Source organism: Lepisma saccharinum, chromosome 10 (genome assembly GCF_977018435.1).
Source record: "Lepisma saccharinum chromosome 10, izLepSacc3.1, whole genome shotgun sequence".
NCBI classification, from domain to species: domain Eukaryota; kingdom Metazoa; phylum Arthropoda; class Insecta; order Zygentoma; family Lepismatidae; genus Lepisma; species Lepisma saccharinum.
In genome coordinates, this window is record NC_139238.1 from 16,078,931 (window position 1) to 16,367,288 (window position 288,358).

Below are 288,358 nucleotides of genomic sequence, written 5' to 3' on the forward strand. Positions count from 1 at the left end.
GATGTTATTGTGGAATTTGCTGGGTTAAGTGCCAAGGTGTACAGTTTTAAAACATGTAGTGGTGTTGCTGCCAAAAAGGCCAAGGGCATTGGCAGAGTGACTGTAGACAAAGATCTTGAATTTGAAGATTATAAAAATTGCATCAAATCCCAGAGTTTAATCAAGACATCAGAATCCAGAATCCAGAGTGTGGATCACTTGCTGACTAGCAATATTGTAAGAAAAGTGGCCCTGGACCCACATGATGATAAAAGATGCATTTTATCATGTGGCATACATACTCTACCATGGGGGCATTGTGATTTGAAAAATGGGAATCAATGCCCAATTACAGAGCATGATTTGAAATAAATAAACATGCCTATGAACTTATTTGGGTTCAAAAAACAGGCTATTATGGAGCTGCCAACACCACAACCCTCTTCTGATATGCTGTCTAAACTGAGTGGCTTGTTAATTATTCATCTGAACAGCATATTTACAGATAATGATGATGAAACAGGCAAAATATTGTACATATTTAACAATAATTTAAATCATTACCAATTACCTGTAGGTGGGCAATTACAATTTATTACAACTCCTGAGGGTGATGTCAAGATTTCAGTAGGGAGAAATATTTATAGAATTAAGCACTCAAACATGGTTTCTGGCACTGTATATACTGTTTCTGCTGGTGACTGCTTATATATTGAGGTCCCTGGATCATATGACAAGCTTATACCCTTTTTTATAGAATTAAGAATCAGATACTCTATAATAAATAACCACTAAAACAAAAATGCCTAATGATATATTTGGCCATACAAGACATGAAGATCACAGTGATGAGATTCTGATGCTTGATGTCAGAGTCAAGAAATTAAGAAGTGATTTACAAGCTTTACAAACTACACTCAATGCCAGTCTTCAATTAGAAATTACAAATTTACAATCACAATGCATGGACCCTCTTCTTAAAATTGATTCCGAACTCAAAGTGTTGCTTCAAAAATATACTGATCTGGCAACATTGGATAATTTTCAAAGTTTAGAAGAAGCTGTAGCAGCTCTTCAAGCCAAATTTAAGACCCAGGCCACCAATTCTGAGCAATTGAAACAACAATTGGAAGAGCAAATAAATAATGTCCAGGCACAGCTCCAAACAATTGTCAAAAGCATAAAATCACAAGAAGATTTTGATCTAGTCATTTCCACTCTAAAAGAACAGATTCAATCACTCCAAATACCTAATCTGGACCCTCTGAACAATGCCATAGCCGAGGTTAAAGAAAAAATTGAGACACTTGAAAATTTTATGAACAACTTGCCATCTTCTGATGCTTTGAATGCAATAACTCGGAGTGTAGCAAATATTAAGCTGCAACTTGAAACATATGAAGATTTTGGAAAAATTCAAAGTACCATAACCCATCTTGAAGGTACAATAGCAGCAGTGCAAAGTGATTTGGCAAATGTACAAGAATCTCGCCTGCCCGGTATTGTAGATACCCTTGTCAGTGTCCAGCAACAAATCACAAAGCTTGAAAACCTCAACACTGAATCTGAGCTATCTCATTTTCATCACTTGATAGATGATATCCAAACAAAGCTTGAAATTTTACAACAATCCACACCCTCTCAGGCAGATATAGCCCTGCTCCAAAATGCTATGCAAAATGTGGCTGATGCTTCTGAATTAAACAATGTGAAATTGGCACTTGAATTTTTACAAAATACAGTATCAAATCTTCCTACATCACAGGAACTTAAAAATATTAAGAGGGCAGTGAATCGCATATTGAAATCAGAAAATATCAAGAATATCCAGACAGAGATCAAACATCTCACTCAGACAGTGGCCACTCTACCAACTAATCAACATATTAATGAACTGCATGCCCTGTTTGAGGATATCAGAAGACAGGTCCATGATCTTACTGCTCAAAATTCAAAATTGGCAGTTGTTGAAAATTTGCAACAAATTGTAGCTAATATCAAGCAACAGCTAGGAACCATGGAATCCAATCAAGCAAATGCTCTGTCTGTTTTTGCCACCCAGCTTCAAGAGATTGTGCAACAATACAAGAAACTTATTGTGGACATAAAAATTAAGCCAGGCCATGATGATGTTGTTAGGACCATCAATGAGCACCTTGAATCTGTAACAAGTAGATTGCTTACAGCAGAAAAGGAAATAACAGGCATAATCGAGAATCCAAAACATACAGTAATTCTTGAATTGTACAGCATCCCCAACAAAGAATATGATTCACCATTTACACCAGGTGGCAAAATATATATGCTGTCCCCTGCACAATTTTATTACCAGTTTTTTGTTGGGGGCACATTGAGACCAATCAAGATCAAATATTGGCATCAGCCACAGGCATACCACTACCCTACCTTATCAATAACAAATGCTGAGAACAAAGTGAAAATCACCAGTGTAGAGTTAGAGGATTTTACAGACCCCAATACATTAGAAACAGCCTATACTGAAGATGATGGCACTTTGGAATTTAAAATACAAATAGGAGACAAATTATATTTAGAAAATCCTGCAGTCTCAGCTGCTGAACACCCCATAGTTGCAATATTCTTGTTTTCATATTATGTCTAGAGAAATTATTGTTGATGAATTACACAGACAAGCCAGACATAATTTTAAGAGACTGCCAGTAGTCACAAAAGGCATAGATGATTTATGGCAAAGCGACTTGATTGAGTTGTCAAGTGGACAGTTGAAAAACTTAGACAAAATCAACAAGGGCTACAAGTATCTACTCACTGCCATAGACACATTTTCAAAATTTGCCTGGGCTGTGCCACTTAAATCCAAGACTGGAAAATGTGTTACAGAAGCCATCAGGACAATCATCAATCAGAGTGGAAGATCCCCGCGCTATTTGCAAACAGATAATGGCAAAGAATTTTATAATTCAGTGTTTCAACAATTTATTAAAAGCCAGGCAATAAAACATTATTCGAGTTACAGTGACCTCAAAGCCTCAATTGTAGAGAGATTCAACAGAACCCTAAAAAATCTTATGTATAAACAATTTACACTGCAAGGTAATTATAAATGGATTAATATTCTTCCAGAACTTCTACATAAATATAACAACTCGGTCCATTCCACAATCAACATGAAACCCTCTGAAGTAACTTCATCTGATGAGCAAAAATTGATCAGGACTGTTTATTATCCTAGATACCAGCCAACAATAAGAAGGGCCAAATACAGGGTGGGTGATCAAGTAAGAATCAGCAAATATAAGCACTTATTCAAAAGAGGCTTTACCAGAAACTGGAGCACCGAATTATTTACAGTGGTTCAAGTTAAACCCGGGACCCTTAACAGATATATAATAAAAGATCACCGAGGAGAAATTCTCAAAGGCAGGTTCTATGAACAAGAGCTCAGCAAAACTAAACAGCCTGACACATATCTCATAGAAAAAATCATCCGCAGAAAAGGCAACAAGTTATTTGTCAAATGGCTGGGTCATCCGGAAAACAGCTGGATCGATGCAAACAAAATAATAATATGAACACCTGGGATGTTATAAAAAGGCTGCCAGAACCTGAACAACAGAATAAGAGAAATGGCAACTTGCTGCCTGATAATATTAGGTGTCTTATTGTTGGGCCATCAGCTTGTGGTAAAACTACACTAATGGTTGATAATTTTTTATTGGCACCCAACTGGTTAGACTGGAAAAACAGGCACTTGTATGTCTTCTCTAAGAGCTTGGAACAATTAAAATATCAGCAGCTGATGAAGCTATATGATGGACTGGATATAGCCACTTTTGAATCAGATGTTAAGCCACTTCATGAATGTCTCGATAATTCTGTTGTTGTGTTTGATGACATTATACTGGATAATCAAAACAAGGTTAGAAATTTCTTTACACAGGGGCGACACAAAAACATTGATTGCTTCTACCTGGCACAGACTTTTTCAAAAATACCGAAGCAGCTGATCCGAGACAACAGCAATTTTATATGTGTGTTTCATCAAGATCATACCAACCTCAAACACATACATGATGAATATGTAGGTGGGGACTTGAGCTACAATGATTTTTCCAAGTTTTGCAGTTGGTGCTGGAACCAGGACAGTTATGGGTTTGTCACAATTGATATGACAAGAAAACCCAATAGTGGCAAATACAGAAATAAAATCAACAATTTTCTAGACATTGAAATATAAATAAATAACCATGAAAAGACCAATAATTGATGATCTTAAGTTAAGAGATTATTTTGTAAAAAGATTTAAGGGATGGAAATCAGAGAACCGGGGAATTTATGAAAAACACAAACAAACAGAACAGCCTATAATTGATGCTATTAATAATTTAGGTAAGAATATCAAAACTGTTACAGAGCAGAATCAAAATTTGCTCACAGAGCTTGTACCTGTAGCTGCTAGGAACATATTAGATTATCCATTCACCCCACTTTCCAGTATTCATACACCTAGTCCAGTTGCTCCTAGAAGAATTGAAGCTACTCAGGATCCTATTGAATTGGGTCTTCTTGCTCAAAAATATTTAACCACACCTAAAGACAATAAAGATGAGGTGTTTGGCTTATATGCTGACACAGAGCTTGATGGTAGCATCATACATAGAATTGGCAATTTCAGAGTAACATTTATGGGAGATGATATAATTGTTTATTCAGAATCTCGTCTCGGAGAAAAAGGTGGTTTTGTTAAGTACCCCGGAACACCTGGATTGTGGGAATTGATGACTAGGAAAAGGCCTGGCAGCTATACAGATCAAGATTATGATTATTACAAAGAAATATTAATAAAATCAGATGCTCTATACCAGAACAATGATCCCACACAAAAAAGAGTCAAGTCTAGCAGTGGGGCAAAATACAATAATTTAATCAAGCCCATATGGTCACATATTAAGACTGGCAGTGGAATCAAACAATACAACACCCTGCCCAAAGAATTTGTGTGGATTGATGATGTCAGGAAACTTGTAGATAGGTTATTGGTGATAGCTGGGGAGGAAAATGCTGGCAACCACAATTTTTACAATGAAAAGGTTGGAATTATGGACATGATAAGCACAAAATTGTCTAATTTTATAGTGAATGACACTAAGGGGATTGGATATCTCATAAAAATTATTAATACTCTACCCCCCAAATTTTGGAATATTTCTGAGGGTCGGGGGTTGGTTAATGACATTATAAACAAGCTGCCATTTGAACTACATATTCCAGGCTATCAGTATTGTGGTCCAGGCACAAAATTGGATCATAGATTAAACAGAGGGGATCCTGGTGTAAATCCCCTAGATGCTGCTTGCAGAGACCATGACATAGCATACAACACACATACTGATCTTGACAAGAGACATGTTGCAGACAAGAAATTAGAAGAGGCTGCATTTGGTAGATTTGTAAGCAAAGATGCTTCTTTAAGTGAAAAAATAGCAGCATTGGGAACCACCATAGCTATGAGCACCAAACAAAAACTGGGGTGGGGGCTGTGAACATATATATAATAAACCTACAATGAAGGCCAAGGGTGTTATGTATCAAATACCTTATGCAGGTCTTAAATCTCTTAAAACTATTGATAGCCTTTTAACCAAAAAGCAGCGCAAGAAAAAAAATTCTTGTCTTGCAAAAGGCCATGGTATGAAATTCTTGCTTAGTACCCCCCAATTAAAAAAATTACAGCAATCAAGAAAAAAATCACATGTGGGGGGGGTTTATATTTACCATCCCTGCCATCTTAGCTGCTCTCGGGGCTGTGGGGAGCTTGGCTGGGGGATCAGCTGCCATAGCAAAAACAGTAATAGATGCCAAGAAAAATAGGGCAGAATTAGATGAGCAGAGGCGCCATAACCTGGTCATGGAGAAAAAAGGCAAAGGTGTTAAGAGAGCCATGAATAAGTTTAAAAAAAACAAGAGCCGCTTACAAACCAAGATATTGAAGCTTTAATCAAGCCACTGGGCATCAAACATTTTAGGGGTGTGTACATGTCTGATTCTTTACCAGAACAACCACTCAACAAAGAGTGTGGCATTGTTAATTTGGATGAGTACAAAAATCAGGGCACTCACTGGATTTGTTATCTTAAATATTTAAACAATAAGGCATTTGTGTTTGATTCATTTGGAGGTGTTCCTCCTGAAAATTTAATAAAATATCTAAAATCAGCTAATCTTTATTACAATAATGCCCGTGTTCAAAACTTCAAAGATGTTAATTGCGGACATTTGTGTTTATCTGTTCTCAGATATATGTCTCAAATAAATAAACCATCAATTGAAAATTTTCAAAAAGCCTTGTGGTATCTGAAACATCATGGGGGTATTCCATCTCACCAGCCAAAATTCAATATTGAAACTCAAATTACATGATGATATAGTGTATCCCAAAACAATAGCTCTCAGAGCATTTTACGGCATGTACTTAATCCCCAATATTACACACCACAACAATACAATTGCAGTAGGGGATCAAAAAATTGTCATCACTCCAGGGCAATATAATCTGTCCACTCTAAATGCTCAATTACCCAGAGGTGTAGTGTTAAGTCAAAATTCTGTCACTCACAGAGTAGAGATTGTATCTGCTACAGAAACAGTGGATCTGGGTACTATAGGAGAGCTGTTAGGCTTTGAGAACAACACAAAACTTGAAGCAGCCATCAAACACACTGCTATGAATATACCCAAATTCTTAGCCATAGAGACTCTGAATATTCACTGTAATGTGGCTGAGGGTATGATCACCAAATCAAATGGCATAGGCACTCACAAACAAACCGGCATCATTGCAACATTCAAACCTAATTCCGAATTCATGGAGCCAATCATCTACAATCCATCCCCAACATTATATTTTCCTGTGTGCCATAATAGAATAGATAACATTGAATTGATGGTCACTAATGAAAAAGAAGAATTAGTTGATTTTGCTGGAGCCACAACAACTGCTATCATAGAGATTAACATTTAAATAAAAATACATACAATGGAAAATATTGAGAGTTATGAGCTACAGTCATTCCCCCCAAACAGGAGGACATTTGCAAATTTAAATCAACCCAACACAGAGATTGAGGTTGATCTTGATGTAGGGGATGGCTTTATACACCCTCACAGAGCAGATCTATACATCAAATTTGATGTTGTAAAGCTCGATGGAACAGATTATCCGGTAAATTCAAATATAAGATTGGTGGACAATTTTGTGCCGCATCTGTTCTCTGAAATTGAGATCAGAAAGCATGGTGTTGTTATAAACAGAGTAGATTATCCCGGCATTACCTCCACAGCTTTGGCCACTCTAAAATTATCCAAAACCGAAGCTTCTTACTACAAAATCGGTGGATTTGAGGCTGGTGATAAGATATTATCTAAAAATCATACAGTGCTGTTCCCCATGCGCCTGTTGCCAGGATTCTTCTCGGATTACAAAGATATTATGTGGAAGGGCGGGTTAAGAATTACATTTAGAAGAGCTGCAAATGATAATAATGCTTTGATGAGGTACAGCACATTAAACTCTACAGGGGAAGCTCTGCCTAATACCTTACCAGATGCAGGCAAATGCATTATTCAGACTATGGAGCTAAGAATCCCAGTTGTTGAATATGAGGCCAGTTATGCTCTTAAATACAAAGCTGATATAATAAAAATCCACAGATTCCTCTGCAATTTTACACATATCAATGCATACAGAAGCCCGCATCTGGCACATATTATGAGTTTGATGCTACAAATTCATTCTCCAGTATACAATACGACATGCCTGATTTTGTGGTGGTATTGTTTCAGACTGGAAGACACAACAATCAGGAAAAAAATTCAAGTAGATTTGATAACTGCAACATCAAGAACATATATCTTAAAAATGGCAGAAATGAGGTATTTCCTAGAGAAAATTATAATTTAGACATGTCCAAGAATGATTTCCTTAAATTATATGAGGCATTTTCATCCTTCAAAAGGGTCACTACTGGCAATACTGACATGTATTACACACCAGATGAATTCAAGACACAGAGACCCATGTTTGTAATCAACACTTCAAAAAGAAAACAAGTTGTGGTGAATGACAGGACAAACATTAAAATTATCTGTGAATTCCATGAGGCATTACCTGATGACACCATATGTAGTGTTATTCTCATAGGTGAAAAATCATATGTTTATGACGTAAGAAATGAGAGGGTCACAGAGCAATTCTAGAGGTCCGATTCAAACACAGAAGCCCCTTGATTATAAAACAATTTTGCCGTCAGGAAATATATTACTTACCCAAATTTTATAGCACCTCTGCTCGTGGCAGAAAAGCTTTTATACCTACCCAAAACACAACACATCTGCCAAAAGCTGAAATACAGAAATATTGCAATGATTATTCTGTAAGTTAAAGACTTGAGCCTATATTATTGCAACAAGACCAAACCTGCAATTCGGTTTGCATGACAAATATCCATGAAGCCAATACTAGGAATTTCCTCAATATGATGAATGGTCCCTGAAAAGGGGCACAGTACAGATAAGAATTTCTCTTTGAGTTCTATGACAAATGACATGTAATTTCCCTCGGAAAAGGCACAGTGCAGCTTATGCCAACAGATATAATCTCCCAGGCATACAGAAAGAAGGCAATTACTCTTTGATGATGAATAATATGTTATTTCTCTCTGAAAAGACACAATATAGATTATATCTGCTGGCATGCAATAATTTATTGTTGGCCGAAACATGGGACTGATCAAAAGATTGGAAAGAACATGGAAACAACTCTCCCATTGTATTGATCAGGCAATTTTGCCCGTATTGCTGAGCTGATATTTTACCCAGATAACAGCAATAACAAAACTCTGGTGATTCTTAATAGAGAATAATTTTGCTCTGTTGTACAACATTTTTTACTAGGTTTAAGATCTGGGGGCTATCAACAAAACAAAATTATTCTCAAAATCTCACATATGGAATGCCACATATATTTCAATCTCTCAGGACTCAAACCCAAAAGCCTCCTGATTACAAGACAACAATATTAACATTTTGCCATCAGGGGAGGCTTCATATTTTATGAGGACTCAAACCCGAACCTTTTGATTACAAGGCAATAAAAACCATGCACCACACTCCACTGGGTCTCAGAACCCAATAAATATCAATTCAAGATTCCTGGGATTTTGACAGAAAAACATACTATAAACAATAAGATGATAAGAGAACTTGCCATAGTTTTAAGTATAGACAAATCAATCTGAGGGAGCTCTTCCTTTCTGAAAAATTCCCGAGGGCATTTTTACAAAATCCTTGGATTAGGCAGGGTTCCACACTAGAGCAAAAAGCTCATATGGCCATGTTGAGCTTGTTTTAAGTATAGCCAAACCTGCTTGAGGGGTACTCTTCCTTTCGTGAGTTTATAATAGCATCTTTTATACTACTCCTTCTATACTCTAAGCAGAGCGTATAGAAGGAATAGTGTGTGCACTCCCTGAGTTGCCGTGGTCCACCGCCTAGATGGCAGTGGTGACGTTTGAGACTGCGCGGAAGATGCTCGCGTTGCTTACATAGCTAACTACATAAGAAACAAAAATGCATGTTACTTACGTTTGGAGAAGAGCTCAGCAGCTGGATAGTTTGAAGAATTTCGGAGGTGATTTTGCTGTCTTCGAGGCACTTAATTCCTTTCTTATCTCCTTGGTGCGGAAGAAAAATCGACATTTCAGATAGTGAAATACGAGTTTAGGTAGCGTACGCAGCACATGATCTTCACAGCATCCTAATTGCGAAGTTTTTACAGCAATTATATTTAAATTGTCCAAACACTCAAAAAATATATCACCCCATAAACTCTTAGCACATGATAATTTCTCTCCATCAACATCTTCCACTCGTAACAGCACATCATAAACACTTTTCGATGCATAGGTAAGGTATTTACAGCCGTCACCCGAACCATAGTCTTGGACAGGGGCGCCGACTTGTCAAAATTATTGGAATACTGAAATACTGAAATAAATTAATGAATGAATCACTCTCCCTTTTTTAAGTTTTGCCTCAGTGTTCGGAATCTCATAAAAGCCCATGGATTCCTCGAAAATATCAATTTTAACAATACTCATAATTACATACTTAGTATATAATAATAAGTCATGTGTTTTGCTGTCTCTGGTCATAGCCCCCCTCCCAAAGTTGATGGTTTAGCGGTCTCAGCCCCCCAAAGTTGATGGTCTAGAACATTTCAAATGTGAATTTAAAGTTAAGTTCATTTAGCACAATTCAGCCCCATGGAGTCTGCGCCTATGGTCTTGGATTAGCATAAGTGAGGCAGGTACGTTAGTTGGTTCCCCGTGCAGAAAAGTTGTACACAGTTTACAATGCGTCACTTTTGAAATATACCGCACTGTGTATCCTGCCAAATGATACACCAAGTATTCTTTACCAACACTTTGTTCATTTAAGTACGCTATGTTGTTTTCCCAGTCCGGTATTTGAATTTCATTTTCAACAATGGAAATTTTTTCCCTTATTTTATTTTTAGGTTGCTTCTTCACCGAAAGATTTTTATTTTCGGTTGCTCTTGCCTAGGGTGACCAGATATTTGTTGACCGAAAAGAGTATAGTCTATAGGTTGAAGGTGCGCATGCACAAAACAAAAAGACAACGAAAATAAGGGTGGCTATTTGTTATTGCTTCCATTATAGCCCCTATAAAATAGGACTACACTTTACAGATTCAAATTACTTATGGGTCTAATGTAATTAAATTATGATTAAATCGTCCTCTGTTGCCAGTCCAAACTCTTCACAGGTCATGTCCACACTGAATTTCACTTTCATTACTTGTTCCAGTGTTGACACCAGGAGTGTACTTTTTTCCTCTCGCCAATAAGTTTTAATAACACTGAAGAGTCTTTCACAATCAACATTTCTACCAGGCAGAGTAAACAAGATTTTTATAAGAGGCACAATCACTTTTAAATTTGACCCAGCCTGTACTGACCTCCACTTACCCTCATTGTTTCTTTTCTTTCTGTGGATTTTAACACATTTTTACGCGTAAAATAATGAATGAAATTAAATAGCAAGGAGAAGAGTATATTTGGGGATTTTTGCAAATTCAAAAGAGTATAGAGTATATGAACCTCTAAAAGAGTATAATACTCTTAAAAAGAGTATGTCTGGTCACCCTATCTTGCCAGAGTTCGCATTTCATTAACAAAAGACGTCAGAGGAGATTCAGTCCTGTATTCACAGTTTCCGCCCGAAAATAAAGGAAGTTTTGCTGGTACGTAAATTGATTGCACATATGTAAGTGCAGAAAATCCACAGTGGAGGGATGATCATCACAAGTGAACAACCGCAATATACAACAATGGCATTCTAGAGGATCTTGATTAAATTTTCCTGTCAAAACGTACTTGTAATTGTTCTTCCACAAATATTCGGACACTTCTAAAGTACTTTCTAAAGTCACTCTTAAGGACTCTAGCGTTTTTTTTTTTCTGAAGCGAAGGAATTTCGATTATCTCTAAGGACAGCATTCCATTTTATTAAAGTTGTATGTGCTTCTAATCCTTTATATATTGCCTGTGCAGGAGTCATATCCAGATCTACAGACGGGTAGGAAACACGTAATCATCTTGTAGTTTTCGCTCGCTGCTGTCTCAAACACAATAATAATGCGTTGAACACAACACAAACTAGTCACAACGGATCAATCACAAATCTAACGACACTAAACTCAATAACGTAACAACGTTGTCATTAATTAAAGTATACAATGTTATTATAGCACAACAAAACACAACGCTCTACATAATGCACGGCCGCACTGCAAGCAGAAGACGCTCGTCGCAAGCGAAGGTGCTGCCAGTGTTTCGGTGGGGCACCGCTCTATTCACTTGGCTTACGGAAAGAAACCGAAATGCACACACTTCCTCTTCTATACGCTCTGCTCTAAGGTTGAAACGCAGATATCGGGGTTGAAATTTAGCAGCGTCATCTCTTGACTTCTTGTAAGACGCTTTGGTCTAGAGGTGAAAGCAAAATAGTGTCAGTGGCGTCTCTCAGCGGTGACTGGCAGAACTTCTTGCTGACTGCTACCTGAGTTCAATATCTGCCTATAATACCTTTATCTGTGCATCTGTTCAACGTAGTAGAGCCTGAACTTCATTGCGTAGTTTAACGAGGCTCTGGCATCTGAACTACAGCGCCTTGAATAACGTAGTGTGGAAAACGACCCCAGAAACTGGTTCCCCAGACAGATGAGAAACATAGATGGCAGTGCGAGCAATCTCGGTGCTAATTTTCTTATGAAAGTAATGCGGCTTTGTTAGTTTTTGGAATATATTATAAAGATTTGTTTGTCTTGAAAGGCGGTACGTGAATTGATGGCAACAGTTATATTTGTGGAGTGATTTGCAGTCACGAAATGACATTAATTTGGAAAGAAAAGTAAAATAAATAGCATGCGTAACACAAGAAGAAACATCGCAAAGTGATTCCGGACGTCAGGTGTTGGATTGTGTACTAGAGTTCTATTTTTCTATGTTATTAGAATATAAATAGTATCCTGAGAGATATTTCATACCGAGGCGACAAACCACAAGTGTCGTTTGGAAGCGAGCAGTCCGTAATCAATGCAGCCTTTCGAACTGTAGGGACACAAGCTCTGACTGCACCGTTTCCTCAAGGAGATTTTACACCAAAGCGACACGCGACAAACGATACGAGGATTTCACACAAAAGCGACACGGGTCATTCGGTCCAAGGCAACTTTCACACCGAAGCGACACATGTTGCTTGGAAACGAGCCAATCAAGAGCAACATTTCACATTGTAGCGGCATGACGGGAAGCACAGGCCAGGCCAGCTTTCGGTTGGTGAAATCCTCAAGCGATAAGTGTCGCGTGCCCCTTGTCGCTTTGGTGCACAAGTAAAGCAAGACACTCATTTCATCGCGCATGCGCGAACAACAAACCACGGCAACATGTTGCAAGCTATTGAGGAAATGGCCCAGTTTGAGCGACGAACAAGCGACAAAGCGACACGTGTGACTTATCGTGTCGCCTAGATCTGTTGTTGTAATGTGCGGTTTTTCGGGTCGCCTATCTGTTGTTCGCACAATTAGCAGCGAACGCTTGCTAATAAACTGAAGGCACCATGTCGCTTGTCACTTAGTTGGGAACTCCCCCTGTAGCGCGTTGCTTAGGTCTCGGCACCCTTCCTTTAAGGAGCTTTCCGACCGAAGTAACAAGTGAATACGCCATGCTGTTTGGACCCTCATGTGCAATGAATGCTATTTTACAGTCTGGAAGTGTGTGTCACTAGTGTGACAGTGTGAACATCCCGTGTCGCTTGTCCCATTGGTTTGAAAGTTTCCTTACACTCATGTCGATGGCACTAAGAAAGTTTTGTGGGGTTCCCCATGTCGTTTCATGGAATCATCATTAACATCATCGCCGCGATTAGTTTAAAGCGGAAGAAAAGAGACAGTAAATATCCAAAATACAAATGCTTCAGTGTGTATATCTTTAAAAGAAATGATGATGATGATGATAATGAACCTAATTCATACACAAAAATTTAGTTGCCAAGAGCATTCCACGCGTATTTTTTCTCCCGTATTATTAACGAAAGTATGACAATAACAGGACGTGGTCGACTGTCTAGAATGTTCGTTAATATCTTCGCAACCACTGTACCAAATATCATAGCAATTATCACATTCATAGAAATGCTTCATGTAAAAGAATCAGACGTTGCAGCGAAAACTCCATTTACTTCCATTATAAGCAGACGAATACCAAGCACAGGGTTCAACACCAGCGCCTCTAGCGGATCATTTTCGAGTGGAACCAGCCAGAGCGCGCAGAACTGTGCCGTTTTCCACACTACGTTATTCAAGGCGCTGTAATCTGAACCTACAGCGAGGATAAGCCTCTGTGAGGCTTATATTGTGTCCTGTCCAATCAGTGTATGTTGTTGTCCTTGCATCAATTTCATCCCATATGATCATCATTCATTCTCATGCTCAGCGATTATCCAAAGGTGTAATATATCAAGTCAATCAATCAAGTTCTCCTATCGTTGATTTTTGCTTGATCTATCTCCATTTCTTTTTGCTGTTATAGGAGAATAATTAAGCATCTTTCGTTAAGAAATAAAAGCAATAACAATTAATTTATTGTGAACGCCTGAATGCCACGTAGGAAACTCGTTGCTTGTCACATGTCGTGTGTTGCTTGTCTATTCTCACTTCGGTCTGAAAGCTGCCTATTTGGGTCGCAGAAATTCAAGGTGGATATATACAAGGGAGTCCAATCTATAGGGACATTCAACGAACACGATTACACAACGTCACGTGGTGACTTCGAATTTCAGAAGAATAATTGTATTATAATTTTAACAGTTTCGTAAAATTCAATATATCATACATGAGTTAAGTTATTGAATTATTCTTGGAAAGTTGGGTGTTTCCAATGTACGTCAAAGAAAAATCCTGAGCACAGAGTATCAAACGGACCAACCTGAGTGTAATAATCTTGGATATAATCATATTCGCGGTTAAAGTGTTTTATTTTTACCAGGATATAATCACTTTCATACTTCATAATTGGAGGACAAAAATTGCTTGGATGTTAATTTTTGGCATGTTTGAAAGATGAGTGCAGGTCACGCGAAAGAAATGTTTGCAAAATTGAAAAAAAAGGCTTCTTTTTTCTTTGTCCGAAACTCCGCGATTGTTGCTGCGAGTTTTATTTGACGGTCAGTCGTTCCCATGAGAACAGGGATCACATTGTTTAGTTGGCTCTGTACGATGCAACTTTCATGCTATTGCGTTTATTATTCCTGCTAATTGCCCTACATCGCTGGAGTGTTTGAACAACTCACGTTGGGTTCCATCTCTCCCCTGTAAATACCGTTCTCGTCCAGTTCAGCTCTTTTTTTTTTATTCTCGACCACACCAACTGCACCTCCCCTCCCATGGAACGAGATCCCAATTAGCGTAACGTTGCAACAATTATTGTATGGGACTTGGTTGGGGTCGAACCGGGACGCACGTTGGTGTGGGAAGTGGGGTGTGTGCGGGGAGGGGGGTATCAAACTGCATCGTTCCTCGCTATGTAACGACGTTGCATGCCCTGTTTGAAGAATGAAATTTCCCACAAAATCGACACATTGAGTACACTGACCCATCCCTGCTGATTACAGCTCTTAAACTACATTTAAATTTTCATTTTTCTTTGTATTTGTATTTTTGTTTAAATTTAACTTTCTCTTTCGTAAATTTTCATACACACATGCGCACGCACACAGCTGTATTTGAAGGGAAAATAGGGGGAATTCGCCCCTTTTATGACATTATCAGGCCCATAGCCTGAAACACAGGGCGCAATACACAGAGGGCGCCATTTAGACCTTTTTTTTTTTTTAAATACAACGAAGTCAGAATATGACACGGAGAAATCTACACTGGTCACAGGTAAGGGAAGAAGGAAAACACACAAGGTATATTACTCGACCCTTGACTTTGTTATCGATTTTGCTTTATTGAAAGCAAGAAAAGTTATATTCTAATAATTTTCTTTCTGAAATACCGGTTGTGTTTCATAAATATTTTGTAAATTTTATTTAGAATAATATGTAATACATATTATAACGATTTTAATATTTTCAAGCAGAGTTGAATCATTTTAAGTTACAATTTCTTTTACTGAGAATATACTGCAAACTATATTATTTATTTGAATTATTATTCTTAACATTTTTTTTGCTTGTACACTTATATTCTGATAACTAAGGCTAGAATTTTTATGACATAAATTTGAAAAATGTGCCCTTATAACTGGACTGTTTCAAACATCAGTATCTAAATGCTGAGATATTTTCACATTCGTACTATTTTTAGTTTACTTTATGGGCTCTGAGTTGCAATGCACAATGAATACTTTTTGTAAATTTTCAAATAAAATTAAAAAAAGATTTTGCTGCAGAAAAAAAACTTTGAGTGAACGTGGGAGGAGTAAGAACGAATCCACTTCGAAAATGACTGTGTATTTCTTGAAGAAGGCTGAATATGACCGAAAATCCATCAAAATATGCTCTATCACACAGAAATGGCCAAATATTGCAAAATATGCCTTTAAAAAGTACCTTAATTTAATTAGTATCTTCATAATATTATTTCTGTATGTTTAAGGAACACATAAATTACTTTTTCAGTGTTTCAAGTCATAATTTCGTAAATTTAACTAACAACGGCATGTATATGTCACAGTTTTAGATCATGCATATTTACAAAAGTTTTTAACACCCTGTACTGCATTGTAGAAGACTAACGAGGTTCTGGCGCCTGAACTCACACCTTTTTGGGGCTTGTGCTGTGTCCAGTCTATATTAGTTTGTGATTGTCCCTTTATCCATTTCATCGTGTTACAATTCATTCTAATCTTTGCAATTAGCCAAAACTGGCAGAAATGCGAAGTAACCAACAATTTTGAATTATACATATCCGAGTCGTAGGTGACGTTTAACCAGGGCCGGCCCTGGGACATACATTCTACATGGGGCCTATAAACAAGATTTTTATAAGTCTGAAGTACAGGTGTCCAATATACTCACAGTCTAAGCATTATTAACAATTAATTTATATATTTCGTACTATTATCTAAGGGCAATCAGAAAATCTTGTTGAAGGCTAAAAACTATGAATTATAATAGGCTCATAAAAGCTTCTATAATTACATTTCTTTTCAATTCCGATGCGCCACTGCGTTCATCATATTTAATTACAAAACTGAGTGCGTTCAATATCAAACTATTATTTTATGTATCAAAGTGGCAATTTAATCATGTCCAAGCAATAACTTCTTTGTTATAACTCTCTTTGTTCACTTTTCATTGAAGTTTGACGCTGTAGTGAATTTTAATTGTTTCATGTGAAATAATATTTTTGCTTCATAATTTCATTCTTGAATACTGTAGTGCATATTAACTATTTTTATTGAAATATTTGAACAAGATTATTGTGTAGTTCTTTGTTTAGAAATAGCTATAATTCCAGTAATTTCGAATGTTTTTAAGTATGCGTACAATCTATAATGTCAGAAGAGATATCTGATTAATGGTAGTTGCTCATTTGGAAGCATCAGCGTCTTATAAACTCGTAATAAAAGGTACAAATAATTATTTTTATCTTATGTGTGAGCCATCTGAAGAGTAGGACCTCGGGCGAATTCCCGCGTTACTCCTCCCTAAGGCCTGGTGTGCTTTTAACACAGAATAATGTAATTTTATTTCTTTCAAACCTATAAACATTACCTTGATTCCTGACACGTGGAAAAAGTTACATGAAACGAAATGGGGAATTAAGGAGTTGTACCAAATAAGTTTTAAATAAAGAAAATAATATAGTTTGTTCTTTATTATTATCCACTTTTACTCTGATAACCCAAAGAACACTTAAGGGACGTTTATTTTAAATAAACAAACATCATTTATACATCTTCGTCTATGTTTTTTATTAATTCTTTCTTCATTTCCAACGAATACATCACACGCAATATCTTTAGCAAAATCAAGTTTTTTGGAACTTCATTTTCCCCTTCTCTAAATTTTTATACATATCTTTTTTTCTCGTAATTCACACGCACACACACATACAAAAGAACCACATGAAATACACTAACTCGAAAGTTCATATTTAACAATCAATCTCTTTCAGGGTTTTGATAATTTATTATAAAATATGCACATTTACATTTCTACATCTTCATGTTTCTTATTATGTCTTTGAAATATCTTAATTCACTTTTTAATGTACTTCCTAGTCTTCACACAAAACACAATACCATCACTTTCTTTCATGTGTTGAAATTGTTTTTGTTATTGAGTTTGGACACAACCTATATCTTTACAGTTTATATACATAAGTAGTTATATTCACAGAGATTTTATGTCACTGGCAAATATGTGTTCCCGTATGAGGAACATTTGTATGTCTCTTCACCAAATACACATGGACTGTACACGAGTATTAAAACTAATTTCCTTGTAATTGTTTGAAGTATTTTTTCTCATTCCCTTTTAGTCTTCTTCTTGGAACATACATGTCATTGTCTTATAATTATCCCCTCATAAAGTACATTAATCTGCATTGACACAGTGTAGTTTTCTCATATACATATTTATCTTGGTCGTATTATAAATATTAACTCAAATAATAGTGTGTTGATGTAAACAATTGCTATAAACAGTAATTTATACCACAAAGTGCTATAACCAATCTTTCAACATAATACCAATGATAGTTATGTATGTAGTTTTCACTTCTGTTCTCAGTGCATATACACAAAAATAACTCTATTGTAATTACATCAAATTAAATCCCATATTTTTAGATTCATAGAAAATGATTTTTAGTAGCTCGTGTTTATGGGACATAAAGTGGAATTTCATATACGTTGTTTGCTTCACACGGTATATTAATATTTGATGACATTCAACTAATGTTTTTATTTGAAATTCGATCAGTCGATAATTCAGTGTGTTTGTTTCTACTGCAAACATTCGTTTTGTACGAATAAGGAAATAAAGACAAACCTAGACAGTCTTATTTAAAGAATACACAAAGGACTATCGTGATGCAACCTTTCAGAATATGTACATGAGGTTTTTACGGAGTTGACCCAGCTTAAATATAGCTTTGTAATATTCGTGGAGTCAAATTGGTTGCAGTTCGACTTAGAAACTAGTCTGACTTCCAAGCCATACGTCAAATTTCCTTGAACAGATTGTGATTCCAAAAGAATGAAGTTCGAAAATACCATACATATATGACTACACTTATGGAAATGGTGGCGAGAAAGAATGAAGAACATGGTTTCATTCCTATCTATATTTTCTCTCTGTAAAGTAAATACTGACTGTTTAAATAATATCTTCCAAGTTCAACAGATGGCCCAATCAGAAGTGTTCTTTTTTTATCACGTTATTCGTTTGCCCCTGCAAACAGTAGGCTACGTGACACATTCAAAATACATTTATCACCCAGCAAGAGCCTAGTAGATATGGTAGTATGTGTGAAGAGGCACGTTTTAATGCAACAAATATCATACCACACAGCATAATTATAGTACAGGCACAGTGAAGTGATCCCACAAATAGATATTAAATCTGGGTATTGCCGTTTATGCAATTAGGACATTTTTGCCCACTTTATCTAGCGTATCAGATTGGTTGCAAATAGTCTAGAAATTGCGATTCACATTGGACTCATTAAATATTATATGGAACAAGAAAGTTAATGAGATGGTGGCAACACAGGAAAATACAATATAGAATTTTGTCAACAATTAGCCGTATTGAACTTTATTTTTGAGAAAGTGTAGCCAATATAATTTCGAAAACTATTCTTAGTGAATTCGAAAAGTGAGCAGCAAGTTATACGTTAAAAGGAAGGTCAGTATTGCTGCTACAACTATTTTTCGTCTTCTTCTTCTTCTAAGAGAACCAACCCCAACTAGCCTATCCTAACCACCACAGATTACTACCCAAAAACGCTACCAGCCAATGGCAATACTTGAAACAGTTGTAGCAGCAATCACTACCTAAAATAAATATAAACTTTAACAGCATGTAAAGTGTACGTAAGTTACACGTTTAAAAGCGGACAAAACAGAACGATAATGTTTAAAATGAAATGTTCATAGAGAGTTTAATTTATGGTTGCTTATGGCTTATAACAAACTTTGTTAGATTCCTAATGGGATCGGCCAATCACCTTCATTTCCCCCCAAAAAAGGAAAGCATCATTTTCATAAATTACAAATATGATTGACGCTTCGAGAGATTTGGGACCTGGTCACACTGTCAATTCCATCGAAATTCAAATCGTTAACAAATGACTGTCGCCCATGACCAACTATGGTGGATCCCATTTAAACTTGAACGCACGGCGGATTGCAATGACAGACAGGCCCCCACTCGCGACACACGGACGTAACTTCAACCGGGGGAAAAACAAACAAATTAAATTTTCTCTTCTCCTCATTGCCAGCGTAACAGATCGATACATTGCCTCCATGCGATAGGTAACTGCGATGCCATTTTGATGTCGAATCGAAACATTAATATTGATATGTGAAGGTAACAGTTTGGAGCTCTTCCTTGTGAAATGGGGCAACAATGAAACGCGTGCAATTATTGAAGCGCCCTCTTATCACAGGGGAGGACAAATGTTGCTCGTTATTTCAATATGGTTTATTGTTGCCCTGTAGAGCATTGCTGTCGAGGCATTGATATATTCATCCACGGCCGAAGTGTAATCCTGTTATGGGTCAAATTAGATTTAGGCGTTTAGTTAGCTGCTTTCTTCCTGATTGTGGATATTTGTTTATGTGGCTTGTATCCGAGCAGTGATGTTTCCACGTGTTTCGTAAGAAAGATTTCGACTTGAATTTTTTAGCGATTGGCGCTTATTTTTATAACCTTTTTCGCATGTTTTTAAGGAAAATTAGTGCAATAGAGTGGGGTTATAACATCCACTAAACTTCTCTGACAGCGCCACGTATCTAAACCATTAACAAGATCATAAAAAAATTAAGTGGATAGACAGAAGGGGCAGGAATATTTCTAGGGGAATGTTACATTTCAAGATGTATTTTGTGCCACAATGGCATTGATTTATCTAATTTTATTTATTTAGTAAAGCGACAGAAGGGGTTTCCCCCGTGTCCCCCTTCTGGCGTCGCCACTGCTGTGCATCACGTAAAAACGAAAAACAATTATTATGAAGATTTCCTATCTTTAGGATTACGGCTTTAAATACCCCCCCCCCGCACCCCGACAATTATTTTCTTGTGGAAAATATGATTTTTACTCATCTTTTGTGCTTATTCTTTTCCAAGCTACTAATCAATCTTTGTTTGCAATTGTTTAAGGATTAACCTATTCTTGTATGATTAAACCCAACGGCCAAACTTGAACGCAAATTCCTTTTTTGCAATCTTGATGATGCTACCATTCCTACAGCTTGACTGTTTTGGACACAAAACATGTGTATAAATCAGTGACGCAGGAATGTTTTTGATTGGGGGGGGGGGGGGGAGTAGAAAGGTACAAAGTCGAACCTCCATATATATTTGTGTTATATATATACGATATATATATATATATATATATATATATATATATATATATATATATATAATGTATTGTGAGTGTCTGGGTGTTTGTGTGTGTGTGTGATAAACATGGGCCATTACATTTTGGAACAAGCCACATTAGTTCTCAATTTTCAAAGTAAAATTTGCATAACCTTCCAAAAGAACCATGAATTTTAAACTTTTTAATTTTAAATCTGCATAGCTATTTTCAAGAAGTTTTTGGCAGATTTAGAAAGTATGTGCAGTTCAGTATCACATGAAGCTTTCTGCTTTAGTCCATCGTTTTACTATAATTTAAAACAGTGTTTACTTCCTTATAACCTTCTCCTACAGCACACATCAAGTGAGATAACTAGTAAATAAGATCTTCGTAGTATCATTCATTTTGATAGGTAAATAGTGTAGACAAAATAAACTTTTGTGTTTAGCTACATGTACTATAAACGAGATTCTGTGAACGGCAAGAACGTGTGTCTGATAAGAAATTTGAGGGCGGTACGTACAAGGTGTACAGTGGGATGCACAAGTATTGTTCCGTGAAATGTTAATGACTATTTTCGTTAATTTTTCTTTGGTATCATGTGTTTTTAAGGAATATATTTTTACTCATATCACTGCATAGGTTGTCAGCAGATTGTCATATGTTTCAGTTCAATTCTTGAAACTCCTATTGCGTAAAAGCGAAGAAAATAAACACGGTGATGGTTAATTTGCTTTTTAATACTTGCGCATCCCACTGTACAATTCGGATCAAAGGATTTAGGAGGATACTATACACCTTCCCAAAAATGTTGGGGATACAATGAATACTGTACAGTGGGATCTATGAGTATTACTCTGCAAATTGTCAATGACTATATTCATTATGTTTTCTTTCACATCCTACATGTTTTTAATTGATGATTTTTTATGTACGCTGGTCCAGAAGTTGCCAACAGCTTGTTTTGAGTTTTCTTTTAATTCTTGAAGCTCTTATTGGGTCAAATAAAGTGCACGAACGTGGTGATGTACAATTTGCATGGTAATACTCATGGATCCCATGGTACCACCTATCTTCACACCACTGTGCAAGACCTATGTTAGGAACCTTGTCTAGTGCTTATTTTTCTAGATTATATGCAAGAAATGACAATACTTCGATTTATTTTCGATATATTTTACAGTTAGGTGTATTGGATCCTTTAGATATATTGACAAATCTACAGATAGCTAAATGACAATTGTTTGCTTTGTTTAGATGAGTTGAATTTCAGTAATTAGCCAAGGTTTACACTGAATTTAGATGTGTTAGGAATTCAACAATTAACCAAATCAGAGCGCTTGGTCAGTATTCAAATGTTATCAAGTACCATGGGCGTAACTTGGGACCTAATTTTGAGGGGGTAGAATCAAACTGGACCTAATTTTGAGAGGGGCAGAATCAAACTGGGCCTAATTTAAGGGGGTAGAATCAAACTGGGCCAATTTTTGAGGGGGTAGAATCAAGCTGGACCTAATTTTGAGAGGGGCAGAATCAAACTGGGCCTAATTTTGAGGGGGTAGAATCAAGCTGGGCCAAATTTTGAGAGGGGCAGGATCAAGCTCGACCTAATTTTGAGAGGTACTCAAGATTGGGGGAAGAGGTTCGAGAAGTTTTCCATTCAATAAAAACAGCGCCCAGGATTATATGCTAAATAACTGTGACGTTTGCGAAATCACAAATATTACTCTTTATTACTTTGTTTCTCACGTCCCCTAACTTGTATATTTTAATAATCCTGAAAATTTGGGAGGTGGAAGTAGCCCCCCTTGCCCCCGCCAAGTTACGCCTATATCAAGTACAATGCTTGTACGTTATTAGATTTCTGTTGCTATTCGACAATTCAAATATTCATTCTTTTATTTTAGACCTAACAGCTTATAAGCCGTTTTCTTTCCATGAATTTTACCAACACAACAATTCTACATTTTTACAGTTAGCAGAAAAATGCCAAAGCATATGATTGTTGGTTACTTTTTCATTCAGAACGAACATAAAAGATCGAGTTTTGAGGTGTGCTAAGTGTTGATTTGACTCACGTGTTCAGATTTAATAATATAAAATGCAACAATGAATCAAGTTGGGTTTCATACCTCTAAAATAACATTTTTAACAGGCATTACACTAAAACGTTCATACAACTACCTTTACCCATTTTTAAAAATGAAAAGGAAAAAAAAATGGTCGTAATATCTTTCACTCATGTTAGGTTTTGTTTGCCAATTCCCACCACGACAAAACTATTATGTATAGAGCGTTGTTGAATCCATTGTTGACTTCTTGCTGTAAATTCCAGCTTGTTTTCTAGACGTTGTTCAAGATTACCTATAGTAGCTTTCAGCGTTGAAGGCGGTTGCGCAGGATCTGATGTTGCGCCTGGCCCCGCCCACTCCAGCACTGGTATCACATGATTGATCTGTACTTGGCAAGAGGCGCTAGGACTAGCCAATCAGAAGAGATTATCGTTTAAAGGTGCTCACGATGTTAAGCGATTGGAAGCTGGTTTTCAGTCACTAAGACTTCCCTGTGAGCCAAAAACGGAACGTATTTTTATCCGCCAATAAGGACTGCGTGAACACAGTTATCCTAGCGCCTTCGTAAACGAAGAGAACTATAGGTAGGTGTTCTGATTTCAAAAGAGATGAGCCGCTGCGTTTGCTTTCACATCTCCACCGAGAACGTAGCTCGAAGGGTTGGTGGAGTTCAGGAGGGAGGAGAAGGGGCCCACCAGCCCTCCCGGTGACGTCAGCGGATGGGTGGAGTTGGACTGTGACGTCAGCGTTGCCAAGGTGGGCGTGTTGTTTGTCTTAGGCGACGTTGGGATGCACGGGGATGACGTCACTGGAGACCACTTGTTTCCCTCCTCGTTGTGGTTCAGTTTCCCTGGAAGAAAATAAAAGACGTTTACTTGCTTTTTATTTTTGGACATTTAACTGCTGTCTAGATCCAGAACCTTCGTCTGAATAGAATTTTCCTACAATTTTTCTTTTTCTGCAAAGTATCTGGGACGTAGCCAAGGTGGGGAATAAGGAAAAGTGGGGAATTACCTCCAAGAAAAGATCAAATTTTCTTGAAAAATCGAGTCACTAACGTTGCAAACTAACAAAATTAGCATTTTAAAATATTAAGAAATACATGATATAGTCGCCAAACAAGATACATTTTTGCTACTTGTAATCAACCGACGTTAGTATAGAGGATTTCAGAAAACATTAATTACAGTAAATTTAGATTTACAGTAAAGGCATTGCTAACGAAAAATTTACTCTTCAATTTGTTCTAGAAGATGCATGCAGCTCTCTAACTTACACGTAGTCATTCACTGAGTGTTAGTAACAATGGTTCTTTATTAGCAGTCAATGTCAATTGAACGTTATCCATTGTCTAGTGCTAATAGGTAAAAACAGTAGATAATGTACAGTGTTGATATATAGTTCCCTAAAATTGTATTTTTATTCAATTTTTCCAGTGAGTAAGTGACATAATTTTTATGTACTGTACATGTACAAGTATATTTATAGTTGTGTTTTAATTTATATGGATGAAGGCATTAATTAATGTAAGTTTATAACATTTCCTATCAACATTATCATCACCGTTCTCTAAGCTATTGTTTTCTACTATGTTTAAAATCCTAATTGTATACTAATTGTGACCTATCCCATAAAAGAATATAAGACTGAAAGATAACATAAGAGAGAAAGATGCACAGGACTGAGAGATTGAGAGAAAGGGCTACAATCATTGATTGATTGATTTTGTGTTCACTTTATGCACAGTAAGGCTAATCGGGACTGGACCTACAGTTTAAAGTGGGATCCGAACCACTATGTGCCTCCACCGGGTATCGAACCCGGGACACCTTGATTACAAGGCAACGATGATATCACTGCGCCATCGGGGAGGCCCTACAAACATACAGAGAGAAATATAAGCGTGAAAAGCAGATAGAGAATAGACAGAAATAATGTGGCGAGTAAAAGATTGAGAGGGAGAGAGAAAGATAGATAAATATAGAGAGAAACGGGTGGAAATAAGAAGATTGAGATGAAGGCCGTGATGTGCGTCTACGCGTAAACAACGATAGTTTACATTCTACACGTAGACTATGTTATGCACGTAGATTACGTAATCTATGTAAACAACATGGCGAAAGCTGATAACTTAGCAAAGAGCGCCGTGGAATTAATAGAAAATTATACTGTGTATCAGTTGCTGATATGTGTGGAGAACTTTTCATACTCTTTCTTCTATATTCGAACAATTTCTCACCTAGGAAGAAACTTAATATAGGAAATATTATTGTGCTTTATGGGGAAAAGACCACTCTTGCCTCACGACTGCCATCTGTTGTTGTTTTTTGCATACTATTTATCTTCCTCCATAGTTGATAATAGAAGAGAAGAGAAATTTTGTTGTAAATAGGATTCTTTTCATTTCGTTAGGAACCAATATATTTGAAAATGTCACTTTCATTTCATGAAACCCTTGAAAATTAATTTTAATGCACTTTCGATTGTCTACGTAGTCTATGTAAACTACAACCCAATGTAATCTATGCGTAAACTTATAGTCTACGGCACATCACTGGATGAAGGTGAGATAAACTGGTAGAAAATAGAGACAGACAAATAGACACAGAGATATTGAGATAAGAGAGAATCAGCAAGAGAGAAAGAACGTTTGGACGGGTGAGAGATTGACAGCTAGAGAATCAGACAATTGCCACATCGAGAGATTGAGAGAGGGATGACAGACGGAGTAGTTAAGAACCTACTAATAAGCCAAAGGTCCTAGTATCGAGTTCTGAGTAAAGCATTTAATTTTACTGTGTTCCTTCCTAAAAGCATCAATTTATCATTTAACCTCGTCATCGCGAGTAACACGAAAATATAGAAAAGCAACGGAATACTACAATACGTATATAGAGTCACTCGGGGGAACATGCCCATCGGGGTTAAATGCCCACCCCTTGCATCTCGCGCAACGTTAATGTTATGGCAAATCTGCAACCCTTGTTTGAAAGCGCCCTCTGTGGTGAGACGAGGCAGCAGGTTTGGAGCTTGTGAGAACAATCTGAAGCCCTTCAGGGTTAATTTCATGAGGTAAGAAGACAATTTTTGAGGTAATAATTTTTTGGACGTTGCTGTATAAACTGTGTGCAATAATATTCCCATGAGAGAAAGAGACTGAATTATATTTGGTGCAAAGATCAAGAGTCAGGGAAACATATATGCAAAGTGAAACTGCCGCATGGTGCTCAGAGTTGCCAACCCAGTGATTCAATTTTCTGCTTGTAGCTGTGGGGTGATATGCCCACAGAAATTAAGTACAATATGCCCAAGGGCATTATTATGAGAAGAAAGGACCACAATGGGACTGGATCCAGTGTATTTGTTGTAGTATGTGGATGCATGAAATATGTACCAAATTCACGTCCATGTGTCCAAAGTGCAATGCAATTTCTCACAAATGTAAACAGTAAAAGAGGCTATGGTAAATTCAAAATAAATGTTGTTAGAAAAATGATGTGTTTACGAAACAAACGTTAATAATCTTCCAGTTAATGCTGTGTATTATTTTCCTTTAAATATGTCATTTCAAGTATTACAACAATTGTTTCTTGTATTGGGCATTTTACCCTTAATGGGTGGGCATTTTACCCTGAACACGGGGTGATTTGCCCAAATCGACGTTCATCTGTTTATTTTTCTATGGTTCTTTTGCTATAAGACTTACAGTAATAAAACTTATAGGTAACAATAACAAAACATGTAGCTTTCATTTGACATCCTTTTCATTGCAACACTCCTTCATTTAACGAAGCTATAAACCGTCAAAAAAGTTGGGCGTATTCCCCCGAGTGACTCTACAGTAGAGTGCTGCATGATTTCGCCGAGGTCTAAATAGTTCGCATGGACGACGCTAGATAGTGTACGGAATTGCCGGCTCTAATGATACGTTGGAAAAGCATTCTCCACTGCATTTCTCGTGAAATTCTAGCCTGATTTAATATATCACATCGCCCTCCTTCCATTGAAAATGTTTGAGTTGAATTTAATATGACGGCCAACAATATGGCGGACCTCTGCTTGACACACACTACTATGGTTCCCTTGGACCTAACATGTTTCAATCATGACCAAATGTACCTAGCATAACTCCCTTACATTTTATAGGTGGTGTAAAGGGACTTTTCACCCACCTACATTGTAATGAGGCCTTTATGTCACATGCTGTACATATTATTTCATATCTTCTGATCCCATTACAGTCCCAGTTTCATTTGTCATATGTTTTAGAGTGTAGCATGGCGTGCCAAATATATTTATTCACGATTTTTGGAGATGACGTGTTTTGAGATTTTCAATGCCAAAGGTCAAGGTCACGTGACAAAATTTTCTTTTCATCCAAAGGTAGGCTTGTTACATATCATTGGAAAGCTTGTTCTATTCCCTGGACGATAAGCTTTATTTCAGCTTCCTAAGCCAAATAGGAGCAGAGTTACAGGACATTTAGTATAGCTAAACGAGCAATTTCTGCGAACTTTGACCTTGAATAATTTTGGAATTGGAAAACAAACGAGACTCAAAATTTTCAGAGTTGTTAAGTTCCATGGATAGTTTCAACTCACCAAGTTTAATGAAAATCGGAGATGGTCAGGTTGAAAATTGCACATATGTGTGTTGAGTTGGCATGAAATCATTTATACAGAGCATTCCCTGACATTCGCTACGAGACTCGGCGGCAAGCGTCCCGGCATCAGCGCTTGTCTCTCCCGGTGAACTGGTCACCGACAGTTTTTTTCGCTCTCCCTGTTTTCGCTCTCTTTCCCTTTCTGTTGACGTTGCAGACTGACGCCAGTATAATCCTCCCTCGGAAGTTGTGTTGTGTCGTGTCCGTGTGTTGAAGATTGTGGCTTAATATGGCACCACAAAAGTTTACATTACAACAAAGGATTTATCTTGTCGAGTGTTACTTCGGAAAGAGGAATTGTGGAGAAGTGCGACGACGTTTTGTAACGAAATTTCCTGGTGTTCCCGTCCACATAGGAACACTATATTAAAACTTGTAAAAAAAGTTTAGAGTAACAGGGTCAGTTTTGAATAAAAGTGGAAAGAAAAATGGGGAAATCTAAAAAATAAAGTATACAAAGACAAATACAAATACACACCATCCGTGAGTTAAAAGAAAGTATTTTACGAGAAATCGGGAGAATTACAGTAGACGAACTTGCAGGTGATGCCAGAATGTGTTGCAGCAGAGGGACATCATTTTCAACACCTTTTGTAGTCAAGGTTAGTACACAATATGAAAACTGTAATTTTAATAGCTGACTCTAGCGACTGTCACGGAGCCGTTCACCGGGAAAGACAAGCGCTGATGCCGGGCCGCTTGCCGCCGAGTCTCGTAGCGAATGTCAGGGAATGCTCTGTATATGTTTCTTACGATTATTGTCACATTAGAAAGATATTCCATTGTACGCTCGAGGTGAGAGACTGGAACGAGTACAAAAGAGAGAGAGGGATATATATATATATATATATATATATATATATATATATATATATATATATATATATATATATATATATATATAGAGAGAGAGAGAGAGAGAGAGAGAGAGAGAGAGAGGGGGGGGAGAAAATATTACAAAGGGTATCCAGAAAATAAAAGAGAAAACCATCGCGTTGTTGGTTTCGCTTGTCCTTCCAATTACTTCCACTCCTACGGTTGAAGAGACTGATGTCACAGCTGAGTAGGGGAAGATGGAAGAAAAAAGACACATCGAAGCCACGTTCCCCTAACCCGTCACAATCCATGTGCCAGTATCTACATCAGCCACTTCTTGTCTCCTCGAATTCTATCGCAGCAAATCGTCCCAGACGAAAAACCAGAGAGAGAGTGGAAGAATTTTTTCCCCACATTGAGTGGAGATCGCAGTGTAAGAAAGTTTGATTCTTGACAACTAATATTTCTGGATAAACACATTAAAAGTGATGACTCAGAAAACTTTCGTCACTTCCCAACATAATACATACACCACCTCCCCCGCACCTGTTGTGTTGGCTCCAATAACATAATTTTGGACTTTTTCTGTTTAATTCAAGTTCAGGGATCAAAAATGTTACAATATTCTTTCTCTGAAGGGAATTTCAGACAATAGCCCTACCCCCTTCAATAAACAAAACTATAAGAAATATTGCTAGAATATTCAAAGCAACACCAACTAGCCCTTTATAAATAGGGCTAAAAATCAGGGTTCGTTTTTACTGGCGTACGTAGGATTTTTTCTGGGGACTGGACTTGTGAACTTGGAAGGTGCATAAACAGTGGCGCAGGAACATTTTTCATCTGCGAGGTACAAAATTCTTCCGTCCTCCACGTGTGTGTGTGTGTGTGTGTGTGTGTGTGTACACATCGGGATTTCCTATTTTTTGCAAAAATACATTTTATTTCTTTATTCAATTAAATTAAAATTGTACCGATATCTACAGCTGATTGCGAACGCGGGCTCAGTGTCATGAATCTAACCTTTACTGAACAGAGTGAGATGAGATTAAATATTTACTTGGATCATAAAATACATCCGCGAAAATCACTTTTGGTGATACCCCGTTGTTGGCGTTTTATTATCATGAGATATGATCTCCAATTACCATTTTAAACCTTCGTTATAAAAGTTATTCAAACACAAAAATAGTTATCGGGGTAATTTTAATTTTTTAACCCGACTTCATTACTTACCTTCATTTGATTTCTTTGTTTTCTAAAAAATTCTGGGGGCTGTAGACCCTTTAGCCCCCCCCCGGTACGCCAGTATTCGTCTTATACGCCGATATTCGGTTTTTGATTGCCTTCATGTCTGGAAATTTTCTCTGTTCTGAGTTAGACGATTTCGATTTCCTTGCAGTGTGTGACGTAGAAGGTTAAAATGTATTCTTTCCTAGTTACATTAGGTAAGGTATTTGTTGGAAGTTTTATGCTTATGTTAGAAATACTGTAAATTAATTATAAACTCGGTAATAGGTTTTTCCTAAAATAATGTGTTCAAAAAAGGGTTATATACGTCGGCAAATACGGTATATGTTGGGTGCCATAAACTCACACTGCTACGAAAATAACATAAAACATATTGAACTATGTGAAAAAAACTAAATATGCTGACCAAGGCAGTAATTTATTTTATTAAAAACTTAAACTAAACGTTCCGTTTAGTTTATGTTTTTAATAAAATAAATTACTGCCTTGGTCAGCATATTTAGTTCTTTCATATCATGGAAACAAGGCTTAATGGTGTTATAATTGAACTATGTCTCTGAAATTTAGTAAAAAATTAAACAGACAAGAAAATTGACCGAAAAATTATAACAAGGGTGTGTGGTTGGTATCCAGACGAGACTTAGCTTCCCAACCAATAGGCCACATAGCAATTCCTTGGTTGCACGATCAGATAGAGATGTAAACAGTTTGTTGTTTGTCCACTTTATACAAAGATAAGTTAATCGGGACAACTGAACTTGCAGTCGAAATCCGGACAGCAGTGCAATATGCCACAGAAGGATCAGCATTATAAAAATGACCAACAGATGGGGCAAAATTCAAAGCTATTAGTTTATCGGATCATCCAGCCTAGCTGCATGTCTATTTTTGAGAAGGCATAAAAATATGTATCGACTAATTTTTTGACAAACTTTTAAGTTTTTTCTAGTAGTTATAATAATTTGTATGTTTTAACTATGTAGTCACACAATTAAGTTCCATTGTAATTAATATTAAACCAAGTCTATAAGTTTGACATTATAAATTACAATTTATATGATCAATAACGCAGATGAAAAACTCCAAACGATAGTGGCAGGAGTAAAAGAAAACAGAGATACTACCAACACGTCAATAGTTCACACGTCATAGAAAAAAATAGAAGCCATGCCTAATAAAGGCGACACTTCACGGAACAAAAAGTCAAATAAAGAGTCAGTCAGTCACAATTTATATTAATAGATTGTACGGTTCGATAATACACACCAAAATATTTAACTTCCGGATACTAGCACCAAACTTTGGGTGTTGACTAAATGCATATCAAAGACTTTAAATCAGCCAGGAGACATTAGAAATGATTACGTCACGCGAAGTTACGTCATCAAAATGGCCGATCAGCAGATTCTTTAAAGTTGAATATCTCAGAAATTACTGAAAGGATTTTAATGGAAGAGGTATCATTTTAAAGCACAATGTTTTATCTGAAATTGAGTCTATTACACATTTTTCTGTAAATTAAATAGTTTATGAATAAAGTTTGAATTATGTGATTTTCCATATTCTTCTAATTTCTTGTCCCATCCACCTCCCAATTCCATTTCCACACAACATAATATGTAAGGTTGTTTAAAATAGTTTCTATTATTAGTTTTATCATCTTAAAAAATTGCTCCCTGGTGTTTCGTTATCAGTAAATTGTTTTGATTTCAATTTGACATTTTCTTAAGAATAAGCCCCCCACCCCCACTCCAAAGCTTTTAACAAATACTTGAACTATGTAATATTTGGAATTTATGTCAATATAATCAGTCCATTATTCATATATTCTCGTGCAATAATCTTCGCACGTACATTGGAGTCCAGTTTTTACACAGCGGTGTACATCTTTCCTTGCACTTATACAATACCAGTTCTTGGCAATGTTTGCTTGCATCTGGAAGTGTTGTCCAAAGAGGTTTGACCTTGGCGCCATCATTCGTTTTTCATTCCCACTGACATTGACATGGATCATAAACTTCCGGATTTCTAGTCAACAATTTCTCCAAGCGTTGCGTTGTAAGTTTTGTAATAGGGCATCCATCGTTGGTGAGATATGTTCAATGTTTTTACTCATCTGATTAAACAGTATATCCTGCGTGCTTGATTTACATGTTCTGTTGTACAGTCTAGGGAAGGGGCCTCAAAAAAACTTTCCTTCAGTTCGAAGTTATGAAGATTCTACAACACCCTTGCGGTAATTTTGTGACTTAAATGAAATTATATGTATGAAATATATAATTCTTGCTTGACTTTCGTTTTCCAGGAGGGGAGGGGCGTGCCCCCCTTTCCGAACGTCCATGTCCTTGGACTTGGGGTTGTGTCTGACAGAATCCATTACAAGTTACGACCTTTCATCAATACCAACTCTGGTCCAGAGACTGTGGCATCCTCAGCATCCAATGGATGAGGCCATCCAGATTTTTCTCCAAATCTCCCTCACCCCCCTAACTCACTTCCCTAATGACATCCCTCCTGTGGGTAACCTTCGTCCGAGTGGACGACTCGCATTTGCCAGGACGAATAAGTCAGATGCGCAGGGAATTATCATTAGCTACCGTAGAACGAGCTTGGGGGATAGAAAAGGACGTCCACTTTTCTTCCTCTTCTGGGGATGGCTGAGTAATTATCTTCCTCCTGTGGAGGCTGGGCGGCTGAATGTCTCCATTTCGCATCCCAGTGACGTCATCGTGTGCTGCAGGGACGGTAGTGGAAGGAAAAGAAATCGAGTGTTCTGGAAGAAGCAATATGGGCGACAATGCAACACCAGTTCAAAGGCTTTTCTTAAATCTTCTGTATTTGAGTCACCATAAGCGTATTTCTGAACGGATCAAGTAGGTATTGTACCAAGACCGAGACTACAGTTTAAATATGAGACGAGGCCGAGACTAGGGCCTTCGAGGCTTATGGAGGAGAGATCAAGAACAAGACACGCAGAAAACGCATTAATTAACGCATAAAGAGGATAAAAGCTATAGCGTTTAAGCACGGGTTAAAATGCAGCAGGTAGACCTTACTGAATATATACTAAAATGTATTCGTTTTTAAAATATTAATAAAGTTACTCGACCTGTAAAAATGCATAGATTTTTTTTAAAAAAACTCACTAATCAATCCGTCTTCATGCTTAGAATAATATTTTTTTTTAATGCATGAAATAATGTTATCATAATACGTAACGTATCAAATGTTTAAGTCATTTTGAACTTGCCGTGTGAGAGAGTATTTTTCGTATCTTTAGCAATAAAATTCAAAAATAATATTTACATAATATTTACTCAGATTCTACTCAACGAACAAATTGCGTAGTAAACAAACCTTACCCATCATGATGTTTTGATATATATATATATATATATATATATATATATATGTACTTTCAACTAACAATTTGATGTTTTTAATATTTCAGTGGGGATTTCGGGGAGGTATTTGTTCCCTTCCTAATGAGAGAGAGTGAGTGTGAATGTGTATGTGTGTGTGTGTGTGAGAGAGAGAGGGGGGGAGAATAAACGGGCTCTCTTTTTCTCGCCTTCTATGCTTATTAATTTATTTATTTCTCCTTTCTCTCTCTCTCCCGCTCCCGGAGAATTGGCTGATTGATTAATTTTTTTTATTTTACTTCGTTTTTCTGCCAGTTTTCGCTAATCCTGAACATGAGTATGAAATTGATGAAGAGTCCAAAAAAAACCTGGACAGAACATAACACAGGCCCCGGAGAGGATTATACTGACTGTGGGTCTAGACACCAGAACCTCGTTAGTGTGCAATGCAGTCTAGGGTGTGCTAAGGGAAAGATTGGTTGACATTTGGGTGTCTTTAGAAAGGGTCATCCCGTTACACCGCATCTCTCGAAGACGATAGATACTTTCTTTCTTTCCTTCTCTTTCTTTCTTCCTCTCTCTTAGAGAGAGAGAGAGAGAGAGAGAGAGAGAGAGAGGAAGAAAAGTCCAGACCTATGCTTTGCTAGCAATTTCTCCCAGCCCAATTCAACCCAGAAGCAAATACGTCTTTGATTCCTGGGAAGAGAAGATGACGTCAGGGAAGGATCGCTTTCTCCGAGGTCCGCGTTACGATCCGCGCGCCCTCTCTTGGCCCCGCGATTAGTCAGTCCCCTCCCGCGCGTATCGACCAATGGGGACAGCATCTGGAGGAGGAACAGTCACTCCACTCGGCGAATGAAATGACAGTCATTATAGATTTAAATCGCTACCCTCTCCGGTAATAACTCTGTAATAAGAGAGCCATTAAAAGAGACGAGAGGGATCCAGCAACGTTGCCAAATCGACGCCATCTGATTCAATCAAGCGTCGTTGGATCCATGTGAGCCTCCCGGGATGACGATATATCACATGCTCCTTCCCTCTTTTCTTCTTCATCTTCTTTTTTCCCCCTGCTGCGGGCCACCCAGTCGTTCAGCATACCCGATACGCCACGCATTTGGCCATAGAGGCACATATCAAAGCCCTTTTTATTTTGACAAATGCGAGGTTGTCAAATCGTGCTGATTTCATAACTTTTCTTCCCGGTTTCTTTGCGTTCGGATCTATCTGTCAACACTGCATCTATAAATTCTGTTGCGAAACGAGAAACTTCCATATCCATTTATTGCAAAAGCCTTCCTCATACATTTAAATGGCATTATTTAGTTTTATGTAAACATTTCTTCACAATAAAAATACACAGTCCGACAATTAAGTATAACACCATTAAGCCTTGTTTCCATGATGTGAGAAACTCAATATGCTGACCAAGGCAGAAATTTATTTTATTATAAAACATAAACTAAACGTAACGTTTCAACCTTCTAGCAAGGTCTTCTTCAGACTCTGCACCAAGTACAAATGTAACAAGGTACAAAACAGGACGATATATATACACAAACATTACTCCCCTCCAGACTATTAGAAAGTTGTTCTGGAACATTCTAGCAGGTGGCTTTCCCTTGTCAACTGTACTTTCACCTAAAAGGCTAACATATTTTCTTCCATCTAGAAAGTGGTTGGACTCTTTATCTCACCCTCATGTTTGTGTATATGTATCGTCCAGTTTTGTACCTTGTTACATTTGTACTTGGCGCAGAGTCTGAAGAAGACCTTGCTAGAAGGTTGAAACGTTACGTTTAGTTTATGTTTTATAATAAAATAAATTTCTGCCTTGGTCAGCATATTGAGTTTTTCAGATAATTAAGTAATGATACTGGTTTTATTTTGTCCAACGTGTGCATTCTATCTGTGAAGTAACACGTTCATGATGAAGTGTGGTCCATAATCCACAACCTGGCAACACCTCATGAACTTGCGATGGGCGTGCTTGTTCTGGAGGACGAAACAGAGCATTTTCGCTACGGTCCTCCTACGCCAAATCACAGAATGAAAGTCGCTAAATTTACCAAGAGGCATGAAAATGCAGCTACAAAAATCGAAGGCGAAGACAATATTGTGTTCCTTTTAAAATTCACCATTTCCTGGTTAAGTCGGGAATTTTTCGTTTCCCGACACTGAAAATCACGAATTCTACACGCTATTTAAAACTCAGGTGTTGTTTTTGCATTTCTGAAATTAATAAAAAAGGCCAGTTCCCAAGAAATTTTGAGAAATTATCATTTGGAATTTTTCGACTATTGGGGATCACGAAAAGTCGGGAAATCATTCCTTCCGAAGCCAGAATTGGGTGTGGAGTATTTTTTCCCGATTCCGCACTCCTACCCATCTTAATTTTGTGTAAATCGTCATTAATAGTGTGGTTCATTGCCCATTTTATCATGACTCATCTAATCATAAAGACCCAGGAGGGACGGTACAGTGCAGAAATGAAACTCTTTATTATGGTTAGTTTTAGAAATTCATTGGAAAGTCAAAATTATTAGGATAAATAACATTCGATGAGAAAAACCGCACCACCAACTCACATGGTTCCAGAATACTTAAATCTTAATATTACTCTGATAATAATGTGCATTCGCAAGAAATAAAAATTCAGTGTTCTTTCGGACCTTGAAGTTAGCCATTTAAATGCATAAAGAAAATTGCGGATGAGGGTACATACAATTATTATTAATGTTCTTTCATATACTATCTCCGTAACATATATTTCCTACAGTTTTAAGTTATTAAAGATAAATAACAGTGTCGACATCTATTACTAGTAAGTTCAAAACATTTATATTGGATCTACATTGGATAAAAACGAACAACTTAAGTGAAATAAAGTGCTAAAATAAATATAACATTTGCAATTTGGAAAGAAATAAGATATTTCTTCCCACTATTTTAGTCTGAGGGGTGGAATAATATGATGAGTAATGTCAGTAAGTCATAACACCATTAAGCCTTGTTTCCATGACGTGAAAAACTCAATATGCTGACCAAGGCAGAAAGTTATTTTATTATAAAACATAAACTAAACGTAACGTTTCAACCTTCTAGCAAGGTCTTCTTCAGACTCTGTACCAAGTACAAATTAAACAAGGTACAAAATAGGAAGATATAAATACACAAAAATCACTCCCCTCCAGACACAAGATTATTAGAAAGTTGTTTTTTTTTCTGGAACATTCTAGCAGGTGGCCTTCCGTTGTCAACTGTACTTTCACCTGACAGGCGATTTAGATAAACATTTCCTTTCAGCTGGGAAAAGGTGGGACTCTTTATCTCACGTTCTTTTTCCTTACCATTTCTTTCTTCATTCCTCTTCCTTCTTTTCTCCTCTTTCTCTCTTGTCCTTTCCACTCTTTCTAGCACCTTCTTCCATTCTTTGTTTATCTTCAGTCCCCCATTCCAGTTCATTGTGTTTTCTTCTCCTTTCTTCTCTATTTCCTTAGCCTCTTTCCATTTCCTCACTACCATTCTCTTCTCCCTTCATATCTGCTTAGCCTCATCCCACTCTATGTCATGTCTTGTTTCTCTCGTGTGTTTAAATATCGCATTCCTCTCTCTCTTAAGTCGTACATCATCCCTATGTTATTTCAACCTGTCTTTCTTTTGTACTTGGTACAGAGTCTGAAGAAGACCTTGCTAGAAGGTTGAAACGTTACGTTTAGTTTATGTTTTATAATATAATAAATTTCAGCCTTGGTCAGCATATTGAGTTTTTCAGTAAGTCAGTTTTTATTGCATCTTGGCCTGTCATTTGTCACTGTTAATTGGAAAATGTTCAGTGAAGTCAGGATTCTTTGTGTTTGTTATTGCATTTTTGGGAATACACGATGACTTTCAAGCGGTGTGATATATTTTTTCAGTTCAATTAAACAAATGCTAAAAAAGTTTAAATATGCTTTGAGAAGCAAGCTTCCTTTACTTCCCATTATTGTTTTTATCCATGGTACTATGTTATCCAGTCACCTTTTTTACAGTGCATTAATCTTGATTTTTATTGGGAGATGAAAACATCTAATCTAGTCTTTACATAAATGTTAGTTCCGTGTTCAATGAAATCTTGCATTGCTGTGACCAATGTCCCCACAGGGCAGCGGCACAATAGATGTCAGAAAAAATGAAAGGCTGAATAGAGAAAAATATTTCACGCAACTTTCCCCCAGAGTATTTTACTGAAAGTCCATGGATTTCGAGTTTCTGCTTTTATTTGCTTATGTTTCGTTTATGAAACGACAGATAAGGACATCGAAAATCTGAAAAATCTTTAACAGAGCTTCATCTGTACAAAGTATCCATAATGGCGAAAAATAAATACAGCTTTTTAATAAAACCCGGTTGCGTATTTCACATGTGCACATTGAAATAGAGATTGGGGGCGTGGTTTGTGCATGAATGCTCCCAATTGGCTAGCAGACTGTCTCAATGATAATCGATTGTATGATAGGAAACTGGCATTCTTTTCACTGACTAGTGCGAACACTTTTTGTAAACCACAGACAACTATACCCCAGCACAAGCAGAACAATCTAGTCGGGGAAGACAACGTACTCGAACAGTAATCAATACTCGGAAAGCGAATGGACTTTCTTATTGGAAATATTAAAGGAAATAATTTTAAAAATGTTGCGTTTGATGAAAATTCTTATACAATTACTAAATATATTGGGTCATTTTCCGGTTTTCGTCAGATGCAAGCAAGAAATATTTTGAATTAAATGTTTAAAAAAACCATTAAAGAATCTATCAAACCCTTGTTTAGCGCCAAAACATTAATTTTGACTGTATAAGCGCGCGCCTATTTGTTTTAGAAAGAGTTATTACAAACCAGATATAACAACACAAAATGAAAAGAAAGGAGTTTCGATAAAGAAGTATAGATGGCAGCACAAGGTGATAGAATGTAAAATAATCGTTGGAGGATAAGTATCGATTTAGTGAAAGTGAAGCTGTAATAGAAACACGTAGAAAAATGAAAGCAATGTACTAAAAGTAGATAATAGATGGAAAAGGAAAATATAAGTGGTTTTCAGCTTTCAACAAGTTCAAGACTGTAGTCAAATTGTAAGGCACGCCATAGAAATACTCAACAAAGTAAATAAAAGACCAGCCAGCCAGAAACTTCTCCATTACAAACCACGTCCCCAATCTCTGTTTCAATGTGCACATGTGAAATACGCAACCCGGTTGTAGTTTCAAGGAATAGACGAAGGGAGAGCGACCTGCGTGATGGAGTGGTTAGTACGGCGCGCTAGAACGCCAGGAGTCCCGGATTCGAAACCCGCCCTGTGTTCCTTTGTCCTTCAGCAATGTCAGTACATCATTAACTCATCCTCATGGTCGGGATTAGCCAACAGTGGGAGAAACGTGACGCTAAATTACAAAAATTAAATCAAGAAGAAATGAGTGTAATGGACTTGTAGGGAGATTTCACATCGAAGCGGCAAGGAACACGCGACAAGTGCCGCTTGTAGATTTCACTTGTCTACTTTGGATTTCACCAATCGAACGCTGGCTTGTGCGGCCTGTCATGCCGCTGTGGTGTGAAACGTTGCTGTTGTTTGGGTCGTTCGCAAGCGACATGTGTCGTGTGTCGCTTCTGGATGAAAGCTCACTTGAGCGGCAAAATTTTAATCCAAGGTGAGCATATGCAGTGCACACAGACCCTAAAACGTGTCAATTGACACATATATGTATTTTGATTTCAATAACAAATGCGTCAATTGACACAGCAAAATTGTGCAATTTTGTTATCTTTGAAATGATCTTGTCTGATCTTCCAAATTGATGCATTTTATTGCATCACAAAGAACTTCATCTCATAAAAATACCCTTTAATACATTCCTATGTGTATTTTGACACACTAAATGGAGGATCATTTGCAGTTTATGCACGTTAACGTGTTATTGAAATCAAAATACATATATGTGTCAATTGACACGTTTTGGGATCTGTGTGTGGAAACAAACGAGAACTCTCCAACATTGGCTAAAAAAAATGATGTTAGGATTGTTGTAAACTATAAAATAGTGTATATGAAGCAAACGTTAGAGGGCATTCGTCATCAATATTGTCAGTTATGTCATTTTCGTGTACTTTAATATTGTATTTGTTATGTTTATCTATCATAGATATATTTCCAACAATCAGGAATTGGCGAGGTGAAGGGCAAACAGAACAAAATTTAAGTTATGAAAATTTAGACTATAGGGAATAATTGAGGACTAAAAGTGGTAAACGTTGGAAGTGCCAGAAGCGAAAGTGTTGGGAAATCGCATCGTTCCGCACATCAGCTTGTAAGAACGTTCACACTATTGCCTCTTTACACGCCCTTTGAACTACTTAGAGGGCTACCAGCCACATTTCACGTTTACCACATTATAAAGCATGGCACATTTCACAGTTTAACGTGGAAAACGGTGTTTGAATTATTTTGGCACTTACAGCGTTTACCAATTTTAGTCTTCAATTGAGTGATTGATTGATTTGTTCTTTTAAGTCCACTTTATGCACAGGAAGGCTAATCGAGACTGGACCTACAGTTTAAAGTGGGATCCGAACCACTATGTGCCTCCACCGGGTATCGATTGATTACCAGGCGACGACGTATAGGGAATAAGTTTATCTGCGGGAGGGGAGGGAAGGGGCGTAGTCTCTAATTACGATAGTGGTGACATAACAGGCTATGCTGATGTTGAACACCTGTTGTGTGTGTGTCTACTGATCACTAGGAAGCGGATTTTTAGGTAGGAACATATTTTTTGTGTTGCTTCTGAGGTAGGCCCTGCAATGTAATTTTTTTCACATAAAAATGCATAATTTTACCATTAGCACATAAAACACATATTTGAATGAAAATAAAACATCAGATGTACATATTTTAGAATGTACACATTCCAAATAATATAAAAATACCCGGTGGAGGCACATTGAACAGTGGTTAGGATCCCACGTTAAAACTGTATGCCCAGTCTCGATTAGCCCAGTGGACTTAAAACGACAAATGAAACAAAAAATCCTTCATTAAAATTAAATCATATTAGTTCAAATAGTGAATAATGTGAAAATTACTATAGTAGAATATAGATTCTATATATATTCTCCTAGAGAAGCGCCTGACTCTTCCCCACGAACCAGATTACTGCATTATATCAATTAATAATAATGGAAACTGTCGCATCCAATATGATTTAGCTATTGTGAAATTTTGTGCCGTAGCTATTTCTATTCAACCAGCAAAAAAAAATCGAGTTTTGTCTTTCCTCCCTCCTGCATGATCCTTTCTCTATTCCCCGCGCGACGTGGCAACCCTGCAAACCCACGACCAGAGCCGTACATCTCTACGTCACGAGCTGAGGCCCGCTACTCTGACGTTTAATCTAGAAAATTGCTCGGCGCTCGTCGTTTGTTTCCATTACTGTCAACTCTTTAGGTCTGTGTGCCGGCGCTGTGTTTCGGCTTCGCACGAGAAAAGCTTCTGGCCAGGGGTAGGAAGCGAACCTAACGCTAGATGGCTCTGTTCTCCGGCCACGATGAAAGTGGAAGAAAGGAAGAGAAAGTAGGGAGAAAGAGGGAGAGGTGGAGTGGAGGAAAAATGAAACCTTTCGCAGGCACCACCAGAGAGGAGGAGAGATAGGGAAATACATTCTCCCGGAAGAGAAGAAACGAGAAAAGAAAGAAAAAACAAAACACAATCAGGAGACGGTAAAAAGATCTAAACCCATCTTTGGATCATTGCACGTCTACCCCCCTCCTCTCCCCCCAATGCATAATGTATTAGCGAGGGCTGTCTTAATTAGCCCTCGCAACCCTCTTTTAATTATCTATTATAATTTAAGTCCGTTACTTAATGATATTAATTAACATTTCTTTTCCTCCCCCTTCCCCTAATTTTATCCCTTTACGCCTGAATGTCTAGTTATGCTCCTCTTAATTCAGTCTGCGGGTCTATCGGCGATTAATTTCTTTGTCGGAGAAATTCGTTCCACGGTCATAATTGTTTCTAGGATGTATGTACTGAGTTCTGGGAGCTTAGGAATGAATCTGTGGAACAGCTACTGTAATATAGGTGTCAACGGTGTGTTCCACTAACGCACGGAATATTTTTTTTGGCGGAGGACTTTAAAAGTCGTTGTCACATAGCAGCAGGGGGGTGAGGGGGCGGTATATACTCGTACTATACAATACGAGGGCGATTCAATAATTATTGTCCCCGGTATACTTAAAGTACATGAATTGCAATGAATGATGGGGATATTGTAGCCTAATGTCTTAGATGCCTATATGCAAAATTTCAGAACCGTAGGTGCTATAGTAAATTTGTTTTTCTCGATTTAGGTGTGAGAGGTGGCACTTAGTTTGAAAAATGGAGAAAACCGAACAACGAGCTGCCATCAAGTACCTCCAGAAAAAGGGGCTAAGCCCAAAGGAGATTCATGAGGACATGGTCAGTGTGTTGGGTTATGGGGCTCCTACCTACCAGGTGGTATAAAACTGGTGCCGCGATTTCCGTTGCGGCAGGGAAAGCTGTCAACAGGCCCCTGGTGATGGTCCTCCAACAACAGCATCCACCCCAGAAAACATTGATGCTGTGCATGACATGATTATGGCTGACAGAAGAATCACGGTGCAACAGTTAGCAGACATCATGCACATCTCTGTAGGCCCAGTGGAAACCATTGTGCATGAACACTTGGGATTCAGAAAGGTGTCAGCGCGATGGGTCCCCAAAATTTTATCCCGTGAACAACAGAAAGACAGAGTTCAATGTTCAAGGGCTGGTTTGGAGCTGATGGGGGCAGACCTGAAGCAGTTCTGTGATAGATTTGTGACAGTGGATGAGACATGACTCCACCACTATGATCCCGAGTCCAAACGACAGAGTATGGAGTGGCGGCACAGCAATTCACCTCCCCCCGCAAATTCAGTTTGGAAGCATCAGCACGCAAGGTTATGGCCACAATTTTTTGGGATGCGAAGGGTGTGCTCTTTATTGACTACCTGCTGGGACACACTGTTACTGGGGACTATTATGCAGCCCTAATCCCTAAGTTACGCGAAGCAATCAAGGAGAAACGGCGTGGGATGTTGCGGCGAAAAGTGCTGTTTCACCACGATAATGCTCCAGCACACAGAAGCCATGTTACTGGTGCCGCAATCCATGCTGCTGGTTTCCATGTGTTGGAACACCCTCCCTACTCAACCGACCTCGCCCCTAGTGACTTTCATTTGTTCCCGAAGTTGAAGGAGCACCTCAAGGGGACGCATTTTCCCTCAAATGCTGCTGTTATGGACGCTGCGGAAGAATGGCTCACGGCTCAGCCACAGACATTCTTTGAAGCTGGCATAGTGGCTTTACAGCGTAGGTGGAAGAAGTGCATTACTGTGAAGGGGGACTTTGTGGAAAAATAATACTGCTTATATGTCAGGGACAATAATTATTGAACCACCCTCGTATTTCGTAATTGCCATATTTAACCTTTGTTTTAAAAGTTGTTCAAGGAGAAAATGTTAATCGGGAGCCATTTTAAAGGGGTTGCATTTACCACTTCGGTTTCCTTCGAGTTCTACGTACTACTTTCATTTGATAATTAAGCTTTTCTAGAAATTTCGGGTAACGTTGTCGCTTTGTCCCGAAACCCGGTGGAGGCACATAGTGGTTCGGATCCCACTTTAAACTGTAGGTCCAGTCCCGATTAGCCTTACTGTGCATAGAGTGGACTTAAAACAAAAACTAAAAGAAGCTCAAACTAACAATTTCGGGAGGGGCTGTGGCCCAATCAGCCCACCCTCTGCTTCGCCAATGGTTGTTGAGGCACATATCTATGTGGTTCGATCTAGTGGTAGATTTTTGATTTCACCATCTAAGTTCCCGGGTTCGAATCCCGAAGTGTTCTTTGTGAGTGTCCCCTCGTCACTTTCAACTTCCATCATTCATCCTCATAGTCGCGATCAGTCAAAAGTGACAGAAAAGTAACGTAAAATAACAATAAATGAAACCTCGATCTCGTCACGGTCACGAGTTGCAATGGCTGTCTTCTAGTTTCGGTCTACACAGAGCCTTTTAATAAATTATTAAATTAGTGCACATTAAACAACACATATAACAAATACCTCGCAGGATAACAATTTCCATTTATACGACATTTTCCGTGGAATGAATTCCAATGGGGTTTAAAAAGGAACTGAGTTACAGTTACTCATTTTGAGAAGTAACTCAGTTACATTTACTTAAAGTAAGGCTAAGTTACTTTTATAGTTACTTTCTGCTGGAAATGTTCTTTCATTGCAAAAAAGTAACTTATAATTTCGTAATGTGGTAAACGAGATGAGATTCTCAAACAGTAGGAAAGTATAGATGACTCTGTTGTTCTTAGTCTCGTTAAAGCAAGTCTAGAATATTCTTGGTCTCGATGTAGTCTCGGACCCATACGTGCTTGTAGTGCATTAAAGCTAGCTATAGTAAAAAAAAATTGCATTGTCTCTGCTGAATCCGTTAAAAATGAAGTTTATATCCACTTGTTACACAGGGCGATGTGAACTTTATACACAAATACATGAAAAATTCGATATGATATTTTCATCACTAACTTCAACAAATTATCAACTTTAAACTCTTGATTTCAAGTTTGATATGATATATTTCTTGGATCTTTGTCACTATTGAGCTAAAAGTTTGTATCATTGCAAAGGCTGATATATTGAAGCCTCTCAAAAAATATGTAGTTGTTTGGTTTGGTATTCATGCTGTAATTAATAATTTAAATTTCAGATAGAACAATGGCACGCAACACTTGCTTTGATTTGAGAATGTCGGTGTTCTATCTATCAGACATAACACTACATTCTGCAAACATGATTGAGATTAAACAATTTCATTATGAATTTGTCATTCGGTAGCAAAGTAAAATAAACAATTCATATTTTGGAAAATCAAACAACTGCTTTGATTCCACTATTATCCAAACATTTTGTCTGTTATTAACAAAAGTATGAACCAAAGACCACTACTATCGCTAAGCATCTCCCACAAGTGACATGTTAGAATGCAAGTGGTTTATATCATTCTCAGATGGTTAGTTAAGGAAATTGTCGTAAGGTTTCTTTAGTTATTGGAGTTTGCATCTCGATTTGCTTACAATTTGGAGCTAGAACATTTACATTCTCAATGGACGAAATATTTTACAAATGTTTTCCTAAACTTAATATTCATTCTTATTTTCTTGGACAGAAAGGACGCTCCATTTCCACGCACGAAACCTCGACAGAGTGTCGCTGGCGCCCACAGACGAAGTATCATGCTGCAGATGTCACCAGTTGCGCATCAAATCAGGTAGCTTATTCATTAAATTACGTTATATTGTTTTCTTGAGGCGATGAAGACATTGAAAATACATCCGTAGGGGTTGCTTTCGTAAACTACAGTCCATCGTGTGGAACTTTGTTCTCATCCCGCCCACACGTATGACGTAATATCTCTCAAGTGGGTCAAATAGCCATGTAGCCAGTTGTGAGTACTGATTTGATCTTCTACTAACGCATGTTATAGAGGCTTTACTTTGCGTCGAGATGAGCAAATAAGAACATTCGCAGAGTTTAAAATGGTGAAAACTTTGAAGATAAATCAAAATTTCTTTGAGAATAATTTGCATTTTGTAACATTCTCAAACCATTCTTATTTCATTATATGTTGCACAATATTTATTCATTTTATTATTATTTTATTTCCAAGTCATCATCAATCGTTACACGTTCTTAGTAATCTCCCCTTTTTTCCTGTTGATTTTTGAGCAAGCAGTTCTATATATTATTTATTTATTTATCCAATTACAGAGGCGTTAATAAAATTATAAATAAAGTAAATATGAATATAAGTTAGATTAAATAGCATGCACACATATCACATAGATATAACTATAACTTCATTAAGACTACTGACTTGTAATCAAGCGTTCTGAGTTCAATTCCCACCGGGGGTATATGTCAGCGGTTTGGGATTCACTTCAAGCACTAGGTCCTATCTCAATAAACCTATATTCGCATAAAGTGGACTGAAAGTACAATCTTCCCATATTCTTTCTCTAGTGTAACTATCCATCATTTCCCTTTTCCTCCTCGTCGTCGCCTTGTAGTCAAGGTATCCCAGGTTTGATAGCCGGAAGAGGTAAATAGTGATTCGTATCCCATTTTAAACTGTAGGTCCAGTCCACATTAGCCATTGTGTTCCTAAAGCACTCAAACAACTGTGGATAGAGTAATTCTCCCAGTTTCAATCTCTGCAATACACATGTTATGCAACCCTCAAAACAGAACTGTGTTGTTAGTTGCATACGCGCAGGCGCTTCGTGCTTTAAGTATTTTGCCTATATTTCACTCCGCTTTGTTTCAAGTCATAAGGATGATGGCAGTAGATCAAAAACGAAGCGGAAAAGGGGCGTCATGGCTTCGAATCATATTCTTGTTAGTTCTGATCCATTACAACACCATGACGGATGGATGGCTATTTTAAGGCTTTTTTGCCACTTTTGGCTAATCGCGACAATGACAATGACCGAACACTCATAAAAGACACCCACACCAAGACCAGAATTCGAACTCGGGATCCCTGGAGTCGTAGCTCGCTGTTCTAATCACTCTGCCACGGAGGTCGTCACAACACCATATGACCCCACATTCTCGTTGTTGCTTATGCACGTTCTATTGTTGTGTGTGTGTGTGCCGACCTCCCAAGCGGAGTGGCCAGCACTGCGCGCTACGACGGTAAGGCTCCCGGATTCGGGTTCTATCCTGGGCATGTGTGCTCTTTATGAGTGTCCCTTCCTAAATTCATCCTTCATCACTCATCCTCATCGTCGCGATAGTGGCAGGAAGATAAAGGTAAAGGTACCCCTGTGAACACATTCCATGAAGGCATATGGGGTGATGTGGAGGTATATATCTCCACATATTCTTGATCTCGGTCATAGTTCAGATGGTGTTATTAGCATCACGCTCGGCCGCCTTTACCCCCCAGGGTTGCCAACAGGTACCCATTCATACGAGGCTGCGTGGGCCTCAGAGCCGCGCGGAAACACGGAAATGACTGGAAAACTTCCTGGTCAATTTCACCTGCCCCGGGATTCCAACCCGGGTATTCCGCGTGGAAGCCAGATGCTCTACCAGCTAAATAACAAAATTCTAATCAAATCAAATGTGTTTGAGCGTGTGCATGTATGTACTCACCTGTTCCGTTCAAAGGCTTGACGTCATTTGACTGAGAGACGGAAGGAGGCTGGGGTGTTCCTGGCTTCGTATCCTTGGCGTTTCCTCCCTTGGGCTCCGTTTTCGTGGCCCCCTGACCGTTGTTCCCTGTTCCCGATCCATTGTTCGCGTCTCCCGAATTGGCTCCTGCGTTAGTGGACTGGGAGGCTTTCTGCTGTGCCAAGCGTTCCTGTTTCCTGAACTTGGCCCGCCTGTTCTGGAACCACACCTGGAAGGAAAGAAGAATGTTACGTTAGTCGACTGAATCCTGGATTGATTGATTTGATTCATTTCACGTAGCTTTTCTGACACTTTTGGCTATTCGCGAAAATGATGTGAATGGTTATAAGTAGGGATTGGATTTTCATGCAAACGCTTATTTTTTTTATTGCAACCAAAAAGTATGCACACTTCGTTAAATGTTCGAATTAAGTCATTGCCCACCTTTTAGACATGAGTTTATGGTGCATATAAATGCATATTTTAGTTGTTTTGTTAACGGGCATAATATTTTGGAACATTTCCTTTTATACTGCATATTTTCCTCATAAAACTATTTTATTTTATATTTTTCTAAATATTTGTGTGCAAATTTTAATTCTGACGCCACGCAACATTTTCCCATGTCTCAATGCTGTCATTTATTATGCTGAACATTTAGAAACGGTTAAGGATATTGTTAGTACATTTGATCCTCATAGTGCAGCATCGATTCAGATTGCTCAAGAAGTATTAGAGCATGCAGACATAGAAGGTAATCTTGCCTTCATTCCAGCTCATTTCTTTCATCTTCCAACGGGCATTACCTATCTGAAAAAAAAAACAGTTCTTCACTAAGCAATTTGCTGAATGTTTTCAAAACTACCGTCTCTAAACTAAATTCAGTTCCTGGAAAAGTTGGTGAAACAGGGAAGGTAAAAGTGGACAGCATAATTTCAAAACACCCACGGTATAAAGAAATTTGTGATATTGAAGAAATTTTAGCTGGTAAACGCAGTGGACCCTTAGCGACAAGGTCCTTATCAGTGTAGCAAATTGCTGATTTTCAACATGCACCGGTAAGTTCCTGTGAGGTGGAAAGATGTTTCTCCCGCTACAAGGACATGTTACGAGACAACAGAAGACGACTGACGCTGGAAAACCTAAAACATCTCCTAATTGTAAACTGCAACAGAAGAGAATCCGAAGCCTTGGAAAATTAAATGTGAGCACCTCACATCCTCTTCCTTACGAGTAAAAGTTCCTCCTCTGCATATTTTGTAGTCCTTTTTATTGAGTCTTTTCATTAAAATTACATGTACGTAATGTAATTTGAACGTTTTATTTGTTAGTTAAAATGTTGTGTGGAATCAGTTTCTACAACCTCAATGAAAATTTTGTGTGCATATTGTAATGCATATTTTGCAAGTTTTCTCTGCATAGATGCATGCATATTTTCACGTTTTTAGTGCATAAAAATCCGCTCCATAGTTATAAGTAGAGCCTGCAAGTTCAGGCATATATTTTGGTTAAAATAGGCAGGCGAAAAGGCATTTATAATGTGAAAAATAGGCACCAAAAGCAACAAATAGGCACAATAAACCGAGAAAGTGGCAAATTCCAAGTCACTTATGTTTATAATTTCATTTAAAAAGTTAAAATCTACATGGAAATAATATTTTTCTTTCCTTTGTTGCCTTGATTGCATATAATGAGTAGGTTTTTAATATTTTTTTTTTCAAGTTTTCAACATGCATAAATAGCCGTCATCAAGAATGCTTTTTCTTAACAGAAAATAACCTCTCAACTTCGACAGAAGTAATTAGACTACGTTCAGAACAGATGTGGCCTTCTAATGCACATGCTTTTGTTCCGATCGCAACGCCATCTCTGACCGATTCTTAGAACTTTTCGAACAACCCTCGTATACATGAAACACTCTATTGTAACTGGATTCGTATCGTGTGCATTAACCAATCACTACACGGCACCGGATTTGTAGTAAAATCACAGGTATGTCGTAGGTTCGATTCCCATCACCGGCAAAAGATATTTCCCCTGAAGACGAGAGAAGAGGTGCTGTCTCGTAACGTAGTGTTAGAATAAGTATAATGTATAAGCAATAGACCAGTGATTTCCAACCGGGGTGCCGCAGGACCCTGTGAAATCGGTCTCGGGGTGCCGCGAGATATTTTAGGGATAAACTAAAAATAACTAAAAGCGAAAAAGAATATTATTAGGAAGTAGGCAAAATAAATATTAAGTCGAAGTACAAAATATTGGACGTACTTTTTTGCCTTTCTCAACTTTATATTTCTGCGAGAAAGCCTTCCCTGCTATGGCCACAATAGAATCTAAAGCAACAAAAAGACTGCGTAACCTTGAGGATGATATGCGTGTTTCATTGTCAACTGCAAGGCCTGATATCAAACATTTATGCTCTAAGCTTCAATCGCAAGTCTCACATTGATAAAATGAAAATTATTTTGAGTGATTTCCATTGTAGTAAACTGTATTATATTCTGATTGTTTGTCCCTTATACAGGGCTACTATAAGTGATTTATCCGATTTCAAAACACTGTATTTTCTAAAGTATTGCGCATATAGATATGAATGATACATGAAAATGTTCTATGTGTGCTCCTCTGGCCACACGACACACATCCAAGCGGTAGTCGAGTTCCACCCATACATTTTGTAGCAATCCCCTGTCAATGGTCATTATAGAAGCATTGCTGCGTTCCCTGAGCTTTACCAGTCTTCTTGCCAGTGGGGGTACGTAAACAAATGCTCTGTTTACATGGTGACTCTTTTCTGTATTCTCTTCTGAATTAGTGTTGCGCACGAGACGAGACTTTGGCCCGTCTCGTCTCGTGGAAATGCTGTGAAATGCTGTCTCGTCTCGAAAATATTCGTTTGTCAAAGGGACACATGATCAATCTCGTCTCGTCTCGAATTTTTAAAAGCCTGTCCCGTCTCGTCCCGTGGTCAACACTATTCTGAATGCACGCTGCAGTGCAAATAACAGATGAACATCTCGCATAAACAACACACAAAAACTCTTTTCTAGGTTTGTCGCCATTTTGTACAGGTGAGTTTACAGTTTTCATGTATCATTCATATCTGTATATGCAGTACTTTGGAAAATACAGTGTTTTGAAATCGAATGAATCATTTACAGTAGCCCTGTATTATGTATCAAGAAATTAATAACATTAGTACTGGAGTAGGTATTTTTTGACAATAAATTTAACTTGCTCCTGATAACATGTTCCACTTCGATTTAAGATTAGAAATTGAAAAAAATAAATCCAACTAGGATGTCCCAAGTTTTTAATCTCATTCCCAAGGGTAACGCAAACGTAAAAAGGTTGGGAATCCCTGCACAAGACAATGGATAATGTTCAATTAACATTGCATGCTAATGTAGAACCATTGTCACTAACATTGATTACTTAAACTCCGGATAATCAATTGATAGCACATCTTAACATTAAGAGAACCGACCGACAATCGAATCAAAATCCCTCATATTCGGTCTATCTCCGCGCGAGATATGATCTCGTGAGTTGCAAAATTGGTGAAAGCGGATTCAGCCCATTTCATTTCGCGTGGTTTTTGGGGGGTGCGATTGCATTGCGTTATGGATCGTAGGCAATCTTCCAGCAGGTCGGCGTCCACAAACCACCGAAAAGGAGAGAGTAATTGGAATCCACTCACCAAACGATCGGTTTTTGAACCGATTCAAACGAAACCATGACTTGACCATCGCCAGGTTTAATGGGACGTGAATTAGTTTGAGCTTGCGACTGTGGCTCCGTCTGGTGGTCAAAAATTGAGACAGAGCTGAGATGCTCTCGTTCTGTCATTCGGTCCAGAGAACGAAACGATTGCTGCGGGGAGTGCTATGGGGGATGGAAGGGGTGGATGGGGTAGTATGAGAGGGTGGGGTGATTTGTGGTTGAATGCGTGACCACGGCTGAGCGAGCCATGTGGATGGAGAGGGGGGATGGGGGCGGAATCCAATCCGCCATTAGCGTTTGGCATGAAAACAGTTTCATTCGAATTGCGTTCGTGGCTGAAATCTCCCTTTACTACACATGCGAGCCATGACTATTTTGTAAATAGCTTCCTTCCTGTAACTTTTCAACTCTTGTTTTTAAGTTTCTTCCCATCTTTTTTCAATATTTCTCAATTAATATTTATGATGATGGCGCTACACACGTGCACATGTTCACAACAACTATACAAACCTGAAATTCTCGGCGTGGAATTTTGATATGTAGCAGAGTGACGTCATAAATGCGAAATCGAAGACAAAGAGAACTAACCTTCATTTATTCACCTAGGAGATATGAACTTTATTTCCTAAATGAATTATTTCGTTTCAAATGCTTTTAAATAACACATTGTAGTGTGTGCTTATTGTAATTTATAAATTGCTTGGCATTTATTTATGATTTTACTCTTATTATGTATACATACCTAGGTATATTTTTAAATCAAAGGTATCATAAATATGGCATGTTTGCTGCTTGTCGTACTATTCTTTTCTGATTGTCGTATTAAGTCACTGTTCGACACGAGATCCAGAACGAGACAGGCATAAGCTGATCGAGGCGAGACTAAGGACGAGATACACACAGGCATCTATAGTCACAAGGCAGACGAGATTTTATGAACACTCGACTCAAGTTAATTCAATCAATGACTCCCCTTAAGATAAGTTGAAAGTTAGAATCCATAGTCTCACTTTCCGAACAACTGATTTCAAACTGCTAGGTTGAGCCATGGTCTTCTATACATGACATCACAAAACACTGACAACACCTAACCTGATCTGCCTCTGTCCTACTCACGTAAGCACACTTACTTACTTACTCCAGCCTTCTTAAGCCCAAAGGTTTACGGCTCCAGCAACACAAGCCTTACATCTGTCCCTATCCTGTGCCAGATCAATCCAATCTTTTCCATTCTTACCGATTTCCTTTGGGTCCATCTCAACGTTATCCCTCCATCTTCGTCTTGGCCTTCCTATAGGTCTCTTACCATCAGGTTTCCCAACAAGAATCCTGTAAACTTTTCTTTCCTCTCCCATTCGTGCCACATGGCCTGCTCATCTAAGTATTTAATCATTCTAATAATATCTGGACGTGAGTATATTATGCAGTTCTAAATTATGTAACCTTCTCCACTCACCTGTCTCCTCATCCCCTTTAGGTCCAAATATTTTTCTAAGGATTTTGTTTTCAAATACTTTTACTTTATGTTCGCCTTCTTAATGTAATGGACCAAGTTTCATATCCCTATTACTTTTTTTATATATTTTAACTTTTAGTTAACTTCTAACTTCACGTAAGCATACATAAACGTAATTTCCATATCACAAATAGAAATGAGTGGGTGGCTAGTGGTCTGGCAGCCGACTTTTGGAAGTATTCTTTATCAATTTACATGTGATCACTAGTTTGATTTATCAAGTATATACATTAATTTATTTATTTTATATTTATTCTTTGTCTTTTTATAATATATTTTATTGTTTTCATCTTTCCTATTTGCTTTGTTCTTATTTATAAAGTTATTCACATATATTATGCTAATTCTTAATCTTGCACGCCTGGTGCTGCCATCTCTACTCCTCTTTGGCAAACTATTTACATTACTTGGTCCTATTGGGTATGTAACACTCTTGAGTTTCGCGAAGATTGAGTACACCCATGCATCATTATATAAGCTTTTATAAGTTAGGCTATGGTCGACATGAAAAAATTCAACTCTCCTAATATGTCATTAAGAGTACAAAAATAACTAATTCACTGAAACTATTTATATTCATCCAGTACGCCAAAGTAAGTAACTGGTTTAAAGAACTCAATTTCTAATATTTCTAATCTTAAATTTTAGAAATTAGGTATTTGGAGGTCGATAATACTAAATGCGTACAGCTTAAGCATCTTGTGCGCTATCTGTTGGCATTCATACTCCTTTCCTCCAATGGATACGCCACTTTTCCTCACATCGGAGTTACAATCGCTTTACCAGAACGTTGGTTTTAAGATCTAAGGAAAAATGAAAACTAAAATTGGTAAACGCAAAATTGGTAAACGCTGTAAGTGCCACAGCTGTAAGTGGCACAATAATTCAAACACCGTTTTCCACGTTAAAGTGTGAAATGTGCCATGCTTGATAATGTGGTAAACGTGAAAAGTGGCTGGTAGCCCTCTAAATAGTTCAAAGGGCGTGTAAAAAGGCACTAGTGTGAACGTTCGTACGGGCTGATGTGCTGAACGATGCGATTTCCCAACACTTTCGCTTTTGGCACTTACAACGTTTACCACTTTTGGTCCTCAAATCATTAATATACATAATGGCAAATTCTACCATCTTCCCTCTTAAGTTCTAAATTTAAGCGATTGGACATCAGGAACCAATAATAAATTTGAGCATAATTTATTTATTTATTTTCCTTGAACAGAGACAGGTCTCCAATTACAGAAGGTAGTGGGATAATGACATAATGGGTATATATATATAAAATCAGCACCTTCTCTCTAGAGATAATTGTTAAGCCGCCACTGTCTCCCAAAACTACTTTGTCGTTTTTAATATTAGAACCGACATTGATCATTTCAAACTAATATGAAGTGCTCACTGTTGCAGTTAATATCTAATAGACATCTTTGATGCCGTCTTCAGAGAGTTCAGTTTTTGATTTTTTGATTTTGATTTGCTTTATTTTACATCGCTCTTTGTGCCACTTTTGGCTAATTTGCGAGGATGGGGATGAGTGATGATTGATGAAATTGATGAATCGACACTCACAAATATCCATGCCCAGGCGCGATGTGCTAACCACTCCGCCACAGGGGCCGCCAGATCAGTTCGTGTGGACACTCGGGTTCTCTTATTTAGTAGCCTTGGCTTCTAAGATACTGTTCCTTTCTCATCTTCCTCGTTCTATCTCTCTCTCTCTCTCTTCTCTCCTTTTTGTTATTTCCTTTCGATGTCTTTACTTCTTTCCTCTCCACGCTATTTCCTTTCTCTGTTTCTCTCTTTTTACATCTCTCCTCCTCTCTGAACTTCTCTTTCACTATTCTCTCATCCCTATGTCTCTCTTTCTCTCCCTACCTGTCACTTATTTTCTTTCATCTCCTATTTGTTTCTTCAAATCCATGTCTTTTCTATTTTTCTTCCTCTGATTCCTCTTTCTCTTTTGTCTCACTTCGTTCTCTCTTTCTTCATCTGTTTCTTCATTCATCCTTCTCCTTTTTTCCCTTGTCTCACTTAATTCTCTTTCTTCCTCTGCTTCTCCCTTTTACTTTTCTTTCGTTTCTCTTTATCTCTCTTTTCTTGTTTCTCCTTTCTTGTGTGTCACACTACAATTTCTCTCTTTCTTCCTCTGTTCCTACTTTCCTCCTTTGTATTCATTCTCTATATTTCTCTCTCGTTACGTTTCTCTCCGCCTCCCGCATTCTCTTCCTGTCCCTTTCTATATCTCCGCTGAATTTCTTTGAGTTTCTTTTAGATTTATGTGGGTTGTGCCAGGGGGATACGATGACGTCGTTCTTAGACATCTGTCTGGTTGGTCATTCTTCATTCACAGGCCATCATCGACTACATATTTGGGTTTTCCGCCAACGTTCTTAGGTTCGGAGAAGAAACAGCGAGCAAGAGAGATAGTCGCAGCATCCTCGACTCTTCCACACTCGATCTCAAGAACCCAAAACCATTTCCCTCGATTCTCGATTGATTTTTTCCGCCTTCTGTCCGTGTACGATTCTTCCCTTTCGCCCCCTCCCCTTTCAGTTTCTCCCTCTCTATCCAGAATTCAGCTCAGAGAAAATACAAGGCCCCTGCTCCACCCCCTACAGGAAAGTCTCCAAGTCAAACAGTCGACTATCGGCTTTTTGATTAGCCCCATTTCCGACCCAATGGTCTTCTCCTCTCCTCCCCTCCCCTTTCCCTGGTAGTCTTACACATGCTGGCGCAGACACACACGCACCCACACTCTAACATGTAGAGACACATCTCAGTGTTGCCACTATTTCTCTCCAGATCTTGAAATTTAGTACATTTCTCTCCTCTTGATAAATTTCATATGGGATAAAGGTTCTACATCTTTTTCGTGTATTACCGTACAGTCACCGGTAATAAAAATTGTACACGTAGATCATGAAATACCCACTTCCCTGAAATGTGTGTGTAACATAAATGTACGCCAATAATCCAACTTCAATATTAATTTTCAATAGGAAGTTCCGCTGTCGCCTCGGAGTTAGGCAATACACATAACTCTATTCGGGCAAGCGGGTATTTTGTTTATTGCTGGTGACTGTACGTTCCACTTTTCATTATCCTGTACCTTCTTCTGGTTATCAGCATATATAACAATCCAGCTAAATCAGAACAAGGCACAGAATACTCTCCTCAACTATTTATCATTGATTGAATTTGTTTTAAGTTCACTTTATACATACACAGACTACTCAGGACTAGATCTAGCACCGGATATCAAACCCGCTACTCCTTGATTACAAGGCGGTTACGTTACCACTATGCCATCTACATTATCATATTGATGAACGAAGTTATAAAAGAATGGAATGAGAAAGTTAAAAAGTGAAAGGTAGCGCCGCTTTTCTGCCACTTTTGGCTAATCGCGACGATGAGGAAGAGTGATAATATGATGAAATCGAAGAAGGGACATTCGTAAAGAACACCCATGTCCAGGCCGGGATTAGAAACCAGGACCCTGACATCGTAGAGCCTTGAGATAGCCACTCCGTCATCCACACATTCACAATCTCGGTTGATATGGTGTGATCATCACCACGCTCTACCCACCTTTACCACCCAGAGTTTCCCTCGGCTAACCATTTACGAGTATTAAATGCTGGGTGCACCCCAGAGGAAACCCCACGCAAGAACATTACTTGACAAAAATTCCACATTAAATCACCCACCCAGGGAATCGAACTCCGAACCCCCCAATAAAGTCCTGACGTCGTCGCCACTGATGCAGAGCGCAAATTTTATCTCAGGACATTGATAACACAGGCCTCCATGGGTTTGGATGACTCGCAGATGACTGTTGTCCCTGAATAATTTCACTATGCTGATTCCAAAAATGAAATCCATTTTTACCCATCACGTGTAGTTTTTTCAGAAAATAGCAATATATTAAGTGCCTTTATTTCACAATAAAATGTGTAGTTCCATGATTTTCTCAATAGATGGCTCTGTTTAGATCATGATAAAATATTGGTTTTCTAGAATACAAATCCTCCAATTTTCTATAAATGCACGTAGAGTAGCAAGCATTTAATCCACCTTCTATCTTTACAAGACACATTGGCATGAGGATTGTAAACCTTGATTCCGTAAATTCCATTTTTGAAATCTCTCATAAAAATTTCCTTACCAATATGTCTATAACTCAATGGTATAATGTAGTGGGTTCATTGAACTTAATAACGTGGAGAAAAATCCTGATCTAGGGGGAAATCCTGATGTGATGGGAAGAAATTTATGTCATATCCGTCATCAGCATTCAAAATACTTCCAGAATCACCTATTGGTTTGTAAACAACCGAAATTCTGCTTGCTTAAATTTATTTTGTTGCGTTCTGTAGTAGGCGTAATGGAATGGCAAATATGATAATTTTGATTGTGAAATTGTGAGAAATCCTGACGTGATGGGAAAAAATGGATGTTATTTCCGTGATCAGTACTCAAAATACTTCCATAATCACCTATTAATTTGAAATCATCCGATTTTGTTTTTTAAAATGCAGGGTGGTGTAATATACAGTTTGGCTCCTTCAAATACGCCCAACGGCCTCCCCGATAGGGTATTGATAACTGCGCCGCCTGAAAACCAAGGGGCCCCGGGTTCGATACCCGGTGGAGGCACATAGTTGTTCGGATTCCACTTTAAACTGTAGATCCAGTCCGGTCTAGCCTTAATGTGCATAAAGTGAACTTAAAACACCAACTCAATGAATGAATCAATCAAGTATGTACAGTGAGCGGCAATAAAAATGGGACACCTTGATTCTGAAATGCTAGCTTCTCTGTTAGACGTTATGTGTGTTGCCTAACTGTACGGCGATGGGTAGATTTTAATAGCAATTTCTCAACGAGTTTTGCCACCACTATTTTGTTGCCACATTTTTATTACTGGTGACTGTACATTTCAGGAAAAAATAATCAATTTCAAGCGAGACAAACATCTTCCCTTTTCCCATTCCAAAATATACATTCCAGCTGTATTTCTATACATATGGCAACACTGACGCAGAGGTGGATCCTCTTATTCCTTCTCTGTGAATGCTCGGCCGAGCCTAACCGAATTTTCCCGAACAAAACGCTAGAAAACGAAGTTACCTGCCAGTTAGGACTCATTGGTCCCGAGGCTAAAGCTCCACCTACCCAGTCTACCGTACGCCAACTCGGAGCAGAACGGATCCAGAAAAGATAAAAAAAAGGGAACAAAAAAAAGTGGGGGAAGAGGAAAGGGGGAGATACGTTTTCGAACTGCTTAACACCCGATCTCTCACTTAGCGATGCTCCAAATTGTCAGTGATAGGAAAAATCTTTGGGAGAAAAAGGCCTTACGTAGGAGAGAGAAAACACAAAAGAAGCGAATACGTGAGAGAGAAATCACAAGTAACAAAAGTATCATTTGAAAGTAAAAAATAGCAATGTTAAGTTCAAATTGTGAATATTTTTCCTATTTAATCTATTGTTACTGTATTATTTTATCATATCATGTAGTTTTATTGAGAAAAACAAAGGAAGAATAGCGATAGAGGGATGAAGACGAAAATACAAAAGATAGAGAACAGAGTTTGAGCGATAGGGAGAACGAATCGAAGAGAGAGAGAGAGAGAAAGAAAGAGAATAAAGATAAAGAGACGCGCAGAGACATGATCATGCATAAAAGAAACTGATATTCGGACAGAGAGAGAATATGGACAGAGAGAGATAATAGATGGAAAAATTGAGAGGGAACAGGGAGAAGGAAAGCGAGAGAGAGAAAGAAATAACAAAGTAAGGAATGAAAGAGAAATATAGAAAGAACAGGAGAAGGGAGAGCAAAAAAGACAGAGAGAGAAACTATTATTCTACGGCAGGGTAAAACAATCGCTATTACTTGTAGAGTATACCCCTAGTAAGCAAGCGAAAACAGGTAATGAAATAATAATAGCTAATGAGGATGTGATTTTTTTTATTATTGTTTTGGTGATTTAGTGTCGCTTTTCTGCCAATTTTCGCTAATCGCAATGAGAATGAGTGATGATATGATGAAATTGATGAACAGATACAAAGAACACTCATGCCCAGACCGAGATTTGAACTCGGATGAGAATGTTAAAACAAGCAATAAGCAAATGTTAATAGGTGATGATTTGAAATCAGGCAATAAGCAAATGAAAATAGGCGATGAGAATGTGAAAACAGGCAATAAACAAGCGAAATCAGGCAAGAAGCATCTGAAAACAGGTGACGAGGAGTAAAACACAAGTAATAAGCATGTGAAAACAGTAGATGAAAGTGTGGAAATAAGCAATAAAAGAGGAAAATTAGGAAATAATCAAATGAAAACAAGTCATGAGGATGTGAAAAGAGGCAACAAGTAAGCGAAAATCGGCAATAAGTAAATGAAAATTGGTGATGAGAATGTGAAAGCAGGCAATAACCAAATGATAGTAGGTGATGAGGATGTGAAAACAGGCAATAAGCAAATGAAAATAGATGATTAAGATGTGAAAAGAGGTGATGAGTATGTGAAAGCAAACAATAAGTAAATGAAAATAGGTGATGACAATGTGAAAAAAAGGCAATAAGCAAATGAAAATAGGTGATAATATGAAAAAGGCAATAAACAAATGAATGTAGGTGATAAGGATGTGAAAACGGGCAATAAGCAAATTAAAATAGGTGATGAGGATGTGAAAACAGGCAATAAGCAAATGATAATAGGTGATGAGGATTTGAAATCAGGCAATAAGCAAATTAAAATAGGTGATGAGGATGTGAAAACAGGCAATAAGCAAATTAAATAGGTGATGAGGATGTGAAAACAGGCAATCAACAAATGATAATAGGTGATGAGGATGTGAAAACAGGCAATAAGCAAATTAAATAGGTGATGAGGATGTGAAAACAGGCAATAAGCAAATGATAATAGGTGATGAGGATTTGAAATCAGGCAATAAGCAAATGATAATAGGTGATGAGGATGTGAAAACAGGCAATAAGCAAATCATAATAGGTGATGAGGATTTGAAATCAGGCAATAAGCAAATTAAAATAGGTGATGAGGATGTGAAAACAAGCAATAAGCAAATTAAAATAGGTCATGAGGATGTGAAAACAGGCAATAAGCAAATGAAAACATGTGATGAGAATGTGAAAACAAGCGGGAACAGGGAATAAGCCAATGTAAACAGAAGAAAGCCAATTTAATTATCAGAGAACTGAATATAACGGGAGGGAAAGAGCTAACAAACATCTACGAACGCATCCGAAATGGTACGAGTTGGCGTCACAATGGTTAAAAGGGGTGAACCCACCCCCTTCATCCCCCTTAAATACTTATTCATGGTCGTGTTTGCATTGTGTACCAGGGCAACTGTGAATGGTCTTTGATTCGGTGACCCCCTCCATCCCCTTTCGCCCTGTTTGCCCTTGTGATGAGGAGGGTTCTCTGCGGGTTGCGAGTAAAGCTGTTGGTACACGAGCCAACATGCAGAACGGACTTGCCTAATTTCCATAAGAGTGGAGAAGGCTGGCATGTTGTTGGGCGGGTCGGAGTACCACATCTGTCACACATAGATTGAATACTTTCATGGAGGAAATATGTGTCAATCGTTTCGATAGAGGCGCTTGAATATTTTCATGGGGAGCGAGGAAGCAAGGTTTTGGGTAAGAGGTACATGCAAATTCTTTCGTATCACGGGCAGCTTGGGCGCCAGTGATGTCAGAGTAAAAGTACTGAGATGTAACATTAAAGAAAACACTAGCAACAACGATGCCATATGTACAGTCACCGGCAATATTGGGACACCTATATCCTGAAATACAATACTCGCTTCACTGCCTAACTATATGGCGATGGTAGAAGTTCTCATTGCACACATAACGCCTTGCGGTGAAGCGAGAATTTCAGGATATTGTACCTCAGCGTTCGTCGCTTGATTGTGTGCTTTAGTTTACTTCCTTTTGGTGCCACTTTGGACTAATTTGCGAAGATGAGGATGAGTGATGATATGATTAAGTTGATGAATCGACATTCACAAGCATCCATGCCTAGGCCAGGATTCGAACCCGGGACCCCTGGCGTCGTAGCACGACGCTACGGGGGTTGGCCCAGCGTTCGTCGCACTTCATTTGCTTCAATACAGTGCCTTCCAGTGACCGTATACTATGGCATAAACCCTTTGTTATTTTCAGTATCAGCTTATTAATACTTTTAATTGAATTATTTTAGATCTTAGTGCGAATCTGCACCTCTCTCGATAATATTAAACGTTTAGCAACAATTCCACAATACATGGAAGATAGACTAAATTCCGTCCTAAATTTCTTCCTATCCATTGTTCGACACCGAATTCCGTCCACAAAACACTTGCAAAAGTCCATCCTCTTGCAAATGTTAAATATCCAAACTCCTCACGAGAGACATAGACTGGCTGACCATATATTTCTACATAAAATAGTGAATGGCAACATCAGAAGTGACCGCCTTCTTCAGGAAATTCACTTTCGTGTGTCTGCCCGCTCAACAAGAAGCACTCAACTTTTTGCTTCTCAGAAGCCTAGATTGTGCCTCATCCAGCGCTTTCTGTTCTATAGACTGCCCAGTGAATATAATAATCTAGAAAGCCAAATAAACATTTTTGAAAATCTGGACCTTTTTAGAAGACAGGTAACTAAAAGTATGTAAGTCTCTTAACCACATGTAATTTTTCTATGTTATTATTTTTGTCCTTATGTTCTATAAAATCGTTCCAATGTAAAATGGCTAACGCTGTATTTGTAATCTTCTATTAAATAAATAAATAAATTACGGTCATTTACCATATTTGCAATGAAAAGTCGCAGTACTAAAGCCGTCGCCTTGTAAAAAAGGGGCCCAGGTTTCGATACCCGGTGGAGGCACATAGTGGTTCGGATCTCCTTTCAAACCGTACTGTCCTGCCGCTTTTACATTCGGCGCTGGAACCGCCATTATGACAGTGACCCCCTGTTGCCGCGTTTGCCTGCGAAGTAACTTGCGGTCAATTACACCTACCGCTTGAGTAAGAGGCGACAACATTACAATCCCTCCCCGAAGCAGCCAAGAGGAAAACAGGATCTTGTCAAAATAACCGATCTGGATTCTGATATCACACCGGTTCCCAGAGCGGCGGTATATTAGGTCCAGTCCCGATTAGCCTTTCTGTGCATAGAGTTGATTTAAAGAGCCAACATTACAACAAGAACAGCCAATGAAAAGTTGGCGGAGTCGCTTGCAGAGCGCGCTACGATGCCTGGGTTCAAATGCCGACCTGGGAATGGATGAATTTTGTGGACTAAATCAATTTCATCATGTCATCACTAATCCTCATCTTCGCGATTATCCAAAAGTGGCAGAAAAGCGAAGTAACATAAGCCAGATCAATCAATCAAGCTCACTGCGTTAACAATTATCGTGTATTTTGAAATATTTCTGTCTAAATCATATTTGAGTATTGTCCGGTGTTCGATTCCTACTGTAGGCCCAATCCCCATTAGTCTACTGTCTGTAATCATACTTCAATATATCAGTGTTTCCGATCCGCAGGGTCACGAGAGGTCTTCTGAAGACTGTCATTTTAGTTCGAGCAATAAATTAACACGAATAACATTAAAAAATATTAATAAAATTAAGAGGGAAAATACATGAAAAGTAAACCAGGTGCATGAACAAGTGACTCAATAAAATGCATTAAATTTCTATTCAAGTACAGAGGAGCATTCCAGTTTTTCGCTCCATTCACCTCAACATTTAATTTTCACTAAATGCATTAAAAATGCATCGTATCATATGTTTCGATCAACGACGAACCAAGAAAACAACAATTATTCGCATGACTGTCTCAATTGACAACTTGATGCATTTTCATTTCTGTGTGCAGGTAAGGTTATGAGGTGGAGCATTCTGATGTTAAAACTAATTGGAAACGCGCGCCATTTGGGTTGTTCCATAGCGTACAACTCTCCTGACGTTACAGCATTCTCATCGCAGGAGAGATTTTGACGATGTACATATATTATTGATACAACGCGACTTGGAGATCCTATTCATGTATTTTTTTTACGGATTAATGCATGAAGATGCGAACCCAATTAAGATTAGCTCTCTCTGGCGCAATCCATTTGCCTTTCGGGACATCTTATGTAGAATTCAAGACTCTTTAAGCATTCACGTGACCTTTTAGCTCGGGTGACATGAGACATTGTTTCTCGGAGGACATGACACCGTATCTTCCAACATGATCGCTCGCTAAGTAATTTCTAAACTCCGTAAGAAACCAGATTGGGATCAGTGCTAAATACTCGTAATAGGAATGTTACCGAGAAGAGGACGAGAGCCTCTATAAAATCGACTTGATTCTTTGGCTAATCGTGACGATGAGAATTATTGAGGATATTATTAAACTGATGATGGAACACTCACAAACATGGAAGTCCGCAGGATTTTTTTCCAGGGAGGGGCAAGCAAGGTATTTTTTTTCCAGGAGGGGCAAACGAAGCACATTTCCCCTCATAATACTAATGTCACCTCAAAAGACATTCCTTCAGTTTGAAGTTATCATGTTCCTGCAACCACCTTGGAATAATTAACATATATTAATGAAATTATATGTGTGTGTTAAATATGTACTTTTTGGTTGATTTTCATTCTCCATGGGGGCCTCTATTGACTGCGTGTGTAGTATTTATTTGTGTACAAGATGAGCAACTGGAGAAAATATTCAAAGTGGGCTTTTTTGGTTTTATGGGGCGTTCTATGGCTGACGGCACTCCCGAAGACGCCCACAGTTATGGAACTTACTGTTGTCTCGGTGGTCAGCACATCGAGTTCCATCAACGCTGTTTTCTGTCTCTGGAGACGGGATTGAAACAAATTGCAAACAAAAATTTTACTCAGAAAAAAACACATGCATAAGTAATCATACAGCCATTCTCTTCGGTTTGCTTATTGATATGGTTTATTTCATTTCTCTTTTATGCCACTTTTGGCTAATTGCGAAGATGGCGATGTGTGATGATATGATGAAATTGATGAATGGACACTCACAAACAGGCCCAGGCCGGGATTCGAACCCAGGACCTCTGGAGTCGTAACGCGATGTGCTGACCACTCCGCCACGCGGCCGGCTTTGTGGATAGGTCTCATAGTAAAATAGATCATACGGCAATTTGGATCGAATTTCATCATATCATCACTCATCCCCATCTTCGCAATTAGCCAAAAGTGGCACAAATATCGAAGTAAAATAAAGCAAATCAATATATCGATCAATCGTTTTACAGACGTCTATGCTCGTCTTGTCTCGATTTTGCAGACGTCTCTGTTGGTCTCGTCTCGATTTTGCAGACGTCCGTGTTGTTTTGGACCATGCTGCTTTCGAATTTCAATTTCAATTTAAAATTTTGGGTGCGTAAGCACTAAGGCTATTTTGCACCCGTCAGATGATACGGGGTCAAGCTCCTTATCGTTACACATAACAACTCTAACGTTGCATAACTAAATTCTTAAAATCTTCTGACTTTCGTTAAAACCTGAGGCTGTAAAGGGGCACTCAGCACACACACACACACACACACACACACACACACACACACACACACAAGGACAAAAAACAGGACAATACAAACAAAATTATACTGGCCATGGGGCCAGTCGCCAGAGCCTCATTAGTCTACAGTCCAGGGTGTACTACGTGGAAGTGAGGTTGACAGTTGGGTGTACTACGTAGAAGGCCACCCCTTACATCCCCATGCTGCTTTCGATTCGGGTAACATTTATCCCTTCTTCGCCTTATCCCGGATTATCCCCGTTTTCTTTTTTAACCCTACGGGGACATTCAGATGGGGCAAAACACCCAATTCGGGAGGAAGAGAGGGGGAAGGAATGTATGGTTGTGCCTGGCGACGGCTGCGCGCGACATTGTCGCCCGTGTTATTTGCTGATCTGTAATCCACAAAGTAAACGCGGGAGAGAAGTGCAAGTGTGTTCGGAAGGCATTATAGACTCCACTGGGCCACCTGCTACCCACAGACCTTGCTCGGATGATGCACACTGTTGCCAGATTTACCGGTAGTAATGCTCAGCGAATTATTGCTATGGCGTTTCAATTTCTCACTGTGTTTACGTACTAAAAAAAACGCAATCAAACGAAGAGAAAGCATACTTTTTGAATTGCTGTGTAAAATAGGACAGATATATCTAAGTACGTAACGAATAGAATGGACGAATATTCGAGGTAACCAATAAGGAATGAAAATTACAAGAACAGCATTTTATTTTAATTGGCTATTACAGAACCACTGCCGTACTCAGGATTTTTTTTCGGAGAGGCTGGAATTGTAAAGGTGAACATTAAATTCCTGCGTTTTAGGGGTGGGCGTTAAGCACTATAAAATATTTCGTAATCAGCATTTTTTTAACCTTTGCTTTAAAAGTTGTTCAAGAACAAAAATGGTAACGGGGGTAATTTTTAGGTGGGTTTGCATTTATCACTGGTTTTTCCATAGTTCTTTATTGCTTTCATTTGCCAATTTTCATTTTCTTAAAATTTCGGGAGGGGCGGTAGCCCTATCAGTTTCCCCTCTTGCATACGCCAGTGTACGGTATTTCAAAATGTAATGTCTACAATTGCGAAATCGCATACCATACTTATTTACACAATAATTTGTCTTTCATTTGACATTGTATGTTTGAGATACACCATTTTAATTATCAACTGACATTTCGGATGAAACATCAGAAATTGAGAAATGTACTTAATTGTATTCTTCATTGTATTTTTTATAATTTACTTTTGCTTTTCTGTCATTTGTTACTAATCGCGACGACGAGGATGAGTGATGAAATTGATGGACATACGCTCAGAACTAATGTCCATGCCCGGTCCGAAACTCGAACCCGGGAACTTCTGTACCAAGATCGAAAGTTGAAAGCCTCGACCACTGAATCGAAGGAATGAATTTAAAAATATTTCTGTCTTGCGTTTGTATACCTGCTAGCATCTCTGAATAACGAATTATTTACCTGTTTCTAATTGTACCTGTAGAGTTACGTAATGTTCTTTCCAGTCATTCCAATGTTGTGTTTTCTTCTTGACATGTTTTAGCAAATGAGTGTAAGGTATGCGTAGGGGAGAAACTCGTTTCCTGTTCCGAGCTTTTTTGGCATATAGGTCAGCGAGAACATGATAAGGATTTACATCATTGTGCACCCGAATGTAGGTCAAGCTAACTTGCTGTCCATTGTTTTTTAGTTGATTGGCTGTTTCGCTATGAGTAGGGAGACAAATTTATGGTAAATAAAAACTGAGGAGAGCGGTAAATAAAATGTTAGATCAGAGGTATATACCAGCGGTGGAAAAAAAATGGCACACACTTTTTCATTATGAGAGAAAACAACATACAAAAGAGCTATAAATTGATAAACTACTTCATTTTTATATACTGTACACATTCACAAGTACTTAGCTGTCCAACCAAAAAGAAAACATCAACACAAAATCACTTCATTTCTAAATTGCATATCTCAAGTGATTTATTCATTGTATGTATTCAAAGGATATCCTTGCTGTCCAACAAATAAAGTAATCACTACTGCACATACACAAACACATGTTGAAAATCACATGATGATAAACAAAATTCATTCATGACTGAACACAAATGACACCATTGTTTCCCTTGATGTGCGGGAACAGACCAATCTTATCGCTGCTACAGCTAGCAAGTTCAAGGAAACTGAAAGTTGAGTAGACATTCGGGGGAAGAATTGAATGCAGCTTGACAGGGAGCGAAGTTTTTGAACTGAGATTATGTGCATGGGAAATCCCAATTTGCAGCGTCTTCCTGATGTGATCGAAGATAAAACGTTCTTCAGCTGCAAGTGGTAGGAAACTTTAGGCAAACGTTTCGTTACAAATCAACAGTTTGCGCGCAAAACCTTGATTGCCGGTTTTTGCGTGTTTTCTTCTTAATTTGATGATATTTCACGATTATTTCGCGAAAAAGCGTTCATTTCGTGGAAAAGCACACATTTCGCATTACTTCGCGAATAAAACTCATGCATATTTTATCGTTGGGGGTGTAGTTACGTGCAGAATGTTCAAAATTGCATCTTTTTTTTTTTTCACATTTCGCGATTTCGTGCATCTCGAAAATTCAATGTCCCTAGCTATGAGGTAGGCGAAAAGTCTTCCCTGTTCGAGAGAGCGTTTTGTAGGACGCCCAGGGTAGGGTGTCAGTAAGAACGAGCATTTTAGGTATTTCGATATTATGGGGGCTCCGTCCCGAAATCCTCCACCCTCGATTTCTACCACATTTCAAATCTTTTCGTCCAAAATGAAGTTTCTTCTAAGAAAGAGTGTTTTTAACTAGCGCGGAAGGAATTTTTTAGAGATCTACGTGCTACGAAACTTACATTTTTGTAATATTAAAATTCCTTAACTATACGTAACATCATTACGGTTTTTCTGGGCTTCCATCATGGATTCATGTCACAGGCGCACGTCTACACATTTTCTTTTTCCTCTTTTGAGTGACTTGTGGATTGTGAATGTTAAATTTCCTTATGTTTGAGTGACTTGTCGAAAAATAGTGTTGCGCAGGTTCTAACATGCCTTTAAAGGGACTATATAGAAAAAGGCGGGGCCGCGGTAGCGGTAGGTCAAGTACCCCAGGGGCGGAGCCCGGAATCGGTGGGCATTTTTTTTTATTAGGCCTGAAAAAGCGACTGTTATATATCCATCGGTACGGGTGCGGGTGACTGCTACGAATCATGGCCGCAAGTAGACTTCCAACGGCAACTTTAAACGGCTGTGTCTCCACTTTAAACGGCTGTACACTCGTAAATATTTGTTTCAGCGCTCCAGAATTTTGTTTTTAACAATTTGCAACACACAATCTTCCTTAAAAAAAATTTCACTACCGAAATCGAGGGTGGAAGATTTCAGGATAGACCCATTATGGGTTCATCTGTATTCTGTTCGTTTTGTTGAAGATCATGACTTATCATTGCGGGTTATGTTATTTCGAAGTTTCGACAATTGTTTTGCCCTTTCTTCTAGTTCGTATTGTGGCCTTATCTCCACGTCTTGGTTGCAATTCTTATTTTTGTCTTTTCGCACAGCTGTCGTGTTACTTGGGTATGGGAATGTTGAAACAGTGTATAGTTATATCCTAATTTAATTTATTCCGAGTCCGAACATGACGAGTTTTATGTAATAAACTTGTAATTAACAGCAATTGAAATATTTTTACTCGGTAGAGTAGACTGTCACTCATCCAAGTACATTCTAGACATAACACTGCTTGATTTTCATTTTCATTAGATTACATTATAAACTGGCATATTGGATTTGTTTCTTAATTAAGTCTAGGCATTTTGTGAATGCGTCTTCTTGGATCTCGTTCGCCTCGGGTATTATGGTGGTGAATTTTAACCTTTCTCATTGCATGTATTCAAATAGCGTTTTGTACTATCTGTTTGTTTTTAAATCTTAACAATAGACAATGCATCTGTTATTCTGACATTCTTGTCAACAATAGATAATGCAAGTTTAAGCTTACCTCTGGAATCCATTGCATATTTAAATATGCTTCCGTTACTTCATGCGATATTGAACGCAGTTTCAGCCCAATATAAACAGGTCTCGATATTTTCACGAAACGGAACGCTTTACATTCATTCACATGGTGTTGTCTTTCTTCTTCTTTTCTTTTGTCTGTCACTATTAGACAGCGACGAGATTAACGACTAGTGAAATGATGCCCTGTATGTATTATAATTAGGGGCATGCATATTTCGTTTTTGACGAAAAAACGAAATGTGGAAAACACATTGTAGTGTTAATTTTTCATGTTTTTGAAAGGTGTGAGATGCATTTTGTGACCATGTTTTGTCACGAAATAATGCGAAATGAACTGCAAAAAGCGAAATTAACTCTTAAACACGAAATTTAGAGTTTATTCACCGACGCGACACCTTCTGAGGTCTGAATTATCCTGAGAGTTATGCAATTCCCGGAAAATTGATTAATTCTGCTGTTAATATTGGAGAAACAAAAATGGACTCCTTTACACAGAAATAAACTTAATACTCTGATAACTACATAAATGTGCTATTAGAAGTGAAATGTTAATTCAGTGGAATCAGTGTAGTTTTCAAATCAAATTTAGGATTATATTCACAATTTTAAAACCAAAACGTCTTTTTATGTACCACTTTTCATCCAATTTTTCACCGCTATAACACCGATATTTCATTTTATTTACCGCTTTTGAACCTAAAATTGACTCCGTTTTGTACCGAAATTTTGCTTTTTTATTTACCAAAAATATGTGCCTCTAATCATAATTAATAATAGTTGATATTAAAATATTTACGTAAACATCATTGCCATCTTCAGGAATTTTCTTCCCTTTTTAAAATTTAAGCAGACTGAAATTGTGAATTGCAGTCAGCTCGCACAACCGGAATATTCTAAATTGAATATACGCATCCTCAATACTTTGTCTTAATAATTAAGAATTAATTTGCGCAAGTGAAAGATATTTCCATCAGTGCCGGATCTACAAGCCGCAAAACCCCGCAGTTCGAGGGGGGGCGGAGACAAGTAAGCCTTTAGGGGGCCCTCAGCCATTGACATAGTAAAAGATAAATGTAGTTACAAAAGGGGAAACGAATACAATATATGGCCCTAGGCATATAGCACCGTGCCATGAAGGCACATTTAGGGAATAGGGGGGTGCACATATTTTCGATGTCGGTCATCTTGGAGGTGATGTGATCAGCACCAAGGTGCGGCCGCCTTTGATTTGAGGCTGGGTGGACTCTAGAGCCGCTTTATGCGGGGACAAAGCCGGAAAAATTCCGACCTTACATCACCCAGCCCAGACTTCCCACGTGGCAGTCAGACTAGAATCAAATCAGGCTAGAATTTCACGAGAAATGCCGGGGTAAATTCAACCAATTAGGAAAAAGTTACGACTGCGTGATTGTAACAAATGTACCTATCATCTTTCCAGGTGTGAGAAAACAGTGTACTATATATATATCACATAACCAACCCCTTTCCCATTCTAAAATTTTGAGTTGGGTGGGTGTGTGTGGGTGTAGGTAGAGGGGAGCCTGCGGTAATATTTTGTAGGGGGGCCCCAAGGCTTGTAGATCCGGCACTCATTTCCATATTGTTATTTTGCCGTATGATAAGCGATTGGAATTATTATCCTTCAGCAATGTATCTGTTCAGCTTAAGAAGAATGAGTGACCATAAAAACAAAAACCGAATTATATAAAGATCTTGTACAGGACGTTATCTCTGTCAGTACAGTCGAATACACAAGACACGACACATGATAATAATTAACAAATAAAAAGCAAAATAGAGAACCGTAAGACATGAAGGATGAAAGCAACATAGACGCCAGCATACTCGCACCAACAACGCATATTTCTACTTAGAGGAGAAGCTTACATAAATGCTACAATATGTAGCCTACTCTTAAAGAGAATTACTAATTTAGTTCACACTGAGAAGTAAAATATAGTGAGGTATATGTAAAAATATTAATAATAATGATAGTCATAATAAATCAAATGAACCGGAAAGGTTCCAGATTCACGAACCGGAACACCGTTCCGGCCCATTTCGAGCCCTATTTTTAAGGTTTACAGGAGGAGATTAAAGAAAGTGTGATAATCCATTGTTTTCGAGACAGAAGCTAAAGCAAATTCTCTATTTCAGTTTTGCATTTCAATGAATGTTATGTAAGCCTAATTCACTTCGTTTAGATAAGTGAGCCGTTTCCTTAATGAAAATTGCAATTTTTCATAATTGTAAGTCCATATTTCGATTATAATAACTAATATATATTTACGTATCAACACTTTTTTTGCATGTACAAACCCGTTCCCTGATTATAACGTAATATCTATTGTCGTAATTGTATCGAGGCATTACAAATAGGCTATATCGGACTGTAGCACCTCTTTCCTGGTGTGCATAAGAATTTTGAAAAGTCAGTTCCAGTGACGTGAAATAAAATTTGATTTCGCTTTGCATGTACTTTTCCATCGCTAGTTACATAAAACTTTCGCGCTGTATATGTCCGAACAGGTGTTTCGCCGTATATTTACAGCACACAGGGGACGCCACTCTCTCTCCATTGCGCCGTTAGCAGAACGACGCGTCGCTTTACAAAACCTCCCCCCTCCTTTTTTCGAGAAAAAAAGCATAAAAAGAAGAAGAAGGGTATGACAGAACTTTGCATCGTTAACGATCGTGACGGGACGGATGTGGCAACGCAGCGTTTCAGCCACCTGCTTCCGAACTCCCTCCGCCAGAGGCGCTGTAATCCCATCATGCCCCGCGAGGCATCGCATCGTCCAAGTGGAAAATGAAGGCGGCGATTGTGTCAACACGGTGTAACGGTATTATCTCAGAGAGCGCTGCTCGTCTGTCATTTGTCGACATCAAAGAAGGGGACAAATTAGCAGTACGTCAAGGAGGATGAGGCTAGCGTTACGCACATAAGCGCGCGAGAGGAGTTATGTTACCAGCATCACACTTAAACATTATCTAAACAAGAATAAGCGTCGTTACCTTTGAATTATTGGTAGGTGCATTATGCACCGATATCTTTTTGTATATCCAATATATTATTCCAGATTATTGGGTGGACTAATACAGCCTTACTAATCCGTAAGCCTTTTACGTAAAGAATTTAGCATTTCGTATACTCTAAAAGATAAATGTACGCATATTGCAGATATGTAAATTGACAGGGTCTTTGAAAACCTGTATCCATGAACTGAATAACCCACAGCTATATTTCTTAACTAGAGGTGCCATTCGTCCCGAATTTTCCGGGACAGTCCCGGAATGGTACATTTGTCCCTCGAAACGTTTCTTCAGGACACACTAATGTCCCGGAATCGGGTGTGACTATGCTTTAATTAGCATTATTTATATTTAAGTGCATGGACGTAATTTGAAAATGGTAATTTCAAAAAACAATCTCCCTCTAAAGAATACAAGAGTTATCCAGTTACAATAATGTGCTGCAGAGATCTTTGACTTCATTGGTGTGTGCAGATCCTCTGATTAAGGTGGGGGCAGAAACATAGTCGCCGACGTAGGGGGGGGGGGGCAAGACACTTTCTGCCCCTAAAAATTCCTCAAGAAGTATATTATACGTAAAAATATTGTTGTCAATTTTGCACTCCCCCCCCACAAAAAAATTGATGGAAGTTCAGTCGCGAAACAAAAACGCCATTCCATCTCACTGTTTTACTGTATTTATGGTTACGAAACAAAGGTGTGTATATAGTGTGTGTCCGGACCAAGCGAAAATCACCTTAGTGTAATTCTAGGCGTATTATAGTTCAATTACGCATGAAATGATGCAGATCCCTCCGCCGTAGTTGATTTGAACTTTCATAGTTGAAAATACTTTATTTTCTTTAAGAATATAATATCGTTTAATAATGGCGATAAGATTCCTCTACACTAAATTTCTGGGTGAAAGTATAATAAGATGGGGGCATGGAAATCTGGAAGGGGAGGGGGGCAAGGATGGCACACCTCCCCATTGTAAAAGGAATGTTAACTTAAAATTATACATTTCACACGTATAACTTGATTTCAGTCACACTAATTTACATTAATTATTATAATTGGGATGCAGGAACATAATAATTTCACCCTCAAATGGTGTGTTTTGAGAGGGCAGTACTATAATGATGGGAATATGCCTCGTTTAGCCCCCTGGAAAAAATGCCTTGCAAAAATCTGCGGACGTCCATGCTTAGGGGGGCAATTGCCCTTCCGTGCCCCCCACCCCCCGTGCGTATACCTATGTTTGACTTCACGATCGCGCAGCTCAATGTATTTGCTGACAACTCGAGGAGAAGGTCTAAATATGGGCGAAGGTTTAAATATGGGTTTTGGAGTTATCAGCGCTCCCGGGTGCTGCAGCCTGGCAGACGCTATTGGAACTGGTTGCGGCGCCAATTCGCAAGAGAAAGTGGTGGTTAGTTTCGGCCTTGGACTCTGTTAAAGAATTGCGACCTCCGAAAACTTTTTGCAGGTATGTTTTAACTCAGCGTTTTCTGAATTCTCATCTGCTTTGTATAGGTTATGATATTAGCGGTACATAAAACAAATGTGGGCTTTTATAATGCCGTGATTTGTTTGTGAAATATGTACCACAGAGAGCGAGAATAAATTGGAGAAGAAAAATAGCATGATGGTCTAAATATGGGCTATGACATGGGTTCTAATGCTGAGATCACATTTTCAACAAATATTTGGATGTTTTTCTTAATTTCGATTTTTCCCATTCCGCGTGATTTTCAAACGAACAGATTGTTCATAAATATGAATTTTATAATGTTTTAGCGATAAATGACTGTTTTTTTAAAATTTTAATTGCTGTTTGTGATATTGCCACTAATATCCCATATTTAGACCACAATTTTGAAATACATCATTTTACCATTTTTTGGAAATTGCTTTATATTTAAAAAAATGGAGACCTTCTATACTTTACCCTGCTATTACATTTAAGTATATATTTCATAGATATGCATTTTAATGGCAGGTGCTAAATATATTAATTTTTTTCTCCGTAAATGACAACATAAAAAGGGGGGCCCATATTTAGACCTTTTCCTCTAGTAATGGTACTGCCTTTGTTTCCTTCTGTTTGGAGTGCTAAATATCAGTTAAGATTCTCTTCCATTGCATAGTAAGCTGCTTACTGTAAACAGTCAGTGCCTGGGTGCCTCATTCTGCGGTTTTCAAATGAAGTTTGGTCATTGTAAGATAGCAGCTTAGTTCATTATGGCACCGAAAAGGAAGTGCAAGTGTGTATATACGAGGGTCACTATTTATATTTTGAGCCTAACAATGAAAAAACAGGAATTTGGCATTGAAAACTGCTTTATAGATTTTCGAAGTATTCTCCTTTATGGTCAATACACTTTTGCATTCGTTCGAACCATTTGTCAAAGCAGTTTTTCCAATCTTCTTGAGACACCTCCATAATATGGTTTTTGAAAGCATCAACGGCGTCTTCCGCCGACGAAAATCGTTGTCCACGCAATTTATTCTTGACATTCGGGAACAAGAAGAAGTCATTGGGTGCCAAATCAGGACTGTACGGCGGATGACCCATCAATTCGATTTTTTGACTGTGCATAAAGTCGGTTGTTAGACGAGATGTGTGACAGCTGCCATTGTCTTGATGAAGAATGATCCGACGGCGTTTGTTTGTTTTCCGTATTTGACCGAAGACCTCTGGCAAACAAATTGTTGTGTACCATTCAGAGTTGACCGTTCTACGTTCCTCTAAAGGCACAGTTGCCACATGACCAGTTTTCCCGAAAAAACAGGCGACCATTTGTTTCGATGTGCTTCAAACGCGAACAACTTCTGTTGGATAGGGTTCATCTTGAAACACCCATACAGTCGACTGCTGTTTACGTTCTGGCTCATATGCATATATCCATGATTCGTCACCTGTTACAATCTTATATACGTCTTTTGAAGCACCACGATTGTATTTATTGAGCATTTGTTTGCACCAATTGACGCGAGAATCTTTTTGAGTTTTTGTCAAATTGTGTGGGATCCAACGAGAACATACCTTTCTCACAGCTAAATGATCACGTAATATTTTATATATGCTGGTGGAACTAATGCCTATGGATGCCTCAATCTCACAGTATGTCACATGACGATCTTGCAGTATTAGGTTTTGCACAGCATCAATGTTTTCTTGAACAACAACTGATTTTGGACGACCTTCGCGAATCTCGTCAGTGAGCGAATGGCGGCCACGATTAAATTCGTTATACCAGCTTTTCACAGTGGCAAAGGATGGGGCTTCATCGCCAAATGTGGAAGTAAGTTGATCGATGCACTCTTGTCTTGATAATCCACGTCGAAAATCGTAAAAAATCATCGCACGAAAATGTTCACGAGTTAATTCCATTTTATTGTTGTCGCGCAATCTCCAAGGCAACATAAACAACACAAATCAAGCTATTGACAAAAATTTGAAGTACGTTATGGTCAATAATGCCAGACGATTCCGTGCAAACGTCAAATCGCGCCTAACTTCAATCAGTGTTGCCAAGGCTCAAAATATAAATAGTGACCCTCGTATTTCTTTGGTTTATTTTACTTCGCTTTTCTGCCACTTTTGGGTAATCGAAAACATGAGGATGAGTGATAATATGATGAAATTGATGAGGAGACAACATCCATGCCCGGGTAGGGATTCGATCCCGGGATCCCCAATAAGTATGAAGAATATGATAACGAGACCGTCCATACTAATTATGGAGTACGACTTTATCGGGTCCTGCACCCCTCTTCCCCGGTCCTGAACAAGCTTCCGGTTAGCGGTGTCCAGGATTTTGACTTATAAAATATAGTAACTTTATCCTAAAGTTACAGAGCTGTTTCCTGACGATGGTGGTAAAATCTGAGTAATTTAAGTGGAGCAATTACAGAATACCGGAAGTATCTCCGATTGCTTTCAAATTCGGCATACTCACTAATTTTGGCGTGCTAATCACGAATCTGCAGTTAAAAATTGGCGGTCACGTCTAGAAAATGCGAAATAAGTAGAAATAAAAGGTCCGTGAACGAAGTAAACAACAGTGATTTGTGAAGGAAACAACAATTTTTTGCAATGATTAGCGTTCAGAAACTATGTTTATGAATACCCTGAATTTTAACTATGCTTGCCTAACCTAACCTAACCTTACGTGAATGGTTCGTTGCGCAAGTATGTTTTCCACATTTACTGAAGACGCCATATTGTCACATGTAAAGCAACGCTCCATGGAACGGATAGCGAACTTCACTTGTTCACATCACCAAACATGGCGACCATTAGTATGGACAATCATAGCGGTAATGTATGCACGGTATTCCGCATTTTCTAGACGTGACCGCCAATTTTTAACTGCAGGTTCATGATTTTGAGGTCAATATTACTTAGTATACCAAATTTGAAAGCAATCGGAGATACTTCGGGTATTCTGTAATTATACCATTCAAGTTTCGTAGAAGTCTCTTAATTTGATTCTCACCGCTGAAATCAGACAAATAGGAGAAATGAAGAACTGTGTAGCTTTGTCATAGCTTCTCAAAGCCGTGGTTTACAGGTAAAGTTGCCAGCTTTTGCTTCAGCATGTGATAGAAAGGCTATGCGGCCATTCATTCCATGCCCAATCATCACAGCCCTCAACCCGACCATCTCAGATTTTCATGAAATTTGGTAGGATGGTAGAAGACATGAAGCAACTTACGTGTGTAAAATTTTAGCCTCAATGATACACGTTGTTCGTACATCAACTTCATAAAAAATGTCAAATTTATGCTTACAAGGTCAACAAAAGAAATCATAACTTTTCTTCTAATTATGGTATAACTTGGATCTTGGGCTGGCTTTCAATCTAAGGGAGTATATGAAAATATTGAAATTTTCATTTCAAGGTCACATGATGTGACCTTTGACCTTGAATACCCAAGAAAACGGATCTTCAATTTGGTGGGAATAAGGTATATTTTAGCCTACAGTTAAATGTAATCTCTGTTTGTTGTAAGTTTCATTTTGGGATGGCTTTGGGAACAGGAATAAAAAATCTGACAGTAGTATAGGTGTGTTTCACCTACGTCACAAACTGTTGCATTGTGGGATCGATCAGCCATGATAGTGGCGGGTTCTTGTAAACATTCGGAATCCAAGTGGGCTGGTGGGAGATTTGAACCTTTTTTACGATGGTATACTTTGTGCAATATAAGGTTGTTTTGGTCTAACAGGCACTCACGTTTATCCTAGAATTTTCCGAGAAACAACAGAAAGTGCAATTCACGGCACAGAATTTTCCGATTGTTGATTAGAATACGCCGTCATGGCGAGAATAAATCGTGCCAACATTAACGAACAAAACAAACAGTACAGAGCGGTGGGGTGAACATTTCTTATCAGGTAAGTTCATATATCGCATTTCTCTGCGACTTTTAGTACAAATGGATTGAACTGGTGTTTTTTTTTTTTATCATACTTGCAAGTAGCGTTTCCTTGTTATTGTTTTTTTGGTAGAAAGGCGTTGATAAGTTTGACGATAAAAATGATAAAATTCAAAGTTAAATTCATCTTGATAATTACACGCTTGTACTTGATTATTTATATTTCATTCATTAACACAAACTGTTATTAAATGTTGTCCTATTCATGAGAAAAGGTGCCGGTAGTAGGTTTTGCGTACTGTCAGAAAAAAAGCACTGCTTGGTTGAAACATATCAAAGCATCTCAAAATGATTGATTTATTTTGTTTATTTTACTTCGTTTTTCTTCTATATTTGGCTAGTCGTTAAGATCAGTCATGCCCAGGTCGAGATTCGAATCCTGGACCTCTAGCATCGTCACTGAGGCCTGCATATCCCAAATTGTTAAAGCAAGAAGTGAAATTACTGTTTTTGAACAACTCAACATTTCAAATTACTGCGCTTGAACAAACGTTAAGGGAAACATAGAAGATAATTGCTGAGTCTTGGAATTTTCAGTGAATCTGTACTCGAGGTCGTAGAGGACCACTTTCTCCCACCCCGAGCGAAAACATAGGTTAGGATGTAAATATTTCAAGGAGAGTCTGAACCACTAATAAATACGAAAACACACTGATTCCATGTAGCTGGTTCAAGTAAATAAACACAGGTGAACTAGAGTTGGCCTTTTAGTTGCATTTTTATGCAATGTTACAGACATTTTACATAGTACTAACAACAAACATGCACCTGATGCAGGTGTAACGAACGCTGTGTGGTGGGTATTTCCTTGCAGACGACAAACAGCTTTGCCGCAAACATGGCGGCGCTGCGAATCCTGGCGTCACACGAAACCCTATGTATGCTTCATTGAGTGAAACACCTTATAGTCTAGAACTAATTGCAACAGAAATGAAACTAACTGCCTCTGCAGTAAAAAATGTAACGAATCTGATTTTGAAGAGCCTGCCACTCTCTGACCCGTAGCTTCGCCGCCATCTTGAAAAAATGGCGCCAAAAATTCACCTTCAAATTTCTTGAAAGTGTATCTCGAAAACGGTGAATTGTACACTAAAAATGCAGATAACCAAAATTAAATAGCAGAAAATTTCATAAATTATGGTTTCTGTTTGACAAAGAACCTTACATCTCAATTTAATTAGAAAGCTCCAATAATTTACTTTAATTTTAGATTCAAATTAAAATAAAAGTTGGTTTCTGACACAAATAACAGCAAATATGTAACGTTAGCTTAAGAATGCTCGGAAGCCTATCCGGAAATCACCTGGCTGATATACAAAGCAAACTTCTTCATCACTTTTTAGATTAGTTTAGCCTTAAAATATGGAAACCATACAAGGTTACATCATGCATATTTTTGAATTAGTAAAGGTAATCGAATTTACTTCTAAAAATACTTCGTTTCAGAGCAAATAGCTTCGAAAAGTAAATAATCTCTATGGGCAGGCCTACTGATATCTACTTATTGTCAGGGAAATTGTAACAGATTCTTCCTAATTTCTTCGTAAGTTCATATTAAGTAACAGATTGTACGTCATTTTGTTTAAATTTCATTTTATATAAGAGATTCTACGTAATTATTTTAAAATTTCACATTAAGCAAGAGATTCCACGTAAATTATTTTAAAACTCACATTAAACAGGATATTCTAGGTAATTTATTTTTAAATTTCACATTTAGCAAGATATTCTACGTAATTTCTTTTACACTTCACATTAAGCCAGAGAGATTACGTAATTTCTATTGCAGTTCACATTAAGCAAGAGATTACATATAATTCTACGTACCGATTTGAATAACTGTAGCACACATCCTTGAAAAGTCAGGAGCAAACTGATTTATGGTAAAAAATGTTAATTCCCACAGAAAACATTCTGTTTTGCAGTATCTATGCTTGCCTTTTTACCAAGATGTTCTTAGAAAATTTATTAACAGAATAAGAAGTACAATTTACACACGTTTCTTTGCTTACAGCAGTAGCAGACGTAGACAAAATGTGGTTTAATGATATTTCTATCGTGAGCGGTGCGTACAGGGCTTTTTGATCTGGGAGCATCTGCCACACAAAGCAACACAACAGAAACACATTCATTCTCAAATAGTATTATTCTAACTATATCCCGTTCCGGTGACTAGCCCTTCAATAAACTAATGGATTGAAGGACCGAGCAGAGAGTGCTTTGCCCGCCATCTGTACGAGCACGACTGCAAACAATCATAGCCAGTCGAACCATGGCAAGAAACTGTCGATTTAGTCCGTTCCTCCCTCGATCCACCCCAATGATTTTCTTCTCGGAGCATCAGACCAACCACCCCCATCATATAGCAGCCCCATCCACAGTCCGGCGGGTTTAAACAATATCGCATCGTGGTCAAGAGAGTTGAGTCTGTGACATTCTTCCCCCCTTTTTTTGCCTTCCCTTTTCCCAATACTTCATTGGTTTTCGTTTTGACATTCCGTTTGCTAATTTATCTCCCTTCAAGCGGGTTGGGGGGAGGGGAGCTGTGCTCAATAAATCCCTTCTATCAAAAAGCCTTCTTCCCCTTCATGTCTCTGTTGTTTAGTTATCACTTTTTTTCCTCCCTTGTTCTTCTCCACCCCTCCTCTTCTCTATCCTTAACGCAAACAAAAAGCAGTTAGGTGTCAGAAAAAAAAGAGGGAGGGTTGAAGAATGGACTGGACCGAGGGAGAATGTACAAGTGTGGAGTTTGTTCATTACGATTCATAGCAGCACTTCGACTGGAAGTAATTTCATATTCATTTCCTCTTGGGCAAGTGTCCTCCATCCCCCCGCCCTTTGCCTCCCCTCTCACGTAAGACTAGTGAAAATGGCTGCCTCGGCAGGGCTAGTGACACCTGCTGGTGAACAACAGAACTACCAGTTGCTTGAGAGTGATGAATAGCTGCATGCCGTATTCAGACTGGCACGATACTCTCACACTGTCTCTCTCTCGCACACACTCTCAATCTTCTGCTCCTACTAGATATCTCCATCAAACTCACAGCGTGCAGAGGACAGCAAGAACAAATTTTCTTCGCAACATTTTGTTCGTTGAGCACCCGTTTCGAGGTCCCATCCCTGTGTCTCACTTCTGCTTCCTCTATTTACTCATTTCCTTCTTTCCTTCTCGCTATTCTTGTATCTTTCTACGTCTTCCTCTATTTACTCATCTCTTCCCTTGTTGCTATTTCTCTCTATACTTGTCTATCTCTACATCGTTATCTATTTACTCATTTCTTTCTTTCTTTCTCTCTATCATTCTGTCGCCTTCTTCCTCCATTTACCTATTTACTCATCTGTTTCTTTCCCTCTTTCCCTGTATCTCTCGCTCTCTAATTTTTCCTCTATTTCTCTATTCACCCATCTCTTCCTTCTTTTTCCCTGTATCTATCTCATTCTTGCGCTATTTACTCATCTCTAATTCTCCTTCCTCTCTCCTCCTCTATTCCCCTGTTTACTCATCTCCTCTTCTTTCTCTATCCTCGTGTATATCTTCTTCCTCTATTTACCTATCTCTCTCTTTAATCCTCCCAATTCCTTTCTGTCCTTCTTGTCCTCACTTTACTCATCTTTCTTCCTCTAAATATCTGTATCTTACTCCCTCTCTCCTTCTTCCTCGATTTTTCTATCTTCCTGTATTTCTCATGTATTGTTTCTTTCTCCCATACTTCCTCAAGTATTCGGCGAAAATATGGATGTTTATTCTGCATGTACGCAGCCACTCAGAACAGATTCACTGTTGCCAGTTACATTAAGTTATCCTCACTGATAAGTGCATCATGACGACAGAGACCCCGACAGAGTGAAACCTCAGGGAATAACTCGTCTCCTCCTTACATCATGCATGTATGCATATATTGCATAAGCTACTTTTCCTTGCATTAAAGAATGGCTTTGTACGTTCTGCTCGGAGATAGTCAATAGAGTCGTCAGGGATTTTTTTTCTGGGTTGGTTCAAGGCTGGACAAAATAGGCGGGAGCTAGGCCTGCGTACGTAGATTCTATCTTCATTGTTTTCTCTATTTAAGTATTCCTGTTTCTTTCTCTCCCCTTCATCCTCTATTTCTCTATGTACTCATATATTTTATTCCTCTACATATCTGTCTATCTCTCACTCTTCTTCTTCCTTTATATCTTGTCTCCTCTTCTCCCTCCATTTCTATACTTTGTCTGTGCACCTGCCTCTTTCTCATTTATTTCTCTACCTAGTCATCTCTTTCTTTCTTTCTCTTTAACCCTGTCTTTCTCTCTCCGTCTCTCTCACATTCTTTCTCTATTCATTCATATCTTTCCTTCTTTCCCTCTAACTTTGTCTCTTTTCTCTTTCTCTATTAGCCCGACCCTGTGGCCGAGTGGTTAGCACATCGCGCTGCGACGCCAAGGGTCCCGGGTTCGAATCCCGGTCGGGTATGGTTGTTTGTGAATGTCCATTTTCATCCATTGCATCATTTCATCACTCATCCCCATCTTCGCAAATTAGCCAAGAGGCACAAAACGCGAAGTAAAATAAACTAAATCAATCAATCAATCAAATCTTTCTCTATTCGTCTCCCCTTCTCTCCTTACTACTCTGTTTACTAATTTCTTTCTTTCTCTCTATCCCTGTCCCTCTCCCCGTCTTCCTCTATTTCTCTATTTACTCCCTTCTTTCGTTCTCTCAATCGTGTGTCATTTCGAATACCTGGCAGTTATAATACGAGTTATAACACTATTTTGCAAAGCAAATGCGTATGCAGTTTTGTGACAGAATTGTATGTATTTCTGCCCACAGTTGTAAGCAAGTACTGTTTACAAATTATTCTTACAACTTCTTTACAACTGAGTTTTCAATGAGTTCGCAACACACGAAAACATTACGAAAATTCAGTTTCCTGTGTTTATAACGAAGCGTTTTACCACCATCACGTTGTAGATTAATGTAAACAAACGCTGTATCCCAGTTTCAGCGTCCATAAAGGCAGCGACACTAGCGCCACAGTGGTCATTTGAATCGCAAGTAAATTGGCAAGGGGAACCAGCAGGTGATTCCCACCTGCTTCTCACCTTTCAATCACGTGACTTTTTAGCGTAGAATCCCTTGATATTTTCTTGAATGATGGACAAAGAAAGGAACCACGCGCCTTGGAGATTTCCACCAAAGATCCGCAGACCAGCCCCGAAAGCGCACTTTATTCGGGCACAGCATTTTAATCTCGTCAACAGGAAGAAAACGTAAAGCCACATAACATTCTCGCACCCTCCACTTCCTCACCAAGTTTTAAAAATTTCATTCGCAGTAAATCGTCGCTCTTCATTCTCGCCCCTTTCTTTTCTTCTTCTTTTCTCCCCCTAGAACCCCAGCCCGAGACACACACGGCGGAAAACTGGCAACGTCGGAAGCAGATTCCCGCCAAACGACACTGCAAGACAAAGGAAGTGAGGAAAGAGCTAGCGAAAACCCCCGACAACAAATTTAATTTCGCGCTGCATGTGTCAACCACCACGGGTCTCTCTGCTGGCTTGTCACACGTACCGCAAACTGAGTGCCCTTTGATTCATACTCATTTCGTCTCCGCACATGAAATATCGTTGGTTTCTCATTATCTAGCAGCCATTTTGAATACACCCCCAACAAAATGGAGGTGTAATCACTACGTGCTGTAATGAAACTAATTATTTGGCGTTTGGACATTGTTCACAGTTACGCAGGGTGGTATTTGAAGCGAGGATGAGGGGAACTCCCCCCTCTGCTGCTAATCTTTTACTCTTGGTGGGCGAAACTATATGTACAGTTACCAGCAATAAAAAATGGACACCTAGACCCTGAAATACTCGCTTCCCTGTTGCATAACTTTACGGCGAAGAGTATTGTAATAGCAGATTTTTTAAATACTGTTCAGCTGTGACGTTAATTTTAATAGTTAACTCAAAGAAATTTAAAATAAACATCAATAAGCTGAAAATGAAAATACGTATTATGTTGACTTTCAGTTCTTTTCTGTAATTAAACGTATTAAATTAGTGCCAAGAGTAAGATTGCACTGAAACATATTTTACTTGTGTCTTAGAAACAGATATTGAAGATGCATTCTTGATTTCGAGGGGCAATTATTTCCCAAGAAGGGAAGTGGAAAGGTAAAAGATTTTAGAAACGAAATTAGAGTTGTAAAATGGAATGAGTAGTTCAAACTTTTGTGGCCATCTGGTGTCGAGACTGGGAATCAGAAAGCATTGAGAATCTGCTTGAGAGAGAAGCATGTTCTTTCGATGAATTACCCTATAGTGTAGAGCAGTACGGCCGGGCCGTGTCTCGGAACCGGGCCCTGACGACAATTATACCGGTCCGCAAGAGGTTCTGAAATTTACGACTTTCAGCCCAAGCTGGCAACTACCTGTAAAAATGGTATTTCGTTCTGGGTTCACCAGCGATAAGAGGAAATCCTTTCTCTTTAGTGTTGATGAGAAATCAAACCTGCTGAGAGGTGTATCCGTGCAGTCTCCAAATTTAAATTGCAACAGTAAGGCCGTTCTCAAGTTAGGGCCGGACGGGTGAAACGACTTGCAGTCCGAGCTGGCAACCAAGATGGCCTTTGGTTCTGGTTTTCCACTGTGATAACAAGAATTGTTCAAACGATCTAAGTGGGATTCGCGTTGCTTCCCACCTCCAAATTTGGAGGTTGACGGCCGGGCACCACTGTATTGAAGCGGAAATATTCTGATTAATTGGATTTTTTTCCGAGTTCGAAATGAAACATACCAATGAAAATCAGCACTTACCAAATTAATTTAATGATATTGGCCAGAGGAAACTAAAAGATTCCATTAGATACAGTTGTCAAGTAATTTAAACCAAATTTTATATTTGTCAACAACCGCAATACTCGAAATAATACTCTCTATGATTATGCCATAATATATTACAGTAAAACCTCGTTAATCCGGACTAATGAGGGGGATAAGTTGATCGGTTTAACGAAAGTCCGGATTAACTGAAATAACCTAAAAGAACAGTAGAAAGTGCATTAAAACTCCGTTTATAGCAACAAAACACGTTTATTATGGTGTATTTAAAGAGCATACTATTCCTAAATACACTGTACAGTCTGCAGAAACAGACTGCCTTTTCTTTGGGAAGTTCTCTTGTGGACTTCTAGCCACATTTAAATCCTTGCATTCTACTTCCCCCCCCCCCCTCCTGCCTGTCCGGATTAAGCGAAGTCCGGCTTATCGGGATCCGGATGAACGAGGTTTTACTGTAATTAATATTTTAATTTCAAGGTACATATTAATAGAATTGTTGGGATCGGGCTATCGACTTTTGAAACACTAATTGACCGGGTCCCGTGGTCAGGAAGGTTGTGAATCACTGGTCTAGAGTAAGACTGAGTTTTGCTCATTTGAGCCAATCAAGTTTTGTGTAGAAAACCAATAAGCAAAAAAAAAAGCGTCGCTATGAACGAAAAGATACAAACACTCCTTCGTGATTCCCTTGACAACTGTCTCTACTCAGCATAACGCTATAAACATTACACATATTCGCCGATGCGTACGCTCCCCCAGGAGGAATGTTCCCCGAACTTTCGCACGCATCGCATTTCTTGTCCCTTCGCCGCAACACTATGTTCCATACGCAGAGGAGCATCCCCACAGAGCGGACCAATTACCAAAATGGAGAAGAGGGGAGAAAACGGTGCTGTAAAAATCTCTCACAATTTCCGTAATCAGCTCAGGTTCTCACGGTACTACATTACTCCGGGGACGCCGTCCGGGGAATCCCCTTTGGGGCCCACAAAGTGCCGTCGATTGAAGCGGTGACCAGGAGGGACATGGCCCAGATAGCCCTGGATGATGAACACCAGACGTTTTCCCTGGACCTAATCCCGCAGTAACTCCAGATATGGGGAGATAATTATCAGGCACGCGTTCGCGACTGTCTTCTGTCTCCGGCTGTCCCTTGTCCTGAAATCAGGGTTGCCAGATGGTGCGAAGTTTTCGCTTCGCTGGAGAGGTGTGCACCAGAAAGGGTTGTTGTGGATATTTCGCGATTGACTAACTAACTAACTCTCTAGCCTTCTAAAACCCGAAGGTTCATGGCTGCAGCAACACAGGCCTTCCATCTGTCCCTATCTTGAGCAAGATCTATATACTCTTTTCCATCCCTACCGATTTCCTTTAAATCCATCTCAACGTTGTCCCTCCATCTTCGTCTTGGCCTTCCTACAGGTCTCTTACCATCAGGTTTCCCAACAAGAATCCTGTAAACTCCTCTTTCCTCTCCCATTCGTGCCACATGGCCTGCCCACCTAAGTCTTCTTCATTTAATTATTCTAATAATATCTGGACATGAATACAAATTATGTAGTTCTAAATTATGTAACCTTCTCCACTCACCTGTCTCCTCATCCCTTATAGGTCCAATTATTATTTACCGCAAGTTCTGTGTTTCTCTCAGTGAAATGAGCCGACCTCCTTGACGTAGTGGTTAGCACAGCGCGCTACGAAGTCAGAGGTCTCGGGTTTGAATCCCCGTCTGAGCAGAGGTCAAGTGAGTTAACCTTCGAGAACGCTTATTAATTTATTAGTACTGACGAAAACACGCAGCAATAATTGTTATTTTATTCACAATATATTTAAATAAGATTCTACGTATGAGTATTAAAAATAAATTTCTCATTGTCTGAAGTTTTGCTAAGCTTGTTGTTATTTCGCCATTACATACAATGTTCTTCTAATTATTAAAATATTCATTGTAACTTATTTGGGTTTGCTGCACTGTGAGTGTGCTTGGACATAAATTTATTTCTTACGCCAATGGCGACATCTGAACATCCATTCAAAAGGTAACAAAAATTGCAAAACTAAGCTGAAGTTATTTTCATTAGAATTGACAGTAGTGTATTCCTTTCTTGATCTTTTTCCATATTCAAAAATGCATGAAAACTGAAGTCAGAAGAGAGTAAATAATAGTATAACAGATTTTCTTTATTATCAAATTCAAAATATTACAAATGCTACCTCATACTGAGACCACCGTTTAAAATCGACACAATACCTAGACTTATTGTCCGAAATTCTCACCTCGTCTGAGACTTATTGTCCGAAAGTCTCATCTCCTCAGAGACTTATTGGCCGAAAGTCTCACCTCGTCCGAAATTTATTGTACGAGAGTTTCATCTTTTTCGAGATTTATTGTCCGATATACTCGCCTTGTGAAACATTGTCCGACAGTTCTATCTCGTCCGAAACTTATTGTCCGAAAGTATCTTCTGGTTGTATACTTATTGTCCCAAAGTCTCACCTCGTCCGAGACTTATTGTACGAAAGTCTACTTTCGTCCGAGACTTATTGTTCGAAAATATCACCTCCTTCTATACATATTGTCTCAAAGTCTCACCTCGTCCGAGACTTATTGTCCGAAAGTTTCATCTCGTTCAAGACTTATTGTCCCAATTGTCACAAAGTCTCACCTCGTCCGAGACTTATTGTACGAAAGTTTCATCTCGTTCAAGACTTATTGTACGAAAGTATCGTTTTGTCCGAGACTTTAGTGAATTATAATGTCCGAATAATATATAGCCTATGCCAGAAAAGTCTTCTATATCAACAATATCAACAATGTTGAATCAAATTTGTACAAATTCTATCATCACAACACCGGCTCGGATGAGAGCCGAACCATTACCCCCTCCCCTTCGCTGTCGCCTCTTTCCCCTCTCATTTCAACTTGCCATGTTCCAAAGGGAACTCTAATCAGTGTTGGCAGAACCTGCTCGTTGATCACCGACCAAAAAAGATGCGATTGAATTCCTGCCATTAATCACAGTTTAACAGTCCCCGGACGCACGTGACGGAACGCTGCCCTCCAAAGGGCGAACACGCTCCGACCCTTCTCGCCCTCGGAAGGGCCGGAGAGCCATCTGTCGCTCCAAGAACTTAACTTCTGGATTAAAAGTACCGCGGGGCAACAAACCGCCCTTGCGACACGGACCTGGTGGTGGGTGAAGCCCCCACTCCAATCCAGAGGGTGCATCCTTGGTGCAACTGCGAAGATGACCTCAGCAGGAAAAGTCGAATGCCTCATTTGGCCTGATGTCCCCTTCAACTGTCGCCTTGCCTGCATCGGGCTAAAAGTCATTAGGGACTGAGTGCCAACGTTAAGCTAATCAAAAATCCTTTTCCGTGTCGTTAGGGGTGAGTAAGGTTGTCACAGCCTGGCTTTTGTGCTCGAAGGAAACATTGGTAATGAAAATTCCCGAAATCTAGTTAATTAATGAACAAGCAGCTACTTCATATTGTAGGGCAGCTTCCTCAGTTGTAAGTAGGGATCGGAAGTTGAGGAAAAATCCATTTTTTCCCCTAGTATCCGAAGACGAGGCCCAACATAATATATGTTCATTTTGGGTCATTGTAGGCCAGAAAAAGGTGGGGTTTATTTGTCCTTTTTCGGCGTTTTTCGGCTTATTGGTCCTTTTTTAGCCTTTTTCAGGTCTTAACGGCTTCTTTTGCAACTTCACCTTCTTTCGACAACGTTTTTACTGCCCATTCTCAATTCGAATCATCATCAGTTCATCACCTCTTAAACATCCTTTCTGTAGTAAAAAAATAAAATATATATATATACCAGATGGTTATAATTAAAGTGACGGTGTTCAGAGTGCTACAGCACGGGCTGTAATGAGAGTAGCAGTCTGAAACTTCGTAGATATGCTAATGAAGCAATGCGCTCGCGAATTATGCAAAAAAAAAGTTCCAATTCTCACCACCAGGGTAAAAAATGGCGCTGTAAGCAGTCAAAACGTGGAATTTTCCGTAACTCTGAAGTCAAAGTCGATGACATTGCCTAACCATTGTGTGAGCTCCCTGGTTGTTGTTGGTGACGCTTGTTGCTTTTTTTCCTTTAGTGATGTGAATGTTCGCCGAACATTAAAAGTTTGATTTTTTTTCATGTAAAAAGCAATGGCTATTGCGAAGAAAGACCGTGCACTGCTAATGAAGTTGTTTTACCAGAATGGGAGAAATAGCAACGCTGCACTGCGGAAATATCGCCAACAAAAAGGGCTGAGAACAGGGCTCGTGTCAATTAATGGGCTGAAGAAGATGATGAAGAAATTCGAGATAACAGGTGAATTCGGTGTTGCACCAGGGAGACGAAGGCGGCCCATCCCCGTGGAAGTTGTGGACGAAGTTGCTGTAGCTGACCATGCAGCACATGCCTCAACTTCTGCAACCAGTGCTAGAGCTGTGGCACGTGAATTGTCACTCCCCTGGTCAACAGTTCGCAAGGTTTTGCGGTGCATTTTACACTGGTATCCCTACAAGATTCAAACTGTGCACCAATTGAAACCCCAAGGTATTCCACAACGCCGTGAGTTTGCCCATCTGTTCTTGGCACGCATGGAAGTGGATGATATGCGGCCGGGGAATATTCTGTGGACTGACGAGGCGCATTTTTCTCTGGACGGTGCAGTGAATACTCAGAACTGTCGCATATGGGGTTCCACTCGTCCACATGTTGTGCAGGAACAACCATTGCACTCAGTTAGCTCCTTCATTCTTGGTCAGTTTTTCTTTGAGGAGATGACACCTCGAGGGCCTGTTACGTGTACAGTGACATCTGCACGTTATAGGGACCTGCTTGTGCAACACGTGATTCCAGCTTTGCAAGAACGGAGCTGTGAACACACCACCATTTTCATGCAAGATGGGGCAACACCACATGTCGCTCGCCAAGTAAAAGATTTGCTGTGAGAAACCTTCACTAATGACCGCATCATCTCTAGGCAGTTTCAGGATGGCATGGCCTTCCAGATCCCCCGACCTTCATCCATGTGACTTCTGGCTGTGGGGATATATAAAAGATCGTGTCTTTTATATATATATATCTGTGGTTCGAAGCATTTGATAGAACTTTTAATTTACTGCAGTGATATAAAGTTACAATTTAGTAGAATGAATAATATCCGTCTTATTGGAACCAAAGAATTAAAAAGCAGCATTCAAAATCTATTTAAACTTCGAAATTTCAGAAACAATTAAATCTACGAACACGTAATTCAGGGGACTGAAAGACATATAAAATGTCATATTCGTGTGTTGTAAATATTCTTGGTAACGTCGTTATCCATTTACGTGTTACGAATCAATGTACAGTCACCGGCGATAAAAATGGGACACCTAAATCCTGAAACACTGGCTTTCCTGTAATGCGTTATGTGGGTTGCCTAACTCTGCGACGATAACATATGCAAGTATTGCAGACAGAAGTACAAAACTTATCTTAGCAACATCAGGGATATATAAAAAATGTGTGTATGTGTGTTTGTTCCGGCATAACTTTCGAACTCCTGGAGCAATTACAACCAAACTTGGTACACGTATCACTTGCAATCTCGAAAGAAATACTGCGGGGTTAAGACATCCCTGGCACCGTTAGGGATGGGGTGGAAGGAGGTGACATGAAAAAACGACAGTTATTAAATTCCGCCCAACAGACATCCGTGACTCTATGCAATCCCGCACAACGATAGTGTTTCTCGGGTTGTCTAACATTCAGGCTGATATAAGTTTGTGTTGCGAAAACGACCGATATTAGTGTGGAATCCATAGTTTTCGGGGCCGCTAAGGTGAATAGCGACACTCCCAATGCCCTTCAACTCCAAGTTCATTTTACACTATAGTTAGAATTCATTATTTTCCTGTCTAATAGAAGATTGGCATAAATAAATACCCGAGCAACGCCGGTCAATCAGCTAGTAGTGCGTCCATTTCGATCTTCAGCCGAGAGATCGGGAGAAGCGTGGCGGGCGGCGCTGACGGAGATGCCGACATTTGCGGCCTGTAATGCCCGCTTATTTTTATAGACATATGCAGACATTTATATAAATATTGCAAAACGAGCACTAACCTGTGTTATAACACGCAAAAGTTCTTCTGTAATTCATCCAAGTTCTGCTCTTATATACACAAATAAATACGCTATAGAAACGATGTTAAGAGCCACAGATAATAAAGCATTTTAATCATAGTTTTGACCAGTAACGTCCTGCTTAAGTTTATATCCTTGAAAGAGTTTTGTGGCCATGGGAATCGTTTGGAGGTTTCGAATGTGCAACACTGTATCAGGATTACACTGCAGACGAAACCGATAAAAGTGAATGGTTTTCGTGAGCTTCCTTGCAATCCGAAATATCCGAGCTCAAGTTTTTTGTTCCTTCGCGACTAGATGAAGACAGAGTTGTAAATATAGTGGCGAGCAATGTAAACCAAGAGCGTGTTAATTTCGTACTGTGCGCAAGAGTGTTATTCTTGGTTACTTGCAGTTACTTGTTTGTGTTATTGTAGTGTGTATGTGTGACGTGTCAGTGAGACGATTGGAATGCCAGCCGCAAGATTCACGTTAGAACAAAGATTTTTTATGTATGACACGTACGTGAAAACAAACTCGTGTCGAGACGTGTGTAGGTAATTTGTACAGAAATTCCCAGGCGTTTCAACTCCACATAGAGATACGGTTAGACATCTTGTCCTTAAATTACGAGAAACTGTATCGTTAAATTTTAAAACACCTAAGCAAAAACGACGGATTCTAACCGAAGCAAATACTCGATGATATTGGTGCAGCGTTAGAACGTTCTCCAAACAAACCTCTACGCCGTGTTTCACAAGAGGTGGGCGTGTCAAAATCATCGGCACATACAGTCACTAAGCTACTAAAATTAAAACCATACTCTTATAACACAGGTTAGTGCTCGTTTTGCAATATTTATATAAATGTCTGCATATGTCCATAAAAATAAGCGGGCATTTCAGGCCGCAAATGTCGGCATCTCCGTCAGCGCCGCCCACCACGCTTCTCCCGATCTCTCGGCTGCAGATCGAAATGGACGCACGGTATATATTGTATGTGTGTGTGTGTGTGTGTGTGTGTGTGTGTGTGTGTGTGTGTGTGTGTGTGTGTGTGTGTGTGTGTGTGTGTGTGTGTGTGTGTGTGTGTGTGTATATATATATATATATATATATATATTAGTATCACGCCAAGAGCCTCGTTAGTCTTCAAAATGTAGTCCAAGATGTACTACGTGTAAGAAAGGTAGACATCTTTGCCTTAACGTGAAGGTTACACCTTACACTCCGTAACAAATAAAAAATATAGATTATCGTCTTGAGCTTGTAATCAAGGGATCCCAGGTGGAGCCACAGAGTGGTTCGGAGCGAAACTGTCGGTCTAGCCCGGATTAGCCTTTTTGTGCATAAAGTGGACTTAATAACAAAGTCAATCAAACATGCATTCCCTAATATAATGTTAGCATGCAATATTAATTGGATATTGTCCAATGTCTAGTGCTTTAAACTATATTTATTGTAACACTTCGTTTGGAGAGAGCACTATTTGTAATTACATATAGTAGCATAGATGGACCAACCAAGACGTAAAATTACAAATTGTCATAGCAAAGTCGGCCCTTTTTAGGACCAAAATGCATGTCGGCCCTTCTAAGGACCACAACTCCGGTTCAATAGTGAACCACCAACACCGACCGAACTTCGAGACAGTTGCAGGGGTAATAAGAGATCCATTCATCGCAGTACGCCACTACCAAACCAACAAAACAGATTGAAGTCATGGAAACGACACTTCCCAACAAGAACCTCAAGAAACATTCATTCATTCATTCATTAATAAATGGAGCAAAAATTAGTGCAGAATTCCGGGGTGTGGCGCGTGGAGTAGTTGGTTAGAGCAACGGATTAGTAGCAAAGGTCTGTCGTAGGTTCGATTCCCGCCACCGGCAAAATATATTTCACCTGCAGACGAGAGAAAAGATGCTCTCTCGACATGTAGTGTTAGATTGTTTGATTGATTCATTTGGTTTATTTAACTTCGTTTTTCTGCCAGTTTTGACTAATCACAAAGATGAGGATGAGGGATAATATGGTGAAATTGATGAAGAGACACTCACAAATAGGCTAACACCCATGCCCAGGCCGGAATTCGAACCCTGGACCCAGTGACGTGCCGTAGACTATAAGTTTACGTTTACATGCGTTGTCTACACGTAATCTACGCGTAGATTACATTGGGTTGTAGTTTACAAATACTACGTAGACAATCTAAAGTGCATTAAAATTAATTTTCAAGGGTTTCATGAAAGGAAAGTGACATTTTCAACTATATTGGTTCCTAACGAAATAAAAAGAATCCTATTTACAACAAAAATGTATCTTCTCTTCTATTACCAACTATGGAAGAAGATAAATAGTATGCAAAAAACAACAACAGATGGCAGTCGTGAGGCAAGAGTGGTATTTTCCCCATAAAGCACTAGAATATTTCTTATATTAGATTTCTTCCTAGGTGAGAAATTGTTCGAATTTGGAAGAAAGAGTATGAAAAGTTTTCCTTACACATCAACAACTGATACGCGTATAATTTTATTTTAATTCCACGGCGCCCTTTGCTAAGTTATCAGCTTTCGCCATGTTGTTTACATAGATTATGTAATCTACGTGTATAAAATAGTCTACGTGTAGAATGTAGACTATCGTTGTTTACGTATAGACGCACATCACTGCCTGCGCCCCTGGCGACGCAGCGCTGTGTGCTAACCACTCCGTCACGGTACTTAGTGTTAGAATAAGTACAGTTTCAAACACTACACAATGGATAATAAGTAATAAGAAGAACCATTGTCGCTAATATTCAGATAAGTATTAGAATATGATAAGTTCCCGTGCACCGTGCCATCCAGGCAAGGAGGTGTTCGAGTAGGGCCCCACACCTTCTGGACCTAGGTCATTTTGGAGATGATGTAATGACCAACAAGCTCCGGCCGTCTTAACCCCACAGGATTTCCTTCAGGTACCCATTGATTTGAGGCTGGGTGAACTCCAGAGCCGCTTTATGCGGGGACAAGGGCGGAAAGATTCTGAACTTAGATCACTCACCTCGAGAATCAAACCCGGGTCTTCCGCGTGGTAGTCAGACGCCATACCGACTAGACCAGATTTATTTAAATACATATTAACCTGAAATGTTGATTTTCCAGTTCCTGTTTAGCTATATCCTTCCTCAGTTATCTCTGGAGCGAGGTCGCGCATAGCAGTACACCTTACTGGGAAGGCTGGTAACTGCAGTTGCTTCCCTCCCCTCCACGCAATCCCGCTCCTCGCAGTGTTCATTGGTGGAGCCGTCTGACGTCACTACTTGCGCGAGACTTGTTTTCGTTCGCTTCCTCCAGAAATAGCTGAGACAGAGTGTACGATCGCGCACTAAACGCAGCTCCAACTAGAGCATCACAAACGTAGGTCCCAGCGGCAGAATTTGAAAGTCATGTTCCAACCTGTTAATCCGCTCCCGCTGAAAGAATCCAGACTTGCTGACAAGGAAGATTCACTCCCGACAATTTCTTGGGAACTTTCTTTTCTTCGCCTCTTCCTCATTCTGCATCCTCCCTTGAAGAAGAAGACGAAAAGAATATCCCGTGCCTCGCATGAATGTTGCAGAACGTGCCTCCGCTCCTCCTTGCTTTTTGAAGATTCAATTTCCAGAATCCTGCCTCGTCGCTTTGGGAGCTGGAGCCCCAGACCGCACCGAGCTGCGAGGGAACCGCGAATAAAGATGGAGGCTCTTGGTGAACCATCGCCTGAAGCGCCGAAGAGCTATTCCCTAGCCAATCGCCCAGTGACAGTGGTCAGAGTGATAGGAAGAGGAGGAACAGAGTCCATGGAGCACATGTTTAAAGGAGGAAAATACATTCAGTGGTGCCACTTGAAGAAAATTTCACTCAGTGTGGGGAAAATTCACTCCATGTGGGGAACTTTACATGTGGAAATGAGAAAAGTACTTCCTATGACGCTACTTGTAGGAAAATGTAATTAATTGCAGGAAAATTTCACTCCATTCACAGAAGCCTTATTCACTCGAAGCCTTAAACTTCACTCAGTGTGGGGAAAGTTCACGCCAGTGAAAGTTCATATGTGGAAATACTTTACGTAGTGCCACTTGTAAGAAAAAAATCATTCGTTGCAGGAAAATGTCACTATCCATAAAAATCTTATTCACTTGAAGCCTGAAAATTTACTCAGTGTGGGGAAAGTTCACTCGGTACATGGAGATTTCATTTGTTGCAGAAAAATTTCACTCGACGCAAGAAAATTTTGTTCAGTGAGCGGAGTGTCTCTTTCCAGAGACAACCAAATGTCAACCTCCCTACCACGCAGTACTGCATCTTGCAGACCAGCGACTCTCTGTGGTGGTCTCACTGCCAGTATAATTCTCTGCGGAGCTCATGTTGTGTTGTCCCTTTAATCTTAACGCCATTCATTCTCATCGTCGCGATTAGCCAAAAGTGGCATAAAAACGAAGTAAAATAAACTGAATCAATTAATGAAATCATTCAATGAGCGAAAATTTCGCTCCATGGAGGAAAATTTCATTTCGTCCACTGATATTTCATTCGTTCCAGGGAAAATTTCACTCAAAAGCCTGAAATTTTACTTATTAGTGTGAGGAAAGTTCACTCAATGCAAAGAAATTTCATTTGTCGCGGGTAAGAAATCACACGAGGCAAAAAAAAAATCATTCACTCGAATCAAGTAAATCTCATTCCTTGCAGGGATGTTTGACTCGATGCAGGATAACTTCTCTCACAGAGGAGAAATTTTATTATGAACGAAGCGTTCTCTATCGAGTGGAATTTTTGGAGTTGATACGATCATCACCACGCTTGAATCGCCTTTAATCAGTGATGTGCCGTAGACTATAAGTTTACGTCTACATGCGTTATCTACACGTAATCTACGCGTAGATTACATTGGGTTGTAGTTTACATAGACTACGTAGACAATCTAAAGTGCATTAAAATGAATTTTTAAGGGTTTCATGAAAGGAAAGTGAAATTTTTAACTATACTGGTTCCTAACGAAATGAAAAGAATCCTATTTACAACAAAATTTCTCTTCTCTTCTATTATCAACTATGGAAGAAAATAAATAGTATGCAAAAACAACAACAGATGGCAGTCGTGAGGCAAGAGTGGTATTTTCCCCATAAAACACTAAAATATTTCATATATTAGGTTCCTTCCTAGGTGAGAAATTGTTCGAATTTGGAAGGAAGAGTATGAAAAGTTCTCCTTGCACATCAGCAACTGATAAGCAGTATAATTTTACTTTAATTCCACGGCGCCCTTTGCTAAGTTATCAGCTTTCGCCATGTTGTTTACATAGATTACGTAACCTACGTGTATAAAGTAGTCTACGTGTAGAATGTAGACTATCGTTGTTTACGCGTAGACGCACATCACTGCCTTTAATCTACATGTACTCATTTACTTGAGGCTGTATGGACCCAAGAGCCGCTATATGCAGAGACAAGTCCTTAGATCACCCTCCCCAATCGAACCCGGATATGTCGCGTTGTAGGAACCCTACTGACTAGACCGGTTCCTAATTTTAATCGTGATTATGCAGAACAGGGTGTCTAAAAAATATCCAGGAGAAACGTTAAGGCTAAGGTATCGATTCTCTAAGCAGCGTGACCACCAGTAAAAAAAATTCCTTGCTGCTTCTTCGGTCTCCAGCAATGCTGAATTGGGAGCAATTAGGTTCCAAGGGAAAGGCGAGAGAGAAGCCTTTTTAAATCTTTGAAAACGGCCGAATCGGAATCCTACGGGAATTCGATGTTTTTTTTCTCGTTCCAAGTTTCCGAACAAGAGACTTCCAGCCGTATACTGCCATCTTTACGATACCCACCAGAGCAGTATGTGTCTCACTGTCCCCTCCCTCCCGTTTTCCCTATCTCTCCCTTCCCCGCCTGGAAAGTCTAGGGAGGAACTTGCAGGTTTTGTAACGAAGGAATGGGGGTCTTTTCCTCCCCCTGCCCCCCCGTCACATCTCTTACTGTTATTGGCAAGTAAAACACAAGGCCCATCCCATCTTTTCCGGGACTTTATATTGACTGGGCCTAACACTTTTAATCACTTTAAGTGCTTCCAGATGTAGAACAGCTCGCTGTGGCTGTTCTGGAGGGCTTCGCTGGAGGGAGATGCGCTGGAGTACTGGAGGAAATGCGAGACTGAACGTTGGTTTGGTACTACCGTGTAGGAGATGTGCAGAAGGGAAGAGGTGAGGAGGGGAAGAGAAGTATGTGTCTCATGCTGGAAACGCGATTGATGAAATGGTCGGAAATAATGCAATGACGAAATCTTACAGTTATTCCAGTACGCTAGCACATTGGCTACTAGCACCAAAGTTTCAGTTATTATGTTTGAGAGGCCCGAATGCTACATTTGGAGTTAGCACGAAGGTTCCAGACGCCAATTTAGAGATATTCAAAAGTAAACAAGTATCAATAAGTGCCAAACTGACGCTTTATTATACCATAATAAGACCTATAGTTACATATGCATGTGAAACATGGACACTCAAAGACTCCTGCAAACAAAAGTTATCAGTATTTGAAAGAAAAGTAATAAGAAAAAGCTATGGCCCAATTAAGGAAGATGATGGTACTTGGAGAGCCCGAAATAATAATGAAATAAACAGAATAAATCAAAATAAGACCTTAATAAACTTTATCAAATCTCAAAGACTAAGATTGCTTGGACATGTTCATAGAATGTCAGAGGAATGGCTAGTCAAAGGGATATACAGATAGAACCCAGTAGGAACAAGAGCAAGAGGCAGACCAAAAAACAAGATGGATGGATGATGTTATTAAGGATCTGAAAGATATGAAGATCAACAAATGGCGGAAGTGCATCCAGGACCGACAAAAATGGAGGGAAATTGTTAAGAAGGCCAAAACTTTCAGTGTATGAAGTTGTAGTGAATTATGAAGAAATAGAAGAGAAGAGGGCTATATTTGGAGTTAGCACCAAGGTTCCAAAGTTATCATGTTGGAGAAGTACAAAGGTTATGGTTGGAGTTAGCACCAAGGTTCCAAATTATCATGTTGGAGAAGTACAAAGGTTATGGTTGGAGTTAGCACCAAGGTTCCAAAGTTATCATGTTGGAGAAGTACAAAGGTTAAGGTTGTAGTTAGCACCATGGTTCCAAAGTTATCATGTTGGAGAAGTACAAAGGCTATGCTTGGAGTTGGCAACAAGGTTCCAAAGTTATCATGTTGGAGAAGTACAAAGGTTATGGTTGTAGTTAGCAACAATGTTCCAAAGTTATCATGTTAGAGAAGTACAAAGGTTATGGTTGGAGTTAGCACCAAGGTTCCAAAGTTATCATGTTGGAGAAGTACAAAGGTTATGGTTGGAGTTAGCACCAAGGTTCCAAATTATCATGTTGGAGAAGTACAAAGGTTAAGGTTGTAGTTAGCACCAAGGTTCCAAAGTTATCATGTTGGAGAAGTACAAAGGCTATGCTTGGAGTTGGCACCAAGGTTCCAAAGTTATCATGTTGGAGAAGTACAAAGGTCATGGTTGTAGTTAGCAACAATGTTCCAAAGTTATCATTTTGGAGAAGTACAAAGGCTATGCTTGGAGTTAGCACCAAGGTTCCAAAATTATAATGTTGGAGAAGTACAAAGGCTATGCTTGGAGTTAGCAACAATGTTCCAAAGTTATCATGCTGGAGAAGTACAAAGGTTATGGTTGTAGTTAGCAACACTGTTCCAAAGTTATCATGTTGGAGAAGTACAAAGGTTATGGTTGTAGTTAGCAACAATGTTCCAAAGTTATCATGTAGGAGAAGTACAAAGGTTATGGTTGTAGTTAGCAACAATGTTCCAAAGTTATCATGTTGGAGAAGTACAAAGGTTATGGTTGGAGTTAGCACCAAGGTTCCAAAGTTATCATGTTGGAGAAGTACAAAGGTTATGGTTGTAGTTAGCAACAATGTTCCAAAGTTATCATGTTGGAGAAGTACAAAGGTTATGGTTGGAGTTAGCACCAAGGTTCCAAAGTTATCATGTTGGAGAAGTACAAAGGCTATGCTTGGAGTTGGCACCAAGGTTCCAAAGTTATCATGTTGGAGATGTACAAAGGTTAAGGTTGTAGTTAGCACCAAGGTTCCAAAGTTATCAATTTGGAAAAGTACAAAGGCTATGGTTGGAGTTAGCACCAAGGTTCCAAAATTATCATGTTGGAGAAGTACAAAGGCTATGCTTGGAGTTAGCACCAAGGTTCCAAAGTTATCATGTTGGAGAAGTACAAAGGTTAAGGTTGTAGTTAGCACCAAGGTTCCAAAGTTATCATGTTGGAGAAGTACAAAGGTTATGGTTGTAGTTAGCAACAATGTTCCAAAGTTATCATGTTGGAGAAGTACAAAGGTTAAGGTTGGAGTTAGCACCAAGGTTCCAAAGTTATCATTTTGGAAAAGAACAAAGGCTATGGTTGGAGTTAGCACCAAGGTTCCAAAATTATCATGTTGGAGAAGTACAAAGGCTATGCTTGGAGTTAGCACCAAGGTTCCATAGTTATCATGTTGGAGATGTACAAAGGTTAAGGTTGTAGTTAGCACCAAGGTTCCAAAGTTATCATGTTGGAGAAGTACAAAGGTTATGGTTGGAGTTAGCACCAAGGTTCCAAAGTTATCATGTTGGAGAAGTACAAAGGTTATGGTTGTAGTTAGCAACAATGTTCCAAAGTTATCATGTTCGAGAAGTACAAAGGTTATGGTTGGAGTTAGCACCAAGGTTCCAAAGTTATCATGTTGGAGAAGTACAAAGGTTATGGTTGGAGTTAGCACCAAGGTTCCAAATTGTCATGTTGGAGAAGTACAAAGGTTAAGGTTGTAGTTAGCACCAAGGTTCCAAAGTTATCATTTTGGAGAAGTACAAAGGCTATGCTTGGAGTTGGCACCAAGGTTCCAAAGTTATCATGTTGGAGATGTACAAAGGTTAAGGTTGGAGTTAGCACCAAGGTTCCAAAGTTATCATTTTGGACAAGTACAAAGGCTATGGTTGGAGTTAGCACCAAAGTTCCAAAATTATCATGTTGGAGAAGTACAAAGGCTATGGTTGGAGTTAGCACCAAGGTTCCAAAGTTATCATGTTGGAGAAGTACAAAGGTTATGGTTGTAGTTAGCAACAATGTTCCAAAGTTATCATGTTGGAGAAGTTCAAAGGTTATGGTTGGAGTTAGCACCAAGGTTCCAAAGTTATCATGTTGGAGAAGTACAAAGGTTATGGTTGTAGTTAGCAACAATGTTCCAAAGTTATCATGTTGGAGAAGTACAAAGGTTATGGTTGGAGTTAGCACCAAAGTTCCAAGTTATCATGTTGGAGAAGTACAAAGGTTATGGTTGGAGTTAGCACCAACGTTCCAAATTATCATGTTGGAGAAGTACAAAGGTTAAGGTTGTAGTTAGCACCAAGGTTCCAAAGTTATCATGTTGGAGAAGTACAAAGGCTATGCTTGGAGTTGGCATCAAGGTTTCAAAGTTATCATTTTGGAGAAGTACAAAGGTTACGGTTGTAGTTAGCAACAATGTTCCAAAGTTATCATGTTGGAGAAGTACAAAGGTTATGGTTGGAGTTAGCACCAAGGTTCCAAAGTTATCATGTTGGAGAAGTACAAAGATTATGGTTGGAGTTAGCACCAAGGTTCCAAATTATCATGTTGGAGAAGTACAAAGGTTAAGGTTGTAGTTAGCACCAAGGTTCCAGAGTTATCATGTTGGAGAAGTACAAAGGCTATGCTTGGAGTTGGCACCAAGGTTCCAAATTTATCATGTTGGAGAAGTACAAAGGTTATGGTTGTAGTTAGCAACAATGTTCCAAAGTTATCATGTTGGAGATGTACAAAGGTTAAGGTTGGAGTTAGCACCAAGGTTCCAAAGTTATCATTTTGGAAAAGTACAAAGGCTATGGTTGGAGTTAGCACCAAGGTTCCAAAATTATCATGTTGGAGAAGTACAAAGGCTATGCTAGGAGTTAGCACCAAGGTTCCAAAGTTATCATGTTGGAGAAGTACAAAGGTTAAGGTTGTAGTTAGCACCAAGGTTCCAAAGTTATCATGTTGGAGAAGTACAAAGGTTATGGTTGGAGTTAGCACCAAGGTTCCAAAGTTATCATATTGGAGAAGTACAAAGGCTACGCTTGGAGGTAGCACCAAGGTTCCAAAGTTATCATGTTGGAGAAGTACAAAGGTTATGGTTGGATTTAGCACCAAGGTTCCAAAGTTATCATGTTGGAGAAGTACAAAGGTTATGGTTGGAGTTAGCACCAAGGTTCCAAAGTTATCATGTTGAAGAAGTACAAAGTTTACGGTTGTAGTTAGCAACAATGTTCCAAAGTTATCATGTTGGAGAAGTACAAAGGTTATGGTTGGAGTTAGCACCAAGGTTCCAAATTATCATGTTGGAGAAGTACAAAGGTTAAGGTTGTAGTTACCACCAAGGTTCCAAAGTTATCATGTTGGAGAAGTACAAAGGTTATGGTTGGAGTTAGCACCAAGGTTCCAAAGTTATCATATTGGAGAAGTACAAAGGCTATGCTTGGAGTTAGCACCAAGGTTCCAAAGTTATCATGTTGGAGAAGTACAAAGGTTATGGTTGGGGTTAGCACCAAGGTTCCAAAGTTATCATGTTGGAGAAGTACAAAGGTTATGGTTGGAGTTAGCACCAAGGTTCCAAAGTTGTCATGTTGGAGAAGTACAAAGGTTATGGTTGTAGTTAGCAACAATGTTCCAAAGTTATCATGTTGGAGAAGTACAAAGGTTATGGTTGTAGTTAGCAACAATGTTCCAAAGTTATCATGTTGGAGAAGTACAAAGGTTATGGTTGGAGTTAGCACCAAGGTTCCAAATTAACATGTTGGAGAAGTACAAAGGTTAAGGTTGTAGTTAGCACCAAGGTTCCAAAGTTATCATGTTGGAGAAGTACAAAGGCTATGCTTGGAGTTGGCAACAAGGTTCCAAAGTTATCATGTTGGAGAAGTACAAAGGTTATGGTTGTAGTTAGCAACAATGTTCCAAAGTTATCATGTTGGAGATGTACAAAGGTTAAGGTTGGAGTTAGCACCAAGGTTCCAAAGTTATCATTTTGGAAAAGTACAAAGGCTATGGTTGGAGTTAGCACCAAGGTTCCAAAATTATCATGTTGGAGAAGTACAAAGGCTATGCTTGGAGTTAGCACCAAGGTTCCAAAGTTATCATGTTGGAGAAGTACAAAGGTTAAGGTTGTAGTTAGCACCAAGGTTCCAAAGTTATCATGTTGGAGAAGTACAAAGGTTATGGTTGGAGTTAGCACCAAGGTTCCAAGGTTATCATATTGGAGAAGTACAAAGGCTATGCTTGGAGTTAGCACCAAGGTTCCAAAGTTATCATGTTGGAGAAGTACAGAGGTTATAGTTGGAGTTTGCACCAAGGTTCCAAAGTTATCATGTTGGAGAAGTACAAAGGTTATGCTTGGAGTTAGCAACAAGGTTCCAAAGTTATCATGTTGGAGAAGTACAAAGGTTATGGTTGGAGTTAGCACCAAGGTTCCAAATTATCATGTTGGAGAAGTACAAAGGTTAAGGTTGTAGTTAGCCCCAAGGTTCCAAAGTTATCATGTTGGAGAAGTACAAAGGTTATGGTTGGAGTTAGCACCAAGGTTCCAAATTATCATGTTGGAGAAGTACAAAGGTTATGGTTGTAGTTAGCACCATGGTTCCAAAGTTATCATTTTGGAGATGTACAAAGGCTATGCTTGGAGTTGGCACCAAGGTTCCAAAGTTTTCATGTTGGAGAAGTACAAAGGTTATGGTTGTAGTTAGCAACAATGTTCCAAAGTTATCATGTTGGAGATGTACAAAGGTTAAGGTTGGAGTAAGCACCAAGGTTCCAAACTTATCATTTTGGAAAAGTACAAAGGCTATGGTTGGAGTTAGCACCAAGGTTCCAAAATTATCATGTTGGAGAAGTACAAAGGCTATGCTTGGAGTTAGCACCAAGGTTCCAAAGTTATCATGTTGGAGAAGTACAAAGGTTAAGGTTGTAGTTAGCACCAAGGTTCCAAAGTTATCATGTTGGAGAAGTACAAAGGTTATGGTTAGAGTTAGCACCAAGGTTCCAATGTTATCATATTGGAGAAGTGCAAAGGCTATGCTTGGAGGTAGCACCAAGGTTCCAAAGTTATCATGTTGGAGAAGTACAAAGGTTATGGTTGGAGTTAGCACCAAGGTTCCAAAGTTATCATGTTGGAGAAGTACAAAGGTTATGGTTGGAGTTAGCAACAAGGTTTCAAAGTTATCATGTTGGAGAAGTACAAAGGTTATGGTTGGAGTTAGCACCAAGGTTCCAAAGTTATCATGTTGGAAAAGTACAAAGGCTATGGTTGGAGTTAGCACCAAGGTTCCAAAGTTATCATGTTGGAGAAGTACAAAGGCTATGCTTGGAGTTAGCACCAAGGTTCCAAAGTTATCATGTTGGAAAAGTACAAAGGTTATGGTTGGAGTTAGCACCAAGGTTCCAAAGTTATCATATTGGAGAAGTACAAAAGCTATGCTTGGAGTTAGCACCAAGGTTCCAAAGTTATCATGTTGGAGAAGTACAAAGGTTAAGGTTGTAGTTAGCACCAAGGTTCCAAAGTTATCATTTTGGAGAAGTACAAAGGCTATGCTTGGAGTTGGCACCAAGGTTCCAAAGTTATCATGTTGGAGATGTACAAAGGTTAAGGTTGGAGTTAGCACCAAGGTTCCAAAGTTATCATGTTGGAGAAGTACAAAGGTTATGGTTGTAGTTAGCAACAATGTTCCAAAGTTATCATGTTGGAGAAGTTCAAAGGTTATGGTTGGAGTTAGCACCAAGGTTCCAAAGTTATCATGTTGGAGAAGTACAAAGGTTATGGTTGTAGTTAGCAACAATGTTCCAAAGTTATCATGTTGGAGAAGTACAAAGGTTATGGTTGGAGTTAGCACCAAAGTTCCAAGTTATCATGTTGGAGAAGTACAAAGGTTATGGTTGGAGTTAGCACCAACGTTCCAAATTATCATGTTGGAGAAGTACAAAGGTTAAGGTTGTAGTTAGCACCAAGGTTCCAAAGTTATCATGTTGGAGAAGTACAAAGGCTATGCTTGGAGTTGGCATCAAGGTTTCAAAGTTATCATTTTGGAGAAGTACAAAGGTTACGGTTGTAGTTAGCAACAATGTTCCAAAGTTATCATGTTGGAGAAGTACAAAGGTTATGGTTGGAGTTAGCACCAAGGTTCCAAAGTCATCATGTTGGAGAAGTACAAAGATTATGGTTGGAGTTAGCACCAAGGTTCCAAATTATCATGTTGGAGAAGTACAAAGGTTAAGGTTGTAGTTAGCACCAAGGTTCCAGAGTTATTATGTTGGAGAAGTACAAAGGCTATGCTTGGAGTTGGCACCAAGGTTCCAAATTTATCATGTTGGAGAAGTACAAAGGTTATGGTTGTAGTTAGCAACAATGTTCCAAAGTTATCATGTTGGAGATGTACAAAGGTTAAGGTTGGAGTTAGCACCAAGGTTCCAAAGTTATCATTTTGGAAAAGTACAAAGGCTATGGTTGGAGTTAGCACCAAGGTTCCAAAATTATCATGTTGGAGAAGTACAAAGGCTATGCTAGGAGTTAGCACCAAGGTTCCAAAGTTATCATGTTGGAGAAGTACAAAGGTTAAGGTTGTAGTTAGCACCAAGGTTCCAAAGTTATCATGTTGGAGAAGTACAAAGGTTATGGTTGGAGTTAGCACCAAGGTTCCAAAGTTATCATATTGGAGAAGTACAAAGGCTACGCTTGGAGGTAGCACCAAGGTTCCAAAGTTATCATGTTGGAGAAGTACAAAGGTTATGGTTGGATTTAGCACCAAGGTTCCAAAGTTATCATGTTGGAGAAGTACAAAGGTTATGGTTGGAGTTAGCACCAAGGTTCCAAAGTTATCATGTTGAAGAAGTACAAAGTTTACGGTTGTAGTTAGCAACAATGTTCCAAAGTTATCATGTTGGAGAAGTACAAAGGTTATGGTTGGAGTTAGCACCAAGGTTCCAAATTATCATGTTGGAGAAGTACAAAGGTTAAGGTTGTAGTTAGCACCAAGGTTCCAAAGTTATCATGTTGGAGAAGTACAAAGGTTATGGTTGGAGTTAGCACCAAGGTTCCAAAGTTATCATATTGGAGAAGTACAAAGGCTATGCTTGGAGTTAGCACCAAGGTTCCAAAGTTATCATGTTGGAGAAGTACAAAGGTTATGGTTGGGGTTAGCACCAAGGTTCCAAAGTTATCATGTTGGAGAAGTACAAAGGTTATGGTTGGAGTTAGCACCAAGGTTCCAAAGTTGTCATGTTGGAGAAGTACAAAGGTTATGGTTGTAGTTAGCAACAATGTTCCAAAGTTATCATGTTGGAGAAGTACAAAGGTTATGGTTGTAGTTAGCAACAATGTTCCAAAGTTATCATGTTGGAGAAGTACAAAGGTTATGGTTGGAGTTAGCACCAAGGTTCCAAATTAACATGTTGGAGAAGTACAAAGGTTAAGGTTGTAGTTAGCACCAAGGTTCCAAAGTTATCATGTTGGAGAAGTACAAAGGCTATGCTTGGAGTTGGCAACAAGGTTCCAAAGTTATCATGTTGGAGAAGTACAAAGGTTATGGTTGTAGTTAGCAACAATGTTCCAAAGTTATCATGTTGGAGATGTACAAAGGTTAAGGTTGGAGTTAGCACCAAGGTTCCAAAGTTATCATTTTGGAAAAGTACAAAGGCTATGGTTGGAGTTAGCACCAAGGTTCCAAAATTATCATGTTGGAGAAGTACAAAGGCTATGCTTGGAGTTAGCACCAAGGTTCCAAAGTTATCATGTTGGAGAAGTACAAAGGTTAAGGTTGTAGTTAGCACCAAGGTTCCAAAGTTATCATGTTGGAGAAGTACAAAGGTTATGGTTGGAGTTAGCACCAAGGTTCCAAGGTTATCATATTGGAGAAGTACAAAGGCTATGCTTGGAGTTAGCACCAAGGTTCCAAAGTTATCATGTTGGAGAAGTACAGAGGTTATAGTTGGAGTTTGCACCAAGGTTCCAAAGTTATCATGTTGGAGAAGTACAAAGGTTATGCTTGGAGTTAGCAACAAGGTTCCAAAGTTATCATGTTGGAGAAGTACAAAGGTTATGGTTGGAGTTAGCACCAAGGTTCCAAATTATCATGTTGGAGAAGTACAAAGGTTAAGGTTGTAGTTAGCCCCAAGGTTCCAAAGTTATCATGTTGGAGAAGTACAAAGGTTATGGTTGGAGTTAGCACCAAGGTTCCAAATTATCATGTTGGAGAAGTACAAAGGTTATGGTTGTAGTTAGCACCAAGGTTCCAAAGTTATCATTTTGGAGATGTACAAAGGCTATGCTTGGAGTTGGCACCAAGGTTCCAAAGTTTTCATGTTGGAGAAGTACAAAGGTTATGGTTGTAGTTAGCAACAATGTTCCAAAGTTATCATGTTGGAGATGTACAAAGGTTAAGGTTGGAGTAAGCACCAAGGTTCCAAACTTATCATTTTGGAAAAGTACAAAGGCTATGGTTGGAGTTAGCACCAAGGTTCCAAAATTATCATGTTGGAGAAGTACAAAGGCTATGCTTGGAGTTAGCACCAAGGTTCCAAAGTTATCATGTTGGAGAAGTACAAAGGTTAAGGTTGTAGTTAGCACCAAGGTTCCAAAGTTATCATGTTGGAGAAGTACAAAGGTTATGGTTAGAGTTAGCACCAAGGTTCCAATGTTATCATATTGGAGAAGTGCAAAGGCTATGCTTGGAGGTAGCACCAAGGTTCCAAAGTTATCATGTTGGAGAAGTACAAAGGTTATGGTTGGAGTTAGCACCAAGGTTCCAAAGTTATCATGTTGGAGAAGTACAAAGGTTATGGTTGGAGTTAGCAACAAGGTTTCAAAGTTATCATGTTGGAGAAGTACAAAGGTTATGGTTGGAGTTAGCACCAAGGTTCCAAAGTTATCATGTTGGAAAAGTACAAAGGCTATGGTTGGAGTTAGCACCAAGGTTCCAAAGTTATCATGTTGGAGAAGTACAAAGGCTATGCTTGGAGTTAGCACCAAGGTTCCAAAGTTATCATGTTGGAAAAGTACAAAGGTTATGGTTGGAGTTAGCACCAAGGTTCCAAAGTTATCATATTGGAGAAGTACAAAAGCTATGCTTGGAGTTAGCACCAAGGTTCCAAAGTTATCATGTTGGAGAAGTACAAAGGTTATGGTTGGAGTTAGCACCAAGGTTCCAAAGTTATCATGTTGGAGAAGTACAAAGGTTAAGGTTGGAGTTGGCACCAAGGGTCCAAAGTTATCATGTTGGAAAAGTACAAAGGCTATTGTTGGAGTTAGCACCAAGGTTCCAAAGTTATCATGTTGGAGAAGTACAAATGCTATGCTTGGAGTTAGCACCAAGGTTCCAAAGTTATCATGTTGGAAAAGTACAAAGGTTATGGTTGGAGTTAGCACCAAGGTTCCAAAGTTATCATGTTGGAAAAGTACAAAGGTTATGGTTGGAGTTAGCACCAAGGTTCAAAAGTTATCATGTTATCATGTTATCACTTTTGGTTAATCTCAAATATGAATATGACTGATGATATTTATGAAGTTGATGAAGGGACACTCATAAAGAACACCCGTGCTAACGCCGGGATTCGAACCAGGGACCTCTGTTGTCTTGGCGCGCTGTGCAAAACACTCTGACACGGAGGTGAGTGGATGATCCAACTATCGTACACTCTACTGACGTAACAGTGCCGATTAGTAATTCAGACCACTGTTTATTGCATCTTGGAATGGTGATAAACATTTTAAAATATGTTTGTCAAGAGACCATTCGATGTTAAGAGTTTTCAAATGAATGCTATACATTTCCATTGACAGATACTAACAAAATAATAATAATAAAAAAGAATAGTTTTGCGGGTTAAGTAGTGGTGCAGGCACAGGCTGAATTTCTAACACGAGGACTTCACCAACTTATTTGACAAAAACTGTGTTGATCTTTTAGTTTTTAATACACATCGTTGTTCATGCGATAAATTATACAATGCAATGGTCATTAAGAAATGGTATATTTGAGTTTGGTAAAGTTACGTCAGTCAATATTGCGTATTGTAGTATCACATAGCACGAGTGGCAAGAGCGCGAAGAACCGGGTAGGATTTCTACCTCTGTCGTCTGCTTCAGAAGGCAGGAAGGGTCACATGAACCAATCACGTAGCCCTCTGCTCCATACGCTGGCGTAAGAGAGGCTATTTACGCGCGTGCTGTAGAGATCCAAGTCTGTCCAAGCTTTCCCTCCAGGAAGACAGCAAGGAATATAGAGTTATTTACGCCGAACCTGTCCGGCGTACAAGCAGGAAAAGCATGGGGAAAAAATGCTGGAACGAGTGTTGTTAGTGGAGCGTTGCAAGCGGATCGCGAAAAATAGCTATTATAATGCCATGAAGGTGAAACATATATGAAATTAGTCAAGATTTACTATATATTTACAGCATTTACGTTTTTTTATAACTTTAAATCAGGGAACGCCGGGCGTATGGGCGTACTATAACGCTACGCCACTGAAAAGTACAAAGGCTATGCTTGGAGTTAGCACCAAGGTTCCAAAGTTATCATGTTGTAGAAGTACAAAGTCTATGGTTGGAGTTAGCACCAAGGTTCCAAAGTTATCATGTTGAAGTACAAAGGCTATGGTTGGAGTTAGCATCAAGTTTCCAGAGTTGTGTTTGAGAGATGCGAAAGCTACATTTAACACCAAAGTTCCAGAGGAATTCCGAGGCTATATTTGGAGTTAGCAACAAGGTTCTAGATTTCTGTTTGAGAGATGTGAAGGCTATATTTGGAGTTAGCACCAAGGTTCCAGAGTTATTCCGATTTTCTTGTTTAAAATATTTAATTTGAGCACTGTACTTGGATGACTCTTCTTTGGAATTCACAAGCGGATGTACGTATTTCACCAATACACTGGAATAATTGAAATTCTGATTATGGTGCTAATTTATATATAGTGTGCTGAGCAGGCTGTTGCCGACTTAAAAAGTTGATATTACAATTAAAGTCACACGATCAATGCTAGAATCTACACATTTTTTACAAGAAAGATGTAGACAAAAAAAGTTCTCTTAACTAAACTGAGGTAGTTGTGTTTGTGATGGACAGATGGAACCCTTTTCTATGTATACCTTTCGTTTAAGAGAAAACGTGTAAGAGATAGTCACATAGCTGTTTTGATGTATGTTTTTTTGTGAAATTCGATGTGTATAATACAATAAAATACTAAAGACTGTAAATTTCTTAAAAAAGCATAATTGACAAATTAACCACAACTGTCCTTCTAAATTTTGATCTATCGACCCTTTTATTCTATTTTTTACAGCATTTTACGTTCTGACAGAAACTGTATACCACTATTATAGGTTAATTACATAAATTAATGCAATTGTAACGTATTTTTTTTTATATATAATTCGCAAAGAGACGAGAAAACCATGGGGAATAGGTGTAGTGTATTCAATGATTGTGTGTGTGACTGACCCAAAGTTATTCATTTTTTAAATGTATTATTTATTGTTTAATTTGTGTGTTTAATACGCACGATATAGCTATTTGTGTTGTTATGAATTTCTATTTTGTTATGTTCGCAAAACGTGATGTATAATTTTATTATGATCACGTTATTGATAATGTAAAATTATGATGTATAAACTTCTATATACATTTTGACCATTGCAACGATACAAAGAAAAAAACACAGTAGATCAATAAGTAAATATATTGAAATTTTATAGTGACGTCCGAGTTTCCTTTGAATTTACCAAACTGTAAGCAGATCTGGATAAAGGGAAATAATAGGATGTTTCGTTGAAGTGTGTGCAAAAGACTTGCTTCATGTGCAGAAAATTATACCACGAAATTATGTGCAGGGATTCACGAAACGTTGTAAACTTATATATCTCATGATTGTGAATTCAGTCTATACAAGTAAACATTCACCGCGCATGCGCGAACAACAGACCGAGGCGACACGATGCACGGTATTGGCAAGACGACCCAGTCGAAGCGACACGTGCATATTGTCGTGCCGCTTCGGATCAGAAGGCTGTATTTATTTCGGATGGTTTGTTACCAAGCGACACGTGTCACTTGCCGCCTATTGCTTTTAGTTTGTCACTTCGTTTTGAAAGTCTTTTTCATTCTCTCTTTATTCGATTATTTTCTTTTTTCTCTCTGTTAAGACGTAAACATGACGTCATTATACTCGATTTAAAGACGCAAGTTCTCGAGTTTGACCCACCTTGGGGAACATTTCTGCCGACACCCGTGCCACCAACCTTTTAAAAAAGTGGATAATTGGATGTCATGGCCGTGTCTACAAGAGGCAGTCATTGTCGGTACCACTGATGCAGTTAAGAAGACTAACATATTCCCAAAGCGCAACATACACGTCATTGATCACAGTAGAAAATGCGATTGGACATGGGAGAAAACACGTCCTGGGAGCGAATTGAAGTCAAATTGTTATCTTTTGAACTGGAAGCGGGGGGAGGAGGGAGTGACGTCTTCATCTATCGATGAACAAAAATATCCCATAGCGGCGTAACGGGAGACGCGCGAGAACTTCCTCCGACGGTGTTTTGTTTCCGAGTGGTGGCGCGAAATGGCCATCGCTGGAGATATCCTCCCCCCCCCCCCCCCCTGGTGCAGCTGCCGAACTCGTTAGGATGAGCAGGCCTCTCTGATGGGGAGGGGGGAGGGGTTGAAATGGCCATGATGGGGAGCCAGATCAAGTGATGCTCCATTGTGCGGGGTGGCTTTTCCTCCCCCTACCCTCACACCCCTCCTCTCTTTCTCTCAACAGTGGCTTCCGACCAGATGAGATCCTAAGTGTTTCCAACCGATATTCAATTATGGATTTACGCTTACAGGGTGCTCTGGTTGCACAAACTTGCTCCCTAGGTACAAAGGCGGAACTTCTTCTTTCGGAAGTCGTGTGTTTATATTTTGTGCTTTAACGGTGCGAGAAGTAGCATAACTTTATTATTATTTTGATTATAATAATAACTTTTATTTAATGTCATATTTTCAATAGAGAAGTTAAAGCATTTCTCTCGTTTCTGAAGTCTGAAAAATTAAATGTGCATGTAATTCTAAGAGAAACGCTACGACATCTCGGGTCCCCGATTCGAATCCCGGCTCGGGCAGGAAATATACACAGTGTTTTTCTTTCTTTCTGGGCAGAAAGGTTCTGATACTCTTCAAGTTGGTTTGTTATTGTTAAGAACTATTCAAAATTTTGTGGTATGTTCACAAATGATCGTGTATGCGTGATGTAGTTACACACACGCCCACAATTCTCTCATTAAAATAAAATGTTATTGATTTTATTCTCACCTATGAAAAGATATCGGTACGGTGTATCGTTGCGTACCGCCAGAAAAAAAAAAAGAAGTACTGCGTGCGTGCATGCGGGTGTGTATGCATCGCGTTTCTTGTTTTTTCTTGGCTGCATACAAAGGTAATAATACAATTCCGTGTCCTGATCATTACTAACGTTGGGAAGCTTGTAACCCAAAATATCTTCAAAACATGATATAAAAATGACTTAAAGTTTAAAAGACAGAGACCTAGAGTTACGAGAGCTGACATCCAAAATGAATTTAAATGTTAAACTGCAAGGTTTCATTTTTCATAAATGCCAGTGTGATGTACTTATGGACTTAGCTTACATGAATACTTCAACGGCACCGGATATTTTTCAAGTTACTAAAGTTGAAGAAAAGAGATAAATGTTATTATACCATTTATTTTTAAGCTGTAACGGTAAGTGTTCCATAAAATTCACGAAACTATTTTTGAAAGAGTAAAATGTAGTTAAGAAACCTAAGAATGTAATGAAAATAAAATAAAATACTGTAAAGAAACTGAAGAATGACCCATAAAGCGAAAAGATAAAAAAATACAACATAAAAACAATGTTTTTTTTCGTTCTGTTTAGTATCATCTTCAAGAACGCATAATACGAGATCATCTTTCGTCACTTTCTGAGCATTTGTTGGTCACCACTGGGGTACGGAGACGGAGCTACAGCCTCTTCCGAAATTTTGAAACTTTCAAGTGAAACCAGTTAAGAATTCGAGAAAAATCAAAGTGATAAATGATTGATTGATTTAGTTTATTTTACTTCGCGTTTTGTGCCTCTTGTCTAATTTGCGAAGATGGGGATGAGTGATGAAATGATGAAATTAATGAATGGAGATTCACAAACAACCAAGCCCGAGCGGGATTCGAACCCGGGACCCTTGGCGTCGCAGCGAGATGTGCTAACCACTCGCCCACAGGCTCCGGCAAAGTGATAAATGAAAACTCCCCTTAAAATAGCCTGATTTATATTTTTGTCATTGAAGAATTATAAAAACGATGGTTATAGTGGTAATAACGAAGTATATTTTATTGTATCCAACCTATATGTATCACGCAACTATTTGATATCAACTTCCGAAATTCCAGTCACTTCCGAAAAAAAAAATCCTGCATACGCTAGTGCGGGTGCCATTGTTTAGTGACATTTCACCAAGTTGGCACCACTGCCGGGAAAAACGATTACACGAGATTAATATTACCGGAATGGCGGGTGCGTTGTCGCAAACATATCAAAGCCGGGGTGGTCGCGAGCCGGCATCACGCGTCTTTCCTCTTCTGGGATCAGCCGGGCGGCAAATTTCCTCGCGAGAGAAGACGTCGCCCAGCCACGTGACCTTCTCCAAAGAACGTGTGATGGAAGCCGCCATGCGATCCGCGTCAGGCACAAAAGAGTCGGGTAATTGCATTGGTCACCCAACACTGCGGGTCAAAGGAAACCGCTCTGTGAGGAAATAATGATGTTTTTCTCGCTCAGTTTCCTGGGTGCTATAATTCTCTCTCGCCTGTTGGTTTTTCTTGGCCGTGGAGAATTCGATCTCTCGTTTTTCGAGTGTTCTTAATCGCATCGATGGTTTTTTCCCACAGTCGAAACTGGCTGTAATGTGACTGCTCGATTTCTGTTCACAAGCAGGTCTATAATTTAGGGCGATATACGTCGTATAACCTCTGGTTAACCTTAATCATTACTGCTACACAGTGGCGGCGATTGAGTTCCAAAACCGGGGGGACAAGGTGCCAAAACTGGGGGGCAAAGGCAGTATATATACCTTTTTAGACAAGGTTTAGCATAGTAAGAGGGCAAAAGTGGCGAAAAGTGGGGGCAACTACCCCCTCGCCCCTCTAATCGCCGTCACTGCTGCTACAATGCGTATATACCTTCTGTGGCAGACCAGGGCATTACGGATCAATTTTTCTTTACAACCGTGTTAATGTATATAGAATAATGTTAGTAGGGGTGTAAGGGGTGATCTTCCACGTAGTACACCCAAATGTCAACCTCACTTCCACGTTAGTGCACCCTGGACTGAAGACTAACGAGGCTCTGGCGACTGGCCCCATGGCCAGTATAATTTTGTTTGTATTGTCCTGTTCTTTTGTCCTTATGTGTGCTGAGTGCCCCTTTACAGCCTCAGCTTTTAACAGAAGTCAGAACATTTTAAATTTTTTAGTTATGCAACGTTAGAGTTGTTATTTGTAATGGTAAGGGGCTGGCCCCCGTATAATGTGACGGGAGCAAAATAGCCTAAGTGCTGACGCTCCCAAAAATTGAAAAAAAAAAAAAAAAGAATAATGTTAGTGATACCAAACTATACCAAAAAATAACTTTAGCTTATACTATATGTTCACAACATCGTATGAGCCAGAAGTTAATAATACCAATTTTTTAAAAAATATTTTGTTACACATTGCGGTTGATCCGATTTGCCCCGAAAGCATGGATAAAACGGATCACTAACGGGGCAATAGGGATCAGTGTAATTATAAGTATAAAACATGAGAAGACTATAAAATATGATAATAAAGTAAGTACTGCATTAAAGTGGTGGAACTTGACATTTGTCACACAAATTGTTTTCTCCCAACAGAATTTACACAACGCTCGTGATACCATTTACTGCAGGACTGACACTCCGTTTCAGTCTTCCATCTGCGTACTTCTTGGGTCATCGCATGCATTGGCGTAACTTGAGACTTAACTTTGGGAAGGCAGGTACGTACTTGAGGCTAAACTTTTTGGGGGCAGAGTGGAAAAAATTTTCATCCCATAAAAATTGTGTCGAGCATTATTTGCTAAATAACTGTTACATTTTCGAAATCATAAATATTATTATTTATTACTTAGCTCCTCAGGTCTTAGGATGTTATCAAACGTATCCTTAACTTGTAGCCCCCCCCCCCCTTTTGTGACTGTCTTCCACATTCACAAATAACTAATTTTTACTTTATTTCTATTGCGTACAAGTTTATAAAATTAACAGGGAACTATTGAGATTAAGAACGCTGTATCATTGTCGATATTTGTTTTAAGTTGTTGATTTCGATTCGTTTTTGTTATATTAGTTTTGCCCGACAGAGTGGGATTCAATTTTGAAATTTGTGTGCATGTGCAAGCTTCTGATCAGTGTTAGAGTACAGTGAAGTGTAATATTACGATAAGACCACAACTATTACTATGACTTCGATTCAATGGTACGTACTTCTACTCACCAGTGTTCTACATCCCAGATCTTTGACCAAAACTGCCATATACCCGGCGGTAAGGGTCACGAAGAAGAAGAAGAAGAAGAAGAAGTTTTTGTTATATGTAAGAAGATTGACTTAAAATGTCTTGTGTCGAAAATCGAAAATGAGTTTATATCAAATGTTATAAAGTGAAATAATATTTTGGAAGTTGAGTTGTGTTGTTTAATTCTTGCAATGTAAGTATAATAACATTATGAAACCCAGTTGAGCGCTGAGGACTTGCAATTTAATTTTAAAATTGTGTTAAAGTCTGCTCATCCTTCGCGTACAATATATATTCAGTGTGAAGCATCGTTGCACCTTGCCCCCGCCAAGTTACAAAATATGCAAGAATTGCAAGCAACCATGTCGACATTAGATATCAGATTTCTTCTTATGTCCTGCCTTTTGAAACTTCCTGCTTGCTTCTTACCTTTTGGAAATTAAAGGCCATTATTGCGTTTTGTTTGCCTTCATTGCTGCAATGTGTTCTGGCGAAGTGCTGTGCAACATTGTTGGGCGCTGTCTTTGTACTCTGCTAGACATCGCCTTCAGTGGTGATGGCAATAATTGTCAAACTTGTTCTTGTGCGTCATCGCCGCTATCTCTACTTCAACTTGGTGTAGGCTGTTGATTCGATGAGGCGTTTCTCGCTGAGATGTCAACCCGCTCCTCAGTTGCTGCTACACCTAATGTTCTATCTGTGTTGGTATTATCATCACTAGCATGTTGAAAGCGTCGCGATAGAAGAGATACTTATTATTGCGTTTTGTTTGCCTTCATTGCTGCAATGTGTTCTGGCGAAGTGCTGTGCAACATTGTTGGGCGCTGTCTTTGTACTCTGCTAGACATCGCCTTCAGTGGTGATGGCAATAATTGTCAAACTTGTTCTTGTGCGTCATCGCCGCTATCTCTACTTCAACTTGGTGTAGGCTGTTGATTCGATGAGGCGTTTCTCGCTGAGATGTCAACCCGCTCCTCAGTTGCTGCTACACCTAATGTTCTATCTGTGTTGGTATTATCATCACTAGCATGTTGAAAGCGTCGCGATAGAAGAGATACTCCTAAGTAGCAATACGTTAAACGCACCAAAAGAGGAAGATCCGTTTTGCCCGTTTTGAGTGATCCGTAATGCCCTGATTCGCTTACTTTTGAAATATGTCAAATTAAAATACGAAATCAAAATACCAAAACGTGAACGAGAAAGAACCCCCTTCCCCCACCACCCACTTACCAAATTTTTGTTCCTTCGAACACTATGAGATTGACAGATAGTCCAGGTTTTGAACAAAGAATACAGCACTTTCAAGGCTTCCTTAGTTGTATTGTGGTGTCGTCTTGCCTTCTTATCAACGGATTCCGGGTTCGAGCTCAGGTGGAAACACATAGTGGTTCGGATTCTACTTTAAACCAGTGGCGCAAGCACAGTGGGGCATTCCCCCCCCCCCAACTTTCGACGGAAGTCAATTCTAGGGGGGGCAAACGTTGATGGCCAAGGGCACCTGGCCAGAGGAGCAATTGCCCCCTCGATTTCAAATTTAATGCAAGTAAAAATACATTTCGTAAAATTACTTAATTTTCTGACAAGGGAGGTTATCTAAATGCCCCCCCCCCTCCTGATTTCAATGAAACTTGGCAGGTGTATAGAGGGGCACAAAGGAAGAAATACGTGTTTTTTGTTTTTAGCCGAAACAAAAAAACACATATTTCTTCCTTTGGGCTCCTCTATACACCTTCCAAGTTTCATGGAAATCGGACGGGGACACTTAGATAACCTCCCTTGTGAGTATCGTCTAGTTCAGAGCCGTAGCTCGGACTATATGCGGGAAATTTGTCACAGCTCTTATAAAATATGAAAAAGCTTGGGGCCCCTTTGAAAATATTTGGTGGGAAGTTACATTTTAAATACCACACATATGACTAATATTAGTGTTAAAGTTCATGAATTTCCAAGCTTTATTGTTTTCGTGTGGAAATAGAAAACGGACTGGCCGAGCAACTGACTCTTCCTGGATTCATAGCTGTAGACATTTTATACTCTACAAGATTCCGACAAACGGTATATCTTTATAGGTGCGGGAGGAGGTATTTTTTCCTATTTGAGGCAATCTGCGAGCAAGTAAATTAATACGGCATTTCTGAGGGCCCACGAGTTAAGTTGCCAGGGGCCCCTTTGATTGAGCCAACACGCCCCTGCTTATTATTATGTTACTGGGAACCCACTCGACCACCTCCCACATAAAAAAGGTAATAAAACAGTGGTGAAGAGCCGGCCTTCTTGGCAGAGTGGGTTGCACATTGCACTACGAGGCCAGGCGTCCCGGGTTCGAATCCTGGCCTGAACATGGGTGTTTGTGAGTGTCCATTCATCAATTGCATAATAAAATCCCTCATCCCCATCTTCGCGATTAGCCAAAAGAGGCAGAAAAGTGAGGTAAAATAAACCAAATCAATCATTCAGCCCTATTTGTGTCGCCCGTTGACTCGTACAATACAGTAACTCTGTTTATACGTATTCTATGTTCACCGACAAGAAAAAAAATGATCGGGTGTTTGAATTTAGTGCTCACCTCAGTGAATTTTGAGTTCAAATTTTGTAATTGTTGACCCACATTTTGTCTATTTCGCAGTTCTTTTCCCTTAAATAACCGACAGTATCTGTTGAATTTCTGAAATTGTATAAAAATTCAAGAGCGCAGAGAGAACATTGCGGGTCCACTACACCTCCCCCCCCCCCCCCGCATTGCGGGGTTTGCGGGGAGGCCGCTACGCCACTGCATACAGCACGAAAGGTACATCGAGTTACACCGTCTATGGTGAGTGTACGGTGTTTACAATTGAAAATTCTAAAATATTCTTCCATACGTGTACAGTAAACGCTATAAAGAATGTATTTAAGGAGCGCCATTCATTTGTATCTAAAATCATTTAATGCGAAACGTTATTCCTCTCGGTTGAATAGTTATCGTCTTTTAAAAATGTGAAGTGATACATTGCAGTGGCGTGCCCAGGACTTTCGTAAGGGAGGGGTTACGTATACTTTTTCTTGGTAGTCCGCCCTCATTTTGTCATATTTTCCTACCATTGACGTTCTTTTTTAAGGAATATTGGGCCAAAAGTGGGGAGTTATAACCCCCACCAACCCCCCTTGGGCACGCCATTAAATCTGCATTCGTGACCTATAGGTCGCTTTCCGATCATCGATTTCAATAGCATGTGCTCTGATTGGTTGACAGTCAGACTTGGATGGCGTTATTTAGAACCGTTCCTAATTAGAAATTCTTGGACTTAAGCTTGCATCCAATGAGGAAAAGGACGTGGTATCTGACGTCATTTCCTTTTAAGAATTCAATTCAAAGGCTTGTTCGTGATTAATTTGATCGTGTACAAGGCGCTTTAGAGATTCATAAACATGTAAAGGTGTACATCTGTTCCTCTTGTAGTCTGTGTTCTCAGCTTTTCTTCCACCATTGGACAAAGAGTGTCTACATCCTCCACTTAGAAAAGCGTAGGTGTGGTTAACGATGATAAACGTTGTCACGTGACCACTTCCCGGGGAAAAATATGAAGATCGCGCCACGTTTAACGAGCAATGTCGAGTCAGCGTGAGTCTGAGAAGTACGACCACAGGTTCTTCTATCTCTACTTCCTCTTCTTCTTCTTTTTTTAATGCAACCTGAAGATGATCGCGTTCGCAACCCGAAGGACGCTCACCAGCGCCACTCCGGCCGTAAAGGGAACTAAGGAACGGAACATCCTTTCACGACAGTCAGCTTTCCTGAGGACGCATCATTGTCCTGGGCCATTAAACGTCGCTAAACAATGATACATTGTTACGAGCTGGGTTCCGAGTGGTGCCGCCCAGGAGCTTTTCGCCTTCTTGAGACGATTTTATGGCCGCCGATATCTTCACGTTCCCACTTCCTTTACGTGGCTTCCAGACGTTAAAAAATGTCAGGAAGCGAGAAGGCTGCCTCGGTCTGAGAATCAGGAATTGTCTTTAGAAGGTTCTAAAGACACAAACACATACAAGGAGACCGTGCCACACCCGAAAACAGGAACTTACGACATCTACGTAGAGAGGAGTAAACAAATTAATGCATATAAATTCAAACGTCTGACTAGTATGCAACCACATCCTTCATTGGTGTAAAACTGGTTGCATGGGTGTAATTGAATCGGTCGCACAAACAACGTTATTTTTTTTTATGTTGTTGTTTCTCTAAGGTCACTTTACTCAGAGATAAGCAATACAAACTGGATCTTTTTAATGTGAGATCCTAACCACTATGTGCCGCAAACAACGTTACAACCAATAATTTTGACAAGAGAAGAATTACACTCGAGAAAATTGTTTTTGACTTCAAGAATATTTATTTATATATTTACTTATTTATACTCCATGAGGCATTAGAAAGATCGCTTCGCGGGCTTTCAGCAGACGACAATATGGGGGTGTGTCTGTGAGAACCAATCAGGTCCGCGAATGAGCGAGCCCGGTTTCCACAACTAGCTCGCTGCACCCTTCTGGAAGGGTGAGTGACCTCTGCCTCTTGCTACCTCGGCCTGTTTGTTCGGCTGAGGAGCAGACGACACGAGAGTAGCGGCAATAGTGTGCGAGCAACGTCTGCTGTTAGCCCGCGAAACGCTCTTTCTAAGGCCTCCTGCAGTTATAACAAAGGATTCCAAATACAGCATTAGCCATTTTTACTTTAGAATATACTAACAATAGAAAATAACAACAATAACAACAAAGAATAGCTACATATACTAAGATTGATTCATTGATTGATTTGCTGTTTTAAGTCCAGTTTATGCACAGTAAGGCTAATCGGGACTGGACCTACAGTTCAAACCAGTATGTGCCTCCACCGGGTATGGAACCCGGGACCCCTTGATTACATAAACTAAGATTACATCCGATAGTGTGACCTGCATATTTTTACACAACAGACTTTTAAAGCGTGTTAGATGTTCAAAAATTGTCTATTTGGCTTGCTAAACTATTGTATTGGCTGGAGTCTGTGTAACAGGGGACGCTGGATGAGGCATATTGTTGGCTTTTGACTTGATTTGATTTATTTTACTTCGCTTCTTGTGCCACTTTTGGCTAATTTGCAAAGATGGGGATGAGTGATGATATGATGAAATTGATGAATAGACATCACAAACGTCCATGCCCAAGCCAGGATTCAAATCCGGGACCCCTGTTGGCTTTTGACAAGTGAAAAGATTAGTGCTTCTTGTTTTGCGAGATGGAACTCGAAAGTGAATTTCCTTAACACGGCGATCGCTTCTGTTCTCATTGGCTATTTTATATAGAAATATGTGGTCTGCCAGTTGGATACTTAACATTTTCAGAAGGATGGGTTTTTGCAAGTGTTTTATGAATGGATTCGATGACGAACAAGGTGGTGATACGTTTTATGTACAGATAGAAGGGTTTTCTGCAACGTGGAACTTCCTATTTAAGGAAAAACCTATGAGAAAGCAACATGAGTGATTATTTTGCTGTATCTGTGGCATTTGCTTTTCATTGGCTAGCATAATGTCGGTGTGACCGGTTCAATTATAGAACCAAGCATTTAGGTTCAAAAATACGAAGCAAATGAATGTAGCGACAATAGTGAACCTTAATCGCCCACTTCGGTGGCGGAGTGGATAGCACAGCGCGCTACGACGCCAGAGGTCCCGGCTTCTAATCCCGATCTGGGATTATTGTTCTTTGTGAGTGTAACTTCATCAATTTCATCATATCATCACTCATTCTCATCGTCGCGATTATTTAACAAGTGGAAGAAAAGCGACGCTATAAAGCTTCCAACAGATACACACAGACAGATATTATCCTTCGATCTTTTGTATGTGTTTTCGATATTACCCTTAGTAAAGTACATTTGAAGTCGAAACTAATTTCTTTCTTTGTTGTTATGACAAAAACTTTCCCCTCCGGAAATTTCTGGTGTGGGATTTTTCAGGGCAAGATTGCTGGTGGGGGACCCCCCCCCCACGATTTCGAACCCTGGATCTCCTCAAGCTCTGTGGTGGAGCTGTTACAGCTAGATATCCGAGCTTCGATTTCATTAGTCCATTCTCAAAGTCACTTTTAACCCAAGAGGTAGAAAAGTAACTCTCTAGCCGTCTTAAACCCGAAGGTATATGGCTGCAGCAACACAAGCCTTCCATCTGTCCCTATTCTGGACAAGATCAATCCAATCTTTTCCATCCTTACGGATATCCCTCCATCTTCGTCTTGGCCTTCTTACAGATCTCTAACCATCAGCTTTCCCAACAAGAATTGTGTAAACTCTTCTTTCCCCTCCCATTGGTCAGTCCATCTAAGTCTTCTTGATTTAACCATTCTAACAAGATCTGGACGTGAATACAAATTGTGCAGTTCTAAATTATGTAACCTTCTCCACTCACCAGTCTCCTCATCCCTTTCATGTCCAAATATTTTCCTAAGGATTTTGTTCTTTAAAATATAATTTAGGATATAAAAATGTACCAGCATCGATGTCAGGTCGCTCACTGCCCTGACTTTATTTACCCTCTCATTCCCGAGCTTCATCGTTACTAGCGACAGGAAAACAAAGGCGACGTGCTTGTCAGAATCATCTCTGGGATGCTGGCTCCAGCGTTATAACATCTCCCACCGAGACCTTCTAATGGACAACGTCAGGTAATCGTGTTTATTTGGCCTCGCGAGCGTGTAACAAGTCAGTATAAGGCCTGGGTTATGTTTTCCCGCAGTCCCAAAACAACCTGCCTAACCCCCCTCTCTCTTTCCCCCCCAGCCCCCGAACCGAAACAGCATACCTGTCCATTCATCCTCTCCCCCCTTTTTTTAGTCTCCGAGTTCTTTCTCCCCACCATCCTGCCTCCCGACCCTGTGGGATATGCTGGGGACGAGGCTACTGATGGATTAAACCATCTGACTGCAGGACAGCGGTTTAAAAAATGAACGCGGAAGTAATTTCTGGCCACGTATTAGTGCCGCAAGCGCCATCAGCACAAGCATCATGAGCGGTGCCATTATTGGAAACCAGTACAGAGGGAAAGAGAAGAGAAAAAAGGATAAAGGCTCCGTATAAATACGTGAGGCGATAGGAATAAGCAAAGAGAAGAACCGGAGACTGCATATTCCGCGATTTTGAGCCGTAATAGCAAAGTTTTGTTCATCCTTCGCGAGTATGCCAGCGGTGATACACCAATGTAGATTGTGGTTGCGTACAACTCAGGGGCTAAATTCATCCTTTTCTATTTCAAGCGTTTTCTAGGTTTGCAACACCGGGCCTTCATATTATTAGGGCTCATGGGAGCACTAGAAACATTTGAGCGGATTGCTGAAGGTATTGGTTGATTAACTAGGATGGGTAGGTATGAATACAAACAATTGGACGTATAAGAACAAGAGGAACGTAACTAAAAAATGCGGTTTTGTTTAAATAAACTGCTCTGAAGAGCTCTATTTGTGGTGAGAACAACATAAATCCACTTCTAATCATTAACATTAAGGTGTAGTCACATATCTTCAATTTACTGACTCTCTTTAAAAGACAGACATATTCCTAAGAATACATTATTTCCTCCCTCCTGTAAATTTGATAAATTTTTGTTACGTTGGCCTCCCCGATGCCGTAGTGCTAGCGTCATCGCCTTGTAATAAAGGGGTCTTGTGTTCGATACCCGGTGGATGCACATAGTGGTTCGGATCCCACTTTAAACATTAGATCCAGTCCCAATTAGCATTACTGTGCATAAAGTGGACTTAAAACACCAACTCAATCAATCAATCAATTGTTACGTCCTTGTAGTTCTCACACGACGAATTTATGAGTTTCATTCACATGCTATCTGATTGCTCCTATATATATATATATACGTGTGTATACTATATATACATACACAACCACCACCCACCCGTCCACACACTCACGCTGGCGTACGCAGCGGGGGGCTAATGCTCACTCCCCTCAGAAAAGCAGATACTATCCACTTCCAGCCCCTTCCGAAAAATCCTGCGTACGCCAGAGTTCATTCCCTCCCCCACACACACTTATCTGTACTTCCGATTTCCTCTCCCTTTCTATTTATCCCTTTAAGCCTATCATTCTTCCCCCTTTAATGTCAATCTTCTTTTCCTTTGTTCATTCCTTTCTACCAATCTGTTTGTCACGGGCGTCGCCATAAATTTTTCTAGGGAGACCATGACATTGTCGAAACTTGAGCACTAAAATTAACAATAATAACTCGTGAACTAATTAAATTAACTGTTTTATTCCAAATTTATTATTATTACATAAGTTCTCTACTCGATCCAGCAAATGAGTCATTTTCATTATTTTTAAAAATTCCTTACAGTTAGTGTACTGAAATGCTTAGTATCATATACGTTCATGTTAACCAAAGCAGACACTGATGTAAAATTTGAGGCACGCTCCATCCATCTATCACTAATATGCAAGTATTGTTGGCGGACAGAGAAAGTCAAGAGTGAACCAATAATACCCTACCACGTGTGCCTACCGATGGTTGAACATGCCTTTCCTTTAATTCTTGTTTGACGAGAAATTTCTATACTTTTTAATAAATCTTTAAAAGTTGCAATAAATGGATATTTTCCATATGTGCATTTGTATTTGCAATAAAACGAAGAATAGTAAATATATAATTGCAATGGTACGCCATCTGACGGGGTTTTCTGTACTTCACTAAATCCAACTGCAACGTATCCACACTTTCACACCGTAGTGAATAGGATAAGGTGTACTTGACGGACTTCAGGCCTAAACCGCCATTCACGAAGGTTCGCAAAATTAAATGGTGAGGTACTTAAATGTAATCTATTCCACCAGTTATAATTAGGGAAAGGATTTTAAGGTGCAAAATTATGGTCGATAAAGAGGGGGGGAGGTTCTGAAAATACTTTTAAAAAGGTGCTGATAAAATTCAAGAGCACCCGCACGATTTTTTCTCAGAATTTATTATTATTATTATTACTGCTATTATTATTGTCTATTATTATTATTATTACGTTACTATTACTACTACTACTAACGTGTTTTTTTTCAAATTACATACATTTGTAATTTCCATATTCTGTACATCTATATACAATTTGCATAACTGTATACTTAACATTAATTCATGTAGGACAAAAAGCTGTTTTTATAGTTAGATAATCAGTGTAAAATATACTATACGCTTAAATGTAAACCTATTTTAAATAATAATAATAATAGTTGCTGTAACAACACTACTTTTTGTTATAAAATATCTCTACAATTTCAGAAATCGAATTATATTAACTCTTTCCAGAAATCTCAGGGGGGCAAGTGCCCCGCTTGCCCTCCCTGCGGGCGCATTCACCAGTTACATTAACATTCTTTATTCAATACTGTAGCAAATAATATAATTGCATGAAGTAACCAAGCAAACGTGCCATTTACTATATCTCTTTTCAGTTCTTACGGCGGCCGGTCCTAGTTCTGCCAAGGGAAGTGGGGAGCGGGTATTACGCAACAGACCAACCAGACAACAGCAGTGGCGCCGAGAGACACGACGCGGCCGGAAAAAGCACTACGTGAAACTCGTTCTACTGGCCGCTACGTTTCTTATCGCGCTTGATTGGTCGCTTCTTCGCTCCCCAGTTCCCCTGGCAGCTTGTAGAGCGCCCGCCGTAAGAACTGAAAAGAGCTACAGGTTCCAAGCAACTTGTTATACTGGTTTACGCTCAACATTTCTATATCTTCGAATGTAAGTCGCTGACGCTATGAGCTCAGGAGATCCATGTGGGGAAACTCCGTTCAGCATCAACTGAAACCATTGAAGCATATCTTATAAGCACACGGAATGGGAGTTCAGTCGAAGTTCGAAGTTGCAAAGGCTTGCACATTATCTTTTGCTACATTATCTTGTGAACTATTGGGGCTGCAATGATTATATTATACCATCTTATAGCTCTCGTTCTGCTCTACAAAATGAGACCATAGGATTTTATGTAGCTGCTCAAGAAGAGTGAAAATAATTTATGTTTCTCTCCAATTTTTTAACAAAACATGAAATATAGGGAAGTAAAAGGTACTGAAGCATAAAAGAGAGGGTAAAAAGGGATAGATGTTCTAATCTCACGAACAGGTGCAACAAAGTGTGTTTATTTTACTTGAATTCATGTCCTAAAATACTTATTTCAAACGATCAGTGTGAAAACAGCTATATTTGTGGCAAGGTGCTGCACCCTATAATCTTTTTCCTACTTATAATTTTTGTAACACATGTGGATTTTATTTTTAACAGATTTGTTGCTAAAAGTAAACGCAATGCCAGTAGGCTAATATATTATATTCTGGTTACCCAGAATGCATTTCATACTATACAAAACAACAACATTTCAACAACATCATTTTACAGAGTGTTCGAAAAGTCACGCAACCCGGTGTTTACGACCGTATAACGGAATAGCGAAACGGAATGAGAAGAACCGCTTTCTGCCAAGAGAATGCCCTGTATATTGGGAAAATTTAGAGAGACAAACATACGTAAGAATATGCATGTTTTAATAACAAATAAGCAAAGTGTTGCCAAAGGCGGATTTTTTTATTTTATGCAAATCGTGTGTATTGATGCACAGAACTTACTGAGGTAAATAATTGCAACATTTTACAATACCAACGAACAATTTGGATGGTCGTCTATTGAATTTGACAGAAAAAGAAGTTTGGCAAAGTTTCAAAAACATTGCACAATGGAATAAATGGGCTGTTCCAAAAATCGATGTTTTAACAATATTACGAGGGACACTGGCAACACTGTTACTGTCACGTGTCTATAACAGACGTGTTTCACCTCAGGCTATCACACTAAGGCACTTAACGACAAAGGAGAAAGTTGGTTATTCTTTTATATATATATATATATATAGGGCTTGGTTGTTTGTGAATGTCCATTCCTCAATTCCATCATTTCATCACTCATCCCCATCTTCGCAAATTAGCCAAGAGGCACAAAACGCGAAGTAAAATAAACTAAATCAAATCAAATCAAATCAAATCAATTTTCTTTTGTAATATGCATATTAATACGTACATGAAAGACATATAGTGGCGGGGAAACCGTGTAAATTCAGTGGAACTGACGTCATGGTTTATTTAAAGGTACCAGGACATGAAGCGCATACAGTCGAAGGCGGACTTACTTCCGGGGTCCCCCCCCTACAGTTCCCCATCATCAATTTCAACTATCCATCATTCAGACTTATCTTCTTTATCAGCGATGTGTAAGGGGTGGCCCTTACACAGGATATCTGCCAGTCAAGAAAAAATAATGTCAAAATGTCGAGAACTTATAGGCCTACTTGTGGTCAAGAATATTTACTGTCACAATTTACTTCACTTCTCTGCCCATTTGGCTAATCGCGAGGATGAGGATGACTGGTGGTAAGATAAAATGAAAGGATAATCACAAATGTATAGGGTCGACAACAAGAGCCCCTCATAAGATTATATTGGCTGTAACTCCAGACGCCACAGCCTCGCTAGTATGCCAAATGTGAAAATATATTAAAATACATAACTAACTAACTAACTAACTCTCTAGCCTTCTTACACCCGAAGGTTCATGGCTGCAGCAACACAGGCCTTCCATCTTTCCCTATCTTGAGCAAGTTCTACATACTCTTTTCCATCCCTACCGATTTCCCTTAGGTCCATCTCAACGTTGTCCCTCCATCTTCGTCTTGGCCTTCCTACAGGTCTCTTACCATCAGGTTTCTCAACAAGAATCCTGTAAACTTCTCTTTCCTCTCCCATTCGTGCTACATGGCCTGCCCACCTAAGTCTTCTTGATTTAATTATTCTAATAATATCTGGACATGAATGCAAATTATGTAGTTCTAAATTATGTAACCTTCTACACTCACCTGTCTCCTCATCCCTTTTACGTCCAAAGATTTTCCTAAGGATCTTATTTTCAAATACTCTCAATTTATGTTCCTCTTTCAATGTAAGGGATGAAGTTTTACATCCATATAATACTACAGGCAAAATTACTGTTTTGTATATTTTAACTTTTAGTTTCTTAGATATTAAACGAGAAGACAAAAGTTTATGAAGAGAGAAGTAACATGCATTTCCTGAATTAAACCTACTTTGTATTTCCTCTTTAATATAATTTTCATTTGTTAATATTACTCCTAAGTATTTGAATTTGGAAACTGGTTCAAACGAGTTATTATCAATAATTAGATTTTGATTATTACCTAACACTTGGTTTCGGCCTGTAAGCATATATTTAGTTTTCTCTTTGTTAACTTCCAAACCTATCTCTTTAGCAGTTTTGAAAAATATTTTAGCATTATTCTTAATTGTATTCACATCATCCCCCAGCAAGTCTACATCATCTGCATACGCTAACAACTGAGTCACTCCATTTAATTTTAGTCCTTCTTTAGTTTCTTTTACCTTCCTAACAGCATATTCTAAGGCAAAATTAAAGCGCAATGGAGATAATGCATCTCCTTGTTTTAACCCATCATGAATTGTAAATTTGTCAGACATATTAACACCCACACGAATTTTACTTTCTGTTTCACTGGTACACATTTTTATCATATGATACTAACAAGCTTCTTAGGTATTCCAAACTCTACTAATATATTATATAATTTATCTCTTTTGACCGAATCATATGCTTTTTGAAATTAATGAATTTTGATTATATTCCCACTTTTTTTCAAGTGTCTGTCTGATATGAAAAATTTGATCTGTAGTTGATCTGTTACTTTTAAATCCACATTGATAGACACCTATAATTTCATTAGCATATGGGGTTAGTCTTGTTAAAATAATGTTAGACAATATTTGTATGTTGTTGAGAGTAGAGAAATTTCACGGTAATTATTGCAGTTCATTTTATCACCTTTTTTAAACACAGGAACAATTATGGATTCTTTCCACTGTTGAGGGATTTCTTCTTTATTCCATATTAAACAAATTAATTTATGAATTTGACATATTAATGAATTTCCACAATATTTAATTAACTCAGCTGGTATTAAATCAATGCCAGGTGCTTTGTTATTCTTTAGCCTTTTAATAGCATATTTAACTTCAGTCAGGTTAGGTTCTGGAACTAAGGGTTCTGCTGTGTGTACTTCATTTACTTCTGATTTATCTCCTACATGGACATTTAAAAGGTCATTAAAGTAGTTCTTCCATCTATTTAGAATATCGCTTGGGTCAGCTAGAAAATCACCGTCTTTATCTTTTATCAAGTTTACTTTAGGTTGCCACCCCTTTTTAAACTCATTTACACCTTTATATAAATCTCTGATATTTTTATTTTTGCTGTTTGTTTCAATTTCGTTAATTTTGCTTTTCAAGCAATCTCTTTTTTTACTTCTAAACGAGCGGTTAACTTCTCGCTTTATTCTATTATAATTGTTTAGATTTGTATCATCAGAGTTATTTAACCACCTAAGTCTAGCCTGATTTCTTATTTCTATTAGATTATGACATTCATTATCAAACCATGGCTTACTTTTTCTCGGTTTATGGTATCCTATACTTTCTTTAGCTGCTGATTCTATTGCATTACGTATGTGCTCCCAATTCTTATTTACGTCTGTTTCATTTATATTTTCATCATCATTTAAATCCTGCAAAACATCAAATCTATTTGACAGTTTAATTTGGTAATCTTTCTTAATTCTTTCATCAGTAAACTTTCCTGTATCAAATTTTAGAACTTTTAGATTTTGTTGCTTATGATTTATCACTGAGAGTCTTTCTCTTAATTTAGCAATTACTGAATAATGGTCACTGGCACAGTCAGCACCTCTATGTGTACGAACGTCAATTATACTAGTATGCCTTCTCTTATCAATGAGAATATGATCTATCTGATTATGAGTTTTACCATCTGGAGAAGACCAGGTATATTTATGGATATCTTTATGTTTAAAAGTGGTACTTTTCACAATTAAATTCTTTGAGGTTGCAAAAGTAATCAATCTTATACCATTGGTATATTAAATACATAAAGCAACTCTAATTATCTTGTTAAATACAGCTTCAGCTTTTATCTTAACCGGCCTTTTGGTAGGAGTTTTTCAACAAGTAAATATTTATTTTCTTAATTCGTAATTTCCAGCTTTACCTAAGTACGGGGCGAATAAATAAAGGTTAAACAAAAAGGTTAAGAAAAAGTCAAGATTTTTTAGATTTGTTACTTTCGTAGTCGCCCTGTTTCACGTAGTACAGCCTGGTCTGCAACTTGCAGACTAACAAGGCTCTGACGTTTGGAGCCTGCAGCCAGTATAATCATCTGTAGGATATGTGTTGTGTCGTCTGCATATTTGTGTTTGTCCTATTAATTATATCAAACAACATCATTCATCCCATCATAGCGATTAGCAAAAAGTGGCACAAAAGCGACGTAAAATAACCGAATTCAATCAATCAATCATTTCTTGATTAGTTCAGAGAAGCAGTAAAGCGATGTAAAGTAAATGAGAACATATATTAATACAAGTGCAAACTGAGGGTTCCCGTGTTCGATACCCGGTGGAGGCACACAGTGGTTCGGATTCCACTTTAAACTGTAGGCCCAGTCCCGATTAGCCTTGCAGTGCATAAAGTGGACTTAAAACACCAAATTAATCAATCAATCAAATACAAACTGAACAGTTCAGTGGAGCACACACGTGATGTTGTGGATGATTTTCCAAAAGTTATTCCGGGCACATAAGGAGTGAGATCTGAAAGTGATTTTTCAGTTAGGCATGCAAGTGTGGAAAGGTCTTTGGAGTTCGCAGAATGTAATTCCGGTACTTGTAATAATTGTGGAGAATTGCGATCCCGTGAAGTAAGTTCTGGAAGCAGTCTTACTTAAAACCAAACCAGGTATGCACGTACGGTGGGATGCACAAATATTTTCTCTCACATCCGACACAAATGGATTTTACGTATGCGTGTGCAGAGATTGTCAACAGCTTGTTTGGGGTTTTATTTCAATATTCTCGAAGCTCTCATTGAGTAGAACGAAGAAAATACAAATAGTGATGGACAATTTGCTTGGTAATATTTGTGCAGTCCACTCTACGAGGTAAAATAAAAGTGCATTCTAGAGATATCTGAACTAACCTGTACTCACGTGAGCACATATAAAGGGTATAACTTTTTATATCATGGGGAAATACAATTCTTCGGAATATGTAGTTCACGCAGCCTCAGCAGAATTACACACTTGCTTATTCTTCTCGAATTGGCCCTCACCGCCTTTCAGTGATTTCTAGCCAAAGGTGCTGAATACTGGTTTTATTGTTTTTGTTCTTGTTCCAAGCATAGTCATCTGTATGCTTATTCACTTTCCTCAAGAAATTATATTCTGCATTGTCACGTTTTCAGTATTATAGATATTTCTCTTCCTAAGGTATAGTTCGGTGTTTTTTCTTGTTGTTTTTTTTTTTAAATTTGTTTTGGTATCCTTTATTCTGGGGATTATGAGCATGTTTATATTGTGAAGTTATGTTTCCGGACAAATCTACAGTATACAAGATCCACATAATCGTAGTTTGAGGTTCGGAGATAAATGTTGATATGGATATCGGAAATGGGATTTTTGCGCGTTGTAAATTATTACATAAAGTATCATGATGGTGTTGCAGTAAATCGCATTGACAAAGTAAATAATTAATTGATTGCATCAACCACGAAACGGTTTTCCAGATGGCAGCTCTAGTCCACATCCTACGGAACAAATTAGTTGATCGCTGTGAAACTTACACTTGGTAACATGGACGCCCGCGGGATTTTTTCCAGGAGGGGGGAGGGAGGGCAAAAGACCCATAAACATGCGCAGTCGCGAATAAAAGCACCCATCTTGATTAGGCACGTATCTAGAAGTATATTTATTTCTGTGATCTGAACCAAGTGTTTTAATTAATGCATTAAAACGTGTATATTTAATGGAACTATTCATCTTAATAATAACATATAAATTAATTAATATTGTATTGTTATTATCATGTGAATTGTTAAAAATACGATATGAGAATAGGGATTTAACGGCACATATTCATTGTATATAGTTAAGAACGCAGACATTTGTGTAAAAAACAACTCCTGGAAAGGAAATTAATGTTAAAATGATAACGATTTCAATGTTTTTTTGATTAACGAAAGAGGCTGTTACATCCAGTTGACGAAAAGTAAAGTTCCTGATTTATATTTTATGCATTTTGTTACAAGTGGGACTATCAGACTAAATGGATATTATTAGGATGTGCTGTAGGTAATTTTTTATGTTCTCCCTGATGAAATACGGAATTGAACAAACCATTTTTGTGCTGTCACCGACGTTTGTCAGTTTTCGTGTTTGAAATCTCAGTTGACTAAGCTTTTTTGTGCAATAAGATTGTTCTACTCGATAGACGTAAAGGCCGTAAATTTGAGAATGTACGCATTTTCTGCCTAGAAAATCAATTGACCTGTTACCAAACCTAACGTAATATTACAATTTACTCTCGGCATTTAGCAATTGCATGTGTCTAGCGTTCAGTTACTACATTGAGAGTCGTTAAAGAACAGTTCTTGTTCTGTTACGCTGCAGATAGTTGATCCGCGTTGTCCAACCGTTAGAGGAGCCAACAAAGTAAAAATGTATACATAGTGCTTTAGCTTTACCGGGCCCACTGTGCGAATTATACGAACCTAAACTATCCGTTACACTAGCTGTACATTGCGATCCGTGAGTAGTACCGTGCAAATTGTCCATGACTAATTTCACTAATTTTTCTCTTACATCCTATGTGTTTTTAAGCGATAGATTCTTATGTACGCTGGTGCAGAAGTTATCAACAGCTTGTTTTGAGTTTTATTTTAATTGTTGAAGCTTTTATTGGGTCAAATAAAGTGCACAAACATGCTGATGGACAATTTGCACGGTATACTCATGGACCCCACGGTACCATCCCAGGAGGGGAGCCTGATTTACGGTACGGAGAGATTATCAAATCCAGCATACCAGGGCATACCATTTTCACGCGTGGGACGCACAGACTACATTTTTTGCATTAAAGTTACTGTTCTACTTACCTTTGAATATTCTAGTGACGTTGAAGGGAAAATGTAACAATTATAGAATAAATTAATTGTTTTGTTGGTGTCAAGTGTGGGAGACAATAGAAAACAAAAGTAAATGAAGAAGTTAAAATAAGATAACAACATCTAAAATATATTCTACCGTTTAACTTAATTGTGTATAATACTTCAATTGTTATGCAAATGACAATTTTAGACGGAATAAAGTTACAACATTGCGTGAATGACCCTTAAGTGTATTGTTCGATAATGTAATAGAGCTCAAGTGGAATAAATAGGAAAGAACTGCTTGTTGAGCAATCTTTGGAAATGCCATTGAAAATGCCATATGTAAAAATGTCACCATGGATAGCCCTTCAACATATATATACCACTGGTATTGTTTGCAATACGTTGGATACATTTGTATTTTCTCCATGATCGTAAGTAGTTTCAATGAGATTTCAAATAGGAAAATAACACTATTATCTTTTTATTGTGAGTAAACACACCTGGATGTGAGAGGTGACTTTACCGTAAGAAACCAAAGGTCAAGCTCGCTTCACCGTAGCACACCCCGGTAACTGCCTCTTGCTGGCCAACGAGGCTCTGGCGGCTGGAGTCGTGTTGTTCTGTGTTTGTGTGTGTGTGCCCCTTTACAGCCTCAGCTTTTAATACAGGAGTCTTCAACCCATGGGCCGCGGGCCAGAGGTGGCCCGTGCCCGTTTGAAACATTAAATACTTAACATAAAAACCGGATTAAGTAAGTGGTAGATGCAGCAGCTTACAGCAGGGTTGTTAAAAGTCCAGGAATTTTATATAGCTTAAATTCAATTTAGGTCCAGGAGAGAAAATCAGCAAGCGTAAATGGGTACTGGACCGTAAAGAACCTTTTTATCTGTAAAGTACTTCAATTCGGTCCAGGAACTTTTTCCGGTTCAATTTAAATACGGTCCAGGAACATTTTTTTTGCGGATCAATTTTAATTCGGTTCAGGAACTTTTTAATTATACAATCCGCAAGTTGGACCGAATTTAAATTGTGCGAGAAAAAAAGTTCCGGTCCTACAGCAGAACCGAATAGAATTTATGGGTTCGTGGACCTTGAACAATCCTGCCTTACAATTCTCAATACCCCAGCATTACTTCGTGGCCCGCGAGCGTCATTGAAATTGTTAATGTAGCCCACACTGTGTGACTAGTTGAAGACCACTGTTTTAATAAAGATATATTATCCTCGGAAACAGTACAGTTTTAGTTCTTGCTAAGTAACAACTAAATAAATTAGTTTTAAAAATTGAGTGTGAAAATTTTTCACATCTTCTATTTTCTTGTTAGGGGCCTTGACTCAGTTTTCTTTAATTAAGGGGCTTTTACCCCGTATTTTGTGATGGGCAAAAATAGCCTATGGGCTTATAGGGGGGTTTCATGTGACGTCAGGATGCGTACAGCCGCCATGTTTGTGGTCAATTTTATTTGCCTTTGAAGGAAATATACACCACGTTGTATCTACACCAAGTAGATACAAGTCTAGTAAATCAAGTTTTAGTATTGCTTGAATGCCGTATGCTTACAAGAACTGGCCTCAATCATGGCTGCTCGAAGCCACAATCAGTGATGTGCCGTAGACTACAAGTTTACGTCTACATGCAATGTCTACACGTAATGTACGCGTAGATTACATTGGGTTGTAGTTTACAAATACTACGTAGACAATCTAAAGTGCATTAAAATTAATTTTTAAGGGTTTCATGAAAGTAAAGCGACATTTTCAACTCTATTGGTTCCTAACGAAATGAAAAGAATCCTATTTACAACAAAATTTATCTTCTCTTCTATCATCAACTATGGAAGAAGATAAATAGTATGCAAAAAACAACAACAGATTGCAGTCGCGAGGCAAGAGTGGTCTTTTTCCCATAAAACACTAGAATATTTCCTATATTAGGTTTCTTCCTAGGTGAGAAATTGTTCGAATTTGGAAGAAAGAGTATGAAAAGTTCTCCTCACACATCAGCAACTGATACGCAGTATAATGTTATTTTAATTCCACGGCGCCCTTGCTAAGTTATCACCTTTCGCCATGATGTTTACATAAATTACGTAGTCTACGTGTATAAAATAGTTTACGTGTAGAATGTAGACTATTGTTGTTTACGCAAAGACGCACATCACTGGCCACAATGAAACAGTTGGTGACGTAAGTGAAACTTACCTATATGCCCATAACATGAAAATCAATCAATAAAACACCTGAAAAGGGCCTATTGTAATATATTTGAATACTTATTGTTCTATTGTGTGGTTGATGGTGACCAAGCAAAATAAAAGAAAAACAACGTACAATAGTGACGCTATAACCGTTTCATGTATCCCCAACTGAAAGCCATCACCGTCCCCCCTCCCCCCCATCTTCCATTATTTTAATCACAGGGAGTTCGTCAGACTAAAGCTTTGGAAGGTGCAAACAAGCATCGATTACCCAGGATTAAAGTTACTGTGTCGACATAATATCAGTCCGAGCCAGGAGGGTGTGTGGAAAGGGGAGACGATAAATTATCTACATCGTTTCATCATGTTTCTATTGGAATGTTATCCCTGCAATTCTTGAGTGTTTTTCACCGTCATTGTAAGCTTAAATATGTTGTAAAGTAACCTGTTGATACCGTAAACGATCTATGAAATAATTAGAAACATCGATATAATGAACCTTCAAATCCCAGTTATTCAGCCATCATTTTCCAGGCAGGAACTTGACAATCAGGAATGCAGTATCAGACATTATCTAAGCTCTTCCTGGTCATCAATGGCGTAAACATGTAAACAGGTGAAACCAGGAAGAGGATACAGGTAACTCACTTTGCATTTGCTTAGTACAATCGATCATAATAAATATCTGGGAGGAGATAGGTCATTAGTAGAGGCACATATTTTTTGTAAATAGAAAAGCAAAATGTCGGTACAAAAACAGAGTCAATTTCGGGTTCAAAAGTGGTAAATAAAATAAATTTTTGCTGTTATAGCGGTGAAAAAGCTGTATATAAAATTACATTTTGGTTTTAAAATTGTGAATACAACCCTAAATTTGATTTAAAAACTGCTCTTACTACACAAAATAAACAAATCCCTTCTAACAACACATTTATGTCATTACCAGAATATTACGTTTGTTCATGTATGAAGGAGTCCATTTTTGCTTCTCAAATATTTACAGCAGAATTAATAAATTTTCCGTGAATTGCATAACTCACAGGATAATTCTCACTTCAGAAAGTGTTGTGGCGGTAAATAAACTCAAAATTTCGTGTTTTAGAGTGTATTTCGCATTTTGCAGTTCATTTCGCATTATTTCGTGACTAGACAGGATAGGAAAAATGCACCTCACACCTTTCAGAAAGTTGAAAAAATTGACATTACAATGTGTTATTTCACATTTCGTGTTTTCGTCAAAAACGAAATATGCATGCCCTTAGCCATTAGTCAGTTTTAGAGCGAACATTGAGAGAAACAGAACTACAATTGGGCGAGTTCAGGTCGGAGCGAGTTGCATGTCAAACTCACGACGTACCGTATAGTCACGATCACAAATATTCACCGTGGGAAGTCCATCTCCAGGCAGAGACAGGTATACCTTCCTATTCTACCATGTTGATTCAGTCTTAGGGTGTATAAAACTCAGGTGTTGTGTTTTGCCATTCGGGTGTATAAAACTCATGTGTGCGTTTAGTATCCCTCGCACCTTACCATCAAAGTAACTGCAAATGGAATATTAGAACTATTTATGTCAATCAGTACTCGTGTTGAAGTATGTCGCGGATGGTTTACATTCTTGAAAGAATTCCTTCTAGCCACGACCAGTCCGAAATTCGAACCCGGTGCCCAGAGATTGTGAATGTGAATCACCCTACCTCACACAACATATCCAGGGGCGGACGACTGCCGGGAGACTCGCCCTCGAGGTGCACGAGACGGTCGAACCCTTGAGTAACGCCAAAATCCTTATTTCTGATTACATAAGTGTGGATATTTGTTTTAAAAGAAGTTGTAGACAATAATTGATTGAAGTTACTGCTGCATAAAATAATAAATTAACGATATTTCAATATCATGATTACTGTTATTTTGATGTCATTATGTAGGTATTAAATAAACACATACCTACATTGAACGTGTTCTTTAACAAGCATTTTTTTTTTAAGAAAAGGGCTTTTATGTTTAGTCATTAAAGCCGTAAATATATGATGCAATTATGTTTTATTATTATTATTATTATTGGAGGAAGGTGGAAAATATGGGGGTAGGGTAGAAAATCAGGGTGGCAGGATAGGAAGTGTGTGGGGTATTCACGTTAAACTGGCTTGTTTAATTCATACGAACCTTGAAGTAAGCGCGCAGTGGAAGGTTTCCGCCTTAAAGGTCTACTTATTTGCTATGGGGCAGCTATGCTATTCGAATGTACAGATATAACACTGTTCCAGATTATGCGAGTTTATTTATATAATGTGCAAGCACAATTAGACTACACAAATATATAAAGTTTGTTCGACGATAAACTAAGTGAAAGAAAACCATGTCTTCTCACTTAGGCCAGTTTGATGGATATTCGTTTAACTAATTAATAACAATGACTAAATCTGTCTATTGACTGTCAAGTCACTTCTTCACGTAGTGCAAAAGAGAAAGATTATGAACAAAATATAATTGAGTGAGTGAGTGCAAGTTCGGAACTTAAAACATTACGGAAAGTACTTATCCTTCTCCTCCATATCGTGGTACCTCTGACACCTTCACAAAGTGTCTACCTTGAGGCAAACAACTTCCTCTCTCTGGATCAGAATCCAAAATGCGCTGCCTGAAGGGCTGCACCGAGGCTTCCTTATTACGTCATTCCGTAACCGATTCTATTGACCTCTGGTGGCAAAATTAACAATGATTCCATCAATCTGGCACAAATGAAACAGATATATAACAAAATGACGGCTCCGCGCGCACTACTGTCCATAAGGGGGGGGGGTGAGGAAAAACCACCTTGCCCGGGTGAAAATCTTATCTTAGGCCGCCTCTGTCCACATCTGAATATGCCTTCACTGTATGTTGTAATGTGCAGTGAGTAGAAAAACATAGGCTAATATGAATATAATTATTTATTGTTATTCTGTCAATGTATTGTGGAGGTTGTGAAAGCACAGTTAATTCACTCAAATCGTATAAAAACTCATTCCACTATTCCAGTACTTGTAAAAGTGTAAGACAAGAAGAAGGATATAAACATGGGCTAAAAAAAAGTGCACAAGACGTATACAGACGCACTGAAAATAGGCCGAATAAAGTTAAGCCAACAAAATTCTTCCCAGTTACTTTTTTGCAGCGTTCCATTCATCCCACTTTCCAGATTGAACTTCTTTTGTCATGGATTCCCTCCAATGAACAATCATGTAGCCAGCGAACCAATGATTCTGCAGAAAAGCAAATTCAGGGCTTTCGTTTTTACCTGGCTGAGAAAGACTATTCTTTTCATTTTCCCCTTTTTTTATCCGGACTTTTTTACGCAGCTAATTGATCTGCTTCTTTTTTTTTGGGCTTTCCAACATTTATCTTACCGTTTACCCTGTTACTTTCCGGCAGACACTCTCCCTCCTCCCCCCCCCCTTCCCCTCATTCTGGAGCTCCTGGTTCGGCTTCGTAAAATATTCATCCCCTCGGCGCATCCGGAGTCTCAAAGGCCAAAGAAAGGGGGGAGGGGGTTGAGGGGAAGAAAACACGGGGAGGACTTTCGGATAGTAAATTCGGGCATTGGTTGTGTGTTTCTGTTCTTCCGCTGTTGGAGCATCTAAATCTTGATGTTTTTTAATCCCAAATGAGACTAGCTTTTTTTTTGGTTTTGGATTGTACGCAGGGTGTTGTAAGGCAAAGGATGTTGGTAGGGAAATTCTTGGACGTTGAACCTTGAAGACATTAACTCAAGTGGTAATTCGTGGTGGATAAGAAGTTGTAATTGTTTAATTTTTGTTTTTAGGTTTTAAGTCCATTTCAATCACAGAAGGCTAAAGGCTACTCAGGACTGGACTTCTGAGTTTAAGCCTCTACCGGGTATAAAACCCTTGACCAAACTCTTCCCCCCCCCCCCCCCGCCGAGATATCTGCAAAAACAAACTTCATATAACTTCAAATTTTGAAATTGTAGCTTGAAAACATGGACAAAGGGGTGCCGTAATAGACAGCAAATTATGTGCCTATGCAAATTATCCTAGTACTGAGGATGATTTATTAGAATTCTCTTAACGGGGGGCTGGGGGAGCATTACTCCACGCTTCTCCCACTTTAAGCACTCCTGTTCCTCCTGAGAAAAATCCTGCAGGCCGCTTAGTCCGTGATCCTTTATTTGCGTTATCGTTATTTATGTGTTGAGTCAATCGCAGTATAGTGTATGTGGTGATACATTAACATGTCCAGCGGTCGGGCACGGTCGGGCCCTTGGAAAACGGGTGGTGAGAAATTTAATGAATTCTGTTCCTTGTGGTTTTTTGCGTTGGAAAGTAAAATAAATGTTATTCCATTTTCAAATAATTGCAAATAAAGCATTTCCATAATTTGGAAGTAACCTACATATTCCGTGCCCCATCCTGGGAAAGTGTTTGTTTCTCTCATGGAAGAAGGTATTGTCATGCATCCCTTCCCCCTACCCTGGATACGCCAATGGCGTGCTACATTAATCTGTTAATACCGGCTCGGTGGCTGAGCGCTCTTAAGCAGTCGACTTTTATAAACCTTCCAGAGATCTTGCTGCGATTATTGAATGCATTCAGTAACGCCTTTTGTATCTAATTCAGCCGGTCCCTGTGGCGGAGTGGTTAGCACGTCGCGCTACGACGCCAGGGAGGGGTCCCGGGTTCGAATCCCGGCTTAAGCATGGATGTTTGAATGTGTCATCCCCATCTTCGCAAATTAGCAAAAGGTGGCATAAAAAGCGAAGTAAACTAAAGCAAATGAATCAATCAATGGATCTATTGCCGTTGTATTTACGTAGAAGATGAAACAAACTCAAAAGATGAAACCTAATCCAGGCAGTAGCCATCTCCGCTATCAGGCCTATAACGTCTTGCGCCCTTACAAAGGCATCAGCGATAACTCTGATTTTATCGGCGGGTATCCAAAATCTGTGTGGGTGTCTACTTTTTTTTTTACATCAAACCGTGTCTAGCATGATAAAACATATTCAGTTTGTCTCTGTCATCGATATTCAGATTCATCAAGGCTGTGAAAAATTCCAACAAGGTTACCAAGCGATTCCAAAGAAAATGTCCGTAACGACTCGGACAAAATATCGGTACATGTGAAAATCCTCTTAGCTTGACCTCTATCGACCATTGTAGTGGCGATCAACATGTCAAAAAAGGTTCTAAGAGAAGCAGAAGATGATGACGTCACTATTCAGTTCTGATTGCAAACCTTAACCTGCAATCATTATTTATCATTGTAGCGGTGATCAACATGTCAAAAAGGGTTCCAAGAGAAGCAAAAGATGACGTCACTGTTCAGATCTGATTGCAACCTTAACTTGCAACCAGTATCATCCATTGTAGCGGTGATCAACATGTCAACAAAGGTTCCAAGAGAAGCAAAAGATGACGTCACTGTTCAGATCTGATTGCAACCTTAACCTGCAACCAGTATCATCCATTATAGCGGTGATCAACATGTCCACAAAGGTTGAAAGACAAAAAGATGAGGCACTTACCTGAACCCTCGCTTCCGTTAAGTCGATCTTCATGGCGATTTCTTCCCGCGTGTAGATGTCAGGGTAGTGCGTCTCCTGGAAGGCCCTCTCTAACTCCTTCAGCTGGGCAGACGTGAAGGTGGTCCTGATGCGCCGCTGCTTCCTCTTCTCTGTGAGTACTCCTTCGTGTCCCGGGTACACCTTGTACGGGAGACCGGCTGCAAAGGAGGAAACTGTCATCAGGTTACAATTGGCGGTTGAAGATACAAGAAACAATATTCATTACTTCTACAGATTGTCCGAGATGTCCCCCTACCAATAGATTATATTACATAGGACACTCACGAACACTTCTTGTTTTAACAATCCCATTAAGAGTCAACAGAATCGTTACAATCCAGAGGTGTCCGTGACTGTATATACAAGGGTTGGATAAAAAGTAATGGCAACACTGGTATAATTGGTACTTGACTGTATTGGCAGAGGAGCACGTGTTACATTCCTTCAAAGTAATCGCCCCTCATCTCTACGACCTTCTGTCACACGTATGGAAGGCGTCGTACACCGTCAGCGCGTCCATCTCTGTCGATGTCCCGCAATGACCGCCCTATAGCACGTATGATGGCTTCGCGCGTGTCGTAGTGCTTCCCGCCCAGTGGTTCCTTCATTTTGACACAACGGTCGTAATCACACGGTCTCATACCGGTGAATACGGCGGATGTTCCAGTACCTCCCACTACCAGTTATGCAGGAGCGCCGTCACATTGTTCGCAGTGTGACACCTTGCATTGTCAAGCAGGATGATGGGACACCGTGCCGTCGCTTCCTTCTTAATGCGAGACGAAGGTGGTGTTGCAAGAAGGTGCAGAAGTAGGCTGCGTTGACCGTCTGCCTGAGAGACGTTGTTCTTCTTGCCTAAACATATTGTTAGGGCGCTTGCACTCTCGTCCTCTGCTTCAGAGCACTGCTGTTTTTGACTGAATAATATACAATCGCTCCCACTCACTATACTTCCTCGTCTGACATTCCTTTATCAGCCACGAAACGCTTGTGGCGCTGTGACTAACCCCTTTCACGGGACAGCAGTGTTGCCATTAGTTTTTATCCAACCCTTGTAATACCCATAGATACTAGGTGCTTACAATTAAAACAGAGCCCTCTGGCGCCCGTTCGAAGCATCGGATTGAAGTGAAAATGGATCATATTAGTGGTGACGTCACAGCAGACGACAAACCAGGATTTGAGTCTAAGCAACGAGCAAACGTGTTTTCTTCTTATCCAAATCAATGGGATTTTCCATCGGAAGGGGTAGCTTTAATTATTGTGACAGCAGTTATGAAACAACATTTTGATGCGTATTGTACATCAATGTAAAGATGAGATTTCGGAGAATACGACTATATATCACACATACCTTACAGAGAATAAGGTAAAGAATAATCGGAGAAGAAAATCATGCATTTTTATACAAAAGTTGGACATTCCAGTTCCGAGCACAGTCGAAGCCGGCCCGAAGCTCACCCCATCTCAAGTCGGCCACGCTGCCGCTATTGATGATGGGAAACCAGCAGCCTCAGGCGATTGAACCGACGATGCCCATTGGCTGCGATTCCGGGTCGAATTCTGATTCCGTTTCGAGCATTCACTTTACTCCATTTCCTACTCCATATATTCTTTACATTCTCATCTGTAAGGTATATATTATATAGCGTATTCTCCAAAATCTAATCTTTACATTGATGTACGATGCACATCATATTTTTGTTTCGTAACTGCTGTCACGATTCTTAAAGTTACCCTTTGCAATGGGAAACTCAATGGAGTTGGATAGGGAAACGAACACTTTCTTATTTGTTTAGACTCAGTTCCAGCTCGTCGTCTGCTGAGACGTCACGGCCCATTGGTAGAGACTATGATGACCATGGGTAAGCGATCCAAAAAAAATAGTTCAAATTATCACCACCAGGTGGAAATGTGGCGTTGAAATATAAGGAGTTCAGAGCACACGTGCCGTAACTCCACTTTTCATGAAAATTGAGTTACGTGTATAACTTAGAACAGCGAAGTATCAACCTTTCAGTGCTAGAAGTAAGTATATCATAAGTTTCAATTTCTTACCCATAGAGGCGCCACTATGTTTGTGCTCCAATGGCCAAACATAGTACTATGCTATGCTTTTTTCTCAGAACTATCTTGCTGCTCAATCGTTGATTAAGCTGTCTTACGCTTCCAAAGAGTCATTCACTTTGACGGCGCAGGTATTTAACACTGCTGTACTGGCGTAAACTAAAAATAAAGTTTTGCATGTACGACTTCTGGTTGTTATTTCAGCGCCACATTTCCACTTGATGGTGAAAATTTAAACTATGTTTTTTTTTCATCAGCATTCGCTTCCCCATGGTCTCCTTAGCCTCTATACTACGGTGCACCGTAATCCGTTGCTTCAAACGGGCGCCAGAGGGATCTGATTAAGGGAACTTTATAACCACTTGGTATACATGATATAACATATGTATTTACATTGTAATATACCTGCAAGAGAACGAAATCAACAACAACAAGTTACCTTTACAACAATTTCTGATAATATTAAATACTTAAAGTCATGAACATTCTAGGGCTTGTAATCAACAGGTTGAGTTAGTTCACTACTAATTGTACTGTGAGTAGAAGGCGAATGCAAAGTTCAAGATTAAAGAATACCGGCCAATTTTCAACACAATCGCAACATGATACATGCAAGTAGAGGCACGGGGACTTCTTGGACACTTTATAGACATATTTGCACAACAGGAACAAAAGCATGCCATAAACAAAAGAAAATAGACACTCAATACTCACTCTACGTTCATAAAGCGAGATCCGTCAAGCCATACCCGATGTTCCTGCCGAGTTTTTAAGGAAGGCCGTGGAAAATGTACTTCTATGTTTAAGAAAACTTGCGGAAAATTTTAAAGCGCACACAAGCGTTGTAACTTAAGAACTAATAGTAACCATACAAGCGTGAAATATTTGCGTTGCTATTTTGAATATTTTAGAAGAAATAAAGGTTTGAAAGCAGAGTTACTTTTCACACACCCTATAGTACACGGAAGGCGGGATCCGCCATGGTCTAATCGGTAGGGCGCCTGACTGCCACGCTGGAGACCCGGGATCGAGAATGCGTGGGTCTTGCCTCCACACACCCCTATATGTGCCTTCATGACACGGTGCAATGTGCACGGGAACTTTACCTTACCTACCCTCCCTTATTCAAATGGCAATAATAGTAACATCACAAAATATAACTTGCTTACAGCCTGTCATATCAATCTTGACCTTTTCTGAGATCAGCAGACCTCCGTGGCATAGTGGGTATCGCAGCGCGCTACGACGTCAGGGGTTCCTGTTTCGAATCCCGACCTGATCATGGGTGTTCTGTAATCGTGTCTCTTCTTCAGTTTCATCATATCATCACTCATTCTCATTTTCGCGATTATTCCAAAATTACAGAAAAGAGAAGTAAAATAAACCAAAGAAAATCAAAACAAACAAACAAAAAAGTATATTGAATCAATGACCAATGCATGCGACTGATATGTTGATGGTTTGCTAAATTGGGAGTGCCTCACACTCTCTCTTGCTACGTGCATGTGTGCGTGTGTGCGTGTGTGCGTGTGTATGTACTCACGTGCGAGTGTGTGTGCGGCTTGCCATGAGCTAACATACGCGTATTTACTTAAGTGTCCTGTTCAAATGCCTTGTATGTACCGTAGCGAACGTGAGCCATCAACCGGGGTATAAGAGAAAAAAATCTTGCAGTTACTCAAGTATAACGGAGGCTTTGATCGCAGCCTTTTCCTGTTAAGTGAGTTAGTAAATGGGTTATTTCTTGAGTTAAAATTCCCTTAATTACAGGTGGAATTAATGCGATTGAAGTCGCTTTGTACAAGATGTCAAGATACAACCAAACTTTCATATCGCGTAGAAGACATCAAGACACCATTTTCTTGTGTATGATGTTTAAAAATTTAATTGATTACTAAGAGACAGATATAATAAGCGGGTATCTATCTAATTACGTATTTTTTTAGATATAGTTCATGTATTTTATGTATCGTAATTGTAAACTCAATCAATTAGCCATATCCCTGAACCTGCACAGTCAGTGAATTTAGTAGTGCTGTGTAATACAGAACAATTTGATACACTCGTTTTAAAGTATTGTAACATTAATCACAAATGTTTGCACTTTCATTACCTAGAGAAAATGTCGAATAATGTAGATCGAACTGCATCTTGGACAAATATGTTGTATAGGTGGGTTTCGTATGACGTCACAGCCGCCATGTTTGCAGCCACTTTTATTTGCCGTTTACAAGGAAATATCCACCCACGTAGCGTTTGTTATAGATATACACCAACTGTACGTTTGTTTTAAATCGCAAATGTCTATGTTAGTTACCTCCCAACCGCCCGATTGTATTCCGTATGCTTACAAGAACTGGCTTCAATCATAGCTGCTCGAAGCCACAATGCAACAGTTTGCGACGTACGTGAAACACGCCTATAAAGAAGGGGTTTGTGGGACTACTAAATACAGCATTGTTGTAGAGGCTGAGATAAAGTAGGCTTAAAAATAAACTCCAAAATCATTCAGCGGTAATATTTACTATCATAATCACTCCATCAAATTGTCAAACATGGTTTTTTGCGAAATTTAACAGTTTTCGAGTTTGAGCTTATCGTGACTGGACATGTTTAAAGTGGAATCATAAGCACTATGTGCCTCCACCGTATCGAACTCGTGACTCCTTGAATATGAGGTTACGATTACCATAACGACATCGAGTAAACCCAGCCCGTTTCTGATTTTGAAAACTCCCTGTGTGTACTTTTTAGTCATCAGTTGGACCCTTGTATGCACTGTATGAAAGGCTATCATTATGAAGATATGATTGCAATGTGTTGTTTTTTTACCAATAAATACATTTATGTTTTTTTTTGCTGAAAACATATTGCAGGTGCTTCTTCATGATTATATGATATGCAATGTACGAGTCGGCCTCTGTGGCGGAGTGGTTAGCACATCGCGCTATGACGCCAAGGGTTCCGGGTTCGAATCCAGACCTGGGCATGAGTGGGTGTTCATTGTGTCAGTTTCATCATATCATCACAAATTCCCATCCTCGCGATTAGGCGAAAGTGGTGGAAAAGTGAAGTAAAATAAACCAAGTCAATCAATAAATCCAAGTGACGGCAAAGCTGAAATATAAATTCTAAGTGACTCTTATATAAATAGTTGCATTCCGAGCGACGATATCAATAAAAAAATTAGATGTTTTTCTTTGCAAACTGATGATAATATTATTTTAATACAGTGCTTTCACGTGACGCCGCAACATTTTTTTTCTTTTTGCTCTTTCGGCAGCATTTTTGCCTCGGTACCCTCCCCGCTGATACCCCTGTAACTACGCCTCTGTGTCAAGCACAATTACAAACACTTGATCTAAGTTTTAAAACGACAGTAAACAAAAAAAAAGTTGCTGTAAAGATCTTTCCGCTGCACGCTACAGACATTTTCAACCGAGGTGACAGCCAGTACCGGATTAAGGTGGGTGCTATTGATGCTGCAGCATTAGGCCCATTCCTGAAATAGGCCCAGATGAAAAGAGACAAGAATTTTCCGAAAGCTGAACAGTTTTCTTTTGCTATATTAACCTGAAAATAAATCTTAAAATGAAATTTGGAGCCCCAATTTCGGACGCCTAGACACAGCATTACTTATCATACAGTTACTATTATTATTTGCGCTGTGACATAACTACATCGTTGTGTTTATTGTTCATCGAAGATTTCAAGCATCAGGCCCAAATTCGTCCGGCCCTGCAACAGCTTAGAATGTCTAACATGTAGCGCGACAGAAGCTGTATTTTGTAACTAACTACAGTATCTCCGCTTACATGAGAACATACTAGAATAGAGGTACAGAAAAGAAAGAGGTTAAGGGAGAGAAACAAGAATGGCAGTTACAAAGAAGGAAATAAACGCGCGAAACAGCGTTGTCGTGCAAATCCCATGTCTTCTTGGCTTCGATCAATAGCAGCCATTTTCAAGGGTAGGGTTCTCTGGGAGGGAGGAATGCCTTCAGATCGGCAGTTGGAAGAAGAAGAGACCAAGGAACAGAGAAACAGTCCCCCACCTGGAGAATCAGTGGATCCAACATGGCTGCATCTTCAGTCAATTCTTTAAATAGGCCTATACACGCAGTAAAATGACTACATCGTTTGAAACAAAAGAATGCATAGTCTGCAGCTCAGATCCAATGTTTTAAGTGCATCATGGAGAAAGATGCAGCAAGAAATGCATCATATGATGCACTTTGGCGTTACCTTTACAAACGATGCACAAAAATGTATTAAATGGTAAATCTGATTCTTGGCAGATGCCAAAAAAAAAAATTGGTGCATCACTCGATGGGTTTCTGATGTATCAAACAGATTTCATGCTTTGATTGATTCAGTTGAAATTTTGGGGTGCTTCGGCACCAATGGCGGCAATTAGGGTGGTGAGGGGGGAGTTGCCCTCTACTTTGGTCACTTTTGCTACTTCACTATGCTAAACCTTATCTACCAAGGGGAAATAAACTGTCCTTGGCCCCCCCACTTTTGGAACCAAATGGCCGCCACTGTTCGACACGTATGGCTATTTTGCACCCTTCTAAGTAGACGAGGAGAAATCCTCTTATCAAAGATTTCATGCATTTAATTTTCTTTTTGTCCGTCTCGAATAAAATTTACACGTTTTTAAGAAAGGAAAAAATAAAATTTCGACTGTCTTTTTGTAGATTTTCCACGGTATTTAAATCTGGGCATATTTAATAGCGAAAACATAGCTCCGCCAGGGGCGTATTTATTATTCAATTTGTGAGGCGCTAACCTTAATGACGAAGTGATTAGCACAGCGCCATCCGATGTATGTGGTCCCGATTCGAATCCGGCCTGGGCATGGCTGTTCTTTGGGACTGTCCCTTTATCAATGTCATCATATCATCACTCATCTTCATTTTGCAATTAGCCAAAAGCGGCAGAAAAGCGAAGTAAATGAAATAGACCTCAGTTTTCTATGTGCAAATATATTTGCGGCTCCGGTCCGTAAACTACAAATTCCAGGATTACATTTCATTTGTACCTTACTCCTGGGAGTAAATGTGATATTTTATATTAAGAAGGAATTATACTCAAGGGATCATTGCCAAAAAATCAGTAATGAGTACAAGAAAGCTAAACACAAACCTTTAGATTAATTAATGATATTCAACTTGACGTCATCACGCAGTGCACTCTGGGAAGAAAGTCGAGCAAACAGATTCCCACGTGTTAACGAACGCGTATGGAAAGCTTACATACAGTGAGAAATTTGCTATATTTTATGCGTACACATTACTCATATAATTATGATAATCATACCTGATATCACTTCGACATAGATCATGCGCACAATGCTTACCCGGTAAGTTTTCAACGCAGGATCTGATCTGTTTGCGTGAAATATGACGACGGAGCGTGATTGTGCGCAATGATTTGTGGGGGAAGTTGTTCGCTGAATATCATCCATTCGAACAAATCAGGTGTTAGAAGTCCGTTTCTATCGTCAGTTTTGTGCTCATGAAAAATGATATTTCTCAGTATTACGTCATCTATTGTATTTTCTTTAAATATCCCACCTGTATATTTCATCTTGGCTGAAACTGAAAATATGGTACGAAGAATATCTGGCACTAGGAAATATTGTAGATTTTAAATACATGCTCTAATGCAAGTAGCAATACTGAAATGATTAGAAAACGGTTATTCCGTAAATTCACCGTGTTTCATTTCGTAGTTATTGCTAAAAACAGTCGGCAGTGAATGCGACTTCGCCACAGTTTTAATTCCGATCGTTACAGGAAGTTGGAAGAGAGAGGGGATTAAGGGGAGATATTCGAAACGTTCGAATGGCTGCGAACAAATGAAAATCTACACTCGAAAGCTGGAGACATAACTTAAAATTAAGCGAAAGAGATATTTTCAAACTTTTGTGGCCGTACTTACATAAAATATGGCTTCGGTCCTCCGGCTTTGCAGTAGAAAGTTTTCAGCCAGTTTTAGGATATCTGGCATCAACGCATTCCTTTTTTTCCCCAATCCCTTCTATTTTTCCTTACAGCTCACACACTCACTCCCCGCTTTCTTTCGTTTCCGGGACAAAGAAGAATAAAAATAGCAGCACACGCATTCACTCACTTACTCAAGCCAATTGCACAAGTTCACAATATTTTTTTCTCCTAGGAATTAAGTAAACCGCAGTGCTTGTGAACGGAGCATAAATTTTGCTGCCTGGTCTCGCTAGAAAGAAAGTTTGAAGTGAGAATTAACAACCAAAAAAACCTACTGCGGTACAAAGTTATAGCGCTTTGCAACGCGGGCCGTTGTGGATCTAAAATGGCGGATGTCACGTCTCCCATCCACTGTTGTTTACGGGTCTCCGCTGCGTAGTCTAGTTTTTTGTAGTCGTTGGCGAAATGTGCAAGCTTCAACTTGCCTTAGCTTTCTTGAGCTTACAGCAAGAGAATGTTGTGTTTGTTTCTTCTTTATACAACAGGTAACTTATTCACACATTGTACAAAGTAATAATTGGCAGTGAAAACTTGCCACAAACCGTACTATTGTTGTAAAGTAGTAATAATTAGGTGATAAGATTCAAGTAAAGATGCACGAAAACACTTTCCAAGTTCGGAAACGCGTGAAAACGATCACAAATCTAGAAAGTTAACTGTTCGGCACAGACACACCACCATTACTGACCGTGTCTTTGGCAGGAACCTAAACTGGTGCGTCTCTCCCTGGCAAATATCATACTCGCAGCGTTAAGATGTTTAACTCGAATCCAACTTAATTACCAGAAGGAAAAGGAAAGAAATTCCGGGATAGAATTCGATTAAGAGGCCAGACGTGGAGAGAGAGGGGGAGAGGGGGAAAGTTTGTGGAAATGGAAGGAAATTTTGTGGAAGGGGGAGAGGGACGAAAGGCCGAAGAGAGATATTGTGGAGTGTGTGTAGAAGGGGGGAGGTACTGAAATCTGGTTAGCCCCCCATGGACGCCCCTTATTCAATTTTGAGTGCCATTTTCCTTGCGTGCCTTGGGAGAAGCAATGAGTCCCCAACCAAAGAAATGACGCCGGCTTATGCACGGGATGACGTATCGCCGTAGAGGCACAAACTGAATTATGTACCTCTACCCCCTCTGCCCTTTGGGCTTGGCAAGGGGAAGAAACAATAATACCCACTCATAGAAAAGGCACACAATGCGAGATGACGATAGAAAGACGAAAACGACATGAAAAATTTGTCGTCATACTAAAAATAAGATTTACGTAAGTATGGAAAGATTTGTTCTATCTAGTATGCAAGTCCAGATTCTATGCTGAGAATGATCACATAACTTGAATGCATGAAAAGCATAACGTGTGTGACGCTTTAAAAATGTTGCAAATGTTGACTTCATTTGTCTGGGAAGCATATAGGCTACAGATGCTAGTATTTTTTGTTGGTGCAGGGGTCCCGGGTTCGATACCCGCTGGAGGCACATAGTGGTTCGGATCCCAATTTAAACTGTAGGTCCAGTCCCAATTAGCCTTACTGTACGTAAAGTTGACTTAAAACACCAATTCAATCAATCAATCAATTTTTGTTGGTGAAATATGCAAACTATCGTATGCATTCACAAGCATTGAAACCCTAATCAAATTAAAAACAATACTAATAATTTTCAGATTAATTAATGTTGTTACATGGAGTAGGACCACTTTTTGTGGAATTCCCGAAATATGAAAATCGTTATTACTTATGTATACGCACTCTGTTCTAAATGTTAAGTGTATCTACGTAATAATTTTTGAGTCGGGGATATTTCGCGAGATACACTACTATCACAACACTGAGAGATAACTGATAGACATATCCACGGAGAATAGGACATTCTCTTCAGCACCGCCCATTCACTTCTTTATTTTTTGTCTCTTCTTTTCCCTTCTCTCCCCCCTTCCTTCGCATCTAAGTCTCCTCCCGGTCCATTTTTTCTCCCCACCAAATCTCCCCCCGATATATCCTTCAGTTCGGAGATCTGCTCACATTTAGAATAAAAGATTCCAGACTCCGATGCCGTGATATGAAGTGTGAAATGTGGAGAAATTTCCATCCCGCAATGTTGAAGATTTGTTATCTGTCTGTGGCCGGCCTCTTGTCTGAAAGAAGCGTTGAAAAGAAACTGGAAGATAGATATACGAGGGTGGGCGAAGAGTCGGGGGATAATACGTTTGCTGGAATCTGCTGGTCGCTTTCTTTCTTGGTCTCAATAACTCACACTGAGCAAGAATACTGAAGAAGTATTAGGGAAGATTTCTTGGGAAGGGATGGGGAAAGATGTTCCTTCTAGTTGATTGTGCAGTGATTCAATATGGTAGGGATGGCCAAATCGGGATATCGGATAATTTGGTTTCAAATATCCAGATATGGGTTATCCAAATTGTCCAGATATTCGGATTGAATTATCCGGATATTATCCTAAATATCCTAATTATCCGTATATTCGGATTATTCGAGATATCCTAATTATTAGGATATGTGAAACATCCGAAATATTCTAACGTGTCCACTATCCGGATAGATTTATCGTCTATCCGTTTTACCGCTTCTTTGCATATAATTTTATTCCGTTCAGATTCTCACCCTATTCTTTAAATGTTTACCATTTCCCCCCACACAGAGAAAACTAAATGCATCATATCGATTGATGCACCAGGATGCATCGATTGATGCACTAAAGTGTGTTTTATGGCTTCTTCAAAGAATCAGATTCACATTTGATGCATCTCGACTGAAACAAATCCTCACTTGAATCAAATGATGCACTTTGGTGTTTCTTTCACGACATACAAAAATGCACCCAAATGCATCAAATGTGAATCTGATTCTTTAAAGGAGCCATAAACACACACTTTAGTGCATCAATTGATGTATTCTGGTGCATCAATCGATTTGATGCATTTAATTCTCTGAGTGCAGAACAGATCCCTGCATTGATAGTTCAGTATTTTTCACGTTTATTTATTTTTCCATGTTTGTATATAATATCCGGACTTTCGGATTATCAGTTACATCAGAAACGGATATCGGATCAGTTTAACTTCGGATATTCGTTATCCGGATATTGTGGGCATCCTAAGAATATAGTACAATATCTCCACATTTCTAACTTAAATTTTGTGACGCAATTGTCCCATTTTAGAAATATGCATCTCACATTTACTACTGAAAATCAATGTATTTGCCAATTTTACAAAACAATTTTACCGAAAATATACTTCTACTTGTGACATGTAAAAGTGTAATGAAGGTGAATGTTCCATCGAGTTCTCACTTCGCTATTATTTGTAAATTTACATTAAATTTCTCTGTGGATGTTTCGTACCATTGTTCTTTATAAATGAGATTTTCCCATAAGTGTTAAATTGATATTACTGTCACAATAATTTCAATTATGTCCATTTAATTTTGCTTTACATTTCCTTTTTCTATTTACAAGTTTAAAATTATGAAAAAATGAATAAATAAGTAAATATTCTGCCATCTAGGTTTAAAAATTCACACTAACACTTTAGGTACCTGATTTGAAAATTTTGCCTGCTGGCGTTAGCCATTGCTAAGAAATCAGGGTTGTTAAAAGTCAAGGAACCATAAATTCCAATGGGTTCTATTGGGTTCCGCTACAGGACCGAAACCTCTTTTCTCGCACAATTTAAATTCGGTCCAAGTTGCGTTTTGTTTCATTGAAAAAAAAAGGTTCCTGGACCGTATTAAAATTGATGCGGGGAAAAAGTTCCTGGACCGAATTTAAATTCTTCCGGAAAAAATGTTCCTGGACCGAATTGAAATACTTTACAGATAAAAAGATTCTTTACGGTTCAGAATTGCTGATTTTCTAGCCTGGACCGGAATTGAATTTATTTATAGTTTCTGAACCTTTAACAACCTGCAAGAAACTGAACAGAACAAACCAACCGATAATGAATGACGAATCGTTAGAGCGTCGACAAAATACCTTTGCTTAAGGTTTTGAGTCCTTGTTATGCTTATATAGGTGTGTTTCACCTACGTCACAAACTGTTGCATTGTGGGATCGAGCAGCCATGATTGTGGGGGGTTCTTGTAAACATACGGAATTCAAGCGGGCAAGCGGGAGATTTGAACCTTGTTTACGTTTCAATATTAGGTTGTTTTGGTCTAACATGCACTCACGTTTATCCTAGAATTTTCCGAGAAACAACAGAAGGTGCAATTCACTGCACAGAATTTTCCGATTGTTGATTAGAATACGCCGTCATGGCGAGAATAAATCCTGCCAACATTAATGAACAGAACAAACAGTACAGAGCGGTGGGGTGAACATTTCTTTTCAGGTAAGTTCATTTATCGCATTTCTCTGTGACTTTTAGTACAAATGGATTGAACTGGTGTTTTATATCATACTTGCAAGTAGCGATTCCTTGTTATTGTTTTTTTGGTAGAAAGGCGTTGATAAGTTTGACGATAAAAATGATAACATTCAAAGTTAAATTCATCTTGATAATTGCACGCTTCTACTTTATTACTTATATTTCATTCATTAACACAAACTGTTACTAGCCTAATTGAGGGGTCTAGTGAGAGAGGGAGCTATGCCACAAATCTTGAAAATTTTATTTTTTGCCATTTTCAGTCTTCTCCTACCATCTGTCATCTATCATGTGAACTACAACCATGTGGCATAGCTCTCGCTTGTTCTGCAGCAGATATTCTGAGTTCTTGAATACGTTCTCATCAGCATTTTGAGTGAGAGAAGGAGCTATGCCACTTACTGATGGTGTCTGCAATAGGAGTGGCAGAGGTTCTGTTGCTGTAACCGGTGCTAGATTTAATATCAGCCCTGAAGTTAAAAGATCTCATGGCAATAATGCCTTATATTCCTCCAGTTCTTCATGGCGTTTACCAAAAACTAAAATCCACAGAAACAATGGACAGTGAAGATCCTCCAGAAGACATATTAAGCTTTCTTTATGTAGATCATATGTAACCCTGTGAACATGATTTACACTCAGGCAAAAGTATTTAAGCCTTGTTCAAAGTCTTTGATGTGCTAGATTGATTTTTCCACATGGGTATACTACAACAATATACCATACATGTTCATATTAAATGGTATTTATATTGAAATTCATATTTTTCCTTTTGAATAATTTACCTAACAATATGTTCAGCAAAAAAACAAATACCCTTTGTTATACAAATTATGACTCAACGCAATGCTTTAGAAAACTCAATTTATTTCCATTTCTTGTCAAAGTGGCATAGCTCTCTCTCTCACTAGACCCCTCAATTGTTATCCTAATCATGAGAAATAGTGCCGGTAGTAGGTTTTGTGTTCTGTCAGAAAGAAAGCACTGCTTGGTTAAAACAGGTTAATGATATATCAAAGCATCTCAAATTGATTGATTTATTTGGTATATTTTACGTCTCTTTTCTGCTATATTTGGCTAGTCGTTAAGATCAGTCATGCCCAGACCGAGATTCGAGTCCGGGACCCCTAGCGTCGTAGTGCGTTGTGCTAACCACTCGTTCATTGAGGCCTGCATATCCCAAATTGTTAAAGCAAGAAGTGATATTACTGTTTTTGAACAACTCAACATTTCAAATTACTGCGCTTCAACAAACGTTAAAAGGAAACATAGAAGATAATGGCTGAATCTTGGAATTTTCAGTTAATCTGTACACAAGGTCGTCAAGGACCACTTTCTCCCACCCCGAGCGGGAAACATAGGTTGCTTACTGGATGCAAATAGTTCAAGCAGAATCCGAACCACTAATAAATACGAAAACAAACTGATTCCATGTGAATAAACACAGGTGAACTAGAGTTGGCCTTTTCGTTGCATTTTTATGCAATACTACAGACATTTTACACAGTACTAACAACAAACGTGCACTTGACTCAGGTGTAACGAACGCTGCGTGGTGGGTATTTCCTTGCAGACGACAAACAGCTTTGCCACAAACATGGCGGCGCTGCGAATCCTGACGTCACATGAAACCCACCTATAAGCTAATGGGGACTGGAGCTACACTTTAAAATATCTGCAATTGAAAGTGGTGGCTGCAGGACTTTCATTTTGGTGTAAATGCGGCGTTGTTTATCACTAGGGAGCGGAAGTTGATGAAATGTCATCTTTTTTCTGACATCTCGGACACGATGCCCATTAAATATACACAATATTACACTTCATCTAGAACCCAAAAAAGGTAATTTTAAAGTGAATGTTTTTGCATTTTTTACCAATTTTCAGGTCTTAGGTCATTTTCCCCGATTTTTGGCATTTTTCCGTCATTTTTCGCAATATTTGGTGTATTGTTTCGTCATATTTTGTCACTTCTTTCATTTTGGTAATATTCTTGAGTCTATTCACCAAGGTGAAATATATATCTCGCAGGATTGCAATTTATGAGCAAAAGAAATGCTGAACTGGTGACAGTCTTTATTGGGTCGGGTGAAACCACCAGGTATCCGTCTGGGGCAAACTCAAATTTAAGATCAGATAAGGAGATTGCATTTTGTTTAATTTCCTTTACATTTAAATTTTTAACCCGAAACTAACAAATTTAATGGTCAATTTTCGTATGTTTTACGTCATTTTTCCCATTTTTTAGGACATTCTATAGGTCATATACCAATATATTTTACGTCATCAACTTCCGCTCCCTATTTATCACCATTTGCTCTCAAATGATACCACGTACGGAAGCCTTTTACACCCTATTAGGTGTTGAGTACTACACCACTTTTGGTGGGAACTCGGTTGCATATTTTTTAGAGTCCAATTTAAAGTGTTTAACTATGTGCATCAAGCGAGTATCAATCCCGGAACCCCTTCATTACAAGGCGATGACGTTTTCATCGCCATCGAGGAGGCATAGTCATTTTTTTTTCCAAATTTCTATTTCACTTGCAAAATTTGCTGATTTTTTTTTTAATTTTTATTTTTAAAGAAGATACCACTGAAAAAGAACAGAACAGTTAATTATAGCAGTCTAACAAGAAGAAATAGAATCAGGGAAGATTACGAAAGACGTCGCCAAATACAATGTTAAGGGCACTACCGTACGCAGGATTTTTTTTTCGGAAGGGGTTGGAAAATGTGGATATATAAATATATCGTAATTATCACTTTTAACCCTTTAAAAGTTGTTCAAAGACAAGGGTGATAATTGGGGGTGCGCTTAGAACCCCTATGGTTTTTCACAGAGTTCTTTGCTGCTTTTCATTTTCTCAAAATTTCGGGAAGGGCTATAGCTCGATCAGCTCACCTCTACGTACACCAGTGGTAAAGGGGTTTGCATTGGGTACGCACACAGATAACTAAGTGCATCATATCGATTGATGCACCAGAATGCATCGATTGATGCACTAAAGTGTGTTTTATGGCTTCTTAAAAGAATCAGATTCATATTTGATACATTTGGGTGTATTTTTGTATGTCGTGAAAGAAACACCAAAGTGCATCATTTGATTCAAGTGAGGATTTATTTCAGTCGAGATGCACTTCAATGCATCAGTTGATACGTCTTGATGCACCTTCCTGCATCTTTTTGGATGATGCACTTAAACGGTTAGTCTGAGGTACATAAACTCTGTAGCTCAGACCATTCTGGTGCATCAATCGATATGATGCATTTAGTTCTCTGTGTGCGTAGGGAAGGGGTTCAGGTTCTCAGAAGCAGTGCACTATTTGAAGGCAAATGTTCATGAGGACGCTTCTCTTTACACCGGTTTTGACAATATGGTCGTAATTGTTCACGAGGACCTTTTACGTTACACTCACTTTTATCAGTAAGGTAAGGTAAAGTTTCCCGTGGATATAGCATCGTGCCATGAAGTGCCATGAAGGCACATTTAGAGGATGTGCGAGTAGGGCCCCACATGTTCTCGATCTCGACATTTTAGAGGTGATGTAATCAGCACCACGCTCCGTTTCCCTTTATCCCTCAAGATTGCACCCAGGTACAGTCTGGCTGCCTTAGCCGAGACCATGGACGGAAGTGCGCATGCGCCAACCGGACGTGTTCAGTGGCTAAATAGGGGTGACGGCACTTTGGACAGGAAGCGGGTTCCTTGAAAATCGTCTGCTGTGGAAACAACAAGGAAGTTTCAGTGCAGTAATATCGCCGCCAAAATACATAGAGAGGTGTTTACGAATTATGTGAGGGTTCAGAATGAAATTAAAGCCATCCATATACTATATCAGCAAACAGAACATATCAAGACAGTATTCAAAACGTCACATTAGTAGATAAACTTGTTTGTAAACCAGTAGCTTTGTTTTAGATCATTCAATTAAATTGATATCCTTTAAATACGTATTATAATTAGCACAAATGTATAGAGAATATAGTGTTATTGTACATAGAATTACAAATATAAATGTAGTAACTGAATGGTTTGCGACATTTTCTAGTATAACGAGGGCGTTTTGTAGAATGTCCAACAGGGGACCAAAACGTCCCAATTTTCTTTATTTCACTTCAAAATGGTTTCTTGCGAATTGTAAGAGTCATCTCAAATCACAAACTCAACACAGCAAGCGGTAATAAACACAAGCGAATGCCACACGGTATTTGGCTAGTGCGTCTCCCTGCTTCCCCTCTCGCGTTTGGAATCGTCCTTTCGAGGTAGTTTCGTCTTCCTTGGCCGGACTGTATCCGTTTGATTTGAGGTTGGGTGAGGCCCAGAGCCGCTTTATGCGGGAACAAGGCCTCACAAATTCCGACCTTAGGTCACCCACACAGGGAATCGAACCTGGGTCTCCCGAGTGGCAGTCAGACGCCCTACCTGGCTGTTAGACGCGCTACGGCTTTATCAGTAGGTATGTTCGCAATTGTTCATGAGAACATTTCGTGTTTACTGGCCTTTTTATAATATGGATGCAATTGTACGGACCCCATTACGATTACCCTGGACTTCAAAGTCTCAAGATAACTTCTCGTCTGCTACGAAACTAAAATAACAAGTGAAAGTACTGAGTTTTCCTATTCACAAGACTTTCACGAACAAACATGGCTGTTCCTGTTGACTGCTTTACCCAGAATTCCTCGAGGAATCCCCTTTTTCCTTGAGCAACCCAGCGGAGCGAGTCTTGAAGCAGAAGTGAAAACCACCGTATTTGGAGACTCTTTTCTTAATGAGATTCCCCGTCCGTTCCAATTGGGAGACCAATCCTTCAACTTAGAATCCCTCCCCCTCCCGTCTCCCCCTCACTCAGCCGATCCTTGCTCCCCCGCTCCAATCAAAAGATGCGCTTTCTTCTGATCAGACGACGGATGGCCAGGGACTACTAAATTATCAGACCCTGACTTTTTTTTTGTCATGTTTTCTTCCCATGCTCATAAGATTGCCTAAGATATATGAAAAATAGAGTACTAAGATTATGCTTTTGTCATGACCATATCTGAACTTGTGAAACGCTACAATATGAACTTATGACGATGTATAAGATTGAAGGATCCATTGTAATGTTTTACATCTTTATATTCAATTTTGTAATTTTGTATCTACCTATTTTAACATAGTGATGTACAGTCACCCGCAATAAAAATGGGGTATCTAGATCCTAAAATTACAAGGCATCAGGAGCGTATATTCTAGGCTAGCTAGGCTATCTGCGAAGCCTGAAGCCTAGGAAGTAAAATACTGAAGAGAAATCTCTTAGAAACTGTGTGAATTAAGCTGATTTGAAAACTAAGATAATGGCGATTCTGAAGTTGGCAACCTGAATTCTTAGGGGTTGGCAACCTGAATTCTTACGAGTTGGCAACCTGAGTTCTTAGGAGTTGGCAACCTGAGTTCTTAGGAGTTGGCAACCTGAGTTCTTAGGAGTTGGCAACCTGAATTCTTAGGAGTTGGCAACCTGAATTCTTAGGAGTTGGCAATCTGAATTCTTACGAGTTGGCAACCTGAGTTCTTACGAGTTGGCAACCTGAATTCTTAGGAGTTGGCAACCTGAATTCTTAGGAGTTGGCAACCTGAATTCTTACGAGTTGGCAACCTGAATTCTTACGATTTGGCAACCTGAATTCTTAGGAGTTGGCAACCTGAATTCTTACGAGTTGGTAACCTGAATTCTTATGAATTGGCAACCTGAATTCTTAGGAGTTGGCAACCTGAGTTCTTACGAGTTGGCAACCTGAATTCTTACGAGTTGGCAACCTGAATTCTTAGGAGTTGGCAACCTGAATTCTTAGGAGTTGGCAACCTGAATTCTTACGAGTTGGCAACCTGAATTCTTACGAGTTGGCAACCTGCATTTTTATAAGTTTGCAACCTGACTACCGTTGCATGGCAACGTGGCTTCCTTGAAGACGTCAAGAATTAGTCTAGTCTTCTCCCTTCTTCCATAGCCTAGGACCAGGTGTCATTTGAGATAGCCCAGGTCTTAGACTCAGAATACGCCACTGCAAAACCTTATGTGTGTTGCCTAACTGTACGGCGATAAGTATACTTTAATATCAAATTTTCAATGGGAACTTCTACCACCGCCGTAATGTTAGGCAACACACACAACGCCTAGCAGGAGAGCGAGTATTTCAGCATCTATAACTGGTTTTCACGTCGTGAAGGCACAATGGGATCTTATGGACAATGCTTTTCTTATGGGAAAATAAAGCACGTTATTTCCAAATATGTCGATTTTGAAATTTACGTGAAGTAGAAAAAAAATTACAGTAACGTAGAAAATTTTATGTAGAACACAATGGCGATGACGAAAATTGTAAACTTTATTTCATATTACAGTAGAGCGTCGATTATCCGAAGTAATTGGGGGACATGGGTGTTCGGAAAACTGGTTTGTTCGGATAATCGAACTGTACATGTTTATTTGCCAAAAAGAAGTACTGTACAGTAAATTTATTCATAAAAACAGGCATCTCTTTAAGTATGTATTACAAAGTAACGTACAAAGGCAACTTTAGTAGGAATATATAGTATGTGGTACAGTTTATTAAACAAAAATATGTACATATTACATACGCATTTCGCATGAACAATACACACAGTACACAAAATTAACGTTTAAAAAAATCCTTTATTTTGGTCTGTCTAAGCAAGCCTACACGCTTACGAGCAGCTAAGTCACGTACTTTTTTCATTACAGATATCTGAAAGTGAGCGAGTACACAGTTCGGTTAAGCGGTCGTTCGGTTGACCGACGTTCGGATAATCGACGCTCTACTGTATTTTAAAATAATTAAAATGCAAGTTTTCATTGAAACCAAATTTTAAACATCTTTTCTATTCAGAACGTTAAATCAGCCGTAAAATCGGAGGCATTGTTACGAAAAAAAAATCGACACTATTATGCAGTTGTTACTGGTGATGGTGGTGCTGAAAGTTTGGCTATATTTTTAAAAATAGGTTCTTAAAAATATAAATTGTCGAATAAAATGTGCCAATTTTTTTTGGCGCAGTGGAAAATGTCGTCTCTGGCCAAATTTTGTTTTATAAGTCTACGTAAAAACTCACAGCTACAAAGTTGTAAAGATAATAACGAAATTATTTTTTGCCTTCACTCAAAGGTCTCCAGAGGCATTACTTCCTGTAAATGCAGTTTGTTTTCAAGCAGAAGTGAGTCTTATACTCAGATGTTATCGGTGTTATCAGTGAACGTGGCCAGCATCAACACTCTTGGTGGTCTGGTGAAGTGTTGTGTGTCGACATTTCGGTGATTTTTAATGATTAATAGCGTCCTAATCTGTAAGTCTTCAGTCATCACAATGGATCGCAGGAAAAAGGGTGAGATAATAAGCAGTGGGGAGAGAAGAACTATTTTAAGAATGTTCGAATATTTAAAGGAAAAGAACCCTGGACGTAGTCAATCGTTCATTGTTAGTGAGCTTTGTAAGGTGGCTGGCGTCAGTAGACGTACATTCTTTAGATTAAGAAATGAAAGTAAGAAAGGCTCTATCGTTACGCCCCGGAAAAAAAAAGAGTAACTGGACGAAAATACAAATCTAGCAGGGAAATGAAATATAATGATTTCATTCGTAGTGCCATAAGACGCAAATTTCATGCATTTCTGTTTAGAAATGTTCCCGCCACAATTCAGTCTGTGATGAAGGAAGTTAACGACGATAATGATTTGTCAAATTTGACATATTCGACTTTCTACAGTTTGCTGCAAGAAATGGGGTTTAAATTCGAAAAGTGAGGAAATAAGGCTTTATTGATTGAAAGAAACGATATTATAATTTGGCGACATTCATATTTACGAAAAATGTGACAATTTAGGAACGAGGGACGGAACAATGTTTACTTAGATGAAAGTTGGGTAAATGTATGGCATACTGTGTCTAAAGTTTGGAAGGACAAAACAATAGCAACATCCAAGGATGCTTTTCTGGCCAGGGTGTCTACAGGTCTGAAGGGCCCTACCGCTCGGGGACCACAGTTTGTTTTGTTGCACATCGGTGGTAAGTTGGGGTTTGTACAGGGAGCGAAACAAGTGAGGACTAGAAGTGGTAAACGTTGTAAGTGCCAAAAGCGAAAGTGCTGGGAAATCGCATCGTTCAGCACATCAGCCCGTAAGAACGTTCACACTATTGCCTCTTTACACGCCCTTTGAACTACTTAGAGGGCTACCAGCCACATTTCACGTTTACCACATTATAAAGCACGGCACATTTCACAGTTTAAATTGGAAAACGGTGTTTGAATTATTGTGGCACTTACAGCGTTTACCAATTTTAGTCTTCAAGTATTTTTAGCAAAAAAAAAAAAAAATCTGCCGACTATCATGACGAAATGGGCAGTGTTAGGTTTGAACATTGGTTCAAAGATCAACTATTACGTAACGTTGAACCAGGAACCGTAATTGTTATGGACAATGCATCCTATCACTGTACGAAAAGAGAAAGTATTCCCACCTGAAAAACCGTAAGATATTAAGGCATGGCTAACGTAAAAAAATATACCCTATTCTGACGATTCTCTTAAAAGAGAATAATATTACTCAGTATTGTAAATTCTGTGCGAGAGAAATTCAATATTAATATTGTGGACTCGATTGCAGAAGAGTATGGGGCAGTTGTTTGAAGGTTGCCTCCATACCATTGAGAAATTAATCCAATTGAAATGGTATGGAGTCAGATAAAAGGGCATGTTGGACGACATAACATTAGTTTTAAGATGAAGGAAATGGAACGTTTGATAGACAGCGCATTTGAATCAGTCACCCAGGAGCAATGGTGTAATTACTGTAGGCACGTCGAAGGGGTTGAAAATAATATGTGGAAAGCGGATGAACTGCAGGATGACATTGAACCTCTAATCGTTAGGTTAAAGAGCAGTTCTTCCGGCAGTGATGAGACAAGTTCTGATGACGGCAGCAGTCCGAAGAGTCACCGATGGAGGGTGTTGAACCACTGTCCGATTAAGGTAACACTTATTATATAACATTTGCATTAAAAACTGTATTAACACATTAGATAAATTAATGTTACTTTATGAAATAGATAAAGTATGCTTGTATTTCATAAGAGCCTCCCCTGGTTAATAATAACAACAATAATTATTGAAAAATTAATAACTATAACAAATGTAACAACAATTATAACAATATACAATACATACAACATGTTTATTGTGGCCGGCGATAAGAGCTAGCGCACCTTAAATGGCAACACCGCACGGTTTCTCCATAAGAGCCATTGTGCCTTCACAATGTGAAAACGATAGCTGTCTTATTTTTATTGGCGGTGACTGTACTTGGTTCTCACATTGTGCTCATCACTTAAATAAATATTTTTATTATATCATTAATGCGGGCCTCATTTACGAAGTGGTTGGCACAGAGTGATACGACGCCAGAGGTCCCAGCTTCAAATCCCGGCTTGAGCATGGATGTTCTTTGTGTTCATCAGTTTCATAATATCATCACTCATCGTCATCGGAGCGATTTGTCAAAAGTGGAAGAGAAGCGATGCTAAATGACAAAACTGAAAAATTTAAAAAGTCATCATCAAGATCTTATGCTAATGACATGGCAACCTGGCAACTTTACACTGTCTTTGGTACCCTGCGTTTTTTTCGAAACAGGTTTTCGGAATTTGTCTTTAAACACTTGCATGCGTGTCTCTGATAGAGTGGCCAATTTCCTTTCAACTGCACTAACGTCCTTCATTGTTTCGCAGAGCAGTTCCGTGGAACTTTTCATTTTTTCTGCCACACAAAAAGCTTAGATTTTGCAGACAGGAACGCCAAATCGTTTTGTAAGCATCCATCTTTCAATAAATCTTCAAGTATCACAATGGATGCGTTCGTTTTGTCAAACCCATCCACAATACAAGCAAAAGTTTCAAAATTATTTGTTGTGTAGTCCTCAATAGGATAGCAATTACTAATTTACCATGGTTTTCTTGTCTATTTTATGCATTAACTCCAAAATATGCATTTCCAAAAAGAATTCGGAAACTTTATTTTGTCTGGAATCTCTAAAATATGTACATTTTAAGTTATTTTCCTAGAAATATGTGTCTTATGCGTTAAAGGTAAAATCAGTGGCGGCGATTAGGAGCAGTTGCCCCCCCCCCCCACTTTTCGTCTCTTTTGCCCCTGCACTATGCTAAACCTTGTCTACAAAGGTAAATATACTGCCTTTGCCCTCCCAGGTTTTGGAAGCCCATCGCCACCACTGGGTAAAATTATGCATTTTTATGTTAAATAAGATTTCGCAGATTGCATTGAAGCCGTGTGGTCCTACGGAGTATGGCTGGCTTCCGAAGCAACATAAGAAATATGTTTTTACCTAAGAATCCGCTCCCTATTTATTACTATTGTCTATTGCAGGTGTCCCCCTGCCTTTCACATATCATCTTGGAATTTGTTGTGGTTTCTTCTTGCAAGAATTGGGAAAAAGGATACTTAGGTGAGTAACAATAGAAAATTTGTATTCATGTTGCTTTCAGATGTAAAGCACTATGTCCACTAAATGCCTACTTCTAGGTACGTACGTTACTATTGCAACGTCCCCCCCGGTTGTACACCAGTCGTCACAAAGTTAGTTCGCTGCTACTTTTGTCGGGAACATGAGACGCTTTTATTACTCATCAGGACTTGCTGGGTAGAAAAGAAAACACAACATTCGTTTCAAAGTTAAACACAGTTTTATAATCGCTTATATTTCCTAATCACTTACCAATAAAAACACTAGAACATTCAATACTAACGTGGGCAATTCACTCACACATAACGAAATTTAAATGACATAATTAATTGTTTACTTTGAACTTATCGGCAAGAAGAAAACTCGAAAACCAAAATCTATACTTCCATTCTCTCCGTTTCCAAGTTCTCATTATGTTTTACCTTCACCTGTTTTTCAAACTCAGTCTGTCGTCAGGTGAAGAACATTTAGGTGGGTTCACTTCCTCGGCTGAGATTAGAAAGTGACGTCAACACGAACAGATTTTGACGTATTTATAAACATATATAAAAGTTCCAACTACAACTGTATCAGTCTAACTATAATTATCTGTGACAACTTGAACATTATTTGAAGTAAAAAACATTTTAAAAATCTTAACTTCTTACATATATAAAATCTTAAACTCTCAGGTTCGTTACACTATACTCGCACTGTGTCATGTTATCTGGAATCGCCAGCCAGTAAAATCCATTTAAGTAACACAGCAAGCAGCAATTTCTAGTTTCACATCTATTTGTGAGGAATTCCAAATTCCTCATTGCGAGGTACGCAGACCTCCTCTCGGGCTACTTCGTCATGGGTACCGGCTTCTAATTCAGGCCTGGGCATGTGTGTCATTTTGTCCCTTCTTCAATTTCATCACATCATCACTCCTCCTTATCGTCGTGATTAGCCAAAAGTGACAGAAAAGCGACGCTGAATAAATATCAAAATCAACCAATTAATTATTACTTCTTTCAAAGATGAAGAAAAGGAAATATTACTACAGGAGTGTATAATGAAAAGTTGAAAATACGAAAATATTGCTGCAGGAGTGTATAGTGAAAGATGAAAATTAGGAAATATTGCTGTTGTAGAGTGGAAATGTGAAACCGTGGAAATATTGCTACAGGATTGTATGGCGCCAGTTTTGCAAGTTACACAAGCTTTCAAATATGGCTTTTCTCTATTCCACAAGAATTAACTACTGCTAAGTCGTTTAGTAGAAATTATCTTTCTTTTATCTGTCGCTGTCTAGTGTACACTCTTCTGGAAATATTACTACAGGAGTGTACAATGAAAAGTTGGAAATACAGAAATATTTCTACAGGAGTGTAAGATATAAATACGGAAGTATCGCTACAAGATTGTTTAGTGAAATGTTGAAATTTTGCACCAGTTTTATAAGTTATACGGCCTTTCCAACATGGCTTATTCTGTTGCACAAGCAGGGTATATCTTCCCTCGTGTTAGAATTCACTACAGCTGAGGTGTTTGGTAGAAATTCGCTCGGTTCATCACAATCTTCTGGCAACACTGCTTCTAAAAACACCTTATTGTTAGCTCCTGGAAAGAAGTGCCAGTCAATCTTTAAAAAAAAAAGAAGGCGAAAATTTATAAAAGGAAAACACATCTTCGTAATAGGTAGATTTTCTTGAAGAGACGGTCAATATCTGGATGTGTACCCCTTCCAGCACTTCTCCCCCTCCCCCCCCCGGCAACATCCAATCCCCCTCTCCCGCCCTGTTCCTTTTCCCCTCCGATAAAGCTGTTAGGGACTTCAACTCCTACAGCCAGGCGAGCCCCCAAACTAGATTATTCACAATAAACTTTCGCTTGGTATTAAATTATTTAATTTCCAGCTCAAGTGCAGTGGATAAGGTCGTTCCATAACCTTGTTAGCGTCGGCACAACTGAGTTATGGTCTTATAATGTTGGGAATGGGAAAAAGAAGGAACGGCCTTGCCTTGGGCTGCCTGGAACAAGGCGGGGCAGTTCTACACTTCGCACTTCAGCGGCTTACAGCTCGGTTCGAAGGCTCCGCAACTCGGAAATGCATATTTTTGGAACGTCTTCGCGATTCGGGTACTCGTGACGGGAATCGAAGCGGCGTTTCCTCGTTTCGTTGCGCTGTGCCACCGTTTTTGCCTTTCCTATTCTTTTTTTGTATTTCTCGCTACCGTGTGGGGCACTGACCCCCCAGGCCCCCGCAGAGAGCACGCCAGGTGCGACGCTGGCTACCACAATCCGTGTCTGACGTCCTCAGATGAATATGTGAGCACTCTTCGTGATACAATTCGCTATAAGAGAGCATATCGAGAAAGCCACAAGAATGCATAGTGAAGTACAAAAATACCGTAATATTGCTACAGGAATGTTTAGTGAATAAAATATTGCTGCAAGAGTGTATGTGTAACTGTGAAAATACGGATATATTCCTACAGGAGTGTGTGATGGAAATACGGAAATATTGCTATAGGAACGCTTAATGAAAAGGCGAAAATGTTGCTGCAGGAGCTTTGGTTAAACGGTGAATATTCCTACAGGAGTGTATAGTAAATTGTGGTAATACGGAAATATTGCTACAGGATGGTACAGTGAAAAACGAAAATATGGAAAATTGCTACAACGAAGTGTATAGCGTTAGGGTGAAAATTCGGAAATATTGTTACAGGCTGGAATAGTGAAAAGGTGAAATATAGAAATTTTGCTACAGGCGTGTGTAGTGAAAAGGTGAAAATATAAAAAAATACATTTCAAATATAGAAATCTTCGGGAAGAGAATGTGAATGAGATAAGAGAAATATTGGTGAAAAGCGTTACAAAAAAGGTGAAAATATCGCGAGAAGTGAGTATAGTGGAAATATTGGAGCATGGATGGAACTAGAAGTGAAATGGAAATGTCGGGAAATGTTACGAAACATGTGAGCATTGTTCACATGCGGACATAAATCTAGTGGAAAGTGGAATTTGTATAGAGATACTGCAACGAGGTTTGAAATATTTTTTTTAAAAAAATACCAAAAATTCTGTGCTCTCAGGATGATAAGATTAAAGTTTAATATAGTGACGCATCCGAGAGTGGGTCAAGGTGATATTATACCATATTATACCATCATCAAAAAAAACTTGATTTAATAAAAAGTAAAATGCATTAAAATAAGATATGACCCTGAACAGGCACACATTACATTCATCCAAACCACTTCAAGCCCTGCAAGTAATTTGGAAGGTTTTAGTAATCTACTGTGAAAGCTTTAGATCAAAGTACAATTTAGGTTTGGTTTTAATTGCTATGGTTACAAAATAGAGCTCCTCTAATAGAAAACAATACTATCCTACAGAACATTTTCTTATTTTTATTCCATCAAAACATCGTATTTATATTTTGCCAGTAGAGTATAAGTGAAATTGTGCGACATCTCGCGGCAGTATAGAAAATTTGTGCATTGTAAGCGTGAAATGAATCTTTAGAAGTTTTATTTCAAATAAAAAAAAAACTCTGCTCATTATCGTTTTTGTAGAGGGTTGTTGTGTGTGGGGGAGTTTCGTTAAAGTGGGGGTGATCTTTTTTACCAGTAAAGGGTTGAAATATTGATATTTTGCCAAAATAATGGATAGTCAAAAGGCGAAAATGACGATAAATTGCCCAAAAAAGGACTACATTTTTCTTTATTTCTTTATTTGTTCACCCTCTACGTTATTAATAAAAATAATAAAGCCAAAGGGAAAATTAATGAAGGATAAGCTCTGCAGGGTGTAGAGGATAAGATGAACATTTTTTTTCTTAAATATTGTTGTGTTCCTTAACGATCCACTTCGTCACTAGGAGCCCTGTTTATACGGTACTTTCTATCCTATATATATGCAGCCATGCAGTGCATGTTCATGGTTGCCACTGTCATTTATTTTGTCGGAAAACGATAACATTTTTAATACGCAATGGACAAACGTAATATTTAATGTAAGCAAGGGCTTCCCTGTGGAGTGTAAATATCACTTTCCTCCACTCTTTCTCTATCTCTTATTGTCTCCTTTCACTCTCCGTCATTCTGTCTTTCTTTCGTCTTGTATTTCTCTATGTATTTATATCTATCTTCCTCTCTTTCTCCATACTTTCTTCTTCATATGTTTCTCAAATTCTTTATTTCTTTCTATTTCTTCATCTGCTTCTCTCCTCTTTCTCTTTTGTAATCATCATCATCTCTGTCTCTCCGTCGTCGCCTTGTAATCAAGGGGTCCCGGGTTCAATACCCGGTGGAGACACATAGTGGTTCGGATCCCACTTTAAACTGTAGGTTCAGTCTCATTTAGCCTTAATGTGCATAAAGTGGACGTAAAACAACAAATCAATCAATCAATCTCTCTCGCTCACACACACACACATTTTCATTTCCTTCTTGTTTTCATCCTGTTTCTCTTTATTTCTCCATACATATCTTCCTTCATCTGTTTTCTCAATCCATTCTTACTCTTTCTTCATCTGTTTCTCTGTTTCTTGTCCCTCTTTCTTCTTATCTCACTTCCTCCGTTTACCCAATTTTCATTCTTCCTATATTTCTCTGTCTCACCTGTTTTTTAAATTTATTTATTTCTTTAGCTGTTTCTCACATATTTTGCTTCCGGTTTCCCTATCTTTCGTTATGAGTTAGGCAACACACATAACGCCTTGCGTGAAAGCGAGAATTTCAGGATCTATGTGTCCCATTTGTATTGCCGGTGGCTGTACATGAGACGAGAAACATATTATGGTTATCACTACCCTTTTTTAATTTAAAAGAAACCGCAATACCATGCACATACCAGTGTTGCCAACTTCTAAGCACATCAGAGAGGGTACATGCATCTGATCGATTTAATTTTTCTACTTAGAGTCGTTTTCTGCCACATTTGGCTAATCGGAACGATGAGGATGAGTGATGATAGTGATGAAGGGAGACTAACCAAGGACACCCATGCCCAGGCCGGGATTCGAAACCGGGACCCCAGTTGTCGTAGTGCACTGTGCTAAGCACTCTGCAACATGCATTCAAAATAACCTTGCACTTGCATTTTAGGGATATTGACGTATTGTATTAAAGCTCTAATCCCGAGGAAGTAACTCTGACGAGGAAATCTAACAATTAACCATGTAAATACTGTCGGAAAACGATAAACCTTTATATCGGGAGGATATATCGATTTTTTTAACGTTTTGTTTACTTTGCGATTATTGCAGTTTGTGTTCATGTGCAGACCGACAAATTCATACGAAATTCTCGAATTTCTGAAACACGTTCCGCACACGGTTGTTTTATTTTTATCCATGTGTTCTTACAATAATGTACAGTGACAATCGAAAAACGTTGCTTAAGTACCCTTTGAAACTTGATCTTGAAAAGTTCATCCAAAAGTTATTGTTTAAAACTATTTTTGTTTCAAATATATAATGCTTAGAAATAACAAAACTTAGAACTTTCGTGAAGAAGTATTTATATGATTCACAGCTACCCCTGTTGCATATTTTTGCAACTTAACCCCTCCGCTACACACGATATATGTATATAGGGGCAGTAGTGGTGATTAGGGGGGGGCGAGGGGAAGTTGTCCCCTTCTTTTCGCCACTTTTGCCCCTGCATTATGCTAAACCTTATCTACAAAGGGAAATATACTGTCTTTTTCCCCCCTCCAGTTTTGTTACCTAGCCCCCCGGTTTTGGAACCCAAAACACTGTATAGGGGCTACGCACATGCAAAATGCAAAATGCACGAAAAAATTAGACAATCTACTATACGAGAGAAACAATAAGTTTTTTATATGTAAAGATATACCCACATTATCCCATTTTGCAATGGCTTTCCGTAGAGTTTTTGTGAGTTTTAAGTCCACTTTACTCAAAGAAAGTCTAATCGGAACTGGACCTACAGTTTAAAGTGCGATCCGAACCACTATATACCTCCACTAGGTATCGAACCAGGGACCCATTGATTACAAGGCAACAACGATACCGCTCCGCCACCGAGGACCTGCGTGTGGTGTTAAATATCCCCACTCCTGCAGCTTCCCTAAATAAATAAAAAGGAGGTCAGATGCCTGAAAAAATTTTAACCTATAGTGCCCAATAGGAAAATATGAATTACATTGTCCCTTACGAAATTGGTCTTTACGTCATTACTACCGTAGATAACAAATAACATGGTGATATACGAGAAATTACGTAGGGAACATTTTCCACTTTAGAGGGAGCGCAAATTATGCTGAATATATAACACTTATCTATTGAATGATGCACAACTTGTAAACTTTCAGTAGGTGCAAATATTATGATTCGAAATTAGAATTAACATTATTGTTGTAGATATTTCTTGCCACACGTAATATCTACAATATGCTTTACGTCTTACGCAGTCTGTTGCGTAACAAGTTGTCAATGAATTAATATGTATAATCTGCTTTTTGATTTGAAACGAGGATCCTGGCTCCAAGAAGCGAGTACTTTAGCAATGATATTCTCATTTTTAGTATTATGATATGAATGATACTGTGTATAAGTAATAATATCAGCATCTTTATTATGGATTATTATCATCATGTTGTTGACGAATCGAGTGCAGGGCACATCCAGCTGCTATCACGTTGGGAAAATGGGTTGCTAATAGCTCCTACACACAGAGAACTAAATGCATCATATCGATTGATGCACTAAACTGTGTTTTATGGCTTCTTCAAAGAATCAGATTCACATTTGATGCATTTGGGTGCATTTTTGTATGTCGTGAAAGAAACTCCGAAGTGCATCATTTGATTCAAGTGAGGAATTATTTCATTCGAGATGAACTTCAATGCATCAGTTGATATTCCTTGATGCACTTCCTGCATCTTTTAGGATGATGCACTTAAACGTTTGGTCTGAGCTACAGAGTTTATGTAGCTCAGACGAAACGTTTAAGTGCATCATCAAAAAAGATGCATTCTGTTGCATGAAAACGCATCAAGGTGCATCAAAATGCATCAAATGGTGCATTAAAGTGCATCTCGACTGAAATAAATCCTCACTTGAATCAAATGATGCACTTTGGTGTTTCTTTCACGACATACAAATATTCACCCAAATGCATCAAATGTGAATCTGATTCTTTGAAGAAGCCATAAAACACACTTTAGTGCATCAATCGATGCATTCTGATGTATCAATTGATATGATATATTTAGTTTAGTTAGTTTAGTTAGTAACCTAAGAACGTATACAATTGTAATTGTGAAATTGGTGAGGTTAAATTTTGAGCTATCCGCGTAAGCGATTTTCGCGAAGTGCTTGCAGCTAGATGTAACCCGCAACAATTCCTCTTGTTGGTGGATTCTTGCGTAAGACCCCCTTTAGACGAAAGCATTTTCCTTAGCATTTTTCTTAACATTTATGCCATGACCAAAATGCTACCGTGTAAGTGAGAAATGTTATGGCATTTCAGATGCCATGGCATATTTCATGGCATTTCTCAAGGATAGGCTCGGTCCGTAGCATTTTTCGTAGCGTAACCAATCAGAATCGACCGCTAGGTCACGAGCGCAGTTGTAATGGCGGCCGCGTGAGATGTAAGCAATGTATCACTTCACATTTTTAAAAGCTGCTAACTATTGAACCGAGAGGAATAACGTTTCGTGTAAAACGTTATTATGTACAAAGGAATGGCGCTGCTTAAATACATACTTTATAACGTTTGCTGTACGCGTATTGAAGAATATTTTAGTTGTTTCAATTGTAAACACCGTGCACTCAGCATACTCAACGTGCCTTTCATGTCGCAAAAGCTAACCGCAAAGTTACATGAAATGCTTCCGTGTAAAGTACTTTCGGCTATGAGATTCTTTGGAAGCATTTACATAGCATTTATGGTAGCAAAAATGTTAAAGGAAATGCTTTCGTCTAAAGACGGCTTAAGAAGAGAAAATCTAAATTCTATATGTTAGGCACTCAGCTCATCATACGTAACACTTCTTTTTCTGAGTAATCTCTCTGCTACTTGTACTGAGTCTTATTTTCTACCATTGTCTTACTGCATTCGTAATAATTGTATCTCGCAATGTAATGACAATCTTCTTATATTGTAGTAAAGTGAATTTGTTTATTTTTGATTTTCAATTAGAACAACTGAAATCTGTTAATCAAAATTATATTTGAATTTACGGATAACAGAGACATCTATTAGTTGAAGATTCGTTCCTCTAACTCTCCTATGAATCATGTGTGTGTATGTGCCACATTATATTACCACTACAACAATGGATTGGTATTTCTTAAATCTAGTACATGTTAGTAGAATGTTGAAAAGATAATAATTTTGGTAAAATATTAGCTATATCTATCGTTTTGGCATTTTAATAAATTGAAAATGGTTCGAAAATGAACTTTTGTAAAATACCTATAAATTTGGACTCAAATGTTAATTCATTATGATATTCATTATCCTAATTAGCAATTCGTTAAAGGCTATATAACCTACAACGTACTGATTAGTGCACATGGAACATATCACTGTGAAGTAATAAATGCGTGTTACCTAAAAATGTCAGGATAATTCAGATAATAAATTTTAAAAATTATCATGATAACATCAGCCTATCACAATCATTGTTTCATACTCTGCATAAAAGTATTTAATTAATTGTCACTTGTACTATATCTTACTCATTTAAGGTCACTTTCCTGCAACTTTTGGCTCATCGCGACGACAAGGATGATTGATGATTAGATAAAATTGATGACGAGACACTCACAAGGAACACCCGTGCCCTGAATGGGACTCGAACACAGGAACTTCGGTGGCGAGAAATATTTGTACTATAAATAACATTATTTCTATGCAGATGCATTGACAAATTGTACAAATCAGTACTAATATACTGAAGATCATAAAAGAAGACTGCACTCAATACCTACATAAAGCAATACATATTTATTGGTGTTAAACTGGAATGAAATTCGTAGTTGAAATTGTCGAGCATAAGTTTGCTGAAAATAGGGATCACGCCGTTAAAGGGGGTAATATTCGATTCTCGGCATGGTTCATTGTGCTTGTTGCTTCATCTACTTCATCTATTGTTCGTTCATCATAAACGTCGCGACTAATCTTTGGAGGTAGGATATGTTAAAAATAAATTAAATATATATTAGTATAAAGGAACGTTACTGTTCTTGGTATTATTTCTAAACTAGAAAAGTGAATTCTTAATTACGCTAAGAACACAGTGTCTTTCAATTTTGCAATTAATGTGAAAAAAGAAGTAAAAAAGAGATAGTGTTTAATTATTTTATCACTATAAAATATAGACGCTACGATAAACAAACCATTAATTTTCATAAACATTGTAGTAAACTACGCTAGTTACTCATCTGAAGAAGTAACCGAAAAGTAACTAAAAAGTAGGCAAGAGCAAGTAGAAAGTAACAAAAAGTAACAAGGAACTAACAAACAATTAACTAAAACTTTACAGGAAAAATTTGGTATGTTCGAATGAAACAAAACATATTTGATTGAGCTTCTTGGTAACTATTAACAAAGAAATTGGTATTCTTTGATAAATTTAATCATTTTGACCAAATTCTTTGGTGACTCTGAACAAATGTGCACTGTTACTGAAAGGATTTGGTTATTATGTTTGTTTCCTATTTAAACAAATGTTCGGTTATCAGAAGATATATTTTTAGTTGATCTAAGTAAATTTTTACTCTATGTTGAAATAACATAGTAAAAACCAGCCAAAAATAACTGGAAACCAAGTAAAAAAGGAACGAAGAAGTAGCTGAAATGTAAGAAGTATAGTCAAAGTTCAGATTATTGCATTGTGGAACGCCGTTCCGGTCCGCTCCTTTCCATTTCGAGCTCTGATTCAGTCCACAGCGAAAAGAGTCTGGCAACGCCGTTGACCTGAAGATAACTAAAAAAGTAACTAAAAGCAAGTAAAATGCCATCCATAAGTAACCAGAAGTAGCTGGAAAGTAACGGGAAAGTACACTGTAAAATCTTTTTTTCTCTTTTTCAATTCTTCCTACTTCTATCCACAATCCACTCTCACCCAATCCTCAATCTTTCGTCCATTTTCAATCATTCCTTAGCTTTCTCCTTCCCTTTCTCTAATCCAGCTTCTTCCTTACACTTCCTTTAACACTCATTACTTGTTATTTATATACCTTCTTGTTTCATCATTGTGATTACTCTCGGGGTGGGGAGGGGGAGGAGCCCCTTTTTGCTCCATTTTCTTCAGATTCTAATCTTCTCGTTGTTTGCGCGCAATATTCGGCCCTCTCCTCAGATGAGATCCTCTATTCCTGCCGGAGATAAAAGTTACATCCCGGGGATAATCACGTAAATGGGAGTAGGTTTAATCGGATGGGAACAGGAGCGGGTGAGCATTAGCACCGGGAAGCTCGGGTTCAGAAGGGGTTGGATCTCGAGAAGTCGGGAGCGGCCCCCCGTGAGTTTCGGATATTATCCCGAAGATAATGTCTTCTTCTTGATTCTTGATTTCTCTCCCAACACCCTGCAGGTTTTAATTACTGAAACTGCGCTTGATTCCCACACGATGCCGGTGGGGCTGCGGGAGGCGACAGAATGATAAGGAGATTGACGAAAGATTGAAGTATGGGTGGGAGTGAAATGAAGATGGGAAAAAGTGTGTAAGTTCTGCTGCATGCAGCGACAGATCTTGCAGTGTTCTGCATTGACTTCCCGTTACTTTCCAACTACTTCTGTTACTTATGGATGTCTTCTTGCTCGCTTTTAGTTATCTTCAGGTCAACGGCGTTGCCAGACTTATGGATGTCTTCTTGCTCGCTTTTAGATATCTTCAGGTCAACGGCTTTGCCAGACTTATGGATGTCTTCTTGCTCGATTTTAGTTATCTTCAGGTCAACGGCTTTGCCAGACTTCGTTCGCTGCGGACAGAACTTTATAATGGGTAAGAGGGTGAAATCAGGATGAAACAGCTTCAATTCTAATGAAACTTTTCTGAACAAAATATTGTGAAATATGAGCAAAACCAGCAAAAACTTTAACAGCGTAAAATAGTAGCAATTTATAATCTAAAATCTTATTTCTCGCACACAATTAGAAGCGCAATAGAGACTTTTAAAGCTACTGTAAAGGTCGCGACATCTTCCGGCCTTTTTAACAATTCATTGTTAAATTCCGAATTGTATTTGGGTTGTGTTTCTTGGTAGAAATAATATAATCTACGGATGATAGCGACATATTCAGGATGAAATTCCGTTTTCCGAAGGCTTGTAGTGTCTAAATGCAGTGTCAAACAAAACACGACGAAGAAAAGTTGATTATATTGATTACCTCTATACACTGAAAATGATTGTGATGTGTATGTTGTGTATAGCATATTTTTCGAGACGAGAAAGAGAAGGATATTAATTTATAAATCGAGACGAGCCCGAGACAGGCATTTACAATTCGAAACGAGACCGAGACATTGCTAAGTCTTTTATTACCTCTTCTCGTATCTACACTATCCCTAAATTGTAATCATTGATAATACATTTAAGCACTATCTTAAGCAAACGACTACTAGATAACAATACAGCTTTTTGTAATAAGTTAACTACAAAAAGATCGCTAAAATAGTTCTAACGTTGCTTTTAATTTTAATATTAATATCTATTTTTATTTACTTACTACTTATATTTATTTATTTTCAAGAATAGAATCTGTGTGCGATGTATGGCGGGAGAAATATGTATTTCATTTTTATTTATTTCTTTATTGTTTTAAATACTCGGTGCTTATATTCCCGTAATTTACATGCACATTACGCTTTCTTCTCTAATATTTTGTAGACTCGTAGTATACCCATTTGCTTTCTCTTCGTCTTCTTTCCTTATAATCAGTCTATCTTTCATACCTTTCTTACAAGATAATGTTCATCATTGCTGAAGCCATTCTGTTTCCTTTACGATATTCTCTTGTTTGTTAAGTCTGTTTACCCATGAATCTCCAGAAAAAAATATGCACGCTTGTAGCATCAGAACGTCAAGAAAATGTAAAAGTTGTAGAATAGAAGAAACATGAGTTGTGTGGAAAATCAGTGTTTGGAAAATATGTTGTGACACGGACATTGTTTGACACTTTTATTTTTGTTATAGAACAACTTATGCTAAAAAAGAAAGGGTGTGTTTATATTTCTTCATTTCTTGGTCCAAGTTCGTTTTAAATGCACTCTGTGCAATTGGACTAATCTGGAATGGACGAACAGCTTAAGCTAGAAACTCCCTCAGGGAAAAAAGTTCCGTTTAGACATTAGTTCAGCAATTGGTAAAAAATTAACCAATGAACACAAACCTTAAGTACTGTATAATTGCAGAACGTTATATTTTTGTTCATAGGTGGAAGCAGGGAAGAATAATTTCAATGCTGCAATAAGCGTTGTAAGCTGTAAGGATAATTGTACAACATTTATAAATATTTGTGTCTAGTTATCAAATTCATTGGCTAAGTTCAACATAGCAGCTCAACTTGATCAGAGTAAAATCTTTCTTTAAAATGTGAATTGTAGCCTAGTGAAGATTTCGTACGTTTTACATATTAGAATATATCTTGTAGGAACTTGAACAAGTCTATACATTCTTGTCTTTGATCAAGAATATATGCAGAATGTTTATGTGTGAGGTGTGGCTTATATATAATTCCTTTTTTGTTCAAGCCGTGATTCTCATTAGTGTGTGTCACTCTTCGGGGATCACACGTTACGATCCATAGAACTTACGACAGTCATGAAGATAGCTTCTGATTAAGTCTAAGAAATAGTTATTAACAGCATTGGTGCCAAGTCCCCCCACCAAAAGAATATATTTGCAATGTTTACATCACCGTCTTGCCATCTCAAATTTATTTGAGATAGGCCCTACTGATAAACAGAATTATAGTTTAAGAGGACATATCGAAGAGGCCCAAACCTTACGAACTCCCTCCAATGCGCCACAGTACACACAGAAAACTAAATGTACCAGTTGAAACAAAAAATGCATAATGTCTGTAGCTCAGACCAAGTGTTTGAATGCATCATCGAGAAAGATGCAGCAACGTGCATCAAAAACGCATCCACTGATGCATTAAGTAACAGCTCCACATTGAAAGGAATGGTCACTTGCATCAGTGTTATCTCTACAAACGATGAACAAAAGACTTAAATAAAGCAAAGACCAATAAATACACACTTTAATGCATCAATCGATGAGTTTCTGCTGCATCAAAGAGATTTGATGCATTTAGTGTTCTGTTGTGTATGCTCATTATTTTATGCATGCTATCGGTACAGGCACGTAGTGGTTCCGAATCTCTCTTTAAACTGTATAGGTGTAGACCCGATTAGCCTATGTGTCCATAAAGTGAACTTAAAAATACTCAAACAAACTAGTTGGCTCTTCATAATTTTCCGGTTCCTCAGAATTGCATACTTTTAACCTTACTTGTGTCTGAGATGTCAAATTTAAATATATAGACCCTATTACTCATAGTTCTAATAATTTTGCATTCATTGTCAGATAAACCTATCGATTAATGTTACTTATGGCGTAGTATGATACTAGCCAATAGGTGTTTAAATCCTCAACATTCATCTGTCTCTATTCATTTCTGAATAATCTATAGATTTGACTAGGTTCGATTTTTCACCAGATCAATAAAGTGTACATATTGTATCACACAGTTTCTTCAACTCAGCAAGTTTCAAAAACAATGGCTTCATCGAAGATAGCGTAACGTTAATGTTAATCGACTTTCTATTGTTTTACTGCCATAGGCAGATGGCAGGTCTATCTAAATACTTTATGTCGTTTCTTTGTTGGTTCCTTAATTTACCCACGGCTTTACCAATTGACCTAATAGAGGGAACTGCTTTGTTGTACGTGTACAGCTTAGAGAAACTCTGTTGGAAATAAGTTCAATTCTACTACATTCTAGCAATTGCTATGTCTACAGTTTTGCAAATTGTTGGATGTTTACAGTTGTTAGTTTTGTAGCTATCGACATGTCACGTTAGATTCATTGCTGTGTCCCACGGCAAATTATTTCTTAAGTTTATCAGTCTAGATATTGAATATTTCAGATATTATTGATACCGATAAAAGCGGACATGATTACTTTTTTTTTTCAATTTCTGCTTGATATACTTGGTAAAATATATGAGAACCGGTACTCGTTACCCTCAAGGTTTTTAAACATGAATACATACGTACGTGTAAATCTTACGTATAATTAGCAACCAAATGGTGTAAAGTTTCTTTATAATGCCATATGTTGCCCAATTTCAGAACACCTTATTTCTGCTCCAAAGATGTCACGACAATCATTCAAACATTTTAGTGTGATCACATTGATCATTAAAGAATTGAAAAAGTAAATATTTGCACGGTTATGTGCCACCGAACTCTACAAACTTGTCAACAACAATTTGAAAGTGTTTTGGGACCTTTTTGACAATATATGTCTGCCACAATCCCAGCACACAAAGGATATAGTAACATATAAGTGCTCAACATGTGATTTTGCGTTCAAACTGCATACAGAGTAATTAGTACATATTTGCCCTTAAGAATCAGGTTTACAATATGATGCAATTTTGTAATCTTTTGTAAAGGTAAAAGTACATCATCATGTGATGGAAGTATTTATTTTCTATGTCGATCATGCACTTAAACATTTGATTCGAGATACAGAAATTTACGTTGGGTTCACATTGTCCTATTAATTAATGAACATTAGTGTTCGGTGTTATGTACTCATAGTTTTTGCAATATATTTAAAGAATTATATTAATTCCTTTGTTGAATACTTTTCCGGAAGTATAAATGCTCTTAAATGGTCTTAACTTGTTTCAAATATGTACTGCAGTTCACTTTTGTACATAGTACCCAAAAATTTGTCAAATGACACAAATATGATGACTCCAATAACAAAGTAATATAGTGCTAATGGTGTACTTTTTCATACGTCAAAATACCTAGAAAAATTCATCAAAAGTGCATCAACTTGATGCAGTTGCAGTACGTGTGTGAGCTGATTCTTTGTCGTGACTGAAAGAACTTGAACAATTAAATAGTTTTCAGCATGTCACTATGTGTTAAATTGTAGCAGCAACTTATTTACATTTTTCTTGGGGTTTACTTTCGTCTTTTTTTCCACTTTTGGCCCAACAGTGACGATGATGATGATTAAATGAAATTGATGAAGAGGCGCTTGTAAATAATGATTCATGCACCAGGGCAGGATTCGAACCGGGAACCGAGGAGGTATATATGAACTAATTTAATACGTTTAGATTCATTGATTGATTGAGTTGGTATTTTAAGTCCACTTTATGCACAGTAAAGTTAATCGGGACTGGACCGGGACTGGACCTACAGTTTAAAGTTTGATCCGAACCTCTATGTGTCTCCATAGGCTACTATTTTCACACACATAACAAGAACATGGCAATGTTCTCATGGTTCAAACATGTACTAAGAAGACCTGTAGGTGAGCGCTGGGTAGACTTTAAATAATTGAATTATAAATGCTCAAATGGTTAATTTGAAGAGTACGGATTGAACTAATGCTATTCTAAGGTAGTCTACACGGGGGCTTGCAGAGATAAAATTTCTACAATTAAAAATAATAATAAGGTACTTACCCTGAAGGTTCATGCTGGATGGGAACATACTGGCTCGGTGATGTTCTTGTGGTCTTGACATAACAGCACATTGGCTAGGCGTACCCATCGCCGTAGGGTTGTAGGACCTCATGGTTGCCGCGGCGGCGGTATACCTGTAGGCTTGCGACATTTGGCTGCAGGAGGTAAGGTCGCCGTAGGAACAGGGCATGTTGGACAAACCTGTAGGATCCATGCCGGATAGGGAACAGCTGGAAGTGTCGAATCCAGCCTGGTTGAGATATGAGTAATCCATGGTTATGCTCGTTTGCAGACTTCACGAGGGCTTTTGGTTCAGTTCAGCACGGGAGCACGTGGTTCACACGCGAACACATATGCGGGAAACGATGGGCATTTGTGAAAAACTGCGAATTAAAGTGCGAAAAGGAATGCGGTTCTAGGTCAGGTATGCTTTCCCGCGGTGAAAAGTTACTAAAAAAATAGGACGGGTTCAGTGGGGAAACGAAAAAAAAAAAGCACTTGATCGTATTCTCAGACTTACAAGTCCCTATCCCGTAAGGCCCATATAATCCTTTTCCAGAAAAGAAGGTTTTTCCCCGTAATTGAATCAGTTCCGATATCAAATTATGGCGATTACGGATAATATCGGGAAGTTTTCCGGAGTGTGCGGACTGTAGCTGCCTTGCCGGTCGTCTAGGTGAACGGAAATCAAATGATAAGCCTAATTCAATAACTTTGGTCTCTCTCTTCCCTTTTTCCTCGGCCGAGGGGGACAGAGAGGGGGGCGAGTTTCCAAGGGCGGGCTAGGCATCCTCCGAAGAGGGTGGAGTCACCGCGGCGGGAAGAGGGGGGAAGCGTGCGGCTTCCCCTCTCCCGGCCAGCCAATGCCCGCCCTCCCCGGTCCGCTCCGCGTCGCGCCATTGGCTGCCTGGTTCGCTGACAACCGCTGACGTCACGTGACGGATCCCTGCCACACGGTGAAGTCGGCTTCTTTGGTGACACAACACGACATCGTGCGAACCGAAAACATCACTTCCCCCACCCCTCCCCTAGCTCCCCTTCCCCCCACCGCCTCTCCAATCCGCTACAAGAGAAGCTACCCTCAACGATAATCGTGGACCAACTGCTCCGTAACTCTCCTGGTCCCAGAGTGTATCTATATCCTTTTATCTCAACCTTGGCTATCTGCTCTCGTCTTATGGGATGGAGAAGAAAAAAAGAAAGGATGCTTCCGTTTAAATCTTCGTACGCAGCATCCATTCTCAGTATCCGACACACAATATCGATTCGGAATTACCCCTTTTCCTGTCGCGTTTGGCGACAGGACACTTTTGAGAGAGAATCCGACTTGAAGACGAGAAACAGAGACATCTTATAAGGATTCTTTCACTGGAGTTTGGGGTCAGAGAGTAGCATGTTCCTGTTCTGAGTCAACGCGTAATAATTCGCAACTTAATTATACGGAGAGTGTTGAAAGCTTGACTCACTATCATTTCCTAACGTTTCCATTTTTTTTTTTTATCTTGTTTCTTTGTTTGAATTTGTTTTTTAAGTCCACTTTATGCACACGAAGGCAAATCTGGACTTGTGCCTCCACTGGGTATCGAACCCGGGACCCCTTGATTACAAGGACACGACGCCATCAGAGAGGCTCTGTTTTTTCATTTTGTTTGATCTTTTACTGATATGCTCTAATAAGGGCTTCCGGATTCGATGCCCCTTGGAGGCACATAGTGGTTCTGATCCCACTTTAAACTGTAGGTCCGGTCTCGATTAACCTATCTGTGTATAAAGTGGCCTTAAAACAAAACTCAAACTGAATTTGCTCTAATTGTCATTATCCTTCATTGTCGCGATCAAACTGTAGAGATAGAAAGGCGACGTTAAATCACATGAAATTCCCTAATACAATAGAGGCAAGCTAGAAACCGGTGTTCAATCACAGCGCAGATCGGTTATTTTGACAAAATCCTGTTTCCCTAATGGCTGCTTTGGGGAGGGGAGAATTTTAACGTTGTCGGCTGTTGCCCAAGCGGTGGGCGTAATTTGGCTGTTTGACCGTGAATTCCTTCGCAGGTAAACACGGCAGCAGAGGGTCACTACCATAAAGGCGGTCTCCACGCCGGGAGATACCGCAATTTCACTATAGGGGCTGACTATAACATAGCCTGCGCGCTTGCACACAAACCGTTCTTTCGCCGGGGCAGTTTTCCGCGACAGCGCCGATTCCGACAGCGTGTTTATCACACCCACCGACACAATCGGGGTTCTCGCCATGGCCTTGGAGGGAAGGCATGAAAGCCTGATAGCTCCTGCCCTGTGTTGCCAACCCCGATAAGAAAAAGCTGTTTAATCTGTGAAATTATGCTAAATGCTGATGAATTGTGCTAGGATATAAACAATAATAAGTTAATAACAATGAATTATTATTATTAACAGTAATTTATTATTATGATTAATATTAGGATGATTGTAATTTTAAGTTATGCATCTATTTTTCGAGATGAGTTCAACCTTGAAGCTAGAGAAGCTTTGAGATGATTCGTCGACTATAAAGCGGAACATTTGTTTTGTTAGTGCCCAACAACTTTCTGCTTATTCTTGCCATGAAATGTTCCTCGAGATGTAAACGGGAGAATGAAGAAAAGATGAAGAGAAGAGGGTGTGGTTGGAAAGGCATGTAACTAGTCCGGAAATGAGATCGGAATGTTATTTTATATTACGCAAAATATCGTTCTTTGAAGCGAATTTCTCCCTCCCAGAGGAGCAAGTTTGCAAATTATGTTAGATTTTCACATTATGTAAACACAAAGTGCTAGGTGCCAACGAAACTCATATTGGACTAGGTTTAGCATCATCATGCTATAGGGTCGGTGCCCTGCTTCAAAACACATTCCTTCTAAATTTTATGGTTCGGGACCGTGTCGTCTTTTTCATTGCCCGAGACGCAGGGGGCTGGTTCCGACTCTCGATGTCGAGGGGAGCTCCAAACGCATATCCACCATCGAAAGGTCCTTTCTGGAAATTTGTCGTGTCGGACTACATGTGCGCCTGTCCCATTTGGCCCCGTTGTTTCTTCATGCACTCGATATCCAGGTAGGGGTCACAGTCGATGTTATCGGTGTGTGTGCAAACGCGCTAAGGCTCCGGTGAAGCCAAAAGGTGCGAGCGCTCCCGGGTGCGATTGCCCAAGATTTCTGCCTTCACCCGGCGTCGTGAGGACAACTGGGGAACTTCCTGAACAGAAGAAATAACGGTCTCCGGTCTCCAAAGACAGAAAACAGAGGCGATGGGACTCGAAGCTCTGACCACGCAACCAAATGAAAAGTCACTTGGCAAGTAAAACTAACTTTCTTTCTACTGTCGCTTACATATATTATTTTGAGTCTTTAGAACACATTACGCCATACTTATTAAACACGATTAACTATGGCTGCAACTCAGTTACTTTTGGACAGGGGGCGCTGGCCACCCGAAACTTCCTCGTTGTCCCCTCAAAAAATTTCCGTAGCCTTAACGTAATAACGGCAATTAGATAGTTACCCTAATTACTGTAATTTTAATGATTTCATTTTTAACTTACGGTACATAAAACTGTAGTCTATAAGCATTATCTATTTATGCATGATAAATATTCAAATTTAAATAAGAAGAACGACTGTGTACCTTTTTTGTATATTATTATGCATACTGTTAAATTTTAACGGTAAAATATTCAAAACATTACGGTAACATCTGAATACTGTACGTATATAGCCTATAACCGACCTCCGTGGCGGAGTGGTTAGAACATCACGCTACGACGCCAGGGGTCCCGGGTTGGAATCCTGGCCTTGAGATTGATTACACCTGTTTGCTACGATGGCAATCAAGGAAGCTCACAAGGCATTCCTTAGATGTTTCTAGCTATTTCCTGTTTGGAAAGGTGATAGCTAAATGTCTTGGATTCGGAATTCTTTGTGCTTTACGCTTAAAATTGCTTGTATGGTTTGTGGTACCATACATATAAATATGTTGTTGTTGTTTTTTAAATAGAAAGGCCTTTTCTAGTAAACGGCCCTAGAAAATATTTGAACACTTTGATTGAAGCAAATAAAAATAATATATGTAAATATACATTTTTCTGTTTCTGATACTGTATATCTACATGTACGTACTATGGAAATGTTGGTTGGGTATGTTAATGAAACTATAAAAATTTCAGTAACTATTCTTGATTCTATGGATTGTTACGAATTCACCTAGTCGGAACACCATTGTTTATCAGCGTTCTGATTTCGAAATGCGTTCCCACAGACAGGGGTCAGAAATGCTGTCGCGATATCACTGTATCCCCACGGGAGTCATACCCGGGTCCCTCGCTTCGAAATAACATGCCTCAAACCACACCGCCACGCTTTTCTAAAGCTGCAAATACCGGGGGAGCATTGTTTGATGGTGGATCAACAGGGAGGGGTTTCACTTATGTTCAGTTGTCACGTATTAACACGGACGGACACACCATCTGTCACGTATCCTGCAGTGTTCGCTCTCCCATGACATGTCCCTATATCCCGTCCCAAGGTACTTATCGACGATGCTGAAAAAAGTGTACCTTTGGGAATCCCCTCTCACTACCCGAGAAAGCTACCAATGTCTTAGGAGGCGTGCGTGTGTGTGTTCAAATCCAGGTTGATGCATCCATTGTCACGTGTAATTTTAGTTTCTTGAAATGATTCCGTCTGGTCTTCTCCATTGATTAATATTTTAGTGAATCGCACGGAACATCAAGCGATAAAAGTTGTCTTTTATGCGTTGTTGATCCTTCAGGAGTACATCATTAGCAGTTTATGAGCTGTAATGCGTTACTACAGTCAATATATTTGTGTCGTTGACGCATGCCTCCCATATTTCTTCCACATTTTCATTTGACGCTCTCTTTTTCCTTCACCCAATATGACAAGAACTCTCTTTATATCTTTTCCTCCCTCTTTTTCTTCTCTCTTTCTTTGTTCCTTTCTTCCGTTCATCTTTTCTCTCTCTCTCTCTCTCTCTCTCTCTTGCTCTATCTTACTTTTATCATTTCACTCTCTCTCTTTCCCTCTTACTCTTTCTTTCTGTCATTCTCTCTCTTTCTTCCTTTTTTCCTTTCATCCTTGCTCCCCCTCTCCCTCTCAAGCTCTTTCTTACTTTCATTCTCTCTCTCTTTCTTTCTTCCTTTTCTCTCTCATCCCTGCTCCCCCTTTTTGTGCTCTTTCTTACTTTCATTCTCTCTCTCTTTCTTCCTTTCATCCTTTCTCTCTCTCGCTCTTTCTTACTTTCATTCTCTCTCTTTCTACCTTTTCCCTTCATCCTTTCTCTCTCTCCCTCTCACTATTTCTTACTTTCATTATTTCTCTCTCTCTCGTTCTATCTTACTTTTATTCTCTCTCTCTCTTCCTTTCTTACTTTTACCCCTTCTCTCTCTCTCTTTCTTAATTTCATTTTCTCTCTTCCTTTCATCCTTTTCTCTCTCTCTCATGCTCTTTCTTACTTTCATTCTCTCAATCTCTTTCTTCCTTTTTCTCTTTATCCTTTCTCTCTCTCTCTCTCTCTCTCTCTCTCTCCCTCTCACTTTCATTCTCCTTCTCTCTTTCTTCCTTTCATTCTTTTTCTCTCTCTCACTCTCTCTTCCTTTTATCCCTTCTCTCTCTCTTCTTTTTATCCCTTCTCTCTCTCTCTCCCTCTCACTCTTTCTTACTTTCATTCTCTCTCTCTCTTTCTTCCTTTCATCCTTTCTCTCTCTCTTCGTGGCTCTATTTCTCAATCTTTCTCCATCTCTCCCTCTCTCTCTTTCTCCATCTCTCCTCCCTCTTTCTTCCTTTGTTTCTCTCACTTTTGCTCTTTTCTTCTTCCTTTCTCTGCAATGTGCGTTATGTATACTGCCTAACTCTACTTCTATATGCGAAGTTCAATAGCACTTTTAAATACCAAGTTCGGTCATCGTGGGATCTACGGTATGTGTTTCCTTTATGTTGCTTATGACTGTACATAACATTCATGGTAACTACACGAAAATGTAAAGAGCACGTTTACAAATTGCCTCCTTGTAAACCAAATGGGGAACATACAAAGAGAGAGAGAGAGAGAGAGAAAGAGAAAGGAGGGACACCGAAAATTTCGCTTTTAAGTGAAGAGTTGATAAAATTGCCGTTAGATTGCTCTGTAAATTAGTAACAACATTTTTGAAGGAAAGGTTCCTCGGCGTGGTCACATGTCCAATAATCTTTAATTAATTCACAGCGTGTTAATTCTGCAAAACACTGATAATTAAGATCGCGATTTTTCGGTGTTAATTTCTTAAAAGATTGGTATTATTCTAGTACTTTTCAGTGGAATTTTCTCAAAATTCGCATTTTTATTTTAGCAAAGATAGCTAGAAAATACTATGTTCATCGTTTCTTTCTTCTAAATTGTTAGTGATTCATATATTCGAAACGATTTTTGAGGAAGTTATTTTTCCAGGTCTCGTACGACAAATACCGAAGTTACGGCTCCCGTGTGACGGTAAGTACGCACTCGATCACCGCCAGGACCCTATGGCTTTTCTCGGTGATGCCAAACATTCCGATAGGTGAAATTCGTGGGAAACATCCATTTACATGTGGTTTCAGGTAGCTATCGGAATTATTCCATAAATAACAAGCATTATATGGGTTTTTTATAAAATAAATTGGTAAATATGCCCGTCATACACGCGTAAATATGGTAATTATACCGGGTGTACAAAGAAGAATGTCCTAGTTTTGAACCTCTGTTATTTCATACATATTTGGCGTACAACAATGATATATATATTAGACGAAAGGTAACACTCACAGTTTTTTTTTGTTCACAAATGTTCAATGTGTGACCCTTTTGTGATCCGGCACACATCCAAACGATAAGACAGCCCTTCCCACACTTTAACTAGCATGTCTGTAGTGATTGAAGTTACAGCTGTTCGTATTCGTTTCAAATTGCTTATACCAACGTCTTATGAGTGGAGCTTCAACATGGAACTTCGCACGGAAAACACGCTGCACAGATGTCACTGATTCATATTTCGCAAAGTTCAGAACGCAGAAGGACTTCTGCTCGGCATCTCGCCTATTCTATTCCTTTGCTACGCCAGCGCCGCCAACCTGGAAAACGGAGAACTAATGAACACCAACAAAATTTCAAACATTCAAGTCATGAATGAACACTGAATGAACACTGTTCACGTATTCTACAAGAAGTTATAACAATTTAAAACTAGGACATTCTTTTTTTGTACACACAGCCTAAAACACATACATTTTGAATATTTGTGGTTTTTTCCGTTCGTTTTTTTAATTTTGCGAAAAAGGCTACTATTCGCATTTTGTGCAAAATTCGCGGTGTTTGACGATTTAGAATGCATGAAATATGTGTTTTGAACATGTGACTGCGCACACATAAATACGTTTTTTTTTGCAAACAATTAGCATTTTTCAGTATTATCGTATTTGCGAAAACTCAAGCGCGCTAATAACGTAATAGAGACTGTTTGGTGATTTTTACAATAAAAAAAAAAACGCACCCAACTATACTCTGTCCCGTTACCTCTGAATGAAGCGAACGAAAGCAAGTCTCGGCGCAGGTAGTGACGCGACACGATTCCACCAATGAACACGAGAGAGGGAATGGGATTGCGTGGAGGGGGAAAGGCAACTGCAGTTACGAGCCTTTGCAGCAGCGTGCACTACTTTGCCCTACCCACTCGATTTCTACCGCTATGCGCGGTCTTGCTCCATAGATAGCCGGGACAGAGTTTAGTAAATAGAAACGTTCCTATTTCTCTCCTGTGCTGGTTCCCGTGTTATCACCCAGACTACTTTTGTTTGAATGTTGTCTCTTGCGGATAAATAGACGGTTGTCTTGTGTTGCGATTTGTTTGGTCTATCAGCCCACCACATTTCACCTTTATAGGTTTGGTTGTTTCAGAATGACTTATAGTAACATACTTCAGTGATGCAGGAAAAGGATTTTGCTCGAGAGCCAAATAGTTTGCACAGACGACGCTAGACACCGTACAGAATTGAGAGCTCTTCGCACGCCATGACGTCATGAGCGAATAATGCTATACTAATATATAACCGTCGTTTGTGGTAGTGGACCCTCAAATATGGCTTGAAGAGAAAGACGCAATGAAATAATTGAAACTTAAATTGACAGTCATCGCCTCCATGTTAAAATATACAGGGTGGCTCAATACGTCACTTAACACCCTCAGTACAAGACCACTGCGGCATGGAATTTGAAATTGGCGATGACCAATCGTTATCAGGCCAAGGGGGAACCACATTGACGCCACTCACACGGTCGGCGGCCATCTTGATGTCCGCCATCTTGAATTCAACTTCAGAATTTTAAATGGGAAGGGGGTCGTGCGACATATCAAAATGGGCTAGAATTTCACGAGAAATGCAATGCTGAAGGTTTTTTCGACGTATCTTTAACCAGTAAAAAGTTATGACTGAATTCTTGTACCAATTTTCTCCTTTTCGAGGTGTTAGAAAAATGCCTTAAAATTTGTTTAGCGCATCGGTAATGCATCGAGATCAAAGTGACGTCTATGAAGTGACGTCTATGGAGAGACGTTCGCATGCCATTGCACATTACTTAAATCGGATACATCCATGAAGAGCTGTGCATTATGAAGGTTGTGGCGAACAATTTACATTGTGACGCTTCCATTGAATTAAAAGTCCTTCACAGTGACAAGGCTAATGTTTATGTTCATAAGGAAGTTCATAAACAGAATATGTGACCCTTGTCATCTGATAACTAACTTTGGACATAAACTGGTTCATAACGTTCCCATAAGTGTTCTGGTGTTTTTCCCTATTGAAAAACTCTGTAAAAAGTACCTTCTTCCATAGGCAAGGATGAAAAAAACTGTTTATTTAACAAATCCAAGTATCCCTAAGCATTTAAGGTTCCGTTGATGGAAAATTGACTAACCAATCGTGTTCCACACAGCACGCCACACCATTAACTTACCAACACTAACCATTCAGCTTTGATCTGTCAAAAATGGGTTATCAGATAAAAATCATCGAATATTCTGTTTATAAACTTCCTTATGAACATAAACATTAGCCTTGTCACTGTGAAGGACTTTTAATTCAATGGAAGCGTCACACTGTAAATTGTTCGCGACAACCATTCATAATGCACAGCTCTTCATGGATGTATCCGATTAAAATAATGTGCAATGGCATGCGAACGTCTCTCCATAGATGTCACTTTGATCTCGATGCATTACCGATGCGCTAAACAAATTTTAAGGCATTTTTCTAACACCTCGAAAAGGAGCAAATTGGTACAAGAATTCAGTCATAACTTTTTACTGGTTAAAGATACGTCGAAAAACCCTTCACCATTGCATTTCTCGTGAAATTCTAGCCCATTTTGATATGTCGCACGACCCCCTTCCCATTTAAAATTCTGAAGTTGAATTCAAGATGGCGGACATCAAGATGGCCGCCGACCGTGTGGGTGGCGTCAATGTGGTTCCCCCTTGGCCTGATAACGATTGGTCATCACCATTTCCATGTTGCGCGCTGCAGTGGCCTTGTACTGGGGGTGTTAAGTGACTTATTGAGCCACCCTGTAGTTTAGTCTATCTTATCAATACATAGCAATCTATGAAAGTGAATAGATGATTATGGGCTGAAACTACCTAGGCGGACATTTTATACACAATGCGATTATCTTTTGCGTAGTGAACAATAATGTAGGTATAGGTAATTGTTGTCCTGAATTGAATTGTTGTTTTAAGTCCACTTTATGCACAGATAGGTTAATCGGGACTGGACCTACAGTTTAAAGTTGGATCCGAATCACTGTGCAATGTGCTTCCAGCAGGTGCCGATGTTACTAGTGCGCCATCGGGGAAGCTCTTGTACTGTGAAACGATATTTTGAATTGTTTAGGCAGGTCTGTCAGCATACGTATCCACGATTCTATTTTACGTATCGGTCTGTAATGCTCTCGAATTTAATAATCTTCTCACTTGACCTTTACTAATTCATAGTGATGAAGAACTATTAACAGATAAAAATTAACAACAAATAGAGGCTTTAAACTTCCTACCAGTGGCGTGCATACAATGTAAGCTACCGAAGCATTGCTTCGGAATGCAACATGCAATAACGTAACAATATATTATGTCATTATAATCACACGATTATTCAATTATATCTAGATAAAACCGTTCCATTTCTTCGCTACACATACAACAAATACCAGCCCCTGCACTGAGGTTGAGCCGAAGCGATCTCCCTCTCGCATCGGTTCAGCAGTGGCAGACAGTTGCGCGCGCACGTCCAGCTCACGGACTTCTGCAAACGAAGCTAGCATCGGACAGGGAGTTGGTTTACTCTATACAGAAACAGAGAGTGTATCGCAGTGTTTCAACTCGTATTGTTTTCGGTTTTCCTCAGTTTACGGGTTTGGTTTGCCCAATGTATATGAAAGTGTGTGAAGGTACCAGATAGTATCTAGTAAAATAGAGCAATGTGTACACCCGCCTCAATTAGTACTCCGGCAGATTGTTTCTTTCTTTATACAGCATATTTGCAGAAGATGCAATTCAAAATGCATGTGTGTATTCCTTCCCTGTATAAAACACAACATATTGCTGGCTTCGTTGACCCTGTACTATAAAAGAGCTTTTGTCCAAGCTATTTTCTGCCCGTTCTTTCTCAGAAAAAAATGATATAATTAAAAATAGACGGCCAACACCAGAACTACCGGACTTGGTTCAAAAGACCAGTAAATTCACTAGACATTTTCAGTGCATATATTATATATTATTATATATTCAGTGCTTTAACTAAATGATCACCCCACGCCACTGCTTCCTACCACTCCCAACTTTAAATCCCTTACCTAATAACTATTTTATCCCATTTCATACATTTTACACTTGTATTTACCTTCCGACTATAACTTTAACATCTTAAGATTAATAATTGTAGATCTAACACAATAACATTTTAACCCTACTAATATTGATTGATTTGGTGTTTTAAGTCCACTTTATGCACAGTAAGGCTAATTGGGACTGGACCTACAGTTTAAAGTGGGATCCGAACCACTATGTACCTCCACCGGGTATCGAGCCCGGGATCCCCTGATTACAAGGCGACAGCTCTACCACTCCGCCATCTGGAAGACCCTAACCTTACTAACACTTTTATATGTATGATACCATCGTGTAAAAAATGGACAAAATAAGGGATAAAGAACAATGATAAACGGGGGAATTGGTAAATATTTCGCGTAACTGACGTTCCGGTAGCTACAATTTAAGGCAAAGGGACAATAGCGCATGCCTCCGAATGTATGCGGGTGGAGAAGGACATTTTTTGGCGGTTCCCTCCTTTATTTGTACAACAGTATGTAGATATTGCATACTCTCATATACATATTGCAATTAGGTCTTGCATAATAATGTCCGGAAATTTTATTTAGAACTGTAATTCCATATATGGGTTTTAGGTTACAGTGTTGCTTATTACGCTCTATAATACATAAGATGACCTCGCACGTGGCGGTAACAACTGCCAATCATTCAAGAGAGCTCTCATTCAACTCTAATGAACACAGACGGACACAAACTGTGCATAATAATGCTAATATTCATGAGCAAAACCCTTACTTTTTGACTAAGCCTCGTATTTACACCTTTCCTTCCCGGAAATTGAGCGGAGAAGGAATCCCCTTTAAGAGAAACCGAAAAGGAACTTAATAAAGGAGTTTCTTGAGGCTATCAAAGCGTTCAGCAATTCTGAAATATGATTCTCCAGTAGCGCGAGCTAAATCTGATTGTGGCGCCGTCATAGCAGCTCGCTACAATCCTATTAGAGCAGGGTGGTGACGTAGGCAAGGCAAAAGTTCCGAAACTTAACCTCGCTTGCCAAAACAATACAACTCGCCCCCCCCCCGCCCCTTCTCCTCCTCTTGGACATACGCATCTTTTCCTTCCGGGCCCCTCGTTCACAATCTTCGCTGCAGTTCCACTCTAAGCGTGAGCACCAATATATGAAATCGAGCAGTGTTGCCAGGATGCGGATAAAAAACGAAAACCTTTTTCTTTCTACCTCAAATACCTAAGTAAATTTACTTAATGATATACTTAACATAAAATTATAATAATATTAATGATTATACACTATATAATGGCGCCTCCCCCATGGCGCAGTGGTAGCGTCGTCGCCTTGTAATCAAGGGGTCCCGGGTTCGAGGCACAAGTGGTTCGGATCCCACATTAAACTGTAGGTCCAGTCCCGATTAGCCTTACTGTGCATAAAGTACACTTAAAACACCAACTCAAACTATATAATGGCAATAAATAGTAAAAAGAATCCTAGAGTAAAAATAATGAAACATTATAAAATAATTGAACAGGTGACAGACTTTGTAGATTTGGAAAGCCATATTTCAAAGTTTGAACATCAAAAAGATGTTGAGGAATTTATAATAAAAATTAATAGCTAACTAACTAACTCTCTAGCCTTCTTAAACCCGATGGTTCATGGCTGCAGCATTACAGGCCTTCCATCTTTCCCTATCTTGAGCAAGATCTACAGGGTGTTTCTAAAGGTCGTTTACAACGCTTGGGAGGTGATTCCTCACACGAAAACAAGCAAAAAGTCTAAGTTCCATTTTTACGACTGAGGCTTCGTTTCCGAGATAGGAGCCTCGCAAAAGGTGACAAAGTGAACGTCACACCTGACTGGGACGAATACTGTAACAGATAGAGAGGCGGTTCCAAGGGAATCATAAAGGAATCGTATGTGCTCAGTCCGGAAGTCACTATGAAAAGTTCACTGCACGCATGCGCAATGGAGTCCTCAAAGGAATTGGAGATTTCCAGCAAGAACAATACATGGAAAAGGTATGTAACGCAGCAAGAAGGACCGTGACAATGAGAAATGCGTTAAAGACTACACATCCCGACCTCAAACATCAAAACATGAGCACCGAACACAAAATCCGAAAAGTTGAGCACGGTTGCATAACCCAGTTACACGCGAGGAATGAACGAATCATGTCATGTGGCATACGAGAGACACATTACTCCACCAGGAGGAGGGAAAGAAAAAATATCAGATGATTGCGACAACGTGTATTTTTACACGCGACAACTACGTAATATCCCCCCACACACACACACGCACAAGAAACAACAAATGCTACAATATCTTACGCACAGACAGTCCGTGTCACTGTACACCAACTAAAGATGTCACTTTCACCACACAAAGGGGGTGGGGAGCAATACCAAGAGTGTTCTCACTGGTATTTGCCGAGGGCAATAATCACAGACGGTTTTCAAAATGTCTGCCGTTTACTTCTATGCAGATATGACAGCGACGAATCAAGGATTGTCGAGTACGAGCAAACAAGCCAGGTGTATCTGCTACCGTCGCGGCGGCGACGTTGATGCGAGCAACGAGGTCCTCAGCTGATGTGAGAGGTGTGTCGTATACGAGGGTTTTCATTTCTCCCCAGAAGAAAAAATCGAGAGGGTTGAGATCTGGCGACCTCGGTGGCCAAGGCACAGGCTCATCCCTACCAATGAACCTATTGCGAAACACGTCATGCAGGAAATGTCGTACATTATAATCGAAATGAGCTGGTGCACCATCGTGTTGGCACCACATTTCTTGCCGCAGTGCCAAAGGTACGGTCTCCAACAGTTCAGGCAGAACCTCACTAAGAAATGCATGATACGTGAGACCATTCAGGCGAACAGGGAGAATGTATGGTCCAATTAAATGATCATGTACTATCCCGCACCACACATTCACTGAAAACCTGTGCTGGTGATGGGCCACAAAAAGTGCATGTGGGTTGTCAAAGTCCCATACATGACTGTTTCTACTATTGAAGACATCCATCCTGGTGAAAATGGCTTCATCTGTCCGCAATACGTTTGCCCCGAAGTGAGGGTTTCTGTCCAGCTGATGCAACAACCATTGGCAAAACTCCATACGAGGGCGAAAGTCACGAGGTAACAGTTCTTGTACTTTCTGCAGTTTAAAAGGGTGCATTCCTTCCTCTGACAACACTCGCCAAACATACACATTAGACGTGTTTCGTGCCCGAGCGAGCACTCGCGTACTGGTGCCAGGATGTTCTGCGACCGCTGTTAACACATCTTCTGCAAACTGATGTGTACGTACACTTCGGGGTCTTCCAACTTCTTGCCGCGGTGGTAACACTGACCCTGTTTCACGCAGTCGACTGCCCACTACCTGAAAGAAGGTGTGAGACGGTAAACGTCTATGTGGAAAGCGTTCTCCATAAAGACGCCTTGCCTCACGGCTATTACCACGTGCCTCCCCATACATGAGATGCATGTCTGCTAGCTGCTGGGTCGTATACGCAGCCATCTGTGTAATAGGGAGCTGGAACTGCAAAGTATTGTTTTTGTTTAACACTGGCACACTGCACAAATTGGCCGTATCACCGTACGAACACCACAGACCAATTGTGAACCAACCCTTCGAGCTCCTCTCGCGGGAACAGCAGTCATGAAGGTCAAACGTAGACTACGAGAGCCAGACTTGCCTGTGCACGCTTCCAAAACTGGTCTCTTTTACGTCACAATGATCGCGTGCGAACACTTTTGGTATTGCTCCCACCCCCTTTGTGTGGTGAAAGTGACATCTTTAGTTGGTGTACAGTGACACACACTGTCTGTGCATAAGACATTGTAGCATTTGTTGTTTGTTGTGTGTGTGTGTGGGGGGGGGGGATATTACGTAGTTGTCGCGTGTAAAAATACACGTTGTCGCAATCATCTGATATTATGTTTTTCTTTCCCTCCTCCTGGTGGAGTAATGTGTCTCTCGTATGCCACATGACATGATTCGTTCATTCCTCGCGTGTAACTGGGGTATGCAACCGTGCTCAACTTTTCGGATTTTGTGTTCGGTGCTCATGTTTTGATGTTTGAGGTCGGGATCTGTTGTCTTGAACGCATTTCTCATTGTCACGGTCCTTCTTGCTGCGTTACATACCTTTTCCATGCATTGTTCTTGCTGGAAATCCCCAATTCCTTTGAGGACTCCATTGCGCATGCGTGCAGTGAACTTTTCATAGTGACTTCCGGACTGAGCACATACGATTCCTTTATGATTCCCTTGGAACCGCCTCTCTATCTGTTACAGTATTCGTCCCAGTCAGGTGTGACGTTCACTTTGTCACCTTTTGCGAGGCTCCTATCTCGGAAACGAAGCCTCAGTCGTAAAAATGGAACTTAGACTTTTTGCTTGTTTTCGTGTGAGGAATCACCTCCCAAGCGTTGTAAACGACCTTTAGAAACACCCTGTATATACTCTCTTCCATCCCTACCGATTTCCTTTAGGTCCATCTCAACGTTGTCCCTCCATCTTCGTCTTGGCCTTCCTACAGGTCTCTTACCATCAGGTTTCCCAACAAGAATCCTGTAAACTCCTCTTTCCTCTCCCATTCGTGCCACATGGACTGCCCACCTAAGTCTTCTTGATTTAATTATTCTAATAATATCTGGACATGAATACAAATTATATAGTTCTAAATTATGTAACCTTCTCCACTCGCCTGTTTCCTCATCCCTTTTAGGTCCAAATATTTTCCTAAGGATCTTATTTTCAAATAAAAATTAATAGATTAAATGGAATTTTGAAAACAATTTCTGGAAAACAAATACGAAAAAAATTAAATTAGATAGTATGACATAATTACAAAACTGGCTCATCTATATGATAGTGAATGATGGAATCTTCGTCAACATGATCTTTAAGTAGAGTAACTTTACGAGACAAAATTATAAGTGAAGAAATTCTAAATAAGTGGATAGTCGATGCAATGGTGGAAGGAATTAAAAAATATCAGATGAAATGGAATAAATATGTTCTGAGGATGCCATATAGCTGTTTGCTCGAAAATTATTAAATGACAGGCCGAAAGGTAAAATAAATTTAGAAAGACCGTATGGCATTATCAATGTTTGTAGTCGCAGAAAGGGCTTTGGTTGCCCAGACATGCAAGAGAAAGAAGAAGGAATTAGTAAGGACGGGTGCGCGAACAACAGACCGAGGCGACACAATGCACGCCATTGACAAAACGGTCCAGTATCGTCGACACGGAAGCTACAAGCGCCACGTGCAGCTTGTCGTGTCTCTTCGGGTCGAAGGGTTGCATTGATTACCGATGCCCTCAGTCTGAGGGTTCATGTTTTTTTTTTTTGTCGCATCCTGTTGCGTGTCGCTTCGGTCTCAAGCCTCCTTGAAGCAACAAATGAGACAGCGCCTTACTCAGATCTTGTTCTTAGGAAGATTTCAGACCGTAACGACAAGAAACCAAGCATCAGAAATAAATGCAACCTTCTGAACCGAAGTGACACGACACCTCTTATTGGTCCGTTTTCTTAATATCGTGTTTCGTGTCGCGTCGACCTGTTGGCGCTTCTCGCTTAATGTTTTTCTTTCAACTGAAGGGGCTGAGGCCCTGTGACGCTTGCCGCTTCGGTATGAGAACTACATTCTAGAAGGCAAGTGTTGAAGGAAGTGTTGCCTACTCTATCCGGGAAATTTATTCCTAAACGTTTAAAAGAGTATGTGTGTGTATCTTACAGCAATAACCCATGCTCGAAATCGGTAGAGGGAAGTTATCACCCCGCTTAAGAACATTTGCGTTAAGCACCCCCCCCCCCCCCCAGCTAGGACGACCCTGACGTATATCATCAAATAACTTTTTATTCTCATCGTCGCGATTAATTTGATTTGATTTGATTTTTGTTATTTTGTATTCGCTTTTCTTATTTTGGCTAATCGCGTCGACGAGGATGACTAGTGATATGATGAACAAAGAGCGCGGACCTGGCGGACTGCGTGGCAAACGCTCTACGACGCCAGGACTCTTGGGTTCGAATCCCAACGTTCTATGTGTAACTCTTCATCAATTTCATCATGTAATCGCTCATCCTCATCTCTGCGATTAGCCGAAAATGGCGGAAATGCGAAGTAAGATAAACCAAATCAATCAATCAATTAATCGGAGCCAGGATCTTGGATTCTTAGCGCTCTGTGCTAACCACTCTGCCAACTAGAAAGGCATCGTCGCGATCAACTTAGAGAGGTACAAATAACAAACTCGAAAAACGCTGGCAACACTGCATGTTTTGACGATAATTTTACCTTCACCGCCTGGCAACCCTGACAGCGGGGACACACCACGTTCTCCGACGAGAGGGGAAAGAGAATTCGGATGAAGAGAGAGAGTTAGGCCGCCATTTTCACGATCGCTTGGACTTGTCGGCTCGCGTTAGGCCTAAGTGAACCAGATCGCGACTCTAACTCAACGGCGAAATAATGCGCTTATTAAAAGCGCTACGTCGCTTCGACTAAAAGCCAGCGGAACTCACGAAGCGGAGGCGACAAGAGGGATGAAGTTAACAATGAATGAGCCATCGTCGAATAAATCAATCGACTACTGGGAAAATTAGTGTGTACAGCGGTGTCAAAATGGACCCGGTTCTTCTCCATATTTTTTTTGGTGTCGAAGCTTCTTTTAAGTCCACTTGCTGCTCAGGTAGGCTAATCTGGACTGGACCTACAGTTTAAAGTGAGGACCGAACCTCCGCTCAATGTCTCCACCGGGGATCGAACCCGGAACCCATTGATTACATCGAGGAAGCTCTCTATTTTATTCCAAATGATCTTCTCTTAAGAGCATGATGAATAGTTTCCGCGAGACTCTTTCCTCCTCGGCAATGTTGCCAACTTAGCTCTTTTGGAGCCAGTTCTGCCTGTTTCGTGCACTCTTTTGGCTGTGCCCCCGTGCCCCTCTATATTACCATCACTATCTCCGGCCCACATAGACCAACTTTTGCCATGAGTATTTACTATTTATGTATTTATTTATTTGTACATTTTACACGTGACGTGATATTGTTATATTGGTTCAGTCGCCCCGCCCCCTCTTATCTCCCCAGCTACTTTTTTATAGCGTCGTTATTGACGAAGATGACATATACAGGGTGTCCGAATTGAAACGTCCAATTTTCAACTGTAACTCCACATGTGTTTCATGCATCCAAATGAATTATACTACGGGGTATCAAAAAAGTAATGCCTCCTGCCACTCCAGATCTTTAATAATGCATCAATCAAGATAAACTATACATCATAGTGAAGCCTGAAGCCTCTTCTACATATGCCCACTGTTCCACATAATCACCGTTCAGTTCAATGCATCTACGCCAACGTTGAACCTAAGTGTCAAATCCATGTTGGCAAAACTCTGGAGTTTGTTGTCTGCACCATGTCATCACTTTCTGCGTTGATCTTGAAGACTTGCATTTTTTGGGACGTGGAGAACCACTATGGCGGCATTGCATCGATTGCACATTACTCTCTGGGTCATATATATACGCTCATGTTTCATCTCCAGTGACCCAATCTTTGAAAAAGTCGTTCTGATGTGCTTCAAACGCGGCCAGGAGCTCTTGCGACACTTCCTCACGCCTAGTGCGCATGTCTGCGGTCAGCTCTTTGGGAGCCCACTTAGCACACACTTTGTGGTATCCTAAGTCACAGACTAAGGCCGAGAAGACCAATAAGACACGTTAAGTACGGCTGCCAACTCCTGGATTGTGATGCGCAGATCCTGACGAATCAATTCATCTGCCCGGCGTTTCTTGTCCTCCGTCAGTGATGTTGATTGACGTCCGCTGCGTGGTTTATTTGCAATATCCTTCGTTGAACCTCTTCACCCAACATCTGACATTGCTCACAGTGTTCCCATAGACATTTGTTAACCTCCTATGAATTTCTACAGAGGGACAACCCTCTTTTGCCAAGAACTCAATCACAGCTCTTTGTTTATGCCTCAAATCCATGGCTTCCTTCAGTCAATCTGAAACATAAAGTACACAAGTGTTAGTGAAGGTCTAATATAACACATAGTAATAACACATCAACAATGCGCTACACATTACAAAAAAAAATATACGAATATATTCCTCCACGTAACATTAATGAATATACACAGTCCTAACGTTTCTGTCAGCAAAGTAGTAATTAGTACATTTAGAAAATTTGGTACATTTTTAGTACATTTAGTACATTTCTACATGCATCCCACGAGTCGCACAGAGGATGTTCAGCTGATACTCGACTTCCCGCCAGGTTGCCTGTAGCATGTGTGGTTGTCCCATGTAATCTTATCACGAAGCGGTACCAGAGTTGTCACTTTGGTTGAATACACCATGTCCACATGACCCCAGAGGCAAAAAATCGAGTGGGATAATGTCAGGCGCATGTAGAAATGTACCAAATGTTCTAAATGTACTAAGTACTACTTTGCTCACAGAAACTTTAGGACTATATATATTCATTAATGCATAATTCATTTGGATGCATCAAATACATGTGGAGTTACAGACAGTTAAAATTAGGGCGTTTCAATTCGGACATCTGTTTGTTATCCGGGAATCCTTTATTTTCGATTTCATACGACCATCGGTGGATTATTGAGATATGTGATGCCTCCAAAACTAGACTGTGAAAACTAATAAATTGTCATTACTTTAAAGATATGTGGAAACAGCAGCGCCACCCCCCCCCCCTTGACAGCTAAAATTACCGTAGGAAGCACTTTATCCTGCCATCGTAAATCTAGCTCCTTGAAAGTCAGCTTTAACTCCATTTAAAGTGAAGTTTAGCTCTTTTATGCGCATCAGGTTTGGCACCACTGCCAGGATGGCCGTAAGAGTCAAGGAGAAATGCATTGCGTTTATGAGAGTATTATTTTATTTGTTCTCTTGGGAATATCAAACTTCCGATGGCATAGATAAAGATATCAACGGAAAGAGGACAGATTGAAGCTGTAATTGACAAGCGGAAATGTCGAAAGTTCCATTTGATTAGCCGTAACTTTAACCTTTACTCTGCCGAGGGGATGGTCAGAAAGGAAGGGTTGGGTGGGCCACGGACCCCAACTTTCAATGAAAAAAATCATAAAAATGGGGGAGTTTGTTTCACATATTCCTTAATGTAATGCACCCAGGAACATGAAATGACTTTCATTCGGTTGAGAAAGGACCATTCTTTGAAAATAAGGCTAAAGTTTGCGTCACTTCCGAAAATAGCGGGGGAAGAGGGGGCAAACTCCCCATTTTTATAATTTTTTCATTGAAAGTTGGGAACCGCGGCCCACCCAACCCCTCTTATTGGCTTTGGCGTTTTGATTTCTGCACGGTTGCATGCCCTGATGTTCTAGCTGAAAAACAAAAGTTACCCGAAGTAGATTGGTCAAATAGTCTACAGTTATAACATTTTCTGTCAAATAAGTGTACGAATTTAAAATTCACGCCAACTTCCATACGTAACTTTAGACTCGGGGGGGAAGGGGGGTGCATCCACATGACGTGCCAAAGCTTCGTTTAACCCACTGTAAGTGTTTCCGACCGAACAGAAAAGTATCAAGATAATAAAAAAACAGGAAATTTTTAATAATCTGCATGGTCGAAATATCGATCAAAATACGAGTAGCACCTTATATTTGTAAAAGTTAAGTTGATTCCCCATAAGGAATTCATGGGATTCTGAATATTCCTATTAATCATATTTTTAAAATACCGTATTAGATTAATAATCAACATAAAAAGTAACGTTTCCACTTGCAACATGGGGAGAAATTCATACTCTCTCAAACGCCGTGTGTATAATGTACACAAAAGTGACAGAACGTTACCATTTCTTTCCTTCTAGCTCCTTCATTTTCCTCTTTCTATCTTCTTCAATCTTCTCTACACACTCCCCTCATTTTTGTCTCTTTTTCTTTCTTCTTTTTCCTTCTCTCTGTATCGATATCCTTGTCTCTTTGTCAATCTATTTTCTCTCTCTTTTATTACTCCAATTTATGCCTATTTTCCTTTTCTGTCACTGTCTCTTCCACCCTCCCTCTTTCCTTTTCTCTTTCCCGCTTTTTAGTACATTATCTTTCAGTCTTTCTGGTTGTCTTTCACTGGTCTCCCTTATTGCACAACGCGAGGACAACCTTGCGTTCTCACGTTACAGAGGAATAGTTTCATTGTTAGGCTAAATACATAAGTTGTTTGGTTAGGCTTTTTAGGGTTAGTAAAGAGAACTAACATAAATAATACATTTACAGTGTATTTACGTTAAGAGAACCAAACCTAACAACGTAGGCATTCCTCATATGACGTCAGAACGCAAGGTTATCATCAGTGATGTGCCGTAGACTATAAGTTTACGTCTACATGCGTTGTCTACACGTATTCTACGCGTAGATTACATTGGGTTGTAGTTTACATAGACTACGTAGACAATCTAAAGCGACATGTTCAACTATATTGGTTCCTAACGAAATGAAAAGGACCTTATTTACAACAAAATTTCTCTTCTCTTCTATATCAACTATGGAAGAAGATAAATAGTATGCAAAAAACGACAACAGATGGCAGTCGTGAGGCAAGAGTGGTCTTTTCCCCATAAAATACTAGAATATTTCCTATATTAGGTTTCTTTCTAGGTGAGAAATTGTTCGAATTTGGAAGGAAGAGTATGAAAAGTTCTCTTCACACATCAGCAACAGATACGCAGTATAATTTTCTTTTAATCCCACGGCGCCCTTTGCCAAGTTATAACCTTTTGCCATGTTGTTTACACAGATTACGTAATCTACGTGTATAAAATAGTCTACGTGTAGAATGTAGACTATCGTTGTTTACACGTAGACGCACATCACTGGTTACCATCGCGTTGTGCGATAAAGTAGACCCGTACTTCACAACGTTTCTATTTCCTTCTCTCTCTCATTCTCTTCTTCCCTTTTCTTCTCTCTCTATTCGATCTCTCTATTTCTCTCTACTCTCTCGTTCTTTCTATATACACTCTCTACCAGTGGCGGCGAATAGGAGGGCGAGGGGGGCAGTTGCCCGCCCACTTTTGCCCCCGCACTATGCTAAATCATATATACAAAGGGAACTAACTATACTGTAATTGCCACCCCAGTTTTGGCACCTTGCCCCCCCCCACCCCGATTTTGGAACCCGATCGCCACCACTGCTCTCTACTATCTTTCTCTATAAACACAGAATATTAAATACATCAGTTGAAAGAAAAAATCATGACGTCTCTAGCTCACTGGGTATAGAAAAGAGAAAAAGAGGCAGAAGAGACACTGAAGGTAAATACACACAAATTGAGGTACAGAAAAATAGATTGACAAGGAAGTATATGTGTACTCATTCTCTACTCTATATATATATCTTTCTACTCTCTCTGTTGTCTCCCAAATTCAGAGTTTAAAATTTATGAAAGGGGAGAAACTGCTGGCAAAATGAACATAAAATGCAGAAGATAGTTATATAGAATTGTAGTGCACGTGTATGTGTGTGTTGATTCGTTAGTCAATGAAGAGAGTATATTTGTTTCTTATTTCAAGATTTCTTGAAGTTAGCCGTTTGACCTGAGAAGAAATGCTGATTCCGGAAGGCAAGGGGGATAGAGAGAGAGGAAGACCCCTTGGCAGACATTTAATTTCCGAAATGAGCTACGACAGCGCCACACAGCGAGGATGAAGGAAACCTCTGTGGCTCTTCGGCGATGAGCAAGGAGGGCATCAATCATCCGCGCAGCGAGCCGTGTCATTCCGCAGTGGCGGGGGCAGAAATGCGTTCAGCTGCAGCATCCATTAAATTTTCAATCGCCGGAATACGGCTCTGTGAGAAATTATTTAGGAAAGTGTTTCTTTTATAACACATAGTACAGAGGTTATGAGTTTTCTTACAAGCTGGATTGATGTATCATCGTGTGTAATTATCTTTATATTCACTTTTCTAACTTGATTTTAATAACTTAAGCTTATCAGTTAGAGTGAAATGATTGCTCTTCAGTTCAGCATACCTTCCTGATGTGGTGGTTACGTTGTCGAATCCCGGAATAGGAATAGATGCTACTCAGAGTTTATCTTGCCTATTAATTAACCATCCTAGTTGGGACACAAATATATTATTAAAATTATTTACCTATTTTTATTCCTCTGTCAATTATACTGCCTACATAAAACCTAATGAGAAGTTACTAAGTTTCCTCTTTCTAAGAATAGTGAACATTTTTTACTTGTCTATTTGGCCATCTTGAGCATACCTCTAGCTGAGCTTACTCCATCTGTTAAATTCTTGCACAAGCTTCCTTCAATCTTGATCAAAATGTCCTAGATCCATTATTTCATTTTCTGCATAGTATCTTCTTATTGGACTCTTCTATACCTTCCAAATCGTACCTGGTAATACCATCAAGTTGTACGTGTTCAACAATTTGTTCGACATGTTTTTCTTTATTTAACGTTATTCTGATTGTTGACGTTGCTTCTTCTTTTTACCATGTATATTCCTTAGGTACTTCATTTCAACTGGTTTGTAAGCTTTGTTCTTGTTTATCGTTAAGTATAAACAATTTTCTATTGTGTTGTTTGTGTAGTTTAGTTTAATTTCAAATATTGCTTTGCTCTGTGGCTATCATAGTTTCTTAAAATACGAGGGAGTGTCAAACAAATTCATTTTAAGTCACTTACGAGCCACTGCGAAGGTCTTTCCCCTCATCTTCCTGTGAACTGAGGCCATTGTCGAACTTCCTCCTCCATTAGTAACCTTGCTGGTGTGGTAAGCATGCACAGAGATATTGGATATTCATTTGCCACAGAATTTGTATAAGCTTAGGTCTCCCGAGGTCAAGATACAACTGCCATTCCCTATTCCAAGCGTGTGGAGGAGGCGCCATCTTTAAAATTACAAAAAATGGCGTTTTGAAGCTCACTTCATCAGTGTTGCCGCCTTGAGGTCGTTTTGTAAATAACAGTTGATACCACATGTAAATTTGAGCTGTAAATGCTCTGTCCTTTAGTTTTTGTCGCACTTTTAATGTTTACATTTGATTCTACCACGTGTTATTTAATTCCTTGTTATTAGTTCTGTTATTATTGTTACATAAAATTAAATTACAAACCGAAAGAACACAATTTAACAAGTTTTATTCTATGGGTAATGCATGGTCAGAACATGGAGCCCTATCTCTGTTTTTACCGTGGACTACAGTCATTTCAAGTAGCCCCTCCATTGTTCTCACGATGTTGGGTAAGTGAATATTTTTTTTTTACTCTTCATTAGGTATCGAACCCAGAACCATTCGCACCAAAGGCGAGAGTGCTGATCTTTAAGCTAAAAGGGATCTCAGGTAAAAATTAAACCAAACTGAACTTCCCCTACATATTATGCAACCAAAATGTGTTTCGTGTTGTTTGGGTTGCATGAGGAGAAGGATACAAGTCACATTCTGCGGTGTATTTTGTTGTTGGTTGAGTGCATGCTTCATTTGAAATCTTAATAGTTTCTTGTTTATCTTTTTTCATCTTCGCGCTTACACCTTGGACTGCATCTTGCAGACTAACGAGGCTCTGGCTGGGGGATATTTTCAGTGTCCGTGTCAGTTATTGAGAATATCCGTTATTAAGAAGTAATCTCACCAAATCCCCCCTCCCCCATCTATTTCTGCCGGGTGAATTCATTGATTGATTTGCTTTATTTTATTTCGCTTCTTGTGCCACGTTTGGCTAATTTGCGAAGTTTTGGATGAGTGATGATATGATGAAATAAATGAATGAACACTCACAAACATCCATACCCAGGCCAGGATTCGAACCCGGGAACCCTGGCGTCCATATCTTCGCAAATTAGCCAAAAGTGGCACAAAAAGCGTAGAAAAATTTAACAAACCAATCAATCATAGTTTCTACATTGATTACCGCATTTTCTTTCACAATAATAACATTACATCAATATCCGATCGTTACTTTTGGATTGCTCTGTATATTTTCAACCCCCCTCAAATTATTTGAAGTCTGCGCCGCTGTTCGCCTTTGAAAAATAACACCAATGTCATAAGATACGAGATGGTACTGAAGTATAATGGCGTCCCATGTTCCACCATTTAGACTACACACGCACATATACAAGGGAACACACACACACTTCAGCAAACACGACCGCAATTTTTTTTTGCACCAGCAGGATAAAAAAGTCTCGTACTTCACACTCGGCTTATTATTTATGCATACGCACGCACTTACACACACGCGCACCTACGCATAACATATCTGGCAGCTTGTTTCCGATCCGCACCCGCCCAGAGGTGGGCATTCGCATGGTATATGATAGCTAAGAGCGTCAATTCGACGTGGTTCTCATTTGGCGCGGAACGGGTAATCGAATTATGGGACGCGGTGGGACATGAACAGCCTGGGGGGACGGGACGGGGAGGGGGAGGGAGCTCGACAAGCTGTCTGCCACAAAGAACGAGAGAGGAGCAGGAAGTGAGGCTCCAAATGAAAAAAAAGGATAGATTTTTCTCTCTCAATCCACCGCCATCCTGCGCTCAACCATCCATCAATCGATTTGTCCCCAGCATCCCCCCCATTTTTTTCTACATGTAGCACCGCATCGTGTGTTATCTTGTAGGAAAATGGCCATCTTTTTAATTGAGCGACTGAAATGGTCATATTGTATGAGCTGAAGTCGTAGGCGTAGGTTACAATGTGGTTATACACACTGTAACGACCCTGCCTGGTCACCATATTTATGTTTTCCTAATAGGTATCGCCGTCTTTATATTCCGTGGATTGTTGATTGTTTATTGTAACTTAGCACACAGGCACTGAATTTGTATTACCTAGTGATTTTTACAAGTTTAAACACGACAATTCTCAGCTCTTTGGTTGCAACTAAATAGGAAGTTGGTTTGCAACGCTGAGTCGACTTAGTTCAGATTTTCGTCGCATGCTTGTGCTGCCACTGCACAGTATATAAGCAGCAGAGCAAGGCTGGGAGCTCAGTTGAGACTTTTGAAGTTGGTTGCACCCATGAGGTTAGAGAACTCTCCAGCCTAACCATTACCAGTGCGTAGTTATAGATCGGTTAGTACATTGAACTCTCCAGCCTAACTATTGCCTATTTTGTGGGAAGCTGGAAAATGTATTTAAAGTTCTTACCTTGACTCATTCTCACCCAACGTTCCAGTAGGTGACAGGAATTTTCCTGAGTTGATACCTTCCTGGAGATGAGGCCTACTCGAAAGATATTTACAATTTTGGTTGTTCAGTTGACTGCTGGTTGCCAACTGCGAAAGCTGATTCCCATAATCCTGGCGCTCCCAAACCAACTAGGGTGTAAATGCCAAGAAGATAGGAAAAAGATGAGACGAAGAAAAAGAGTAGCAGTTGACCTGTCTACCTAACCTGCTTCTTTACATCCTAAGCCCAAACCTCCTGGGTGCCCCCAGACCTTCCTCTCTACCGCGCCGTCGCTCGCTTTGGACCATTTTAGTGTGACGTCACTGGGCAAGATTGAGTCCAAACAGTGATGTCCCTATTCAGGAACTGCGACGAAAGTTCCCAATTCAGGAACTGCCAAGAAAGTTCCCAATTCTGGAATTGCAACGAAAGTTCCCAATTCAGGAACTGCTTCTTTACATCCTAAGCCCAAACCTTCTGGGTGCCCCCAGACCTTCCTCTCTACCCCGCCGTCGCTCGCTTTGGACCAATTTAGTGTGACGTCACTGAGCAAGATTGAGTCCAAACAGTGATGTCCCTATTCAGGAACTGCGACGAAAGTTCCCAATTCAGGAACTGCGAAGAAAGTTCCCAATTCAGGAACTGCAACGAAAGTTCCCAATTCAGGAACTGTTACGAAAGTTTCCAATTCAGGAACTGCGAAGAAAGTTTCCAATTCAGGAACTGCGAGGAAAGTTCCCAATTCAGGAACTGCGACGAAAGTTTCCAATTCAGGAACTGCAACGAAAGTTCCCAATTCAGGAACTGCGACGAAAGTTCCCAATTCAGGAACTGCGAGGAAAGTTTCCAATTCAGGAACTGCGAAGAAAGTTCCCAATTCAGGAACTGCGAGAAACGTTTACAATTCAGGAACTGCGACGAAAGTTCCTAATTCAGGAACTGCGACGAAAGTTCCTAATTCAGGAACTGCGACGAAAGTTCTCAATTCAGGAACTGCGACGAAAGTTTCCAATTCAGGAACTGCAACGAAAGTTCCCAATTCAGGAACTGCGACGAAAGTTTCCAATTCAGGAACTGCGACGAAAGTTTCCAATTCAGGAACTGCGACGAAAGTTCCAATTCAGGAACTGCGACGAAAGTTTCCTATTCAGGAACTGCGAAGAAAGTTCCCAATTCAGGAACTGCGAAGAAAGTTCCCAATTCAGGAACCGATATTTTCACGTGGAATGTTTGAAGTGGAATGTTCCCAACACAGAAACCACTGCCTCGGGAGGGAAGGAGGAAAGGTAAGGACCGGGTTTTTGAGAGGTTCTTATCGTTACTGCAAGTTACGCTGAAATACTGTGTACATACATATCCATTTGCAGAATAATCACTATGTTTTAGAGGAGTTTCTTCTTTCCTCTGATATATTTTGAGTATATTGCAGATCTTTTGCTTGTAGGTTAGGTTAGCAGTTACATAGGTGTGCGTAATGTCATCTACGTGTATTTCAAAGGCCAATTCATCCTCCCTCGAGGCAAATAGTAGGACTTCCTGAGTTGTGAAGACATCCAGTGAAATATCCAACTGGTATAGACCAATTCCTGAAATGGTACTGTTTTCTTTTCATGGGAATTTTCATAGTTCCTGAGTTGGTAAGTCCTGATTCCGGAATATATCGTCCAAACAAACCCATCACGTGGTGTTCCCCTTTGCGATAGCATTGAATTTACCACCCAACTTTTGAACCTGTGTGAGCAGTTATTAAATTGTGATGTGTGCCGTACATCGATTATCCTCTGTAAGGTATGTGTAATATCTGGAAGATGTGTTATCCGAAACAGTATACATACAAATATTGACTTCTGCGTACAGTCACCTGAAATAAAAAGGGGACACATAGATCCTAAAATACTCTCTTCCCTGCAATTCGTTATGTGTGTTGCCTAACTCCAAGGCGATCATCGAACTTCAATAGTACTTTTCAATCGGACGTTCTGCTATCTCCTGAGAGTTAGGCAACACATATAACGTATTGATTTACAGGTAAATGAGTATTTCAGGATCTAGGAGTCACATTTTTATTGCGGGTGACTCTACAATTTGTACACTATGTGTCAATTTACCTGGAGCAGTAAAGATTCCGAGGCTTGCGTGAAGTTTTGTGACGTCACAAGAAGGTAATATTAGCTGGCTCGAAAACGATAGCTAATTTAGCCCATAACAGCAAATAATCCCTGTCGTGGATTCTAGTTCAACAACACAGGAGGCTCTGGCCAATCCGGAAGTCCAAATCAAGCTGCAGGAAGATACAATCAGCAGAAGCGTTGCCTTAAGAAGGAAGGGGGGTCAAAGAGGGGCAGAGCCCTCGATTTTTCTATCTCGTTCCCTCTTTCCACCTCGTTGTTTCTCTTTCGTTCCCTCCGTCCTCCACCTCCTTCCCTTGTAATTTGTCCAAGATGTTGGTTCTGCGGAAATTGCCTTTACCTCGCTGCTACCTCGGGGGACGTCATCCTGCTAGTTGGACAGCCCCGCGCGGCGTCTCTGGGTCACGTGGTCTCCTCCGTGACAGGAGAGATTCCTCTTTCGGAAAGAAGGAAGAGAGGTGCCACCCAATTTCTCTCTCCAGCCAGGGCGGTGCGGCGGCATTGTTCATGTTTCTTTCAAGGTGACGCCATGCAATGCAAAATACCTTTGACCTTTTGTTTACGTTGCAAATCAGGAAAAAGCGTCTCTCTCTTTCCCTATTTCTGCGCAATGTAGTGATATCACTTACAAGCCTTACGCACACACACACACACACACACACACACACAATGCCCCCGAACTATGCCCTCTTAATGCTAAAACTTATCTATCAATAAGAAGTAAACTCCTTGCCCCCCTCCCCCCACACACACCGATTTGGCACCCAATCGCTGCACACACACGCACACATAGCCAAAACTGCTCACACACGGAGAGATCTGGTTATTTTACGTCGCTTTTCTGCACTTTTGGTTAATCGCGACGATGAGGATGAGTGTGATGAAATTGATGAAGGGACACTCCCAAAGAACACTCATGCGCAGGTCTGGACTAGAACCCGGGACCCCTGGCATCGTTGCATGTTGTGATAACCACTCCCCCATGCAGGTCCGCAATAATAACATATATATGGGTGTGGAAATAGGACCCTCCATGTTAGAGCCAAAATAAAAGTAGTATTTTATTCTAGTGTATTTTTCTTATATTTGTGTCACTTTTCAGTTACTTTTGGCTAATCGTAACTAGGGGCTAATCCAAAATTTTCCATTACCGGAGTGTGCGTTCTTTTTAGAGAGTGTAAGGGTAGATTTAGAGCCAAAATGACAATAAATTATGAGTTTGTGAAAGACTTTAGGGGGTGTTGAGGAAATTAGGGCTGGATTCCTTCTCCAATATACTGTAGAGATAGTCAACGCAGGGAAATGACGCAGGAATAAGCAAGAAAAAACAAACCAAAAAAGGCATTTTTAGGCAAGATTTTGCAAAATACACGATCTCAAAATATACATATTATAAGAATGCGTTATCATGTTCGAAGTAAAACGAAACAAATTTAAAACATTGTTTTAATATATATGAATGTAGATGATAAAGGACATTGCTTAAAATTAGCATTTTCTACAGTGGCATTAGAAATAGCCGACAATTTTTCTCATAACAGTCCCAATACGCTGGAAACTGACTGCCGAAAGACTGCACGCTGGTATTTTCAACCGCATTTTTCTTTCACAAAACGTTATTATTTTAAGGGCACTCGAAGTTCTCATAGCACGCCACACGAGCTCACAGATGTCGCCACCATCGCTCCCTACTTGAGGTCACGTGAACGAGCGCGTGCTGCCATCGGAGGGAAGAGAGGATAAGTAAAGTGTCACGACAGTCATTTGTCTGCCGCTTGCACGCGTCGGGGCCATTAACTCCCGTTGCCACCACAGATGGCGCTCTTTGGGTGAAGTGTTGTCCTCTCTGCCGCCCTCATCGCCGCGGGGTTGATGGCGAACGAAGGCAAAGAAAAACACGAAATAAATGGAAACCCTTTTCATGGTGGGTTTAGCTCCATTTTCCCCGTGTTTGCTCTCGGCGTTGGAGCAAATTCCCCTAAGTTCGAATGCGTATGTCATGGCAGACAGTTTAAACAATGGACGAGTACACACGCGCGCACTCGTATGGAAGAATGTTACAATTTGCGGTGCGTTGCTCACTGTCTAGTATTTCTCTACCAAACACAATGCGTGTTACAATCCACTTCAGAACGCTTCCAAATGCTTTAATTTTGCTATTGTTTGGAAGTACTGGCTGTACTGTAAACAAGTCTATTTTAAAGATTAACAACGACATTGTAAATAAGTTAATTTTTAAAATTAATCACGTAGTAATTAAAGTTAGTTATTATGGTTAACGAGGAAGCTATAAATAAGTTACTTTCTAAGTAAATAACGTGGTAAATAAGTTACTTTGAGATTAATAACTAAAATTTTAAGTAAGTTTATTTATGAGCTTGTTGTGAGTTCAGTTAATTTTCAATTACTTGTAATTTGTAAGGATATGGATCATCTCTTTTCAGTTACCTATTTTCCTATTTTTCGCATAATGCCTTCATTGAAAGATTATATTGGAGAAAATGTACGTTTTCCTGTTAACTTACGTTTATCTATTAATTCATTGCCTCCATTTTAGAGTTGTTAGCATTACCTTACTTTTATAATATACGGCATTTGTATCTTGAAACTTGCCTCAGGCCAAGTAACATAACATACTGAACTAAGAAATAAAGCAAACGTGTTCAAGGGAGAAAAGGATCGAAATGCAAATGGGATTTACTAATATGGTCATAAATGTACATATGACTACTACACTTTTTTATATATTCTACAAAGTTCTCAGTAATTCTTATCTAACTGCACCTTGTTATATACCTAGCATGATTACATCTGACTACGACAAACATTGAGAATGTAAGCTTTGAAATTATCTGCCATCTCACTAAACAAAAAACATATTTTCTTGAAAAATCTCACATGATATATTTCAGGCTTTTCATGAGTCTTACGTTTAGTTACATTTGCTAACCTAGATCGCCATCTACCGGCTCGTGAATGTTGTCTGTAGATGCTGGGGAACTTGTTTGTGGAGCGTGGGTGAAGCACTAAACTACTCAAACAGAAATTCCAATTGTTTCTGCAGCGTGAATGAAGCAGCAAACCATTTCAAACAGTAATTCCAATTGTTTCTGCAGCGTAGATGTATGAAGCAGCTAACCTCTTCAACCATTGATTCCAATTGATTCTGCAGCGTGAATGAAGCAGCTAACCTCTTCAACCAGTGATTGCAATTGTTTCTGCAGCGTGAATGAAGCAGCTAACCACTTCAACCAGTGATTCCAATTGTTTCTGCAGCGTAGATGGATGAAGCAGCTAACCTCTTCAACCAGTGATTCCAATTGATTCTGCAGCATGAATGAAGCAGCTAACCACTTCAACCAGTGATTCCAATTGTTTCTGCAGCGTGAATGAAGCAGCTAATCACTTCAACCAGTGATTGCAATTGTTTCTGCAGCGTAGATGGATGAAGCAGCTAACCTCTTCAACCAGTGATTCCAATTGATTCTGCAGCATGAATGAAGCAACTAACCACTTCAACCTGTGATTCCAATCGATTCTGCAGCGTGAATGAAGCAGCTAACCACTTCAACCAGTGATTGCAATTGTTTCTGCAGTGTAGATGGTTGAAAGCAGCTAACCTCTTCAACCAGTGATTCCAATTGATTCTGCAGCGTGAATGATGCAGCTAACCACTTCAACCAGTGATTCCAATTGATTCTGCAGCGTGAATGATGCAGCTAACCACTTCAACTAGTGATTCCAATTGTTTCTGCAGCGTGGATGGATGAAGCTGCAAACCACTTCAACCAGTGATTTCAATTGTTTCTGCAGCGTGGATGGATGAAGCAGCAAACAACTTCAACCAGTGATTACAATTATTTCTGGAGCGTTGATGAAGTAGCTAAACACTTGAACCAGTGATTGCAACTGTTTCTGTAGCGTAGATGGATGAAGCAGCAAACCACTTCAACCAGTGATTGCAATTGTTTCTGCAGCGTTGATGAAGCAGCTAAACACTTGAACCAGTGATTGCAACTGTTTCTGTAGCGTAGATGGATGAAGCAGCTAACCACTTCAACCAGTGATTGCAATTGATTATGCAGCGTGAATGAAGCAGCTAACCACTTCAACCAGTGATTGCAATTGTTTCTGCAGCGTAGATGGATGAAGCAGCAAACCACTTGAACCAGCGATTCCAATTGTTTCTGCAGCGTGAATGAAGCAACTAAACACTTGAAGCAGTGTGTTCAATTGTTTCTGCAGCGTGAATGAATGAAGCCGCAAACAACTTCAACCAGTGATTCCAATTGATTCTGCAGCGTGGATGGATGAAGCAGCAAACCACTTGAACCAGCGATTACAATTGTTTCTGCAGCGTGAATGAAGCAGCTAAATACTTGAAGCAGTTACTTCAATTGTTTCTGCAGCGTGAATGAATGAAGCAGCAAACAACTTCAACCAGTGATTCCAATTGATTCTGCAGCGTTGATGAAGCAGCAAACTGCTTCTACAAGAAAGTTAACTTGTTCATACTCTCGGAGTGTAAGGGATGACCCTTTGCAAAGACACCCAGATGTCAACCACCTTGCACGTGGTACATCTTGCAGACTAGTTAGGCTCTGGCGTCTGGGCTCACAGCCAGTATAATCCTCTGTGGGGTCTGTTTTGTGTTTGTGATTGGACTTTCCGTTAATTTAATCTTATCAGCATTCATCCTCATATTCGCAATTAGCTAAAAGTGGCAGAAAAGTGAAGTAAAATAAACTTAATTAATCAATAAAATTGTATTCTCACTTATGATCCTACCTTCTTAAATAATCTTCATGCAAGAGATACAACTATGAAATAAGAACTAAATAAACTTAAAGATTAATAAAGTTACTGTAATTTATATAAATTGTATATTCTGGCGTTGGATCAAGGCGCCAAAGAATAGTTGTTCGCCAGCAAGATTGGATACCAGTAGCGTGGAAAGTACATTTGGGTGTCTTCTCAGAATATCTTGCACGACCAAGCTGTCGTCCTGCAATCAAGGGGTTCAGTGTTCGATTCCCCGTATAAATCCGACCAGCTAATTTGAACTTAAAGTTGATTTTAATATAAAAAAAAAAGGTAAAGTGTTCCCCTGTGCATAGCACCACGCCATGAAGGCGTATAGGGGGTGTGGGGGTAACGCCCCACACTTTCTTGATCCGGTCTTGAGTGGGGGTGATGTGATCAGCATCACGCCCCTGACCGCCTTTACCCCCCAGGGTTTCCCCCAGGTACCCATGTTATTCGACGCTGGGTGGGCGCCGGGGCCGCTTCCACCGTTAGAAAAGTTCCCGGATTTCAACCAGCCGGGGATCGAACCCGGACTTGATTTTAATATGCATAGCGATATCATTTTTTAGGAAATAATTGAAGAAGCTGGAGGGAGAAGGAGAATAATATACTGATAAATAGAGACTTTGGTGAGTACAGAAATGAAAGAATATTGATTATATTACAAGCAGAAACTTTAAATAAAAGCATCCATCAGGAAAATGAACCAGAGTGCCCTGTCAATTACCAGCCTCTCGATATTCCAAAATTGGAAATTACACCCTCATTTCATTTGAGCTAAAACGCTTTCTCCGTCATCCAATCCTGTCACATTTATTTTGACGCGAAAATACAGCGAAAGCCCGCGGGATGACGTCACGCATTACGTCACAGTAGCGCAATTTAATGTAGCGATTGATACCGCTAATGCGATAATCACTAATTTCACTTGTGTAATGCACCGATCGGGGGCTTCATTTCATAAACATCGATTTGTAAAAGAGAGAGAAAAGCTGGTTGCATACGCCGAAGGATAAATTGGATTGCTAAATGTGGTATCGTTCTGCATATCAGTGCGGTGGGAATGATTTTCAAAGTGCCTGATTGTTCACCGCAGCGCCGACTTTCCACTGCGGCAATTGCTGCAAACACGTTGGTTATCTCCGAGATTTGCAATTGTCTGTGACGTAACCACTGCTATAGTGTTTCACTCTTAAAATGGCGTTTGGTTCAAGGTCACCTTACTTGCCAGTTTCTTTTTTTTTAATAGCTCAGCTATTATCAAATATTTTCCACCAAACTGGTACCTGTCTCTATCTCTATCCGTGCATTCTCTCGTTTCGTCTTTCTCCTTTTCTCTCATTCTTTACCATCTTTCATTTTCTCTTTCTCTCTTTTTCTCCAGCTTTCATTTTCTTCTTTTCTACATTTCTCTCTCTCTTTCTTTACCTTCTGTCATTTTCTCTTTCTCTTGCTTTTATTTTCTCCTTTCACATTTCTCTGTTTTCCTTCTTTTCTTATCTTCTCACTTCCTTCTTTCCTGACCTTCTCTCATTTTCCCTTTCTCTTCCCAATTCTCTCGTTTTCTGTCACATTCATTTTCTCCTTTTTTACATTCCCTCTCTCTTTCTCTCTCTCTCTCTCTTTCCTTCTTTCCTTAGCTTCTCTCATTTTCTCATTCTCTCCATTCCCATTTCTCTCTTTTTCTCTCACTTTCATTTCCTCCCTTTCCCACCTGTCTCTCTTTCTTATTTCTCTCTACATCATTTTCCTTCTTTCCTTACATTCTCCCTTTCTCTCTTACTCATCACCGGCGGCTCCAGGGGGGGTACGGCCGTACCCCCTGTTGTTTCACGGACGCCGGGGCGACATGAAGGCAGAACGTAGCCGGCGGATTTTATTTACTGAATGCATCCTTTGGGGTAAACTTGTTCTTGTTCTTGCGCTTATATGTTGGAAAGTTCCGACTGAAACACTTTGGAGATATGGACGAGTGAAAGTTACAATGGTGTAATTCACTTTTTGTTTTAGAAAAAAAGAGTCTGACTCACAGCACTTGTAACCGATCTTAACGCACCCCTTATAAAAGTTGACCCGCCCTCGCTGGCGAGAAAAGGGCGGCAAGATAAGCTAACGTCTTTTCTAGCGAACGGTTGATGTGCTTTGCAGAGAAGACAGTCCGGCTCAAGCATTGATACGGTTAGGATCCGTATCACTTTGGTTATTGGTTTCGCTGGCCGTGAAAAACTGTAAGTGAACTAATGGTCATGATCTCTGCCGGAAAGAGAGATAGTGTCTAAAGAATAAACTGTGAGTGAACTATCGGTCTGTGCAGTTTCTCTACTTGAACCTGAGAAAAAGTTACTATAGAAGAGAGGCTACATGTTTATTATGAACCAACGACAGGAGGATTAGAAGATTGAAGACGTCGAACTCGGTATCAGCAAGATTTGTACTTTCCCCCCAACTTCCCCTAAGTGTTCAACGTTAGTGTTTTTCAGCGTTTTTATCGCCAAGTAAATTGAATACCTAAGAATTTACATCGAAGACGTAAGTACTCTGTGAAATAACCTCTAAGAACTAAGTTTGGTCTAATATCTCAACAAATTCACACCGGAAGCTAACTAATCTGTGTATTCCGGTATCGTTTGTGAACCACAGGTCAGGTGTCTGGGCCTTTAATAAATATTAATACTGTATTTTGTGGTGTATGAATACTTAGAAACTTAAATATAAAAATCCACTGCTGGTCTCCTTTTGTGTGATTGACGTGGTTCGACGGCAGAATATAAATTGCTCTAATAAAACCAAAGAAAAAACGTTATACACTTTGCTGATCAACACAATAGCAGTTTCCTTCATCACTAGACCTTAAACTGTCATCTGTTGACAGTTGAATGAATCTCTGACTTACTTCACTTTTTTTGTTAACAGATTGACTTATCTCGATCTGGTTTCTGTGTCTAAGTCTCTTTTTTTTTTTAAAAAAAAAAAAAAGTGACTTACCCCATTTTATTTTAACCCATCCATATGTAAGAGGAGATAATGCCAACACATCGCTCCTTTTGTTTGCTGCTTCAATCGCGCGGAACCTGTCCTCGAACGTCAACAATCACTTATAAGATCCATTCTCACTTGTACATTACGAATTAAATTGTCGGTGCGGTGTTTCTTTTTCCGTTCACTGCTTCAGAACGCGGCAGGTGGCTGTTCGGAAGGGCGTTTTAGAACATTTTAATAATCCGCAACAATAATAGAAGAGTCCGGTCTTAACAGGTTTTCCGTTTTCGCATCCAATGAAAATGAGTACACAAAGAAAAAAAACTGTCAGGGGCAGAAAATAGGAAAAGGCAGAGAGAACGGGAAAAGGCTACCTTGCATCAGTATACGTTCATGAATAATTTTCTGAAACGTTCGAAATCAGATGAGTTATTATTGGAATCATTGAGAAACGGCCTACTTCTAGCGAATCATTTTTGTACACTTTTCCCGAACAGTTTCATAGTGAAAATTTTTTTGCGATTCGAGTTTCAAAACTAGAGATACTGTTTTGACACTTGAATTTTGGATATCAATATCAATATGTTTATTCATTATTGAGCATTGCAATAATGCAATAGATGTCGTCATTGGTACAAATATAAAACATAATACAAGAATAGTACAAACATACAAATATAAAACATAATACAAGAATAGTATAAACATACAAATATAAGACATAATACAAGAATATCATGTACAGTAGTAGCATTAATTCTGGACACTTTTTGTAAAATGTTAATTTTTTTAGAATATCTCGAATGTAAAACTATATCCTGTATAGAAAAATTAAACAATTTAAATTACATCATTCAGTAACTTCAATAATGGCTCTTAACACAATAAAACGAGCTGATTGGTCACCAAGTAAAAGGAGTATGGCAGTGACACTTCATATCTAAATATAAAACTCAATACAAGAATAGCATAAACAATTCGATTGTTCGATTGTTGTTTTTAAGTCCACTTTATGCACAGTAAGGCTAATCGGGACTGGACCTACAGTTTAAAGTGGGATCCGAATCACTATGTGCCTCCACCGGATATCGAACCCGGGACCCCTTGATTACAAGGCGACGACGCTACCACTGCGCCATCGGGGAGGCCCAATAGCATAAACAAGCCTATATATATAATAAATACATAGGGTGAGTATGGAGAGAATAGTATTGCACATATTAAAAGTTCTAGAAATTTAAATCTTCTTTTGAGTGCAGAATAAATTCATCTATTGAGTAGAAAACCTCTTCTCTTAGCCAATCTTGCAGAGCCTTTCTAAATTTTTCAAGAGGTGCATAGTGGACTGTCCCTTGCAGCTGGTTGAAGAGTTTTATTCCCATGTATTTGTAATTGTTTTGTACTTTGCTTAGCCTGGTTGATGGTGTGTCCAACTTATAACTGAATCTTGTGTTGTGTCTGTGTACTGTCTTATGTTGAATTTATGAATATTTTCTTTGATAAATAAAATATTGCTGGAAGAATTGGACATTTCTTGGTAAAACTACGTACAGTATTAGGTACGGTTAACAACGACGCAACGAAACGTGAGTTATTTAACCAAGCTTTCGTCCGTGAAGTTAAGTTATTGAGAGACAATGAGAACACGTAACATTTCGCCCCTGAGGAAAAAAGTTAACCAAATCATACGTTTTGGGCGATTATTTGAGTTAATTAGTCGTACCAAATTCTATAGTTTGACCCATTTCTCATACTTCCGGTAGTCTTAATGATTCTAAAAGCAAGAAACAAATTTTCCTTTAGCGTCCCCCAAAGAAAATCAAATATTAGGATTAGACATACGTATAATTATACTGTTCGGAACTCTGAAGTTCCTGATTTCTTCTTTGTGGATTCTAGGTTTTTCTTTATGATGTTCGTATGTATACTTAGGACAAAAAACTTAATTTTCAAAAACTCAATATGCTGACCAAGGCAGAAATTTATTTGATTATAAAACATAAACTAAATGTAACGTTTCAACCAGTGATGTGCGTCTACGCGTAAACAACGATAGTCTACATTCTACACGTAGACTATGTTATACACGTAGGTTACGTAATCTATGTAAACAACATGGCAAAAGGTGATAACTTAGCAAAGAGCGCCGTGGAATTCAAGAAAATTATACTGAGTATCAGATGCTGATGTGTGTGGAGAACTTTTCGTACTCTTTCTTTCAAATTCGAACAGTTTTTCACCTAGGAAGAAACCTAATATAGGAAATATTCTAGTGTTTTATGGGGAAAAGACCACTCTTGCCTCACGACTGCCATCTGTTGTTGTTTTTTGCATACTATTTATCTTCTTTCATAGTTGATAATAGAATAGAAGAAAAATTTTGTTGTAAATAGGTTTCTTTTCATTTCGTTAGGAACCAATATAGCTGAAAATGTCACTTTCATTTCATGAAACCCTTGAAAATTAATTTTAATGCACTTTAGATTGTCTACGTAGTCTATGTAAACTATAACCCAATGTAATGTACGCGTAGATTACGTGTAGACAACGCATGTAGACGTAAACTTATAGTCTACGGCACATCACTGGTTTCAACCTTCTAGCAAGATCTTCTTCAGGCTCTGCACCAAGTACAAATGTAACAAGGTACAAAAACAGGACGATTTATATACACAAACACTCTCCCCTCCAGACTATTAGAAAGTTGTTCTGGAACAATCTAGCAGGTGGCTTTCCCTTGTCAACTGTACTTTCACCTAAAAGGCTAAACATATTTTCTTCCATCTAGAATGTGCTTGGACTCTTTATCTTACGCTCTTGTTCCTTCATTCTTCTTCCTTCTTCTCTCCTCTTTCTCTCTTGTCCTTTCCACTCTTTCTAACACCTTCTTCCATTCTTTGTTTCTCTTCAGTCCCCCATCCAGTTCATTGTGTCTTCTTCACCTTTCTTCTCAATGTGCCTTGTTACATTTGTACTTGGTGCAGAGTCTGAAGAAGACCTTGCTAGAAGGTTGAAACGTTACGTTTAGTTTATGTTTTATAATAAAATAAATTTATGCTTTGGTTAGCATATTGAGTTTTTCATATCATGGAAACAAGGCTTAATGGTGTTATAATCTTAATTTTCAGGGGTAACACGGTAGCTAATGGGGAAGATGCTTGCAAAAAGTATTATGCATTTCTTTAACTTTTCTTGTCGGGGACAACAGGTTACGTGTTTTGATTGTCTCTCAATAACTTAAGGTTTCATAAATGATATTGTATGTGCATTTTGTACTTTGTTTAACCAGACACAAATGATCTGTGATAATATGTTATGTGAGAAAAATCAAGACGCGGGACCTTGACTTGGAATTTAGCTTAAATGTCTAATTTTCTTATATTATTGTTGAAGCGAGCAAGTGAAATGCTAATTTTATCAAAATTATCAATGGATCAACGGGAAAGCAGAAAATTTTAAATTTATTGAAATTCAATGTGAACAAGAAAAGCTTACGCAAAAATAGATTTGCTTTTGTACTTGCTTTGCTTTTGCAGTAAATTGTACATTAATCACGTTAATTGGTAAAGGTATTGTAATATATAAAAGACGATGTGAAACTGTGTAATCGATTTCCATTCTGTATAAGTACAGGGGGGGGGGGCTGTTTTGCTTATCTTACCCCTTGTTCACGAATCCTGAAACCGTCAGTGTAATACTCATTTATGTCTTTAATTATCTCACTCTCACTCTCTCTCTCTCTCTCTCTCTCTCTCTCTCTCTCTCTCTCTCTCTCCACCCATCTCTTTATTTTCCTTTCTCTACCTTTCTCACACTTTTCCTAATTCCATTTGTCTCTTTCTCTTTGTCCCTTCATCTTTTCCCTCCCTCTCTCTTTTTCTTTATATCTGTCTATCCTTCTTTCCTTCCCCTATTATCGCTTTCTTTCTTTCCCCTTTCCCAGCCACCGATGAAGTGCGACGTTGGTCAATTCTAGCCAACTGCACAAAGCATTTGCTTCCTTAGCCAGGCTATTATCAAATCACAGAGCCATTAAAAATGTCATACTTTTGCTGTATTGACGTAAGAGATGGTGAATCAGTTAAAATTGGGTAAAAGACAGAAATACGCGACTTGTTGTCAATAAAAATATGTGTTTAAGGCGAGGAGGGACAATTTCCCCTAGGTCTTTCTCGCTGGGGCAGCTGTTGATCACTGTTGCCAACTTCGCTCTTTTGGAGCCAGATCTGGCTCTTTCGTGCACTCGTTTGACTGTGAACTGTGGCACCCGCCCTCTGCCCCACTATGATGCCACCACTGGCTCCATCCCATAAATACCAACTTTTGCCATGCGTGTACATTTTGCACGTGACGTGATATTCGTATAGGTATAGGCTGCGTCACCCACCTCTTCTTTCCTCCCCATGTATTTTATATATAGCGCTGTGACTAAGATGAAGATGACAATTTTGTTATCTGGGAACCCTTTATTTTCGATTTTATATTAACATCATTGGATTATTGAGATGGGTGATGCCGCCAAATCTAGGCGGTGAAAACTAAGAATAAATTGCCATCACTTTAAAGCTAACGGTAATAGCAGCACCCCCACCCCTCTGACAACTAAAATTACCCTAGTAGGTACTTTATGCAGCCTTCGTTAATCTAGCTCCTTGAAAGTCCTCTTTAGCTATATTAATGGTGAAATTTAGCTCTATTATGCACATCAGGTTTGGCAACACTGCCAGGATGGCCGTAGGAGGCAAGGAGAAATGCACTAGGCTTATGGGACCATTATTTTATTCGTTCTCTCGGGAATATCAAACATCCGATGACGTAGAAAAGTACATGGACGGAAAAAGGACACGTTGAACTATGTCATAGTAGTAGGAAAAGTCGAAACTCCCATTTGATGAGCCATAACTTGAAGTTGAAGTTGATGTCCCATAAGAAATACATGGGATTCGGTAATTACTAATTCATCATATTTTTCAAAAATCGTATAAGGCTTAATAATCAACTTAGGAAACCGCTTCCACTTGCCACATGAGGAGAAATTCATACTCTTCATTTCTGGCGGAGATCTTTTTAGTAGCATTGCTCATTCCGACGATATTGGAATAAATGCATGCCTGGTGCGTAATTGTTCCTCTTCGCCTTAACAGTGCATTTTATAAAACTGGCAACAACAAGTAACTATTTTCTGTGTTGTCGAGTATGCGAAGCGTTAAGGTCCCTGTATATAAGTCAAAATGAATAAATGATAATGAACAATTTCTTAAAATACAACTTTTATGTACCGCTCAACCTTACACTCTGCTCCCATTATAAAAATATTCTGACTCGGTACTTGTATGCCCTATATTCCGCCTTGATGTATACATTTATAAGAGTTAGCTTACACACACGCATCGATCAGAACCAAAAAGTGCGTTCAAGCTGTAGCCAAAGCAAATGTCTAAATGCATTTATTTAGTATTCATTAAAATGCATTTTTTATATACATATTATTTTCACCATAATTTAGTCTTGTTAAATCTGACTACCATGCTAAAGGTCCCGGGTTCGATCCCCGGCCGGTTCAAATCCGGGAACTTTTCTAACGGAGGAAGCGGCCCCGGCGCCCACCCAGCGTCGAATAACATGGGTACCTGGGGGAAATCCTGGGGGGTAAAGGCGGTCAGGGGCGTGATGCTGATCACATCACCCCCACTCACGACCGGATCAAGAAAGTGTGGGGCGTTACCCCCACACCCCCTATACGCCTTCATGGCGTGGTGCTATGCACAGGGGAACACTTTACCTTTACCTTTTTAAATATATCAGAAGTTATATACACTTACTGCTAAATAAAACTAACACATTTCTGTGTTCTTAAAATATAATTAGTCCATGCTGATGTACAGAATAATGTTTTTGTTTTCAAATGCATCAATTTATGTTATAGAATGTGTCTATAACATTAAACGGGGGATCCCTTATCAACAGCCATAATCTAAAGGCGAAAAAGTGGGGGGGAAGCCTGAAGATGAATTCCTCAGTATATTATTACAACTTATTATACAAGATGTTTAATCCTGCTAAGGAAGTAAAATTAATTACCACAGTACATTATTTAAATTAGATTTCGGAATGGGGGATTCAGCCCCCCGAGCCCTCTCCATGGCTATGTGGCTGACTGCCATTAGTAAGTATGAACAGAATTTGCAGAAAGAAGGCAAGAAAAGTAATTATCTCTTAACAACTAATTATACAGTGGAACGTAAAAGTGCAAGAAATTGGATTAAGTTTTATGTTTAATAACTCATTTTCTCTTCGTGTATTACAAATGTATCGAATGTGAAGTTTCGACCAAAGTCGAACCAAGAAATCAGCAATTATATTCACGGTTACATGAATTCATACATTTGAAGTACATGAATTATATTTCTGTGCGTAGCAGGAACAGAGTACTTTCAATGTTTCTCCCTTCTATTTTGCAGTCTGGATAAGTCATACGCATGAGCCTGTGCACTATCTAGGACTTTCATTCGAACGTTTAGATTCTTTACATAAGGTAAGTCACGAAGATTTATTTTTAATATTCACTGTGTACTTATGACCTGCATATTGATTTATTGTAACATATAACGTTTCACAAGCTTCTCGTATGCATCATAGACAAAATGTAATGTTGTGAGAACGTACATCTTCTCTACAAATCCTTAACAAATAAAATAAATTAAACGTTAAACAGAGCCTAGTAAGTCACATCAAGCTAATTCGAGTTCGAATTCGATCATCGCTAAAATCGATATTCAATCACCGTCGATAGCTGCCGATAGATAGATATCAGAAATCTATTCAAACCATCTCGAGAGTTCCTTCATCTTGGGACTCGAACTCGTATCTTAATTCATTTGAACGTAGTATCGTGCAGCGACAAGTTGATTTAGCGTACTTTGTTCTTGCGTTCACTGGCGTACGCAGGAAGGAGCTGATGGGGCTATAGACCCGCCCGAAATTTTTATAAAAATCAGAATTTTCAAATGAAAGCAGGATAAAACTATCAAATGCTGGAAATCGCTCTAACTCGTTCATTCTCTACTTTTGTACATTCGCACTTACCTATTATGCATTGCGAAACATTGTTTAACAAGGGATTTCGCTTTTTTTTTTTTAACGAAATTAGTATCTATTGTCGACATATCGAGTAATTATTGTTAGTTCTTTTCTCGCTTCCTGAACACGCAAAATGGCCGGCAAATCTTGACTAGTGTTGTGTTTCAAACGGCGAAGCAGTGTTTCAACCTTCTTAACAGAAAAATTCCCGCATAGCCCCGAAAATCATTCCCGCATAGCTCCAAAAACCATTCACGCATAGCCCCAAAAACCATTCTGGATCGTATAACCATCCACGAATAGCCCCAAAAACCATTCACGATAGCCCCACGCACTATCATGGTAAGGTTAGGTTAGCCTGCTTTAGGTTGGGCAATATAGTGGAAAAACTGTGTGTTTGGAAACACTTACCGGGGATTACGTCATCAGATGCTCGCAACATCCGGTTCAAGTACATGGATGGAAATGCAAGCAACAGCTTTCGTGCATCGGAGGGACATTATTATACAAAAATACATGAATTAGCGGCCAAATACATTGAACAATGCGAGAAAACACTTCTACGACTTTCCGAAATTACACAGAAACTCAATTCCGTAAGTACTTTCTCCTGTAAATTTGAAGAAATCCATTTCCCGGATATGGCATTTTTACCGAATGAAGTAAGGAACTCGGAAAAAAACAAAGTGGTAAATACAAACTTCCCTTCAAGTGACCCCAAATTACCATTCTTGCCCTTGAACAAATTTTAAACCGAAAGTCGAAAATGGTAAATACGAAATATTTTATAATGTTTCCCGCCGCTACCTAGAACGCAACCATGTGAGCAGTGGTGTGCTCAGGATTTTCGAAAAGTGAGGGTTACGTGTACTTTTTTAATAGTTAGTCATCATTTTGCCATTTTTTCCCTTTAGGAATTGTGAGCCAAAGGGGAGGGAATTTGATAGAGAGAAAGAGAGAGAGAGAGAGAGAGAAAAGGAGGAAGAGAGAAGGGGGAGAGAGAGAGAGAAAGTGGAAAGAGAGAAGCAGAGAGAAAGAGAGAGAGAAAAGGAGGAAGCGAGAAGGGGAGAGAGAGAGAAAAAAAAGGAGGAAGAGAGAAGGGGGAGAGAGAGAGAGAGAAAGTGGAAAAAGAGAAGCAGAGAGAAAGAGAGAGAGAAAAGGAGGAAGCGAGAAGGAGAGAGAGAGAGAAAAAAGGAGGAAGAGAGAAGGGGAGAGAGAGAGAGATAGAAAGTGGAAAAAGAGAGGCAGAGAGAAAGAGAGAGATAAAAGGAGGAAGAGAGAAGGGGAGAGAGAGAGAAAAAAAATGAGGAAGAGAGAAGAGGAGAGAGAGAGAGAAAAGTGGAAAAAGAGAGGCAGAGAGAAAGAGATAGAGAAAGGGAGAGAAAAGGAGAAAGAGAGAATGGGAGAAAGTGGAAAAAGAGAGGCAGAGAGAAAGAGAGAGAGAAACAGAGAGAGAGGAGAAATTCTCTTTCTTTTCTTCTTTCTCTCTTTCCTTCATTCCCTCTTTCTCATTTCCTCTTTCTCCCTCTCAAAGAGAGAGAGAGAAGCAAAGAGAGAGAGCTGGAGGAAGAAGGAAACAAGACGGAAAGAAGGAAAGAAAGAAATTTTCTTCTCCCTTCTTCTCTCCTCTTTCTATCTGTATTCCTTCCTCTTTTTCTTTCCTCTTCTCTCTCAAGATAGAAAGAAATAGAGGAAGAGAACAAAAAGGAAGAGAGAGAGAGGGAGAGAGAAAGAAAAGAGAAACAGGCTATATCTCTCTCTCCCTCTCTCTCTCTTTCCCCCTCTCTCTCTCTCTCTAAAGTTCATATCTCTCTCTCTCTCTCTCTCTCTCTCTCTCTCCTTTTCTCTTCTTCTTTTCTCTCCCTCTCTGTTTCTCTTTCTTTTCCTTCTCCTTCCTTCTTTCTTTTTCTTTTCTTTCAATGACAAACACGAACCCTCTCTTGGTCACGCCACTGTTTGTGATATCTACTTGTATAGTTACATTAGAAAGTTGTAATAAAAAGTAGAAATAAAATAATATATGGTCAATTCACTTAACTTTTTTGTTGAAAATTAATACAATATATGGCAATCCTCAGTGGCGGCAATTAGGAGGGGTTGACCCCAATTTTGTTTTGTCCCCGCAATACGGCTTTTTGTTGCTAAGCCTTGTCTACCAAGAGAAAGTAAACTGTACTTGCCCTCTCCAGTTTTGGTACCCAATCACCGCCACTGGCAATTCTGATTGGCGCCTGCGTGAAAAGACCTAGCATGCGACAGCTAAACCCCCCTCCCTTCCACAAGAGATTACTATAATCCTACATTATCCTCGACTGACAATTGAAAATAATTGCCCTACGCAAAGTATACTCACATAGGGAAACCATATTTTGTGCAATCCTAGCACGAACACCCACAATCTGATTTTCGAGATATATATCAGCACTGCATAGATGTACAGAAAATTGCGTAAAAAATTGTACAAAAAAATACAGTTCTTGCCAATCGTAACTTCACCCCTACCACGGTAGAGAATAACATCGCGTGGGAATGTCACACACACAGTAGGCACCTCCCTAGTGACACTCACGGGGTGCATAACCTGTTGCTACTCTTCACCGCCATTAATAATAAAGCAATAATGTCCGGCAGTAGCGCAATAATCGAATAACGCTCGGCAATTGTTTTTTTTTATACAGTCCCCGCCTTTTCGGTACACAACGTTGCCGGAATCCAAATCGCGCCAGAAAAAAGGAGAGAAAATCAGAAAACAAAAACAAAAAAAGTTTCACCCTCGCTTTTTTTCCAGCCCCTAACGAATTAGCAATCCATGCTAACGTTTACCGAAATCGTTTTAACGAACATGTAATTGGTTTACAGTTAGCTCTTCTTTATTCCACCGCGACCGATGTCAGCGCCTCCACGCGGCAAGCTCTCGAATAACGATCACGCGAAAAGGTAATGTCTTTAGCCAACCAACGGCTTAACCTTGTTATCCGTCGCTGCAACGATTGAGCCCCAATTCTATTTCCGGTCTGTTACGAACGCCACTGGAATTACAATATATATAATCTGGAATTCACAGCGTTCTCTCTCTCTCTTTCGAGCTCTGAGTATGTGTATTCTGTGTGTCTAATTATATTCATTAAAAAAATTGATGCCATACAAACATTTTTTACGAGATACTGGCTCGAATTTCCATGCTTACATTGGATAGCTATGAGGGGACACAGCATTACCCTTACCTCCTACCGTTCGAAAAACAATGTAACTGAATAATGCGAACAAATTTAAACAACAATTTTAATAACTACACATAACTTCACTAAACAATCTAACGGATAAAGTTTATATATTTTTGACATAAAAATCATCAATATATGTACTTACTATATCAAATTTCCATAAATATGACCTTGAAATTTTAAAAAAATACACTAACAGAAATACAATTTCAAATTAATACTTGTGTTTTTATCATGAAGTGTAAGATTTATGTAAGAATAACTGAAAGGAAGCAAGTATAAATCATGAAATTTGAAAGTATATGGGACTATTTATTGTATTCCAAATGCCAGTGTCATCTGCTGAGATATTTTCACATGGTTAGAAGACAGAAGACACAAGAGGACAAGTTTAAAACACACTGAGATAATAATCAGAATAAGATTGAAGATACAGAACGGCAAGTTTGAAACACACTGAGATAATCAGAATAGGATTGTGAAAAACAGCAGGGCAAATTTAAAACACACCGAGATAATAATCAGAATAGGATTAAAGATACAGAACAGCAAGTTTGAAACACACTGAGATAATAATCAGAATAGGATTGTGGAGATACAGGATGGCAAGTTTAAAACACACTCAGATAATAATTAGAATAGGATTGAAGATATAGAACGGCAAGTTTGAAACACACTGAGATAATCAGAATAGGATTGTGAAAAACAGCAGGGCAAATTTAAAACACACCGAGATAATAATCAGAATAGGATTTAAGATACAGACCGGCAAGTTTGAAACACACTCAGATAATAATCAGAACAGGATCGAAGAGACAGGACAAGTTAAGTATTGCTTGCTACTATCATATTGTTCTAATACCTCTCCTCTCGTTTCTCAATCCTGTCCGTGTAATTGTCTCAATGCTTCACAATATTTCATTGTCTGTACTATGTGCTATTATGATTTCAACCTTTTGCTTCATAGAATTCCCTCTCTTCTTATGTCATGGTTCCAAAAATGTTCTCTTTTGTCTTCGATCTTGTTCTTATTACTATCTCAGTGTCTTGTTTTTCGTTCTTAGTTATTGATCTCAACGTTTTAAATCCACGTTTCAAAACTTTCTGTTAAACCTGACTGGAATTTGAAGTATTTCTGAAATGTATTAGATTTGAGTTGTAGAACGAAACATTGATGATTTTAAATTTCCTCTAAACTTTCATGTAATGATTTCTTCAATTCTTATGATGCAAGTAAACCATAATTTACACAAAGTCTCCTCGGACTACGTTAGGATGCAGATTCAACCCGTAAGGATTTCTCCTCGTACCTTATTTATTACCACCGTTCCTGAAAGCGAACAAGAAGTCGAGTGGGAAGTGGTAGGGGGAGAGAGGAAGACAGACCGTAAGAAAATGAGAGATGAGAGCTAATTAGGGAAACAGCTCCCTGTCAAGTAGAGGGACAATTCCATTTCGGACTTTAATCCAAGGAAATCGGGGACAAACTGGGAGGGAATGTTTATACCAAGAAAACAAAGTGCAAGATGTGAACTCTACGTCGACTTTTTTCACTGATTTTTTCTCTCGATCTGATTCATAGGAATTTCATTCCAGCACATCTCTCTTATGACTTTTCCGTTTTCTTGCACGTACAAAGAAAGAGGATATTAGAGAGAGGAAGGGTTGAGCAAGAAATAACCGAGAAAGCAAGACGTTAATTTTCCTTAGGAGGCGAAATGCAAATAACTTCTTTAGATAATTAATTCCAAGTCTTAAGGAAAATCAATTTCGCTTCCAAAGTGCTGCAGAAGGGGGATGGGATATCACAAAGGGGCTCGGTCAGGAAGATTCCCTCCCCTCCAACCCCTTTTTTTTTAGAGAAGAGGGAGAGGGGCGACTTGTCGTTTTGGGAGCAATTTCCTCAGTGATTGCAGAAGAAAACTGGAACTGTCTTAAGACATCCGGGAGAAGAATTGTTGTCTTGTTTACGAAGAGGACGCAGGAGGAAGGGAAGAGGACATTAATTACCGTTCTCAAGGATGCAGTGGAAAAGTTTTCCAGTTCTGTGAAAAGAGGACTGAAAAAAACTGGAAGACGGAAAGAAGCCCCTCTACCTTGGAGGTCCCCAGGGCCCTCCATGGCAGATGTCGTTGCCATCTCGCGTAATGACTTCTCCCTGCCGTGCGACCTCTGTCCTCCAAACTCTCTTTCCACTGGAAGAAAGTAGAGAAGGGAGCAAGAGAAGAGGAAGTCTAAACTTCTTTGTTCCAAACTTATCCCCGTAGGCTTTAATAGACACCACTCTTATTTCTCAACTTTCCTCAAAAGAGGTGTAAGATGAAGAAAGAGCTATTGTTCCTGTTGTTCTCCCCATCCAAGAGTAGACTATGGAGTGTTAGTAACCGTAGTGGAATCCATTAAAAATCCATATATTTTTTTTTAGTTTTCGCGTTACGTCCAATCAGTTTAAAAATTCAAGTACTTGGAACTATGAAAATAATATTAAAGAGGAAATAAAAAGCAGACTTAATTCAGAAAGTGCGTGTTACTCTTATCTTCATAAACTTTTATCGTCTCGAATAATATCCAAGAAACTAAAATTTAAAATATACAAAACAGTAATTTTGCCTGTAGTATTACATGGATGTGACACTTGGTCCCTTATATTGAAAGAGGAACATAAATTTAGAGTGTTTGAAAACAAAATACTACTTGAAAAAATATTTGGACCTTAAAGAGATGAGGTGACAGATGAGTGGAAATTAAAATTTCATAACTCGTATGCATCTCCGGATATTATTATAATAATTAAATCAAGAAGACTTAGGTGGGCAGGCCATGTGGCACGATTGGGAGAGGAAGGAAGAGTTTACAGGATTCTATAGCAAACATTTTGTTAAGAATAATATACAAAATACTAATCATGTTAAACTGAGAATAAACATGGCAACTGATATTTTGAAAAATATCATTTAAAAAATTGACAAAATGCTATAAAATATTCTAAGTTACACGTATACCTGTATAGTACATCCAGAATGTTTTATTTTCACTGGAATAAAAGTTACTGAAATGATTATAGTTTCGTTAACACACTTAACAAACATTTCCATAGTAGATTCTTATATACAGTATCAGAAACAGAAAAACGTATATTTACGTATACTTTTATTAGCTTTAATCAAATTGTTCAAATATTTTAGAGGGCCGTTTACCAGAAGAAGCCTTTCTATAAGAAAAAAACATATATCTATAGTAGATAGTATTTGTACTTCTGAGGCCAACTTTGATTTCTTGACCAAACGACCGTAAAAAGTTGAAAAACTCACTTTCTCTCCCCGTTCCGCGCCTCATTTATTAAGCTGACGATGTGTCACGGGCGCAAAAAGGCAGTGATGAGTGAAAGATGAGCTCTCATCCTCTCATCCTTCTCATCTTTCTCATTCTCTTTTTATTCTCTCATCTTCCTCTCATCCTCCTCTCATCCTCCCATCTTTCTCTTATCCTCTTATTTTTTTTATTTTCTTATTTTCTTATTTTTTGAAAGATGAGTGCATCTTATCGTAATTTTCCAAGTCTGGGACCAAATGTTTATATATCGTGACCTACGTAAACCTCTTTTTCTCATTCTCTTATTCTCTCATTCTCTTATTTTTTGAAGGATGAGTGCACTTTATCGTAATTTTCCAAGTTTGGGACCAAATGTTTATATATCGTGATCTTCGTAAACCTCTCTTCTCATCCTCTTATTCTCTCATCCTCTCATTCTCTCATTCTCTCATTCTCTCTACCTTTAGAATATTGTCGTCAACATTAGAGATGAAGTTGGAGTGCTGGAATCAACGGGGCCAAATGTTTATATATCGTGATCTTCGTAAACCTCTCTCTTGGGGGAACGATGTGGCATATACACACGCGCGCGCTCTCATCCTCTCATCTTCTCATCTTCTCATCTTCTCATCTTCTCATCTTCTTATTTTTTGAAAGATGAGTGCACCTTATCGTAATTTTCCAAGTCCGGGACCCAAATGTTTATATATATCGCGACCTTCGTAAACCTCTCTCTCGGGGGAAGGATGTGGCATATACACACGCACGCACGCACGCGCGCGCATATGTATTGTAACACAAACAAACAAACAAAATAATAATTGTTGTTTTTAGGATGCCTGGCCCCTATAACCTCGCCAGGGTGCGCGACGGCGGCGAAATCATCACGAGTTTAGATTTGTACTGCGAATGTTGTCAAAAATTTAATGAATGTTGTTTATTCTCGATGCTAGAATCTTACATAGATTATTCTCTAAAACGAAAATCGATAATCCTATGCAAAGCCCCCAAGCTATTCAGGCAATTTCTAATGTTCGCGTGGATAGCGACGCTCGGTATAACTTTTCCCGTCCCCGTGGAGAAATTGTGTTTCGTCGCTCAATGTAACATTTTCATCACGGATCAAACTATCCACAGCAACCCCTCCCCGAACCCATTCACCTTACATCCTCTTTCGCCCGAAGAGATTCTATTTTTTTTTCAGCTTTCCCACGGTTCTGAATAAAGAATCTATTACATCCCCGATAACAATAGAATCAGAAGCGGATGCGGCGGAAGCAAACACAGCAGCATCTTCCGCTTTTTGAGTTTTGTGCTGGGAATCGTTTGTTTCACACACCACACCCTGACGGGGCGTGGAATAGAGGCCGAGGGGAAATAATCGACAATACATGCATGGGTGGAACTATCAACGTCCCGTTTATTGTTATTTGTCCCCTGCAGGATATTGTGCACATCACAAAAATCTTTTGTTGAAAAAATATGGCATGAATGAATTAGTTAACAAGGGTTTTATTTGCTAGGATATTGACCATAGCCCTCATTGTGTTTTCACCAAAGAGAGTCGCGTGGAGTAGGGAGGAGAGAAGGAGAAAAAAAGAGGAGTTCCTATATAACGTACTAGTTTCTTCTTTTGTACATCATTATCATAGTGAACGTCAATCGTGGCAGTTCAGTATTTTTTAATTTGTTTATCTGGCAGTATACATATATATCATCGTGGAAGTTTTTAGTGAGCTACAAGTTTTTATTTTGAAGTTTTTCTATCTCTCTTGAAGGGTGAACGTCAATCGTGACAGTTCAGTATTCTTAATTGTTTGTCTGGCAGTATTCATATATATCATCGTGGAAGTTTTAGTGAGCTACAAGTTTTTATTTTGAAGTCTCTCTCCACCTCTCTTGAAAGGTAAGTTTTTATTTTCATGATATATTAATATTTTTGTTTTGCGTCTGACATACACATATTCAGAGGAGCCATAAAAAATTGACACACACTTACATGTCCCATATTTTTAACCTCCTACAACAGTGCACACACACATACATACATACATACTGTTCGCCTCTAATATATATGTGGAAGGAAAAAATGTCGAGCATTTTTTCAATTTTTTTTTCTTCTGTTTCAGTGCGTTTTCCACTACCACCACCACAACCCCCCCAAAAAAATTTCTCTGTATATATATAAATAACAGAGAGAAAAAATGGAACCGCAACCAGGTCCCTCCGGTCTTTGCGGGAAAGTGGCATGTCGCAACTGTGGAAAGTTGATTTCTAAACCTAATATTGCTAGGCATTTGAAAAAATGTCGTCGACCGGATCATGATGTTGTAGCCCCGCCGGCAAAGAAACCTCGCATTGATGAGCATGAAGGCGGTGCTTTGAATAAAAGTGCACGCATCATAACATATAAATCTGGAAGCGATGAAAAGTGTGACTCGAGCATCTTCCTCAACAATGTGAAATCTCTGGTAGTCGATAAATTACGTGATTGCCTCGTCAATGTTGCAATTAAAATTCATCTCGTCTTGACCCTGCTGTATGAGAAAGTTGTCTCGTCCGAGTCAAGCACTTTCAGCTTTTACGTAGGGTGTGAAAGCTTACACGATGACAATAACGAGGATCTTGACGAGATAGTGACACGGCTATTTGAGCACTTGACACAAAAACAAGAAGAGTTTGAAGGTAGAGGAAGTGGATGGAGTCTTTGCGGTCACAACCACATGTTAGAACTTCGAGTCTGCAATTTCAAACCATTACGCAGCACTCAAAAAAAAACAAAAAAACAAAAAAAGCAAAATGCAGTGTTGAACATACAAAGTAATGATCAGAAGAGTTTCCTATGGTCTGTCATCGCCGCATTACACCCAGCTAATAATCACCCCCAACGCCTGTCCAATTACCGAGGATATGAGGGAAGATACGAGAATATGATGAGAGGAATTTCCTATCCTGTGCCCCTGAATAAGATCAATCAATTTGAAAAAAACTATAGAGAGGAAAAAGGAAAAGATATCAATATTTCTGTGTTTGGGGTTGACGATTGCGACAACATTCGTGTGTTAAGACCTGCGAGAAGCCAGAATAATGTAATTCGACTCTTGCTTGTAGATGGTCGTTATAGTTTGATACGGAATTTCTCAGGATTAGTAGGAAGACAGATCAGCAAGCATCACGATAAGATCGAAATTTGCGATCGGTGTTTGAGAATTTTTCGCGGAGGTAAGAAGATGAGAGAACAGCACAAGTGTTTTGGCTCCGTGAATGCAGAACCCGAAGATGTCATGCCGGAACCCGGAACCAAGATGAAATTTCAGAAACACCAGGCTCTTCTCCACCATCCCGTCGTCCTTTATGCCGACTTTGAAAGCTTCCAAGTTCCCATGACGTCTTGCGACCCTGATCCCTCTACCTCAAGCACGACCCAAATTTTTCACCACGAGCCTTGCAGTTTCTCCATCTACGGAGAAAAATTGAATGATGTCATCTTGTATTGCGGACCCGATGCGGCAAAACATTTTGTTGAGAAGATAGCGGAATGCGCGAGAAAACTTGCACCCAGCCTGAAAGGCTCTTACGTTTCTCCACCTGCTCTCACAACAGAACAACAACAGAGACATGACGCGGCGACAAGATGCGAGGAGTGTAACCAGGCTTTCACCGCCGAAAATTACAAGGTCGTCCACCATAACCACCAGAATGGATTATTTCTAAGCACCATCTGTAATTCGTGCAATCTTAAAATTAAGGAGTCGCATTTTGTTGCCGTGTTTCTGCACTACACGGAGAAGTACGACACACATCTCTTCGTCAAAGAGCTCCACAACATAACTTCTCGAATCAGCATCATCCCGAGAACGAGCGAGAAATATATTGTGGTGAGAGTGTGGATCCCTCTCGAAGAAGGAGGAAGCGTGGAAGTGCGAATCCTGGACTCTTACAATTTCCTGTCCTCCAGCCTCGCAAGCCTTGCATCTCAACTTGGCGACGAAGATCTTGTGGCCACCAAGCAAAAATGTTTTTCGGGGAGAGATGAGAATTTGAATCTGTTGCGTCGCAAGGGTGTCTACCCCTACGAGTACGTCAACAATTTCGACAAATTTGACGAGACGGAACTTCCACCCCGGAAGGTATTTTATTCTTCTCTCACGGAGGACGTCTGTTCCGAAGAGGACTACGAACACGCTCGTAGTGTATGGACGGCATTCAATTGCCAAACTTTTCGCGATTATCACGATCTTTATCTGAAATTGGACGTGACACTTCTGATGGATATTTTCGAATCGTTTCGTAAGAGATGCATCGCGATATACAAGTTGGATCCTGCGTATTTCTTCACCACGCCGGGGTTGACTTGGGAATCGATGATGAAATACACCAACGTGGAACTGGGCCTCATCGCAGAGAAGGAACAGTATGCTTTCATGGAGAGTGCGATACGGGGTGGCATCGTCCAATGTCCCCGACGCCATGCTCAGGCAAACAATCCTCATACGCCTGGTTACGATGCATCGAAGCCCAACACCTACATTGTCTACTGGGATGTCAACAACCTGTACGGCCACTCCATGTCCCAGTGTCTTCCCATCAGCGACTACGGGTGGATGACCGAAGAGGAACTCTCCTGCGAAGATTTTCTCAACTGGAGCGAAGATAATGAATGGGGTTGTTTCTTGGAAGTGGATCTCGATTATCCCGAAACGCTTCACGAGAAACATCACGGATTGGCCCTGGCCCCCACCAAGGAGAAGCCACCTGGAGGATCGGAGCCAAAACTCATACTAAGCATGGAGAACAAGCGGAATTACGTTCTGCACTACCGACTCCTCCAATTTTACATAAGTCACGGCTTGCAGTTGAAGAAAGTTCATAGAGGATTGAAGTTCCGACAGAGCAAGTGGCTGGAACCCTACATAGCCGAGAACACGCGTCGCAGAGCGCAATCGACATCGCCTGCAGACAAGGATCTGTACAAACTGTTCAATAACGCCATCTATGGCAAGACGATGGAGAACGTGCGTAATTACATCGACGCAACGTTGGTCACGGACGAAAAGAAATTTGAAAAGATCGTCGCGTCCCCCTACTTCAAAAACTTCACTATTTTCGACGAGAATCTAGTATTCGTCGAGAGGAACAAGAAGCAAGTGATGCTCAACAAGCCGATTGCCATAGGTGCCACTGTCCTTGAACTATCAAAATTGCACATGTACCAATCGTACTACGATCAGTTTCAACCCTTTTATGGAGATAACATCCAAATATGTTACATTGACACGGATAGCTTCATTTTTCTAATCCAAACACCAAGCCTCGAACATGATCTGACTAAGATGAAGCATCTGTTTGATTTTAGCAACTTACCATCAGGCCATCACTTACATTCGGCAGAAAACAAAATGACGATTGGAAAGTTCAAAGATGAAGTTGGCGGGGAGTACATCAGCGAATTTGCGGGGCTTCGTGCCAAAATGTACTGTGTAAAGATTGCAGAAGAAAAAGAGATCAAGAAAGCGAAGGGGGTGGGAAAAATAAGTACCAGCAAATTTAGCATGCAAGACTACAAGGAATGCCTTTTTCATGGTAAAAGGCAACTCAGCACCGATCATCGCATTGCAAGTAAATTGCATGCTTTGTACACGACGCGCGTAACCAAGGTCGCATTGGATGCAACGGACAACAAGTTACGTGTTCTCAATTGTCAAATCCACACGCGAGAGTGGGGGCACTACAATAAAAGCGATAAATGTGGCGTGTGTTAACCGTAACCCCATAGCCATGAAGTCCGCTGTGTTTTTTCCTCTTCAAAAGCAGACGGAGGAAAAGAATGAAAGAGGGAGCCCTCGGGCGATGAAAAATAAGAGTTGAATTTAATGAGCCTCGGTTTGGAGCGGGCTTAACAACATAATAACAGGTTGCAACTTTTCATCGCCCGAGGGCTCCCCCTTTCATTCTTTTCCTCCGTATGTTTCGAATGTGTTAAATAACTAACAAGGACAATGAATCTCTTTGGTTTTCGCAAACAAAACAACATGGACACTGCATTACCAAATTCCAATAACCTCTTACCTTCCGTGTTATCTAAACTCAATGGTCTACTAATTGTACATCTTAATAGTATATGGACGGAAATAAATAACGATGTGGGCAAGATGTTTTATGTTTTTAATAACAATTTACATTTCTATGAAATTCCGATTGACGGGAAACTTCAAATCACCGTGAATCCGGAGAACACAGGCGAAATCAAAATTTCTACCGGCAAGAACATTTTTCGAATGAAGCACGACAAGATACTTTCTAACATGTCGTACGATGTGTCTGCAGGAGATTATCTTTACGTGGAACTCCTAGGAGATTACGACAAACTTATTCCTCTCTTCGTAGAATTACGAATCGTCTATCCTATTATAAATAACCGTTAACCAAAAATGCCTAACGACATTTTCGGCAACACCAAGCGTGTAGACCATGCAGAAGAGATTCTCATGCTGGACGTTCGAGTTAAGAAGTTGAGGACCGATTTGATCGCTTTGCAGGAGACCTTAAACAAAAGTTTAGAGTCTGAGATCGCTACGCTCCAAACGCAATGTCTCGATCCCATTCTGAAAATCGATTCCGAACTGAAAACACTGATAAAAAATTATGTCGACGTACCTTCTTACGACAACATTCAAAATATACAGTTGAGCATGGATTCGCTTCAAAATGATTTGGCCAAATTACAGCAATTTCAATCGAAAAATGAAGATTTGGAAAAATTGAAACTCGAAATCGAAGAGCGAACTTCCGCAATAGAAAAGAATTTCTCTGAACTTCAAACAGTGGTGAATGATATTGATATAGAACGCTTGCAGGTCGTTGTTTCTAAATTACAAGAAGAATTCACCGGCACGTTGGAAGAAATCAAATCCAAGTTGCAGACTTTGGAAGATACCATGACGAACCTACCATCGTCGGACGAACTGCAGGTCATCGGTAAAAGCGTCGCGAACATAAAAATTCAATTGGAGGCCTATCAAGATTTCGAACACATTCAAACCACCATCGCTACGCTTCAGGCGTCCTTGGAATTGATCAACGAAGAAATTAAAAATATTCACGCTGAAGCAAGTGTGTTGACGAGTATTCAGGACACGTTGAGCACGGTTCAGCAGAAGATCCAATATTTGGAAAATTTGAACGTCGAATCCAATCTTACTCATTTTCATCACGTACTGGACAACATACAGGGTGACTTGGAATCGTTACGAACGAGCGTGCCTTCGAGCGAAGATTTGGAAAAATTGAAAACGGCGGTGACGGCACTATCAGATTCGAGTGACATCAAAAGTTCGTTGAGCGATCTCGAGAGTAAAGTGGCCAATCTCCCCACCTCCAAAGAATTACATGCTTTGAAAAGGAACATATCACGCATGCTGAAACGACTGGAAACGGAAACGGCGAACGTGGAACAGATTCGAGACGAACTTGCCTCGCTGGTGTCGACGCTGCCCACTTCGCAGAGCGTCGCCGACCTTCACACGCAGTTTACAGACATGCGAATCATCGTGAACGATCTTACCGAGAAGAGCTCGAAATTGAATCAAATTGAGAACCTTCAGAACATTGTCGTCAACATCAGAGATCAAGTTGGAGTGCTGGAATCAACGCAGGAATCAACGCTGGCCTCTTTCGGTGCCAAGTTGCAAGAACTCAACGAAAGCTACAAGCAGTTGAACGTGGAAGTGAAAATCAAACCGTCATTTTCTACCGTAACGGATACCATAGTCGAACATTTGTTGCCCATACAAAACACACTGGGTCAGCTTCACAGCAACCTCGTTAGCGTCGACACTAAATTCGCTAAACTGCATTCTTTGCAAGCCATCGAAATCAACAGCGTACCCAATCAACAGAGAATCTCCACCTTCGTCGAAGGTAACAAACTGTACATGCTACATCCTTATCATCCGTACTACAAGTTTCTCCTCGATGGCACAATTCAGATAAACGAATTTTCGTACTGGTCTCACGGCAGAAAAGCTAGCGTTCCCACCATGATTTTGATATCGAATCGTGGTGTCCAGAAAGCAGGAAACATTCCTCTGGCACGTTGGAACGAAACGCGCAACATATATGAAATACACGAAGACGAAGATCTCACCGTTTTCGACGTGAGTGCCGGCGATAAGCTGATCATTCAAAACACGAGCGAAGTGCCACCCTCTTTGAATCCCATCACGCTTGTGCTTCTCTTGAAACGTAATCTCTAAGAAAAAATGTCAAGGCAGGCCATCGTCCAAGAATTGCATAAACCTGCACGCCGTAACTACGAACGTTTGGCTGTGGTAACCAAGGGAATCGATGACCTCTGGGAAAGCGACCTCGTCGAAATGAGTAGCGGCAAGTTAAAAAACGTGCATAAATTGAACAAGGGCAACAAGTACCTCCTCACCGTCATAGACACATTTTCGAAATTCGCATGGGCTCTACCTTTGAAGGCAAAAACAGGAACGTGCGTCACGGAAGCATTCAAGACAATTTTTTGCGAAAGCGGCGGCAGACGACCTCGGTTTCTGCACACGGACAAAGGGAAGGAATTTTACAATGCCGTATTCCAAAAGTTTATTCGGAAACACAACGTTCAACATTACTCGACCTTCAGCGACGTCAAGGCCAGCATCGTGGAAAGATTCAATCGCACTCTGAAATCGCGCATGTGGTCACGCTTCACGCTTCAGGGAAGCTACAAGTGGGTCACTATTCTTCCCGAACTTGTTAACGACTATAATCACACACGGCACGCAACGATAGGCATGAAGCCAGCTGACGTTACCAGGTCTGACGAGCAACGTTTAATTTCTAGCGTTTACTGTCCAAAGTACACGCCCACGACAAAAAAGGCTAAATACAAAATTGGAGAACAGGTGAGGGTTAGTAAATTGAAGCGAACGTTCGACAGGGGTTTTACACGAAACTGGAGTACTGAACTTTTTACCGTGGTTCGAGTTCTACCCGGGAACCGTCACACGTATATAATAAAAGACAGTGGCGGTGAAATTTTATTGGGGCGCTTCTACGAGGAGGAACTCTCTAAAACTAAATACCCCGACACGTACCTTATCGAAAAAGTTTTGCGCAAGAGAGGCAACAAACTTTTGGTGAAATGGCTGGGACTTCCGGAAACAAGTTGGATCGATTCAAACGAAGTGATTCTATGAGTACGTGGAATGTTGTGAAACGTTTACCTAATTCGGAAAGTCAAACGAAGAAAAAGAACGGCGAATTGCTTCCCGACAGCATCCGCTGTCTGATCGTAGGTCCTTCGGGGTGTGGGAAAACGACACTGCTCGTGGACAATTTTCTCCTCGCACCGAATTGGTTAGATTGGAAGAACAGGCACCTGTACGTGTTCTCGAAAAGTTTGGAGCAATCCAAATACCAGCAACTGATGAAACTGTACGATGGTCTGGACATTGCAACGTTCGCCTCGGAAATAAAACCACTTGACGATTGTCGTGAAAATTCAGTCGTTGTGTTCGACGACGCCATCCTGGAAAATCAAAATGAAATTCGCAACTTTTTCACGCAAGGTCGTCACAAAGGAATGGATTGCTTCTACCTAGCTCAAACGTTTTCCAAAATTCCAAAACAGTTAGTACGCGACAATGCTAATTTCATATGTTTGTTTCGTCAAGATCACACCAACCTCAAGCACGCATACGATGACTACGTAGGCGGAGACATGAACTACAATCAATTTTCGGAAGGCTGCTGCTCTTCTTGCTGGAACGCTGACGATTTCGGATTCGTGACGATCGACATGACGAGGAAACCCAACGACGGAAAATACAGAAACAAAATCAACGACTTTCTAAACGTTGCAACGTTGTGAGAAACGACGTATATAAATAACGTCATGACGAAACGAAAAATTGAAGACGAAAATCTCAAGCTTCGCGATTACCTCGCGAAACGCTTCAAAGGTTGGAAATCCGAGAATCGCGGATTCTACGAAGAGAAGAAACGTCAGGATCAACCTGTGATCGATGCCATCAGCGGTCTAGGTAAAGAAATTAAAAGTGTCACGGAACAAAATAAAAATTTGATTAATGAACTCGTACCGCTCGCAGCTAAAAGTTACGCCGTACCCACGCCCATTTCGAGCATTCCTTCGACGCCATTCGAACTGAAGGATGCACCGGCACGACGTCGAGCTATTGGTAGCACCTCGTCGTCTTCGGATAAAATCGAGTTGGGGCCTTTGGCACGAGACTACCTGAGCACGGGGAAGTTCGACAAGGATGAAGTGTTCGGATTGTATCCTAGCATGGAAACCAGCGAAGGCGGCGGTGTGGTGTGGAAGATTGGGAAATCGAAGGTGACCTTCGAAGGCAACGACATTAAAGTCAATTTAGGCGACAAGGATAGTTGGACCAGGTATCCGGGTACGGTGGGACTGTGGGAACTCGTCGCGAAAAAGCAGCCGAAAGATTACACCGACGAAGATTACCAAAGTTACAAGGAAATTCTGATCATGACGGATGCCTTGTACCAAAACAACGACGCCTCGCAGAATAGGGTGAAATCGAGCAGCGGCGAGAAGTACAGGAATCTCATCAAACCGATTTGGAACCAGGTCAAAACAGGCAGCGGGGTCAAACGCTACAACACGTTACCCAAAGAATTCGTTTGGGTGGACGACGTTAGGAAACTCGTGGACCGATTGTTGGTGATAGCCGGCGAAGAGAATGCAGGCAACCGTAATTTCTACAACGAGAAGGTTGGTATCGTGGACATGATTAGCACGAAACTTTCCAACTTCATCGTTAACGACGACAAGGGCATAGGTTACCTGATCAAAATCATCAACACGCTGCCTCCGAAATTCTGGAACGTGGCCGAAGGAAAGGGACTCGTAAACGACATCATCAACAAGTTACCTTTCGAGATGCATTTACCTGGCTACCAGTACTGCGGACCGGGTACCAAACTCGAGAAAAGATTGGAGAGAGGAGACAAGGGTGTGAATCCGTTGGACGCCGCATGCAAAGATCACGACATCGCCTACAACACCACGCAGACGGATCTGAATGCACGTCACGAAGCAGACAGAAAGTTAGAGCATGCAGCTTTCGAAAGGTTCGTGAGCAGAGACGCATCGCTGGGTGAACGGGTCGCCGCACTAGGCACCACCATCGCCATGAACACGAAACAAAAATTGGGGTGGGGTATATAAATAACATACAGTAAAAAAACAACATGGCTTGCATAACTGATTTGCCACCCGAGCTACTATCTAAAATATTCAAAAAGGTAGTTAACGGAGATGTTAATAAACTTGTAAGCATAGCAAGAACAATGCCGGAATTTCGCATCCCTTGTGAAATGGTTCTCAAGGACCTTCTTCGGGAGATCAGCGGCCTGAGGTGCGGTGATCTCAACATTCTGCTTTCGGCTGCAGGGGAAAAATTGAACGAGAGGTCGGACGAACTGTACGAGGCAATGCAGGGAAGAAGATGGTATACTGATGATTGGTACAAGTCTATGCAGGAGAAGGAAGATATCCTTACGCACATCCTCGCGTTTTCCGAAGCACGAACTTTCTTCCTCTGTTAAAAAAAATAATAATATATACGCATCAAAAAAACTTGATATATAAATAACGCACATCGTGAAAAATATAATCTTCGGTATATATAAATAACACACATGGTGAAAAAAAAACAATTAAATTTCCCTAACACACACACTGAAAATTTCTCTTCTTCAATATGACAACTGAAAAAATAAGTGATCTCCAAGCATTAAAACAAATGCTAAATTTGTCAGTCGAGTATGTAAAAATTCGGGAATTGGAAGTCGACAAATCTTACACGATAACTTCCGGTTCAATCGTTTCTACCCAGTATGGTCCCAAGGTACGCCTGTTGCTCAACGCACAATACAGTTTATTTTTACCAGATCGATACGCTAACATGTTATCCGACGAGAAGCTATCTATTTTAATCGAGAACAAAACTCGAATCGTGTACAAGGGGACAAAGGAACTTCTTGGCAAGAAAACGAAGCACGTAATAGAATTTGTGTAGCGACTGCGAGGCCTTGAAAATATATAAATAACATACCGTAAAAAACTACACAAGAAAAAAATCTCAGAATATATATAAATAACATACCGTGAAAATAACACATAGAGCATCAACATGAAGCCCAAGGGTGTCGTGTACCAGATACCATACTCAAATCTTAAAAATCTAGGTGCCCTCGATGGGTTACTCACCAAGAAACAACGCGAGAAGAAACGTTCTTGCTTGTCGAAAGGACACGGAATGAAATTACTGCTCAGCACACCTCAATTGAAAAGATTGCAGCGTTCGCGGAAACAGCAAAAGATCGGAGGTTTCATATTCAGCATCCCGGCCATCCTAGCAGCATTGGGGGCCGTTGGAAGTTTGGCCGGCGGAAGTGCCGCCATCGCGAAAACCGTCATCGACTCGAAGAAGAACAAAGCGGAATTGGAAGAACAGAAACGTCACAACCTGGCCATGGAGAAGAAAGGAGGAAAGGGCGTGATGAAGAAGTTTAAAAAAAAAGAAACAGAAGCACTCACCAACCGAGACATTGAATCTCTGATCGAACCGTTACAAATCAAACACTTCAGAGGAGTTTTTATGTCCGACTCGTTACCTTCAAGCGTGAAAAGAAGAGAATGCGGAGTAGTCAACTTGGACGGTCAAGAAAATCCAGGCACGCATTGGATATGTTACCACAAAAATGATGATAAAGCATTCGTTTTCGATTCTTTCGGAGGTGTTCCACCTACAAATTTAATTCATTATCTGAAAACGAGCGAAACCTCTATATACTACAACGACGAACGCATTCAAGATTTCGGAGACGTGAACTGCGGTCATCTCTGCCTCTCCGTGCTTGCGTTTCTCTCTAAAATAAATAACCCTACGGTCGAAGATTTCCAGAAAGTACTGTGGAACCTGAAACAGCATCACTAGGATGGGCGTGTTCCATCTCACGAGCGAATCTTCAATCTTGAAACTCACGCTGCACGACGATATTGTCTATCCTAAATCCGTGGCTCTGCGTGCATTCTACAGCATGTACCTCATACCTAACGTCACCCACCACAACAACAAAATTAGCGTCGGAAGCGAACACATCGTCGTCACGCCAGGACAATACAATCTTTCCACTTTGCAAGCTCAATTACCCAAAGGCACATATCTTTCTCAAAATTCGGTCACGCACAGAGTGGAAATCCTATCCGCGACGGAGACCGTGGACCTGGACACCATAGGAGAACTTTTAGGTTTCGAGAACGACACCAAACTCGAAGCTGGCATCAAGCATGTAGCAACCAACATTCCTAAATTCTTGGCCATAGAGACTTTGAACGTACACTGTAACGTGGCGGAAGGAATGATCACGAAACCCTCGGACGGATTATTAGGAAGTCACAAGCAGACGGGAATCATAGCCACTTTCAAACCAAGTTCCGAGTTCATGGAACCGATCATCTACACGCCCTCTTCGCCGATCTATTTTCCAGTATGTCGCAACCGCATAGACGACATAGAGTTGGTGGTGACGAACGAGAAAGGAGACGTGGTGGATTTCGCAGGTGCCACTACGACGGCCATCGTGGAAATCAACGTATAATAAATAACCATACATGTAAAATGGAGCAAATCGAAAGTTACGAATTGCAATCTTTCCCTCCCAACCGTCGCACGTTCGCCAATCTGAACGAAGCGAACAGGGAGATCGAATACGACGTGGACGTAGGCGATGGGTTCATTCATCCTCACAGAGCGGACCTCTACCTTCAATTCGACGTGGTGAAGAAAGAAAGCGGAGACGCGTTTCCCGCAGCAGCAAACTTGATACTCGTGGACAACTTCGTGCCTCACCTGTTCTCGCAGGTGGAGGTGAGGAAACATAACACCGTCATCGACAGAATAGATTATCCAGGCATCACGTCGACGGCAGTGGGAACGTTGAAATTATCCAAAACGGACGCAGCATACTATCAAGCGGGAGGATTCGAAGCCGGGACCAAAATATCGACGAGAAGTCACACGGTGCTCTTTCCCATGCGTCTGCTGCCGGGTTTCTTCTCAGACTACAAGGAGATCATGTGGAAGGGAGGACTGAGAGTCACGTTTCGAAGAGCGGCCAACGACAACGACGCACTGATGCGATACGCTACTTTGGGTCCGGACGGCACCACGCCGATAGCCAACACTCTACCCGAAGCAGCGAAATGCGTCATCCGAAGCATGGAATTGAGAATGCCGGTGGTGGAATACGAAACGAACTACGCCCTCAAGTACAAAGCGGAGATCTTGAAAAGTCCGCAGGTGCCGATTCACTTTCACGGTTACCAGTGCGTGCAGAAGATGGCGTCCGGAAGTCACATGGAATTCGACGTGACGACGCAGTTCAACAACATACAGTTCGACATGCCAGATTTCGTCGTAGTGCTTTTTCAGACCGGGAGGGACAAGAATCAGGAAAAAGATTCCAGCAAATTCGACGACTGCAAGATCAAGAACGTTTATCTGAAGAATGGCAGGAACGAAGTGTTCCCGCGCGAGAATTACAACCTCGACATGACCAAAAACAATTACCTCAAACTTTACGAAGCGTATTCGGCTTACAAACGCGTGACCGAGGGAAGTGTGGACATGTACTACACCCCCAGCGAGTTCAAAGCACGGAGACCCATGACCGTCATCAACACATCTAAGAGAAAGAAGGTGGTGGTCAACGATCGAACCAACATCAAGGTCGTCTGCGAGTTCCACGATGCCTTGCCCGAGGATACCCTATGCAGTGTCATCCTGATTGCAGAGAAGTCCTTCGCCTACGACGTGAAGAACGAGAGGGTCACAGAGCAGTTTTAACAAGTTTTTAACATCTATTTTCTTGCACAATAAGAAATTTTTTGTACTAGCACAATCAGTTACAATGGCACAATACGAATTTCACTAGTTCAGATCAGTTACAAATGTCAATTTCATTAGCCATCAGCTACAATATCTTTTTACTCTATAGCACGAGACAATCAGAAAATTTGCACAAAAAAATTGTTGTTGTTTTTACACGTGAAAATTAACAATAAATTTTTTTTTATCGTTTCAGATGCTGTCGAAACATCAAAAACATATACACACACACTAGAAAAAAGCATGCAACTTTATTTGTAACACACACACATACATTCTCCATCTTCATCAAGAAAATATTAATAATAAACATAATTATTTTTATCTATATCTCACAATAAAACTCTATATCCAAAAAATATCACAACATCAAAATAACACTAGAGTCGTTAGTACACGTTGCATGCATTACGGAGGTCCTCTGTAGGGTTTCATGGAAGTTTGGGGGAAAAAAAAAACACGTGAAACTCTACAGAGGTGCGGTAATCTATAACCGCAGCCATTAGAAAACTTTTACATTTTTGGTTGGGCACCACGCACCCTGGCGAGGTTATAGGGGCCAGGCATCCTAAAAACAACAATTATTATTTTGTTTGTTTGTTTGTGTTACAATACATATGCGCGCGCGTGCGTGCGTGCGTGTGTATATGCCACATCCTTCCCCCGAGAGAGAGGTTTACGAAGGTCGCGATATATATAAACATTTGGGTCCCGGACTTGGAAAATTACGATAAGGTGCACTCATCTTTCAAAAAATAAGAAGATGAGAAGATGAGAAGATGAGAAGATGAGAGGATGAGAGCGCGCGCGTGTGTATATGCCACATCGTTCCCCCAAGAGAGAGGTTTACGAAGATCACGATATATAAACATTTGGCCCCGTTGATTCCAGCACTCCAACTTCATCTCTAATGTTGACGACAATATTCTAAAGGTAGAGAGAATGAGAGAATGAGAGAATGAGAGGATGAGAGAATAAGAGGATGAGAAGAGAGGTTTACGAAGATCACGATATATAAACATTTGGTCCCAAACTTGGAAAATTACGATAAAGTGCACTCATCCTTCAAAAAATAAGAGAATGAGAGAATAAGAGAATGAGAAAAAGAGGTTTACGTAGGTCACGATATATAAACATTTGGTCCCAGACTTGGAAAATTACGATAAGATGCACTCATCTTTCAAAAAATAAGAAAATAAGAAAATAAAAAAAATAAGAGGATAAGAGAAAGATGGGAGGATGAGAGGAGGATGAGAGGAAGATGAGAGAATAAAAAGAGAATGAGAAAGATGAGAAGGATGAGAGGATGAGAGCTCATCTTTCACTCATCACTGCCTTTTTGCGCCCGTGACACATCGTCAGCTTAATAAATGAGGCGCGGAACGGGGAGAGAAAGTGAGTTTTTCAACTTTTTACGGTCGTTTGGTCAAGAAATCAAAGTTGGCCTCAGAAGTACAAATACTATCTACTATCTATCTATATGTATGGTGCCAAAAGCTCCTTGCTACGTGTGACCCTGAGGTTCGCATTTTAGTGTCCCGCAGTATAGTTTGATCCCGGTGTAGCTTCAGTCCTGTCTGAGTCAAACAAACCGAAAAATTTCACAAAGATTGGAATTTAATTCCAACAATTACATTTGCAACAATACTCACCGCGGAAAACCTAACATGGAAACAAAGAATTGCCTGCATATCGTTGCTATAGTTTAGCTTCAGTTCTGGTCAAATATGAAGTTGATCATAAAAAGTCAATAGCTTGCCATCAAGAAATATTATGTCTTGCAAGAAACCTTGACCTGTAAAGGGGTGAGTAGAATTACTTTATGATTAAGTTATTAAGGATCATTATTGTAGTCTGTTTAGGAATGACAGAGTATTAGTTACTTATTTACGGATTATAACCAATAACAGTTATTATAATTAAATTCATAGATTCAATTTTAAGAGCTTCGTACTAACAACTTTTAGCTCCCTTCAGAAATATAACTTCACATACGAATAGGACATAAATTGCAAGATAAAAGTCGGAACATTGTTAACTAAAAATTATCGCTATAATTTGAGCATAATAATATATACTTGCAAAATGTATAATATGAAATAAAACGTTTCAAAACATGAAAATGCACAAAGCTAATGGAAAATATATTTTCTGCAATTAATTTACTATTTTCAAGGTACAGAAATCAAAAAAAAAGTTGCTCTGCGTGTGAAAAATTTATGTTAAGCAATCATTCAGATATCTGGCGACTTAAACTAAAACTACAGCGCCTTTAATAACATAGTGTGGAAAACGGCACGGTTCTGCGCGCTCTGGCTGGTTCCACTCGAAAATGATCCGCTAGAGGCGCTGGTGTTGTACCCGGTGCTGGTATTCGTCTGCTTATAATGGAAGTAAATGGAGTTTTCGCTGCAACGTCTGATTCTTTTACATGAAGCATTTCTTTGAATGTGAAAATTTGCTATGATATTTGGTACAGTGGTCGCGAAGATATTAACGAACATTCTAAACATCATTTCTTTTAAAGATATACCCACTGAAGCATTTGTATTTTTGATATTTACTGTCTCTTTTCTTCCGCTTTAAACTAATCGCGGCGATGATGATAATGATGATTGCATGAAACGACAAGGGGAACCCCACAAAACTTTCTTAGTGCCATCGACATGAGTGTAAGGAAACTTTCAAACCAATGGGACAAGCGACACGGGATGTTCACACTGTCACACTAGTGACACACACTTCCAGACTGTAAAATAGCATTCATTGCACATGAGGGTCCAAACAGCAAACGACACGTTCATATGGCGTATTCGCGTGCTACTTGTTACTTCGGTCCGAAAGCTCCTTAAAGGAAGGGTGCTGAGACCGAAGCGACGCGCTACAGGGGAAGTTCCCAACTAAGTGACAATCGACATGGTGCCTTCAGTCTATTAGCAAGCGTTGCTTGCGAACAACAGATAGGCGACACGATAAACCGCACATTACAACATCAGATCTAGGCGACACGATAAACCACACGTGTCGCTTTGTCGCTCAAACTGGGCCATTTCCTCTATAGCTTGCAGCATGTTGCCCTGGTTTGTTGTTTGCGCATACGCGATGCAATGAGTGTCTTGCTTTAGTGAGATTGCCCACCAAAGCGACAAGCGGCACGCGACACTTATCGTTTGAGGATTTCACCAACCGAACGCTGGCCTGTGCTTCCCGTCATGCCGCTACGATGTGAAACGTTGCTCTTGATTGGCTCCTTTCCAAGCAACATGTGTCGCTTCGGTATGAAAGTTGCCCTGGACCGAATGACCCGTGTCGCTTTGGTGTGAAATCCTCGTATCGTTTGTCCCGTAACGCTTTGGTCTAAAATCTCCTTGAGGAAACGGTGCAGTCAGAGCTTATGTCCCTACGGTTCGAAAGGCTGCATTAACTTCCGACTGCTCGCTTTCAAGAGACACTTGTGGTTTGTCGCCTCGGTATGAAATATCTCTCAGGATACTATTTATATTCTAATAACATAGAAAAATAAACTCTAATACACAGTCCAAGACCTGACGTCCGGAATCACATTGCGATGTTTCTTCTTGTGTTACGCACGCATGCTATTTATTTATTCATTTTATTTTACTTTTCTTTCCAAATTAATGCCATTTCGTGACTGCAAATTACTCCACAAATATAACTGTTTCCATCAATTCACGTTCCGCCTTTCAAGACAAACAAATCTACATAATATATTCCAAAAACTAACAAAGCCGCATTACTTTCATAAGAAAATTAGCACCGATTCTGATCGCACTGCCATCTACTTTCTCATCAGTCGCGGGAACCAGTTTCTTGGGTCGTTTTCCACACTATGTTATTCAAGGCGCTGTACAAAACCTAAGCCTCTGCCATACCATAGAACGTGACGATCCTTTCAACCTGAGTGCTTTGCTGTTACAAACATGATTTTCTGTTGGGTGCCATTCAACTTTTCTCCGCTAGAGGCGCTCAACCCCGACACAATCAATTTTAAGTGTGTTTTTTTTAATAAAAAAATCAATTTAAATAAAATCATATTTTTTATCCACCCTCCTTGTAACCATTATGGTCTCAGGTTCGAACACCTAGTATTTACACAAGTTCATAAGTTTTGAACAAGTTGGCAACATTAAGTTCCAACGGTAGCATATCTCGTTTTCCCTGCGCTTCCCATCATTTAACACATGACAAAAATCCAAATACAAAAGTGTAACTAATATAATTAACCACACTTTCGGCACTAACACTATACAGACCAGGGGTGCCCACAGGCGGGTTTGAGGACGCAGGTTGCGTTCACCCAACTTTTGGGGGGGATTTTTTCTTTTGATTTTTTGTTATGGAAATTTGACTGAATAAACTTAGCCTTGTCTTTAAGAAAGAAAAAACAAATTTCATCTGTCTATGTCAATTAATTCTTGAGTTCGATTTTATTTTTTACTTCGCGGCAAGTTTGAAGAGCGTGTGCTTGATAATGCGCTGGCGTGAACGAGCATACAGGCACGCAAGTAGTCCAGCAGCTAAAGGTTAGTTAATATAAATCCAAAAATCAACTCGAAGCAAGGGAGCCGTCCTGTCATGGCTCTAAGAGCGTCCCGCAATTGGCAGAAGTGGGTTATGGTTGGTGGACTACTATGTGGTCCTCCCAGCTAGACCTGAGGGATCCGCTGACCAATGGCAGGTGCAGTCCTCCATTTACGGGGGTTAAGCGTAGAGCTGACAACTCTGCACTGTTAAAAAACATGTCAAGAATCAGCAACATGAGGCCATGGATGTTCCAAAGGTAAAATATTGCGGAGGTAAAATAGTCTCCCATTCGGATCTCCGGACGGGGACTACTTTAGGAGGTCCCTGGACTAAGGATAAGATCTACATTAGGAATAAGGATATTAAATTAGGCACCTGGAATGTTCTGAGCCTTTACCGTCCTGGGGCATTTCAGTCTACAGTTAATGAGATAGTTAGGTATAAATTAGATATAGTAGCTGTCTAGGAATTTAGGTAGCCAGGAGAAGGTAATTGTAAAACTAAAAATAATACTTTTTTCTATGGTGGTATTGAAAATCATAATTTTTGAACAGACTTCTTCATAAATAATAGAATTATCTCAGCTCTTAAAACAGTAGAATTTATTAATGATAGGATATTTTACAAGGTAGGTGGTGCAAAATTATTTTAATAAACATTTATACACCAACGGAAGATAAAGATGATAATATTAAGATGATTTTTATTGCAGAGTTAGGACAGATCTTGATAAATTTTCTCAGTATGATACGAACATTCTGTTAGGTGACTGTAATGCACAGATTGGCAAAGAAGAGACATTTAAAACTACTATTGGTAAAGAAATTCTTCATGAATTAAGTACCTATAATGATTATGGTATAAGATTAATTACTTTTGCAACCTCAAGGAATTTAATTGTGAAAAGTACCAAAAATATACCTGGTCTTCTCCAGATGGTAGAACTCATAATCAGATAGATCATATTCTCATTGATAAGAGAAGGCATACTAGTATAATTGACGTTCGTACACATAGAGGTGCTGACTGTGCCAGTGACCATTATTTAGTAATTGCTAAATTAAGAGAAAGACTCTCAGTGATAAATCATAAGCAACAAAATCTAAAAGTTCTAAAATTTGATACAGGAAAGTTAACTGATGATATAATTAAGAAAGATTGCCAAATTAGACTGTCAAATAGATTCGATATTTTGCAGGATTTAAATAATGATGAAAATATAAATGAAACAGACGTAAATAAGAATTGGGAGCACATACGTAATGCAATAGAATCAGCAGCTAAAGAAAGTATAGGATACCATAAACCATGACAAAGTAAGCCATGGTTTGATAATGAATGTCATAATCTAATAGAAATAAGAAATCAGGCTAGACTTAGGTGGTTAAATAACTCTAATGATACAAATCTAAACAATTATAATAGAATAAAGCGAGAAGTTAACCGCACATATAGAAGTAAAAGAGGAGATTACTTGAAAAGTAAAATTAACGAAATTGAAACAAACAGCAAAAATAAAAATATCAGAGATTTATATGAAGGTGTAAATGAATTTAGAAAGGGGTGGCAACCTAAAGTAAACTTGATAAGAGATAAAGACGGTGATTTTCTAGCTGACCCAAGCGATATTCTAAATAGATGGAAGAACTACTTTAATGACCTTTTAAATGTTCATGTAGGAGATAAATCAGAAGTAAATGAAGTACACACAGCAGAACCTTTAGTTCCAGAACCTAACTTGGCTGAAGTTAAAGATGCTATTAGAAGGCTAAAGAATAACAAAGCACCTGGCATTGATTTAATACCATCTGAATTAATTAAATATTGTGGGAATTCGTTAATATGTCAAATTCATAAATTAATTTGTTTAATATGGAATAAAGAAGAAATCCCTCAACAATGGAAAGAATCCATAATTGTTTCTGTGTTTAAAAAAGGTGATAAAATGAACTGCAATAATTAGCGTGGAATTCATCTACTCTCAACAACATATAAAATATTATCTAACTTTCTTTTAGCAAGACTAACTCCATATGCTAATGAAATTATAGGTGATTATCAATGTGGATTTAAACGTAACAGATCAAATTTTTCACATTAGACAGACACTTGAGAAAAAGTGGGAATATAATCAAAATGTCCATCAGCTATTCATTGACTTTAAACAAGCATATGATTTGGTCAAAAGAGATAAATTATATAATTAATTAGTCGAGTTTGGAATACCTAAGAAACTTGTTAATATGATAAAAGTATGTACCAGTGCAGAAAGTAAAATTTGTGTTGGTATTAATATGTCTGACAAATTTACAATGCATGATGGGTTATAACAAGGAGATGCATTATCTCCATTGCTCTTTAATTTTGCCTTAGAATATGCTGTTAGGAAGGTAAAAGAAACTAACGAAGGACTGAAATTAAACGGCGTGACTTAGCTGTTAGCATATGCAGATGATGTAGACTTACTGGGAGATGATGTAAATACAATTAAGAATAATGCTAAAATATTTTTCAAAGCAGCCAAAGAGATAGGTTTGGAAGTTAACAAAGAGAAAACTAAATATATGCTTACAGGCCGAAACCAAGCTCACAGTGAAAACCCCTGCCGAGGAACTCTCAACTCTCAAGAAGTTCTTTGTCACACACGTTGAGAGTTCCTCGGCAGGGGTTTTCACTGTGAACATGAACAGCCCAACATCATACAGTACTGAAGTTACACATTCATTGCCGTAACAAGCCTTCATTCTCTGATTAATTTCAAATAGGGGGACACATTTTCTGCAGTTAGAAACTCTGTCTCCGCCCGCAGTTTCAGGTGCACCGACATAGTATGGTTACATGCTTCCATTTTCCTCGCCCTAGTTCAGCAACCCATGGTGATGGAAGTTTGAAACTTGGAATGGAGAAGGGGGAAAGTCTGAAGAGTACAATGCATGGTTGCTCAAAATCCAAAATGTCTCTACACCATCACAAAAAATAGCAGGCATTACTTTTCAGCCCGCCCTTGCTCAGGATAGGAACAGATGGAAGGCCTGTGTTGCTGCAGAGTAGATAGTATTTGTATGTTTGAGCACAGCTTTGATTTCTTGACCAAACGACCACAAAAAGTTGAAAAACTCACTTTCTCTCCCTGTTCCGCGCCTTATTTATTGCGCTGACGATGTTTCACGGCGCAGAAAAGCAGTGATGAGTGAAAGATGAGCTCTCATCCTCTCATCTTCTCATCTTCTCATCTTCTCATCCTCCAAAATGTTTGTAGATCGTGACCTTTGTAAACCTCTCTCTCGAGAACGATGTGCCACACACACACATACACACATACACACATACACACATACACTCATTTTCTCTCCACGTTCCGTGCCTTATTTATTACGCTGGCGATGTTTCACGGGCGCAGAAAAGCAGTGATGAGTGAAAGATGAGCTCTCATCTTCTCATCTTCTTATTCTCTTATTTTTGAAGGACCAAATGTTTGTAGATCGTGACCTTTGTAAACCTCTCTCTCGGGAACGATGTGGCACACACATACACACGCGCGCGCGTGTATCATTTTCTCTCCCTGTTCCGCGCCTCATTATTGCGCTGACGATGTTTCACGGGCGCAGAAAAGCAGTGATGAGTGAAAGATGAGCTCTCATCCTCTCATCCTCTCATCCTCTCATCTTCTCATCCTCTCATCCTCTCATCCTCTCATCTTCTTATTCTCTCCACCTTCAGAATATTGTCGTCAACATTAGAGATGAAGTTGGAGTGCTGGAATCAACGGGAACAAATATTTATATATCGTGACCTTCGTAAACCTCTCTCTTGGGGGAAGGATGTGGCATATACACACGTGTGCGCGTGCGCGTATGCCTTTTATTATTTCCGTATTGTAACACAAACAAACAAACAAAATAATAATTGTTGTTTTTAGGATACCTGGCCCCTATAACCTCGCCAGGGTGCGCGACGGCGGCGAAATCATCACCTATTTAGATTTGTACTGCGAATGTTGTCAAAAATTCAATCAACGTTGTTCGTTCTCAATGCTAGAATCTTACATAGATTATTCTCTAAAACGAAAATCGATAATCCTATGCAAAGCCCCCAAAGCATTCAGGCAATTTCTAATGTTCGCGTGGATAGCGACGCTCGGTAGAACGTTTCCCGTCCCCGTGGAGAAATTGTGTTTCATCGCTCAATGTCATCACGGACCAAACTATTTTACGAACCGACCCAGAAGCATTTGCGCAAATTCAAAATTACCGAATGTCATTCGACAGTGGTTTGGAAAAATATTGAAATCAATTTTCGATTCGTTGAGAGCAGCATCAACTCAAAACGTTAGCTGCCATCCCGGAGCTTGCACAGCGAGAAATAATTGTTTCGTCCGAGGTGAAATTATTGTTTTCACGTAACGTGCAAAGTATATATTGCAAGCATTTCCAAAAAACTGACATCATACAATAATGCAATTTTAAAAAACGACGACAGGTGTGTTTGAACGTTCATCGTGGCTTCGAAACCTCACCTATTTTTTTTTGTTCCGTGCCCGCATATTAGAGCGATTCACAAGCTGCATTGCTGCACGTGGAATCACAAGCACGAAACAAGTGGATGCTTTGTTTTCAGGCATGGTTGAGTTTTGTGCTGGGGGGATCGCCCGTTTCACATACTACACCCTGACGGGGCGTGGAATATAGAGGTCGACAATACATGCATGGGTGGAACTGTCAACGCCCGTTTATTGTTATTTGTCCCCCACAGGATATTGTGTGCATCACAAAAGTCTTTGTTGAAAAAAGTATAGAATTGTTCGTTTGTACCACACGCATGAGTGAATCGGTCAACGGGGTTCATTGCTAGGATACTGTGTTTTAACCAAAGGGGTCGAGTGGGTGGGGTTCCTATATAACACACCAGTTTCTCCTTTTGTACATCATTATCATAGTGAACGTCAATCGTAGCAGTTCAGTATTCTTTAATTTGTTTGTCTGACAGTATACATATATATCATCGTGGAAGTTTTAGTGAGCTACAAGTTTTTTGAAGTCTCTCTATCTCTCTTGAAAGGTAAGTTCTTTTTCATGATATATATATATTTATTTTGTTTTGCGTCTGACACACACACACACACACATATTCAGAGGAATCATAAAAATTGACACACACACCTCCTACAACAGTGTGTGCACTGTTCGCGTCTAATATATATATGTACTTGTGGAAGGAAAAAAAAAATGTTTAACATTTTTCAACTTTTTTTTCTTCTGTTTCAGTGCGCTTTCCCCTACCACCACCACCATCACCACAACCCCCCAAAAAATTTCTCTGTATATATATATATAAATAACAGAGGGAAAAAATGGAATCGCAACCAGGTCCCTCCGGTCTTTGCGGGAAAGTGGCATGTCGCAACTGTGGAACATTAATTTCTAAACCTAACATTGCTAGGCATTTGAAAAAATGTCGTCTACCGGATCATGATGTCGTAGTCCCGCCGGCAAAGAAATCTCGCATTGATGCGCATGAAGGCGGTGCTTTGAATAAAAGTGCACGCATCATGACCTATAAATCTGGAAGTGAAAAGTGTGACTCGAGCATCTTCCTCGACAAAGTGAAATCTCTGGTAGTACATCAATTACGTGATTGCCTCGTCAATGTTGCAATTAAAATTCATCTCGTCTTGACCCTGCTGTATGAGAAAGTTGTCTCGTCCGAGTCAAGCACTTTCAGCTTTTACGTAGGGTGTGAATGCTTACACGATGACAATAACGAGAATCTTGACGAGATAGTGACACGGCTATTCGAGCACTTGGGAGAAAAACAAGAAGACTTTGAAGGTAGAGGAAGTGGATGGAGTCTTTGCGGTGAGAATCACACGTTAGAACTTCGAGTCTGCAATTTCAAACCATTACGCAGCGCTCAAAAAAACAAGCAAAAAAAAAAAAGCAAAATGCAGTGTTGAACATACAAAGTAACGATGCGAAGAGTTTCCTGTGGTCTGTCATCGCCGCATTACACCCAGCAAATAATAACCCCCAACGCCTGTCCAATTACCGAGGATATGAGGGAAGATACGAGAATATGATGAGAGGAATTTCCTATCCTGTGCCTCTGAATAAGATCAATCAATTTGAAAAAAAACTATAGAGAGGAAAAAAGAGAAGATATCAATATTTCTGTGTTTGGGGTTGACGATTGCGACAACATTCGTGTGTTAAGACCTGCTAGAAGCCAGAATAATGTAATTCGACTCTTGCTTGTAGATGACCGTTACAGTTTGATACGGAATTTCTCACGATTAGTAGGAAGACAGATCACCAAGCATTGCGATAAGATCGAAATTTGCGATCGATGCTTGAGAATTTTTCGCGGGGGTAAGAAGATGAAAGAACAGCACAAGTGTTTTGGCTCCGTGAATGCAGAACCCGAAGATGTCATGCCGGAACCCGGAACCAAGATGAAATTTCAGAAACACCAGGCTCTTCTCCACCATCCCGCTGTCCTTTATGCCGACTTTGAAAGCTTCCAAGTTCCCATGACGTCTTGCAACCCTGATCCCTCTACCTCAAGCACAATCCAAATTTTTCACCACGAGCCTTGCAGTTTCTCCATCTACGGAGAAAAATTGAATGATGTCATCCTGTATTGCGGACCCGATGCGGCAAAACATTTTGTTAAGAAGATGGCGGAATGCGCGAGAGAACTTGCACCCAGCCTGAAAGGCTCTTACGTTTCTCCACCTGCTCTCACGACGGAACAACAACGGGGACATGACGCGGCAACAAGATGCGCGGAGTGTAACCAGGCTTTCACCGCCGAAAATTACAAGGTCGTCCACCATGACCACCAGAATGGATTATTTCTGAGCACCATCTGTAATTTGTGCAATCTCAAGATTAAGGAGTCGCATTTTGTTGCCGTGTTTCTGCACTACACGGAGAAGTACGATACGCATCTCTTTGTTAAAGAGCTCTACAACATAACTTCTCGAATCAGCATCATTCCGAGAACGAGTGAGAAGTACATCGCGGTGAGAGTGTGGATCCCTCTCCAAGAAGGAGGAAGTGTGGAAGTGCGAATCCTGGACTCTTACAATTTCCTGTCCTCCAGCCTCGCAAGCCTTGCATCTCAACTTGGCGACGAAGATCTTGTGGCCACCAAGCAAAAATGTTTTTCGGGGAGAGATGAGAATTTGAATCTGTTGCGTCGCAAGGGCGTCTACCCCTACGAGTACGTCAACGATTTCGAGAAATTTGACGAGACGGAACTCCCACCCCGGGAGGCATTTTATTCTCATCTCACGGAGGACGTCTGTTCCGAAGAGGACTACGAACACGCTCGTAGTGTATGGACGGCATTCAATTGCCAAACTTTTCGCGATTATCACGATCTCTATCTGAAATTGGACGTGACTCTCCTCATGGACATTTTCGAATCGTTTCGTAAGAGATGCATCGCAATATACAAGTTGGATCCTGCGTATTTCTTCACGACGCCGGGGTTGACTTGGGAATCGATGATGAAATATACCAACGTGGAACTGGGACTCATCGCAGAGAAGGAACAGTATGCCTTCATGGAGAGTGCGATACGCGGTGGCATCGTCCAATGCCCCCGACGCCATGCTCGGGCAAACAATCCTCATACGCCTGGTTACGATGCATCGAAGCCCAACACCTATATTGTCTACTGGGATGTCAACAACCTGTACGGCCACTCCATGTCCCAGTGTCTTCCCATCAGCGACTACGCGTGGATGACCGAAGAGGAACTCTCCTGCGAAGATTTTCTCAACTGGAGCGAAGATAATGAATGGGGCTGTTTCTTGGAAGTCGATCTCGATTATCCCGAAAGGCTTCACGAGAAACATCACGGATTGGCCCTGGCCCCCACCAAAGAGAAGCCACCTGGAGGACCATCGGAACCAAAACTAATACTAAGTATGGGGAACAAACGGAATTACATTCTGCACTACCGACTCCTCCAATTTTACATAAGTCACGGCTTGCAGTTGAAGAAAGTTCATAGAGGATTGAAGTTCCGACAGAGCAAATGGCTGGAACCCTACATAGCCGAGAACACGCGCCGCAGAGCGCAATCGACATCGCCTGCAGACAAGGATCTGTACAAACTGTTTGACAACGCCATCTACGGCAAGACGATGGAAAACGTGCGTAATTACATCGACGCAACGTTGGTCACGGACGAAAAGAAATTTGAGAAGATCGTCGCGTCCCCCTACTTCAAAAACTTCACCATTTTCGACGAGAATCTAGTATTCGTCGAGAAGAACAAGAAGCAAGTGATGCTCAACAAGCCGATTGCCATAGGTGCCACTGTCCTTGAACTATCAAAATTGCACATGTACCAATCGTACTACGATCAGTTTCAACCTTTTTATGGAGATAACATCCAAATATGTTACATTGACACGGATAGCTTCATTTTTCTAATCCAAAACACACCAAACCTCGAACGTGATCTGACTAAGATAAAGCATCTGTTTGATTTTAGCAACTTACCATCAGGCCATCACTTATATTCGGCAGAAAACAAAATGACCATAGGAAAGTTCAAAGATGAAGTTGGTGGGAAGTACATCAGCGAATTTGCGGGGCTTCGTGCCAAAATGTACTGTGTAAAGATTGCAGAAGAAAAAGAGATCAAGAAAGCGAAGGGTATGGGAAAAATAAGTACCAGCAAATTTAGCATGCAAGACTACAAGGAATGCCTTTTTCATAGTAAAAGGCAACTCAGCGCCGATCATCGCATTACAAGTAAATTGCATGATTTGTACACGACGCGCGTAACCAAAGTAGCATTGGATGCAACAGACAACAAGTTACGTGTTCTCGATTGTAAAATCCACACGAGAGAGTGGGGCCACTGCAATGGAAGCGATAAATGTGACGTGTGTTAACTGTAACCCCATAGCCATGAAGTCCGCTGTGTCTTTTTGCCATTCTTCAAAAAACAGATGGAGGAAAAGAGGAGCCCTCGGGCGATGAAAAGTTGCAAGCTGTTATTATGTTGTTAAGCCCGCTCCAAAACGAGGCTCATTAAATTCAACTCTTATTTTTCATCGCCCGAGGGCTCCTCTTTTCCTCCGTATGTTTTTTTGAAGAATGGCAAATGCACAACGTGTTAAATAACTAACAAGGACAATGAATCTCTTTGGTTTCCGCAAACAAAGCAACATGGACACTGCATCACCAAATTTCAATAACCTCTTACCTTCCGTGTTATCTAAACTCAATGGTCTACTAATTGTACATCTTAATAGTATATGGACGAAAATGAATGACGATGTGGGCAAGATGTTTTATGTTTTTAATAACAATTTACATTTCTACGAAATTCCGATCGACGGGAAACTTCAAATCACCGTGAATCCGGAAAACGCAGGCGAAATCAAAATTTCTACCGGCAAGAACATTTTTCGAATCAAGCACGACAAGATGCTTTCTAACATTACGTACGATGTGTCCGCAGGAGATTATCTTTACATGGAACTCCTCGGAGATTACGACAAACTTATTCCTCTCTTCGTAGAATTACGAATCGTCTATCCTATTATAAATAACCGTTAACCAAAAATGCCTAACGACATTTTCGGCAACACCAAGCGTGTGGACCACGCAGAAGAGATTCTCATGTTGGACATTCGAGTTAAGAAGTTGAGGACCGATTTGATCGCTTTGCAGGAAACCTTAAACAAAAGTTTAGAGTCGGAAATCGCTACGCTCCAAACGCAATGTCTCGACCCTATTCTGAAAATCGATTCCGAACTGAAAACGCTGATAAAAAATTATGTCGACGTACCTTCTTACGACAGCGTTCAAAATATACAGTTGAGCGTGGATTCGCTTCAAAATGATTTGGCCAAATTACAGCAATTTCAATCGAAAAATGAAGATTTGGAAAAATTGAAACTCGAAATCGAAGAACGAACTTCCGCAATAGAAAAGAATTTCTCTGAACTTCAAACCGTGGTGAACGATATAGACGCAGAACGCTTGCATGTCGTTGTTTCCAAATTACAAGAAGAATTCACCAGCACGTTGGAAGAAATTAAATCCAAGTTGCAGACTTTGGAAGATACAATGACGAACCTACCATCGTCGGACGAACTGCAGGTCATCGGTAAAAGCGTCGCGAACATAAAAATTCAATTGGAGGCCTATCAAGATTTCGAACACATTCAAACCACCATCGCTACGCTTCAGGCGTCCTTGGAATTGATCAACGAAGAAATTAAAAATATTCACGCTGAATTAAGTGTGTTGACGAGCATTCAAGACACGTTAAGCACGGTTCAGCAGAAGATCCAATATTTGGAAAATTTGAACGTCGAATCCAATCTTACTCATTTTCATCACGTACTGGACAACATACAGGGTGACTTGGAATCGTTACGAACGAGCGTGCCTTCAAGCGAAGATTTGGAAAAATTGAAAACGGCGGTGACGGCACTATCCGATTCGAGTGACATCAAAAGTTCGTTGAGCGATCTCGAGAGTAAAGTGGCCAATCTCCCCACCTCCAAAGAATTACACGCTTTGAAAAGGAACATATCACGTATGCTGAAACGACTAGAAACGGAAACAGCGAACGTGGAACAGATTCGAGACGAACTTGCTTCGCTGGTGTCGACGCTGCCCACTTCGCAGAGCGTTGCCGACCTTCACACGCAGTTTACAGAGATGCGAATCATCGTGAACGATCTTACCGAAAAGAGCTCGAAATTGAATCAAATCGAGAACCTTCAGAACATTGTCGTCAACATCAGAGATCAAGTTGGAGTGCTGGAATCAACGCAGGAATCGACGCTGGCCTCTTTCGGTGCCAAGTTGCAAGAACTCAACGAAAGCTACAAGCAGTTGAACGTGGAAGTGAAAATCAAACCGTCATTTTCTACCGTAACGGATACCATAGTCGAGCATTTGGTGCCCGTACAAAACACACTGGGTCAGCTTCACAGCAACCTCGTTAGCGTCGATACTAAATTCGCTAAACTGCATTCTCTGCAAGCCATCGAAATCAACAGCGTTCCCAATCAACAGAGAATCTCCACCTTCGTCGAAGGTAACAAACTGTACATGCTGCATCCTTATCATCCGTATTATAAGTTTCTCCTCGATGGCACGATTCAGATAAACGAATTTTCGTACTGGTCTCACGGCAGAAAAGCTAGCGTTCCCACCATGACTTTGATATCGAATCGTGGTGTCCAGAAAGCAGGAAACATTCCTCTGGCGCGTTGGAACGAAACGCGCAACATATATGAAATACACGAAGACGAAGATCTCACCGTTTTCGACGTGAGTGCCGGCGATAAGCTGATCGTTCAAAACACGAGCGAAGTGCCACCCTCTTTGAATCCCATCACGCTTGTGCTTCTCTTGAAACGTAATCTCTAAGAAAAAATGTCAAGGCAAGCCATCGTCCAAGAATTGCATAAACCTGCACGCCGTAACTACGAACGTTTGGCTGTGGTAACCAAGGGAATCGACGACCTCTGGGAAAGCGACCTCGTCGAAATGAGTAGCGGCAAGTTAAAAAACGTACATAAATTGAACAAGGGCAACAAGTACCTCCTCACCGTCATAGACACATTTTCGAAATTCGCATGGGCTCTACCTTTGAAGGCGAAAACAGGAACGTGCGTCACGGAAGCATTCAAGACAATTTTTCGCGAAAGCGGCGGCAGACAACCTCGGTTTCTGCACACGGACAAAGGGAAGGAATTTTACAACGCCGTATTCCAAAAGTTTATTCGGAAACACAACATTCAACATTACTCGACCTTCAGTGACGTCAAGGCCAGCATTGTGGAAAGATTCAATCGCACTCTGAAATCGCGCATGTGGTCACGCTTCACGCTTCAGGGAAGCTACAAGTGGGTCACTATTCTTCCGGAACTCGTTAACGACTATAATCACACACGGCACGGAACGATAGGCATGAAGCCAGCTGACGTTACCAAGTCTGACGAGCAACGTTTAATTTCTAGCGTTTACTGTCCAAAGTACACGCCCACGACAAAAAAAGCTAAATACAAAATTGGAGAACAGGTGAGGGTTAGTAAATTGAAGCGAACGTTCGACAGGGGTTTCACACGAAACTGGAGCACTGAACTTTTTACCGTGGTTCGAGTTCTACCTGGGAACCGTCACACGTATATAATAAAGGACAGTGGCGGTGAAATTTTATTGGGGCGCTTCTACGAGGAGGAACTCTCTAAAACTAAATACCCCGACACGTACCTTATCGAAAAAGTTTTGCGCAAGAGAGGCAACAAACTTTCGGTAAAATGGCTGGGACTTCCGGAAACAAGTTGGATCGACGCGAACGAAGTGATTCTATGAGTACGTGGAATGTTGTGAAACGTTTACCTGATTCGGAAAGTCAAACGAGAAAAAAAAAGAACGGCGAGTTGCTCCCCGACAACATCCGCTGTCTGATCGTAGGTCCTTCGGGGTGTGGGAAAACGACACTGCTCGTGGACAATTTTCTCCTCGCACCAAATTGGCTAGATTGGAAGAACAGGCACCTGTACGTGTTCTCGAAAAGTTTGGAGCAATCCAAATACCAGCAACTGATGAAACTGTACGATGGTCTGGACATTGCAACGTTCGCCTCGGAAATAAAACCACTCGACGATTGTCGTGAAAATTCGGTCGTTGTGTTCGACGATGTCATCCTGGAAAATCAAAATGAAATTCGCAACTTTTTCACGCAAGGTCGTCACAAAGGAATGGATTGCTTTTACCTAGCTCAAACGTTTTCCAAAATTCCAAAACAGTTAGTACGCGACAACGCTAATTTCATATGTTTGTTTCGTCAAGATCACACCAACCTCAAGCACGCGTACGATGACTACGTAGGCGGAGACATGAACTACAATCAATTTTTGGAATGCTGCTGCTCTACTTGCTGGAACGGTGACGATTTCGGATTCGCGACGATCGACATGACGAGGAAACCCAACGACGGAAAATACAGAAACAAAATCAACGACTTTCTAAACGTTGCAACGTTGTGAGAAACGACGTGTATAAATAACGTCATGACGAAACGAAAAATTGAAGACGAAAATCTCAAGCTTCGCGATTACCTCGCGAAACGCTTCAAAGGTTGGAAATCCGAGAATCGCGGATTCTACGAAGAGAAGAAACGTCAGGATCAACCTGTGATCGATGCCATCAGCGGTCTAGGTAAAGAAATTAAAAGTGTCACGGAACAAAATAAAAATTTGATTAATGAACTCGTACCGCTCGCAGCTAAAAATTACGCCGTACCCACGCCCATTTCAAGCATTCCTTCGACGCCGTTCGAACTGAAGGATGCACCGGCGCGACGTCGAGCCATAGGCAGCACGTCGTCGTCTTCGGATAAAATCGAGTTGGGACCTTTGGCACGAGACTACCTGAGTACAGGGAAATTCGACAAGGATGAAGTGTTCGGATTGTATCCCAGCATGGAAACCAGCGAAGGCGGCGGTGTGGTGTGGAAGATTGGGAAATCGAAGGTGACCTTCGAAGGCAACGACATTAAAGTCAATTTAGGCGACAAGGATAGTTGGAACAGGTATCCGGGTACGGTGGGACTGTGGGAACTCGTTGCCAAAAAGCAGCCGAAAGATTACACCGACGAAGATTACCAAAGTTACAAGGAAATTCTGATCATGACGGATGCCTTGTACCAGAACAACGACGCCTCGCAGAATAGGGTGAAATCGAGCAGCGGCGAGAAGTACAGGAATCTCATCAAACCGATTTGGAACCAGGTCAAAACAGGCAGCGGCGTCAAACGCTACAACACGTTACCCAAAGAATTCGTTTGGGTGGACGACGTGAGGAAACTCGTGGACCGATTGTTGGTGATAGCCGACGAAGAGAATGCAGGCAACCGTAATTTCTACAACGAGAAGGTTGGCATCGTGGACATGATCAGCACGAAACTTTCCAACTTCATCGTGAACGACGACAAGGGCATAGGTTACCTAATCAAAATCATCAACACGCTGCCTCCGAAATTTTGGAACGTGGCCGAAGGAAAGGGACTTGTGAACGACATCATCAACATGTTACCTTTCGAGATGCATCTACCTGGCTACCAGTACTGCGGACCGGGAACCAAACTCGAGAAAAGATTGGAGAGAGGAGACAAGGGTGTGAATCCGTTGGACGCCGCATGCAAAGATCACGACATCGCTTACAACACCACGCAGACGGATCTGGACGCACGTCACAAAGCAGACAAAAAATTGGAACATGTAGCTTTCGAAAGGTTCGTGAGCAGAGACGCATCGCTGGGTGAACGGGTCGCCGCACTGGGTACCACCATCGCCATGAACACGAAACAAAAATTGGGGTGGGGTATATAAATAACATACAGTAAAAAAAACAACATGGCTTGCATAACTGATTTGCCGCACGAACTACTATCTAAAATATTCAAAAAGGTAGTTAACGGAGATGTTAATAAACTTGTGATCATAGCTAAAACGACGCCGGCATTTCACATGGGATGCGAAATAGTTCTCAAGGACCATCTTCGGGAGATCAGCGGCCTGAGGTGCGGTGATCTCAACATTCTGCTTTTGGCCGCAGGGGAAAAATTAAACGATAGGTTAGATGAATTGCACGAGGCAAGGCAGGGAAGAAGACGGTACACAGTAGATTGGTGTAAGTCTAAGCAGGAGACGGAAGATATCATTACGCTCATCATTGCGTTTTCGGAAGCACGGACTTTCTTCCTCTAACACACACAAAAATCTTCGATACAAAAATCTCATGAAAAAAAGTATATATAAATAACACACATCGTGAAAAAAATAAATTTCTCTCTAACACTCTGAAATTTTTCTTTGATATGACGACTGAAAAAATGAGTGATCTCCAAGCATTAAAACAAATGCTAAATTTGTCAGTCGAGTATGTAAAAATTCAGGAATTGGAAGTCGACAAACCTTACACGATAACTTCCGGTTCAATCGTTTCTACCCAGTATGGTCCCAAGGTATGCCTGTTGCTCAACGCACAATACAGTCTATTTTTACCAGATCGATACGCTAACATGTTATCCGACGAGAAGCTATCTATTTTAATCGAGAACAAAACTCGAATCGTGTACAAGGGGACAAAGGAACTTCTTGGCAAGAAAACGAAGCACGTAATAGAATTTGTGTAACGACTGCGAGGCCTTGAAAATATATAAATAACATACCGTAAAAAAACTACACAAGAAAAAATCTCAGAATATATATATAAATAACATACCGTGAAAATAACACATAGAGCATCAACATGAAGCCCAAGGGTGTCGTGTACCAGATACCATACTCCAATTTAAAAATCTAGGTGCCCTCGATGGGTTACTCACCAAGAAACAACGCGAGAAGAAACGTTCTTGCTTGTCGAAAGGGCACGGAATGAAATTACTGCTCAGCACACCTCAATTGAAAAGATTGCAGCGTTCGCGGAAACAGCAAAAGATCGGAGGTTTCATATTCAGCATCCCCGCCATCCTGGCGGCATTGGGGGCCGTTGGAAGTTTGGCCGGCGGAAGTGCCGCCATCGCGAAAACCATCATCGACTCGAAGAAGAACAAGGCCGAGTTGGAAGAACAGAAACGTCACAACCTGGCCATGGAGAAGAAAAGGGGGGAGGGCGTGATGAAAAAGTTTAAAAAAAAGAAACAGAAGCACTCACCAACCGAGACATTGAATCTCTGATCGAACCGTTACAAATCAAACACTTCAGAGGAGTTTTCATGTCCGACTCGTTACCTTCAAGCGTTAAAAGAAGAGAATGCGGAGTAGTCAACTTGGACGGTCAAGAAAATCCAGGCACGCATTGGATATGTTACCACAAAAACGACAATGATAAAGCATTTGTTTTCGATTCTTTCGGAGGTGTTCCACCTACAAATTTAATTCATTATCTGAAAACAAACAAAACCTCTATATACTACAACGACGAACGCATTCAAAATTTCGGAGACGTGAACTGCGGTCATCTCTGCCTCTCCGTGCTCGCGTTTCTCTCTAAAATAAATAACCCTACGATCGAGGATTTCCAGAAAGCATTGTGGAACCTCAAACAGCATCACTAGGATGGGCGTGTTCCATCTCACGAGCGAATCTTCAATCTTGAAACTCACGCTGCACGACGACATCGTCTATCCTAAATCCATGGCTCTGCGTGCATTCTACAGCATGTACCTCATACCTAACGTCACGCAGCACAACAACAAAATTAGCGTCGGAAGCGAACATATCGTCGTCACGCCAGGACAATACAATCTTTCCACTTTGCAAGCTCAGTTACCCAAAGGCACGTACCTTTCTCAAAATTCGGTCACGCACAGAGTGGAAATCCTGTCGGCGACGGAGACCGTGGACCTGGGCACCATAGGAGAACTTTTAGGTTTCGAGAACAACACAAAACTCGAAGCTGGCATCAAGCACGTAGCAACCAACATTCCTAAATTTTTGGCCATAGAGACTCTGAACGTACACTGCAACGTGGCGGAAGGTATGATCACGAAATCTTCGGACGGATTAGGAAGTCACAAGCAGACGGGAATCATAGCCACTTTCAAACCAAGTTCCGAATTCATGGAACCGATCATCTACACGCCCTCTTCACCGATCTATTTTCCAGTATGTCGCAACCGCATAGACGACATAGAGTTGGTGGTGACGAACGAGAAAGGAGACGTGGTGGATTTCGCAGGTGCAACAAATACTGCCATCGTGGAGATCAACGTATAATAAATAACCATACATAGTGAAAATGGAGCAAATCGAAAGTTACGAATTGCAATCTTTCCCTCCCAACCGTCGCACGTTTGCCAATCTGAACGAAGCGAACAGGGAGATCGAATACGACGTGGACGTAGGCGACGGGTTCATTCATCCTCACAGAGCGGACCTCTACCTTCAATTCGACGTAGTGAAGAAAGAAAGCGGAGACGCGTTTCCCGCAGCAGCAAACTTGATACTCGTGGACAACTTCGTGCCTCACCTGTTCTCGCAGGTGGAGGTGAGGAAACACAACACCGTCATCGACAGAATAGATTATCCAGGCATCACGTCGACGGCAGTGGGAACTTTGAAATTATCCAAAACAGACGCAGCGTACTACCAGGCCGGGGGATTCGAAGCGGGGACCAAAATATCGACGAGAAGTCACACAGTGCTCTTTCCCATGCGTCTGCTGCCTGGTTTCTTCTCCGATTACAAGGAGATCATGTGGAAGGGAGGACTGAGAGTCACGTTTCGAAGAGCGGCCAACGACAACGACGCACTGATGCGATACGCTACTTTGGGTCCGGACGCCACCACGCCGATAGCCAACACTTTACCCGAAGCAGCGAAATGCGTCATCCGGAGCATGGAATTGAGAATGCCGGTGGTGGAATACGAAACGAATTACGCCCTCAAGTACAAAGCGGAGATCTTGAAAAGTCCGCAGGTGCCGATTCACTTTCACGGTTACCAGTGCGTACAGAAGATGGCGTCCGGAAGTCACATGGAATTCGACGTGACGACGCAGTTCAACAACATACAGTTCGATATGCCAGATTTCGTTGTAGTGCTCTTTCAGACCGGGCGCAATAACAATCAGGAAAAAGATTCCAGCAAGTTCGACGACTGCAAGATCAAGAACGTTTATCTCAAGAATGGACGCAACGAAGTGTTCCCACGCGAGAATTACAACCTCGACATGACCAAAAACGATTATCTCAAACTTTACGAAGCGTTTTCGGCTTACAAACGCGTGACCGAGGGAAGTGTGGACATGTACTACACGCCCAGCGAATTCAAAGCCCGGAGACCCATGACCGTCATCAATACCACAAAAAGAAAGCAGGTGGTGGTCAACGATCGAAAAAACATCAAGATCGTCTGCGAGTTCCACGATGCCTTGCCCGAGGACACCCTGTGTAGGGTCATCCTGATTGCAGAGAAGTCCTTCGCCTACGACCTGAAGAACGAGAGGGTCACAGAGCAGTTTTAACAAGTTTTTAACATCTTTTCTTGCACAAATAAGAAATTTTTTGTACTAGCACAATCAGTTACAATGGCACAATACGAATTTCACTAGTTCAGATCAGTTACAAATGTCAATTTCATTAGTTATCAGTTACAATATCTTTTTTTGCACTATAGCACGAGACAAATCAGAAAATTTGCACAAAAATTTGTTGTTGTTTTTACACAAGAAAATTAACAATAAAATTTCTTTTTTTTTATCGTTTCAGATGCTGTCGAAACATCAAAAACACATACACACACACTAGAAAAAAGCATGCAACTTTATTTGTAACACATACACATACATTCTCCATCTTCATCAAGAAAATATTAATAATAAACATAATTATTTTTATCTATATCTCACAATAAAACTCTATATCCAAAAATATCACAACATCAAAATAACACTAGAGTCGTTAGTACACGTTGCATGCATTACGGAGGTCCTCTGTAGGGTTTCATGGAAGTTTGGGGGAAAAAAAAAACACGTGAAACTCTACAGAGGTGCGGTAATCTATAACCGCAGCCGTTAGAGAACATTTTTTTACTTTTTGGTTGGGCACCACGCACCCTGGCGAGGTTATAGGGGCCAGGTATCCTAAAAAACAACAATTATTATTTTGTTTGTTTGTTTGTGTTACAATACGGAAATAATAAAAAGCATACGCGCACGCGCACACGTGTGTATATGCCACATCCTTCCCCCAAGAGAGAGGTTTACGAAGGTCACGATATATAAATATTTGTTCCCGTTGATTCCAGCACTCCAACTTCATCTCTAATGTTGACGACAATATTCTGAAGGTGGAGAGAATAAGAAGATGAGAGGATGAGAAGATGAGAGGATGAGAGGATGAGAGGATGAGAGCTCATCTTTCACTCATCACTGCTTTTCTGCGCCCGTGAAACATCGTCAGCGCAATAATGAGGCGCGGAACAGGGAGAGAAAATGATACACGCGCGCGCGTGTGTATGTGTGTGCCACATCGTTCCCGAGAGAGAGGTTTACAAAGGTCACGATCTACAAACATTTGGTCCTTCAAAAATAAGAGAATAAGAAGATGAGAAGATGAGAGCTCATCTTTCACTCATCACTGCTCTTCTGCGCCCTGAAACATCGCCAGCGTAATAAATAAGGCACGGAACGTGGAGAGAAAATGAGTGTATGTGTGTATGTGTGTATGTGTGTGTGTGGCACATCGTTCTCGAGAGAGAGGTTTACAAAGGTCACGATCTACAAACATTTTGGAGGATGAGAAGATGAGAAGATGAGAAGATGAGAGGATGAGAGCTCATCTTTCACTCATCACTGCTTTTCTGCGCCGTGAAACATCGTCAGCGCAATAAATAAGGCGCGGAACAGGGAGAGAAAGTGAGTTTTTCAACTTTTTGTGGTCGTTTGGTCAAGAAATCAAAGCTGTGCTCAAACATACAAATACTATCTACTCTGCAGCCATGAACTTTCAGGTTTAAGAAGGCAAGAGAGTTAGTTAGTTTTATGTTAAGTCCAATTTTTGCACAGATAGGCTAATCGGGATTGCGACCCCTTGATTGCAAGGCAAGGACGTTACCACTACGCCATCGGCGAGGGCCCCAAATCCATATTGTTAGAGACTCTATTAAAGTGCATGTCTTTCCCCCCGCGAGATATAGACGCAGGTGGTCGGTGGACTCACATTAATGTGTTGACGGACCTTTGTCGTGCATCAGCAAAGAATTTTAAAAAAATTCGCCTAACTTTTTGCAAAGTACACCTGTTTAGATTTCCTTCTAGATCATTCAAGTCAATCTTGATGTTGTTTTCTTTCGCTGCAGTCTAGATATCTCTTATCTATTACAGATATCTAGACTAGTGAAAGCAAACTACTTCAAAATTTGTTTGAATGCTTCAGAAGAAATTCCAAGCAGATGATTTTTTTCACAATTTGGAATATCGTATAGAATTTTCGACACGAGAGAAAATTTCGAAAACAAAGTTTTGCTGGCGCACGACAAGCTACATACATTGTCAGAACTTCAAGCTACCCTGTACGTCTGTTGTTATTATTAACAGGCACAAATCTTACAATTTCGTGTTTTATTTTAAGAAAATTCACTTTGCTAATCCCAGTAACTTAGTGTGAAGTAGATCGTTGCACACACACACACATCAAACTTGAGTTTCCTATCGCTTAAAATCCTAGGCTTGTTCAAATTTTAATGAATTTTATTCATTATAAATTACAGACAAAATATAGCACTTTTTCTGAAATTGTCTTTGGCAACCATCGTCTTTAACACAATTAACTCCAGTGCATCAACCAGGTTTGAAACTGATTTATAAAATATGAAGAAATTCATGAAGAAGAAATTGAAGAATAAAATTGGTAAACGCTGTAAGTGCCACAATAATTCAAATACCGTTTTCCACGTTAGACTGTGAAGTGTGCCATGCTTTATAATGTGGTAAACGTGAAATGTGGCTGGTAGCCCTCTAAGTTGTTCAAAGGGTGTGTAAAGAGGTCACTAGTGTGCACGTTCCTACGGGCTGATGTGCGGAACGATGCGATTTCCCAACACTTTCGCTTTTGGCACTTACAACGTTTACCACTTTTAGTCCTCAATTCATGAAACTATGCTCAGGCGATTATTTAATATTTCTGATCTGTAAGTTTTTTGAGAACTCTCTACCCACTTACTGTTAGTCCCTATGCATCATTACTCATCATAGTGAGTAACATCCAACCTTGAATATGGACCGAAGTAGTATTTCTAAGATATTTCACCCGCAAGAATAAAAAATTGAATTAATTAAGATTTATAGATTGTAATGAGAATTTAGTTGTGTGCATGTTTACGCTCACGCACACGCACACGTGGCAGCATACCATACGCAGATGCATTCACTCACTAACGAGCTATTACACTCAGGACGGTTCCTGATTCGTGTCAATACGTGACGTAGAACCATCAAACCGACTTTGCTGTTCAATTACCGGGTACGTGATCCGAATATAATAGAAGTGTGTATTGAACCTCTGGATCAAAGGGTGAAACTAGTTTCCATACATCTTTCTGCTACTCCAAGGAAATCCCACTATTATCGAAGTGGTATCACTTGAGATATCAACTGACCTTGCAATATTTCAGGTCTATAACAGGTGGAGATTAGCATGATGAGGTACAGAGTTTGCCCCCCAAAATATTAGCTAGCTAAAGCTTTGACCAAACACGGTTTAATGTTCAGAACTCCCACTTACTGCAACAATATTCTACAAATACAGGCAGAAAGGAAACCTACAATACAACGCTCGAAAAAAGAGCAGGCGAAAGGATAACATAGAACTGGACGAATATGGAGTCGAGGTGCATAAGTATTACCAAGAAAATTGTCCGTGACCATGTTTTATTCTCTTCGTTTGACGCAATGAGAGCTTCATAATTGAAACAAAATGCCAACAAGCCGCTGACAATCTCTGCACCAGCATACGTAAACGTCCATTTCTTATAGACACGTAGGATGTAAGTGAAAAATTAATGGACAATTTGCCTAGCAATAATCGTGCATCCCACTATACCAGAAAAGATGAAGGGAAGTGGACAAACACACGTACAACGACAGGCGAAAGAAAGAATTGGACGAACTTTCAACGACAGGCGAAAGAAAAACCTAAAATTGGACGAAATTTCAACTACAGGAGAAGGAAAACCTAAAATTGGACGAAATTTCAACTACAGGAGAAGGGAAAACCTACAATTGGACGAACTTTCAACGACAGAAGAAGGGAAAACCTACAATTGAACGAACTTCCAACTACAGAAGAAGGGAAAACCTATAATTGGACGAACTTCCAACTACAGAAGAAGGGAAAACCTACAATTGAACGAACTTTCAACGACAGAAGAAGGGAAAACCTACAATTGGACGAACTTCCAACTACAGAAGAAGGGAAAACCTACAATTGAACGAACTTTCAACGACAGAAGAAGGGAAAACCTACAATTAGACGAACTTCCAACTACAGAAGAAGGGAAAACCTACAATTGAACGAACTTTCAACGACAGAAGAAGGGAAAACCTATAATTGGACGAACTTCCAACTACAGAAGAAGGGAAAACCTACAATTGAACGAACTTTCAACGACAGAAGAAGGGAAAACCTACAATTAGACGAACTTCCAACTACAGAAGAAGGGAAAACCTGCAATTGGACGAACTTTCTACGACAGAAGAAGGGAAAACCTACAATTGGACGAATTTCCAACTACAGAAGAAGGGAAAACCTACAATTGAACGAACTTTCAACGACAGAAGAAGGGAAAACCTACAATTGGACGAACTTCCAACTACAGAAGAAGGGAAAACCTACAATTGGACGAACTTTCAACGACAGGAGAAGGGAAAACCTAGAATTTGAGGTATTTCAAGCGAGAGAAAGACCTAGAATTGGACGCACTTTCAACAACAAGCGAAAGAAAGAATTGGACGAACTTTCAATAACAAGCGAAAGGAAGACCTTGAATTGAACAAACACACAAAGAGAGGCAAAACGAACAGAATAGAAAGAACGTACAGAGACATAGAAAAAAGTAGATTCTTCGTAAAAATTACATTAAACAGTGAAAGAATATACTCTAAAATTACAATCAAAAGTCAATGAACTAATACCCTAAGATATATACAGATATACAAGTTAAAGGAATTGGTATCAGAATGTTGGTACTGTAATTACACCAGTGCCCAGTTCCTAGCTTTTTTGTGTAAAATAAGTTTTGTGGAGCCTTACGTCGCATTAAGCCCATTCGTAGTCATGTTCTAGCCCACTGCTAGAATTAGCCGGTAGGATTTCTCGCATAACATGAATATTTTCCTCCGTAACGTTGCATGTGTGCGCACGGCAAACACACACTCGACGCACACCTTGCATACGTAAACCGAAGCAAGACAACGCCGGTACATACCCCGGGCAGGTAATTTCGCGGAAATAATTGCAGCAAGGTTTTTTGCTTTACGTCACGAAGGGGATCCTCCATAACTATTCCTTCCTCCGTAGCTCCCCTTCAACAACCACCCCCCTGGACCAACCAACCCCTAGCTTCTCGGTTCGGATTCGCGGCCCACGAAACTTCCCATTTCCATATTTGACGAGACCGTCCCAGGGCGCGTTGTTTGCCCAGGCCGTGGGGGGGAAACGGAGGGAGTCCCTTGCGCCGGGGAATCCCCTCTTCCTCCTTCTCTCTCTCTTTACCGTTTATTCCGACGTCGTCTCCTGTGAAAGGCCTCGTGTTTGAAGAACTAATGAACTACCTCACTCCACGACGGTACCAAAGCAATCTCTCTCCCTCTCTTCCTCCCCGATCTGCTTTATCACGGTTTTCCTCGTCCTTCCTGTTTCTACGCTGCATCATTGCCCGGACTGAAATTATGGAAAATCAAATTATGAAAATCGAAGACCCACTCTTTTTTTTGTCTGCAATTTTTTTCCTAACCCTCCTTTATACCGCTTCACTGCTCTGTACAAAGGAAAACCGCTTTGTACAAACCAGACTTTACCCGGGATGACAATGGTAGATCTCTTATTCGTCATATCCTTATACAGAATAGGAGATATAGGCTAACATTGAAAACATAATCGAGAGTAATGTTCTTTTTTGTTGTTGTTCGAAACCTGATAATAATACAGTTAGGTGACATATCTTTATTAAAAATATGGGTGTGTATTTTTAATGTCGTCCTGTTTAAGTTTTATGGCCGCGGTGGCTCAGTCGGTAACGCGTCTGACTACCATGCTAAAGGTCCCGGGTACGATCCCCGGCCGGTTCAAATTTTCCTAACGTTTGGAAGCGGCCCCGGCGCCCACCCAGCGTCGAATGACATGGGTACCCTGGGGGGTAAAGGCAGTCAGGGGCGTGATGCTGATCACATCACCCCCACTCACGACCGGATCAAGAAAGTGTGGGGCGTTACCTTCACCCCCCTTATGCCTTCATGGCGTGGTGCTAAGCACAGGGGAGAACTTTACCTTTTTTACCTGTTTTAGTTTTTCCGCGGATTAAATGTACTACTGAAGGTGAAAATTTTGGGAATAAATTTGAAAATATAGCGAATTAACTTTAAAGTTTTGTGAAAATTCCTAAATTGAAATTTGCACTGATAGTCTCTTAAGAAGTTGAAAAAGTATTTTCTGGGAATATATATGTATTTTACCTAAAAACTATAAAACAATAATTTTACACTTGCTACATGGGTTCAAGCAATTGTAGAAATACGTTATAAATATTCTATTTATCGGAAGATTGTATGCGTGGAACAGAGAATTGTATTCAGAAAAATTCGATTCAGAAAATTACAAGCTATAAACCATTACACGTTTCTAAGTTGTTAATGTTGCGGAAATATTAATACTTAAATGTTAGACATTCTATTTTGAGTCTTCTCGTTGATCATTATTGATAATGTTTTATGTTTTTTTAGTTTTTAGTGTCTATTACTGGGTTTATGCTCCATTATTATTGTATATATTATCGTGCCCTTTAATATAATTTTGCCTCTATGTGGGTAAATTTCTAGTGTCCAGAATTTCGCCATCTAGTGGTAAACTCTGTATTTAATCAAAAGATTGTTATGTAAGTTTCGGGTTGTTTGGATAAAACTACTAGGACTATAACATTTGTTCAAGGGTGCGATTTTTTTATTGTATTTTAAATTGAGTGATATTTCATAACACATTGATTTAGTGGATTTATATTTTATGATGAATTTCTACCTATCTTGGTTAATCGCAACGATGAACATGTCGGTGAAACATTAATTGATGACGTAGGTGAGGAAATGAACACAATGTATCATCATTCATTCTCAACTAAGCAAGAGATGTAATAAAGCGGTGTAAAATAAACGAAATAGAAATGGATAAACATAGAAAGTCGACATACTTTGTATAATGAAACAACGTCCCGTGTGACTTTGTGCCCACCCAGTACATATGTGTTGAATATGCCAATAACTGACTTAATCTGAACGTAGTATTTCTAGTGTGTATCCAGAAAGTGTAACAACACACATACCCAACTATAATGGTGATGACGTGGTGTTAAGTACGACCTACCACCGATGACGTTGCATGCATTCTGTTTCTGCGTAGGCCTTGCGGACAAGAAGGCGTTGATATAAGTTGCGCCTCCGAAGACTCCGAGTTCGAATTCCGGTCTAGACATGGATATTCTTTTGTGTTAGCCCCCTATCAAGTTAATTTAATCATCAGTATATTCATTGTCGCGATTATTTTGAATATGGAGGAAAGTGACATGCATGTGAGAAATAGAAATATGCAATTTGGTCTATTATCTTGAATAGGCAGAAAAGTGACGTATATTGTGAGATTATAATACACATTTGTTCTATTACCTTGAATATGCAGAAAAGTGACGTAAATTGTGAGAATTTCAAATACACAATTTGGTCTATTATCTTACTTGAGTAAGCAGAAAAGTGACGTAAAATGTGAGAATTACAAACACATAATTTGGTCTATAATCTTGAATAGGCAGAAAAGTGACGTAAAATGTGAGAATTACAAATACACAATTTGGTCTATTATCTTGAATAGGCAGAAAAGTGACGTAAAATGTCAGAATTACAAATATGCAATTTGGTCTATAATATTGAATAGGTAGAAAAGTGACGTAAAATATGAGAAATACAATTACACAATTTGGTCTATGTAATCTGGAATAGGATGAAAAGTATCGTAAAATTAGAAATATAAATACAAAATTTGATCTATTAACTTCAAGAGGTATGGAACCCAACCACAAAGCAGTGCATTCCTTTCCGGAAGTAGCATCCTTCTGATTATGCAAGACGTCTTACCGGCAGTCCATGCGGGTTATCTATCTTCAAGGATGCTCTTTTACGATTCTTTTGGCCGCGACTGTACCTTCTGCCCTATTTTGCCCGGTCGAAAGCGACGTTGTCGGGAGGGACACAGCCGCATCTAACTCCCTCCCTTTCCTCCTCCCCCAAAGACGGACTTCCGTCTTTATACCCTCGTTTCCCACGTCGTCATAGCCCCCAGCACCGGGGCCGGGCGGAGACACCCGGGCCCAACCATAACCTTTTCATTGCAAACTGCCACTCGGCGGAAGATCATCTTGTGAATTTTAAAACGAGCCGACGCACAGCCTCCTTCCTCCAGTTGCCTTCTCTAGCTCTTTATCTCTCTCACACACACTCTTTTTCTCCACGTCTCCCTCGTCACCCCCCTCCTCTCCTCCCCCTCCCTCCAGTGTCGACGTCATTGCAGTCGGTGAGGATTTTCGAAGCTCACATTCTAATTGGTCGGACTGTGATGAATTATTCAGAAATCCCCCACTTTTTCCCCACTCCCTTTTCGGAAAAAATGCCGTTGCAAACTGGGCGAAAATTTCCCCATTACGACACCTCCGCTGGAGAAAGGAAAAACACTGCTCGCTGGCTGCTCACGGGATGACGTACAGTTTAGGCTAATGGTTACAATATACGGGGCCAGGAAACTAATGTAAGAGTACGTTAATCGCGACGATAAGGATGAAAGGTGATATGATTAAACTGAAGAAAGGACACACAAACCGGGATTCGAACCAGAAATCTCTGATGGCCTAGACCTGGAGTCCACCACTCAGGGCCTCCCCAATGGCGCAGTGGTAGGGTCGTTGCCTTGTAATCAAGGGGTCTCGTGTTCGATACCCGGTGGAGGCACATAGTGGTTGGGATCCCACTTTAAACTGTAGGTCCTGTCCCGATTAACCTTACTGTGTACAAAGTGGGCTTAATACACCAAATCAAACCAAACCGAATCCACCACTCAGTGCGGTATTGCTTGTTTGACTTTGTTCATATGTCCACTTTATGCACAGAAAAGCTACTCGGGACTGGACAGAGTTTAGAGTGAGAACCGAACCAGGGTATCTAACACAGGACCCCTTGATTACGATGCCGTATTGCGTAAGAAAATACGTACAGAGAGTCTCCCCGATGTCGTAGTGTAACGTTGAACCCTTGTAATCAAGTGGACTCGTGTTTGATACCAGAGAGACACATTGCACAGTGAATCACACTTTAAACTGTGGCTCCCGTCTCAGCCTATCTGTACACATAGAGAGGACTTAACACAACAATTCAAGCAAGTAAGAAATAGTCTAGCACGTGGAACGTATTGATGACGTTATATTACTATGTACAGTCACGGACACTGATGGGTTGTAACAATCCCATTCAAAGATAATGGTATCGTTACAACCCAGAAGTGTCCGTGACTGTTCAAACTTCCTTTTAAGAGAATATTGACTCCGTGACCACCACCTAGGCTGATGAGCTTACGATCAGGGAATGGCATCGTACTATGACGTTTTTCAAGCACTTGATGCGAAATATACGAATATTACACGTCTCATTGCTTCGGCAAAACACAAACGCAACCTGGGATAAAGAAATAAGAAACTACTTACAATTTTTCGATTTCAGGCTTCAGCCATCTTATTTTAGTAGTGGTTATGATAATTTTTCACCTCATTCTTTATTGATATTTTTTCTTTCCAGAATCGAATACAAGTTCACATAATTTCTACAACGTTTTATATTAACAAATTTGAATAGTTTTTTACAATATTGTCTGATTTTATATGAATAATTTGAAACAAAATAGGTTTAAAAATAATCGCTATGTTGGGATTAGGTTTGCTATGGTGAACAATAGATGGCTCTAGACTTATGAGTATTTTTCTAATGTTTATCCTTATTGTTTCTGAATGTTTTACTGTAGTGGAAATGAGTTAATATCTTGATCTTTTTTACAGAATTTAGAATTTTATTTGAAGATGACGAAGTTTAATTTCTAATTACCATAAAGAAAAATGTATGTAATTTCCTTTTATAGAAGTAATAAGAAAATTTTTCTTGACAAATGGCTCCCATATCAATATCATTTGCATGATATTGATATAGTATGTAACACAGAAAAACAACTCTCCCCGATGTAATAGTGGTAACGGTATCGCCTTGTAATCAAGGGGTCACGGGAAGGCTACCCGATGGAGGCACATGGTACAGTGGTTCGGATCCCCCTTTAAACCGTAGATCCAGTCCGGATTAGCCTTAATGTGCATAAAGTGGACTTAAAACACCAACTCAAACCGGATATTTGGATTATCTGAAATGTTCGGATACACGAATGTGTGCATTATCCGGACAGTTTTATCGTTTTACAGGCTATCCATATATTATTTTATTCGTATTTTCGTATTTCTAGTCTGTAGGGTGTCTGACTGCCACACAGGAGAGCCAGGTTCGATTCCCGGAGTGGGTCAGAATTTTTCCAGCCTTATCCCCGCATAAAGCGGCTTTGGGTCTCACCCAGTCTCACTTAAATTGGTACACTCACCTCAATTAGTATTCTGGCAGGTTATTTCTTTATGCAGCATATTTGCAGAAAATACGTACAATTCAATCTACAGGTGTATCAATATACGCTGTACAAAACACACCTTATTGCTAACTTCGTTGGCCCTATATCTGGAAGCAACCCTGGGGGTAAAGGCGGCCGAAGCATGGTGCTGATCACATCACCTCCAAAATGGCTAAGATCGAGAATATTTGGGGCCCTACTCCCACGTCCCCTAAATGTGTCTTCTTGGCACGGTGCTATATGCACGAGGACTTTACGTATTTTCGTATTTCACTATACGGATTTTCTACAAATCGTTCAACAAATCTGGCCTCCTCGATGATGCAGTGGTAGTGTCGTTGCCTTGTAATCAAGGGGTCCCGGTTTCGCAATACCCGGTGGAGGCATATAGTGATTTGGATCCCACTTTTAAAAAAATCTCCTCCTACAGAGAATATAAGTGTCACTGGCAACAATGATCCTGTGTCCAATGTTGCATACATAGCCCACAGGATAGACAATGCCGCTTCTAGTAGCGATGAAGCGAACCCTACTCAGTAAGTCTCAGTAAGTCTGCCTGTACCACACTGAAAAAATTCTCCTCCTACAGAGAATATAAGTGTCACTGGCAACAATGATCCTGTGTCCAATGCTGCATACATAGACCACAGGATAGACAATGCCGCTTCTCGTAGCGATGAAGCGAACCCTCAACGAACAAAACATTAATGTGAAATGTTGTTCGTTTTGTTGTATACTAAGAGCTCTCTCGTTATACTACGACAGCCTATGGGTGCAACTCAGGGCTCATATCCCCCAAACTCCAAAAAATAAATATTTATTACATCATCAATACAACCAACTAGTCCTCTCCCTATAGCAGTCGCCTGGTAACAAAAGAAAAACGATACCCCGTAGAAGTGTATCGTGATTTGGATCCCACTCTAAACTGTAGGGCCAATCGCGATTACCCTATTTGTACATATAGTGAACTTAGAACAAACTTCAATAAGAACGACTGACACTGTTCTGTGGATTTTTAAGCCTTGAGAATATTGATGGGAAAGTACAGATGAGAGAAGAGAGAGGGGGATGAAAAGATAGACGTAAAGAAAGAGAGAGAGAGAAGGAGAGGGAGTGAAAGGTAAAGAATGAGAGAAGGAAAAGAAGAGAGTGAAGGAAACAAAGACAGATAAAAGTTAAGACAGAAGGGGAGACAGAGAGAAAAAGAAAAGAGAGTAAAACAGAAGTTGAGAGAGAAAGGAAAGGAAGAGAAAGAAGAGAAGTTAAGAGAAAAAGAGAGGGGGTAGGAAAGAAAAATAAGAGAGAGACAGAGGAGAGAGTTGAGAGAAAAAGAGATGGAGAAATGAAGGAAAGAGTAAAACAGAGAATGTGACAGAAAACGAGAGAGAAAGGGGGAGGAAAGAAAGAAAAGAGAGAGAGAAAGAAAAGAAAGAAATTGAGAGAAAAACAGGAGAGAGACGGATAGAGAACACTTTAGGTTTAATTGTAAGCGTCTTTTATTGAGTATATATTTCATCACTTCAGGATCGACGAAAGTGTTGCTAAACTACTAATCAAGAAATGTATAATTGTTATTTATTGACTATGATAGCATATAGGGTTCGATTCAACACCGTTCACAACTTCTAACATTCAAAACAATAATTTTGTCTCCAGGGTCGTACACTTAAGAGATCCTTGAACGTGTGTTCGTATCTTCAATCGACTTTCAACCCAATATGTATAAATCTTCAAGCCAAACTACTAACCCTGCAAATGTCGTCAGAAAATAAACACCTTTAAATTGCTGGCCTTTTTCTTCCTGATTGTGATGTGTGTGTGGACGCGAACAATTGTTTCGTGGTTTTCAATTCAATTCAATTTTTGTTCTGTTCAAAGAAAAGAAAGAACAACTGTTAAAGTTTGGAGGATTTTTTTGTGCTGATCCAGATTATCCATTATCACAACTTTCGAGGCATTTCATTGCTATTTTTTTGCTACATAATTAACAATTTATCCATAAGAGTACACCTAGCGAAACATAAATTACCATACATATACTGCCAAGACTGTATGGTTGGCAACACTGTCGTGCAGTGATAATTGTATTAGAAATTTAGTATTCGAAAAATTGACTTGTAGGTTTAATTAGGTAAAATGTATTATATGATTTTTTAAATATTTTCATACCCGGATTCGGTTCCGGGGTGGGTAATCTGGGTGATTCCGACCTTGTCACTGCATAATAGTGGCTCTGGGGCTAACCCAGTCTCTACTAAATGGGTACCTGGGAACAATTTTTGTGGTATATACCTCAGCTAAGCTATCTCCCGGCCCCCATTCACAGCGCAGAAAAGTTGTTTTTGCAAAACCCTGTTTTCCTCCTGGCTGCTTTGGGGAGGATGGATTCTAATGTTGCCGCTTGTTGCCTAAACAAGGGGGGCCAACGTTGGCTTAATTGGCTGTTTGATCGCAAGTTTCTTCGTAAGTATACCCACCAACAAATGGTCACTCTTTTCGCCGGTTTTTAGCTTCATCGCACTTGTAGGTGGTGGAAGTGATCACATCACTTTTAACAAATGGCCAAGATCGTGAATGTGTGGAGCCCTACATCCACATCTGCCTGTGTCCTTTCGTGGCACGGTGCAGTGAGAACGAGGAATTTTCCCTTCACCTTATAAATCCCTATCTTATATTTCTGTAAGTGGTGTATACGATTAGAGATGAGGGCCTCCCCGATGGCGCAGTTATAGCGTCGTTGCCTTGTAATCAAGGGGTTCCGGGTTCGATACCCGGTGGAAGCACATAGTTGTTCGGATCGCACTTTAAACTGAAGGTCCAGTCCCAATTAGCCTTACTTACTGTGCACACAAATTCAATCGATTAAAGATGATGACTTCTCATTAGATTATTAAGTAAACATAATAATATTGTCTCGAATGGAATTGATTTGGATTTTGCCTTTAATATTAAAAACTTTCTATATAGTTTAAATAACACATTAGATATAATATACAAATAAAACAGATCCAATTCTAGAGTGATATATTTATAGTCTCAAATACAATTTATAGCTTTTTAAATTTTGTATACATATAAACGAATTCAAATTTGAACTTTTGCTTTGTATTGATTATTCCTGTTTCTTATTTAAATAGTGGTATTCGTATATTATTCTCAAGCTTTTATAGTTTGTTACTCTTTTATGTTTTGTTTCTTCTTTCTTCTTCTTTCTTCTTTAGTTTTCTCCTCTTTTCAAAGTTTGTAATATATTATGTAATTCTTTGTATTTGTGTAACTTTTGTATTTGTATAACTTTTTGTATTCGTCATATCTAAGGTTTTGTGTAATAATTACTATGTGTTATATATCATGTATTATATATTTATGTAAATTATATTGTATATAGCAAATTGTAATGCCTATTGTAATTGGAGCATTCTCTCTGTTATAGGCGACTGGCTAATAAATATATAAATTCTATTTGAATTTATCTTCGTAGCACGCTCCGTCGTTGCGATGGGAAAACATGATTGATTACAATCAACACACTTCCGGTATAGGTAATTATCGGTTGGCGATGATGGCAACACTGCTGCCTTCAAAATCCATGCACACGACCATCATAACGTTCCACTGCAGGGGGAAATGGAAAAAGCGACTGTAAGGCTGACGTTTCCCTTGTATATTTCATAACTCGCCCTTAAAATTCTCTTAAAGCCACGGTCTTTCATGTCCCCCCGCACCATCTCCCCCTTCTCCAGGAAAAATCCCTTCCCTCCCGCGCAAGGAATTTACGAGTTTTGTCCCCTCCCGGCTTTCTTGGAACTTATAAAAGTCGGGAGTCGCCTCCTGCGACAAGCCATTAGGCGTCAATCGACTTTAAAACCCGCCGACGTTGTTGCCAAGTTGTTAAAACCTGCTTTGCATACAATATGGCCGCGTCCGACATTCGTTACTCGATTGTTTATGGTGCGGTGGGGACGGAGCTTTTTGTATCTGTTAACGCACTCCAACGTATCCTGGGACAAGTTGCAGGACAATTCTGACCGAATGAGTGCAAGAGCTGTAAACACGCTTAAAAATATTCGTTCTTCTTTTGTCTGTTGGTAAAGCTTGTCGTAAAATTTGCTACGTCAACCCATCTTTCGTCTTTCTCTTTTTATTACCCTCAATAATTGTTTATCTTGTCTTCGTTCCAACGCAAGAAAGTCGAATCAAAGTTGGCTGTCCTGTAAATATGAGCAAAAAATTGTGTCTATGATACTCTTACCTCTGTCGTGGCGGCGCTGGTGTCGGTCATGTGATGGGCAAGAAACCAATCAGCGCGTGGATAAGGTATACGTTGCCCGATCTGGTTTCAGTCACGTGCTCGGAAGCATATTTTGGCGGGAAGTACGCCAGTTCTAATAAACGGACTTTGGCCTCTAACCCATGTAGCACAAATCTACACTAACATCCATCGGACACGTTATAACTAGGTTTTAGGTTTTTAACCTATTTTTTCCTTTGCAGGTAAATAAGAGATAACAAGCTATATCCAGGCCCGTAGCCAGACACGGGCCGTGGGGGAAGGGGGGCTGAGCCCCCTTGACATTAGGTAAAACTTTGTGTAATTTGTTTGCGGTGAAGAGTGAAAATGTAGACAGCAGATATTATTTTGCTCACAACTTTGGTGAAAGTTAAATTCAGGGAGCATGAACAGCAGCTATTACATTCGTTCATCTTATTTATAAGAAGAAGTCTTAAGTAGCTGCAACTATTTAGGAGATTCTCTTCTCTAGACTTCACAAAGTTCCTTCACAGGGGAGCTTCTTTATCTGTACGTTCGCTGCCCCTGTTGCGACTTGTGACCCCCCGTTTAGACAGAAACCTGTAACTTTGACACGTCATCATGCAAATCCCCTCAGTATCTGCGTCAAAGGTCAACATAGAACGAAGGGGAGTTTTATTGTTTCTACCCCGGTGTTGAATGTAGGCTAGGCACTATGATTGAATACTGTCATTTTCTCTTGTGTGATATAAATATCTGTATCATCAAAAGAGTGGGTAGTAAGTAAGGTTTTAGGTTTTTAACCTATTTTTTCTTAATACTGTCAAACTTTTGAAAAATTGACTTGGTTTACAAAGCCCCCCTCCCCTGATAATCTGTGAGCCGCCCCTGGAGATCAATTCTAGCTACGGGCCTGGCTATAGCAGCGTTTCATTAAAAAGCGAAACAACTGATGAAGTTTTATAGAGCCTAAAATAACCTATTTTGCTTGTTAGAACCTATTTTAGGTATATGTGCCTAAATTAAACCTTTCTTTTTTAGGTTTTGCAGGATTTTTATATCTCACAGAGGTATTTACTAGGTTTGGTGGTGAAATAATTCAATTACTGGCGTGTTTCAAACATATTTTCTGTCGCTTTCCCTCCCTCCAAGTATATGATATTTATCAAAGCATTAAACAAAACAAAAAATGTCTAACGTCGCTGTTACCTGCAGACAGTGGCAGCGAAAGGGGACAGTTCCCCCCTACTTTTTATCCCTGCTATAGACCTTTAATTCTAAGCCTTGTCTACTAAGATAAAGTAAACTGTCCTTGCCCCCCCCCCCCCCCTACCCATTCCCAGTTTTGGTACCCAATAGTCTCTACTGCCTGCACAGTCCCAAGTGCAAACTTCTGATCTGTGTGGCTTTGCTTACTCTCGTGTCAGTTTGGTCCTTTTTGGCATTGACGCCTTGGGAAGTATTATTTCAGCATTCAAATTAGCACTACTGACTATGTTTCTGTTGAAAGATAATTTTCAGCACATGAAATGATCCTCACAGACAAAAGGTGGAGTTCGAGTGTGGATAACGCAAAAAGATTCATGATGGTCACTAGTACAGTATAATTCCTGATTTTCAAGGCGAACTTTCCAAAACTTCAAGGATACAAGCAGATGTTTTATCTTTCCAACATTACGTATTACCGACTCTCACTCTCCCTTCCAGACAGAAAATTAATGACAATTTTGTATGTGTATTAAGTTTGTATGATTCCAATGTACCAAAAAAATTACCTAATCAATTTCAAGATATATTATTTTGTAATAATCTTCCGTCTGTCAAATAGATTGTTCTGTAAAAGACACTAACAAAGTAAACGGATTGAGAAAATTTAGTTTTATTTTCCATGTAGCTTTCTTTTTCTTCCTAAAAAAATCTAAACAGAGAAACTTGCCTCAGGGCATTCATGAACATGTATAAATTAAATGGGATTTGGATTAATAAAAGTTGCAATTTTTCACGTCTGGCACCATATTAAAAAAATGAACACTTTTTAGGCACACTAGTAATTTCAACTCATGTACAGTACATTCATGTTCAAAAAATAACTAATATTTGCTCTCTCTATTTTTTAGGAATTTTTTAAATCTTCCCTTGGACTGCCTCACCCTGTTGGACTAAGGAGGCTCTGCCGTCTATACTCTCTGTGGGGGGGGGGGGGTTGTGCTATGTTGTGTCCATGTGTGTTTGTAATTGTCCCTTCATCCATTTCATCTTATCAGCATTCATCGTCATCTTCGTTATTGGCCAAAAGTGGCAGAAAAGCGAAGTAAAATAAAACAAATCAATCAATACTCAACAGTGATTATGTTGTTTGAGAAATGTGAGATTAATTTGCAATCTTTCTTTAGAAAAACAAATGCCTATCGTTCCTGAGGAATGCATATATAACTGCTCCTCTGCAGTTTATTTCTTTAAAACAAAAGATTATAAATATATATTATGTAAGATTTCCATATATTACCTTAGCATCTCCCTATTACCTAGTATGTTCTACTTAGATTTTTTTAAAAAAAACATAACTGTACTGAAAAAAGAACTTTAATATTAAAGAAGATATATTTTGAGTACTTCAATCTTGAAGAATAGTACGTATAAATATTAAGCTTTCTTGTGAATGTTACCCCACGTACATTTTTACACCGCTATCTTGTCACCACTTTCTGGCCTGCCATGAAGTACCATTGCATTGCTGCAGCGCGATGTTGTTTGTGTAGAAATTCATTATCGTTACACACACACACACACACACTTCACACACACACACACACACACATATATATATATATATATATATATATATATATAGTATATACAGGGTGAACAGAGACTATAGGGATAAACTTCAGGAGGTGATTCCTGACAGGAAAAGGAATAAAAAAGTTTATATCAACATATGTCCGGAAACGCATATTTGCCAAGGTAGTTGGCACTGAACAACGACATCATCCTCTCATAACAACACTTACAGTGTGCTTTTTTGTGTTGTAAATTGTGTGATTGGAGCTACGTCGAAGCACCATGGTCCGTTATTCATACCAGGAACAAGCCGTGATGGTTTTCGTATACGGTCAAGTAGATGGAAACGGTCGAGAGGCCACTTACCCGGACAGACAGCACCACTGTGGCCTTTCATACAGGCAACCATGGAGGGCGGCCGCTGCATGTCCGTACACCAGATCTGGAGGAACATGTGCTAGACGATATTGAGAACAACCCCAGTACAAGCTCCAGGCAAGTGGCCCGCCAGCATGGTGTAAGTCAAGCGACGGTGTTGTGTATCCTGCATGAAAGCCGCTTTTATCCCTATCACCTGCAATGTGTGCAGGGATTATCACCAGGGGATTTTCCTCCAAGGGAACGGTTTTGTCGCTGGTTTTTGTAATAGGCCACCACCATATTGGTTTTTCTGTCGTCAGTCCTCTTCACCGATGAAGCGACCTTTGATAGAGATGGCATCGTCAACGTACACAATCGTCATATGTGGGCTACAGTCAATCCTCGAGGAATGGTTGAATCGTCTCATCAGCAATGGTTCAGTTTCAATGCTTGGGCAGGGATTATTGGACCATTTGATCTTCCACAACGCCTTAACGGACAGACGTATCTGGAATTCCTTCAGAAAACACTGCCTCTTTTGCTTCAGAATGTGCCTTTGGCAATACGACAGATAATGTGGCTGAAGCATGATGGAGCGCCAGCCCACTTTCGCATTATTCTTCGTCAACAACTCAAAAACATCTTCCCGAGAAGATGGTTCGGACTTGTGGCATGGCCCGCTCGATCACCGGACTTAACCCCCCTTGCTTTTTCCTTGCGGGGGCATCTGAAAAGTGTTGTGTATGCTGAACCAGTTCCTCATGTGCAGATCCTTGAAGAGCGTGTCCGTGTAGCCTGTAATCCATGATGCGACGTGTGGACGCTTGCATTTCAACCCATGGAGGTCACTTTGAACACCTATTGTAACATGGGTGAAAGTCATGCCATGTAATGTGTACCGGTACTAATTGCTTTATTGCAGGCTCACGGTCCATTTCCGGACATATGTTGATATGAACTTTTTTGTTCCTTTACCTGTCAAGAATCACGTCCTGAAGTTTGTCCCTATATTTTCTGTTCACCCTGTATATATGGGTCATTCCATGTCAAATCAGGTAGGAGTTGACCCTCATAGTCACTAATTTTGATGATATTTGGTACACAGCTTTTCTTTGCTCCAAAACCGACACCTATGAAAGGATTTTGCTGAAATATGATTATTACGTATTATATGAGGGTTGTTCAAAATGTCAATTTTGAGCAACATGCCTTTTTCAATTACGTATATCTCGGGAAAGAATGAAGACACAGAAGCGTTCTTGAGCTCGTTGTAAAGAGGAAAGGCGTTAGCATATTATGAGATGATCAAATGTTGAAAGTTAGTAAAATTTGAACAGTTCGTTTAAATGTTCAAATTTCAAGTCTGAACAGATCAAAACACCCCCAATCGATTTTTCTCATTTTTAGATATTTTTAAATACCACCCTTCCTCTTTATACTAAGAAAGTCTTATAGAGGTGTTTTTTGATATAAGGGAGAAAAATGAAGTTGAAATGTGTCCTGCATCAGCAATGAACTGAGCTGCAGCGTCCCTATGATGAGACTTTTCATTTGTGTCGCGCTAAAGGATATGGGGACAGGTGATATTCCTCTTGATAATTGGCTTCCTTATGTGCTGTTATTACTAATGTATACGTTACTGTTTCCATATTTTTAGTCACGTTCTTAGGGATAAGATGTATTATACAGGGTGATTCAAAAGTCCCGATCCATTTTCATGATACTGAAGTTGATTATTTTTTTTACAGGTAATATAAACCATGCTCACTAAAGAAGAGAGAATGGCCATAGTGGGTGGACGGATGAAAGGGTTAACCTATGCTGAGGTGCAGGCAATGTTTTGGCGGAAATTTCACAAAACTGCTCCGTCCAGGGAAAATATCAGGATCTTGATGGACAAATTTCTCAGAACAGGATCTGTACTGGATGAAAGACGTTCAGGAAGACCATCGACATCGGCAGAAAATGTGAGCAGGATACAGGACGCAATTGAACGTAGCCCTCGAGCCTCAACACTCAGACTCACCAGAGAGATTGGTGTATCCCAAGCATCCGTATGAGCTACATCAAATTAAAGGTGTACCAGGTGAAGATAAGGGAGGGTTTCCCGGAATTGAAAAATCGAATTCGAGCTTCTGCGGACACCATTACACAAGAAACTTTGCAACGAGTGTTCCGATCAACTGTGGATCGCTGGGGATTGTGCCTAGACATGGAGGGAGGTCATGTTGAATTACATTGATTCCACATCCTAGGGAGGCATTGGATTGATTTGTGTAGTTTTCCCATCAATAAATCTGTTGTTTCTTGAAAATGAATCGGGACTTTTGAATCACCCTGTATTATAATATATTACGGCTTAGCCGGTGACTATGGTATCAGTTTGATGTTATTTACCTATATTTTCTTGGGGTTTTGATCATTTGCGACATTTTCTCGGAATCTAATTATCCATGAAGTTGTGCAAAATTCAAAGTTGCCATTGAATCTGTACCAATATCATTTGAAAAAAATTGTACCAAACTATTTATGTTATCAGGAAACACTTTTCACTGTTTTATATTATAAAGTAATTCTTTAAGTTTTGTTTCGGGAACTCACAGATGTTCAATATGTGCTCCTTGTGTCACACGGCACACATCAAGACAATAATCAAATTCAACCCAAACCCGGTGTAAGATACCTGCGTCTACACTTTTGGAAAGTTGTGGAATAAAAGAAGAACGTTTTCTGAATGTTGAGCACACATAATAATTTGTTGTGGCATTTGTAGTTCCAAATTCGCCCTTGCTGTGGACTTCGCTGGAAAGCAGCACGGACACGATCCACTTTTTCTTCTGACACGGTGGGTTTTCCAGGACTTTTGCCTTTACATGAACACCCTGTTGTTTCAAATTTTCTGTACCAATCGCAGCTCGACTGTCTAGTAGGCGCTGGTTTTCCGAAACGTGTTCGAAAATGTCGTGGTACGACAGTAACCGAGTTTGTTTTGGTTGGTTCAAGAACACAGTATGATTTTTCAACAGCATTTGCAGCCATCTTAGCAATTGTTGCGCCGGAACAACAATCATCGACAACAACAAACACCAACAATGTGTCCTACCGAAACTTCCACAGTTCCTCAACCTACGAGCGCAAAAGTCATGTCGATATTACGAATAGTTTTTGTTTTATAAGACATTGAAAGTGTATATTTTTATGTAGTAGTTGCCCTGTATTTTGTGATTCCATAACAGGTATGTTTTTATATTCTGGTATAATATTTTAATATTTTAAATGAAAGCTCATAATTGGAGTGGAATAATGATGATCAATATTTTGAAATTCTATTTATTGTTACAATTTTGAAGAATCGGTATTAGTATTGGTGGGCAGTAGCGTACGCAGGATTTCATCAAGGGGGGGGGTGTTATTTCGAAAACTTTCTACAAATTCACATTACCATTGGTTTATTATACTTTAATTAATTAATTAATTAAATTACATTTTTCTTTGTTTCTTTGTTACGAAATAAGTGTCTAGTCAACAGTTATTTGTATATGATAGTGAGACATTTCAAGTGTGAATAAAATCCATAAAAACAAGCAAATATACTAAATTAATTGAAATAATCAAAATATGTAACTCATTCATGGAGCCGCAGTGGTCTAGTCTCACAACCTCGTGGGAGATCCGGGTTCGATTCCCGGAATTGGTTAGAATTTGTCCAGCCTTGTCTCCGCACCCAGCCTCATATCAATGGGTACCTGAGAGAAACCCTGGGGGATAACGGCTGCCGGAGCATAGTGCTGATCACATCACCTGCAAAATGTCTCTGCAGAGATCGAGAATGTGTGGGGACCACCACACCACTACGTGTGCCTTCATGGCACTGTGCTATATGCACGGGGAAATTTACATTACTTTTACCTATGGAACTCACCCAGGATGATGATGAAGGATGAGAATACATGTTGCTAAATTCCATTGAGTCTATGTTTTCGTTCAAAAGTAAGTTTATAGACATTCCAACACATTTATCACTTCTAGGTGATTCACAAAGCACTTCTTCAACAGTATTTAATGATGTGGATGTAGCAGCATCACTTGAGAGTTCACAACGGGATGTGAAATCAGTACCGGGAAGAACGTTCGCAATAAGGTCGGCATACTACGACGAAGCAAGGAATTTTCACAATTCTCGCGAGAGTCACTGTGCGACTTTGTGCAAAAAAAAATTGAAAAATTGAACTTTGCGGCAGCATAGATTGTGTTTGGAATGTTGTGTTTTTCTTCATTCTGCATGGGAATAATAATTCAAATTATTATTATTGGTATTATTATTATTACTGTCGGAGATCTTTGACTGATAAATAAGCCATTTTTATTTTTTTCTACAGCATTTTCCGTAATATTTCAAAAGCTCAAGGGGGGGGGGGGCTTAAACCCGGTAACCCCCCTTGCGTACGCCACTGTTGGTGGGAATCGTTAGGTTCAAAGTGCTATCGGCGGAGCCTAATACACACACACAAATGTATGTGTGTGTTTGTATAAGGTGTACTTCTGTTGTGGCAGTGTATGGGCATTCTGGCCGTGGCGCTTTCTGTCCTCTTCCTTACGAAACTTCTTGTGCGAATCAAAAGCCGGTGCAGGCGATAGGACATCATTACCATACGCCTCTTCTATCGTTTCTTATATTTCCGTGGTATCTTCTTGAGCCTGAAGCAAAGCTTGATGGCTGTCCTTTGCTCCTGTTTCAAATCCATGTTGGATACCGCCTACGTGTGTTCATTTGACGACGTCTAATGGAAGACTGAATTAGTGAACTACAATTACTTACATGTTACTATGCTTCCCCACAAACACATATTGAACTATATCTATTTGTCGTTTATCTTTAGAAGAAGCCTCGTTATTTTTTGAACTCCCCTCGTATATTGAACAAGTTTCGTACATTCCGTAATGTAAATTGCAAAATTGGCTTGTGGGTGTAATGTGCACTTAATGGCAACTCTAAATAGACCAGTGGAGGTGTGAGAGGGTTTCTCTTCTCGTATTATCCCTGATCCAGAGGAGAGGGGAAACGTTGGTATCGTCACAGAGGCAAACACAAAATAACAGTCATGTCCAGGAACGTTAGATGACGCCACCGTTAGACAAGCATTCTACGCACCGAATTTTCTACAATCAAAACAAAATCGAGGCAGTCTCTGCTCAGAATTTAGCCGAATGTGAAGTTTATATAAATAACAAACGGGAAAAAAATTCCACGCCGAGTTTTACAATTATGATACCAGTTGACTTTTAAAACCCTGCAAATAAAAATTCCCTCTTTCTCGCCTTCATCTCTTCAACGGCAGGCACTGTGCGGAACGGCCATAACGTTCCGTAGAGCGTGGTTTTTTGAACGCTCTTTCTTTAATTTAGGACCCCCACACCCCCGTCCCCCCCTACGTGCGGAGATAACGACGTGCCAAACGAGCACAACACTCCGCTCTACCAATTAACGATGCACTCATGTTGTTTAATATCCCCGCTCGGTCGTGCGGCAATTATAGCCGCGCGAGAGAATGCACGGCCAAAGTTAAAATTACGTCGTCCCATTGGCTCGGCTTCATCCAATATCCATGAGGCTGTCAGGCTGCGTCGCTTTCCAATCAAGGATCGGCCTTCGCTTCTGCAGGAATGCACGTGCTTCGCTCTGATGCTCTCTATAAATTCTCCCGACTTCTCTTTTCATTTTATGCTCTCGATGTTCTGTCGTGAGGAGATGAGCGTGTACAGAGGGGGAGAAAATTGAAGATCGATTGTACCCGTATTTGAATGTACTCTCCCAGTGCGCGAGGATTGTAATTTATGAAAATTTAATCGGACCAAATTTTATTTTTGATCCCCGATGTGACTAAATTTAACTGTAACTAGCTATTTTTAAACGTAAGTAGCTCTTAGGTAGTTATTTTTCAATATAAGTACGTCATCAACAGTTACTTTCCGATACTTAAATTGTTATAACACCATTAAGCCTTGTTTCCATGATTATGAAAAACTAAATATGCTGACCAAGGCAGTAATTTATTTTATTAAAAACATAAACTAAACGTAACGTTTCAACCTTCTAGCAAGGTCTTCATCAAACTCTGTATCAAGTACTTGATACGTTACGTTTAGTTTATGTTTTTAATAAAATAAATTACTGCCTTGGTCAGCATATTTAGTTTTTCTTAAATTGTTAATTTCAATTACGTAACTTGAGGAAGAGCTAAATTTGGTAACTGTGTTTCCACCAATTTGTCTTCTCTGGGTGCTAAGGTGGAAAGATTTTCGTGGGCTTTCAAGCAAAGCTGACTCTTTGTTCCATCATTTTTTGTTTGTTGTAATGATATAATTATATGAAGACTTGCGCAATGGAAACATAAATAAGACGCATGCAATTCTTCATTTATTTATTTTATTACAATAATGATGCATGAGTTCGGATGACTCACAGATGACTGTTGTCCCTGAATAATTTCAGTATGCTGTTTCCAAAAATTAAATCCATTTTTATCCATCATGTGTAGCTTTTCAGAAAATAAAAATATATAAAGTGCCTTTATTTCACAATAAAATGTGTAGTTTCATGATTTTCTCAATAGATGGCTCTGTTTAGATCATGATAAAAATATTGTTCTTTTAGAATACAAATCCTCCAATTTTGAACCACAAATGCACACAAAGTAATAAGCATTTAATTCACCTTATATCATCATAAGACAAATTGGCATGAAGATTGTAAATTTTGATTACGTAAATTCCATTCTTGAAATCTCTCATAAAACTTTCCCTCACACTATGTCTAAAACACAATGGTATAATGCAGTGGGTACATTGAACTAATAACGTGGAGAAAAATCATGATCTATGGAAAAGTCCTGACGTGATGGGATGAATTTTATGTCATATCCATCATCAGCAAAATACTTCCACAATCACCTATTGGTTTGTAAACAACTGAAATTTTGCTTGCTTAAATTTATTTCGTTGCGTTCTGTAATAGGCGTAATGGATTGGCAAATAATGATAATTTTGACTGTGAAATTGTGAAAAATGCTGACGTGATGGGGGTAAAATGCATGTCATTTCCGTGATCAGCATTCAAAATACTTCCACAATCACCTATTGGTTTGTAGGGCCTCCCCGATGGCGCAGTGGTGGCGTCGTCGCCTTGTAATCAAGGGGTCCCGGGTTCGATTCCCGGTGGAGGCACATGGTGGTTCGGATCCCACTTTAAACTGAAGGTCCAGTCCAGATTAGCCTTACTGTGCATAAAGTGGACTTAAAACAACAAATCAATCCACAAATCAACCCATTGGTTTGTAAACAACTGAAATTTTGCTTGCTTAAATTTATTTTGTTGCGTT

At 39.7% G+C, this 288,358-nt stretch overlaps 1 protein-coding gene across 1 annotated transcript; it reads right to left on the reverse strand.

Annotated features, from left to right (window-relative positions):
* Positions 1 to 23,817: 23,817 nt before the first annotated feature.
* PHDP (Putative homeodomain protein) lies at positions 23,818 to 176,276 on the reverse strand. Its single transcript, XM_083130615.1, has 4 exons — positions 176,003 to 176,276; positions 137,309 to 137,505; positions 46,584 to 46,830; positions 23,818 to 24,068 (listed from the first exon to the last, which is right to left on the reverse strand). The coding sequence occupies exons 1-4, from the start codon at positions 176,274 to 176,276 to the stop codon at positions 23,818 to 23,820; spliced, it is 969 nt and encodes a 322-aa protein (XP_082986741.1).
* Between the last annotated feature and the right edge of the window lie 112,082 nt (positions 176,277 to 288,358).

Bases quoted from the DNA above. Each gene is read 5' to 3' on its own strand.
- PHDP (XM_083130615.1), bottom strand. From the start codon at position 176,276: ATGGATTACTCATATCTCAACCAGGCTGGATTCGACACTTCCAGCTGT. The intron at 137,506-176,002 runs GTAAGTACCTTA...CCTCCTTTGCAG, and splicing joins ATCCAGCATGAACCTTCAGG to CCGGTCTCCCGTACAAGGTG. The intron at 46,831-137,308 runs GTAAGTGCCTCA...CTTTCCTTCCAG, and splicing joins TAACGGAAGCGAGGGTTCAG to GTGTGGTTCCAGAACAGGCG.